Source organism: Silurus aristotelis (genome assembly GCF_946808225.1).
Source record: "Silurus aristotelis genome assembly, chromosome: 7".
In the NCBI taxonomy this organism is placed as follows: domain Eukaryota; kingdom Metazoa; phylum Chordata; class Actinopteri; order Siluriformes; family Siluridae; genus Silurus; species Silurus aristotelis.
In genome coordinates this window covers 14,363,702-14,652,059 of record NC_139580.1, presented here as the reverse complement: position 1 = coordinate 14,652,059, position 288,358 = coordinate 14,363,702, and the positions used below count along the sequence as shown (strand labels likewise).

Below are 288,358 nucleotides of genomic sequence, written 5' to 3'. Positions count from 1 at the left end.
GCGTAGCTAGGATCCGTCCATATTAATAGATATTGCTACAGGAAACATTGAAATCTAGACTTGACACATGTGTTGCTTCTTTGCATTTTCTTCCTTCATGATAAGTCCATCACTCCCACAATTTCTCTATTCTCCCACACATACAGACACACAAAGCAGAGACTGATGATCCGCTGGTGTCCTAATAATGCTCTAACTCTTACTGTGGGCACGCTGCCACAGCCTGGATGAAGTGTAAGAAGAATGGATGCTTGTTGTGTTTTGTTTATCTCTATGTCAGGAACTTTATTCAGTTCTACACTGTTTCCCTATGTAAGAAAATGTTTTGTCCTACAAGCCTCTCTTCAAGTCTACTTGAACAGTAGGATCATATCATAATGCCACTTATTTAGAAAAATAACTGCTTACTGGCCCAGTAAAAGCCTTCAAGCAGTATTTCCAGTGGAGTCTTTTGTTTTTCTAAATATCCACAAGAGCTCCTCTTTCAGTGTGGAAAAGAGGCATGGGTGTTGTTAACAAGACTGGACACTAAGGATGGATAAAACATGTTTCCCTTGTACAACATGTCATTATCGAGAACACAGCACCACTTCAGTCCTGAATGGTGTGTTGTTTGCCATGGTAACACTGTTAATAGTGTTGCTGGGGTCTGAGGAATTGAATTAGTTCTGTGTGAGTGTGTACATGTACGCTGTAAGGCACAACAGGAGACGCTGGACATGAAAGGGTGAGAACTTGTAAGAAAGATGTATGTTTTTGTGAAGTGCTTTATGATCCATGATTGAAACACATGAGAAAATTCAAGTAGGTGATGTTGAGGATGGTTGTCATTAAACAATGTGTCAACACAATTTCTTAAATAATATACAAATGGATAGAAAGTCACTCAGCATACACATTTACCACATGTATGTAATTCTACCACATTACATATGGCAGCACATCAACTAGTGTTTGTAGAGTGCTTATTTCAATTCAATTCAATTACATTTTATATGTACAGCTCTTTTGGCAGTAGATCTTTTTAATAAAGCATTTGTACAGACATCTAAATATCTAGATTCAAATCCCTAATGAACAAGTCACAGGAGACTGTGAAAGGCAAGACAAAAGAAAACTCTGTTGGAAGGGAGCTTTTTTATAAGTGAGACATATTGAGGGGAAACAGATTCAGCGTGGAATTCGTCTTATTGTTTGTGACACCAGTTAGTGGGATTATAAATAATTTATATTCTACAACTGTATAATTAAATGCAACCCCATACCAACCCTAAGACCAGCACAAATGTTGGATTAGTGTAGCAACTGAATACTAAATACTGGTTTGACAGTCGCTGGTTTTAGTTTTACAGACTGTAACATTATTTTAGAGCTGCTTCTCTATCATGGCTGATAGAAGTCCCAGAACTACACAAATCTTCCAAAAGATCCTCATTCTGAATCTTTCACAGTGGAGTACACATTATTACACAATGGGTAACACTGTTTTTAGATTCTGGGAAAAAAAATAAAAAAAAATTGGTTATTCTTTGGAATTGCTATGGATTATTTAGATGAATATGAATTAAACACTAAAGACATACATCCCTAGCAAATAAAAAAATATATACATTTCTATAAAACACATTTTAATTTCAAGCACAGGTTCTTACATGACAGAATTTGCTGAATACAATGAGCTGTGTTTATGTCACACACAAAAAAAATAAGCACCATAATTCATTCTGAATTCTGTAGTGTTTTCAATAGGCTGTGTTCATCCCATGGTTTTGTAAAATGAAGAGGATGAGTGAGATTGAGTCTGCTGAGGGGATCTTGGGGCTGTGGAGGTGGATTAGTGGCATGGGGTGGAGGATATCATCTTACAGTTCCCCTAGGAGCAGCCACATGACCTCACCAAGCTGGAGGAGGGAGGGGAAAAAAGATGTTGAACTACAGCCTGAGGTCTCTCAATGAGAACCACATGCAGAGGCTAGGCAGAGAGAAAGAGGGAGGAGAGGTAAAAAGAGGAGGGGTGGAGGAAGGCTGTGACTAAAGCATGTCACTCTGAGAAGACTAAGCATTGTGTGGATCTCACTTGATATTTTCACCAGGCAGCATTGCGGACAGGACACAGTAAAAGTGCTCACAGGAAGAGTGCTAGGTAGAGAGCTCGGAAAGACACACAGGAATACAGACATTCCAAAGGGCATAGAACAACTCTTTCAGCTCTACTAGTTTAGTAAAGAGCGACAAAAGGAAAGAGAGATGTCAAGTGCAATCTTGAGACGAAACTCCAGCAAGCAAGGCTTGCAGAACCTCCTCAGGTGAGTCTTTGAATGAGATGTAATTTAATACTGTCGTAGGAATTCATGTTTACAGCAAAGCTTAACAGATTGTGACAGTCATGTGATCTCTGTGTGGTAGTCTAATAATAGTTAATAATGAGTGGGTTTGAGATGAGGACCCTAAACGTTGTGCTACTACGACTTTCACAGATTTTATACCTGACCAAATTATGTTCTAAATATATGGTCATATAATAACACAACAGTTATGTATACCACTTCTTCAGGAAAATAAGTGCACCTTCAGCCTTTAATATTAATTCCAGATAAGTGCTGATGAAGACATTTGTTGATACTTCCTAAGAGTTTATTGTTTCTTTGGGAGATGGAGTTGCTGAAATGGGAGGGTAAGGTCAGTATTTTGTACATGCAAAGGTCCATTTATTAAAACTTTGCTAGCGTGACCACATGACCTTTGCCTGGGGTGACAAAGGAAGAAAAGACTGTGTATCTGATATGGGGCTTCCAGAGGTTCTGGGGGTGTTTGGAGTTTTAAGATTCCTCAGCTGGACTTTGAGCTTTAATTGTGAGCCTACTCTATACATGGAACTTGTAATTTTTAACCAAACTTAACTGATATTAAAAACAACACTTTGATGTTTTGTAGCAATTCGATAGTGAATACTTCAATCAGAGTTTTTTATTTGCTATAAATAATTTTGCATAGTATATTGACCTTTATGTAAATAATGTGATTTATTTATTTTTTTATGATATATAATATTAAATAACTCACTTACAGGTCTAGGTCACAACACTACAAATTGTATACAAAATTCAAGGATGTGAATAGTTATGCAATTCACTTATAAAGTATAAATAGTGTATATTGCCAATTTTCCCTCAGTATATAACCTACATAACTCATCATATTTAAAAACCAAAGTATAACAGTCAGCATAGTCTCATTCTCAAGGGAAATTCATATTACATAACTCAGTTTGTATGAAATGTTATAAAAATGAACACCAAGATTAGGTGCAATGGTCATACACCTAAATTAAAATACAACACCTGATTTTTTGCATGTGATCAAGATCAACACAGTATCTTGAGAAGAAGTTGAGAACAAATGAGTAACTCTATGCATCAAGCCTGTGTTTTGAGAGAGAACAGAGTGGTTTAAGCTCATCGTGGCTCTAACTGTATTCATATCTGCAGAAACATGGCTTTGGGAGGATCAGGTGTACTTTGTCAAAGGCATTTCATGAGGTATACACAGGTTGCATTGTAGAGGGTAAATTATTTTTCCCTGGGATTTTGCATCCCTGCCAAAACAGCCTTCTCATAACTGACAAGTTGAATTTGCCCTCAAATGTCTGCTATTTGTCTTTTTTGTTACTGTATAGGTTGGAAGGCGCACAACGGACATAATACTAATGATGCGTTCATGCAATGCTTTGATGTTGTGCATACACTTCACAGAAGTTTAAGAATCATTTCCTTTCGTGCTTTTCCCTCCCTGAGTGTGTACATAAGCACATGAGAACCAGTGTGATTCATAGCAGCCCTGTGTAAAGCAGGCCATTCATCTTTACACACAGACATTCTGCAATAGAAATGCTTGTATGTAGTTCAGTATTTCACTCTCTTGGGTTGAACATGGAAGGTAATATATAAAATGTGATCTCGATGATGTACTGTAGAATGCATAAGTGCATAGCCATGCTTTTTGCTTATCAACAGAAAGCACAGAGTACACAGAGATGGATTATTATGACCTCTTAGACACTTGTAGGAAGGAACTACTCTTGCTTTAAGGAAAACAACTGCAGCTGTTAGGAAAAGTCTCTTCTGGTTCAGTTACTACCACCACACAAATGGAAACAAGGAAGTATGTCATAAAATAAAGCAGATAAGGAACAAATTGAGTGAAACTGTGGCTGAAAGGGAGATAAAAAAAAATTGCTCCCGAGCTCAAGGCCCATCAGTTAATGACATGGGTATTTGCCAGAGGGGGCATATGATGAATCACAGTGATCTGGAGTGAATCAGTGTAGTTAGAATCCCTTGTCAAGTCTGCACTGGATTTATGAGTGTTCACAATGATTAAAACATACAGGTTGTAGCTATGTATGATATATGCATAGGTATATGTTAATCTATGTATATATGATAGTTTTTTAATAATGAAACAGCTTATCATGCTTAATGATTCACATGAACAGACTTACTCGTTGTGGGTCCAGCCATGAGCAGCCTGAGCTGATCCCTGGGGTTTACGCTGCCCTCGCTTTTGTTTACGATACTGTGATAAGAACTGTAGGAATGCAGAGGGGTGTGGGGGGGGATAGGTGTTTGTGTTGAAAGGGCAATAAACTCACTGCCATCCCCCTAGTTGAAAAAAAAGTTGAAGGTAAAAAGGTTTGACCTTTATTAAACTGTGCTTAACTTTTATACAGCACTTTTTTTTTTTTTAGAATACTATTGGCATATCTACAATAGATATTAGGCAAAATATGAAACCTATTCATCTCCTGGGTTTCACCTAGATCCCCCTATGCAGCTAGACAAGTGGAGCCTGGAGTTTTTCAGACTCCAGAGTTTTTCAGACTCCAGGCAGAATAAAATGGGTTGTGAAGAGTTTGTTCACTGTTGGTGTCTGGACACTCAGACATAACATGCTGACTGGCGTCTCTAGATGTCAAAGGATGAAGCCCTCACTCCTTCACTATTTACATTTCTTAAAGAAGTTTTAGTCCTTTGTTGCAAGTGGACAATGAGTAAACAAAGATAGATTTTGTTTTGGGGAAAATACCCTTTTACTTCATTGAGATGCAGTCTATCCATTACAACTGTCTCTTTTCCACTGTTTCAATTACAAGCTGGTAGATGTAATAATTTGTGTGAGTTTCTGCGCTGGGATTTTCCACAAATGCTAAATTGGTGCTCTGGATTTCCACAAGCTACTTTTCATACACGGGGAATTTGTGTAGGGAGTTTGTTGAGTCTCCATTGTATGCTGTCAGCAGGGAGACATTCAGCTGGTCTGGGTCAATAACTCTCTTTTACTCTTGCAATATGGCTCACTGTGATGACATCATCTGGCTCAGCTGCTTACACTATAAATGCCCCAAATCCTGTGCACTCACTGATCAACTTTTTAAAAAGGGTGGTTTTTTTTTTTCTTTTTTTCTAAGAGCAAAGGCAAAAGAGAAAGAAAATCTTAAAGCAATTTCTGTGGAGGGTGTGTACACTTGGTTCTCTTAAAAAAAGGCTTAACTTAGCTATTGTGTTTTGTTAATCTGTTTTTCAGGAAATTTGATCGTTGCTCCAACTCAAAGCTGCTTACACAAAGAAAAAAATGAAAAGTTATTTATCATTAGGCATAATTCTTGGTGCCATTCAGGTTTTAGATTTTAGATTGTTGCTAAACACCATGTGGGAGCTCGTGTAAGTACAAGTGTGTTAAATAGAAGCAAATTAACTCAATTTAACTTAAGACTCTTCAAAATGTTTCTGCACTTCTTGTTAAAATGAAGAAAATACAGCTTTGTTTCTTAAATTGTGCATTGTGAATGAACTATAGCACTGTGAGTTTTAAAAGGTGTCCTAAGTTTCCTGCCTGTTCTGGGTTAACCAATATCTTTTACATTGTTGATTTTTTTTTTTTAAACAAGGCATATTGCTGGATTTGGAACATATTTCACAGGACATTCCCAGAATGAATTTCAGCCACATGCATTGCTTTGATAAATGGTGCATAATGTCTTATATTTAAAAGCATCATATCACATATTAAGTACATATTTACATACACACACACACACACACACACACACACACACACACACACACACACACACACACACACACACACACACACACACACATTCTGTATATATATATATATATATATATATATATATATATATATATATATACACACACACACACACACACACACACACACACACACACACACACACACACACACACACAGAATTTCAGTAGCATAAACAGTCATTATTATTTTCTAAACATATTGTAATTACACCTTTTATTAGTAAACCTAAAACTTCTACCCAACACATACAAAAGCCTGACCAATCTTGATGTGCAGCCAGTGACTCATTGTGTTGTGTTACCGGTTATGGCTTGTTCTGGTGTGAATTAACAAATACAATAATAGCCAAGTGAAAGCTAATTCCTGCACCCATTATCACCCCCCCTCAACTCATCCCCTACTTTTTTCCATTCCTTTCTGTCACTGGGCTTACTTGCATTAGACTTTGGAAGCTGAATCAACATAGAGGCAAGACAGAGTCTTGTTTTTCTTTCTTTATAGTAATTATTGAAAAATACACAAATAGTAAAAACTATTCTGGTCTTTTTTTAAGGTTTTTAATGAGCAAGTGCACTGTAACCAACCACTGGGTAAGGGCTTTACTTAAATGAAAAGGTTTATTTTTATTGTGCAGAAAGGAATGAAATAACAGCAATCTATGAGCCTGTGGTTTCTAGACAAATCACAGCAAGGCGAATGACCTAATCTTTGTCATGACGTCATGCTTGAGGCCCATGCCAGGAAATAAATACTAAGAGAGCATAAAAGTTTTATTTGATTGCTGCATGCTATGAAAGATGAAGTTAAACTTAATGCATTGCTGCCTGCATTATCTTTCATTAGAAATTTGCTTTTGTTCTTTGTTTCACCCCTGATTGTAGTCATTGCATTAAATTTGCATTAAACTACACTCCTGTGTTTAGCACATAACTTAAAAATGTGTCTGCATGAAATATAACAGACTGAATGAAAAGGGGTTTGGCTACACCACTCCATCTGGTTTGTAACCCTTTTACCCTTTTGCCTCAAGTCTCAGGCTACTTTTTCTTTCTGTGAGAATGCCAGAAGACTTGTGTTGGCCTGGTGAGGCATGTTGTAGTCCTAAAAACAACAGAGATTAAAATTAATGTCTCTTTACAGCATAAAAGCTAATTCAAGAATGTGAGGGGTGGTGGGTCTTTCTTTCCTCATATGATCATTTATGGACCTCCCTTGTAACACATGGTCTTAGGACATGTCATAAAAACAACTGGAGCAGATTGTGAATCTAGTGGTGAGGAGGTCTGGTATGCTTTAATGGGATATTTGTGACCTATATACACTTTTAAGTGATTCAGAAGCCAGATTGGTGTTTATTGTAATACAACACCCGGACACCCAGATGGAAGCTATTTGACAAGACCCTCAACACTGTCCCAAAGGGGAATGGGATCTCTTACCTCAAAAGAAGAGCAAAAATTGTTTCTCTGGCATACCGAGTAGCATTTCTTTTTAAATGTATTATTTGAGAATTTCAATAATCAACATTATGACTTGTTACACAAAGCATTCTGGTTTAGTGTAAACTTTCTTCCCTCCACCACAACCGCAAACATGTATACACACGTGCATGCGCATGTCCAGGCACAATGGATATGTAATGAATGTGTGTGTATTTACAGGCTATATAAACAAAAGGATGCATGAATATCTCTATTGTGTTTGTGTGGGATATCTCTGCTTAGTTATGGCTGTTTGACCTTGACACAGATGTTCCATTGACTTATTCTCACATCCCAAGGATGTTTAGAGAATCTTCTGTGAAGCTGTGAAGAATCCAGGGTGTCAGTGGGTGCCATGTGGCTTTTGACTGTTGTTTTGAGTTGTTTCTCATACTTCATCCAGACTGATGACGGATTATTACTTGGTGAAATGCAAAAGCAATTGAATTTGTATTAATATTTTCGCTGCTTCCCATAGAGTGACAGCTCAGCGAAGTATTGAAGATGCTGAAGAAATTGAGAGGGAGCGACGACGCCGGGCCCGAGAGGCTCTCAGAAAGGATCACAGTATCACTGGATCTGCTGCCGCTCCTCAAGAAACCTCTGGACCAACTGAGGAGTGTCTGTAAGTTTAATATTTATAGGTGGTTTACTAGTTCTTTTCTTCTCTCATTCTTTCAAATTTATTTTTATACTTAGAGCCACAGTGACCCTTTCATTACTACCTAAGTAGTGAAGAATGCATAGTATTTCAATGCTTGATAGTGGGCTCCATGGCAATCACACTTTTATCACAGCTTCCAGCTCCTATCAGAACCGAATAATTATAGCCTGTCTGGTTCCTAACTTTTAGACATGTAAAGAGTGAAGCAGATTTTTTCTTCTAACATTTTAACTAAAGAACACACTGTAATTATGGGATGATCATAGAAGAATCTTGGATATGAGCTTTTGATCAATTTTGAACACTTTCTTTGAGGACTACAACAGTGTTATGATTTAAACTGAATTAATTAAGTCATAATAAATCACTTATATATGATTTATAAATGTATGATTTTTTTTTTGCAGCTTATTGCTTTATTTATGTTAAAAAATAAAAGTTTAATACATGTATTTCCCTCTGTATTGCTCAAACTGGGTGCTGACAGCTAATATCAAGACCTGTATATTGACCCCTACAAGACAGTACAGTGCAGACAGTAGCCTCAAGCAGTGATGTCTGCATTCATTCTCATAGTAAAGTCTTCTGTAGACAAAGGAACGTGAGTGCAGGTCAAACTTTATTAAAATTATACAAAACAAAGGAGTAGGAAATACTAAATAAGTAAACAGTATGCTTGCAGGGTAAGGGTTTGTCTAACGGGCAAACCTGGACAAAACCCAACAGGCAAACCAACTGGAGTCAAAACCAGAAAGACTGGATTGCAAAACAAACTAAATAATGTCTCAGTAACGTCACAGGCATGAATGCTGGAGCATGACTTTAGACAATAAGGGTGAATAGTTTACATTAAATAGAGGTATGTCAATGCACTTATTGTGAACAGGTGTGTAATTCATATGGAGACTGCAAGCAGGGATTGGTTATGTGAGAGTTTGTTGTTTAATCGTAATATATAATCTGCACAACTGCATGGAAGTTACCACAGAAACTAGGGTTGATCGAGATCATTAATTGGAAAAAAATACTGGGGCATTGTGCTGAGAATGTCTTGGAGGTCTTAAAGACATGAGACATTTCTGCTGTATGTGGGGTTTTAGTACTTTTCCTTTTAACTTGTATAACTTAACAGAAAGAAAATTATCATGTAATTCTAACTTCCTAGGCCTTAATGGTGTTTGTTAGAATTATTAAGATATCACATTTCATTTTTTTACACTCTATGCCTTGTTTCTTGAAGTGAAGGCTCATGAGGTTGAGGCTTTGGTTTGCCTTTACTTGCAATCTTCATTCTCTCTGCAATATTAGACTCTCTGCTATGATGCTGTCTACTTTTGCTGTTATTTCAGGTGTTGTCATATCAAATGTAAAGTCATATCAGGTGTTATTCATCCTGACATATTCTGTTGGTGTATGTTTGCCTACCGCAGTAGAGCAACAGCAAAACCACCTTGAAACCTCAATCACACCTCAAACATCTGCTTTCTCGAATTACGTTTGAAGTCAAACATCAGTGTTAATAGATGGAGTGAGTGACGTCAGGGTATAGTTTTATGACTAGATATTTGTAGCTATACTGCTGCAGGTCCTCGGGCTCCATATGTTGCTTTGCCAAATGGAGTCTGTTTATGCTCAGCTGGATGTTAACTTCTGCATGTCTCTTATAAAATGATTATGGTTATTTTCTTGTTACTATTGTTAAAATATAACATTTTCCTCAAGCCCTAAAATGTTATGGTTTTAAATGTATTGTGCAATGTCCAGTGAAAACAGCTGAGAGTCTATATGTCATTGAGATGTGAACTGATAAAGTATGTCCACGTATTGAGAATATCAGTATAATATAAAAGGAGTGAGAAAGTGAGTAAACATGAAACCAAGGAACCAAAATGTGGAGGTCAACAAGCTAGCCACACAAAGCCCAAATTCATTATTTGATTAAACCTTTTTTAAGGCATCCTATTAAACAACAATAAATGTTACATTATGTTGATACTACAATAAAATTAGTAGCAAATGTATGTATTAACAAGATTAAGTAATGCATGCCTGAAATGGGGACCTTATGAGGTGAAGTAGAAATCAGAGTAGAAAACTGATGGTTTAAATCCCAGTACCCTAAAGCTGCCACTGTTAAACCCAGTGCTGGGCCCTTACCACTCAATTGCTCAGTTTTATGTACATCATTGTAAGCTCCAGTTAAGAGTGTCTGCAAATACCAGAAATGTAAATAAAGTTTTTGGCCTCTTTCTTCAGCTTTGAAAGTGAACTGAAACCAAGCAGCTCTGGTGCACTGGAAGAGGATGAAGGTTTCAGTGACTGGACACAGAGATTGGAAAGGGGCAGACAGGTCAGGCAGGATGTAAATGACCGTAAAGAGGAGAACTTGGAGGTGAAAAGAACCATGAATGGAGGCGGCAGAAAGGGAGAGATGAGCTCCAATGTGCTAAAACGACAGCATAATTTACAAGCTGAAGTAGAAGAAGTGTTGGACTACATGCCAGGGAGGAAGACCAGTGAGAAGTGCATGTTGTTTGGAGACAAGACAAGTAGCCTTACAGCCAAAGAGACACCAGAATGGAAGGAAGATATAATCAGAGTTAACAAGAGACAAGTCGAGGTGACAAAACCACACATGGAGGAGAAGGTAAGAGCTGATTTTCTCAATTCTGATTTATAGGTGTAAATTGACCATAGATAATCTTTTAACATTTTTTTGTCTTGGATACTTTTTTAGGTTAAAGAAGTGAGAAAAGAAGTGAAGGTCTCTTATACATCTAAAGTTTTCTTACAGCAAGATAGAACACCCACCACCAACAGTGATGATCCTGATGAAGAGGAAGTGACATCACATCTCAAAATTAGAAAGACTACAAGGTGAGTTTTATCTTATTAATAAAGTATTACTATGTATGTATATAATTTAATAATTATATTTTATTTGATAGAGAATCCATGTACTTCTCAATGTTTTTTTCTAAGAGCTCTATCATTCTAAGAAGAACCTTTTATTATCTTTTTTTATATAGCAGATTTAAGAATAGGTATTGTCCCAAAGCAGGGACTTTTTGAAAGCTTTAGGGTTAGACCTTCCCTCCCTGTAGAGGTCTGCACAAACTCTTTAGGGTTCCTAAAGTTCCTAAATTACTTAAAAATTAATTTGGCTGCTAATCGAACCTCTTTACTCAACATAGCTTGTGTTGTTTTTTTTATAAATTAGATATTGTTATTTTTTTTAATATTTTTTATGAATGGGACCACATGACAATTAATATATCCTATAATTTCACATTGTGTTTTACTCATTATTTATAAATTAAAAAATAAATAATTATTTATTATTTATTTATTTATTATTTATAAATAAACATTACTGATTAATGCCTTAACGATTTAGAACCATATTACTCGCTAAAAATGTTGGGGGTTTTTTCTAAAAAAAACTTTGTGAATTTCCTGATGAAGCTAAATAAAAAAATAGCTGATGTTGGGTTGTCAGACACGGCTTTTTTCCAGGGCCTGCTGTGACTGATTTTATGACCCTTCTTTCTTACAATTTCCTTCAGCAGGGTCATAGATCATGGCTCAGAGATGAGGGAACAGGCAGGGGCCAGTCTGGAGACCGAGCAAAAGTTGGAGAAGATCCGGCGGAGCCACCAGGAAAAGGAAAGCCAGGAGCTGGAGCAGCTTCGCCAACGGCAGGCTGAGGCTGAGGTAGAGTTGGAGGAACTTAAGAAGAGGAGAGAAGAACGCAGAAGATTGCGTGAGGAAGAGGAGCTCAGGAAAGAAGAAGAGGAGCAGCAGCGTCTGGTTAAGGAGGAGGTGACAGAAAAAAGAACCAAAAATAGAATCTCTATTAATGTATTCATGACATCTGATATAGTATAATGTAAGCATTTTGTCTGTTTGATAATATTAAATTGATCGAAATGAATTACAGGAGGAGAAGAGACAGATGAAGGAGGATATAGAAAGGAGAAGGATGGAGGCAGCTGAAAAGAGGATGAGGAGCTTGAATATGTCTTCCCCAGATTTAGATGAGTCCTTCAACCCTCTCTGTCCAAAAAGTCCCACTTTCAAGGTAAATAACAAAAGCACTTCAGTAAGTAGTATAGACTTTGACTATTTGTGTACTGACTATATGTACTGTAACTTTAACTTGATCAAATGGAATTGATTGGAAGGTCTGTTTTGCAGATGATAGATTCCATGTAAATTTGTAAGTTGTAAGCATGTGTGTTTGAGATGGTGTGTTTGTGAGTGTTCTTAGCAATTATTTTGACACTTCATTGGCTACACATAAAGTGCATGTATAGTCTTAGAAACAGTTTTCAATCTTAAAGGCATCTTTGATTTGTCCCTCTGGGGGAACCCATAAAACCTCTATGTAGAATCCTATGACAGAACATTTTCTTTTTTATAAAATGTTAAAATTCTTAACCATCCAAAGTACCAATCCAAAGAGGAATGCTTTTTAGCATAGTAGGTTCAGAGGTTGTGTTGTGGTAACATGCATTATGCTTTTATGTGTTGCTGTTCGCTCTGTGCTCTTTTTTGCCTGATATCACTAGCATACATCACAAATCATCTTATATTGTGTGGCATTCATTCAGTGGATTTATTTGGTTTACATTTTTATATAAATATTTTTTCTTAATTTTAGAGTTAAGTTGGTATGTGTGTGAATGTACCTTTATTATGCTACAGTATGTGCCGCTTTGCTATAGTTGTGCCACTGCATGTGCCTATTGATTGATTATAATTTATAGATTTACAATGTACACAAATTATTATTCATGAGGAACTATGTCTATAATTTTAAGACATATTACATTCAAACATATAACAAATGTCTGGTGGTCTGGGAACATTTTCTGGGAAAGTCTGGGGAAAAAATAATTACTGAAAAAAAAAGTATACTAATTCTGTGTAGAATCATATATACAGGTTTTTAGTGAAGTAATTGTGTTGTATTTAAAGAACACACTCATTTGATTCAAAGATAATACATTTGTACTTTTTCTTGAAATGAGTACTCACTTTCATCATAAAAATAGTATATTATTTTTGAATTGTATAATATTTTTGGTTGGTTGCCAAAATGTATCATCAGTGACATCTGATTGGTTTCCCTGGCCATCACACCTACATATGCATGTTTTCCTCTCTGTTGGTTTATGTGTTGTATCTGTACTGTGGGATAGTGGTTACCTGGAGTTTCTGGTGTCTCATGTCTATGGTCCTGAGCTTCCTTCTGCTTGCATGTGCAATTTCAGAGAGAGCATGAGGAGAGATTGACAGCTGAAAGTACATGCTTGGTGAGTTGGGGATCGAAAAGCCAGAAGGCTCGCCAGCAACACAAGGGCTTCTTTTGTGGGGTTAAAATGAGAGTCACTGAGCATACACACTAATTGATTGTTTGCTCTGAAGTACAGGAGCAGGGAAAGATCCTAAATCTTTTTTCCACATGATTAATCAGTTTTATACTCAGCTTTTACTGGCTGATAGCTGATTCTTTTAACTCCAAAAAATATTATGTAAAAAAATCATGCATGAATTTGAGAACCAGAATTAATTCATGAAGATAGACTCTAATGCAGGGCAGCTAGACCTCCATTCTCAAGTTTCTCTTGAATGAGAACAAGTTAAAAAAAAAAAAATCTAATGGAATGTTCATACCACCATTCATTGCATTAGAATGTTTTCCCTTTTTATTTTTCACAGATCATTGACAGAACAGAGTCCTTGAATCGGTCCTTGAAGAAAAGGTGAGTTTATTTAGCCTTGCCAGTCACCACAAAGCATGTCAAACTCACATATTTACATGGTGACTAAAAATTCTTGGTGCCTAAACACAGTTTTTGGTGGGTTAAATAACATTAGACATTTGAGCAAAATGACCGATGTCTAAAAATAAACATGCCTTAGGTCACCTTCATATGCTGTTAGTTCATCACCTTTGTTAGCAGTGATTTATGGGTCGGGTAACATGGTCCAGATGTGGAAAATGTGTGTCTTTTCTCTGGTGGCTTGTAAAATATTGTGGTAGACTCAGACCAGGCTCCATGCAGTCTGAGACAAAAACTTATCAGTATTCACAACTTTCAGAAATGTAAAGCTGGTGAACTAAAAAAAAAAAAAATCTTCTTTTGGGCTACAAAAGAGATGAATATCAGTTAGTATAAAAACTGAAATATGACATGGTAGTACATGGCACTATGTGATTAGATAAAAAACACTGACAGAAACAGGATATGTGTTAGGTTATATCATCTGACAGTTGTTTTCATCTATAAAACAACTCAGAGCTGTGATTTGTGAACTGCATTCATCATAGAAAGCATAGGGTCATCTTGAAAGAAGCTTGTTAATCACCTGCGTGTATCACTAATGACTAACACATGTCCCAAATGCTCTCTAATTTTATTTCTTATACCTATGCAGTGACTGCTATATGAATAACACAGATTGAACTTTCCCAGACAGTTTTGATGTTCACCTTTTTCCCCTACAGAAGTGAATTGTTTAAACTTGTGACAGAAAGAGCCCAGCATCTTGCACATATGCATGCATGCAAAACCAAATATATTTTTGCCCAGTGTCAGCAAAAAGGCACCACGACAATAACGGTATACTATGGACAGATAGATATACTTTGAAATGATGATGAGTGAATAGTAGCTATGATATCTGATTTCATTATGGGAGCATTACACAAAATTGGAGAAAAAAGATTAACCACCTGGGATAATAATTCCTTATATCTTCTCTGGGCTTTTTGCCAGATGATGAGATAAGGTTTAAAACTTTCATGTGCATTCTAGTTGTTTACGTGCCCTGACAACATGTCTTTGTTTTGGAAACAGCAACAGCTTTAAGAAGACTCAGCCACCGATACTCTTGACTAAGATTGATGACAAACTGGAGCAGTATACTCATGCTGTGGAGGTGAGTTGTCATTCCCTTCTTTTCACATTCAAATCCCATTTTAGAGGTTTATCCCTATTCTACATTAAAAAAATCTGTTTAAGTATAGTCCAGCATTAAGAAGTGTGTTTGTGGTTTGGTATTAAAGACACAAATCCCAGCTAAACATTAAGAAGTCCAGAGTCCATTAAGAGTTTTGCAATAAAAAGTCTGATCTCAGTTCAACATAAAATTATAAGATCATATAAGATTATAATTCACCATTGGGATATTCAGTCATTGTTCTGCATAAATGAATCTAATTTTAACTGATCATTAATAAATCAAGCCCAAGATCAACAGTTAATCTTCATCAATATCATCTGATCCTAGCTAAGCATTAGTAGATTAGTGTAAAATCTCAATCAAGGGTACTATTAAGAAATCTAAAAACAGATCAGAATTAAGAAGACTGATCATATTTTAATATTCTGAAGGCTTTTCCTAAATCAGCACTAAGAAGTCTGATCATAGATGCACAATTAAGAGTCTGCTTTTGTCATTTTTATTAAGGTGTCTGATCCTTGAAACATAAAGAATAAAGATCTTTGATCATAGTTTGATAATAAGAAGTCTGATCTAAGTTCAGCATTAAGAAATCTGATCAGCATTTGAAGTTAAGTTCAGTTCATATTTCAGTTTGGCAATTAAACATCTATCATCGGGTAGGTTGATGCCGGTGTGAAACGTGATTCATAAACAATATAAAAGGGATCTTAAGGAAAACATACCTGAACAAATTTCATACAAATGCAGTCATTAGCAAAGGTAAGAATATAAATCCCATTCATAACTTTAAATGTTTTGAAAGACATCCTTTCTGTCACTTTTTATTAATAGTTATTCCATAAAATTAATAACTATTCACAAGCTTTGTCTACATCCTTTCATTAGAAATGCCATATGTTAAGTTAAAAGTGAGCCCCTATGGTGTTGTAGTGTTTTTTGAAGACAAACAGCCACAATAGTCTGAGATTAATTTTTTAACAAGATGGAAGTGTAAGTTAACAATGGGCAAAAATATGTTAAAATTCATTTCCATCTCTCACCATAAAAAATATCCATTACATAATGATGTATTTTAACAGGATTTTCTGTTCTTTGTTCTGTAGAGCTTGGCAAAAGAACCAAAGGGCCCCAAGTCAGCTGTAGCGGACATGCCCAGTGTTCCTGAACCAGTAGTTGCCAAAAAGAACCTGTTTGAGGCAGGAGAGGCCTGGAACCAGGGCACTCACAAAGGAACCCCATCAAAGGTCTAAAAACAACAATACCCACTAAATAATAAATAGTAATACAGAATTCAGTTTTACTCAAGAGATAAAACCCTATACAGAATTGTGTAATTATAGAGTAATCTTCTTTCAACACCTGTTCCTGGTGGTGTGTGAGTAACATTACTGTCAAAAGCTTTATTTCAACACATCTGTGAGCAATACTGTGACCGTAATAATGTCATCATATGCACTTTCTTTGTTTTATATGCAGTCATGGATGCTGACATCATGTCATGATCTTAGTGGTGATTTTGTAAAATTGTCTTTATGATGACTCAAATTGTCAAGTTGACTTCAAAGATGAATCAGATTCCACTAATTGTCTACTTCAACTTAAAGTCATGTTGTAACAAGGATGGCAGTAAGGAGTGTTGCTGTTGCACAGCTTCAGGGACACTGGTTTAAATACAAGCTTGGGTTATTGTAAAGTTTTGTATGTTTGCATGGATTTTCTGGTTTTCCTCTATTGTCCAAAAACATTAAGGTAGGTAGATTCCCTTTACTAACTTGTCTGTAAATTTCCTCTTTTGAAATAGGCTTCAGATCCACTGGACTCTGACCAGGTTAAAGCAGTTACTGAAGATGAATGAATACTTTAACGAGTTAAATGTAAAAGTAACTTGTCATACAGGATGAGGAGGGGAAATGTATGACTGGCAGAAAGGCTACATTAACAAACTCAAAAATAACATTCCAAATACAAAGCTAAAGGGACGGAACCTGGATTTTGCACATTTGAACTTCTAGAGGTTTACTGTGATACTTATTGTGCGTTTTAGGACACTGATGGACTGAAAGTGGGTGTGGCTGATCTGATCACTCAGTGGGTAAAAGGAAGCCCAGAGGGTGGCAACAGATATGCACAGCCCAAACCATGTGTAAGTGTATGATGACTATCACATCACATCAATCCATTACAGATATAAGCAATGCTTATAAACACAATTAACTGTATTTTGCAGTCTTATAATACAAATACCACATAGATTTGACAATATTCAAGATATTTTCATCTGCTCAGATGTGATTTTTTTGAATTGCTTGCAAGAATACATCAATACCTGTTTATCTTTTCTGCTTCCAATTTCTATTTTCTTCTCCTCAAGAAAAAAAAGACGTAACATTTCTTCTATTTGTCTCTGTTTGGGGTAAATGTTTAAATCCTCGCTACTATAGTTGCAAGTGTTTTTGAGGGAGAACTGTTGAACAATAAGGGAGTTCACACTGCCCTCTGGCGGTGCGCTAATTGTAAAATTGTTCAATTATTCGATTTTATTTTTTTATTTTTTTACTTTTTATTTTTATTTTTTTACTTTTTATAATAAACATCTCCGTACTTCTTTTCAGGATGTTAAAGCAGGAGATGTGCTTCAGAAGAAGAACATGTGGGAGATCATAGGGGAAGGTTCACAAACCTGCCGGTCAGGACAAGCGGGGAAGGTATGTTTTTCATTTGTTTTCTATATGCTTACATCTTTTCAAGCTTTTTTGCTGTTTTGATTTACAAGGGTTTTTTTTTTTTTATCTTAGTGCACCTCTTCCAGCAAACGCTACAAGTTTGTTGTGACCGGCCATGGCAAATATGAGAAGATTCCCATTGATGATGACGATTACAGTGATTATCCCAGTGAAAAATCAAGTAAGGAATAAAATAATTTGTACATTATATTATTGCATTGTATAATACATGCATATTTAGGTGTATAGTAAATATTTTTTTTTCATCATCTCATCTTCTCCCGCTTATCCGTAATTCGGGTCGCGGGGGCAGCAGTCTAAGCAGATTCCCTAGACACTTCTCCGTGTCCAGGGATCGGGCCGTCAAGGCCCCCGCCTTCGACTGCTGCCCAATCCTCTCAGCACCGGTCCCTTGCGGTCCCTCCTGCAGGTGGTGAGCCCACGGGAAGGCGGCCCCACTTCACTCCGACGTCACGGTCCTTGGTTTATTTTCTCGTAAGGGTCCCCTGGAGCATAGAGGGTTAAGGGCCTTGCTCAAGGGCCCAAGAGTGGCAGCTTGGCGATACTGGGGCTATAGTGAATATTATTCTATAAAACAGTCTGAAATATTTACAGCTAAGAACATTTTATAACCAAGTATGTCCATGTCCAATCTTCTCCAAATTAGCAAATTTTATTAGAAAAACAATATATAAAACATTTAATCCAGCACCTTAAAGTGCTAAGTTGTATACAGATCACATTTCACTGCCCATACAGTGTACCCATTCTGATTTTTAATGACAGACAGACAGACAGACAGACAGACAGACAGACAGACAGACAGACAGACAGACAGACAGACATCCAGATATACACACAGACTCACATTTACAACAAAAGGGCAAATAATTCAATATATGCCATGGACAGTTAACACCTAATTTCAACATAACTGTAGCGGAACAATCAAAACCAAATAGCCATGCATAACAGCTGACCATATATACTTCTGCATCATATAACACATTTTCAAGTTAAGCTGCCTGTCACACTTTAGTTGTAAACAGCTTCATGAAGACCTGCTCTGGTCATCATTTTCATGTGAGATCCATGGTATATTCAGGCTTTTCTTTCTTTTTTGCATTCACACTTTTTCATTCATTTCCAAGTGCCTGTTTTCTCTCGGTTGCCCTCATTCCACCTATTCATCCAACTACAACATTCAAACACCCTGTAAATACTGTTCCTTTACTGAACATACAATCAGACCTTTGTCTCACAGGCTTTGCCATACAAAGCAGCAGATAAAATAAGAGTGAACAGTGAAGAGAAGAGAAGGAGAAAATAAAAATTAGGGAAAAAAAAGCACCATTTTGAATACACTAAATGTAAAACACAATCACCAGCCTGTTTATTAGGAACATCTGTACACTTGCTCATTCCTGCCATCATCCAATTTGCCATTTATGTGCCAGCACTTTATTGCACTGCAACTAAAATTGCACTAAAAGTCAATTGCGAAATGTACTGTTCACACCAAACATCAGAATGAGGCGGAGTGGTTTAAGTATTTCATAAAATGCTGATTGCCTTTTCTCTAGAGTTTAGACTCTCCAGTAAAAAGCAGAAATGTCTTTTTGGTGAGATACATCAGAACAGAGCAGAAACCATTTTATAAAACACTTAAACAAAATTAAGTATGATGGTATACAACAGCAGACCATATCTCAGGTCCACTGATGTCAGGCAAGAACTGGAATCTGGATAACTGCATGACACAGCAGGTATAAAGGTGTTCCTAATACAGTGGGCATTGAGTGTAGTGTATGTTTAAGCTACAGGTGAATGCTTCAGAGATAAATTGATGAATTATGATGCCCATAATTCAGATTTACACTCTTCACAAAACTTCCTTTGAGTTTGATTACTTTGTGAGTAGATTGTGCAAATATCTTATGTCATTCAGCCATTTCAGAATGACACTGGACACAATTTATAAAATGAAGAAGCTCACATCTTGAATCTCTCTGTTAGAATAATATGATGTGAGTAAAGAAAAGCAATATGCTTTTTTTTCATGATTCCTATTTGTAATTCATACAAACACCTTATATTTGCTTTTTACTTAATTTCACCTTTGGTATAGTTAGATTGTTATAGAACTGTACACAATTACTGAAATCACTGTTATTTATCACCTAGACAGCAGTAGTTTTTGTAGTAGAGAATCCTCTAGCTGTTCTGTTAAAGTCTTTTGGTTCTTCGTCTTTGTTTTTGCGGCCTATGAGACCCATTTCAAACACTGTTGCAATTTTTGTCACTGGTCGAGAAGCTGCCTCTTTTAGTCTCCTGGCATCAAATCGAGGACTATAAAGGAGAACAGGAAGGCGATGTGCAAATGAAGGAATTTCTTTTGTTTCACTTGATTTAGCCTCTTCATCCTTTTGCTCCTCAGATTTGTTGGCTTCAATCTGTTGCATGATACTCTCTTTTGTTGCAAACATTTGGAATAGGACAGCATCCCACATTTTTGCTGCCCTAGGGGGATCTTTACCCTCTTTTTCAATAGTCTTATCTGTTTCTTTGCCTTGATTTTCCTGCTTAGTAGTTTCCTGAGCAGTTCCATCAAGGGCATCTTTCTTCAGTTCTAGTTCGTAAACAGGAAACTTTGGTTCCTCTACCTCCACCACCATGTGTTTCTTAAGTCGAGACCAGCCACTGAGTTTTGACTTCATACCTTTTGGTTTCTGAAAGGCTTTTAGGAGAGGCTCTGCAGTTGGGAGCATACTTTCCTCCTCTTTTTCAACTACAGGCTTAGCATCTTTTAAAATCCTCTCTTTTGGTGTTGCTAAATCTTCACTAGGTTGAACTTTTTCCTTCTGGTCATCCTTTGGCTTGAACAGAGGCTTATCTTCTACTGTTTCTGTCACTGGTATTTCAGGAGCCTTAGCTGGGGGGGCAGATAAAGATTTTTGTCCTTTAATTCGCTCCAATAAAGACATACGAGGCTCTGGTTTCTTCTGTGAAATTGTGCTTATTTTTGTTAGCTTTGCGCTTTTATCTGCTTTTTGGTCAGGCGTTACAGCTTTTATAGGTGGTGTTGGCTGGCTTTCAGGTTTAGTAGTCTCCTTTAAAGATACAGATGGCACTGTCTTTGGTTTAGAAGTGTCATCTTTTGGAGTCTTAATTTCTTGTGGTTCAGGAATAGTGGTTACTTTCACGAGAGCCTCTGAAGGTGCTGTGTCAACTTTAGATACAACAATAGTTGGTATTTTGACCTCAGAAACTCCAGTGGCTTTTTCCTCTGTTACCATTCTCTCTGATGTAGATATACTTTGCTTCAGTTTGAGCTCTGCCTCTACTTTCAGCATTGCGACCTTTGACACATCAGCGATCAGGGCAGCAGGACTTCCATTATCAATAGCAGCAGTTATGGATGGTGACACTTTATCCACAGGTCCCTTGAGACTCTCTGGTTTCTGTTTCGAAGCAGGTACACGTATTACCTGTTCTGGGGATTTATGTTCTACAGTGGATGGTGATTTAGCTCTAGAAAAACTAAATGCGGGTGTATAACTCTGTATTCCCCCATAGGCAACATATTCAGCAGGGGTTAAACCATAATATTTTGATTTGGGTTTTGATGTTGGTGTTCTTGGTCTTTGACCTGCAAACGAAGTTAAAGTATGTTTTTGATGCCCCAGTAAGGGTTTACTGGTTTCAGGAAGATCAGAGCTTGGTGTTTTGGGACCTCGAAATTCAACTGTAGGAGTTAGAGGTTTAGGACCTTCATCAATACTGGTCATTGAGCTTTGGGATTCAGTGGTCTCTGTAGTCTTTTTAGCAACTTTTAATGTGATCTTTGGCTTTGACAACTCTAGTTCTGTGGGCTTTTCATAAGAAAGTATAGCTTCTGAACTTTCAGATGTTTTGATTTGGACCTCACCATTTTCTATGGATTCTAAAAGATTAATTTGCTGTATTAGCTCATTGTCTTGAGAAATTTCATCACTTGGCCCAACTAAACTTGAAGTTGGTGTTTTGGATCTTCTGCCTTCTATATACACAGGACAGACAACAAATAAAAGTGGGTTGGGTCTTGAAATTTCTATAACAGGTGTCCTAGCAGGTGAAACATGATATGATGGTGTCTTTGGTCGCCCTGATAGAGTTTTTGATGGTGAAAGATCGAATGTTGGTGTCCTTGTCCTTGTAAGGGTTCTGCCCCTTCTTGTCTCAGTCATAACTGTTGCATCGCTTGCTTCGGAAGTTGAGGTTAAGAGAGGTGTTGTATCTTTCTTAATCTCTAAAGCTGGAGTAGTCACAGTCTTTATTTCTGAAATTGGGGCTGAATCACTTATCATTTCAGTTTTCTGCGTTATACCACTTTTAGCTTTAGATGTTGGTGTCACACCTTGTTTAATTTCAGATGTTGGTGTTGTACCCATTTTAATTTCAGATGTTGGTGTCACACTTTTTCTAATTTCAGATGTTGGTGTCGCACCTCTTCTAATTTTAGATGTTGGTGTCCCACCTCTTCTAATTTCAGATGTTGGTGTCGCACCTCTTCTAATTTCAGATGTTGGTGTCGCACCTCTTCTAATTTCAGATGTTGGTGTTGCACCCCTTCTAATTTCAGATGTTGGTGTTGCTCCCCTTTTAATTTCAGGTGTTGGTGTTCCACCTCTTTTAATTTCAAATGTAGGTGTTGTGACCCTTCTGATTTCTCTAGTTGGTGTTTTATCTCTCTTTAATTCAGAAGTAGGTGTGACAATTCTTCTAACTTCAAATGTTGGTGTTGGAGCTCGCAGCACTTCAGAAATTGGTGTTCTACTCCTTTGCATTGTTGGTGAGGATGCATATTGAGAGATTTTTAATGTTGCTGTTTTAGCGGTGTAATTTGTAATTTGCGGAACATCAAACATAGGTTTTGAGGATGGCTGAGGACTTCCAGCTTTAGAGATGATAAAAGTAGGTGTAGCCAGCACATTATTTGTTTGTTTTACCGCCACATACACTGGTATTGTAGCAGTAGGCTGGATAACCTCAGCTGTTGTAGTTACAGATGTAACAGTTAGAGACGTTGCTGCATATGAAGAAATAAATGGAGTGGTAGGAGTTGTGTATGAAAATAGTGTGGCTGAATGTTGTGGTGTAACATAAGGCTGTGGAGAGAACCTTGCTGGTGGGATGTAAGAACTGCTGCCCTGATGAGGGTAAGGGGATAGTGAATGCTGATACAGTGGCCTGATGTTGAACCGTGGGTACAGTGAAGCTCCATAGATAGGTGTTTCTGGTGTCTTGGGTGGGGTTGAGTGGTCACTGTACTCCAAGTCAGGACTGGCCTCACTTACTGGAGAGAGGCTTAACCGGAAAGGGGCTGGTGTCTGGGAAGCCTGGGCAGCAGCTTTTTTCTTAGCACTTTTCTTAAGTAACTTCTGGAGCCTGACATTTTCCTTTCCAGGTTTAGGAAGTAGGGGTGGTGGGTACTGCTGGGAAAGCAGGCCTGCTTGGGCAACATTGCGAATATTTACAGCCATATAATTGTCGACCCCTGAAAAAGATATGAAAAAAATATTAACATATATATTGTAAATGTATGTCCACCATGTGGCTTGAATTGAAAAAATAATTTGTATGCTTTTATCTTAAAATATTTTAAATATTTAGCATATACTTAACAAAAATAAGTATGACATGTACATAAATTGTATTTCAAAATGTGTAAAATAACTGTTAAAAGTTGAGATGAACTATGAGTAAAATGTACTTTTTGTTTTGTAGGAGATGTGTGCCACAATGACTTTTAAAAGATTGCTACCATACTACCAGTTTATGTTGACTTGGATGATTTATTCTGGTTGTCATTAAGATGTCCAGCAGCAGAAATTTAGTCTAAGGTGGGTCTTGTTGATTTTTTTTCATTTGTGTGACATATATAATCTCTATTATTATGTTGTGAAGCACATTATGTTTACATTGTTGTTGTTTTTTACCAGTATTTGTTTAAAATGTATTCACAAATGTTTCCAAACCATACATTTTTTTTTTTATTATTATTACAATTTTGTCTTTACGGTTATGTATATGTAAATAGGATGTTAGAAAGATTTTAGTATTTTATTTTGGACTTAGACCCAACACCAAATATTCTGGATGAACTACAGTTTAAAGTACATTGTTTTATATATGAAATATAATAAATACAAACGATCCAGGTAGGTCCAAGCCTTTCTTGTTGGTAAATAACATTGGTATATGGGGTCCAGTTTGATACTGAGCATAGTCTTTGATTATTCATTTAAACCTAAACACTGGAGTAATTCCACTTTACTATATTTATGATAAACATTTCAGTTCAGAGATGATCATTAAGTACCACTTCTCAGAATGGTTTTCTGTTTTTTTTTAAATATATATTTTTGAACATGTTACCAGTGAAACCCTGTTCTATTGTACAAGTAATTTGTTTAATAAATTTGACCTTTTTATTATTAAATTCCTTCTTGTTTGCAATTTATTATTATTCGCTAAGTGATTTGTAACATAATATCTATTCAGTGGAGTTTGTGACACCCACCTCTTCTGACACAAAACCACACCCCACCTAAATGCTGAAGAGTTCAAAGGCCTTATGTTAAGCATAGGCAAGAAAAGATTGTCTGTTCAATTTCACAGAATCTGATGCCTCACTTTCACTCCAATAAAAAAAATAATGCCTCATGTAGGGGCAGTTCAAGAAAAGGGCTTGGGTGTATTATACATCACAGACAGTTGACACATAATCAACCTCCATACAATGTATCAGGAGATACAGGTGACAAACAGCCATGTTTGTGCAGTTCAGATATTATGTACTGAGTTTTTTTTAGCAGGATTTATTGTAAATCTAACATCTATTTTATTGTGAAAGAAGTCTGTTAACAATTAGTGTTTAGTTTAATGAATATGCAAACAATATTTTAAATATATTTGATAACTTTTTAAATTCCGATTAAATTAATTACATATAATTAAAGTCATGTGAAACAAAATAGGCTAATTTTATCTGTCTTATTGCATTATTATTAATTGTATCTAATTTATCAGTGAAAAATTAAGTAGATCATTTTAAAAATGTGTACATTCTATTAAAATTATCTTATAGAGCAGATTGGTCATAAGGGTTCCTCAGAGCCCCACTCACACAGAAACACAATCTGTCTCCTGACACATGACACATGAGAAGGGGTCATCCTTTTAAGGCACTAGAGGCTTAGCCAGTTTGAATTCACTCCAACACATGTTCAAAAGAGGAAAGTGTAAGAATAGTCAGGCAGTAGATTCAGGCCTTTCACAAGTAATTCTTATTAACACCACTGAGCAAAAACAAACCACCAAACAGGTAAACACACACCTGCAAGAAAAAAGAAATGGACAAAAATAACTTACCAAGACAGATAACAGATAACAGATGGCTCACTTCAGAAAGAGTCCCCTCTAACAAAAATAAATAAATTCACTTTCAGAAACAAATGCAAACTATTTTAAAATAATGGCAACCAAAGGTAAATTTGGATTTTGGTTTTGTATGACCTCTGAATACTTCTAAATAAAGAATGTCTCATCTTATCATCATCTGCTGATATTTTTATTTATTTTTTACAATCCAGCAATGTTTTATAATTTATCATCAAAATATATTATAATCTTTCTACAGTAGGCTAATGTAGCATAATACAATACATCTAATGTAAGTGACAGCACAGACACTTTCTCCTACACTCCAACACCACCTGATGCAGTGACAATAACACCTCGGCATGCACTTTTCCAAATAAGATAATAAGATTCCCAATAATATTATATTGATTCAAGTTTATTTTACCTGTGTTTCTGCTGGTTAGAGGTGACTAGCTGCTGCCTGCCTCTCCCAGCCTGTAGTATCAGAACAAGAGGCTCATGTTAAGCTCAACTATCGTGCCTTCCTCCAAAATGGAAGGCACTAACTCTATAACAGTCCAAAAATAAAACCTGAACCCTTTACTTAGAATGTGCACGGAGTGGTGATGTGGTGTAGAGGGACTGTCCACCATGGCAGGAGGTGGCAAATACACCTTACATACAGCCCCCACCACTACCACCTGCCTCAAGTCACCATGTCCACACAGGAAGTCTCAGTGACTGCAAAAATGCTGCCCTCTGCTGGTCAAACGATTGATGCTGAACCCTGTGGCTGTAAACTTGACTCCAAAAGCAGGGTGTGGCAAGTTTGTGATACCAATGAACAGGCATACATATGAAATGTATATTAGGAGACGCTTCATTAACCTTACATCATTAAGACACAAAAGAAAACAAAATTGTGCGATAAAACAAAAAACATTAATTTATTTTAGTCATGGTTTATTTTCAAGAGGATAAAATGTTTACAAATTGCACAACTATTATTATTATTATTATTATTATTATTATTATTATTATTATTATTATTATAAAATATGTATGTATTTTTACTTAATTAATATATATGTAATATAATATATATATGTATATGTATATATATATGTATATATATATATATATATATATATACATATATATATACATATATATATACATATATATATATATATATATATATATATATATATATATATATATATATATATATATATATATATATATGTCAGAAAGAATCTGTGGTAGTTATTTACGGTTCAAATCCTTATGCAATGTCAGTTGTATAGATTTTAACACTATCACATCTACACAAATGTAAATATTCCCCATTTGTGCATTTGCAAACCCTTCCTTGAGAAAACACCCTGCTCTAAACCTGTGACCTGTTGATGCCTCCCTGTTTTAAATGCCTCTCTCACTCACTTTCAGACGTAACATTTAATTTGCTAGCCTAATGTAATGGCAAATATAGCGATGCTGTCTTGCCCCATTCCAAACTTGTGCCTCGTCCACATTCCCCCAATCGTTCCATCTCCTTATTCAGTGCCTCGGCCAAGACCTGGACCTGGCCTCCTTAGCCATGCCCACCATACTCTCTTGACCAATAGGAGGCCTTCTTAGATCAAGTATCACTATAACAGAAGGACTTAATCGGCCCTGGATGTTTGCAGAACTTTACAGCCAGTCTCCACCACCAGGGAGCTCACTTCTTTTCAGCTTTTCTGAGGTAAGACAGAGAGATCAGACACTGAGATAGAAAGAAAACATTAATGGAAAGGAAAGATAATGACAGTGTGTGTGAGTGTGTGTGAGAGAAATCACTAAGTGGAGAACATGGCATTCTACTAAACCTTAATATCAATAGAATATATGTGTACAAAAAGCATTACCAATTGCCAACATCTGCACAGATGTTGATAATTGAAACCTTTGGTACTGCTCAGGTGAGGGGATGGAGAAGCAAATGCTAGTGCACTGAGGAAGTTACAACAGCTTTGGTTAATAGTTTAGCTTTTTGTTAACAAATGTACGGAGTGCTATAGTGTGCATGCTAGTTAAAGATTCAACATGGTAGTTAAATAAAACAAAGTGGGTTTAAATGTTGCTAATATAATGATATACTGTCATTCTGTGGTTTATGCAAGTTATATATTACACAAAATATTTTTTTGGTGCTATAACTTTTCTTCAGGGTAAAACTTAACATGGTAATAAGAATGTGTGTGTGTGTGTGTGTGTGTGTGTGTGTGTGTGTGTGTGTGTGTGTGTGTGTGTGTGTGTGTGTGTGTGTGTGTGTGTGTGTGTGTGTGTGAGTGAGTGAGTGAGTTCACATGTGTTCATTCTGGGTCCAGTATATTAACAGAAGCTAGTATAAGCTGTTACTGCTGCTACTGTTATTGATTGATTAGTTCGGTTCAGTCTGGCCAGTGTTGGTTGTTTCAAACGCTACAGTGCACAATTAACATTTTTTATAACATGTAAGAATACTTTAGAAGGTGTTAGTTCAAAATGAAAAAAAAAAAATTATTTAATGCTAATTCCTAGGTGCCTTATAATCTTTAAATAGAGGATTATTTATGTGATAAAGATTTATAGAAATCAATACAAATAAATTGTAATAAAATAAAATAAAATAAACAAAAAAATATCAATTGTTAATTAAAAATAGTAAACAGATCAATAATACACCTATTCATATTACTAATTGTGTATTCTAAACACTGATTTGATTGAAAACGTGCATTTACAGCTCACCATTTTTTTAATTGATCAGAAAATTGGCTGAAAAAAAAATGGTGATGTGTTTTTTTCTTTAAATTCAGGATGTCTTGGAGTCTTGACAAAATTCTACAAAAGTTCCAGAAATGTATCTTTATATGCCACAACCACATAAGGCAATGAAGTAAAGTGTGTGTTACAGATACTATTCCAAGAGAAAGAATTTGATCTTGATGATAGAAACTGGATCCTGAACCATGTCGAGAAGGCACTTGCACCTGTCTAAGATAGAACACTTACACACAAGAAACCTTAAAGGATGTCTCACATTATTGCTGACTCAGCTAACTCAAATATAATATGGCTAAGTTGGTTAACTCAGCTATTTTTTAAATAGAGTCCATCAAAATATAAGCACATGGTCACAAAAATCCAATATCTTTAATGACAAAAATAAACTTTTTCAGTAAACGGTATTGATGGAGATCTTCGGACTTGAACCTGGTATGCTGACAGACTCATTAATCTCTAGTCAAATGAGAACATTGCCATAAAACCATATATGGAGAAGTCTCACTTACACTTCAGCACAGCTTGGGTTTCAAAGGATTTTTATAGCTAATAATCGAGGTGTTGCTGTCTATCTTAACAGAAATTGCAAGTCAGTGGAAAAGCAAGGAAATGAGGGTTGGTAAAGTAAAAAAACGCCAGAATCATTAAAGACCATTCCTGTTTACAGTTTTTTTTATATATAGGCCAATTCCTCTGGAAGTGTTATATCTAAGCAGTGTGAGTTTGCAAGTGTAAGCATTTTCCAAGCACTGTTATTTATAGTTTGAGGATGAGCAGTATAATGTATAAGTATAGTACAAGCCACAAGAATCTAATCTGTTTTTTCTTTCAGTCACAAAGTCCACTATCATCATGTCTGACACAGAGGATGTGTGAGTTTTCTTCCTAAGGCATAAACCAATGTTTACATCAAGAACAACTTAACCATGGAATACGTTTTTTAACAATAACTACTTTTCTGATTTATTTTCATTTCAGTGAGCAGCAGGGTAAGTAGTGCTACTTTTCCTTCAATAGTTATTTATTGCTCCAAAGAAAGTCATTGTTTCTATTACAGTTATTAATCATATCTCTTATTTTGTTTTAAATCATATATAACTTCCACATTCATAAATATTTCTATATCCATTTCTTCAGTTTGTGTGAATATTAAGCATTCAATTGGCTCTTCAATATCAGTGGCATATAAAACTTTTCTTTTAACTATGCATGATAGCAAAGCTACCAGCAAACCCTGACAATTAGAAGATACACTTTTAGAAAAAATGGGTTACTCAAGAGTTCTGTAAATGGTTATAGCTTTCTAAAAGGGTTCCCCTTTGGAACATTTCTAATTACATTTCTAATTAGGAAACCCTCTGGAGAACCATACATCCCTACACAGGGACAAATCCTTTTTTCTAAGAGTGTAATTCAATAATTATGACTGTGTCTCTAAATATCATGTAAATTATAGACCATTACTTTTCCAGTCAATCAATTCTAAATGTTTTTTTTTGCAACAGTTTCTGCGCTTTATGTAAAATAATGATTAAATACACTTTGCATACTCCACAGCTAGATAATGTGACATACCTTTACATATGGTGAAAATTTCTAAGTTTACTTTTATTAAGCTAATTTTTTTAGCTGTGGAGGAATGGACAGTGTATGCTTGGCATGTCTCCAACTGTACACAGATCATTGATCTATGCACAGCTGGACACTATTGATAACTCTGCTAATCTACTGCTTTCTTTTTACAAATTAAAAAAGAAGTCGGCGATGAAGGTAAAATACAAACATTTGGTGGATGTTTTTATTGCCATAAGCACTATTTGTCTAGTACTGCTATTTTTCCTAATATTGATTATCTTTACCCACAATATTCCCTCCATTTTTTTACTACCAGAAATGCTGTATAAATACTCCTGCATGCTTTAACATTATAATTTCTTTTTTTTTTTTTTACTGTTACACTGTGTTATTTATGGACCCATAAATCATTTAATTCCACTATTAATTCCAGTCCAGATCACATCACCTGCTAGTTTACTGATCTCTCATATTTTTGCTTATCTATACCTGTGTTCTAAACTGTTTATATACTTGTATAACTTAACTGAATATTTCCCCCGAACCTGCTCCAAAGCTGAGACAAGTTTCAAAAAAGAAAACATTGCACAAGACTTACAGTAACCATATTTACTCAGATCTTCAGATGGAATATTAACTCAATATCAATTGCACAGATTTTCCAAATGCTCCATTTGCTACAAATTAAAAGCAGCAAAAGAGTTCCAAAATGATTTCAAGGTCCCCGTTTTTGCATCACCTGTATAACCAATATTTTCTTCACTTCTGCACCAGTTGCTTCATTTTCTGTGGCAGCGCCACCTGGTGGCCTTGGTGTTTTCTTCACTTGATTACTGCCATCCAGGCTACTAATCACCATACTCTTTTCCCTCTAATATCCAATAATTACTTACCATGTACCTCATTTACTAACCTCTCTAACCATAACAATCCTTTCCCCATCCCCACCCCCTTGCACATGTATAGAATTAACTGAGGAGGTAGTAGATGTAGAGGTGGCTCCTGAGGCAGCCCCAGAACCCGAGCCTGAGCCTGAGGCTGAGCCTGAGCCTGAACCTGAGCCAGAGCCAGAGCCAGAACCAGAGCCAGTAGCCCAAGAGCCTGAGCCTGAACCTGAGCCAGAAGCTGAGGCTGTGGTAGAAGGTATGTGGCATGGAATATTCTCTCATCCTTCACCATGAAATAGCAGTGTGCTCCATCCCATCACATGCCAGTCACAGTGCACTAATCGGATCATACCCCACCCCTTACCCCACCTTCCACTCTCAGGGTTTCTTAGTAATCATGCATAACCTCCTCTTCGTACTTGGTAATTGTCAGAGTTAAACATGCATTCAAGCCATAGTTACTCCAATGTACTATACTGAATGGACTCCAAGATGCTATATTGAGTTTTGCTGCCCCCTATCTGCTTACACTATGCAATATATGATGCAGCATTCAAGGTTTTCCTATTGCTTTAATGCCCTATAACCATATGCTAAGCTTGTAGATACGCCCCATCATTACTCGTCATCAGTTCTGCTCAAGCAATGATCACTGCCTGCAATAGACAGTTTTTGTTATTCACTGACTAAAACCACCTCATTCTTTTCAAAATGTATGTGGACTGCAGTGCCTTCACTCAGTGTTTAGGTTAATGGATGATATATTGGAGTAATAATCATTTAGTCCTTATCCTTACTTGGGGTAATTAGAAAATAGTCAATGTAGTTAATTACATTTAATATGTTACTAAATCATTACCCTGGTTAAGGATTTGTACTTTTCTGCACAATTCAAAGCAAAATGTTATGAGAAGTTTGATGAGTTAGAGAAAATAATGTGGAAATAATTGAGTCCGATCTCTGTTCATCAAAACTGAGTTCTTCATTAAAAAAAAAAAAAAAAACAGCTTGTGCTTTTAGATTGTGGCTAAAGGTTTTTAAATATTTATGGGGAGTACTCAGACCTGATTATCCCCAAAAATTCAGCTTCTCCTTTTTAGTGTATGTTTTTATGTATCACCTTAAAATTGAAAATTGTCAGAAATACTATTGCCTTTGCTAATTTTGTTTATTCTGCTTTTGCTTTCATTGCTTGCTGCATGCAGAAGGCTTTGAAGAGGAAGGTATGTTGATTACAAATGTATCCTACCTTTGTATGTTGGAAGAACACTTTGGTCCATTGTCTCAGCTGTTTGTAGTCTCCGTCTGTTGGAGAATGTGTGCACTGAGGTTCCTCCAAGTAAAATATTCTTTTGGAGCAAGAAGCACTGCTTTAGAATTGGTCAATAAACTTAAAGATAAAAACGGATTTATAATCATAAATGGATAAATGCTGTGTCCATATTTAAATCTATTTGGGGAAAAGGGTGAAAGAATATAAAATGCTAACAACCACTAGCCTCTGCGCATTCTTCTAACCCTGCTATGCTATTTAATCAGCATGTCACACAACAACCACTGTGTCATATTGAGAGAAAGGAACCAGGTGCTAACTAAGCCACCAAGCTTGGGCATCTTTTTGGACCAGTCCAAAAAGAACACACATGGGTTGGGCCTTGGATAACAGAAGCAAATCACATTTTTCCCTTTTTTGTTCTTTGAATTTTTTTACGAAGTTCATTCAAATTCAACTTTGATTAAAATGAGCAAGACCTCGCTGAAAAATAATGATAATAACTCAATATAACATGTGTCAATCTAATTTAAAGATTTCTTCTGTAATGTTCATGTATTAACGTTTTGATGTCTAATTTGAATTTTTTTTATTGTGTTTCCTAATCTTTTAACTATTATGTGAAATAATTATGTTTTGTTCTGTAGTTACTACTTATTTTCTAAGTTTTGATTTGGAAATACCAGTTTGCTTCTTATACTACCATAAATAGACTTTTAACAAAATGCTGTGTACTTGTCCCCTCTTCGTTTTTTAATTTACAGACGAGAAGCCCAAGTTCAAGTAAGTAGGCCAATCCACATCACTGCAAATGCAGTGAGCAAATATTCATACTGAAACTCTGTTCTGGTATTTCTATCAGACCTGCATTTATCTAATACAAACTCTTGTTTTCTTTGTATCAAAGGCCATCTGCACCCAGGATTCCTGAGGGTGACAAAGTGGACTTTGATGTATGCGTCTTTTACTTACATTCTAAAAGTAGAACTGTGGGCTTTTTAGTTAGAATAGTGTAATTTTTTTATATTAAGCGCAACAAAGATTTGCATCTCTGCCAAACAGGACATCCAGAAGAAGCGTCAGAACAAGGATCTTGTGGAGCTGCAAGCTCTGATCGATGCCCACTTCGAGCATAGAAAGAAGGAGGAGGAGGAACTCATTGCTCTTAAAGAGAGAATTGTGAGTGAATTTAAATGTAATTTAAAATAGCAGTATACTGTACTTCTAGATTAAGTGATTCACACTTAAGGATCAGAGTAACATGTGTCTGTTTGTGGTGTGCTTTCTAACAGGAGAAGCGCAGATCTGAAAGGTCAGAGCAGCAGAGGATCATGGCTGAGCAGGAGAAGGAGCGCCATGCAAGGCGTGAGGTATGTCTGTAACACCAGTTCACATCCATGCACTTGTCTTTTATAACCTAACATGCACACACTTAAATACATACTTTGGCTTAAACAGGAAGAAAGGCTGAAAAGAGAAGAGGCTGATGCCAAGAAGAAGGCTGATGAGGACGCTAAGAAGAAGTCTGCCCTTTCCAGCATGGGCTCCCAGTTTAGCAGCTACCTGCAGAAGGTGATTTTGTCCTGTCTTCTGACCCTGTTCTGTCACATACAGCACTTTCAAATGTGTGTGTTAAATCTTATCTTTGTTAAATACATTTTAGGCTGACTCCAAGAGAGGTGGCAAGAAACAGACAGAGAGAGAGAAGAAGAGGAAGATACTGGCCGAGAGGCGCAAGGCACTCAACATTGACCACCTCAATGAGGACAAGCTGAAGTAAATTGCGCCACAATATGAATCAGAGCTGGTAGTGAGCCAGCGGATGGCACTGTAAGCTCTAACTTCACTGACTTGTGTTACAGAGAGAAGGCCAAGGAGCTGCATGAATGGATGAAGACCTTGGAGTCTGAGAAGTTTGAACATATGGAGAGACTGAAGAAACAGAAATATGAGGTAGAAAATTCACATGTTTAAAATAATCATTATGAGATGGGTTTTTTCCCATTTGTAATCAGAATAGATATAGTTATATCTATTTAGTTAAATTAGATATAGTTTTCTATGAGTCTTCTTAGTAAATCAAAGTTGAGAAGTGCTACCTGAGATGCATATACTTCAATCCAACTTCAATCTCCTCCAGGTTACAACACTACGTAAGAGAGTGGAGGAACTGAGTAAATTGTAAGTTGTAACAGGTTTAGTTGGAGTAGCCTGCTGTGCATGCCCTGTGTCTGCGTGTTCAGTACATTTACAGGGCAGAAACGATACAGAGAAACAGGTGACAGGCCTTTATATCCTTTTTTCAGTAAGCAAATGGTAATCAGGGCAATAAGTCTTGAAAGATAGTACTATAAAAGGACTCCGAATGACCCGAACAATGTGTAAGTAAAATTACAGACTGTAGTTAAGCCAGTACAGTATCTAGTACTGCGTCATCCTAATCGACCAGGCCATGTCGAGAGAGCTGGACAAACCAAGGTGAGAGCCGGTTTCCCTGTGTGAATGCTTTCATACTTGTTAATAAGTGCTGATGTGTTGTTTTCAGATCCTTTCATTCAGAAACCGCATTGATGAACTCCAGAAACAGTAAGTTTAGTAATGTGTCGGTTATGTTACACTCAATCCCCAGTGGCAGTTCTAAGCGGGTTCCAAGGAGGGCCACTGTCTCTCAAGACCTTCCTTTGATACAAATAAATGAAAAATCTGAAATAACCTAATTATTTGTGCACATGATAGTCCAACATGTTGTGCAGTTAGATGCATTTAGATAAGGGGCATTTTCTAAGACTGTCAAGCTATAGAAACCCAAAAGTTACAAATGTTTGTGCAATACTGAAAGAAAAAGAAAGTTAATTTAAAATGTTAAACTCAGACTTAGTTGATTTTCATTTGTATTTCATTAGCAGTCAAGTTTTGGACATAAAGTGAGCTAACAATTTCTAACAATTCAATCATTGCGATGTTTGAGAAACATTAAGTTGTAAGGTATTACCTGTAAAATTGTATTTGAATCTGCCCTCAAACAGAGTGACTGGTCATCACCTGGACCCTAAGCTAAAATTGTATAAAACTGCCACTGACCATTCCATTCCATCCCATGCCATCCCATCTCATGCTATTCTTTTCTAACCAGCCATATCACATTACATCATCATTTTATGGTATGCATGGCAGAATATATATAATTTCACCATTTTTATGGAAAATTCAAAATTAATTTATACATTATATATTCATTCATTTATAATAAATAAAATGCATTTTAAAAGCACACACTATTCAATCTCAATACTCTCTTGTCTCTGTTCATATTAACCAATACCATTACCACATATCTGGACACCCTCATTTCTCAAGGCAAATTTATTTCAAGTCTATTTCTTGACTTGATATAAATTTACAAAGGTAAGTGTTGCCTGCTGTGAATGCATGCAGCATGCATTATAATCTGAGCACACAGTAGTTAACAAATATGCTACTCTAAACGACTTTATATTGTGATTTATAAAAATAATTTATAAGCAGGTAGTAGTAGTAGAGTGTTGACTTTGTTTGTTCCTGACAATTGCCACATTACAGTAGCAAGAAGGGAGCTGCCACTCGCCGCAGGAAGTAAGTGGACAGTTCCACAATCCTTAGCAAGCACATGGCTGATGGACAGATGGAGACTGTGCAGTCCACTAAAGATCGACCATCCACCAGCTACAGTGACAATGCTATCTGTAGTTTTAGTAGTCACAGGTCTACTACGTAGCTACTCTGCAGGACTCTGTAATAATAGCTGTTCAATACTCACACTTCCTTGTCTTGAACCGCTGTTTGGTTCTCAATTTTTTCATGTAAATAAAGTGTTACTCTAAAGCCACCATCATTTGGAATCCTGTCTCTTGTTATTCAAAAGCCATTTAAGTCATTTACGGTTAGTCATTACTTAGAGGCCTACATATAAAACAGAAAATAAAAATGCATACAGTGAAGAGCATTGTCAATTTTAAGTATTTACAAAACTTGTTTAATCCTAGTCATTGTTTTGAATATTTTTCTTCAGTGTTGCATAAGACCAAGGCCAAGAATAAATTTCAAACAATATCTCTATGTAAACATTTTTGGTATCCTGTGGGCCAATAGGTCATGACAGCAGTCCTGTTCCTGTAAAGACTGGGTGTGACAAACGGATGAACACACACACACACACACACACACACACACACACACACACACACACATTCACACTGATTCACATCTAGGGTGAAATTAGCATAGCCAGTTACTCATGATTTTAAGGGGTGGTGGGAAAGCAGAGGACAGACATAAGTTAGCTGTCTAACCTTACTTCACACTAGCTCATGACATGTCACTCCTAACATTTGTGGTTTGTCTCTTATGAGCATTGAGTAAGCGATACTAATGTCTCTTGTGGGCATGTAACGTCCGTTTTTAGTTTTGATCAGATAGGGAGTGGAGAAAATGTATAACTTACAATGAAACAGTATGCACTGTTTAACTCATTCATCATCACAACAGGATATTTCAAAACATTATATGGTATGTATAGCTGTTTAAAACAATTTTTATTAAGCAAAATCCTCAACAACTATATCAAACAAACAAAAAAGCTTCCAGATAAGATCTCAATACCAAGTTTACTACATTTAGGTAAATTGTATACTGCACATAAGTTTTCATGTTGTGTTTTAACAATCTGAAACGATTGTTTTAAGGAAATTAGTTAATTATTTTACATTTCAGATAAGAGGTATGTCTAAAGTACCAGAACCAATGCACTGATTGTTATTAAGCCATTGTTATTTTTTTTCTTCCGATTTTTTTTAATCAAGCAGTGCATATATGAATTAATTACAGGTCGAAGCTAAAGTTGTGACTGAAAACATTGTAGTCAATGTGCGCGTCACGTTGATCTGAACAATCACTGGAGTCGGTAGTTCTGATATGTCCAATAGCCATGGGCGTAAATCCCGGGGGGGATTGTGTAAGTAGAAAAAACCCCGCAAAAACTGCATTTAAAAACAGTTGAGTTCCCCCTTTCCCTTTCCTCACAGTGGTTTGACCCACTGCTTTTCGAGTTAATCTCACCTACTCTACACACACGAGTCAGGTGTGTGTTCATCTCATCTACTCTACACACACGAGTCAGGTGTGTGTTCATCTCATCTACTCTACACACACGAGTCAGGTGTGTGTTCATCTCATCTACTCTACACACACGAGTCAGGTGTGTGTTCATCTCATCTACTCTACACACACGAGTCAGGTGTGTGTTCATCTCATCTACTCTACACACACGAGTCAGGTGTGTGTCTGCGGCTTAATTAATGTTTAATTCTATTAACTAGGGTATTTTATTCACTTCAAATAAAGCGATTCTCTTTAATCTAATCGATGCAGACTTATTTATAAATTAGTTGCGGCAAAAATGCTGATTAGCGATGTAATTTTCCATGAATCTGCTCTATTAGCGGTTAAAATATGACTTATCTAGTGAACGTTAGCTTGTTTACAATAGCTTGTATCATAGTGCACTGACACTAACACACCAAAGCCGTTTCCCATGCAGTGTTTTATTTTGGACGACTTGGTATAATGTTAATTTAACATTAACGCCCACAATTAACATATTGTTTATCTGTGCATTTACTAAATGAGCACTGTGCTACATCCTGACCACACTGTATTTTTATAATCAATTTCTATTCTGTTCTTAAGTGTCTTAATTAATCGTTAAATAAAATGTAAAAAAATGGAATTCCTCGTTTTTATTGCTGTGATTATTTTTTTATGATAGTTTTACTTTATTTATCTAAAGCAGTTTGAATTACTGTTGTAATTGACGCAGTCTCCATGCTACAATAATAATGATAGAAACAAAGTTTTTCACTGTGGGGACACTGTGTCTTTATACTGTAAGTACAATTGAACTATTATTTGTGTCCCCTTCAAAAATTGCTCATGAGAAATTTTATATTTATTGCCCCCCCTACTGTTAAATGAAAATTAACGCCCCTGAACGCGACACACATTTGTTCACGACGTCTTTTCTCCGATATAAAATTAAATTAAATTAAATTCAAACTTTATTTATATAGCACCTAACAACTACCAGGTAGAAACTAGTTGCTAAACAAAGTGCAAAATGCAATGTGCAGATTATAGTAATAAAATTTGAGCTAACATAAAAGTAATAAAATATACTAACTAAAACTGGGAACTAAAAAGGAGAACATAAAATAAGTATTAGAACCCAACTAAATAATATGAACGTTAAGAAGCAGAATATATATATATATATATATATATATATATATATATATATATATATATATATATATATATATATATATATATATATATATATATATATTGAAAGATACATCATGCAGATGCACTGGGACACATCATCAGTGATGTATCCTGGGGTCACTCGGTGTTTCGGGTCTTTCAACATCAGACAACCTCGTCCAGGCAATCTGATCAGACCCCGGCCTGTGTCCCAGTAGCGATTGTCCACAGTTCTGCCCTCTTAATCCAAAGCCATCTAGTGTCTTTCTCTGCGGCTTCAGTTGCAGTTCTAATCACGTTCCTCTTTGCCTCCCCAGTGATGCATTGTAGCGTATGTGCTTTGCTGAGTGAACGCCCTGCAAAACCTCTGCAGCCCACCTCCAAAGGCTCACAACGAGTTTTCCAGCCCTGCCTTCTACACTCTTCTACTAGCTAAGCTCTTGATACTTTGGCCTCATCGATGCGCTCTGCCCAAGGCACAGTGAGCTCCAATAAAATCTATTGCTTGGTTAAATCTGAGACAATAATCATGTCTGCACGAAGCTGTGTAGATGTTATTCTGTTAGGGATCTTCAGCCGTTTATCAGGATCCACCTCCAATTCCCAGTCTGTTGTTATACCCCTAATATATATTATATATAATATTAGGGGTGTATTAAATGCAATCCTTTTAACGTGCGGAACATAGTACAATCTGAGTTCCCTTAGGACCGTATTAAGTGGCGGACCGCGAGTTTGTTTAGTCTCTCGCACTTTGTATGCATTTATTTATCTATTATTATTATTATTATTATTATTATTATTATTATTATTATTATTATTATTATTGTTGTTGTTGTTATTGTATATATATATATATATATATATATATATATATATATATATATATATATATATATATATATATAAAATTTTTTGTTTGTTTTGTTTTATTAAATGTGAAAACATGCACAAGAATGCCAGGGTTATCTAGAGTAAGCCCAGTGTTAATGTGGCACCACCTCATTGAAACAAGATTTGTTTTGCGCATGCATGAAACGTTAGCGTTATGGATTCTTTAACGTAAAAGAATTAAGAATAAAGAATTTCTCTTCAAAGGAAAAAATCCTGACAATTCCACATATCAAGGAAGTGAATGGATGAAAGATAGAAGAAATGAAGACATAATGAATGCTGAAATTATTCACAGTTAAGTAGATCATATATATATATATATATATATATATATATATATATATATATATATATATATATATATATATATATAGATAGATAGATATAGATATAGATATAGATATAGATATAGATATAGATATATCAAATGGATGCTTGATTTGTGCACACAAGGTGGCGCTGCTGATACATACTTTTGTCTTAGTGATTTAATTAGTTATATTTGCATTTGTGAAATGACATGTTATATTTAGAATGTACCTACTCAACAGGAACACGTTTCAGAACAACTTAAAACCAAACCTCAATTACAGACATGTTACAAACCCAGTTAAAGACGTGTTACGTAACATCCAAAAATCTCGAAATTATTAAATGGGCACTGAAACCTTTTAGAATAGCAGACTATTTACTTCTACCCAAGTTAGACCCCACAACACACAATTTAATACATTCTTTCGGCTTTAGAATATTTATAATTATATATTGAATTAATATGATTTTTATATACATATATTTTTAGAGACTTATACATTGCAGCTCACAATAATTATTAAGAATTTATATTGTGAGATCTTGGAAAAATCAACGACATTGAGCAGGATGAAAATAATGTTTATAAAAGCAACAATTTTGTTTTCTTCTAAAAACTCGAATAAATTAGTCCAAAGTCACGTCACAAAATAATACGCACCAAGAGCGGCTTTACTTTTGAGAATATTCTGGAAGGTATTGCGCATGTCTGAAAATGCAGTTGTTCCATGAATTCAAAAACATTATATAAATCGGATAAATCGCTGATCACGGCGCTAATTACCTGATCATCATCTATGTTAATCACGTTATTAATGAATAAATATTTTATGAACATTTGCATAAATTTTTGCGGGTGTTACTGCGGGTGATTATTATTTAATTCGAAATGACATTTTCTGGTTTGCCCGATTTTTTCCAGGTTAATACTAAACAGGGTGAACTTGTTTTTACTATCCATTAAAGATTTTTTTTTTTTTCAGATGGTGTAAACTTTTGTAAATTATTTGATTGTTTATAAAAAAAAAAACATATATAATAAGTAAATTTTAATCGACTTAAAATAAAGACGGTCTAACTGTCGTTTAAGTCTATTTATTAAATACATTTTATTTTTTTGTGGAATCCAAAATAAATCAAGAGAATGACGCATGTAAATGTCTGTGTATAAATAATTCATATCTTTATTTATTCGACATTCACTCATTGAAGATGTATAAATATAAAGTTTAACGCTGGACACAACAAACGTCTCAAACAGGCAATATTAAATTATGTTACACAATTGTGTTTGTTTGTTCGTTTCTTTTTTTCTTTTTTCTTTTTTTACAAAACAGCTCTTATATACACATGTACAAAAATGGTCCTCTAATTTTTATATCTGCAGTGGTTATTCTCCGTAAATAATTAGGAAATAATAAAATATGAAAGTGACAGAACGTAGTCTGAAATAAAGCAAGAAAGCAAGAAAGCAAGAAAGCAAGAAAGAAAGAAAGAAAGAAAGAAAGAAAAGAGGGAAAATATGGTCACATATGGCAACATTGACATTGTTATATAAATAAGCTTAGTTAAGAAACTGACTTCTGCAGAGCCACGATCATAATGGAATTTGACATTTTAAAGAAAGAAATAAAGAAAGAAAGACAAAAAAAAATCCGTTCTCCAAATTCTTGAACAGTTTGGTTGTAGTTTTTTTTTCTTCTCAGTTCATGAAAAGAGTAGTAGTCCTCGTTAATGGTGGCTGGTTAACAACGTCCCTCGCGCTCTCTGAAATGTTGATGTCGGTATGGATGTGTTTCTCTTTTCTGTTCAGAGCACTTGATAGATGGGGTCGTGGGTCGGGCCGGAGGGGCTGCAGGTATTATTCGGGGAGGGCGCGCTTATCTCAGGCGGAGAGCCGGTGATCCCCTCGCACAGCTCAGCCGCAGGAAGCGAGGATGCGGCGGGAGACTCGGTGGAGATGCGCTCCACAATACTGGATAAACAGTCTAAACTCGACACCACCGGGTTCTTGTTACTTCTCACATCTGCTGGAAAAATACGATAATCAGAAAACAAAACTATTAGAAATGTATTGCATTATATAAAGGGTATTTTTGTTTTCTTCGTCAGCATGACATTAAGGGATATTCATATTTCTTCGTTGACCTACCATTTGGAGTTTCGTTGAAGTACGAGTTGTCATAGCTGTTTCTTCTCCCGGACGAGCGAGCAGGACCATTAAAATCCATCTAAACAAATATATAAAAAGATACAATTATTAAAAAATCAGATCACTATGAGTTACGGTAAATAACAGCTATTGAAGAATGAAAGGCCTTCGTAATCTAATAAACGAATTGCAAATATTCTACACAAGGAATGTCAAAACTGTAAACGATTCTCACCATGCCATCTGAGCAGTTGGACCTGGGACTGGAGGCATCTGAATCACCGCTGTATTGCTCCAGAACCGGGTAGTAGTTCTCTTCTTGGCTTCTGAGTAAGGCCTGGAGAGACTCAATGTAACTGATGGCGTTTCTCAGGATTTCCACCTTAGGAAGCCTCTGGTTAGGGTTAGTAGATGTGCACCTCTTCAGAGTTTCGAAAGCATCGTTGACCTTGCTCAGGCGTCTCCTCTCTCTCATAGTTGCGGCTTTGCGCCGGTCTGCGTTGGTTGTTTTCCGTTTGCATGCCTTACACGCCCACAGGAGACACCTGCCTGCTTGGTGGTGTCCACTCGGCGCCCGGATGTGCTCGTCCTCCATGTGGTTGTGTTCGTCCGACTTGAGCAAGCTGACGTGCACTAACCTGGGGTCCAGGTCTTCAAAGAAATGCATGTCGCTGGTGTTGAAGCAGGGGTCATCATAGAAATCATCGGCTGAGGGTATGGGAAACGGAATATCCGACAGCTCCATTTATCGGTAGTGTGTTATTATTATTATTATTGTTTTAACTTGTAGCCCAGAGTTAGCTTGCCCCTTGAGCGTCCGTAAGTTTTAAACCCAATATTTCGTTCGTTGAAATATCAAGAAGGTAAGGCCGGGTTGGCTTGAACGCACTGCTCTGTGCGGACCCTTCCAGGCACTTGTTGCTGAGGAAGTTTTTTGACACCTTATATCCTAGTCCGGCCAAATGGGGACGTGTCCCGTCACTTTCCGCCTGACCAATAGGAATGTAGGCTGGGGAAGTGTGGGCGGAGTTTATTTTAGCCGCACGAGACCCAGTGACTGTAATAACAATGAAGTTTGCAATAAAAGAATTTATTTAACAAAAAATTAAATAAAAAATGTGTCAATAACGTTGAGTAATAGTTAATTCAATGTAAATTAAAACAGAGATTTTAACGTTTAGATTATTTATCAGGCTTTAAAATATGTGGACTAAATGTGTAAGGAATACAAAAAACATAGTCACTAGTCAATCTATATATTTATTTTGATACAAGAAATACTAATTTGACTGTAAAAATTAAACCTGTGAATAACTGTAGGGAGACCTTCTTATTCATTGTTTATTCTAAGAAACAAACATTCATTTTAAGAGTTAAGCGTAAAGACCTCGTTTATATGTCTGAATATCATTAATATTGTCTATAAAGATATAATAAATGATATGAGTTACATTAAGTACGCTGTCGTGTTTTATGAGTGTATAGCAATACTAAACAGCCTTTGCCTCTGAGATTTGTTTCAAAAAAGCAATGTTTTAATTCTTCATTTCATACAATAGTGATCAGAAGTATTTAAAAAGTATATAACTGTAACCTAACTTCATAACTATACCTTTGATTTATTGGTTGTAAATCATTTTAACTATTAAAATTAATGCATTTCGATTATAATTAATATTATTCTCCGAGTGTATTAAATGATAACTTAGTTATTGAATAAGTAACGGTCCTTTGTTGTTGTTGTTTTTGTTGGCACATCCTACATGATATTCCTACTTTGTGTTCTACTTTTGCGATTTGAATAAGCAAATGCATTTCCTGAGTCAAACCGAATACATGCATATTCTTACACAGGAGTTCATTTGGTTCATACAATCTATTTCCACTTTGTACTTTATTTAGTTTCATTCAAAAATAGCCAAACCCGGAATTATAGCTCCACCAACAGAGGGCAGAAAAGTGTCAAATAGCCAGGTCCCAAAAGTAACCATGACCCAAATAATCTTCATCCATCCATCCATCCGTCCGTCCGTCCGTCTATCTATCTATCTATCTATCTATCTATCTATCTATCTATCTATCTATCTATCTATCTATCTATCTATCTATCTATCTATCTATCTATCTATCTATATATATATATATATATATATATATATATATATTAGTACACACTATAGAAAGTATATTTCCATACTGTTTCTTGCATAAATATTCTAGATACATATAAGGCCATCTCTTTTACACTACAGTTCACCCCAGATTTTTTATTGTGTTTAGATCTGGACTATGGCTAGGTTATTAAAAAACATTGCTGCTTCCTTTTGCTGATCAGTTCATTTAATATTGGTGTCCCATGCAGAGAAAAATACAGTACTTGTCAGATATTTACAGCATTTTATTAATGTGATTTCATTGAGGTGCTTCATTTTCTTTGTTTGTTGATAATAGTCTTTACTTTGTTTCACTGTACAACTAACGTTTCTTTCTTTTGTACCCTTCTACTGATCAGCACTTTCCAAACAGTAATTTTCAATTCATGGTTTGTAAGCCTTTTCTGGACCATGCCTTCTACTCATATAAATACAAAACCAAGAATATCTTAAAGAAATAGTTATTTTAGTTTTCGTATTTTTTACAATGAAAGTGATGATTTTTCTTAGTATCATTTTCTTGACACATAAAAACCTTTTAAGAGGTGCGTGCAGATTTTATTTATACCCACTATATGTGTGGCTCATCATTTCAAATAAACAATACTAAATAGCACAATAAGGAAAACATTGCCACAAAAAAACTAATAGGTCACCTTTTTAATATAATCATATTTAAAGATTTATACATGATACAATAGGTAGCAAAAAAAGCTTTGGTAGCAAAAAAGCAAGAGCATTCGTTTCACATAATTGTAATACATGATCAAAGATATACTTTTATAAATATCAGGTTGTGTTATACAAAAATACGATGGCCAAGTTTTAACCACATGGGCCACATGACAGAAGCCATATAAATTCTATGAAATGGTCAGGATTTTAATGCATCGGTAGGATGTTTTATCATTAGGGGAAAGTTCATGCACTGCACAGTTCCTTCTGGAGTTGGTTAATGAGATATTCTCCAAATCCTCCTGTGCCATCAGTGTTGCATCCCACCCTTCGGGCGTTGGTCAATAAGTCACCCAGAAGCTTGATTTTTGGGATGAGTGGATTGAGGAAGTAGCTTTTGATCACACTGATGGTGTGAGGATCCTCATGTTCACGTGCTAGCTGACACAGTTCCACCATGATGGCCGTCTCCTCCTTCCAGTTGCCCAGCAAGAGCTCCAGAGCAGAGAGCAGCGCAGACACTTGCTCAGTGCCTGGTCTCTGCAAGTACACACACACACACACACACACACACACACACACACACATTAAATATATATAAAATAATGTTTGTTGTTATTACTGTTAAATTACCTTTACATTGTTTTCCACCTTTTTGTTTAAATGTAATCTACAGGAAAATAAAGTGTGCATAAATAATGCTACAATTAGTATGGATAAAAAAGGATGCTATTTAAAATGATGCTATAAATAATTTAAAGACACAGTGAAGAAAATGTTAGATATTCCTGAAAGAGAACTCTAACCTATAGACTGAGCTAGTTTTCAGCAAGTCTATGGATTCTACAAATAAATGATGCATTGCCCACATTTGAACATACACATGCCTTAGTCTCCATGCATCAGCAGATAACAAGGTGTTCCAAATTGCTGCTGATGGACCCTTACCAGCCTCACTCTGGATCAATTTTACATGAGTCATAAAACTAGGGAAGAGGAGGAGGTTCAACAAAAAAAGTGGATGGGGGTTGTTTGAGAAGGCCCGGGCTAAAGTGGCAGCAGAACCAGTGCCACAGTGTACATCTGGAACTACAATTAATGCACTGTCCTTCCGCTTTCACATTAATCTCCCCAATTTTCCGGAACTCAGGGGAAACGTATACCCTGACAGGCATTAGCGAAGAGATCCCCGCGAAACCCATAGGGGTTTTAGCCTTCTCTCTCTGACCCCTTCCCCCCTAAACTACTGCCCTTGTCTGCCAAGAGCCCCTCTAAAAAAATTAGATTTTAAAGGTATATAGGGAGACATGGATGCCTCGAGTAATACGATGAGGATATCGTTTTGGCAATAACTGCAGGCACTAAAATAGCACAAGATATCTATGAAAAATTGTCTTCCATACAATTTATGTCAGAGGCATATCAAAATGTACTTCTATTATTATAGAAGGGCAAATGAGCAACATTATTATGCTATGCCGGACAGGTCTTAAGTCAACTTATGAAAATGTTACTTGAATAACTTTGTTGCAGTGGTTTCCCCCACGCTCAGACATGTACTGTAGCAGAGCCTCAGCCTGGGCCTGCTCCCTTATAGACTCCTGATGGAAAAAAGCAGCCACACGGGACAAGGGCAGATCATCCTGCTCAAAGATCTTAGCCTGGGGAAAAAACATGCAAAAGTACAGTCATTGTACAAAGACTCAGGAGTGGTGACTCAGTGTGTTCTATTCTGTTCTGTTGTTGTGATTAGGTGGTTAGGAGTTAAAATCCCAAAATGTAAACGGTTTGGTCACTGAGCAAGATCCTAACCCCCAAGCTTTTAGCTCATTTTAGATCTACATTATATCAGAATTTAAGTGCAAGTAACTTTGGATAAATTAACTATTTTATTACTTTACTACATATTATGCAAAACTTTTCATGTTGAATTTCTGGAAGTGCATTATTTGTCTTTTCTGAAAAATAGAAAATATATAAAAACCTTTACATAAACTTAATTCCAGAATAACAGCTGTTTTGTGTATATTGTTTTACAATAACAATCTTTTTAAGCAGATTGATATCAATATACATGTATAATGCATTATACACCAATAATGTTTTAATTAATACTAAAATAAATAAAACAAGGGGGAGTGGTGGCTCCAGCGGTTAAGGCGCTGGGTTGCCGATCAGGAGGTCTGGGGTTCAAGCCCCGGTATCGCCAAGCTGCCACTCTTGGGCCCTTGAGCAAGGCCCTTAACCTTCTATGCTCCGGGGGTCCTTTACGAGGGAAATATCAAGGTCCATGACATGGGGCCACCTTCCCGTGGGCTCACCACCTGCAGGAGGGACCGTAAGGGACGGTGCTGTGAGGATTGGGCAGCAGTCGAAGGCGGGGGCCTGCCTAGACTGCTGCCCCCGCGACCCGAATTACAGATAAGCGGGAGAAAATGAATGAATGAAATGAATGAATGAATAAATAAAACAAGATGTGTATCATGTGTATTGGAATCATTCATTTATTGTTGTCCTAACTTAGAAAGAACATTAAATCATATCAAAATGTTCAGCGTTATATGTCTGTTTGTAGATATAATTTCAGTTTCTATTTGAGCTAACTTTTGATTACTTTTCAAGGTACATGATCTGAAAACAAATGCAACTTTTCTAAAGCAATTTTTAAATGGTACGCTTATATAGCATTATGCAGCATGCTAAATCGAGTTAATTTTTACGCTTGTTCACAGGATATTCACATAATATGAACCTCCCTTGTTTCTTTTTCAAATCTGCCAGATATTTTACTCTCTAAAGGTGAGTGGGCGCACCTTTCTTTTGGATATACAACATTGTTTTCAAAAGCTGGAGACTCCATGAAGCATAACATGGGGGTTTTTCTAAATAAATTTTTTTATAATATATTTATTATTGAATACTTTTTACTCTTCTGTGTACGTGATCATTTGAATTTAATTGTATTAATCCCCCAAAAAACAGAAAAGGCAATAGACCTATAAATAATACCTTCAACCTTGTCACGTTGAATATGTCCCGTTAATAGAAAACCCAGGAGTAAAATCAATTATCTATAATATCATAAATAATACAGTGACAAAATGTTACTGTACACATTTGAACAGTATTCATTAAACACCATTGCACTAAGGCGGTTTCTGTTTAGCTTTTGCACAACTTTGAATTTGGTGTACTTTTACATACATGTAAAAATGCACGAATGGCTCTTTGCTCATATAACCTAATCTGGTAAAGATCTAGGGTTATCTTTAGAACTGACACGTGAAACTGATAAAAAAACAAAAAAAAAAACCATTTTGATTAAACTTATTGCCATGCACGAGTATATCTGTCTGTATAATATATATAACACTGTCTGTCTCTCTGTAAAGCATCAGGCAGGTTCTAGATTTGTGTTGCGCAATATTTCGGTATTGTTTACTCTGTAGCTCCTGCATGAATTCTTACCAAAGCTTCGAGTCGGTAAGCGAACTCCATCAGAGAAGTTGAAAATCCACATAAAGCTTCCTCCACGACGGCAGGGAAATTCTGCCTGGCTTTCCTGTTCACCAGTGCGCAGTGCGATTTACACATGGGCACATTAGTTTTTAATCTCTTCTCGGCTGGTTCCGACATGTTGGAGCTGAAATGTTACAGCGAACAAACAGTTAATCTTTCGGCTCCGCCGCTATCTTTCCGAACTGCTACATACACTTTCTGGTTTCCTCATAAGCCGTTACAATGCCAGTAAAATTGTATTTACTGCATGAATAAAGAGCAGATATAAAGTTAAAATGATCGGGTCTACACAGCCACTCGACTTGGGAAATTACTTCCAGGTCATCTGTACAAGTTCATCCAACACACGTAGGCAAATGAGAATCTGGTAAGAAAGAGCAAGAGAGAGAAAATGAAAGTAAAAAAAAATATCTACCTACTAGTAGAACTTCTACTGGAACGATATCACAATTGGTGTGCCACAAAGACCCGTACACATGTTTGCATATCTTCAGCATTAATACAAATTTTACAGCATTTTAACTCTCAGTCCAATATAACAATTTTCTTACAATTACAACTATTAAGATACTTCAGAATCACTTTTATTTGCACTAATACGTGACCACATTTAACATCTTGTTCTTGAAACATCCTTGTCTATGTGTAATCTATGTATTATGAAAAATGTAAGTACCATATTCACTTTAACCTCTTGTGTAAAAAGATTCTGTTGATATTCAAGAGATTGGAAACTGTCCGTGCAGAGGTTATAAAAGATTAGTTATATTACATTGGCAAGGGACACCAACTACAATTTCATTTCTGTCAACATTTACAAAATAAATTTGTATATGCTTTTTCTCTCATACAATCCTCACTGAAAGTTTTGAATGGCATGGTTATTTCTTCTGTTTTTGCTATATACTGAAGACCTTTTAAGTTGGGAGATTAAATAATCAATATGAGACAATCAGAATTTCAACTTGTTAACAAGTTCTTTGCATCTAGATCTGTTAACTGTATAAGAAATGTTTGTTTGAACCTACCCATTTTTTTAAGTAATTAAAAAATATTGGAACATTTGACTTACTTATCTCTTGTTCCCATGGTTTGCCTTGTTACATTGATTGTTTTATTGATTGATTGATTGATTGATTGACTATTTTTTTTGTGCTGATGAGTTTAATGATAAACCAACATAAAGACCAGTAAGCTGTCTAATTTACAAAATCAAGCCACTGATGTTATTACAACCAGACATTTAATCGGTTAACCAAGGACAACAAATCATTTATGACAATAAAGAACCACCACCTCCTTTAACATGTAGTCAGTGACATCACCACTAACCTCCTTAGTCTACTGGTAAATTTATAATAATCCACCATCTGAAGAAGATTTATGAGATCAGAAATAGGGAGTCTATACCTCAAGATCCAAAACTCATTTGAGTACTAAGACTCAGATCACACAGAAGATCATACAAAAATTGCAGGACAGTACATTGAAATTCATATTATTTCTGGAACCAAGATTAGCCTCTACCAAAGAATAGACAAAGAAAGGGTCTGCTCATGACACAAAAACTACAACTCATTGGTCAAGTATGATGGAGGTAATGTCATGGCTTGGGCTTGCATGGCTGCTTCTGGAAAGGCTCAGTAATGTTTATTGTTGCATCATATTTTATAGGAAGGAAATGACTAATGCAACAATACAAAGGCAGAAAACACCCTGCTATGACTTCATCAGGGAAAAAAGCAAAAGGCTTTAGACAAAGTCAATTGCCAAGTTGCCAGAAATGAAGAGCATTTACCTTCTGAAGAAAAGATTTAAGGGCGGCCTGAATCAATAACAAACAATAACTGACAGAAGCTAAGGCACAAGCCTGGATAAAAAAAGAAGAATTCAACAGTTTGGTGATGTCAGCAGCTCATTGCATAGACTCATAAGTTCTTATGATTTTGTTGACATAAAAATTGGTCTAACACAAAAGGTGCCATGTTATAAGCTGTTTAACACATCTAGATGTAAATATCATTGGACAGTTTCTACAAGTCTCTGGAACTTTATTCATTATTTTTTTCCAAAAGTTGATGGTGGCTACAGAGTGCAGTTCAACACATCAAACCAAAATGCCCCATAGGAGTTGAGATCTGTTGACTGAGAAGCTCATGGCATATCATTTTCATCCTTTTCAAACCATTAAGTGAACCCCTTTTCCTTGTGGATGAGGCAGTGTCATCTTGGAAAAAAAACACAGTTTAGATATATCTACAAAAAACATGAATTCCCAAATAATGCAAAATGTTTTCTACATTTATAGTCACCTGAATAGCAACTGCTTTAAACTATGTACATCCACAAATGCAGTTTCATTTTAGGAGCAATTTACAAACAACCAAGACTTACCTGGACTTCATGATAATAACAAAGGAACTATTAATGGAGATGGAAGCATCAGAAAACTAATTATGCACACTTTTTGTTAACAGTTTCCTACAACTCCATGATCTGAAAAGATGTCATGCAAGGGAGAAGACCCTAGTCCAAGACTGGCATTAAAAGCCAGGCTTATGTTTGCAGGGAATCATAAGGATGAATGCTTTTCTGAGGAGGTTTTCCTAGCTAGATAAAACAAAAATCTTTTTGTTTTCCATCAAAAATGAATTGTAAACTAATTGTAAATATGTTTAATTGTTGATATGGTAATATTTTGTAAGTACGCATTTATTTAACATTTGTTTTCTTCTTTCTGGATGTGCCTGATTAATCTTGATGCTCTACTTCTGGATAAAGTTCAGTGCAGCCGAGTTGCTCAGCTGAAATTACTGAGCAACTCAAGAACTCTGAGGATGGATTGGACTGTAATTAGTACAAGCAGTCTGCTACAATAACTTAGGATTGAAAATGTCATGAACAGTTCACTGAATAGTACACCTTATCAATTATAAAACTATAATGAATTAACATTCTGTGTCACCCAGGTTCGGATCGGTTTCTTTCTGAGTCTGATTCCTTTCAAGGTTTCATCCTTATACTATCTCAGGGTTTTCCTTGCCATTATTTCTGTAAACCTGCTTTGGGATGATGTCTGAAGTTAAAAGTGCTATAAAATAAAATTGTATTGAATTTTTAGATGTAACTTGTGAAGTAATAACAGAAACTTGTCTCACAGACTTTCCATGATATTGTCTATATTGTGTCATTCCAACTTAAAAGAAAATGTAATTGTTGCTGTAATTTGGATGTGCTATTATTGTAAAGTGAGTAAATCCTTTGCTTCATAACAGGACACAACACATTGTGTCACCTTCATTTTGACCTTCATTCACCCTGCTCTCCGCCTGAGAATGAATCTAGTTAGTACCAAATTATCAGTGGTGGACTGTTATAACCATGCCTGTAGACACAAATTTTTAGGCCCCATGTTTAATCAAAAAAAGTATATTCTCCCAATGTTTGGATACACAATAATATAGAATACAGTAAGTGACAAAGCTGTGGCCCTCTTCACCCATGATGCGATAGAGATAATATACTTCTGTAACACTTGCTCTAAGTCTCCTAACTGTTTCCCCCAGCAGATTCTTCTCTTGTTTCAGACATGGCCCATGTCTCCTTGCTCTTCCTGAACTGGATGATGGACATGAGAGACTGGTCAACCCCTGGGGTTGGGTCTTGAGGGAAGAAAGGAGAACACCCAGCTTATGGTCAGCCTTGGGTCACCAAAACCTGCACCCCGACTTGACCTCTGCTCCTTTAAACACATTTATAATCACCTTGTCTGGATTTATGTAAGTGTAACAAATTGCACACCCAACACCGAGACACAGCTTTGATGGCTTGTTCTCAGTGAATCTCAGTTAAACATTGATAATTGGACTTAGAATACCTGAGATCACATTTCACACAAAGGGTTTGTTGCATAAGCACTGTTATGCATAACATGAGGTGTGTGCAGGCGTGCGTGCACGTGTGTGTGTGTGTGTGTCTATGTTTATGTAAATGTTTGTCTGTCCTGTGGTATGCACAATTGTGTTTTTCCTGAAGAGCAGAGTGACAAAGTTTGTCAAACCTTTAGGGAGCTTGCCATAGACCTCCCTATAGACCACCACCTGCCTTTTGTCCATGTTTTGTCTTTGGCTGAGCTGAAGAAGTGTGTCTCTGGGTGCAGCTGTCTAAAGATTTCTAGCATTTTTAACCAGTCATTTTGAAGATGTTTTTTTCCACTGTAGGCTCTTTCATGTTTGCACGTTTTGGACTATTTTCAAAATCATGTCACATATAAAGAAATTGTGTGAAAGACAACTGAAATTTATGGACAGTATATTATTATACATGTTATGCTTGAATGAATACCTTCTTTTAAGTGAAATAGTAAGACAAATCAAAACCTTGGCATTACAAGGGTCTAAGTTTTTTTTTTTTTAGTTTCCATCATAAATGTTCAATTTACATACCACTGAGCCATTGTGAGAATTGTGCACCAAAATACATAGTGAGAAAACTGCTTTGCCGTTAGGGCTCAATATTGCAAAATCACAGAATTGTCAAATAAAACTATATTTATTTTCTAATTCATTATTCCACCACACTTATGCTAACATAAGTGTGAATAAACAGAGGCAGATTTCTGACTGAGCTGTAATGAGGATTTAGTTTAGGCGTTAGTGAGTTAATGGCACAAAATAATAATAATAATAATAATAATAATAATAATAATAATAATAATAATAATAATAATAATAATATTAAAAAAACAGGTAAATTTGATGTAGTCACTAATTTATTGTGGCTGAGTGATGGCGAGAGTTCCTTTTTCCACACCTGCTTTGGGCTGTAAAGATGGTAAGGGTTAGGGTTTCTCCTTGAACCACCATGATTGTCTATAAGCCAAGCTTTGTGCTAGAGACTGTAGATTGCATTACAATTATGATCTGGACAATAATGAGGTGGATATGAGCTTTGTAGTTGTGTAGGGATCCAAACCTAAATGTATGTTTATGCAGTGTAAGTATAAGTCAAATGAGCTGTTTAACTTGCCTAACCTCTGCTATGAATGTTTGCACTGCAAAGGCCTCTGCTTACTATGTCTACCCTGGTTAAAGGAGCCACAGGATTCTTTTAACTTGAATCATAGTGTCTAGACATCCCTTCTCTTAATGCTATACAAACATATCCACATTAGAGAAAGTGGCTTTGCTGTTTCTCCCCATGGGATATATTGATTTCTTATCCAATGATTGGATGACTGTAGATGCTGTCATTTTGTTTAATAGATTAACCTGGCTTCTGTTTGAGCATGGGCAATGGGTTAATTCATTATTATCTTTAATTATTTTTCTATCATCTGTATTGAATATTAAAAAAAATCAATAATGGTAGTGATACAGATCATTTCTAATAATAATTGCATATTTTGCAGCCATGACAGAGTGGAAGTAAATACATTTTTTATAATTGTTTTTAGAATTATTCATTAAGTAGAGTGAAGGAGTTATGCCTCACTAAAATTGTAGTACACTGATTAAGACAAATTCAGAAAAAAAATTCTCTCACAGTTCATTTACATTTTCACAGTTTAACCTTTCAAAAGCATGTGAGCCATACAAATATGTGTCTGTAATTTGTAACCTATCTTCTTAGGGTTATTATTTCATTTGTTGCTCTATTTCTGTCACCGTTGATTGCAGGCATCAGCAAGTATTTGAGTGTGGAAGTTCTCTGTACACCGGTGTCAGAATGTGGCCTTTTCTATTTTAACACAACCTCTCGCCGTGATCGTCAGAAAACAGAATTTAGCTCATGCGTAAGCAGAGGCCTTTGGATTCCCCCAGTGTGCACACTGATGGTGGAAAGTATGAACAGCAGTTTCTTAATGACCTAATTTAAATCTAATAATAAACTGAATTTAGTGTCATATGAAATTTTCATCAAGCTGTTAAAAAATTATGATATTTTTCTATGTTAATGTTTAACATGTAAAAAATGGCACAAATACATGTAGAATAAGAGATTATATTATGGAACTGTATGACCTCTATAAGTCTTTTGTACCTTATAAATAAGAGCATAGATTCGTGATGATTTGATGAAAATTTATAATAACTGAATTGTTGGCGCACAGTTTATTTGTATTTCTTTGTCAAGTGGACCAAAATCTCTCCAGTAAAATTGCCACTAATAGTGCACTATATGAAAATATACTACATATCGGGTCAGGGCTGAACCCATGACAGAGCGCAAGAGGCCGCACAGGGCTTACAAGCGCAGCTGGGAAATACATCAATGGGCCTTTGCTTTTACCAGGACCAGCAGCTGTCTGATAGCAATGTGCAGTAACGTCACTGGCACAACATAGCACAATCCGTCGGCCTGCTAATTGCTGCCCAAACTGAGTAATGAGACAAGCAAAAGAAAATACAAAAAGAGATCATAACACAAAAAGCTGGAAAGTTGATCTGTCTGTCGAACCTCATAGGCGGTAACTGACACCTTTGCTAGAATGATCTGCACTGGACTGACTATGTTATTGGGTTCTTTACTGTTGTATAAGGGGATTTTGAGTGTGCCCTTCAAACTATTAATTTGGCTTTTGTAGTTTGGGTAAAGTTGTTGTTAAAGTACTGTGAATGAGATGTGTTACGCCTTGTTGACACCCAGCATGCATGTAGCTGTATTTTGTGTGTGTGTGTGTGTGTGTGTGTGTGTGTGTGTGTGTGTGTGTGTGTGTGTGTGTGTGTGTGTGTGTGTGTGTGTGTGTGTGTGTGTGTGTGTGTGTATTCTGGCAAGAGCACATTTGTCCTAGGCAGTGCGATTTAAAAAGAAACCCCCTGGAATGCTAGCCCTCATTAAAGAGACAAATATAGATTGTGCTGTGACTACATGCAACATAATAATGTGCTTCATGAAGTAATGCTCCATAAAATGAAGATTGCTAAATCACAATTGTTGTTGTTGTTGGTTTGGGTGGCAATGAGATTTATAAGGATAAGGCTTCAAAATCTATTTTTAGAATTGAGTTGCTGAGGAACCAGTCATGGCAGAGCAGTGTCAGTTCCTTTCAGAAACATTTAAGTGAAATTCCTGAAACGTTTGCAAAAAAAAAAAAAAGTAATAGGTTTAATGAATTTTCATACACTTATTTTTGCATTTACTTGTTTGGCTGAAGTTTTTTCCAAATCAACTGCAAACTGAGCTGAGCTGTTAAGAGTTAAGATACCAAGTTACCAAAATTCTCAACCTCTGTAAACCCAAGCCATAAACACTGAACCAACAGATTTAACAATTTCAAATGTAAGACTTGCAAACAGCATATCTGCTGTGTATGTGGCAGTATGTACACAAAGTGCTACATCAGGTTGGCTGTGAAAATGATCAGGAGGTTCCAGCACCCTGATGTTGAATAAAATGTGTGTCATGCCACGTGCCTGATGCTACACAGCAGGAGGGTGCAGCAAAGAGTAGGCCAGGGCTGGTGTGAATGTTCAGGATGCTGTGCGATGGCATGGCTGGCCAGCACACAAGCTTGGGTTTCAAGTTGCTCTCCTCTCCTGTCAGGAGTAGTAATGATCCTGGCACCATGAGAAAGTAAGCCTAGCTTACTTTTTACAGTCTGTGTGGTGACAGACGTTCTGGATCTTTCTATCACACATTTCATGTGTAGCAGTATCAGTATAAATAACACAAAACATTTATTTTTCTCGTTTCACAATGTGTCATATCTTAGGCAATGAATACCTTTAAAGCCTCATCCTCTTCTTGTTTTAAATTAAGTTTGTATTTGTATTTGGAGCTCGCCTTTTCACTTTTGAGACATTAAAAGATAGGTTTCACTATGAATTCATATTCCTAATAATAAAGAAGTATAGATCTTTTTATTACATCATTACTACATTTACTACATCTATTTATATTACATTTTATCTAGCTATTGGAAAAATAATATGTAATTCAGATGTTTATTGATTTGTACCTTATGTTCTATTTAAAGATTAGTTATTCTAATGGAAGGAAATTGACTTGCATCTTATTCAAAGAAAAAAAATGCATTCCGTGTCTACATCATCAGAAAAACATATGAGCTGCAGCTTTTCCACAAGCATTGAGTGTGTCTTGTAAAAATCTGAACATACATGCACACTAGTCGGTAGACATGAAACAATAGCCACACATAGTTAATGTTGCTGCATTCATTTGTTCGTTTATAATAAAAGGTAATGGCGATTACTTTTATTTCCTTTGGTTTTATCACTTTTTCATGCTTTCCTAAGCCCTGGCCCATAGGATATTGTTCTCACATGTTAATATATAGTGAGCATGCATTATCTTTCTTAAGTAGGGATGTCACCAGTGGGGCCGTACACCTCTAAAAAATGTATATATTATTGATATTGTATAACCCCAAAGCAGTTAAATCATGATATAGTTACAGATGTGGCTTATAGCAATAGGCCTTCCAGGTATTTAAAGGTAATTTGGCACCTTAGATGACAGGTGAGTATGTGAAGATTAGCTGGTGTATAAAGTGTCTGTGTTTGGATCTATGTTTTTCAGATGGTAAAAATGTGTTTCAGAGTGAAGTGAGATGAGGTGAAAAAGTATCTAGGAGCAATTTAAAAGGGCAATGTAATTCTATGAGATATAGACCTGAAACTGAATCCTGCTTAAGAGTGAGGGTCTGGGCAGCAGGAGGCTACTTAGGTGGATGAGCCTTATAGGAGGAGGTGGTGGGAGTCTTCTGTTGTGTGCACAGTGGATGCTTGACACTGATCACATATAAGCAAGTGTGTGTGTGTGTGTGTGTGTGTGTGTGTGTGTGTGTGTGTGTGTGTGTGTGTGTGTGTGTGTGTGTATAAGAGAGAGAGAGAGAGAAAGAGAGAGAGAGAGAGAGAGAGAGAGAGAGAGAGAGAGAGAGAGAGAGAGAGAGAGAGAAAGAGGGAGAGATAGAGAGAAAGAAGCTGGGTGCAATGGCCTGGCTTTCTTATAAACACTTTGAAGAAGGGCTCTTTTAAAACAACAGGAGCAGTCATTAAAGCACACCTTTACTACTGCCCACCCAGTCTTAAGTCACTGTGGGTGACACTGAACTACTTTTTAATCAGTTAAGAAATATAATACCAACTATAAACAAAGTGCATATTCATGTGCACTTGTACATTATATATATATATATATATATATATATATATATATATATATATATATATATATATATATACACATATATGTGTGTGTGTGTGTGTGTGTGTGTGTGTGTGTGTGTGTGTGTGTGTGTGTGTGTGTGCACGTGTATGTGTGTGTGCACGTGTATGTGTGTGTGCACGTGTATGTGTGTGTGTGAGAGAAAGAGAGAGAGCGAGAGAGTTGGTGAATTGGGTGGTGCTCTCTGTGTGGTCTGTTTGACTCTCATCAGTCCCAAAGCCATTGGACCTCCAACACACTTTGCACCAGCTCCGTCAGTAAACCCCAAATGGAACAATATATTACCACACATTTTTACCAATTATACCTGCATTATCTACATGCTGGACAGAGGCACTGCAGCTGCTAGATTGTCCATCATTTATTTAGAGCAGCCTTACTGTTTAAGCGCAGACAGTATTTTGACTGAATAGTTGTAAAGTAGACCATTTCAAGACTATTTATTTATAAATTTGTACCTAATAATCTCTTAATAGTTTTAGACAGCACTATATGGCACATACAAAAAAAAAAAAAGTGAAACCCTCTAATTTTGATCATTTTGTTTGGCAATCCCCAGTAGTGGTGGGCCTCGTCGTAGCATCCCTGTAGTGCCTGGGGTAGGATCACAGCTCAACAACGTTATCTTTGTCTTGTGGCTTTGATCTCTCTGTGTTGGCTCACATCCTGGGGCAGGAGTTTCAGGAGGACACACAGACACAGCCATGTGACAACAGGACGTTAAGACACTTGCCCAGAGTTTGGGACTGTTATGGTGACGGGAGGGGCAGGTGTGAAAACCAAGTGGAAGACAAACCGACTTCTCCCAAATTTCGCTGAAATTTGGGGGGTTGGAGGTGAGGGGTGTCAAAATAGTATATCTTGTGTCCTGAAACCTCCCCTGCTTTGTGGCTTTTGTCTTGGTGGTCCTTTTTGCTACATTTTTGTCACATGCAAATGGTCAATGTTTGAGGTGCATGGTGGCCCAAATGTAGTGTATCGTGAAGTGTAAGGAATGTGCTCTGTCACCAATGCTGGTCATCAAGCTGTCACACCTTTTTTATAATGTAAAAGAAGCACAAGAATTATCAAATCGTGGAATGTAATCGACATGACTGGTGTAGGAACGGTATAAAATATATATGAAAACAAACTGTTTATTGTTTAGTGACTCTTATTTTTTAAATATGAACCAGCTTGCCTTCTGTAGAGCAGAGTAGATCCTCTGTTGAAGTTTTTCATTCACGTTTATATTTAAATTATTTAACTACAAACCTTAACTGATGGACAAATACACCTCAACTACAGATTATTATTTATTTATAGATTTTTTTAAGTGTTTACAGTATTTACTCTCTCTTTTCTGATCAATGAGCTAATTGTTTAAAAAAGTTAAAAAGACAACTGGATGTCTGAATTATAATGTGTTTCATCATGATGCATCTCATCTGTACAGAACCCATGACTTTGTTTAAACTAAAACTGAATTATGTCAATCTGTTGTCTCCATGCTATCAAATTAGTTGCCTGTCTGGACATTCAAAAAGGAATTTTATTAAAAAGAGAACCATCACCTATTTTACCTGAATAACTCTTGTAAGCAATATTGCTTTTTTTTATTTTTTTATTCTGTACCAGAAATCTGTATGTCCTGAATTCAGTAGTCTTCTGTCACATCTTGAAATATGCTCGTTATCTAAGCAATTTAGAGCATTACCACATTAAAGCTAAAGGCTATAAGGTCTTGGTGTAAAAACAGAAGGTGTTTCTTGCTAATTATACTCATTTAAGGTAATTAGTCAGGGTGCCACATGCCTTTATTCTCTGCCTGTTAACAGAGGCAGGATTTAAGTGCTGTATTGAGGTGTTGTTGACCCCCTGCCTATCCAAAGCCCCCCCAAAAGAAAGAGTAAAGTGTTTGTTGTACCTAGATATTTAAAAATATCAGACTCATGCCATAAGTTTATACTGAGATCAGGAACAGTAGTCTGACAATAACCTACAATATATTACATTCATTTTATTTGTTTATTAAAACAGAATTCTGTATTTACTCTTATATTATAAGTTGTATTATGTTTATTTCCACACTGAATTATTTCTGTAGGAGAGCATTATCTATATTGTGCATTTAGTTGTAAGCTGAGAACACACATAGTTAACAACCACTGCTTTGTGTCTCCTAAATCACATCTATTTTACCTCTTAATTCCTCAGGTTCCTCCTCTTGCCCTTTCTGTGTCCATTTGGCTGAGTTACTACCCAAATATCATAATGCTAATGTGAAGCATAGCTGTGACGAAGGTGCTGGAATGTGCTGTCTGTGGACACTTAAGTGCTTACCTTGGTGTTTATAGCTAGTGTGATGCAGATCTGCTCCTAATGGGAGGTGCCAGGAGCCCTGTAACACTGCTGGATAGGGTTACAGAGCATGCACTGAGACATTGACCATGTCAACCATGGTGAAAAAATTTTTTTTTATATGAAGTAGCTGCATACCAATTATTTTTATACACTGAGAATTGCATAATTGCGAATGATCCTTTGTTTATTTGTGTAGTTTGTATAATAGGGCATGTTATTTATTTGATTCATAACAAATATTTTTTATGCCTCTGATGTCCAAATGTCTCATGTCATACATATGACTCCACAATATTGTTTAACTACATTGTTTAACTACTTCTAGCAATTGGTTTGAGTGCTATTGACGAAACATGGAGCGCATATGGAAATTTATTTAACATATTTGCCTTTATGTCAGAATCTCTATTATTAAAAGTTTTGGTGTGGTTACCTGGCATTATGGCGTATGTCCTATCAACACATGTGCTCTCTGCCAAGTTTTTCCAACTGGCTTCAGTCAAATTGCCATTTTTAAGTCCTCCGTCCACTCTGCTACATTAAAGAAAAACCCATGAACTCTAGAAGCACCACTGGTGCTCAGAGAGATGAAATTGAAACCTTTGTTTTTTCAAAACAAAATTATCTAAAAACGGGGGTAGAGAGTGGATTGGAAATGATGTTATTAGCATGTTGTGTTGGCGAACTGGGGAACATGCCCCCATAGAAGTAGGGTTAGTGTAAGGGGCTTTAGGCTTTGGCCATGAACCATATTGGGTTTTTTGGCAGAACTACTTTGTTTCCTATGACACCACCATTTGGCTTGTCTCATGCTGTCTCCATTTCGCATAAAATGCCATGCAAAGTATCTCATCACAGCAGCTTCCCAGCAGTCCTAAGCTTGAAAACCTTCTCCTGCTCTCATCAAGTTTTTTATTATCATTTCGGAATCTTTTAAAATATGTAAACATACTCCACTGCCTTCAATTAGATCGGATGTCTTACAGCATTGAGAAACATTTTAGGTTCCTCTGTTTTTATTGGTCATTTCATGCCCATGCCAGGTGCGGGTATAGCTCTTGTTCCAGGTCTGGATCTATTCCCAAGTGCTGGGCCTTAAAACGAGCATACTACTACACTGGGCTTAAAACCCACACAAAAAATTGCTTCTCGTGCTACGGCCTTTAAAGAATCATACCAAGTAATCTTAACTCCCACAGCCTTGTGAAACATTAAAGCACAGGCGCCACCCTGCCTGTCCTGCACTTAACTCAGGAACTTTGCCAGCCCCTGGGTGGGAGGTCCAATCCACTGGCACTGAACTTGGAAAATAGGAACATAATGTGCTAACAGAGAGAAGTGAGACCCAAGAGGTGATTAGGTCCGAATGATCAGAGATAGTGTGAAGGTGTGCAAACCCCCACCCTGACCCCCTGTCCAGTGTCTCTTCTTAGGCTATGTTCATTGAATAGCTCCAAGACCTAAAAGCACAAATCGATTCAAGGGATGAAGCAATGTCTAAGCATGTAACAGCACTAGTATTCACACTAATTTGAAAACAGTATCCAGACAAATATTTTCTTTATTTGATTAGATTAGATTAGATTAGATTAGATTAAACTTTATTGTCATTGTGCAGGGTACATGTACAGAGCCAATGAAATGCAGTTAGCATCTAACCAGAAGTGCATAGATAGCTTATTTACAAGTGGCAGTGTAATAAATAAGGGTATGAGGTTATACAGAAGGTGTAGTAATATGTACATATAACTGAATAAGGGTATATATAGTGTGTTTTTTATATAAGTATGATACAGTATGAAGTGGTATGACATATATAGCTGTACAAAAGAAATGTCATTATGAATATATACATCTATATATATATATATATATATATATATATATATATATATATATATATATATATATATATATATATATATATATATATATATATATATATATATAGAATAAACAGAATAAATATGGATGGACATACAGAAGTGTAATGATGATGGGTGGTGCAAGGATGCATGATTTTAAAGTGGTGCAAAATAGTGCAAAACACAGAAGAAAAGTGAGAGTGCAGTGGTGATTGTTAACACCATATCAGCTGTTCAGTGCAGAAACAGCCACGGGAAAAAATTTGATCTGGTTTTTAGACAACGGTAGCATCTGCCCGATGGGAGAAATTTAAACAGTCCGTGGTTGTGGTGAGAGGGATCTGTAATGATGCTCCTCGCCCTTTGCAAACAGATCATCACTGCCCTCTTTTGCCACATGTCCTTAAAACATAAGCAGCTATAGGATACTGGTGCTCTCTAATAAGTGCTCTAATCTAATGAAACATACAATCAAATCTAATCTAATTATCTAATAAAAAATTACATTATATTACTACAGGTTTAATTTACAACCTAGAAGTTTCTTCACCATGTCCTTGTTGAGAAATCATGAGCGGTCCTATGTACAGTCCTAATAGCTTTTAATTCTGACAAAAGCCTTCAAATTCAATTGGAATTCAAAAAAGGTTTGTGGTTGTGAGAACATCTCTAAGACCTGTTTATATTTTAAAAACAACTTGTCAATCTGAGAAAACCCTTAAGTAATTTTTATATCTCACAGAATAATTTCTCACACTGGCAAATAGTATAATAAAATGTATTCCATTTAAGGAATCTAGAACCTTTTATGATTTGAATGACATTTAATAATCCATTTTGTTTTACAAGAGTATTCAGCATTCCATTTTAATATGTAATCACTTTTCATACTAAGGCAATAATTTGATATGACTAGATGCAAGAAAACTTCAGCATGTTTTGCCCTAAATTTATGTGAGTCATCCTAGTGATTGTGTTTTAACCTCATAATATTGCAAACTGTCAAAACTTTAATCACATAAAAATACCATAAGTGAAACACTAGCTACTCAATACAATGAATTGGCCTATTGTCATAGATATATGCTGGATAACAAAGCAATACAATAAAATCTTAGTTGACTTTACAGCTCTGAATTGATCTGGCTGGCTGGCTAAAATTTAGCTAATATCAGATTTTATATATATAAAAAATAAAAAAAAGAAATCACAGCATGTCTCTGCATGTTCTGTGCTCCTAAGGAGCATGAAATTGTGGCCTTGGTGCTTTCATTGCAGGAATCAGAGCAAGTGTGAATAATTGCCCTGCACCCAGGTGTATTTAGTCGATGTGGCAGACAGGGTTGTAAATTGGTTGGTCTGGGCAGTGGGGCATGCTTTGCTCTGTCCAAAGAACCATATTAAACTTTAATAAAATATCCAGATGTTTGATCATGAGAAGAAAAAAAACTTTTGCCTGTTTTGCATATACTTCTGACTTTGGCTATTTGAGTTTTTAAAAAACAAAGTTAACAGTTAACAGTTAAATCTGCTAATTTATGCTAATCAAATGGCAAACTACATGGATATGAGAAGACCAGGAATTATAGGAAGATTATTGTTTACATGAGTTTAAATATACACTACTGTAATACAATGTGAAATATTTAACTATAATTAGCATATTTTACATATTATATATTTTATTCTTATATATTTTACTTCTTATATATTTATTTATAATAAAGTTACTATAGCAAATAATGCTGTTACTATGATACTATGCATCTGAACTAGAACTTCTAATTTCTGCAAAAGCTGCTAGAATTAATTTCATTACACAGACATTATGGTTCAGACTCTGTTATATTCTTATTGTTTTGTCTTCAAGTTTATCACACTATGGTTTATATAGGACAATTATTCATTTTTAACAAATATTAGTCAAAATAATAGTCAGTAGCCTAAGGTATCAATTTACACTAACTCACTTATTCAACCTAATCATCCATGTCATCAGTTGGATATTGTTTTCCATAAAAGTGTTACCATTAGCTTTTTTTTAGTGAAACAGCACTCATTCTTCTATATATGCTCAATTAATGTGATTGTGTAAAAACACTTATAATGTTGGAAATTGTAGGGTTGTCCTTAAGTGTTGAGGGCTAAAAGTGTCATAATTGTATCTGAGATTTTTATCCTTGAAAACCTCGATAAACAGTTAATAGTACAGATTCAGTTAATTTTTCTATGTGTTACTAATTGTTATTTATGCTTTAGGTATAAAGTTTCTTCCCAAATTGAAACACAAAAAATAAAATAATAATTTAATTAATTATTTTTAGCCCCCTTATTTGTGTCTAAGGCACTCAGCAACCTAAGAGTGAGCGCTGCTTTCAGGTTCCTCACTTAAAATGATCTGCTATTGTAAGTGCATTACTTTCTCATGAAGCACAACTGAAGTAGTCTACCACATTGAGCGCTCTCTAAACAAATCTGTGACCCTGATTAGTGTACCCTCAGTAGCTTAGAAGAGTGTTCCCCGTGGGAGTTTATGTTGTAAGGCCTTCCCAATCCCAAAACAGCTGAATGGAGACAGCAGAGAGACAATTGTTCCCTTAATGCTGATCTAAGGTCAGCTTTACAATGTCTCCTATAATGAGGTTTTAGGATCTGGGCTGGAGAGCTGACGTCAGATCATTGTGTAAGTGCAGTGTAAGGGGGCTCAGAGCGGACATGTACTGACATGCTGTTCCCACCTGGGTGTTAATCACACTGGACTGTCCCCACTCTACCCAGGCTCTACAGGGGGTACGAGTAGAGGTCTGGGGGGGGCTTCAATAAGGTGGAGTTAGATGTGCTTTCCAGATGATCTAGGGAGATTCTCCCACTGTAGTGTTGTTATTCTTGCTTGACATGGTATAATTCATGTTAAATGCATGCCGTTAGCACAGGCAGCATGCTAAATATTGTATACTATCAGGCAACTAATCAGTTTGTTCATTGTTGGTTCAGTATTACCAATATACATTGATCATATACATGTGTAGGGCTCTCCTCTTCACCCTTGACCTGGAGTGTATTGTACTTTGTTTCTCACTGGAAGGCACAGTGACCTTCCTGAGCAGGTTATCCTGAAACAGGAAAAGCAAGCAGGTGGCCTGACCACTGACTGACCATCTGCAAAACACATACTGGGCACAATATAAGTAATGCAGTCCAGATTTACTATGGCACAGATGTAAAGTAATATTTGCAATAGGACAGGTTACTTTGTCGTATGTGTATATATGTGTATGTATATATATATATATATATATATATATATATATATATATATATATATATATATATATATATATATATATATATATGTGCGTGTGTGTGTGTGTGTGTGTGTGTGTGTGTGTGTGTATGTATTGTGCTAATTTTAATGTATTACAGTTTCTATAGTAATAGTTAAAAAAAAATGTAAAGTGTCAAGTGTCTAATGAAAGTAACAGGTAAAGCTATAATCCAACGTTTTCGGACATTGGAAAGGTGTTAAGATAAAGGGGCTTAATTTGGCTTCTCAACAAAATAACAAACTGCACTTTTTGGTTTACTACATTCAAGAAGAATTGAGAAAAAGTAAGCCTGATGAATAAATGAAAGCTTTATAGCTATTGTAATGCATGTTTGTGTAAGTATTTTTATCAAATCACTCTGTTATTATTGTTTCCTATAATTATTTTCCCATCTTGTTCTTTTTAAATGCATTTACCTGTAATAATCTTTTACAACATGCCTGGTATCTTATGGTAAGAAATAAAAGAAGCAACAGTATGTATTTACAGGAGATAATTAACACCAGGGTGGTGTGATAAAGTCAGAAGCAAAGATAATAGGATTTTATTTTCTTTGATTTTACAGATATTAATTTAAATAAGTTTTCAAAAATTTTTTAAATTGTGCTATAATTAAAAGACTGCATTGAATTTGAAGTGTAAACAGTACAACAAATATGCTCCCTCATGTAATACCACTAAGCATAATACAAGAAATCATGAGTCATAATTTGAGAAAATTAATCATAATTAATAATGTATTTATTTTTAAAGTCTATTACAGGTCTACTGAACAGGTGGGCTTTTTAGGGGGTAAAAGAAATGAAATTGGCACTCCTTGCCTCTAAATTACACTTTTGCTTCCTGTGTCTCGACCTTCAGGTCCCTGACCCACAACTGCAATGTATTTTGTGTGACTAACAGCTGTAATTCCCCAATTATCACGCTGTGTTGTCCAACTGCGCACAGGTTCAGTTACCAGGATGCTGCATCCAAGAGTTGGACGTCTGGTGTGGGTCTCCAACCAGGAAAAGCCAGTCTGCCTCATAGCTTCTGCTCTCTGTCCAATGCTCGCCTTTGCTTGGCTTTTACAACCACATGCCCAGTTACAAGTGAGATAATGTTAAGACAGCTATAAACAATATGTGGGCTACTCTAACTCAACCCATAATATCTTATACTTATTTGTAGCAAAACTTCAGCAAAAAACCTTTTTGGCAAAACAATATTTTGTAAAATATGGTCAAATATTAAAAAATTAAAAAGTAATCATTAGTTATGTACATTTGCTTGATCTTTACCTCTATAACCCTGATCACAGGGTTATCTATTGGAACAGATAGCTAAAGTTACAGTTAAACTGTATTCCCATTTTGCAGTAAATAATACAAATGGGGAAATAACGTAGTTCTGAAATGCAAGGAATGTGAGTCTGGCCTTTGATATCTCCTGAAAGTTTAAGGAATACTCTTTTCCCCTAAAAACCAAAAAATGATTTTGTATATAAAATAGTTCTTTTGAACATGCACGTTTGAAATACTAGACTATATTTGTACCATACAAAACGATATAGTGAAGATCTTTCATAAAATGAATTGATTGTTCTATTTTTTTTTTACAAAAAATCTGCTAATAAGACCTTGCAAAAAAAGTAAACCCAGAAAACTACACCCCTCACCCTTTTGCTCAACTTAAAATCCCTCATTCTCAGTTGTCCCCTGGGCATAACGAGAACCATGACATTACACAGCCTTCTCTCTAATTAACCATTGACTTTCTCCAGGACATCAATCTGAGTCAGTCTAGCTCAAAACAAAAAAGCCAAAGATCCTATTAACTGTCAACAGCAAGGCTGCCCTTGGCCCTGAGCAGCTAGACACAGGAGGCCAAAATGCAGTAGAACCTGATGAAAACTCCATTTACATTGCTATCCTGCTACATATGGCTATTCCATTTTTAAGCAGGAGTCTTTTAACACTTGGATGGAAGGTGTGAAAAAAAAGTTACCTTTGGAGGTACAAGAGACGTTGTAAATAGGTCCCAGGGGTCAGTTTTCATATGATGCACTCCAAGCCCTTCTAGATTTGGAATAGTATTTGGATGCTTCTTTAACGTTTGGGATCTATAATGAGCTGTGAAAGCAGGGTGTGGAGCAGAAGTGCAGAATTGGTATTGGAAAAGTATATATTTGTGGCTAAAGTACCAAACTTTATATCTATAACTTTATATATAAGTGCTTGGTCTGATCTAATTTAGGTCTATGCGTTTCCAGTTGACTCAACAAAAAAAAGGAGGGATTAAAATTAACCTAGCTTCACATTACTCAGGGAAGCAAGTAGGATCAAGTCAACCTTTGATATTCAAGAGCTTGATTGATAGTGATGGACTAAAATAACAGCAGAGTCCCCCAGTCCTCACAAAACACAGATATAATTGGTCATGGAATCAGTTCAGAGTGATGGAAGAGATTAATTAGGGGGTCAGTCATCCTGTCAGGAACTAGACCACAATGAAAATTCATGTAACCTGCTAGCCAGTAGTTTAGCATTGCCAGGCTTCAGGTTTGTGGTTCTAATGAGAAAGACTGGCAGGTTTAAGAGCTGCATCTTCAACTCGTCTTCAAGCTTATACATTTCCAAAAATATTGCTTGAATTCTAGAACTCTAATGACAGGTAGTCCTATGACTTAATATGTGGGTGTAACTAAAAACCATTTCACTCTAGGAGGGGTTCTGATACCTGAGTGTCTGGCTGCTGCTACGCTTCTTTCCGTGTCTTGCTGTTATGAATGTTTGTCTTTAGGTAAGTGTAGTCATACCAAGTCTTAAGCATGAAAATGGATACTGCAGGATGATCACGGTCACTATTTACTCAACTGCTGTGCCCTAACCTTATGTCTGTGACTGGGTCTTGACATGATCCATGCTAATACTGACAAATGACCCTCTGACTAGGAAGTTTGCAAACCACTCATATAGGAATAGTGTGGCTTTAAATAACCTCAACTAACTGTAGTTTGGCTAAAGAGAATACAGAGTGTATTTCCATAATTGTTCTTATACCTTTCCTTTGATCCCTAATATAGGAAAGTAAGGTCTCAAGTCATAAATCTGCAGACTAAAATATATTTTTAGGCTACAGCAGTGTTTTTCTTCACTCAAAAGCTTGTAATAAAATTGAGGGAAACTATAACAACACTGTAATTAAGCTGTAATACCGTTGGAGTCAGAGCCGCATGGGTCTGATTAACAACATGATAAAACTTATTATATATAACAAATATTGTCAGTGATGTTGATGTTTTAGCTGTCATGGATAATGCTATGTTTTATTTTACGAATGAGAACTGATTTAGTGGCATGGTGTGTATTTGCTTTAAATGATTTTGTTCAGATCAAAAATATAAAAGATGCAATAACTTCCAAAAGGCTTTCTGGGCTAATGTGGATCCTATCTACCCATGCACACTAGATTGTATTAAAACTTCAGTCAGTTTAAAAAAGTCCATAATGGACCAGTTAGCATGACAGCATTGCATTTAAACAGTCTTTATAGTAGGCAACTCTCATCTGTGATTTTAAATAGAGGTAAAGAATGTGCATGAGAAGAGCTGAAGCCTTATATTCGAAGCATTTAATCCGCTTTGTGAAATGTTACAGTGGCAGCTGGACAACCTGAGGAGTTCTGACTTTTCATGCAAGTAGCTATCAACTGTCCCATGAATTTACAATATTAATTGACCTTTGCCAAAACAGAAGAACAAAGCATTCACTACACACTTCAGTCCCTTAGCTGGTCACAGGCATAGCTTTGGCATACCAACTGTAACCTTCAAAGTAATTTAAGGACAAGCCATAAAGTACTAAGTCTGCAAAAACAGGGCGAATGCCTTTTACTAAAAAACACATGTCCTAATTATTGGTTGACAGTAAAGAAATAAATGTAATTTGTTACTGTGCTTAAGTAGTTTTTTAGCATCTCTGTACTTTACTGCAGTATTTCTGTTTGGGGAGACTTTTACATTAACTTCACTTCAAAGTCAAATATCTTACTTTTTATTCAACTACTTAAAAAAAAGACTTAAAAAAATTTTTTTTGTGTTTTTTTATTTTTGTATTTTTGTATTTTATTCCGGCTATTATTTTAGTACATCCTCAATGTTACTTGAGTATTTAGCACTTTTACTTTTACTCGAGTAATATTTTACCTACTCTATCTCTACTTTTACTTAAGAACATGGTTTGTGTACTTCGTCCACCACTGGTCCTACTCATGACATAGTTATTATTAGTGTAATAGTGCCTAAATCCACGCTCATGATAAATACACAGTATAATGCCTTAGTAAACCAAATAGCAAAACTTGTGTTCGGTCAAAGAGTGGAATTTGTCCTTTCTCAACCTTTTTACTATGTTTATCATTTATTTAAGTATAATTGTGCATCTTGGCTTCAGTCCACTCATAAGGCCCTCTCTTCCTGAATCATTAGTATTGGGTTTCTTAGTGCAGCTTCCTTAATGGAGCCCCAGTTTCAGCCAGCATTCTGTGTGATGTTGGAGAAGGACCAGATGGGCTGTCTAAAACACACTTCTGTATTTCCCTGTTCCCTAAAACCTCCATATCCAACTCATAGTGACAGACTCTGTCATAGGCTGTCAGCGCTGACAGTGGTTTAATTGCACACATCATCAGACATGCATATAGAGAGCAGGGGGCCACTGTGACCTCCCACAAATGGAACCGTGATTCGGCCTCTAAAATGTATCAACAAATACATTTCCGCAAAACAGATGGGCACTTTTGTAGCATATTTAGGGCATATACTTTACAGTCGCTCCAGCACTAAGAAAGGGATATACTAGTCATTAGAATGATAAAAAATAAAAACAGCTAGGTTTTGCATTAGTTTGTATAACTGTGAATTTATTTACATTTTTTGCATTTCAAACTTCAAAATGTTGTTTCTTTTATTAAATAAATTAAATTAGTGTTGTTTTAATTTCATTTAATTTGTTAAATAGTTCAAATGATTAAATTATTTCTAATTCTAAAACTGTCTTATCTATTCTAAGACATGTAGAATTATGGTTAAAATCTACAAGTAACAAAACAGCTTTTTGTATATTGTGTCCACAAACTGGTTCTGCAGACATCAAAAGACTTCCCATTCACACAGATCATCATTTCCAGTTTATCTGTCAAAGAAGTTAGCTAAGATGACCCACAATCAAAGCAACTTCTTGTGTGGGTGCATAAGAGGTGGCAGGTCATTTCCTTCTGAGGTAAATGGGGAACAAATGTCATGCTCTCTGGTTCCTGTCACATGGTCAATCAGTGCCTTTTCCTTCCCTTAATGCTGCATGTGCCAGCTCTCTATTGCTAACTGCTGCTCATGCTGATGTCATTAAGGAGCCTCCACCTGATTCTGACATTAGGAGGAGTTTCCCACACCTCCCCCTTGAGCAAATCTGCAAATAACCCCAATCAGCCATTTTTAGGGCCTGGGAAGAGGGCATAAGAGATTTAGGTCATTTTTAAAGAAAGTAATGTTTTTGGATTCCTCAAATGTCAGATGTCAGGTTTTAATCATATTGAAATATTCACTGTGTCTAGATAAGAGTATTATCAAATTGTTATATTTATAGAGATTCAATAAAAAAAGTTGGAATTTCACTCTGTCATTTCTATTAAGTACTATTAAAAAGGAGAATTTCAGGAAGAGATGTATTGCTTGGTGTTACTTATATCATTGGGCATCTTTTACATAAGCTGTTCATTTATACACAGTCCGAGTTGGATGGACCGGAGGCTTAGAAGATTTATGGAAGGTTTAGCAGCAGTGGGCCATGTCCAGCTGCTGTTATAGTCACGGGAATCAGAGGGAGCAGTGCACTCTTCTGTCTTAAACAATGGAGCAATGAGTGCCAGGGAGAGGGAGAGGGGTGCTGGGATCATGAGGCTGAAGTAATTGCAAGAGTCCAAGGTTCTCCACCGTCTGTGGAGTAGATCAGGCCTTCTCAGGGTGGGAGAGTTCTGCCCTTATCTTTATTGTTTAGGCAGGTGCAGGCTGTGTGTATGTGTATTGGTGTAATGTTTTTAGGCATTGACTCTAATATTATCCAAGTACTGAATATTGATGTGGTTCCTACAGATTCTTAAGAATTCCACCATGTTTTCTAATTGTAGTATTAAATTGTAAGAATCTGACTTACAATTACTCACTGTTTATATTATAATTATAGAGTCATGTGAAAATACACTCTCTTTGATTTCTATGGTTTCAAGTATCAGGACATTAAAAAAAGGTCCTTATCTGGTCTTAAAATGAGGTAAATGCAACTTTACACTGTGTCATTATTACTATTATTATTGTTTTAAAAACATGGCAACATGGAAAGCCATGTGTGAATAACTAAGTACACTTTTACTGCTTCAATAGGATTTAAGAGGCTACGTAGCAGCCAGCTCCTACTAATTAAATGCCCTTGATTAATTGACCACCTCTAAAAAAGCCCAAGTTTTAGTAGCTTGCTGGACTGGAGCATTTAGATGTGTGTTAACCACCAAGGTGGAAAGACATAAGCAATTATCTTAGAGAAGCAATTGTTGCTGCCCATCCATCTGGGGAGGGTTATAAGGCCATTTTAAACAATTTAAAGTTAAATGTAAAAAAAAATATAGAAATTATATAAAATAAAATAAAAATTATTATGTCATGCCAGGACAATTAGAAAAAAAACTAAACAAGGTAGGTTTATGTGGAAGGGTTGCCAAAGGTAAACCTTTTCTCTCTGAAAAGTACATGGCAACATAGTTTAGGTTTGCAAAGTTGCATTTAAATAAACCACAAGACGTCTAGAACTGTATCCTTTGGACAGATGGAACGTAAGTGAAGATGACCATAATGCACAGTGCCACAGTGTCAAAAAACAAACAAAGCATATAAGCACAGTCACCTCATACCAACTGTCAAGCACAGTGATTGAAGGATGATGATTTGGGCTTGCCCCAGGATCGGGACCCAGGCCCCAGGACCGGAACAACTTGCAGTGATTGAGGTGGCCATGAACTTCTCTGTATACCAAAGAATCAAATATAAGGCCATCAGTCCAACAGCTAATGTTTAGTCAAAAGTTGGTCATGCAACAGGAAAATTATCTCAAGTGCAGTAGCAAATCTACAACAGAATGGCTGAAAAAGAACAGACCCAGCTAAAGTCCAAACCACAACCCAACTGGTGCTGTTGAAGAACCTTGAGAAAACTGTGCTTAAAAAATTCCCCCAAGCCTCAATTAACCTTGCTTGATTTTTGTTAAAATAAATATTAATAGTGTAATATATCATATGGTGTTGTACTGTACATCTAAGTTGGTTTTTATCTAATTCTAACACTTTTTATAGAGGATGTACTAATATTTTAAGTTATTTAGTTTATAGCTTTAGCATGCAGTATAAAAAGGGAAAAATCAAAGAAGTCCATCTTGAAATTACTGAGTTTCTGTATGGTTGCAAATAAAAATGTAACAATAAATGAAACATTTACTGAGACCATGTTGGGAAAGTTCTACAAAATTCTTGCCCAACTCATGATGTCCATTTTATAAATCACTTATCTTACCACAGATGCAGAGATTAGACAGATGCAGAGATTAGACAGCATTCTCTTTTATCTTCCCCATGCCATTTTATAAACACCAAGTTTAATTGATTGGCAAATATCTGTCACCCCTCTGTCTTCACCAGATCACTAACTAAATACAATAGACTTAATAAGTTTAGCCCTAATAAGAACAAAAAATAGCAGCTGTGATTACTGTGATTATTTGCTTAACCATAATTTTTTTTAATAGATAGATAGATAGATAGATAGATAGATAGATAGATAGATAGATAGATAGATAGATAGATAGATAGATAGATAGATAGATAGATAGATAGATAGATATTAATGTGTTAGTAATATATTTATTTCAACCCAACTCTTTTCACATTTCACAAAGTAATGGAAGAAATAAAGATGTAAATGTAGCCACATATGACTCCGTTTCTTCTTCCTGTAAAAGCTTTTGGTACTTAGTTAATGACCCTGTATTTTTCTGTTGCTCATTAAATTCTTGTCAAAGTCACAACCTATATAGTATGATTCTTTGACAATTTGGCAAACTGTAAATGTATCATATAGGATGGAACACAGTATTTTGTTTAAGACCTTTAAACAGTAATAGTACAGAAATTATGTAATTTGAATTGTGTTTTAAGCTTGTATTTGTATTAAGTTGTCTATGTAAGTGAAGTGACATTCAGTACATCGTGAAAATAAAGTAAATGGGACAAGATTTATGACTCTGTCTGGAATATAATTTATGTAATATGATAATTTTATCCTAGCATCTGGGCAATTTTTGTTTTTGCTGCACCTACTTTTGTGTCTCTCTACTTAATTCAGCACAGAGCATTAATTTATGACCACAAAAATACCAACTGAGCACAGATGTAAAAGTTTCACTTTGTTTTCACTTAACACCACAAACAACCAATCTTCTTCTTCTTTATTCGGCTGCTCCCATTAGGGGTCGCCACAGTGGATCATCCGTCTCCATACCACCCTGTCCTCTACATCTGCCTCTTTTAAGCCATCTACCTGCATGTATTCACTTACCACATCCATAAACGTCCTCCTTGGCCTTCCTCTTTTCCTCCTTCCTGGTGGCTCCATCCTCAGCATTCTCCTAGCGATATACACCATGTCCCTCCTCTGCACATGTCCAAACCATCTTAATCCTGCCTTCATTGCATTGTCTTACTCTATCTGCAAACATCAAAGTCCATGGAGGCTCTTGTCTGACCTAGTCCATCAACCTGTCCATCACCACTGCAAACAGGAAAGGGCTCTGAGCCAAACCTTGATGCAGTCCCACCTCCACCTTGAACCATTTTGTTGTTACTGCACACTTCACTGCTGTCACACTGCCCTCATACATGTCCTGCACCATGCTCACATACTTCTCTGACACACCTGACTTCCATATACAATGCCACAACTCCTCCCTCGGCACCCTGTCGTACATTTTTTTGAAATCCACAAACACACAACGCAACTCCTTCTGACCTTCTCTATACTTCTCCATCAAAATTCTCAAAGCAAACAATGCATTTGTAGTGCTCTTCCTCATCATGAAACCATACTGTTGCTCACATATGGTCACATCTTCTCTCAGCCTGGCTTCCACAATCCTTCTCCATTCCTCAGACATCCTCCCACCTTCCAAAATTTAGTTGAACAATCCAGTTAAAAAGCTCCACTGCCATATCTCATAAACATCTCCACACTTCTTCTGGTATGTCATCTGGATTCTCTTAATCACTGCTCTTACTTCCTCCTTACTAGTTCTATCCACTTCCTGCTTCACCATCTCCACATCATCCAACCTTCTCTCCATCTTATTTTTCTCATTCATCAGCTGCTCAAAATATTACGTCCATCTTCTCAACGCACTCTCCTCACTAGTCAAAACATTTCCATCTACATGATTTATTGCTCTAACTATAGCACATCCTTCCCAGCTTGGTCCCTCTGCCAGGCCAATCGGTACAAATCCTTTTCTCCTTCCTTAGTGTCCAACTTCTTATACAGCTCCTCATATGCCTCTAAAGCCATCCTACAAACCACCATTCAATGCTGTCTATCTTCACTGTGCCATGCCAAGACCTTACAGTCTCCAATCTCTTTCAGGTTGCATCTCCTGCATAGAATATAGTCCACCTGTGTGCACCTTCCCTCCCATCTTATATGTCACCCTATGCTTCTTCTTCTTCTTAAAATGTGTATTTACCACTGCCATTTCCATCCTTTTACAAAATCCACCACCATCTGCCTTTCCATATTACTCTCCTTAAGGCCATACATACCCATTACCTCTTCACAGTGGTGGGCCGTGCATTTGGTACTTGGTCCTTCAGTTTGGACTTACCCGACTTAATCCACCTCTTAAAACCACCACTATTACGTTGCAATTATAGAAGCCATTAATACTATACAAAAACTCAATATAACAACGTGCGGCATTACAGAGAGGGGCATTTCACCAATGGAGAGTGAATACCATTTTACTAAAGCAAGAAACCCAGTTAAGACAAACCTCTACACTAAAAACCTCTAGACTACAAACCGCTACATTACAACCGCAACTGTGCACCTACATCATCTGGAGCAGTTCAGAATCAATATTTGTCTAATATCATAAGTAAAATACAACATATTTACCAGAGACAAGCTAGCTAGCTTCGGGGTTGGCCGACCTCTCCTTACAATGTCTAGTTTTTCTGGACAATGGATATTTAAGTATGTCAGAGACCAAATCAATTTCTCTTCCTCCGTATGCATAAAATAAGCATAACTCAGATGTATTAATGTGTTCAGAGCTCTACACACGTTTTTTGCCAGTCGAACTTGGCTGTAACAGTTTCCCTCCTACTAACCAATCACAGGATGGAAAAATGCTGATCATATTCTGGGCCAGCTAGGCGAATAGAAAATCTGATTGGTTAAAGAAACATACCCGTTGCTAATATGCTCAATTGTAAAAGGGCCAGCAGTATAGACTTCGCAGGCCCTGGGCAGATAAGATTGACATGGCAGCACACTGAAATTAGATTAGATTAGATTAGATTAGATTAGATCAGATTAGATTAGATTAGATTAGATTAGATTAGATTAGATTAGATTAGATTAGATTCAACTTTATTGTCATTGTGCTAGGTACATGTACAGAGCCAATGAAATGCAGTTAGCATCTAACCAGAAGTGCATAGATAGCTTATTTACAAGTGGCAGTGGGATCTTTGATGATGCCTCTCGCCCTTTGCAAACAGAAATCTGATTAGACAAAAAATCTAACATGCACATACACGTACTGAAAGCAGTGCAGCCAAGAGAAATGCTACGAAATGAAAAGAATAAACTGTTGGGATTAAATTAATACAATTTCATAGAACAAATATTAGTGTTTCTGATAGTGTATAGGCCAAGAAGGCTTTGCTGGCCCTGACCGCCCGCAACTGCCTCTTCCTCCTTTCCCTTCACCAACATGCCCATTAAAGTCTGCACCAATTACCAATCTTTCATTCCTAGGTACACTCTCCACCACTTCATCTAACTTACTCCAGAATTTTTCCTCCTCATCCATCTCATAACCCACTTATGGAGCATAGGCACTGATGACATTTATATTCACCCCTTCAACTTCCAGCTTCAGGTTCACCACCCTATCAGAAACTATTTTCACCTTCATTACACTCTTACTGTACTCTTACTACAGGATCACCCCTACACCATTTCTCATTCCATCCATACATATGAGAGAGCAGTTTAAACCCACCTTCAATAGTTCTGGCCTTACTCCCTTTACACTTAGTCTCCTGAACACACAACTTTTCTACCTTTCCCAGGTCATCATATCAGCTACCTCTCTCTTTTTACCAGTCATAGTACCAACATTTAAAGTACCAACCCAAACCTCCACTCTCCTATGTTTTCCTTTCCCTGCTGTCTCTGTAGATGACTTCCCCCTTTACAGTAGTCCAATTTCCACCAGTACCCTATTGGCTAACGATACCTGTGGCGGTTGTTGGTAACCCGGGCCTCTGGTTTGTGATCTGCATATTTGATTTGGCACATGTTTTACACTGGATTCCCTTCCTAAAGCAACCCTCCCCATTTATCTGGCTTAGGACTGGCACTAAGAGTGCACTGGCTTGTGCAACCCTAATGGCTGCGTTTAGAGAGAACTTGCTAAGAACAGAAATTATGAGAACAGAAATTATAAAATAGAAATATAACACCAGTCAAAGACCAGAAATAGGGTCTTCCATTTGTCACTTATCATGTTATATTTTTAATTTGTACTATACATCAGGTTTATTGATCAGGTGTTGCTGTACTGACTGTAAACAATGTAATATTGGTTTGCCTGTTTCAAGCCACATTTCCCTTACAAAATTTTTAGAACATAGCTAGTTTAAGAAATGTACTGCATTCGGTATAACTTTGTTATAAGGACAAAAATGATAAAATGTAATGAGCCGACACATTGCTTCGGCACTTCTTGATGACATGATGACAATGGGTGTGTCCTATAACATTTGAGGAAATGCCAGGATGTATATGAGTGACATGGGGCCATGCACTGGCTTGTACTGCTACAGATCCTGGAATGGTGTTTACTGTTCAAAGCCAACTGGGCCTTCCAGTTCTTGGCCACTTGATCATGTTCAGCACAGCAAATCTCTCCCCCTCCCTTTAACACAGAACTGCTCCTCATTGGCCACTTGTGTCGTCACGGAGACAACAGCTGTCTCTGGGATGAAGAAGCTACTTTTGGGGTGCCAGCCAGTCTGACTGCCTGCAACTGGAGAATCCCAAAGTCCCTCATGGCCTTCAAAACACACGCTCATAGTAGAACATTTGGCCGGTAGAAAGAACAGTGCCCTCTAGAGGCCTGAAAAATGTCTAATTCTCTTAATATAAGTGTGGGAGTATGAAAAATTTTCAATATTATATTAACATAAGTATTAATATTTAAACCATTATATGTTTTCTAAAAATAGTTAGTATAGTAATATGGGTTCATATGGGTTGCTTTTTTATCTGCTTGCCAGCATGCAGTATGTCCAGTGTGTCTGGGTTATTTTGTCAGTCTGTATGAGGCTGCGTGTGTGTCCATTCTGTAAGACAGTTGAGCTGCCCATCATGCTCTATGTAGAAGACCATTCCTTAAGCTGCACCTGCTGCTTGCCCAGCACATTGGCCCAGCCGACTGGTCCAGGCTCTGTATAAGAGTGAGAGTCGGCACAGCTACCCCACTGGGTATAATACACCTTGACCTACAGCATGAGAGGACACCAGCTTTCACAAAACCTTGGATGTATGGACAGAATATTGAGGATTACTCTTGAAGTAGGAGGAAAGAGAAGGAATGGCTTGAGAGTCTGTATCAAAAATTTGTTGGGATTGTACTGGTTTCAAGAAGAATGTTTTGGAAAATAGTTTTTCTAATGGATGTTCAAATTCAGTTATGTTTGGTGTTGTTTACATAGTATATCTTATTATTATTTAAGCTAGTATTAATAGTTTTAAATAGTTATCTGGTTATGTTCAAATGTTTTAACGTAGTAGACATACAGATGTAAAGTTGCAAGAATATGAGAAACAACTGAACAAACTGCATTTACAAAGAGCTGTAAATATTCAAATGTACGAAGATAACACGATATACTTTGTGTCAGCTGAGCTTTTTCAAATTCTCCCTCATAACGAAAGATACCTCCATTAGGACAACTAGACATTCAAAGATGGATATAATAAGATGATTTGTGTTAAAATATTTTTTTGTCTTTCTATATGTCAGCAGCCAGAGCAGGACGGGCAAGTTTTATTTTAGGATATAGGACAATTGGTTTAGATTTCAGTCCATCATGAGACCGTTCTCCAGTAAAGAAGCCAATACAATGATACATAGTTTGTGCTGTAATTTCACTGTAGGCCTGAAACCTGCTATGACGCTGTATGCAATTCACCTCTTGAGACATACTTGAATAGGATCTCTCTCAGTGTTTCCCTTTCTCTCTGCCTGTTGATTGACAGGCTGGGCAGGTGTGGGTTGTCCCACAATCTCCTGAACTTCCCACCTGTTCACTGCACGCTCGCTTCAGCCCTTGACCAGATGACCAACTTTTTTTAGTTCCCCAGCTACCCAGAAGCCTACAGCAGCAACTGTGGTGCTACATAAATAACACACCCCATCTGACACAGACTCTCTCTATATGAACTGTTAACTGCAGTTTATAGCAATAGACCCTGCTCATGACCCCTGACTCCTGACATCGTATTTTACTCATTGAAATGTATTAGTTATAAGCATGACTGAAAACACCTAGAATTATTGTTTTATAAATCAATACATTTATCTATGCATAATGCACAGGTTATTGTCAATTATACATTCATAATAATTTCAGTCTGTATTTAATAAATATGCTACATATAATAATGGATAAACAAATGCCTACTGTGGGTAATTGCTTTGTAAGTGAATATTTAACCCCAATGTGTTTGCTTTTCATAACCACTCTAATTATCTTTAATTTTCTTTTTCATCAATTAGCTTTATGAATATTGAAGGCATATCATATTTGTTATTTTGCCTCACTGCGAGTTAAAAAATTAGGCAAGCTATGATGACACAATTTAGTTAGACATTACTTATTTTAAGATTGATAGATAAAAAATTTAAATTTAATCCATTAATTAATTTTCATTCATTTAATTGGGACAGCAGACATGTAAATACATAAACACTATATTAAGGAGTAAAACCAAGTCTTAATATTTGATTCTAAATTGTCAAAGAATATCATCACATAAATTACAAATATTTGAAATGAACAGGAATGAATCATGATGGCGAGTCTAATATGTTTAGAATGTGTTGCATGCGGCACTTCTAATAGTCATGGTATCTGCCTACAAATTTAAGTACATAGTGTGTTCTCGGGTGTAAAACAGAGACAAGGAGATAAATTTGGGTTCCCCTGAATAAACAAGAGAAAACTATGAAAGCAGATCTTTGCGAACACAGCAGTGCCAGTTGGAGTCATGTTTGGCACTCTGAGGGTGGCCTCATTATGATTTGAGAACTAAACTGGAAAGAATGTCTCTGTTGAACAAGCCAGTTTCCTCACCGTGCAAAATCAAGTGAGGTAATTTGCACTTCAACAAGCGATGACACTATGCACAAAGTATGAGAACAGTCATGGCCACTGTTGATGACAGGCAAAAACGGATTTTTACTTTTCGATTACAGACAGTGCTTTTCACACTTTTTTAAAGATATACTGATGCTCCAAAGATCTTTTTTTTTATTTATTTATGTCAAAAGAATCTAAAAAATTCGTGTTTTTTTACTATAGGACCATCACTTTAATTTAAGAAGGTGAGGAGTTCATGAGATAATCAGTCCGGGCTTTGTGTACTGTCTGTGAATCTAAGCTCAGCTTTTGAGTAAAGGCTCATTCATGCTGTCATATTATATGCCATGCCTTATTAACAGCAAAGTCATTCTCTTAGTCATTTAAATTCATACTGAAACTAAGGATAACAGAATACATCTTGTAAACAGAATTTAATTTGAATTTATTCGAACAAAATATCCAAATTATTAAAACAAAAATCCAAACAGATCATACAAAAGTCTGTCTAATGTTAGAATCTAAAATAAAAAAATTTGGTTGATTTTAATAATATAGATTGAAGAAACATGCCAACACACTGCAAATACCACATTTTAGGAGACTTTCATGTTGTCTCTGTTAAAAAAATTATCTATTATTTACCAACATAAATATTCATGTCTGAGAAAGTAATTAAATGAAACTCATTAAAGATATATTTTAAACACAAATTACCTAGAAGAAAAAAACATTTTCGATGGCTTTTAACAGTATTTAAAAGTCACATATAAGTCACATATAGTCACATGAATCACATGTAAGGTTACATAAATCATATATAAGTCAAAGGATAATCAAAAATCGATTTTTGCTTGTTATTTAACCACCTAGGTTTTTGCGACAAACAAATATATGCAGTTTGCACACTATGTTCAGGTTTTTGTATTTGAATTTAACAGAATTTCTCAGTGATTTTGTTTTATGTAAAACTCACTAGTCTGGAGATCGATATGTGTTATTTGGGATCACTGACAGACTTGGCAGAATTTTATGATATAAATTCTTTTTTGTAATCATAGAGTATGGCAGAATTAAGAGCTACAATGTTAAATAATTAAGATACATTGTTTTTGTGGGGATTTCAATACTTTATTATGTCAAAAAGCAATTTGTCTACTTTCGAATTGCTTGAAAAACACATTTGTTTATATTATATACTCACTTACTTACCTCTCTTTTTTGGTTACTGTCTTGTGATAATGTGTGAGATAATTGATCATGGAGCTATGTATACTAATGTTTTGGATAAGTGGATAGAGCACTAAGAGTGTATAACTCTAGCTGGGTTTGCAGTTGGAGTTTGAGTTACTGGAATTCTGTTCTTCCAACATGCCACAAAGCTTTACTACACAGGGATTATCCAGCAAGTTTGAAAAAGATGTGTGAAATTGTGATGAGCACGGAAATAATAGAGAAAAGTGCGTGGAGGGGAGGGGGGGGACTTTGGGGTGTGTGCACGCATGTGTAATGTATGCCGAGTGTCGCACGCTAGTGTGTAAGCTGATATGTGATTGCGAGTTGGCCAGTGTCATAGGTGTAATGGTAATGCTTTAACATGTTTCTCTTATTCACTGGGCTTTATTGAAAGATGAATAATAATATGATTTAGCTAATTTGTTTTAACTGATGTTTTTTTTTCCACTTTATAGAACATTAAGTGGAATATTTTAAGTTACCAAGTAAAGTGTTTTTTTTTTATTTATTATTATTAACTTAAACATCACATAGAAATCGTTGAACGTACTAACATTACACATACATATAAACCATCATTTTTTTCTACCTTTCCTATCTTTTATTCCTTCTTGTCTTTTATAGTTTTATTCCAATCTTATATGGTCTACAAAAATCAGTGATATTGTGTTGCACAGTTAATCCGCATTAATAGTTTTTCTTATTTCTTCATTATGTATTAAATATAAGATAGATTAATTATGAAGCAAATAATCTTGTCACACCTCAATTAACATGAGCAATAGAAAAATATAATCCACTCCTACTTTTTTAAACCTTACTTTTATGCTTCTATCCTTCTATCATTGACCTGTTTTGTGTTCTGTGACCCTTAGAATACTGTCTGCCGCTTTTGGGCCATCTGGTCACATGTATTAAAAAAAGAGTGAAGGTCTTAATGAACCATGAACCTTCTTTCGTGACATTCTGAAAGTACAAGCTCTGTGGCTTCATAAGAGCTACATAGATATTTATACATACATATTTTATACATACATATTAAGCACTGACATTTTCTGCTTTTGTGGAGGAAACATCTCCCAAACTCCCAAGATTCAAAGCTGTGCTGTTGACAGTGTGATGGTAAATTAAAGGAAGCTTGTGTGATAACATTAGTACATGTCTAACACAGGATGTCCTGTACACATAGCCTTTCTCTTGCACCTTACTACTGTAAGATCTAAGGGCTTCTCACACAGCTGGGCTTTGTGAGAGTGGCTCTTCTGCAGGCAGCTAATTGGGCTTCTGTGTATACAATCCTCAAGTGAATTTTAGGCATGACATTTTCAGCTTATTTCCCCATTAAAGGTAGTAAACCAATGATCAATTAAATCCAATCATAATGATTGTGCTTACCTCTCGAAGGTGTCTTTTTTAATATCCTTGATTGATTAAGGGACATGTTGTGGTGTGACTTGCTAGAGCCACAGGATTAACTGTATGTGTATTTTCTTTGGTGAACCTGTCAGGATCAGTGTTTTGATCAGAGAGGCAGATTAAAGGATTGCAGTGGAATGTAAACTCTAATTGGCCTTGCAGCAGGAGGGTGAGAAAACACAATTGACTATATCTGAGTCAGTCGAAATGCTGTATTATAAATGCTTTGTACGGATGAATATAAAAGATACTGGCCTGGGTACAAATATAAAAAATCTTAACATTCAAACATCAAATTGTTGTATTGTTTTTCATGTTTGTGTGGAATAAATACATGCATACACACAGATATGTGCACACACCATGAGGAGCTGATGCAAGTTGTTTTATTTCAAAAACTGTCAGCAGCCACTAGCAAATCCTGCTGAACATCTGCATCTTCTCAAACATGGATGTGCTTTTTTCTGGGGCAATGACTCTCTCTCTCTCTCTCTCTCTCTCTCTCTCTCTCTCTCTCTCTCTCTCTCTCTCTCTCTCTCTCTCTCTCTCTCTCTTTCTCTCTCTCTCACACACACACACACACACACACACACACACTCTCTCTCTCTCTCTCTCTCTCTCTCTCTCTCTCTCTCTCTCTCTCTCTCTCTCTCTCTCTCTCTCTCTTTTCTCTCTCTTTCTCTACAATGGTCTTCTGATGGGCCAACACAGCTTTCATTTCAAAAAGCTGGTGAAAATGTTCCCTTGGTCTACAGCTGGTCCAGAGGACCTTACTTTGAAATCAGAGCTCACTTTCGAGTTGTTTGCATACCACATGCAAGCAGTGTGCTGGTTCAAGGAATCACATTAATTAATTGACAGGATCATGCTGGTTCCTCCAACTGACCCAGTCTCTCATTTGACCTCCACTTTCTGTGAATATACACATAAAAAACAAACATCCTCAGTATTTTTAGTTGATCTTGACTTTCTACATTGTATATACAAAGTTTTTATTTAGAGTTTATTTAAAGTTTTATTTAGTTTACTATTTAGAAACACAATGTAAAGTTTGATTTATGTAAATGTACCATGTTTTGTGGTGATCTGGAGTATTTGGGATGTAAGTGTATTGATTACAAATGTATTAACCGATCAAATACCCCACCAAATAAACAGTAGCCCCTGTGAATCAGAGGTCAGTGTATTCAAGGTGTTGATCCTGTTTCCTCTCCCAACCTCCTCTGGAGTCCCTCTAACAAATGGAGCTTCACTCTTAACGATATATTAGTAGCTCATTAGCAACCAATTGAGAGTCCTTCACACTGCATTTTTCACTTCTAAATGTCTGGGAAATACCACTTATTCTTAGAGCCCACATGCACACCATCCTTACATACCATAAACACTTTAGCTCTAACAGGCTGAGTGTGATTTCCAACAGTTTGTTCTCCCTCTTTGTCCCGTTTCTTTCCTCTCTACAAACCCAAAACTGGTTGAGGTTTTGAGCCATTTATTTCATTCCGGCTTTCTTAAAGTATATTTTTCGAATTTTGTATCAGGATTGTGCAGGGTTTGTGCAGGGTTTTGCAGAAGGTTATTCTTCTGATCTGATCCACTGATTTGTCCTTCTCCTTTTCTATGTTTATGGCAGATGCTCAATGTCTGAAGTGTCACAACACTTCCCAGCCATCTCTCATTATCCCATGCAGATGTTAAACAGCCAGCCAGTGTGAGTATTAAATTACCTCAAATCTAATCGATATCAAAACCCTATTAAGACTCAAGGGAAACACTAAGCCCTATGCTAGATCTCAGGTTTCAACCACTCATAAAACTCTTGATTTTTTTCTTTCTCAATAGCCAGTGCTGCACTGATCACACGCTGTCCTGACTTCAAAGCTGACTTGGCATCAGAGGACTATGCTTCCACGGCCTCATAAGGTCTCAGTTCCACCTATTCTCTCTGCGTTAGCATCCCAAGTTAGTCTGACTGGTCTGTGTTTGAAGTGCTTAATCAAGCGAATCACACTTTAGCTTTTATCTCACTGTGGGGCCCTTCATTTTGGGCCCCTTAAACAAAAGCATTACTAAAACCCATTGCAAACAGTGGGCCCAACATGGAAAAGTGATCCTGGTCTGGTATTACAAAGCCATGGGTTAAAGGGAATTGAAAGATTAAGTGATGGTTGTGTCCATAATAAGTTTAAAGCAGTTAATCCTCTCCATCTGGGTCTGACAATTGCTTGATATTTATGGTTGATCATCAGGCTCACTTGGTTTGTTATTCTTTATGAATAGCTTATGAATGAAAGGAGGTGGAGTGTTTAGTTTTCATTCAGTTCCTTTTGTGTTCACACTATGATACTGGTTTTATCTTATAGGGGTTTCCACCTATTTGTGTGTGTGTGTGTGTGTGTGTGTGTGTGTGTGTGTGTGTGTGCGTGTGTTTTGTTAGGGGAAATTGTCTAGGTCTTTCGGAGGATCTTTCAGAGCAGACATTTTAAGCTAGATGGCCATGCCCTATGTGTTTTAGTCTTAGAGAGGATTACAAATATATTAGATCAGACAGAGCAGAGCAGAGCTTAATTTATACCTTTTTGAAATATGAGTGTATACCCTGTTCCAAATCGCTTCTTTTAACACTGCAAGATCTGGAATGTGTTTATTAACCATTGTTCTGATTAACCTTTCTCTGGCTTAGTTCATGGTCAAATCTAATGTTCCTCATATTTATTGGATCTACAAAGTAGTCTACACAACATTCTTAAGACTTTTTCATGTATGACTCCTGATGCCAGGGTATTGCGCTGAGTGCGTCACTGCATGTGTCTCATGGCTGATGGCTCTGCAAGACTCCACCTTTAGCCCATTTTTGTGATGGATGGGTTTATGGCTCTATTCTTGTCTTCGGTGTCACTGGGAATCCAGCCATGCAGAACTGAGTAGGTGACCTTTCTTTCTTTCTATTTTTATTTTTCATTTTTTTAATAATCGACTCATATAAGATGGCAGAGGATAGATGACCCGCTGTTATATTAAGTATCTTTTTAAATAGACTTGGCAGATTAGACTGGTCGACTTGCCAGCAAATATAATAGCACCTTCATTGCTAAAAATTGTATATGGATGTTTTGTCATACTTTGTGTCATGTTTCACAAAATCTGTTTAATCAAAAAAATAAAATAAAAAAATAATTCTTCCTCTGTATGCATTTCTTACATAAGTGTTGCATTTAAAGCTACATTTTCAGTCTGTGGTAGAAAAGAAATTGACCACCAGAGGGCTCTGTGCAGCATCAACAACCTGCATGCATTTTAAAGTGTATGAGAAAAGTACTGAATATGCCACCTTCAGATTTTAGTTAAAATAAAATCAACAGCATTTAATAGATATGCATGCTCAATCTGAGTCTAGCCAAATATCCCAAGCATTACTTGTGCACATGCACTTACACCCACAAACAAAACTGTGAGCCATAAACAATAAAATCAACTTGATCCCATTGACATGCAGTCTTCAAACAAGTGCTAACGCCTTCACTACATGTTTAGGACTTTTAAAAGTGCATTAATGTTCAACCTACTGTGTAGCTTGCCTCTAGAAAGAAATGCCTGTTTGATGCAAAGCATTTGGAAAATGTAACTAGTTTATAATTTTCGTTTAATTTATTTTGATCTGTAATAACAATAATAATAATAATAATAATAATAATAATAATAATAATAATAATAGTAATAATAATAATAATAATAATAATAATAATAATAATAATAATAATAATAATACATTTTAATATGACTATCAAGATAAAAAATTAATAGATGAAAGAAGAAATATAAATGTATTTAAACAAGTTAGGGTTAGGGTGTTTTTTTTTTTTGTGAGCCATATATTAAGTTTCATTTCTAATATATTTAAACAATTTTAACTTTCTCCAGTAGAAATTTAGCTTCAGGCTTCATACATTAATAAACACAATAGTGTACATTGGATTTTAGGTTTTGGTGGGCTATAGAAGGATGATGTGTAGATAGTAAGTATGTGTAATGTGTGCTAGCTTAAGTGAACTTGGCCTCTCGCTCCAGCCATCACAAGTCCTCTATGGTTTTTGTCACTGTGGGTGAAATTGTCATAGTGTATTTCCTCTGCTTTTTTGCCTTCTTTTTTGCCTTAGCCGAGTTCACCCAGCAGCAGGTAAAGGCAGTGGGCTCGCACCTACTGAGGGTCTTATAAAACATAATACATTACTGAATAAAAGCACCATGTCAAATTTCTTTGGTTTCTAATGTTTGATTAATGTTTAATAAGTTTAATGAAACTGCAGACTTATAGCTGCATTATATGCACCTTTGAAATGAACCCTTACACTTCTGCTAATTATGTTGCAGCAGAACAATGTTTTACAGATTCTATTAAAAAACTCTGTACAGATTTCATTATACATGTTCTCTGTGAGACAGTGGTATCTGCTGTATAACTAACAGGTTCCTTTGACAGGGTCTATATGTTGATACATAGCTATGACAGTTCTTTGCTTCTCTGGCACCTGTAGCAATGAGCTGTCCTCTTCTGGGCAGGCAATTAGAAATGCTGATTAAGCATAATCTCTAGGGAGATCCACGGGCACTGTAAAGCCTCTCAGTGAACTCACACATGCACATGCACATGCACTCAGCCTGACGCCCCCATTTGCCAGTAATCCTTCACAGTTCAGCCAATGTAGGCGTTGCACGCGAAAGCCTCAACACCCCATGCCAACCACCTTTAACACCACTGACCTAAAAGCCTGACAGACACACATGTGCATGACTATACACACACACACACACACACACACACACACACACACACACACACACACACACACACACACACACACACACACACACACACACATCACCCCGTACACATGCAGGCCTTGTGTGGAGGATTTCTCTTCATCTCTCATTTTTTTCGCTTTTTCATGGGGCATTTTTTTCATTTGCTCGACGACATTTGTTCATGCAGCTGAACATGTGCAGCACAATTTCTTGATTCTTCCAGGGGCAGACAGCTGCGGTGCAAATTACACTAAAGCCGTTTGCTTTGGGAGGATTAGGGCCATACAGTGTGTGTGGAGTGGAGGCAGGGGGTTCAGGCTTCCCCATGGGTCATATTAACCCCATCCAGGCAAAAAAATGCATTCAGCACCCTCTCTGATGACTCCTACTATCCCTTATGACTCCTACTATCCCAGAATAGCCTAGTTATCATTAAGTCAGTTCTGAAGTATTAAAGGAAGCAACAAACTGACTAAGTTTGTCTTATGTGAGTTTTTTTAAACAGAGGTTTATAATGTATACAGTTTTGGCCCTGGAAGAGCCGATTATAAACCGGCACTCTGCTCCAACTTTAAACATGAATCATTTTAGCACTGAAAAATATATTGATTTCCACAGGAAGAAGTTAAAACCCCTGAAAAATTGTGTCGGTAATATGACCCCTTGCAGCAGAGAGAAGGGATTTTTGTTATACTAAGAGACTTTGTGTGTATGACTCTTGCCCTCCGTTTAGTCTCTTCAAATTCACAAGCTGTGCCAACTAAGGAGCCTTTTATTTTGGCTTCTCGTGACTGATGCATGGCCAGGAGTCTTATTCAGCTGGGCAAGAAGTATGATATGTTTCTTCTGTTGACAGACTTTGGTTAGGCCTTCTCTGCCCTGAAAAAATTACGGAAAGAACATGCTAAATTCCAGTGTTAAATAACTTGTATTTAATCAGGAACATGGTAACAGAATAACAATTTAAAATATTGCCTATATTTAATTTCAGCATTCCATGATTATAGACTGTACTGTTTGACAAAGTATCATATATATATATATATATATATATATATATATATATATATATATATATATATATATATATATATATATATATATATATATATATAATGCTAATTATAATTATAATATAATAATTATTATTATAATATAATATATAATATAATTATTAAAATGATAATGCTACTGTTGCAGATGTTAAAGAGGTTTGACGCTCTTATTAAAGCTCTATGCTTTTAAACAGTTTGATATGTTTCCATAAGTTTTACCAAGGGATATCACACTCAGTCAGTAAGAATTCGTACAGAGCACCATATCATTGCATCTGTATGCCAATTTGGGTTTCTTCCTCTTACTAAGACAGAAGGAATTTTCTTCTCACCTATTGTAAAATAACAAAGGCCAGTTTTTAGGGAAGCTGTGTTAACAGACAGAGTCCATGTGCTCTGGGGTCTTGGCCCTCAATTCCATGCTTTACCAAGAAATTTTGCTAGACCAGATGAGGTAGAGTATGAGTAGTGAAATGAATCAGTTGTTTGGATCTTTGTTAAATTATCAAAAGTCTTTTCACATATTCTAAACTATGAAACTATGTTTATATTTTTTCCTGATATTGTATAAGCAGGTTGAGAAAGTTCCCTATCCCTTTGGTAGATCTCTTTTTTTAGAGTCAGATTGATCGTTCAAAACAAAACAAGACCTTTTTGAGAGGCTTACTGAAGATGTGTGGACAACACTTGACCTGGACTCAAGCAGTGCGAAACCTTACACCACCTATCTGGTGAAATTGAACCTGCTAGTACCCCACATCTGGGTCATGGCAAGTGTGGTCATCTATATAGAGGTTCATGTTTGCAGTCATGAATGTATGTTAAACCTGTATCTCCTCAGTGATTAGAAAACCATCTGCACTTACCTAGGTGTCATTATCTCTTTGTGGGTTTGAGGCAGTGCTCTGGCTCACATGATAGTGTCTTTATGACCACCCACATGTGCTGATTTGCTGTCAAGAGTTTTCAGATACCTTTCTACTTTACCTGAATGGAGACACTAAATGATTTGATGTGAGAGCTTGTATGAGTGAAAATGAAGCATTTAGGATTAATTTAAAATTAAATTGTGTCTCTCGCGGTAACAAAAAAAGAGTAATTTAATTTGTATTATACAGAGAAGGTGTTGTTTCATGGATCATGCAATTATAGTAGGTTTTAGCTCAGACAAACACACCAGAACTGCTGCATAGCTAAACATTTTGTGCACAGTACTCTTCATTTGTGAGCAAATTGTCAGGGAGGAAATGGAGACACAGTTTTACTTATTTGTTTCTGTTTAAAATGTTGTAAAACCCTACATTATATTGACTTTATTCAAGTGAATAAAAATTATTATGACCAGCAATTAAATGAAAATTATTTTATTGGTGCTATGGCTTTTAGGCTTTTTTACAAAGCAGATTTACAGAAATCCATGTCTGGACCTATATCCCAAATTAGCCAGCCAGAATATGAATTAAACCTTAAAAGGCATCACAATCAAAAGTGATTCCTACCTTCAATATGAATGTTACAGGATATAAAATACAGGCAGAAATTCTAAACAGAATCCCCAAACACCAAACAATGTAATTAGCTCATCATTTTCATAATTCTAGAAACTGTTTATTTTGATCATTGCAAATACGTTGGATCCTGATATGTTCCAACACTTTTCAGGTATTGTGAGGTAAGACCATTCTGTGCAAGTTTTTTGTAATATTTTATGGAACATGAAATTATGGAAAATGAAACCTTGCTGGGAACTATATCATAAAGATCAGGCACAGACACAATCAAATTTCCTGGTTCTAGAAAAAAAACGACATCTGCTGCATTCTGCACTAACTGAATGTCAGTGAGTTTAGACGTCAGGCATAGAGAAACTTTTTCTTTGTTATGTAACATTACATTTATTTTAGCAAAGTGTCTTTAATGCAAAATAGCTGCCCTAGTAATGTTATCTAAATGAGAGTCAATAATGAGAGACAATTTTAATGTTCTCCAAACCTTATTGTATGAAGTCTGATGTTATGAGTAAGATTTCTTTTAGTAAAGGAAGGACATTGCCATTGACCTTTACTGATAGGTGTCAGGTTGGTTTTCAGAGTGAGACACAGAGGCTGAGGGAAGCCAAACATTTCCTAACAAAGCCCCTCCACTGGGGAATTCAGCCTCGAGAGCAGCTGCAGAAACAAGAGCCCTACCTGCAGATGTACAGAACTCAATCTAGGAAACAGCTAGCCTCTAATCCTCAAATGTTCCTTGGAGAATTGTCAACAACTTCAAACAGCACCACAAAAAGACGAGGCCAGGATTTTATATCTATGGACATTGTTGCCAAGATTTTTAAGGACATTCAGATGCTTGTGCGGTAGAGTGAAAGACACAATGTGTCAAAAGTTGTTACTAATATTGAGAACCACTGCCTATGTTTTTCTACTTCTGTGTAATTTGGGCATTTCTATAAGAGCCATATCACAGTTATAAGCAGCTCAAATAATTTTCTCTTAAACTTCTACGGAGAATGTATTTAGTATTATGAGTGACTTATAATCACAAGCATAAATATTGTACACTTACATATTACATTTGCATTTATGGAATTTGTTAAATGCCCTTAATCAGAGGGACAATTGAGTAGTTTGGGGCAGCAGTGGCAGTCTGGTGTTGCTGGGATTTTAAATATAAGTACTGTATATTAGGATTATGATAAACATATTTACCCTCCAAGCACAGCTTTAATCCACCTGTTTAGTTTTTTAGTTTTTACAGTTTATAAGAAATTTTAACATTTGTTTTACATTTCCCAAATTTTCTTATTTTCCCATTAATTATGAGCAATATAAATGGGCATCATGGAGGTGCACTGGTGGAAATAAAAACAAAAATGAGGAAAAAATAAGGAAATATTATAAACAAAAATTATAATTAAATGATTATTATAAAAAATAAAAAGTGTTCCTCTACAGTTAACACTTAATGGTTTTGTTTTGGCTCAAAATGTTCATGAAGGTTAAGGTAGTGTGAGTTTTCTGCTGATGAAAATGTAGTGGTTTATGTTGTGGGTGGTGGTGTGTGGCGTGAAGCGTGCCATGGACAGGGCTGCAGTATCCGTAGCGACCGCAGAAGTGACAGCTGCAGGTGCCGACACAGGGCCTGGAGGAGAGCGGATGGCCCAGTGGCAACTGTTGGCCTAATGCTGCTGGGATAAATAATAAAACAACTGTTAGATAAGGACTTCTATTCAAATGAAAAAAGCCAGAGAGAGAAGAGGAGAGATGGGGGAGGCAATGACAGGCATAACCCATAGCAGAACTCTAAATCATCGCCGTTTGGCAAGAGAGAGCACGGTTGAGGTTTAATTAAACAGATGTTGCGATGAATATTTCAACTTGGGAGAAACTGGATATGGAGCGAGGTGATGTAATTTACAGAGGGATCAGTAAACAAGGCTCAGAGCACACGTGGATGGGGTGCTGAAGCTGTTGTAGTGTCATGGTCCTCAATGACCCTGCATGTGTATACATGTGTATAAGCATAGAAGTGCTTCACTAAGAAATATAGCCTAAAACTATGAAAATGACAGATTTACAGAATTACAAATATCTAGTAAATTAACACATACTGTATAAATGTTTGAAATTATGTGTATGACAATTTTGAGAAAATACAGATTTAAATAAACATTAAGGCTTTCTGTGTTGTGCTACACAATCGCTGACATTATGTATTGCTGTATATTAATAATGCTGTGTCTAATCCATCTGACCCAAACCCAAACCTTAATCAATCTATTTATTTTCCTGAAATTTTAATTTACATCATCATGCATCCCCACAATGATGGAAATACATGTTCAGACAGTCTTTTTTTTTTGTATGTATGTATGTATACATGTAAATGATATTCTTATACTTAGTACTAGTTTTAGTACTACTTCTATTTTTACTTCCATATCTACTACTTCTACTGCTATTACTACTTATAATATTATTAATACGGCAGCTATTTCTACTAATACTATTATTACTACAGTACTACTTGTACTGCTACAGTAGGCCTACTTCTGCTAATAATATTTTTATCAGGGAAAAGTCCACAAAGATTAAATAGAAGCATTCAAGACATGTTACACCAATTCAATTAAATACATTTGGCAAAAGGTACTTAAATGCTTGTGTAACGTGACCCCCTGTTGTGGGTGGTGCATGCCGAAATTCTGGAAGTATCATTCTGAGCTTGTTGTAAATTTATAACACATCTCTTGTGCAGGCTAGATGCAGGAATCCTGTCTAGTACAGTGAAAACTTGTATGAGAAAAGGCAAGTCACCATGTTGGTTTAAAATTTAAATTGAAGTTACTTCTACTGAGTACTTATGAAATATGATGCTAGACTTGTGGACATGAAGAAGCTCAGTGCTGCTCATTAATGAAGTTTTTTGAAAATGTTCTGTTTTTTTTATTTAAGAGTGAGCAAGATTTTCATGAAGTTCAGCAACATGATTGTATATGTGCACTCCTATTCTGAGATGTTCTGTGGCCTCAAATGTTGGGTGCTCTTCTTAAAAACAGTCATGTAATGCACCTCTTAGTTTATAACCAATAGGCACTGGCCAGGACCAGCTCATACTTATGAGCTTTCTCTACCTCCTCTGGGTTTTTTCCTCACTGGTCCAATATGCCTGGTATGCAGCAAGCGCAGCAAAGAAACTCTATCTGCTTTTTGCCTTGGGACTCTGGCCCTGAGTGTAACTTTCCCATTAACTAAAACAAATGCTGCCATATTTTTAGCCTCTGTAATTACCCTGTCTCAGCATCCTGGCTCTCAGAAGAAGCATATATATACTCTCCACCGTCACCCTGCTGGCTAACCCCCTACTATTGCTCGGACACATCTAACACCTCCCTTGTAACATAAATCTGGAGTAAGATCATTAAAATGAGGTGGGGGTTGATGCCGACGTCCCTGCAACGTGGGCTGCAGCATAGAGGTGTGATTTTTCCACTTGGATCATGTGAACATGTTCTAGGTATGAAGATGACATATTACATGTCTGGTTTTTAAATTACGCATCCATGTTTGCACTATTGCTTTTAAAATGATAAAAAAATAAGCATGATTTTGAATGATGTTTAAAAGCTGAGATCATAAGTGTTGGTCATTTGCTTAATATGATCTGTAACATTAAATCTTATTACAACATTTTCCTCAAGCCATCAGGCTCCTCAACAGACAAAACTGAACTGTACCAGACTCACTCAATCGAGTGTTACTGAACTGTTACAACCTGAACTCAACACACACTTAATACTCATTTCACTTCACTCAAACACATGTCATGTCTTCAGCACCACCCATATTATATTAATCATTTTATATTGTTTTGTATATACATGCTGTTCATGTATATACAAACATTGTGTTCATGTTTACAAGTACACTCTTGTTTATACTTCTTTTGCACATTGTACTGTATAACATATTATACATTAGGTTTACTCGTCGGCGCTATTTTGTTTTTCGTGTATCTGTCCCACACTGTCTTGTGTTGTCTGTTTGCACTCGGTTGCACACGAGCACACTTCACTGTGTACTGCATTTGCTATATATGGTTGAAATTACAATTAAAGCTTCTTGACTTGACTTGACTTGACTTGACTTGACTTCTCCAGTGTCAGAGAAGAAAGCCACACAAACAGAGCTACAACTGCACAACAGATTCATTTTTGCTGCTATAACACAGAGCGAGCGTGTCATCCGTGTCCACTCATCTCAGAATCTCTGTGATTAAAGGCATTCTCCATTCCTTAGAGGCCTCTTGGCACTGACAAAAGCTGTCATTCCTCTGCGAGGTCGGAGTGTGCCAGCCAACAGCTGCAAAGCTCAAGCCTATCCAGCAGAACTGCCGCCTGCCCATTAGTGCAATCCCAGCAGCCGCTGGGCCACCGGGTGGCCAGCGCCATGCAAGTGTTAGGCTCAGAAGCCAGAGCCACCAGAGGCCCAAGCCAGTCAATACCACCATTGTTTCATGACAGAGCACCCAGCTTCTGCAGCAAATCACACATTACTGAGGCCCAACACATGGTGCAATATTAATTTCACCATCTTATCAAAGTCAAAGAAAGCACAGGGCACAGTACTTACCATGATGTGATATTTAATTACATAGGGTGACCAAAGCTCGCTTGACAAAACCAAAAATGATTGATGCAAGCTGTGGATGAAGATCTATGAGTAAATGAATGTACAACATTTAAATAATAGCTTGTCTGTCCGACCACTCTAGTTAAATAACACGGTCACAGTATCAGGTATAATTCAAGAAAATGCCAGTGAGTTGAAGGGCTGTTGATCTTTGACCTGAAACTGGCATATGTGCAGTGCTTTTAAAGAGCTTTTGTGTTTCACTAACTAAAATGACTGACATAAGTGACATTATTCATTTTTTTTATGTTTTCAAGATATAGACTTTATACTGTAGATAGTAGCCCAGGTATAAGCTAAAGTTAGCCAATTATAGTTTCTGTTAATTATAAAAAAATAATTGTGTTATTGTTGTTTTTTCCCCAAAATGTTTACTGAACATCAGAAATATTAAAACACCTCCCATGTTTAATAACCAGTGCCATACTCTGTGTCTGAATGAATGCATTTATAATATCACATTGGCCATCAGAAAGTTTACTTTGTCACGCAGTGAGCTGAATGAGTGCTAAGATTTAGCATGACACCTGATATATCCATGATACCAGAAGCTGCTTGCAGAGGTGTTACTAAATACTGTAGCACACGTCTTTTTACTGAGCTCTCAGTACACGTCTCCAACTCCCTCCAGCCAATGGGCTCTGAACTCAGACCGAGATCAGGAAAGTGCTTAATCAGTCATCTAAACATAACATGGTATAGGAAACTATCTGAGCCTTTTTTTAAATTAATGTTTCTATTCCTTGTTCTATTCCTTTAAGATAGGAAAAGTGATCATGTTACAAAAAAAGGTGGTTCCAAGATTTCTTGTTGAAGTTTTGCTGTATATGGTCTCATATTTGTAAATTTGTAACAAATTACACCGCTCAGTCATTTTTTTGTATTAAATCAAATTATTGGAAAGGCATTAAAGGGGGGTAATATTTAAATAAAAATTAGAAGCAGGTAATATTTGGTTTTAATTTGCCTTGACAGAAGGTGGTACATTAAACTGTGATTCCTGAAGGGACAGATTATTTTGATGTAGGGGAGATGGGTTTAAGATAACTTACAGGAGACACTTTTAAAACGTCTATTTCAGTCGAAGGATTTATAAATATTGTGAATGCATATTTAATAAAGAACAAAAACTGTGAAAATAACCGTGATGAAATTAGTATATACACACTTTTACTGACACCTAGAGGCAGAAACCTAATTTGCAACAGCACATAATATTGTCATTAAAAATTAAGCAGTAAGGAGTCATGTTTTATTTAAAACTCAAACAATACAATATTGTCTATTTTTTATCAACATTGATGGTAGATGTGACATAATTAAAAGTGTTCAATATCCAACAGTGCAAATTCCTTTGTTTAAACTAAAATAATATGAATGATCTGAATTTACTGCTGATGTTTTTACCTTTTAGTGTAGTAGGTTCTGTTTTCTGTTAGTAGGTTCTAGTAGGTGTGTTTTAATGGTGAGTTTATAGGATAGCATTACAGAGTGTAATCCTTCTCTGTGCACTCTGTGGGTCAATACCCACGACCTCCTCTCCCCCCCTCAAGCATTACACTACCAACAGCTGAATCAGCAGGGACAAAACTGGCTGCTCTCCGTGCAAAAATGAGTGCTCTATACATGCACACACACGCACGCACGCACGCACCCCCCCCCCCCCCCACACACACACACACACACACACACACACACATGCACGGACATACTGTGGGCCTAAACATTTTGCGTATTGGACTGTACATTTATTTCTGTCTGGAAATAAATCTTCGTTGGAAACTGAAGCCACGTTTAATGGGCTGCTACTGCAAAACATTCGTGCTGTACATTTTGAATTAAAGTGCTGCATTAAGCACTCACAAATGCTCGGAGAGAGACTGTGGGTGGTCTTGTGATTTAGGCTTGTCATGGTGAAAAAACTAAATTAGACAACATACCTAGAAATATTTCTGAGCACACTCAGAAAAAAAATATTTTGAATATTTCATAAAAACTATTTGCTGATTTATGCAATTACTTTTTAATACTATTAATTTTATCTCAACAATTTTTTCTTTTTTTTTTGTTTTGCTTACGTCTAAACACTCCCTTAATATTGTTCAATGACATAATTTTGACATTGTGGTGAAGGAAATGTAAAGCATATGCACATCACTCGAAAGACCATCTGTCTTAGGAGATAACATGATTCCTCACAAGGGGGAGCCAGAAACTTACACGCTCACTTCAGAAAGTGTTTAGGGCTGTGGAGCTGGGGTCTATGAGCCTATGAGCATTGAACTTTAAGGTGCACATTCACACACTCAGTGGTTAAAAACATACATACATACATACATACATACATACATACATACATACATACATACATACATACATACATACATACATACAAAAAAAACCTCCTGACTACACTACGCTATAGAGTGCACTTACATTCAAACCCTAAAATTCTGAAAAATTTATAAAAAATGTCCTGCAAAAACAGAAAAAGAATAAAAGAAAATATAAACAGCCTTGTGGGAAATGTTAATTACAGCATTTCAGTGTATACAAGAATTAAGCAATCTTACTTTTTTGCTTTTAACACATTTTAGTTTTAGAATCTTGTAATGCTTGATCTGCTGTAGCAACCCCTGATGGGAGCAGCCTAAAGAAGAAGAAGAAGAAGAAGAAGAAGAAGAAGAAGAAGAAGAAGAAGAAGAAGAATTCTTAAACGAATTCTTCGTTTCTGGCTTTTTCTAATAAAACCTGTAATTATAGAACATTGTGTAAAAGAAGTGAAGAGAAAGCAAAGGGAAAATATTTAAAAAATAAAGTCAAATTATAATCAGGATCAATGTCTTCTACTGGACAAGCTGCCACTGTTGGGCATTTGAACAAGGCCATTAACACACTCTCTGCTCCAGGGATACTGTATCATCACCGACCCTGTACTCTGACCCCAGCTTTCTAACACTGGAAAATTAAAAAAAAAAAAAAACTTTTCTATTATGTACGTCACATGTAAAAGCCCCATAATAACATTTGCAATGAAAATTTAATTTGTTTAGATGCGGGGATTCCAATTATTTTTACCTCGGTCCTCATATTTGCAAAGGTGGCAAAAGTACACACATCCTTCACTTAAGTAGTAGTTAAGTGCAGATGCTCATGTTTTAAAATATTGGGGGAAAGGTGAAGTTAAAGTAAAAAGTTTTGTGCTCTGACATGTACTTAGGTAAAAAGTAGCCATTAATACTACCCGTTTTAGTTTCACGCTGGTAATTGGACATCTCGTCATATTAAAATTAGCACTGTCAATCGATTCAAATATTTAATGGCGATTAATCGCATGACTGTCAAGAGTTAATCGCACATAGGGTATATTGGTAGAAGAATGCTGAGAATGGAGCCACCAGGAAGGAGGAAATGAGAAATCCAAGAAGGAGGATTATGGATGTGGTAAAGGAAAAAATTCAGGTAGTTGGTGTGAAAGAGGCAGATGTAGAGGACAGGGGGGTATGGAGACAGATGATCCGCTGTGGCGACCCCTAATGGGAGCTAAAAGAAGAAAGAAGAAGAAGAAGAAGAAGAAAACGAAGAATTACAAATATTTATCTGTTCTAAATGTACCTTAAATGAATACTTTCAAATTTTTTACTACTCTAATCAACGTGGGCATGGACAAATATTGATGCTTTAAGCAAATGTATGTTTATTATTTGTAAAACCAAACTTAAACTAGAGCATGAAGACAATATTCTTGTTAATGTTTTAAAGTAATTATGGTGTTTTAAATTACAGACCCATTTAAAATCTCCCATTTATGTCTATTTTAGTTTTTGTGTCTATCTAATTTTATTTTATAAAAGATGTTCCTATTTACAAGAGAACAATATCTTTGAAGAGTTTCAGTCAGGTTTTAGGCGCCATCATAGCACAGAAACTGTTATGATGGAGCCTAAAACCTGACTGAAACTCTTCAAAGACATTGTTTGAAGGTACAAGGTTCAATTCTAGGACCCCTGCTTTTCACAATATACATGATTCCCTTGGGAAATATTATTAGAAGGCATGGGATTAGCTTCCACTGTTATGCTGATGATACCCAACTATATATCTAATCGAAACCAGGCGATAGCTCAATTGGCTCGGAAAACTGAGTGTGTCAAAGGATTTAAAGATTGTATGACTCATAACTTTTTATTGTTAAATTCTGATAAGAAAGAGTTTTTGCTCATCAGCCCAAAAACCAAAAGTACACAGACGCTCCAGCATTTCAACCTGCATTTAAAAGGATGTACTGTAACTACCAGTTCAACTACCTGGGAGTTATTTTAAACACCAACTTGTCTTTTGTAAATCATATCAACCATATTACAAAAACAGCCTTTTTCCACTTTAGAAATATTGCTAAGCTAATAAACATGTTTATATCAGATACAGAGAAGCTCGTCCATGCATTCATGACCTCCAAACTGGACTATTGTAATGCATTACTAAGTGGTTGTCCTGCATCATTAATAACCAAGCTACAGTTAGCCCAGAATGCTGTAGCCAGAGTTCTCACAAGGTCAAGAAAATATGACCATATAACCCCAATCTTATCATCCCTACAATGGCTACCTGTTAAGATTTGAATTGACTACAAACTACTGCTACTTACTTATAAAAACACTAAATGGTTTGGCTCCCATGTATCTATCCAGTCTTTTAACACGCTACAATCCGTCACGCTCCTTGAGATCTGAAAACTCCGGACTTCTAGTAGTTCCTAGAATAGTAAAGTCCACTAAAGTTGGTAGATCGTTCTCACAATTAGCTCCTGAACTTTGTAATAGTGTTCCTGAAAGTGTTCGGGGCTCAAACACTCTCCAAGTTTGACTGCAGATTAAAATCTTTACTTCTTAGCAAAGCCTACACATAACACACACCACATATCCTTACCTTGTGCTCCAGTACATCTAATCACATGCACATGATCAACTTCCCATCCCGTTCCCCCCATCCCAAGGCATTCTGAGATTGAGCCAGCTCCAGTCATGTCCCACCTCATGAAGATTGTGGACCTTTAAAGAAGTAGATGCCGACCGGCAACATCCCGAACCATATAGAGACGTACCGGCACCATTTGGATTTCACTTTATGTAGCGTTTGGACATTGTACCTCTTTGAGTGTTTAACGGCTCTGGCATGGATAAGCTGGTGTTGGATCTATGATGATCGCAAATGTTAAGCTATTTTATGAGTTGCTCAGTTGCTCCTGGTTCCATAATCTTAATGACTGTATAAGACTGTAGAGAGGACATTAATCGTAATCACACACTCTGGTGCTCATGTTAGTTCTCACTCTCCAGTGTTCCATATTGTTTTAAAGACCATAATCACACTCTTGATATCACCCAAATGAGGATGGGTTCCCCTTCTGTGTCTGGTTCCTCACAAGGTTTCTTCCTCATAACATCTGGGGGAGTTTTTCCTTGCCACAGTCGCCATGGCAATGCTCATCAGAGATGAATACACACCGTTCACCTTAACTCTTGAATTCTGTAAACCTGCTTTGAGACAATGTTTGTTGTGAAAAGCGCTATAGAAATAAAGTTGAACTTGATCTTAAATTACGTAAATCTTACGGACACCAAACGGAACTTTTGCTATGTTTCCACACGGATGGTTAATGAGGTAATACTGGCGAAACTGTACCTCTTATAACTTTCATTCGGATTACATAATCAGAGAATATTTGTATTCAGTGTGAATTGGTTTATTTAAAAGTAGACTTTTCGAGCTTTCTATTCATATATTTTATTATGTCTTTGTGGCAAATATTCACTGAGATTCAGGGTGTTTTATTTGTGTGTCTGTGAAGAGAGATGACTGAGATGGCAAAAAAGCGCCCCCTGTCTGTTTTACAAAAGCACAGCGTTTTGTTGTTATTATAAGTGTATACTAATAAAATAACTTTACAAATTATAATGATACATTGCTCTTATAAGGAAAAAATGCCACAAAACGCGTCGGCGCGTTTGTCAACTCCAGATGGTAAATTGTCGGATGTGCGCACCATGGCGGATTTTGGTGCTGATTTGAGACTTGGCACATGAGGAAAACAAATATTTAGTGATAAAAAAAATTTTTTTCGGTGGGGTTTATTTTTTTGTTATATCTGAGTTAGATGATGAGAAAGGACATTGTGAATAAACGTGTTGCGCTGAAGGTTTTAATTTCACCTCTTTTATATTTATTTATATTTTTATCAAACAGAAATGCATGCTGCATTATTCGTGCGTTAATAAAACCAGTGCTGTTAAAATTAATTTGCATTTTGACCGCCTTAATTAATATATTACTACAAAATTAATTTAATATTTTGTTACCTAATGAATGTATCCAGGCTTAACATCCACCATATAAAACACAATCAGAGAAAAGAAGTTGATGTTCAGGTGATCAGGAATGTCTCTTTTCTCAGTCATGTTTACATTGCAACTCTGTCTCATCCACGTGTCTCATCCACACTTCTTGTTGCTTCTGCCTTACTTTTTGTTATTTTTTTAAACTAGCCTAAGTCAGTGGCGTGTGAGAGCCAGGAAATTATACACCACTGGATTGAAAAAGCTGTGCAAAGACAGGAAATCAGTTGATGGACTGAAAACGGTGAGCATTTAGAAGATAGAATATTGACATTTCACCAAATAGATTAAAACTAAAATAACGAGACTGTTTTGAAAATGTAAGAAGTAGGAAGTACAAATATTTGTGTGAAAATGTAATGAGTGAAAGTAAAAATTTGCCTAAAAAATAAATAGTGAAGTAAAGTACTGATACAGAAAAATCTACTTAAGTACAGTAACAGTAAGAAAGTATTTGTACTTTATTACTTCCCACCTCTGCATATTTGTGATGCCACTATATGTGACTGGTAAAAAAATATCACTTTTATCATATATCAAGTTTATGAGAATGACGACAAAAGCCAATGAGTTCTCATCATATATATTTTGAGCCACAAGGTGGAAGCATTTTCTGCTGAGAAAAAGTTCAGGTGGTGAATCTAAGACTGATTAGTACATCACTGTTCATAAAGGTACACAGCATCTTTCTTCTCACACTTCTTTTATTTGATTTTCTTCTCATCAGCTATGTGTTATGGGCAGGGGCCGTGTTGTTAGTTGGGAGGATTAACTCTCATCCCACAGCCCCGAGGCTCTCCCAAAATATTTTATTAAATTCTGTAGATCCACATACTTCCAAATTTATTATTTTAATCAACTTCGGCTAAGTAGAATTTACTTTAAATTACACATGACCATAAATAATGTGCTTACTGATTGCTCTGTGCCATTTCTCTCCATTAGGGTGTGAAACCCAGCAGGAGTGTAAAGTGCAAGAGAAAGCGCCCTCTGGCCGCTACACCTTCTGTCCAGTGAACCGAAGACACACACACACACACACACACACACGCGCGCGCGGGGGAAAACGACAAAGGCTTTTCAAACATGGAGAGAAAAGTCGCTCGCGAATTTCGCCATAAGGTAATCGAGTGATTGTTTTTTCTTCTACAGTTGAACTTCTCTAATATCTAATAGTAATGTTGGCCGATGTTAGGAAATGATCTCTAGTCGTTGAAGAATGGCGGATGACTCGCTGCGCACCTGATAGAAGCTCTCAAATTGTCACATTAGTCTCTCTCGCACAGTAAACAGCAAAAGCATGATTAAACACACTTTCACTTTATTTAAGCTTATTTATTTTTACTTGCTATGATCCTCTGGCTTACCTGCGAGCGTGAACTGAGTTACCTGTACACACCTTTACCTGAGGTTTATAGGATATATCTCGCAATAGATTACTTATTTATGGTTGGGACCTGTTTGTTTGTTTGTTTGTCATTAAACATTTGGAATATCCACATACAATGTTTTCTGCTTTATATAATACTGCATGTGCTGAAATGAGTGGCTAGGTCACAGGATGTCTAAGGTTTAGGTGTTGTGCTGTGGTTTTTGTTCATTAAGGCCAACAACTTAAGGCTGATTTGTATAATAATAATGATGATAATAAAAACAACCAATTATTAATTCGTTAATTACTATACATGTAAATTGATTTTCTATATAAAGAGTGTATATAGGTTTGAGGGTTTCCTTTGTGAGCTCCCTGCAAATATCTATGTGTGTGTGTGTGAGCCTGTGTGTGTTTGGGGGGTGCTTCACTCAAAGGTCTTCTTCAGTGTTCTGGATAGATGCAATGTCAGACAAGACGTTTTTTAATTTTTTTATTGTATTTATTTTTTTTCTCTGTGACTAGGCCTGCGACCTACAGAGGCTTCTGCCTTCTGCCTTTGTTTAATGCTGACATGCAGACGTGTCCCTCCTTCTTCTCAGCTGTTGTGAATTCATCATAGGTTGTACCCTAGTGTATTTTATTGGAGGACATTCAGGACTATAGTACATGATTCATGCTCTGAATTTAAATTTTATTGCTTTATGGTGTCAAAGTCCAGGCTAAATGACACGTGGGGCTTGTATAAAACATATTTATTACACCCTATGTACTCCTCATCCAAGCCAGATCTTATCGTGTACAGTATACTCTATTCTAGTGTATTTTTTATCTGTAATAATTAAAATACACTGTAAGGTTTGTCGAAGTGTAGAAAAAAAATGTATTTTCGAAACATTTTGATTACGAAAACAAATGTTATAGGTTGAAAACAAATATCGATTCCAAAACATCATGTCATTCATTCAGCCATTCATTCAACGATTTATTCATCCACCCATTTTCACTAAACCCTGGTCAGGGTTGCAGTGAATGCACAACCTATATAAGGAACACACAGTAAATTAACCCTGAATGGAACACTAGTCATTTATGCACTAGTCATATATACTATATGATATACTTAAAATATATTTTGTGAAATTAACAGCCTATTATGTAAGAGAATAATCAACTATTAACCATCGCACTCACCTTTAAGGTTTTCAGTTTTGTAATATTATGTCTCGTATACACATTTACATGTGACAGCAACAGTGATGTAGTTTTGGCCATGCACATTCATGTAAAATGAGCCGCTCAGTGTGAGAAGATGGAGTGCAGGGGCATGAGCAGGTCTACTGGAGCAGATCAGCACCCAACTATTTCCACCTGACCAAGAACAATAGCATGTGTCACATCGGTTCTCCAGGTCACTGAAACATACCTCCCACGTCCAACAGCAAAAACCTTTCTCTTTGCTGTTGTGTCTCTAAGAGAGAGATGTGTGGCATCATTGACTGGCCTGAACGTTTTCTTAAAATATTTTTGCAGCAGTTCAGTCACCACAAGGTATGATGGTCCGCCATATTAAACCTGTTTAGCACAGGTACTTTTATTTACTTTTTGTTCTTCTTTGCAGGTTGATTTGCTGATTGATAATGAGGCAGAAAAGGATTACTTGTATGATGTTCTGCGCATGTACCATAAGTAAGTTTGATCTTTTGATCTATTGTGGATTTCCTGACTGAGTGGTTTGCTGTTTTAGTTTTTTAATAATTCATTATAGACAGTAGAACAACAAAGCCATGAAACTTTGTAATTTTACAATGAAATGCGTAAAAACATGTTATTTATTTGTTATTTCTCTGTGGTCCTGGTCCTGGTCCTGGTCTTGGTAGTTTGTATTAACTAGCTACTTTTGACATTATTGCCCATGATAGTCATTTTTGCTTATTTCCATTCATTATTTTATTTAAAAATTCATACAAAATAACTTTGTGGTTGTACAACAAAATATGACAGAACAGTATTTTACATTTTATAGAAATTTTTTTCTTTTTGGTTAATAATTCATGAACGTTTGTAGCACAGTAAGGAAAACAACATTGTCGCATGCAGTTGAATTATACATTGGGTTTCTTTTTATCTAAACAATAAGAACTAAATAGGTTTTTCCGCTTGATCTTTGTTTGGTTGCTCTATTGGACCAGTGGCTGAAGGTTGTCCTATTGGATGGAGATCTGATAGTTTCCAATCTCCACCCGGTCACATGCAGCCATTCACAAAAGACACTTTGCTGTTGATATTTGAGTCAGGAGTAAAATACCAGTCATCAAAATTTAATAGAACACAGAACACAAAATCCAAAACGCATTACTTTATACGTTTGCATTTAAAAACTAAGAGCTACACTAAAATATTTGGAAACACTATTATAATTCATTTTTATTGGTCAAAGAAGAATAGATTATATAGAACATTAATAATGCCACTATGGCTTAAATGACTAATTTCAGTAAATTATATAAAATTATAAGTATCAGATCATCAGAATAGTGGCTCAAGAAGTTTGCTGTTTTTAAATCTATCACTATAGGATAAAATATTAGTAAAGCAGCAGTCACAGTACTAAATTTCACTATGCTTCTGAACCACCCCATATATCATTGAATAATGCAAATTCTCCTTTTTTCTTTATTATAGCAAGTGTTTTACGTATCAAAATATGATTACTGTAATTTGTTCCAATAGCCTGAAGTGATACTTGACACTAGCTATATTGTCTCTTCGGATGCATGCTTCTGGAATAGTCTTAATAACGGTTCTTTTTTATTAGGTCAATGAAGCTGTCTGTACTGGTGGGGGACTTGAAGCTGGTGATTAATGAACCAAACCGCTTGCCTCTATTTGATGCCATTCGGCCTCTCATCCCTCTTAAGCACCAGGTGGAGTATGACAACCTTACCCCAAAGAGATCCAGGTGAGAAGATGGCATAAATTAATAATTATAGACAAATTAAATGGTAACAAACAGAAAGAAAGAGGGGGTGGGATCCACACTGTCCAAGTACTGGGGTAATGTAATTGCTCCCTCATGGGTTTAGTGAACCATGTCAGACTGGTTATAAACACTATGAGTATAATCCAGTGTGACACACATCTCTAATAGTGCAGAACCTGCTAGTTCCCAGCTATGGTTAATGTAGTCAGATGAAATGTTTTATCTAAGCTTTTAGATATGGTGACATTTAAATGTAATGCAGCATAATGTTTGGGACAAAAATGTTTTGGTAAAAATATTTTTTTTACAGAAATGAAAAAGGAGCACACTGATGGTAGATTATACACTTTTTCCAGCTAAGAGAGTATATATATATTTACTTATTAGAAAGTCTTATAGTACATAACATATATTTTTACAAAATATATAAAAGTTTCTTTAAAGATATATCTTTTATTCATGCTCAACATTCAGTTTAAAGAAGTCATATTTACATAACAGAAGTAATTCTGTTATGTAAATCTTAATAGAAATCTGTGCAGACGAATTAAATTTTTTAAATATTTTTTTTTATTTAATTCTTGTCATAGACAATTGTGTCCATATGAGCTTTTATAATGTACTTAAAATCATACAACTTATATTTTCTTTATCAAGAATGATGCTGATAAAACTAAATAAAGAAGCTATTAAAATAATTTATTTGAATCTTCTGTGACTGACACAGCTTTACAGTATTTACAACATTGCTACACAATGACTAAATTGAGATCCCAAATAGAGATTGAGTTAAAGTTTTATTTCACTGGTCACACTTTCACTGATTACATGTTTATGTCTGCTGGGGCAGCCCAATCTTACTAAAATCAAAATCATAGATTTTCTAATGTATTACATGTTGCAAATACTTCATTTAAACTTTTGTTGATTTATGGGACTTAAGTATTAGTATATTATCTGAAGAGATTATTAGAAAATGAAAAAATATAAACATTTTTTTTAATGAAAACAACTGTATCCAATACACAATAAAAATTTTCAAATTGCAATTCAGGAAGTGGTCTTCGATGCAGTTTAGGCACATGTCATAATTTTCTTAATGTATCTGCGCCTTCAAGTCACATATCTAATCTAATAGATGCACATGCACAAGAAGATGTGGTCAGTTTAATACGTTGATAATCATATTAATAAGAAATACACGTTTTAGATTTAAATCTGCCCTAACCAAAAATGTAAGTGTATTTACTAAACTTAAAATCTTATTAAGATACAGTCCAGATTCAAGGCTCATTAAATAGGCATGTTTAATTTGAATGAGTTCTTCCTTATTTAATGGAGATCCAGTACAAACAGCTTTCTACCTAAAATAAACTGTTTTTGTCATAAGAATTCTCTCTTTGCATGCAGGAGGCTGAAAGAAGTGCGTTTGGATCGTACTCACCCTGAAGGCTTGGGTCTGAGTGTACGAGGTGGCCTAGAATTTGGTTGTGGACTCTTTATCTCACAGATTGTAAAGGATGGACAGGCTGGAAATGTGGGCCTGCAGGTAAGAGAGAAAAAGCAAGATGAAAAGAGAGAAGGGAGAGAAGTGGCATGGTAGCACTAGTATACAGTATCTGTTGTATGATAAAAAAATTTAATAAACTCAAAAAATGCATACGTCATTGTTTAGCATTTTATAAAAAAAAAAAAACAGCTATCATTACTATGAACAACAAATATAGGATTTTGTGCATGTTGTTCATAGTAATGATAGCTGTTTTTTTTTTTTATAAAATGCTAAACAATGACGTATGCATTTTTTGAGTTTATAGGATTTTGTGCAGGGTAATACTCTGCAGCCTATAAAAGCCTACAGGAGAAATAGCTCTTTGTAGAGTCTGCATTTGAGCAATAGTAACTTCATAAGTAGCAAGAAAAAAACAAAACAATGCACAGCTGCATTTTATGTTGATGTCAGGACACCCTCACACCACTAGGTGGAGTAAATAAACATACTATGATCCCATTTTACAAAACCTGCACCTTCAGCAGTTTTCTTATTTGCAGCATTTTGAAGGACTCAGGGCTACACATGACTCTGTGTTAGAAATGTATGAGTATGCGGACATTTAGCATCTTTATGCAGAAAAATACATCCATTTGTATGCTGACCTGTACTCAGGAACTCAGAAACATTATTAAAATTTTTAGTTCATGTCTGAAACAATTTATTTTACAGTCCCAACTTTAATTTGTCATAAAAAATTTTTTTTTTTCAAACATATAAACCATATGTGACTGTTAGCCTTACTTAATGCATATATATATATATATATATATATATATATATATATATATATATATATATATATATTTATATATTTATATATTTATTTATTTATTTTTCTTTAATATTAATTTTTAATATACCAGCTTAATGGACAGATTTATAATCTGATTAATCTTTAAAATCTAGGTATTTGATTGACTAAGCCGGAAAGGGAAGCACCATGGTGGTAATTGTGCTGTTTTGGCAGGTGGGAGATGAGATTGTGCGCATCAATGGCTATTCAATTTCCTCATGCATCCATGAAGAGGTTATCAGCCTTATCAAGACTAAGAAGACCGTGTCACTTAAAGTCAGACGTAAGTCAGGATCCTGTGCTCTAATAATTTGTTAAAGAAAAAGAAATTAATATTTACATTTATTATTATTTACACTTACTTTTATTTATAGATGTGGGGATGATTCCAGTAAAGAGGTAATTTTACAAAACACCAGCATTTGTTTCAATAATCATGTCATAAAACTTTAATACAAAATAGAGAGTATAGTCTGTGTTTATTGCTATTGGATAATTGGGCAGGGACATATGTTGTTTTGGCTCTGTTTTTCTGCACACTGTATAGTTATTACAACAGTGGGTATGTGGTTAAAGTGCTGCATGTCAGCTTTATTCCTTATTATTCAGATATATTACATACTGGGCGAATTTTAGAGTCCTCTATAATATTTTTCTTAATTTGGGAACTTTTTTTTCTAGTCACGTCTTTATTAAGTGAAATGCTGGGTCAGTAGATTTAACTTCTGATGACTCGTCTAGAATCATCTCATTTAAACCAGAATAACCCTTTAGCTTTCACAATTTTTTTTTGCTGCTGTTAGCAGTCATATTCGCTGAGGATAATGAATGCATCGGTTCCACTGGCAGCCATAAATGACTATCTGTGCTTGTTAGGAAGTTTTCCTATCCGGCTTGAAGGACTTAATGTTATAAAGTTTTCCTATCTAGCTCGAAGGACCATATAAGGATTTTTACTATCTGGTGTGCGCTGATCAGGGGATTGTACTTGCCCCCAGCTCGTCATTAAAAACACAGTACAGGATTCAGAACACTCAACTTTACTGGGTATAGAATAGATTGTATACGAGGTGATTCTTGCTATCTTCCGTTAGTTGCTGTTGGATAGGTTGTGTGATGCAGAATGTATGCCGAAAGGCCACTGCTGAATGGTCAGTGCTGAGTAACAGGTTGCACGGTGTCGAATAGCCACTGGTCAATGACGACTGCTGCTCTGTGTTCTGGCCTTTTATACTCTTGGTGGAGGACGGTGCACTGTAATGTCACGGGTAGCTTGTCAAAGCTTAGTAACCTGTATGTCTGCCTCTAGTGGTGAAGCGTGGAAATACAACTGAATAGGAATCACAACAGAATAGGAATCCTTTCTTACAGTGCTATTTTCACAAAAGAGGTGATATGCTTTAGATCAGGGGTCGGCAACCTTCACCACACAAAGAGCCATTTGGACCTGTTTCCCACAGAAAAGAAAACACTGGGAGCCACAAAACCCTTTTGACATTTAAATTGAAATAACACTACATGTAACGTTTTTTTTTTTTGCCCTTATGCTATGTATAATCAAACCATAATGTGTTGCATTTATGAAATCAATGAACTGCAGAGAGAATGAAATTACATTTCTGCATGCAACAAAAAAATTTTGAACTCCTTCAAAAAAGACATTGGGTTGAAGGTTACTTTCAAGTAAAATACTCATTGTCTATTTGAGTCCTTCTTGTATTTATGAAAAGAACGCCGAACATAAATTATCCACCGGCAGCAACCAAAAATGCCGTCCTCTTCTGTGTGCCGTCAACCAAAGTTTAAGAAGTCGCGTGCCGGTGGGTGTCGCACATTAGCGGTTGTGATGCATATAAAGAGCGACAAAAAACTTTAACACGTTTTATTAAGATTTTACAAGATCACCAAAATCTTCAAATTTAGAATTACATTTTAAAAACTAACGAACTAAAATCAAATAAATTTTAATTAAATACTCATTATTTATTTTCCAAAGCCACAGGGAGCCGCAGAAGAGGGATGAAAGAGCCGCATGCGGCTCCGGAGCCGCGGGTTGCCGACCCCTGCTTTAGATGCTTTAATTTATTTTTTATCTGCCTCATATTAAAATACATTGTGCCACCCAGAATAGGATTGCTTCCTTTTTGGGACTGGTCTGGAGCAAATCCAAACAGGCACACTATAACATCTAGTGGAAAGGCTTTTCCAGAGTGGAGGTTATTACAATATTTAAGGAACGCTTAATTTAAAATAGAATGTTTGTGAGATGTCATGTGTGAACGAACCTTTGGCCGTAGAACAGAAAGAAAAACAAAGAACGTAATACACTGAATTATATTAAAAACATAAAGTGTTAAATTATGGGATTAATAGTTCCCACTTTTTTTTATCAGTTCCCCTGATGAGCCTCTAAAATGGCAGTTTGTGGATCAGTTTGTGTCAGAATCAGGGGTAAGTCACAACAACATTTATATCTCTATTAATCCACATTATAGAGCTACACAGTTATTACTCTTGACTGACAGGAAAAGAAGAGCAGTGTTGCTGGCCTGGCCTCCATCGGAGGAAAAGAGATCAAGGAGAAAAAAGTGTTCCTTAGCTTGATTGGCACCAAAGGCATGGGCATCAGGTAAAATAGTGTTGTGTATTACAGTGTTGTTGTCCCAGCTTCAGGCGCACTATAACGTTTTTGCTGCTTTTTGTTGTTTTTGCAATAACGTTTTTGCTGCTCTCATACATGATGCATCTGGTTATCTAATTAGTACAACTTTGACAAATACACCATTAGTTTCCTAGGAAAATGAAAAAAAAAACCCACAATTGTGTAATATTCACCTAGAATGTAAGAGTTTTAAAATCTATTGTTTGATTGTAACAATTAAAAAGCTTTACTGTTTTTAAACTGCTGCAGTGGTTAGACCATACATCAATATTATCATATTAGTGAGTTGATTGCCCTCACTAAATTGAGGTTTTTTTTTTGCTTAGTACAGTGAAACATTTGTAGTAGACAGTAGCAGAGAAAACATTACATATTGCACAAAGGATACTCGCATGTCTAAGATTTCAAGGACATTTCTGTATCCAGTATAGCACATGATACCCAGTGACTGAAAATTGATACCCAGTGACTGAAATTCATTATTGTTATTTGATTCAGTATATCAAGTGGACCAACTCAAAAGCCAGGGATCTACATCAGCAATGTAAAGCCTGGTTCTCTTTCTGCAGAAGTAGGCCTACAGGTATTCTAATCTGATCTAGATTGATCTAGTCTTGTTGTTGCACTGAAACCTTTTTAACAATTCATTACTGATTTTTTACATTAACAAAGAAACTGATATTGGTATGGGGATGTAGGTTGGTGACCAGATTGTCGAGGTCAATGGGATGGAGTTCACAAATGTGGACCATAAGGAGGTAGGGATCATCAGCATTGCAGCATATCTATCATATTAAAGTATGCTAGTTTGTATTGTACAAGTAATAAACCAACAGAAATGATTGTGTTGTTTTTGTAGGCAGTTAGAGTGCTGAAGAGCAGCAGGAGCCTAACTATCACAGTTCTCACTGGAGCTGTAAGTTAGAGTAAATCTGTCCACCTCATTCACATTTGGCTCACATGCAGTTCTCTTCAGTGCTCACTATCACAAAGCAAAACTCTAACTTACTGAAGAATCTATTTCGCACAGTCATTCCGTAAGACTTATCTCGAGGACAGGAAATTAAAGTCTGATAAGGTATTTTCTTTCTCTAAGACATCAGGATTTGTTAAAAACACTGGTGAAACTGGTTTAAGTTTGAATACAATGTGACCACAAAATCCAGTCATTGTTTTTCTTCGTTTCCTGTCTCAGTTGAGAAAGATAAATGGAGATGTGTAATAAGGTTATAAGACCATTAAAACACCAAGGTTTATTGGTGCAATTAATCATGGCCTTCACTCTGTTTGAGGTTGATGTTCAGGTGCTTAATTTTTATCATGATAAAGTTTACAATTATAATTTATAAAAGACAATTTTGTTTACACAATGCTGAATGGTGTCATTGAGATTTTAATTTAAAAGTTAGTTCTGACTGACAAAAGTATTAAAGATGTAGGAGTTTAAAAATGAGGTTTATAATCAGTATTTGTATGTGTGAATGACTGTATGTGTGTGCATGTTTTTGCAATATAAGCTTTAAATGGATATATTTCAGGGTGCAGAGTTGTTCATGACAGATGAGGAAAAGCTGGCAGTTGAAGCTCGCCGAGAGATTGAGCGCCAGGAGTTGATGCAACAGAAGAGAGTGGCAATGGAGACCAACAAAATCATCAAAGAGCAGCAGGAGAAAGAGCGCCTGTCAGTCAGAAAGCTAGATCATTGCATAAAACCTGAACAGCCCACATCAACACAGCCTTCACACACTAATGCCAGAACTCATGAAAATGGGTTTTTCAAGTCAAATTTGTTTATCTAGTTCTATATAATAAGTTATAGGATTAAAATATTTATAAGATAAGAAAAAACAAGATATACCTTTATTTGTCCCACAGTGGGAATATTTCTGGTGTTACAGCAGCAAAGGAAAGAAATGTGCATATATATTAAAAATAGAGACATAATACATACATGATTCATCGTACATCATACATGAATATCATATATATACATCATACATTCTAGACAATTGATATATTATTTTTCTTAGAATAATCATAGGATTTTACATTTAATAGCTAATAAATGGAGGTATAAAAAATTCAGCACCCATCTGTGGTTTTAGAACACTGACGTGTGCATGTCATTTGCACATGCCTCCTTTTTGACAGACTCGTGGTTGGTGATCATTTCTGTTGTTTTTTTTTTTTTTTTTTACTTGTTTCCTTGCAGGAGAAAGATGGAGATTTTACAGAAGGCTGCAGAAGAAGAGGAACGATATAGAAAGGAGATGGAAAAGTATGTCTGCTACCTGTTAGATTTAAACTTAAGTAAAATTGGCTGTTTGACATTCTTGTTTCATGTGCCCTATATGTATGTGTTTTAGGATAGAGACTGAAGAGAGAAAAAAAAATAGACAATGGGAGGAAGACTGGGGTTCCAGAGAGAAGTCCAAAACTCCATCTCCTGCACCTTCTCCTTCACCTCAATCACGTTCTCCACCTCCAATGAAAACCAGAAGCTCAGGTGCGATCACTGGTACAATGCTGCATGCTGAAATCTGTCTTACCATGCATGAATGTGGAGAGTGAATTTACTAAACCCTTCCTGTTACTCACTGATGATAATATGCTCACAGCATAAATCATCTAGACATCTATTTACCTACTTTTTTACTCTTCTGTTGCATGACTTAATGTGCATTCAGTTTTTATGAATGCAATCTCTTTCTCTTTTCTTCTTTTGTTTCTATCTGTGTCTGCTGTGGCTTGTACTCCTGATCTACTGTATACAGCTGCTGAAGTTGACACCGATGAAGATGAAGAAAATGAGGGCAGAGAAGTGAGTGGAGCTGCAAAGTTCTCAAAGGGAAATGTGGTGTGTCGATATCTTGCATGTAAAGGTTTTCCTTTAAAAACCTTTCTCTCACTTTTCCTTTATATTATGCATCACAATATGTAAAAGGATGCAAGTCTTTTCACTTGGTTTCTTTTGGTTGGATCAGTTTGGTAGCTGTCAAATTTAAGTTGGATGGTTGGAACATGTTACTTCCTGTTAAATTTTTTTTTTTTATCTTGATTCCCTAGCTCGCAACTGGTTTTATCGCTATGAAGGAAAGTTACCTACACTCAGAAAGGTACTCTGTGTGTTGTAAATGAGAGCAGTGTTTGTGATATTTAGAACATCTTATATAGTATCTGTTTTTTGGATGACAGCATGCAGATGGAATTTCGTGTGACGTGCATTAAAACCTTTGTATAATATAGAATAAAAAATCATTATAACTATTCAGAAAGGAAAAGAGACAAAGAAGAAGAAGAAGATGTCCAAGACAGACACACTTCCAATTGAGAAAAGGAACAAGAAAGAGATGGAGTTTGAGATAAAATTGGCAAAGGAAAAGGAAGAGATTCTTGAGCGAGAGAAACAGATGAAAATCAATCGACTCTTGCAAGAGGTACAATCTTCACCCAAGTATCATTATAGTGTAATTACCAGAGTTTTTTTTTGTTATATTAACCCTTTTGTGAAGACAAATTTCTAAAAGGGAAGCCAGAGCAATGATCTGTTTAAGGTTTCTGTTTCTGCATCTCACCATGTGCTGGTGTGGGCAGGTAACAGAGACAGAGCGTGAGGACCTAGAAGAATCAGAGAAAGTGCAGTACTGGGTGGAGAGGCTCTGTCAGACTAGACTGGAGCAGATTTCCTCTGTGGAGAATGACTCTCCCGAGGTAAACGTTCAGATTGGATGAAGAATTGTTTATTTTGTGTCAACTTTGCAACTACTGTGTATAAGTCTCATAAGTTAGGTTGAGTTAGGTTTGCAGTGCTTTCTGTGAGGTGGAGACCTTATTTAATCAGATGAGGTGTTTTGTGCAGATGAGTCCTCCATCTCGATCTCCCGTATCCACTGTGCAAAGATTCCCTGGTGGCTTTCAGCTTGCCACTACTGACCTGGATGACATCAACTTGGATGAGGTTGACCAAAGTCTAAGACAGCCACTGAAAAAACTGGCCCCTACTCCTCCCACCTCCAATCAGTTCCCACCACCTTTACCACTTCCTCCACCTTCACCTCACTTCTATCACAAATCTGTTCACCCTTCTCCATCCCCAAGGCCATCTCTTACTCCCTCCTATCCTCCCCCTCCTTCACAGCTAGCTCCACAGCGCCCACCTTCTCCCCCCGCTCCCAGAGTGCCCCCTGCTTCGATCAGTCATGGATGGCAACCCCCTCCCACCATTCGATCTCAGACTCAGGCCCCCTGGTCTTACTCTCACCCACCTCCTCCACCTCCTCCACCTCCTCCTCCTCCACCACCACCACCGCCACCTCCTCCTCCACCTCAACATTTAGATTACCAAACCTTCCCTCAGAGCTACCACCGACCACACAGCCCCTCAGAACATAGGAATGAACGGGAGGACAACGGCTACAGGCAACGAGGGGGCTACCCTACAAATGGCTCAAATGAATTCTCCTACCGTGGCAGCGCACAGGTAGCAAATACTGGTTCTATTGATCCAACCAATGTGTGAGTTTCAAAGAGCAAATTAAGCACTCTTTGATTTAACTGAATTGTATAGATGTGTGATATTATGAGGTTACGATATATAGAGGTGGAAAAGTTGGCATGTAGAGTTTGGCCATCATAACAAAAGCATGTATTTTGTGTGCCTGTTTTAAGAGGAAATAATTATCTGTTTCGAGGTGGATAAATCAGTAGACATTACCCAGAGGTATCATTCTGGGTTATTCTTTCTGGGTTGTTGTTTTTTTTTTTTGTTGCCCATTGGACGAGTAAGTTCAATAATCTGAGAGTTTTTCATTTGTTTAAAATAATGCAATAATGCTTGATTTTGTTACTAGCCACCTTTAGCACTACACACAGTGGTTGATGGTCGGATGTATTTTATTAGATGAATAGCATGAATGTGCTGACAGAATGACAAATGCACATGTATGTGAGTACACTGATAAAACTTGTGGAAAAAAGCTGTAATATATGTCTCTTTGTACTGAAAAAAGCAACAAACTCAGTTAAATGCAACCCATGAAATTGGGATTTATCCACCCCTATGTTATAATTCAAGACTATTTTCCAGTGTTAAGTGAAATTTAGATTTGGCATTTTGTTAATATGACCTAGGTTATGAGAAACACGTCTAATGTTAGCAGAATATCAACATACAGCAGTCCACTGGTGAGCTACAACTATTCTTTTTTTTTTAATGCTTTGTTTTTCCTCGTAGTCCCATAGTTCAATTTATCCGTGTTTGCAGTGTGAATTGCCTAGGTCAAAATTGACTTGAATTTTTTGCTAATGCCTCCTACCACATGGTCATTCTGTAGCAAATAGCACCCAGCCCTCCTACTCAGAGGAGGCAAATGAATCCAGTCATGTCAAAACCAGTCATGCTGCCCCAATCAAAGACCTCATACAGAACCATATTACGGCCTGAGCCCACGGTAAGTCTGAGTATGTATGCGTGTGTGTGCTGATGGAAAATTGAGGTGTTAGCTAATGTCTTTCTCGTTAACTGGATATTATTGTGGAGATTGCTTTTCAATTCATGAGTAATGAAAGTGTGTCTGCAGGTGGTTCATCCCCCTGACTGCATTGATTTATGAGGCCAGCATTTTAAAATAAGCATTTCTTCCTTGAGGAAAAGCGACAGAGTGGAAGGGGGGATTAGAACCTGTTGTGCACATAATGAGTTTTAAGGCTGTAATGGATAGACTTTTTACACCATACATACTTTGCCTTAAATCACAGAAAAACAGTACTTCTGTCTCTAATACACCCAGAGGATTACGTTCTCAAATATTCTGTGTGGTTAGTTAAATGGAAACTGAATCACCTGAGCTTGGCTTTTCTCAGATTTTGCTTGACACATACTTGAAGTAGAATAAAACAGACATAGTTTTCCACTTACAGCGAGCATCTACTGATTGATTATTTGGTTTGATGTTAGTATAAGTCACTGTTTTCCCAGCTGCCAATATATATCATAGTGTGCCAGCGGTGTGCTAGTGGAGCTCTGAAACAGTGCGCACCGATTAGTCTCATCAGCTGCAGGTGTTCCATCCGGCTCCGCCTTCCAGTCGCACACCGCTTGCACTAATAGGTTTCACAAAGAGATTTGGTTGGATTAGGCATGGGTTCTGAGAAAACAATACATTTAGCCTGGACAGTGTTAGAATTAAGAATTTTTGTCTTTAAGTTTATTTGAATCTTTAAAACTTAATTTATTATATTTTTCCTTTTAGGGACTTTAAAGTATTTTGTCTCTTTGTGGTTATAGCTCGGAAGTAAATTGCATCTGTACATTTAAATGTACTTTGTGTGTAAAAGAGGGGAATGTTTATGTTTTGTAATTCTTTTCTGCATCTGGTTTTATGTTGTAGTCACCACAGATGCTTAAGAGGATGGTGGTGTACAACACTTCATTTAAGTCAAAGAAGAAACAAGTAATCAAAGACTATTGATTGGTGCTCTCTCTATTAACCTGAGTGTTTTCTGTATGCTGTTTTTGGTTGGTTGGTTCTGGGTGATATGTTCTTACTAAATGTTTTTTTTCTTCTTATATATTTAATTTTTTATATATATTTTTTCTTTTGAGTTTTCCTTAGGAAAAAAACATGTTCCCTTGTACTCAATTCTGGTTCCCCTTAAGCTTTAGTTTCTCAGGAAAATTCTCCTTGTTAGTAAATTACTCATTAGGAATCTAGAGCTGCTTTGTGGCAATGTATATTGTTAAAAGCGCAATACAAACAAATGTAATTAAATTGTATTCTGTGAAATCTGTTTCAGGATTGTAAAGAGCTTATACCAACTTATACCACTGTCTTATACCAACAGTGCTGAGATGCTTTCCTGCTTATAATTGTTTCTTTTTGTTGTATTTATTACTTAACCACAGCTGAGTGTACACCGTATATCTGGGGTTTATCTTCTATAGTGATGACCAGCTGTGGCATTTACACAGTGCAGTCCCTGTGTTGTCTTAGCACACAAAGCAATAGACCAACTGATAAATTGTAGCACTCAGACTGTGTCTTGTTTCAGGCTCCTAAGAAACCATTAGCTTGTTAAACATAATCTCTTTGAATCTGAATTAAGCTGAATATAAAGAGCAACATTATTGCAAAAGGACTTTCCTGAAGATTTACCAATCTACCATTATAAAATAATAATAATAATAATAAATGTTATATATATATATATATATATATTACTGTTGTTTTACAGCCTATCAGTTTAGCTAGAGTCTCTTTGGACAGTGTTTGTGTGAGTGTGTGTGGGTGTAATAAAATGGTTATAATCCTTCACTATGACAACATGTAAATGTTCCAGACTGCAGTATTCACTCTTTGTTTGTTGAGAATTTGTTACTGCCTTGTTTCCACGTTTGTTCCCTATTCCAACAAAAGCTTCCAGTGATCCAACCAAATTACTTTAGTCTTTAATTTTGTTTTTGTCATATACTCATATACATATATAACTTTAAGATCAGTAGGGTTTTTTCTTTTTAATTACATTACGTGGAATTGTTTTTAGTTTAGAATAAGTCACATTATTTTTCAAATTTTAAAAAATCAAGGCATGACTGCTGTTTTGACCTTACATTGATTTAACTAATGCTATAGTCTAAACTAGGCCATGCACAAACTAGAAAATTGATTCTTAACCTCTATCTTCATCATTTGTGCCGTTGAAACAGGTAAGGATTAGTGATTAATTGACAGGTAAACTTGTAGTGTTCATGACACGTAAACTCTCCAAAATCAATACACACTAGATTGTGTGCTGCCTACTAAGACCTTTTCTCTGTCTTTCCCATGACATAGGACAACCACAAGTACCTAAACTGTGTTTTTTTTATTTATTTATTTAAACAGGCCTTTCAGAAATATGTGGAGGACTTCGATCCCTATTCAATGGTACTGTATAGCTTACATGCATACTGAAAAAAATTACCAAATTCTTACTTTTAATCTCAGGATTATGCTATCATTGTACCTGCAATCCTAATTTAGGTAATGGATTACAGGACAATATTAAAAAATGTTCTCAGGCAAATAGCATGACTTAAATGAACTAGAAGGTGTAATATTCGCCAAAAAACGTCAGTAGGTTTATATTTAGAAGAAAAGCCTAAAGGCATCAGAACCTTATACTGCCAGTCTAGAATTTAGAACAGTCTTGCACAACGCTGCTGCTAAGATTCCTCTTAAGTCTATCATAGTAAAATTTTAAATGACTGTACTTAAAACCTATTGCAGTTGTTACCATTTGTACACTTAAATGTCAGTTGATTTTTCTATTCTGTTTAAAGCATTCTAAGCAACATAATGAAAGATATGAAATGATCCAGCTGTCAGTAGTGTAGCATCTGTTGCCATCACACCAAATTCATTACATCCCATTTCTGCATCATATTGCTCATATCCCATTGTTCTGATGCTGCGACTTTGGTGCATGCTCTGTCAACACCATTTGTGTAATCCCATTACAGTTTACCTCTGACCAAATAGAAGGAAAAGATGTGCGGCTGCTGAGAATTAAGAAGGTAACTTTCTATCCTAATCAGCTTGATGCTTATCATTGAAATTATTTATTTAATCCAAGTTTCAGAATTTTTTTTTAATATTTTCAAAACTATTAAGCACTCACGACTACTATCGGTAGAGAGGAAAATGAACATGTCTTTTGGTACTATTTACACACAGTTTCTGATTTTATTATAACACTTGGGTGCTCAATTATGTTTTATGATGCAGATGGTGTTGGTTTAAATGTCTAATATTTAGAGTGTCATATTTGTAGCTAGAATGCTTTATGTTGTCCAATAAACAATTACATTGATAGGCATTGTATGTCTGCCTTCAGTTTCTCATGTTCTAATCTTAAAATTCAAAGGAATGTTTAGAGTATATGAATCAAAAAGTAAATAACCTGTACAGTGGCCTGTCTTTCTAAATCTAAACTAATGTTCTGCTGGGCTTTGTGTGTTTGCAGGGAGGCCCATTGGACATTGCTGTGGAAGGAGGAATAGACACTCCACTGGGGAAACTTGTGGTTTCAGCTATTTATGAAGGCGGCTCAGCTGATAAGCATGGTGAGGTTATTTAAATATCATTACTGCCGTAATCCAATCGGCTTCTGGTTAAACATATGTACTCTATTCATTGCTGTCTCTAATTGCTCATTTTTATGCATGGTGCTCTCAGGTGGAGTGGTGGCCGGTGATGAGATCATGGCAGTAAATGGAAAAATCCTGACAGATGCAACCCTGACTGAAGGGCAGAACGCTTTAGCTCGGGCCTGGAACAGTGGAGGGGTATGAACTTTTAAATTTACTGCTCTAGATAATATCCACAAGGATATTTTGGTTATTTGACTGAAGACTGAACATTTATGAGCCCAGCTTTGCTCATCCCTGATTGTAAGCATATCAAATTGAAGTGTAGAATATTTGTAATGTTTATGACTGTCCTAAAAATTTTATAAATACAGTAATTGTAAAATTTTGAATTATTTATTAGTAATAAAAAGCAGGACAGCACTGATGAATGGAACTAGAAAAAAAAAAAATTTCCATCTATGCTAATGTGAAGCTCTCACAAATGGGTGATAATTAAAGAAGAATTATTATTACTATGTTTTAGCTAACCACAGCATTTTTTTGTCCATTGTTTTTCTGGTTATTCAAAATCCCCACAGATGCTTAATTATGTAGAGACTAAATATTTTAAATAGGAGTTTGTCTGAACATGTGCCTTATAGTTCAGATAAAAGTAGATGAATGTGGTTTGATTGAATTATATGCAAATCACTGTATATTATTGTGGTTGTTTTTTCTGTTTATGATAATTGGAATTGATTCGAGTAACTTAAAGGAAGAAGAAATCGATAAGCTTTTTAGTTTACTCTAAGGGATCAGGATCAATTACTACTCATTATTTTTAATTGAATAAGCTCAATACATTATTAGTTAGATCATATTAGTGACAGTGACAAGTATATATGTATTATTATTTTGTGTGTGTGTGTGTGTGTGTGTGTGTGTGTGTGTGTGTGTGTGTGTGTGTGTGTGTGTGTGTGTGTGTGTGTGTGGGTTTGAATGTGTGTGTGTGTGTGCGTGTGTGTGTGTTTGTGTGTGTGTGTGTGTGTGTGTGTGTGTGTGTGTGTCCTTAGGACTGGATTGACCTTGTGATAGCAGTTTCTCCACCAAAGGAATATGAAGATGAAGTGTAAGTACACTGTCTTTGTTATTTATTCTTTCTCAGGTCTTTACAAATGATTCCAAATGAGGAAAAAATTTTACTTGCTCCATGAAGATTGATGAAAACATTTCAGATCTTTTCAGAGCTATTTTAGGTTTAACATTCTATTAGTTAGATTTAATTATTCCTGTTTGCGGCGTCTTCAATGTCGCCAATCCAAAACTTTTCAACCATTGTCATGACTGTTGATAAATCTGAATTTGTATCAGGACCAGCTGTTCACTTGTGTGATGGAAAGCAAGATGCCTGTAGTGTTGATGTGTCTTGCTGAATGTGTGCCTGTCCCCTGTGTAATGTGTCCAGCCCTAAAGCAGCATCAGTCAGTTCTACTGCAAACAGAAAGGTTTTCCAGGGCAGTGCCTCTGTGTACAGACAGGGCTATGTTCTACAGATGAAAACACCTCACACCACACCCTGATCACCTACACAATCCTGGGTAACCTCTTTGAGCCCCATTTAAAATAGAGTGAGCGTATGCATCATGTACATGTGACGGTCTCTCGGACAGTCAAGAACACCACGTGTACCGTCCAATTAGTGTTTAGCTCAGGATTTTGTGGTCTGTTTAGAAAACAGAAATTTTTTATGAAGCTTTTATTCAGTGATTTTACTTTTGTTAGTTTAGATCGCATTTTTTTATTATATAAAATGCATGCGTTTTATCATTTATTTAAAAAAAGGTAGGACTGATTGGTTCTGTGTCCCAGGCAGAATCTTTAGCAGTCTTTCTGATTGATGTTGTTCAAAGGGACTGTTACATGTCATGACTCGTACAGAGATGTGGTGATGGCTTGAGCTCAACTCCTGATGCAGCATGTTGCTATTTATTTCCTTTGACACATTAGAACATGTATTTTTCACAAGAATATAGAAAAGGAATAGCTATTAGAAAATCTGAATATCATCTGAAATTTCATTTCATTTAGCAACATGCTTTGCACTTGAAGTGTTTCTCTCACTGAGTCTTCTGAGTGCCTCTCTTTTTAGAAATCTGTATTTTCTTTCTTTTTTCTGAAAACGTGTGAAAGAGAGAAAATGCCTCCTTGTTTATAAATTATATTTATATTTTCTGTAATAATCTGATATTTTTTGCAGGACATTCTTCTAAGATCCTGGATCCAGGACATTCTTCAGACACAGATTCACAGACCTTTTTTTTTTTTTTTTACCTTTACATAATTTTTTTTTTGTACATTTTGTCTATGCTTAATTTGAAGCTGTGCAGAATACTTTAAGAAATTGTGGTTTGAAACGATTTTTCCCCATAACAAGTCACATGAACTGAAGAGCATTCTTAAGGTCAATAAAAAACTATTTCCCTGTGATTGTGGTTTATCTGTCTTGTGTGTAAGAACTTGCAAAAAAAGGCCTTAGAAACTTGCATAGAGTGTGATGTGGAAGATTCTTTCTATTCTTGGTGTGAGCTATGTTGCTGTGTTCTGTGTCAGTAAGTGACTCCATGCCAATAAACTCATTCAAGTCTGACTTGAAACCTGTTTTATCCAAATCAGACTCTATTCCTCCAGAATTATTTTTCTTTGTTAGGCAATATTCCACACACGCTGACATTTTAGAAGATTGAAATTCATATTAGAAAATATAAAATCATGCATAAATGGCAGGAGGGGTTGTGGGAGTGAAACATTGCATTTGCACCACCTACTGTTGGAAAAATTATACACGTATACATTATACTTTATTTTTTGCCACACATCTTGAAAGATATTAATCAAAGGATTTCTTTATTGATTTATTTCTTTTAAATTATCTGCAATTTAAGTAAATGTAGCAAAATTTGTACAATATTTGAAAATGGGGAAGTAGTATCTAAGTAGTTAACTGTCTAAATGACTGATCGTAAGGTTAAGGGTTTAAACTCCAGTATCTTAAGCTTAAGGCCCTTAACTCTCTCTGCTCCTGGGTTGCTGTACCATGGCTGACCTTGTGCTCTGATCCCAGCTTCCTAACATTGCTGGGATATGTGAAGAAATAATTGCACCCTGCTGAAAGGTACATGGGACAAGTACAAAGCAACTTTACATTGTTTATTAATCTGGAATAGACAATATAAACGATTGTGTCACTACAGTATATAAACTTGTTATGGTCTTATTATTATTTACTTGAGTTAAAGACATGGACCCAAAACGATTAAGGAGCATTTTGTGTTAAAGTTATTTGAGCTATAGAAAAGACCATGTGCACAAGTTAAGGCCTTCACCGCCATCTGTAAATCAACACAACCCGGATTTAAAAATCACTAGTTACGCCCAGAAAATGATTGTAAATGCGATAAAAAAAAAAACAATGGAGTGGCGTGGCTTTTAAACTCGATTTGCAAATGGATCCGAAAAACGTTAAACTGATTTGTTGTTGGAGTTAGAAAATGACACTTTCAGGACAGCGCATGTTATACTGAAATAATGCTGAAATGTATTCTTTGTTTTAGCTTTGTTCTCTCATACACTGTACCCCAGTTAGCCACCAGAGGGCGTCAGTGGCTTTTGGCTTTTTCTTTTCATTGCTATGCTGTTTACTTCAGTTTGGTTAAAATGTAAATGTTTTAGTTTTATATATTATACATTTATGCCTTGTTTTTACTTTCTACATTATAAAAGTGTATATTTATGGAAAATAACGTTAAAATTCGTGTAGCATAAACAATATATCTTCTGTAGGATATAAGATAAGATAAGATAAGATAAGATAAGATAAGATAAGATAAGATATACCTTTATTTGTTCCACAGTGGGGAAAATTCTCTGGTACAGCAGCAAAGAAAAATAAAATGTGCAAATATATAAAATAATAAAGACATAATACAGTATATAGTATATACACAACACAATGTATAAACACAAAAGAAGAAAATAAAAATACATATTAACATATTACATATTACTGCTACATGAATTTATCTAGCTTCGAAAACCGACAATAAACCGATTGTGAGAGCAGCATGATAGTAAGAATATCATGCGAGTGTGCGAATCAATAAATGTTATACATACTGAATATCAAAGGTTTTTACACTTGGAAATATTAGCATGATATACAGTATATTAAAAAGAAGTACTATCAACAAAGCTACATAAGAAAAAAGCAGGTGATTGACCAGAAGTTCTGGGTAAATGTGCTCAGCTGTATGTGTTTTTTAAATGCATAATTTATTACTAGTTACAGTTTTCAGAGCCAAACAGTCGCAGCACCATAGACACAGATGAGTGGTGTATCTCTCCACCCTGTGGTGCAGGTGAGTGCTACAGTAACCTGTAACTTTCTGCCTCATGAGTTTATTTATGAGCACGCGCCTTTTTTCAGCACCATGGCCAGATCCAACATGAACAAACACTGACCATATGTCACAGTAAATCTGTTCCACGTCCATCATTTTATCGCTGCACACCGTTTCCGGTGGACGAGGGAGAGTTTTACAGCAACAGATCTGACAGACATTATGCAGTTATACAGATCCTTACAGGTCTGCTTTTAAAACCATTCTGGAATAAACGTGGAGTTCCGCTATTAAGATGATTCCCCGATACAGACCGGTATGTATGCTGTTACAGACAATTTATGTCTAGATTTATGATGCTGGAGTTAGTTTGAGCACGTTTGTGAGTAACGCAACAGCAACCCAACACAGTGTTTTGTGAGAAATCCAAACCTTGTGCCAAAGCAACTTATGATTCACTTGCTAAGTACATTTACTGTACATTTTACATCATTGGCTGACTTGCATGTGAGACAGGATACTGAAGAGATGCCTGGGGTTTAAAACTTAAAAACTCAAGTATAAAAACACTGGCATGCCACTGTGGACATTTGAAGTTGCAAACTTGTTATCAGTTGGCTAATTCCTTTTGTCTAGTACCACCGTTAATGTACCATTTCTAGATCTTGTGTGCTTGGAGTTAGAAGGAAGACTTGTAAAGCTGTAGTTGTAGTTGTAGATGGGGGCCACAACAGTGTTTCTTTCCTCACCATGCTTTATTGCAGATGTGCTTGTGTGTGTGTGTGTGTGTGTGTGTGTGTGTGTGTGTGTGTGTGTGTGTGTGTGTGTGTGTGTGTGTGTGTGTGAAGTAGTGAAACAGAGAGAAACCTATAGTGATTGACATAACAAATGAGAATGAAAGTATATACTGATAGCATGTCAGACATCCAGGATGCTTCAGCTGCTCTTTTAGTTTATAAATGACTCAGAGTTTTCCTTGACTTTTGAACTCGGCCGCCCAATAAGGTTCTTGGTAGGATGACACAGGGGTCATTATCCACGTCACCATGACACAGAAGGACATCAGTGATAGTGCAGTGTACCCCTTTGATGTCATTTACGTATTAAGCACTGTGTTTATTTATTTTTTCCAACAGTTTTTGGGATTTTACATGATGTAATGACTGTGGGTGTTCTCAGTTTGGCAGCTTGTTTGGTTCTCAGCTTTCCATTGTTGCAACATTCATTTACTTATACGGTGGCTCTAAAGAGGACTATATATCAATTATAAATGTGCCAATTTTCTGAGGGCTCACTTAAACCAGTGACCAAGAAACAATAACAAGCTACTAAATATTAAAGTCCTATAAGGAAAGATTAGTCTATAAAAGGATGTCTGGAAGCCTTTTAGGAAGTTTGTTGTTCATGTTTACTTATCAGTAAGGCTTTCAAGAAGAACTTGACTATACAAATGACTTTGTGAGGAAGTGTGTAATGGAGGAAGATAAGCTTTCTCTTGGAAATAGCCTTTCCATTGAAATGGCAAGCAAGTAAAGCCACCTTATATGTCCTGAATTGTTGAACGGTTTACATTACTTGCAAAATGATTGTGGCATAAACATTATTGTAGCCATTCTTTTCTACCTGATATTAGCTAGCTAAGAAAAATAGCATGAGACGATATACTGTCACTGTACAAGCACCATATCAGAGGGTACATAAACACATTTTGTCGACATAACTTGTTTTCCTTCTTTTAAGAGCCTAAGGCAGCACAGTGGCCTGACAAGCAAAAGTTTGCCCTCTAACAGCTATTTTATTGACAGCTTTTACAATGTAAGAAGAAATTAATTAAAATGATAAAGCTTATAATAAATAAGAAGAAGAAGAAGAAGAAGAAAAAGAAGAATGAAATAATATATATTATGTTCATATAAATATGAATATATAAATACATATACAAATAAATATATGTATGTGTATATATATGAATATAATATATAATATTATAGAAAATATAAGAAGAATGACACATTTTTTTTGACTGTTTTTTTCTTTGTATAGTGTAAGTTAAGTATAAAAATGATCTCACCTTCCAATATATTCTAAATGCCTAAAACCTTTCAAACTTGTTGCATGCAACTTGGTGTAAACCCAGGACAATATTTTTTATATTGAACACTTATTGGCTTCGAAAATTCGAGTCCTTTTCATTTCATATGCTTGTAGAGAAATGGAAATACAATCATTTGTTTATTGTTTATTTAACATCCATATAGATAACCTTAAAGCTGCATTTAAACTGGAGTTTTTGTTCGATGTTAAATCCATAAACCTGACATCGTAAAACAGGGTCACTCTCCTAAATATTTAGGCTACAGTTAGATTCAGCTTATTGAAGTATATCATTTCGTCCTACTGGAAATAATGTAGTGCTTCACATTACGTTGGCAGGCAAATATAGCAACATTAGCAGCAATTGCTCTATGAATGACTCATGCCGAACAGCACATTGTGTGCATGTGTCTATGTGTGGGTGTGTGTGTCTATGTGAGTGTGTGTTACCAGACACCCACCCTATCCTTTTACTTATGGAGCTGTCTGATAGTTATGCCACTTCATGTCAGTGTGTCTCTGTAGGATGTTTCCCATGGGTGGTGTTTATGCGCAGGACAGGAAGTAACAGGAAATACAATTGAAATATGTGTTTCTTCAGATTGATTCCTGCATGGATCAGGTAATCAGGTTAGCTATATTTAAACTGTAGAAATCTTTTTGTAGAGATCTTTTAATGAATCAACATAATTCATATATATATATGTATGTAATGTAAAGGTTTTATATATACAGTATATATATATATATATATATATATATATATATATATATATATATATATATATATATATATATATATATAAAACCTTTACATTTAAGATTCAATGCATATTAAAATGCATTATGTAAAATTATGCATTATGAAATTGAACTTAATCCATGTATTATAAAATAAAATGGAATTATATGGCATATGGAATGCCTTACAGATTTAGCTAGGCCAATCATTTAAGTGTTTCCAATCTGGATGTCCTATTATGCTGCATTCTATTTGCCCTACTTACCCAGCTCAGTAAGGCTCCAGAGAGAATACTTGTTTAATATGCAGACATGATTTTTAGAAGGTTTTCTATTCAAATTGACAATCTTGGCTGACACGTAGCACATGAAGTGTGAAGTATATTGTGATGCTGGTGCTGTGTGCTTTCCCTCCCCCTCTCCTTTAGCACACACACTCCTCTCTGTCTCTCTCCCTCTCTCCCTTGCTCTCTCTCTCTCTCTCTCTCTCTCTCTCTCGCTCTCTCTCTATCTCTCTCTCTCTCTCTTTCTCTCTCCTGCTCTCTTTTTTTCATTCTCGCTCTCTCCTACTCTCTTCCTCCCTTTTCTTACCAGCCCTCCTTGTCATGTGAGCACAGACAGATGCACACACACTCGGACACACAGGACAGATATCCTCAAGGTCAGCTTTGAGCCCTAATTGAAAGGAAACAAGACACTTCTTTGTGCATGGGCATCCTTTTTTTGCATTGAGCCCAAGCAGTTATTAAAGGGATGTATTTAAGCTGTGCAGATGCCGGGGAAATTGGATGCAGGCATGTCTCGGTGTGCATGCAGAATGTGAACTTACCTGCTCTCTGCTCTCCACCTGCAGCAAGGATGTAACTACCTACGGATAAGATACGACACCTCCTGTGCATCTCTTCTTTCCTCCTCCCCCTCTTCCTTTGGTTCTCCTCACCCTCTTTTCCTCTGCTGCTCCTGCAGAGACCAGGCTCCACCATGTCCCTGTCCTTCTGTGGCAGTGAGAACAACTCCATTGCCTACAATGTGGACCGTGGTGTGCTTAACAATGGATGTTTCCTCGATGCCCTCACTGTGGTGCCCCATGTCTTCCTGCTCTTCATCACCTTCCCTATCCTTTTCATTGGTAAGTGCCTCAGACGAATAAGCATCAACCTTCAGGCAACCTTCTGGAGTAAATTTATTTTAGTGATGCAGGATATTTTTAGCTGTGTTATCAAAGGCATGCTTTTAATGTTGTTTAAAAATTTGGAACACACAGTGCTCTATCTGGCCCAAAGGTAAAAAGAAGTGTGAAAGTATTTATTTATTTATTTATTTATTGTATAAAGGCAGTCAGGACAATGCATGACTTTTACGGTGAAAAATTTATAGGTTATATGCTGAATGCATCACTGTGTGGGGCTTACACTCTTACACTCTTGCCTTTTTACCACAGCAGACATGGCATAACATTATAGTCTCATACTGATTTAATGTCTTACAGTTACAAATGATCAGTATGGGCATCAGCTTAGACAACAATGTCACAGCCCAGACAGACTGGGTTTTCTGTGTCAATGCATTATAAGCTACAGTAAATCACCTCATTAACGAATAATTCATTTGGAGTGAATCAGATAAGGAGGAAATGAGATGTGATGAGATGAGATGAGATGAGATGAGATAAGATGATAAAGAAAACTCTTGGAGTCTTGTAGGGCATGAGAAAAACGAGTTTCTGTTGTACAGATGGGCAAGGTGGAGCTGTAGGCAATGAATTACTCTCTCTAGGATTTAACTCAGATTTCCAATTACCATAATGTTATTGGCAGGTGAGTAGCCTTGGCACTAGAGTAAAGCATTGGCGCTCTATTCAAACATTACCAAGCTAGTCTGCAGCCAAACTCACTGAGCAATAAAGCGTTGTTCTGCATGAGTGTATCTGGATGTGAAAAAGCATAATGACAGATGTTGTGCCCTCATATCTGCATAAGCCTGGTGTTAATATGCTGGAAAGTCTGCAAACTACAAAATGCTACACCAATAGGGAATCAATGCCCTCTGTATCTATTTGTAGGTTGGGGCAGCCAAAGCTCCAAGGTTCACATTCATCACAGTACATGGCTTCATTTCCCTGGACATAACCTGCGCTGGATCCTCACCTTCATTCTTCTGTTTGTGCTGGTGTGTGAGATTGCAGAGGGCATCGTCTCTGATGGGTAGGTTTTAACTCCTGAACTCTTGCTAGCACTGAATAAAATTTTGCATTAATCTGTAAGGATATGTGTAGCAAAAATCTACTGAGCCCATTGGACAACAATATTGACTGCTCTGTCCCTTCAAGCTAATCCCCATGTGCCCACTCTAAATTAATTGAATTTAAGCTCTTCAGCACCAATCAGATTTTTCACTTAAGTGTAGGAGATCATATTGAGTAACACAATCCATAAGGTTACACACATGATAAAATGAAAATGTACATTCTTTTTTTAAATAAGTTTATATGGATTGTCTGCCACACAAGGCCCAAGAATTAACTGTTACTATAGAAACTACTGTATAAAGAACGCAAGTGCTTTAATCTAAATCTGTGATTTGGATTGCTGTCAGAACTGCTGTTCTAGAAAAGTAATTGACACCTTTTGACCAATCACAAATTCAACACTGCTTTGGTGTGAACTGTCTTAAGCCCTGTATACCTCTCTATATCTCCTTTCCTCTTTCTGTCACAGGTTTACACAGTCTCTTCATCTACATCTGTATATGCCTGCATCCCTAGCTTTCATGGCTGGTATCACTTCTATAATCTACTACCACAACATAGAGACCTCCAATTTCCCAAAGTTGTTGATAGGTACATGCTTTTCTCACATCACACATCACACAAACACACATTGGATAAATAAATAGTGAAGAAAATAGTAAACAGACTGAGTATTAATTGTTTTCTTTTTGTTCCAGGTCAGTTTAATAGATTTAGGATACGTGTATTTACAAACACTTCTGCAAGGGTTCAGCAACAGTATCACACAATGACATCTAATGTTGTAAAATACCAATGGGTTATACAATTACAGGTATATTAATGGTAGTATAAATATCAATAATTCTTCCTGCGATTAGGCCCTAGACCCCTAGGGACTGTTGGGATGACAACCGCAGACACTAATAGATAGATAGATATATAGATAGATAGATTTGCCACATTAGACCAAATTCACTGTGCAGAATCTCCTGTGAACATGGGTACACGGGATAATTTATATAATTAAATTAAATAGACTGCATTTGCAGTATATGATGTTTTCTGTAATATTCTTTTACCTGAAAGCACATGAGCCATTTCTGAAACAATATTGGACCATCCACATGCTATTTGTTATCTCTTTAAATACTCTATAATCTCACAGAGTCAATTTCACATGTACAACATTTATCAGTAGTTATCACATCTGCACAATGAGTGCATAGTACATGTTGACCTAGGTGTTTCCTACCATGTAATAATAGCGTGTTTAAATACATTGCTATTAAAGATGTGAGATGCTTGAGATGTGGCCATTATACAACAGACAGAACATATGGAGAGCTCTCATAGTGAATTCACAGAGTACAAGTTATTAAATGGGTTTATAAATTCTGCTACTGATTATGACCTATTCATGCTTCCAATTTTCTAAATAGCTATTATTTAAGCTAACACTGTTTATAAAATAGGCAATAATCTTTACTTATGGCTCAATCTGTTCACAGCATTGCTTATTTATTGGATCTTGGCATTTATCACTAAAACCATCAAGTTTGCCAAGTACACAGAGCACGGCATTGGTATGAGACAGTTGCGCTATTGCTTGACCGGCCTCCTTGTTCTGCTCTATGGCCTGCTACTGACTGTGGAGATCAATGTCATACTTGGGCGGGTAAGTGGTATACTATTTGTGTGTGACCTTAATAAAGTTGTTGTGACTATTGATGGCTTGGTATATATATATATATATATATATATATATATATATATATATATATATATATATATATATATATATATATATATATATATATATATATATATATATATATTGAATGGGTGAGTTAAAAAAGTAAGACAGAGTCTTATAGCATTGGGTCTCTCTCTCTCTCTCTCTCTCTCTCTCTCTCTCTCTCTATATATATATATATATATATGAAACTATTTTGCAAACACACAGTGCCACACATGCACCAAAAAGATCATTTACAAGAATCTATTTCTTAAGGTCAAGTTTTTCAAATCCATAATCCTGCTGTGACTTTGTTGATTAGCAAACAGAAAACTAACTTTTGCTGTTATCCTGCTCTTTTGTGATTATAGACTATGCCCTCATCCATTTTTTTTTCTCCAATGACATAAAAAAAAAAATCAATGTCAAGAAAGTAATTCACCACCTTCATGTTCCTTACAATTTTAATACATCCATAGTATGTGACAGCATTAAACATGAGCACAAAAAGTTTGTAAAATAACCTGACAAATTTGTCACCTGTCAAGCCATTTGTTGTCAAGCCATTTGTTGACAGTAAGGATGGAGTTTATTATTGATATTATTATTGATATTATTAATATTGTTGTTGTTGTTTCTGGAAAGGTTCTATCAATATACACAGCTATTTCATTTTTCCAAGCCAACCCTAGTTTACAGGTAGGGTGGAGGGGAGTGGATTTATTTTTATCAGCCTTTTAGCATGTCATTAAACCAGAGTATTATCTACTTTATATTATTTAATGACTGTGAAAGAGACATGAAATGTACACATTCCAAAATAATTACTGTATATAATAATCAGGTAAAAGATAATTAGATGATAATAAATAATTAGATGGTTAGAACAGTGTTTTGTTTGCTGGAGACATCTCTGATAAGAAACACGTGGCTCTACAGTTTATGTGAAACTAAACCCATAAATGGTTTTAGTTTTTAATCTGCTTAGAAAGAAAACAATTATCTTCAGGCGCGGAAGCAGAGGGAAAAAAATATATGGCCCACCAAACCCAGAGACACTCCTTGGTTTGCCAGTCAGACTTGATTTTGACACTAGAATTCAGGGGTTTCTATCCTAGACAGCACACAGGCATGTCTTTTGAGGACACATATTTAAAGTGCCCACAATGATCATAAACTGTATTTGTAGCAGCTAGAGCTATAGTGTCTAGATTTGATGACTATGCTGTCAAATCAGATTTTGTCTTTAGTACCTCAAATTGTAGAATTGATTTTTGTGTGATCTATGATGCTATTAGCACTCTACATGCAACTTGGATTCTGCGTTGATTAAATGAATCTGAGATGCTTCTAAAAATGGCTATACCCAAAGAAATAAGCACCATACTTGGTGTCATATAATGTATGTGTTCACGCTTACATGTGTGTGTCTCTGGGTGTGTGTGTGTACATGTGTGTTTGTGTGTATGAGTGAGTGAGTGAGTGAGTGTTCATACATTTCTTTTATCTCTACACAGAGTATATTTCAAAGCACAAGTTTATTCCAGTCAGACAGACCATGTCTGTGTTTACACTGAAATCTCAGTCCTTGCGCATCTGTGTCCTCTCTAAGCACAATCTAGCCTTTTGGCTTTCATCAACATCCTGTTTTTCCACATCAACTCCCGGGATTCTCTGTGATTTTACCCCTGATTGCTCATTGCACTGATAAGTAAATGCTTCTCATTGAGGCCTTTCCTCTAGTAAAGCCCCTAATAACATCTTGTGCTATTAATGATGCACTGAAGGCTCTCTCATGCTTGTCAACAATGTAGTAATAATTACACAATTTGTCATTGTAACTAATTACAGAGGTTATGCCAAATAATAGGTCATAATTGCAAACAGTGTCTATACTACTGGCCAGTACTAACCTGATTGGGTCGATGGTCTCCAGCTCATCAATAGTTCAAAATTTGCACTAAAGGCTTCATGGCATAGTTTAAAAATGCCAAATACGGCAAGTCAATATTTAAATGTGTCAATCCATACCTCCTTTCAAAAAAAATAAATAATGTTTATGCCTGTTAATATTTAGTAAAGTGGATGTGTTACTGAAGTTAATGCTAAGGATAGATGTGTAGGCATAGCATTACTTAGCTGCATTACAGTAATAATTGTCAATAAGGGGTCCCCAAGACCCCTGTGTGTTTAGTATACATCAGGGTCATATCAGGGCCAACCTGAATGAACATAATCTAGGTCATTCAGAAGAAATGTCACCTGCTTAAAAACTATATGATCCTCTTCCAGAGGATAATCTGCTATATTTTCTGACTGCTGCTAGCTAAAATCAGTGATGCACTTCAGAAAGACAGAGACAATTGAGTCTTTTTTTATTAATAGTCTGCTGTCTAACAGTATCATATTTATTTATTTTCTCTTTGCATCAGTCTTTTATATAAACAGTATTCAAGGTTTATCTAGCAGCAGAACAAAAAACAATAACCAGCACATCTTATGATGTAATAAGAGCATCTGTTCCTTGTTTTATTTCTCTGACATGTTTTAGTTTTGTTTGGTTTGTTAATGGTATGCATATTTAAAATACATTATTTATGATGCCCTCAGACACTCTTAAAAGCGTTGTGTTCATCTGTCAAAGGCTGATAAATATATCAAAGCAGGTTGGATGTTAAATAAGTTGCTGTGTAAATTTCTCTTATTTGCCCCATGCCACAATTTGATGCGTGTTCTTTGTATTTTTATATGCAGCGCTATATGTGTTTTGCCCATCCCACTGAGGTAAAGCCTCCTGAAGACTTGCAGGACTTGGGTGTGCGTTTTCTGCAGCCATTCGTCAATTTGATCTCAAAGGGTACATACTGGTGGATGAACACTTTTATCACCTCGGCTCACAGGCGCCCCATTGACCTGAAGGTCATCGGCAAATTGCCCATTGCCATGAGGGCACTCACTAATTATCTGAAACTGCGCAGGGCCTTTGAAGCTCAGAAGGTACCACAACACAACTGCATGCATGTATGTCAATAATATTGAGAGGTTTATCAGGAAGATTTAACTAGAATGAGGGCCAGTAACTTATTCATGCCTTTGATAATGGTAAGAGATGTAAGATGGTTCTGAGAGATCAGACAATAAGCTAGAAGCATCCTTGAATCATGGAGAGAGGTTTTTATTTTCCACTTGCGTTTTGTTCCGGTTGCTGGGAGAACAAGGATTTTCCACTGTGAATGCAGTGACATTTTGACCCTCAGTGGGGTGAAAGCATTCTGTCACTGTCTCTTCATGGGAATGAAGAGGGCTGCGTGTGTATGTTTGTGTAAGTTTATGTGTGAGTTTATATGTGAAATAGTTTATTATCTTAACTTCTACTGGATTCTGTATAAGTTAAGATAATCAACTATTGAATATTTTTAATTGTTAAATTAATAAAATAAAATATTTATATTTATTATTTTTAAAATTTAGGGCTGCAACTAATGATTATTTTTGAGAAATATTAGATGTTTTGCTTATTATAACTCTATAAAACTTTAATTCAGGGTATTTATGTATGAAAGTGTACTCTCTTAACTGTCTTTAATTTAGACATTTTAAAGCTTATAGTAGCTGCTTGTTGAGGAGCGCATGGGGAATTTCTCCTTTAACAAATTCCCTCATGCTGAGTTGTTTTTTTCTGTAAAAAAAAGAAAAGAAAAATAAATAAAATAATATTTGAGTATAAAAGGTGAAGCAATTTGTGTAAATCAATATTTGTATTGTATTTTGCAGATGGCAAGTTGACAACCATGTTTAAAAAATCTATATAAAATATAATACAACATTATTTTGACAAATCTTCTTTAAAAAATACAGAGACAGTTTGTTCATTTGTGAAGATATAAGCATCTAGAATATATAAATAATTTAATTTTGTATAATAAATAAAAGATATATGATACATATGCATCAATTTAATATACAAACTTTGAAAACAAGCATTTCAATGTAGAAAAGCTGCACTAAATCACATTTAAAAACAAGTTACTGTTGTAGTAGACAAATACTATATAAAGAGAATGAAATGGAGAAAAGCAGCAGACAAACAGGCTTGATTAAAAAAAGGAAAAAATATGCATTGGTGTACAAATGCATAAGCATTCGCTGGAAACCAAAACAAAAATGTATTAATTTACTGCTGCTATTTGTTGCTTTTAGATTTAGTGTTAGTTCTCACCCCTTTAATTGAATCTATCACTATGTTGTGAGCAAGGTGATTGCGCAACCGGATGCTCAAAGGTCACGACAGAACAGATCCAGTATGACTGTCCTGAAGTTAGCAAACAAACAGTTTACACAATAGCACCATTAAACTATACAATTTTCACATTATGATGATTATAGTTTTTGCTTAATGTGCTGATGTTCCGCCTTCATTCATGAAACCAGTGTGTTTTCACGTGCTTGTGCATCACTGTGTAATGTGTACATTTTTCCCTGTTGATAAAAACGCTCCCATGCCTTGGATGAGCAGCCCAACTAATCGAAAAAGGCATCGAAAAAAGGCATCGAAAACTAATTTCAATATTATTGATTTATTGATTTATTGTATATATATATTTGGATATGACTCCTTTACTATACAGATCACAATTAATTCAATTAATATTATTAACTTTTAAAGACTCATAAGAGCGTTGGTCTGAATTATAATTCACTGCACTGAAATATTTGTCTGAGACAGCAGAGAAGAAAGGGCTGAATTATATAACTGTATAATTTATTATTAATGCATAGCAATAATTTTCTGTGAAATGAACAGCCTTCAGACACAAAATAAATCCTCATCCTTGACCCATATATATTATTGACACATCTGGAATATTGTAGAAAAATTATATCATTAATTATAATGCTGTGGAATTGTATTGCTAGAAGATGACTCCTTTATGCTTTACTCCTAAACACCCTTCACACTACAGAAGCTTTTTGCACTTGTCAGTGCTAAAGCAGTTTTGTGTTTCATTATAGCTCTGTCAGAAGGTCTTCTGGGAGTGCCTATTGCCTGACTCATTGTCTTTGTCCTCTTTTTTTTTTACTGTTTCCGTGCAAAAGAGGCCTGATGGCCTTCAGCCACAGGGTCCTCAATGGATCTGGAGGGCGCTACGTGAGGCTTTTGGGAAGCCCTTGATCCTAAGCATTACCTTCCGCTTCCTGGCTGACCTGCTGGGTTTTGCTGGCCCGTTGTGCATCTCGGGTATTGTGCACCACATCAGCAAGAAGAACCACACTATCCAGGCACCAGTAAGCACTTCACACTGATCTGTTTTTCAGATTAGCACACAATAAACTTACATACACTTATTACATATACTAAAATTATTCATCAATGCAATGCAGTGCTGCTAATTGGCCCCTTTCTTACTGAATAACCTGTTCTCATTTCCATTGCTGATTGTCCTGGGGCTGACTTCAGGGTCAAGCAACCCCCATCTTTGAGAGGGTCTTAGAAAGGTTGATTAGATTGCTGTGCCTGCTGTTTTTCAGCTTGTGAGGATTCTCGTGGCTCTGCATTTCACTGCCAGGACGTTCTCATCCGTCTTCATCAAATATTTACTGGATGAATAGAATGGTGGCAGGCTCTTAGATTTCAGACTGTTCATGTGTCCAATATAATATCATGATCAACCTAACACCTCAAAAACCTTTCTCAAGGACTTGACTAAGGTTATCTTTATTGCAACTGTGTTGTTACGGGATCTTGCTTAGTATGCATGTTAACTCATTGTGTTTAGAAATAGAAAAGTTTTTTTTTTACAGGATCAAATGATTTGGGTTATTACTATAACACATATTACAATAATTATTTGGCATAACCAGAACAATTAGAATAATGGTTCAGACAGAATGATATCAGATGACAAAAAAAAAAAAAAAAAAGTTCTTTCAGGGCTTATTGCTCATATGCATTTGTCTAATGAGACTGGCAAAAGAGCACATTTCTGAATCATTAACAGCTCTATTTCCTAATTTAGTTGCAGTTACTACTGTTGTCCACTTTGCAGTTGACCTAACATTTCTTTGATTGTTGATTATGGCTGCAGGGTTAATTAAAACATTTGCTGAATTGATTGTATTTTGCACTTGAAGTTGTACAATTTAATAATTTACATTGAGAAAAGATACCCAAAAGACAAAGGTATTGGCTAATTCTCTGAAAAACCTTGATTTCCCCTGTCCTTCTAGGGTTTAGCAAATAAATGGATAGATCATCTGCTAGGTTAATTCTGTGAAAAGTGGACAGAATAATAAAAGACACAAACTATTGACAGAATTATAATGACATTCAACTATTTCAATCATTTTAGTTTGGCATTCCTATTTGGCAGTATTTGTATTTGGCAATCTATGCAAAAGCATTCTAACCCTGTCAAATTGGATGGGTATCTCCTGCACAGCCCTCTTTATTTTACCTCACAGATTATTGATTTGATTTAGATCTGGATTTTCACAGGGCCATTCCAAAACATTGATCTGGTTTTGGTGAAGCTGTTCCTTTGTTGAATGGGGGTGTCTTTGGTTGCTGTCACGCATGAAATTTCTAGTTATCCTAAGTGTATGAGCAGAAGTGTTGAAGTTTTTCACTAAAATTAACTTGTATTCAAACCATTTATTATACTGTCCATTTTGGGGGGAGGGCAGGGGGGGATAAAGATTCTTCTATCCTGAAACCTTGTCTAAAAAACCCACACATATAAATAATTTGTGCAATTGTTGTCACATGTGGAAAGAAACAATTGCACTGATTTTCCATAGTTCTTTGTATTTTTATAGATTACCTTGTCGAAAAAATAGGTTAGGGTTTATTTTATTTTGACTTGCAGACTTTAATACTTTCGTTATATCTGCTGCAAAATAAGTATACAGTGCATTGAAATGTAATTTTGGATCAGGTTCAACAATTTTCTTTTTAAAATTGCTTTATACCTAATTTAAAACATTATAGCAGTCACAATACTTTAAATTAGCTGAAACTGTGTGCTTGAGTTGGATGGTTTTCTTCCCACTGCTTAAAACATGACATTGTAATTCAAATAATAACACTCTGGGCCTGATGGTGTGTCACTTAGATGCTTAGATGTATTTTTTTTTTTTTTTTCAGGCAAAATTATTGGGAGTTTATTTCATCTCCTCTCAGGAGTTTCTCGCTAATGCCTATGTACTGGCTGTGTTGCTGTTCTTTGCGCTGCTTCTGCAGAGGACCTTTCTACAAGCCTCCTATTACGCAGCCATACAAACTGGCATCAACCTGAGAGGAGCCATCCAGGTATATACAAGCTTGTATACATGTAAAATGTGTGGTAAATATGAAAAAAAAAAAAAATTATATATATATATATATATATATATTATATTATATATATATATTATATATATATATAGAGTGTTATTATTTGAATATATATATATTATATCTGGATTCTCACTGGGCCAATCCAATACCTAGATCTGTTTTTGGTGAAGCTGTTCCTTTGTTTAATGGGGGTGTCTTTGGTTGCTGTCACGCATGAAATTTCTAGTTATCGTAAGTGTATGAGCAGAAGAATTAAAGTTTTTTCGACAGAACTGACTGGTTTTGGAACCATTTATTATTCTGTCCACTTTGATTAAAGCCCCAGTTCCAGCTGAATCAGAGCAGCATATTGCTTATATACACCTCAATGCTTCACGATGGGGATGTATTTTTTTCTTAACATATTATTTGGTGTTAAAAAAAAATCTAATTTGGTTTGAACCAATTGCACATTATTCAACATGGTTTTGTAAATAAATAAATTATTTGTGCAATTGTTGTCCCATGTAAGGACAAAAATTCTAAATTATATTTTTGAACAATGAGATTCAGTATATACGTCATAAGATAGAAATAGTCAGGAAAATCCTATAGTTAGAGCTGTGGGGTTATGCAAATTAGTATTTAACATGATTTTGAATCTAATTGGTTGATTCTGAACACTGCCACATTCTTAAATATAAAAGGGTGTGTAAACTTATGTGAGCTGGGTTGTAGATTTTATTGTTTTTTCCTTTAATTCCTGAAACCAGTCCTAGATGTTTGTCACTTGATTTTTATGTGTTGGAATTCCACAAAATAGGGGTATAACCATATTTGTCACAGGGGTGTGTAAAGCTTTTCGTTTTTACCTCCCACTGTGACTTTATATGTTTGGAATCTTAAACAGCTGGTTAGAGGAGCTCATGGTTGTCGACTAAAGAGTCAAAGAATTTATTACACTCTGGAACTGTCAAAAGCTTACAATTCCTAATTGCAGTCCTCAACCTGCCTAATGAGGTGCATATGAAGTAGCCATGTTAATTACTTAACTAACGACTAAAGACTAGTGGGTCCATACTTGTATGTCCATGCTTTTTAAAAGCCTTAAATACTCACAAATACATGTTCAGCATATAAAATAACTTTGTATTTATATATTAAATTGTATTTATATTTAATATTTATTTATAATAAAACTAAATGTAAATTATATATTTAAAAATAGTTGCTGCAGCGATTGTGTCGACTTTTGTTGTTTCACATATAAAAATCCTTCAAAGTGCAGAGAAATTACTATAAAATGATTTCTAAAAAAATGTTTTCTAACTACAAATAGCTTTTTTTAAATTATAATCTATAAAATCACTGCAGGACAACAAGGATAACATTTCTATCATTCATATGAGCCTTTGAAACAAACTTGTTTTAAAATTTTATATTTTTTTAATGTAATGTAATTCATTTTGTTTATGTTTATCATCATGTAAATTTAATATATTCTTGCTTTTTTGTATTCTTTATATTATTAATAGAGTTTGACCTTGCTCTAAATTAATTTGCCTTTCTTGCAATTGTGGTCTTGTTTTTGTCAGACAAAGATTTACAATAAGATCATGCGTCTGTGCACGTCCAACATGTCTATGGGGGAGATGACTGTGGGCCAAATCTGCAACCTAGTTGCCATAGACACCAACCAATTGATGTGGTTCTTCTTCCTGTGTCCAAACCTGTGGGCCATGCCAGTGCAGGTATGTGCGTAGTAATTTACAAAGCTTTTGCTTAAGTGAATCATTACCTTGCTTTGTTTTTTACTTTTTTAAGTGTGTAATATCATGGACTCTTTATCTCTCCATAGGAGTATTGAATAAACTTTTCCCTTTCAATTAAAAATAATTGTTATCCTCCATTCTATTTTGCTGTATGATTGCTTTATTCTATTTTGCTGTATGATAGCTAATAGATGCATAGGTATATCTTATACCGTACGCTCATTTTATAATATATTATTGCACTGGGTTTTACTCGTTTATTGCTTTTGAGTCAACAATCATGCAATTAAAATCTTATATATCCTAAACATTGGTTTTGTTTCACTTAAAGAACACAGATTTCAGAACATCTCTTGTTTATCAACAGTGCCATCAAAAGGGTTTTGAACACAATGTATTTTAACATTTAACATTCTTTAAAATGTAAAAATCCAATAGGCAATTGAAAAGTATCTATCATCACATGAATAGTGAATCGAAAAAGTTAGTTACTATTTTATTGGAACAATATAGATTGTATGAGCAATTATTGTCACATTATTGACTTTTTACCGGTAATGCTAGTCCTGCCAATGAGTCTTTTATTTCTATGCTTAATGTGTGCCTTGAATTACTCATTTAGTCCCCCTAGGACCTGAAATTGAGCACCAAAGATATGTGCTAAAAGATTTCGTTTTCCTTATTTAATTGTTATTCTGTGGTTTTGTCCATTAATTTCCATATTTTAAGTGTAACTTACAAACATATTAATGCCTGTTAGTTGATAATATAATATTTGTTTATTTTAAACTATCCTTATATTTATTTGTAATTTTCTAGACAAATTTGTGATAAAAAAGAAGTGTTATCTTTGTTTTTATGTTACTCACAGTGGCGGGCCATGCATTTGGTACCTGGGCCTTCAGTGGGGATTTACCCGACTTAATCCACCTCTTAATACCACCACTATTACGTCGCAATTATAGAAACCATCGATACTGTACAAAAACGCAATATAAAAACGTGTTGCATTATATAGAGAGAGGCATTTCACATATGGAGGGTGAATACCATTTTACTAAAGCAAGCTCCAAACCTCTACACTGCAACTGTGCCACCTACATCATTGGGACCAGTTCAAAATCAATATTTGTCTAATAACACAACAAAAACATTAAAAATTAAATAAAATACAACCTACTCAACAGAGATACAGACTCATAATTTGCGCCGCTCCTCAGAGGCTGTAATCCAGTGGTACCGCTCGTATTCACTGGTCTGGAAGTGGAGAACAAACCCTTTCCCGGGCTGAGACAAGCTAGCTAGCTTCTGGGCTCTTCTCACGATGTCTAGCTTTTCTTGAAACATTTTTTTAGTATGTCTGAGACCAAATACATTTCTCTTACTCCGTAGGCATAAAAAAAGTCTAACTCAGATTAATGTATTAATGTGTGCAGAGCGCTACATATGTGTTTTACCAGTCGAACTTGGCTGTAACAGTTTTCCTCTGTCCAACAAATCAGAGGATGGAAAAATGCTGACATTATCCTGGGCCAGCTAGCTGGCCTTTTGAGGTGAATCTGAAATCTGATTGGTTAAAGAAACAGACTAATTCATAATATTCTCTATGGTAAAAGGGCCAGCAGTATAGACTTTAAAGGCCCTGGGCAGATTAGATTGACATGGCAGCACATAGAGAAATATAAACTAACATTCACATACACATACTGGAAGCAGTGCAGCCAAGAGAAACACTATAAAATGAAGAGAATAAACTTTTGGGAAATAAATTAATAAAATTTCATGCAACAAATAATAAAATTTAGGTTGTAAATGTAGGTCAGTGCTTCTGATAGTATTTATGACAGCAGAGAAGGCTTCGCTGGCCCTGACCGCCCGCCACTGGTTACTCATAACTACTGTACAGCTTTTACACACGCTACCATACTGCTCAGCATATGTCTTGTGTACAAATGTTCAAATCTGCCATACTGTACAGATATCCTAGTCAGTGAATAACTTGTGGATATGTTTATATACTGTACATGTTTTTATTATTTCTTATTTGTGGTATATTGTATATTGTAGCTTATAGTACACTTTCAGTCTTCTTATTTCCCTTCCAGCTTTGGACTGATACTCTTAGTGACTTTATACTCAGCACACTGGACATCAGTCAGATAGTCACAGTCTTTTTTTAATTAGACATAAACAGAGCAAATCACATACATTTATGCCAGTAGTAGCTAAATATCATTTAGCCCTTTTTTTATTTTGACCATTTATGGCTGTCATGAATGTTGGTTACAGCTGCCACACTTTCAGTTCCAGAGAGTGGCATTTTTCTAAACCTGGTCTCTGCTTTGCCTCCACTGAGGTTTTCCAATGAGGATTGACTGTATCCTCTTTATAATTTGAGTATAATTAGGTAAAAGTCTTACCATTTCCTATTATAAAGCAATTACTTTAGCATTGATGTAGTGTGTAGTTACATCTTACCTCCCACTTTAATAACAAATTACAGCTTATTAATTCTGGAAAACACAGTTGATTTTCAAAGGCACATTCCAGAAGCAGTCTTTGTTTAAAATGAAATGTTCTCTTGGTTACTTTTGGCATTTTACATAGAACTGAGTATGGTGGCTCACTGGTTAAGGCTTTGGGATATTGATCGAAAGGTTTTGCAATGACTGTCTGCTGATTATAGGCCCTTGAACAAGGCCATTAACCCCATTTATGTTCATTTATATCAGGTCACTTTGAATTAAAGCATATGCCAAGTAATCAAATGTAAATGTGAGGAATTCCTAATCAACATCATAAAACTTCAATTATGTTATTCTGTTAATGGATATATTTCTTCAGAATCTATGTGGATAATTTAAGATAGCATGTAGCTGAATCCATAATAGAATCCTGTAGCTGGTTTTGTATAAGAGAAAGGGTGTTTTACAGACATGTTGGCAGAGCCCTTTTTTGAGGCCATGTGTGTCACACCACCTGCTGCTCCATAATAGCCTATTTTAACAAACTGTCATTTATTCATGCATTAGTGTTGCATTGCAGAAAATACTCCACGAACATGTGGGCTGCTGATAATAAAAGGAGTGGTATGTGTCCTACATCCCAGTCCATTCTTGTCATTAAGCCTTTTAGTGTGCTTTCTAGATAAACAATGTATGGGAGTGAATTTCTAAAACTGAATAGAAAATGCATTTGTAACACATCTTAGGTTTTATTTTAAGTTTCTGTTATAAATTATTCATAATCTCTAATGAAATTCACATTTTCTTTTTTAGTCTTTGCTAATATATTCATCAGAATTGGCAAACCTATTTATTAATTGCAGTCAGCTCTAGTCCTCGGTAGCCATTGCTTTTTTAAACAAATTGGATTTTCCTGTTTTAATAATTTTTATTTGAAAACATATTACAGGTTTGTAACTGATTTATTGTTTACAATTTAAAGGGTTAAGTAAAATACTACAGAGTCTTCTCCCTGCTTTTATCTCCAATAAAATATGTTTAAGAACAGTGCATATTTATGGTCTTATTCTGTGTTTTTATTTTTTTTATTTTACAGCATTTATGGGCGGTTGTCAATAGTATAATCTAAAACATCCTTTGGGTATCGGTTGATAGAAGTGAAAATGGATCTTGTTTTTTTTTTCTTCCATTTGGAAATTCTTCAAATATGGGCAAAATGTTTCACTTTCCAATTTTTTATTCTAATTAAATATATCAGCTGAGTGTGATCATGTAATCCTGTGTATTAATTTGTGTAATTAAATTGTATTTACTAAATAATAAAATGTAATGAAAATGAAATAAAATACCTTCTTTTAATCTGTTTTAGATTATAGTGGGAGTAATTCTACTCTACTACCTTCTGGGAATAAGTGCCTTGATTGGGGCAACCATCATTACCCTCCTGGCCCCTGTGCAGTACTTTGTGGCTACCAAATTGTCCCAAACACAAAAAAACACCCTGGTGAGTTATAATATCTGGGCAGTTCAATTGCTGCAATGTCTAGGTTACATTCAAATCTACATGAGGATCTATTGACTTCATATATAATTTATATTATATATTTTCTTTTCAGATATTTCAAGTATTCAGACAGGAGTAGTTGTCATGTTTCTCAAGGAACTCTATAATTTTTTATGAATGATGTGAATAAAATGTTATATCTGTGTAAATCACAGATATATTGCTGTATACATAATGAACACACTGCTGTCTCAAGTAAATTAGGCCTAAGATACATTCACATGCCACACTGCATAATTACTTTGACTTTTATTTGACTTAAATAAACAGTTTGTAGATAATATGCAATATGATTCTAGAAAGTATATAGTCATTTTACAGCCTTTTTTCTTATAGAAAAAGATCTAAAAGTAGAAATATAGAGACAAATTTTTCCAGACAAGTAAATGCTCACACAATTTTTAATGCTGCTCCCCTAAGCATTAATTTATATTATTAGTATTTAGTTTATTTTACTTCCACCTGAAGATAACTGCGTGTATAAAGAATGAGCACGGCTTCAATACTGACCTTGTAGGAGTACTCCAGTGAGCGGCTGAAGAAAACCAACGAGTTGTTGCGTGGTATCAAACTGCTAAAGCTCTACTCGTGGGAGCACATCTTCTGTTCCAGTGTGGAGGAAACCAGGAGAAAAGAGCTGACCAGCCTGCAGGCCTTTGCACTTTACACTTCCATTTCTAGTGAGAAAGATATTTACAGCATTAAATTCTATACCTGTGTGGGAAAAATGGAAAACTCACCTCTTACTTGTTTTTTTCTTGTTTTTCAGTATTTATGAATGCTGCTATACCAATTGCTGCAGTTCTTACTGTAAGTACTACCCTCTGGAAAGTGCTATGTGTTTACTTGGCTGTCTATTATGTAATATCATACTAATAAATAATTCTTAAAAACATAAAAAAAAAATAGTCTAGTTCGATTGTTGAAACAACAACAAAATCTCCAGTTGCAGTGGTATAAGAAGAATTCAATAGTCAAATGTTTTTATAGGAAAAAAAATATCTCAGTGGGATTTATGATCTATGATCTGATGATGATGTAAAAGAAGGATGTATCTTCACAGTGTTATACTGTGCTTGAGTATAACACCCTTATATGAAAAAAGTATTAGAGCATACAGTATATGGAAAAAAATCATTACATAATGTGTAAAACAGCTTCTGGGGCATCATTTATAATTCGATAAGAGCTATTTAGTTCCTTAAATAGAAGTTTGTTGTAGTTGCAGGCAAACAAACAAACAAAACATTTACAGTGCAATCTTTTGAGATTAATGTGTGTGTGTGTGTGTGTGTGTGTGTGTGTGTGTGTGTGTGTGTGTGTGTGTGTGTGTGTGTGTGTGTGTGTGTGTGTGTGTGTGCACGCACATTGCTCACAGACATTTGTGGTCCATGTGCACCTGTCTGACGATGCAGATCTATCTCCAGCTGTAGCATTCGCCTCACTCTCCCTTTTCCATATCTTGGTCACACCTCTATTTCTCCTGTCCAGTGTGGTTCGCTCCACGGTCAAAGCCCTTGTCAGGTTTGTCACTTATTGACAGGGTCTGCAATCATAAAATCTTGTTTTTATAGCTAACAATTAATAATTATATTCTGTTTTATATTATATTTCCCAAAATATGTCTGTAATTAAAAGGTTTTTGCTTTAAAAACTTCAGGTTGTGATGGAAATGTCTGTTCATGAAAGAGAAGTATACCAGAAATATTTGCACATACAGTGAGGAAAATAAGTATTTGAACACGCTGCTATTTTGCAAGTTCTCCCACTTAGAAATCATGGAGGGGTCTGAAATTGTCATCGTAGGTGCATGTCCACTGTGAGAGACATAATCTAAAAAAAAAAATCCAGAAATCACAATATATGATTTTTAAACTATTTATTTATATGATACAGCTGCAAATAAGTATTTGAACACCTGTCTATCAGCTAGAATTCTGACCCTCAACGACCTGTTAGTCTGCCTTTAAAATGTCCACCTCCACTACATTATTATCCTAAATTAGATGCACCTGTTTGAGGTCGTTAGCTGCATAAAGACACCTGTCTACCCAATACAATCAGTAAGAATCCAAATAATAACATGGCCAAGACCAAAGAGCTCTATGTACATATTATTTTAATTACGTATAGATGCATTTAAATAAATAATTACTGCCTAGAGACTGTTACCTCTAATTAAAAGAAAATTACCCGTGTACTGTGCCTAAAGTCAGTAATAGATTTCTGGTAGTTCTAATTATAACACTATGATAATCACATTAAACAATTTTTCAACCCATTTATTATTTTCAACCCTATTCAGATTTTTGTCTGTATAGTTAAGCATTGTAGAAGAGTAGTTTTTATCCAGTGTTACCCAGAAGTAATTGTAACAACAGAAACTTAACAAGAACCTCTTCTCAGAAAATTTATGACATATGGCACTGAATACATATAGATAGGTTTATTGCAGAGAAGCTATTAGGAAAAAATTAATGATGCTCTAACAAGTTCATTGAAATCCAATGCTTTTGAAATATCTACTAAAGAAATTGCACTTTCCCTCACTCATAAGGCTAATCAAATAATAGTGTGTAATATGCTTCCCATTTTCTCTGCTTTATGTCTCAGTTGCACTAAGAAATTAGTTCAATTACATTACTAATTTGAAGGGCTGAATCTAAGAGGAGCTCTAAATGGGCCAGAAATTTTACTCTTAAAAATATATAAGGGGGGACATCACAATGTACTGTTAAGTAACTAAGCATCCTTATGTTTTAAATGACTTGATTAAAACCAATGTGATCACATTTACCCTCTTAAAATGCTTGTTGGAATTAGTGTGCAGAAGCTGAGTGAGTTCTTCTCCATTGATGAGATTGGAGAAGAGCAAGAGCCCAAGGCCACCATTTCGGCCATCTCAACCAACCACAGCAATTACCAAGCCCTGGTGAGGATTCTCTTCCCTGTCTGTCATTCCTTTACTTTATTTAAACACTTTAAAAGCCTCAGAGTAGTCCTTGGTGTGTTTAAATGCCATGTCTGTGTTTATAGCCGCTGAAAGTTGTGAACCGCAAGCGTCCGGTGAGAGATGAGTGGAACAGCTTTGGACTACAGAGTGAGCAGTACATAGAAACAGCCACAGCAGAAGATGAAGATGTCTGCATCAAAGTAAGCATGAGCCATATGGATTGCTAGGATTTCTTAGGTCAACATACATGAAGCATTTGTATATAGTGATATCATTTCCAATATACTATTTGACTCAAAGGGAAAACTTTAATGTATTCATATAAGCCTATGTTTGAAATGTTGGTAAGTGACCAAGCCACATATACACCTAAGTAATATACATGCTATTTACAGTATTTATTAAGAATTGAACATAAATATAATATGGACAATCATATGGCTTTAGTGATGTCTGGATGAGAATGATTGTCACTAAACACGTGTAATTCATAAAGTAAAGTGACATGAATAACAAAATTCCATGACTGTATGTTATAATAATGAATTATGAAGTGACTCACTTCATAAATCACTATTATAACATACAGTCATGGAATTTTGTTATTCATGTCACTTTACTCTATGAATTACACGTGTTTAGTGACAATCATTATCATCCATTCTCTGAAATAATATATAACAGCAATTAGGCTGCTTTAATTTTTATTTAAGAGATTCCTTGGGAGCATTTAGCTTTATTGTATTCTTAGACTCTGACCTATTTATATTGGTACTAAGATGCATTTTTAATAAGCATTAATTAGGAAGCACTTCTGTAAGTCTCTCTGGATAAGGGGATCTGACAAATGCGATACATTTACATGCATGATGTCTCATGGGGGAGTATTTCTAATGCACTTTTATCACTTCTAATTGTGCCTTTTTATAGTATATTTTCATATCCACACTGTGTACCAACATAAAATACTGAACATTTGAACTTTTTTTTTGTTAAAGAAAGGGAAGACATCTTACTTTTGTTATTTTTTTAATTATCAAATCAATCCATTCCTTTTCATTCTCTCTATTTAATTGAAAGAGTGATATGGTAGATATTTAGGTAGGCAATTACATAAAAAAATTTCAAAGCATGCATTTGTGTCCTGTGCTTGTGCATCGGCTAAAACTTTTTCTGGCTATGATCTATAAGAATTGAACATTTACGTGTTATTTATCTGAATAAAATTCATATACATCTTTATATGAAGTGGTCATATCAACTCCATTTTATATATTGTACAGTATTATTTTTAATATTCTTATTCTTATGCTTATAAAGACACGCTAAAAATATACATCTAAAATACAGTAAATAATATGTTACCGTATGACCACTATGTGCAGTAGATGTTTCATTTTAAAAACAGGTCATATATGGTATATGTGTTTGAATTCTATACAATAAAAAATATTTATCAATTACAAAAATTGCATGAATACCAGACAATCTTTAAGTACAGTATGTTATGCAAAAATTGTTTGTAACGCAACAAAGATAAGTATTATAGCACTGTAGTTTGATTTGTGACAATTCTGACAGATAAACAGTGGATATTTCAGCTGGACTGAAGGAGCACTCACACTTTCCAATGTGAATATAAAGATTCCATTCGGTGAGTTTTCTAATAGAAAGTATAGTCAAAAATGATGTACAGCATGATAATGGGTGAAATGTATGACCTTCTTCCTTATTGTGTATGTGTGTGTGTGTGTGTGTGTGTGTGTGTGTGTGTGTGTGTGTGTGTGTGTGTGTGTGTGTGTGTGTGTGTGTGTATGCTTGTGTTTGCGGGGAGGGGTGGGTGGATGTGTATGTGTGTGCTTTTGTGTGCATATGTACGTGTGTGTGTGTGTGTGTGTGTGTGTGTGTGTGTGTGTGTGTGTGTGTGTGTGTGTGTTTCCTACCAGGTCAGCTGACTATGATAGTGGGTCAGGTGGGCTGTGGAAAATCCTCCCTGTTACTGGCTGCACTAGGGGAGATGCAAAGTATTTCTGGCACTGTGACATGGAACAGGTATATATATATATATATATATATATATATATATATATATATATATATATATATATATATATATATATATATATATATATATATATATATATATATATATATATATACAGTCCCTAATGCAGGTTGTAAACACATCTTGCAAAAATCAACATTAATTCCATCCTTTTTGGCTATTTTTGGTCATGTTGTTTTCATGACCTTTAAATAGCATGGCTGCCACTTGTCCTGACCGAGCAAAATCTTTATTTTAGTGCAGTTCAGTGAGGATGGAAAGGTCGGCTTTATATAAATTTTAATTTGTGAAACTCTGGTAAGTGATAAAATGGAGTTAATAAATAGGTTACTCAAACTGAATACAATTAGCTCAGTTGATTCGTGAACACAGGGAATGCAGATAGCTTTATTATGTGTTTGCTTACAGTAGACCTTGGAAATTGGGTATGCATAATTACCTGCATATGAATTTATAACAAGCTTTAGTATATTGTGTATTTTATGTAAAATCTTATTACTTCCAGAGAATCCAGCTAAAGCCTTTCCTTGTGATTAATTTGCTGATCATTTATTTTGCAGAGATTTGCAAAAACACTAGCTAAATATGTTGAAAAAAATATCAAGTGAAAATAGTTTAAATATGTATGAATATTTTGACCCTTTGTGCTATTTCTTTTGATGATATGATACATTAAATATAAAATGATTAACCTGAAATCACTAGTTTTGAATTGTTGATAACAAATGAACAGAATTTGGCTCATTGATCTATTATTTAATTGACCATAATATCTCGAATCCTCCACACATGTGCTCATACGTAAGTTCATAAGCTGTGAACAGTTTGCATCTACAACCCCAATTCCAAAAAATATGTAAAAATAAATCAATAAAAAATAAAAAATAGGGCTGTCAATCTAAGAAAATATTTAATCGCAATTAATTGCAGGATTGTCATGAGTCAACATGTGATTATTCGCAATTTAACCGCACATTTTTATCTGTTTTAAATGTACCTTAAATTAATACTTTTCATGTTTTTAATACTCTAATCAACATGGCAATGGACAAATATAGATTATTTATGCAAATGTATGTTTAATATTAGTGAAACCTTATTCAACATAGAGCATTAAGACAAAAATATTATTTTTAAGGTTTTAAAGTAATTATGGTGTTATAAATTACTTAAATCATCAGGACACCAAACGGGACTTTCACTATGTTTGCACACGGACGGTTAATAAGGTGATACCGGAGAAACCTCTTTTAACTCTCATAAGAATTACATAATCAGAGAATATCTGTTTTGGTTTTAGATGTGAATTTGTTTATTAAATATTAGACATTTCAAGCTTCTTTTCATATATTTATTATGTGAGGCAAGTATTCACTGAGATTCAGGTTATTTTCTAGAGGTTGGCCGATTGATCGGCTGTACCATCTGACTCAACAAACCGTGCATTCTGCATTCGAAGAAGAGAACATAACTCTCCCATACAGCAGGTGGCAGTAGTGTGGATTTGGCGTCCAACCAGAGAAACCGGAAAAGCTAGAACTGTGAATATATTAAAACAAGCCGTCTGTATACCTGCTGCGATCGTTACTAACAGATTCGTGTAGCATTTTTCAATCATGTCTGCTAAGCTGCAAAGAAAAGAGTAAGAATGACAACAATCATGTTCCATGTTTTCTCGTGTGCTCATTCTCTATGCTAATTAACCACTCGGAGCTCCGCCTCCGATTCGACCTGCAGAATCGCCGAAAAACAGCTGACGCGGTACGAACAGAGCTAACGGAAAAGCTACACAATAATAAAACACACGACAACTTGGTGTCCCCCGGGCTTTAAGCTCTTATTATTCGTTCTTTATTTAGCCTTATATATATATATATATAATTGGTTAAAATGTAGTTCAGGCTACAGGTTTGATCAGGTACCAAAACCAAAGTGCAGAGCTTAGAGAGGCTTCTGTTGTTCAATAAATGTTTAATTTAAGCAATTTTCTATATCACATCTTATTAATTAACGGTAAGAATTAATGAGATGAAGGCGAGAAAATAAAGAAAATCGTCCAAAAAAAATTCGGCATCATATATTGGCCATCGGCTGCCCTTATTTCTAAATATCAGCATCGGCTAGAGAGAAACCCATATCGCTCGACCTCTCTGGTTTTATTTAGGTGTATGTGAAAATGTGCTTGTTATAATAGATATGGAAGGATATTATGTGCTTTGTCTATATAGGTCTGGGAACTGAGCAGAGCAGTTTCTGAATTTGTGAGAGAGAAATGTTTTTCAATTTGTTTCTGATAAAGGATTCTAGCTGCTCGACAATCCTGGGACATTTTGTCTTATTTTTCATTTCATTATGTCATCATGTTTCTTCAACTGGTGATAGTTCTGGTGATAGTTCTGATAGCGGGCCAGTTCAGTACCTGGACTCATCTACTACGAAGCCTTGCTGTTGTAATGGATGCTGTATTTAGATTCCTGACTCCATATTAGTAGCGTAGAAAGCATCATTTCTGTATTATGTTCACATATGGCTCCTTCTTTGCATGATAGCGCTTTAACCTGGATTTGTGGATAATGGTGAACTGTGTTTACAGAAAGTGCTATCTGAGGGCCTAAAGATAATCAGCATCCAATATTGAGTTTTGCCCTTGTCCCTTGTGCACAGAGATTTCTCCAAATTCTCTGAATCTCTTTATGAAAATTTGTACTGTAGATGATGAGGTATTCAAAGTCTTTTCAATTTAATGTTGCAGAGCAATATTCTAAAATTGTTAAACAGTTTGTAGATTTTTGCAAATGGGTGAACCTCTGCTCATTGTTACTTTTGATACACTCTAAATTTCTAAGATCTTTTTCTATACCTAATCATGTTACTGAACTGTTGTCCATGTTTTCTACAGCTGTATCTTTTTATTTAACATAACTTTTGATTTTGTTTTTTGTTGCCAGGTCTGTTTTTACATATTTTATTTTACATTACTTTTTCATAGAACTAAACAGGAATTATGTACAGTGCCTTGTGAAAGTATTCGGCCCCCTTGAACTTTGCAACCTTTTGCCACATTTCAGGCTTTAAACATAAAGATATAAAACTGTAATTTTTTTGTGAAGAATCAACAACAAGTGGGACACAATCATGAAGTGGAACGAAATTTATTGGATATTTCAAACTTTTTTAACAAATAAAAAACTGAAAAATTGGGCGTGCAAAATTATTCAGCCCCCTTAAGTTAATATTTTGTAGTGCCACCTTTTGCTGCGATTACAGCTGTAAGTCGCTTGGGGTATGTCTCTATCAGTTTTGCACATCGAGAGACTGAAATCTTTGCCCATTCCTCCTTGCAAAACAGCTCGAGCTCAGTGAGGTTGGATGGAGAGCATTTGTGAACAGCAGTTTTTTAGTTCTTTCCACAGATTCTCGATTGGATTCAGGTCTGGACTTTGACTTGGCCATTCTAACACCTGGATATGTTTATTTGTGAACCATTCCATTGTAGATTTTGCTTTATGTTTTGGATCATTGTCTTGTTGGAAGACAAATCTCCGTCCCAGTCTCAGGTCTTTTGCAGACTCCATCAGGTTTTCTTCCTGAATGGTCCTGTATTTGGCTCCATCCATCTTTCCATCAATTTTAACCATCTTCCCTGTCCCTGCTGAAGAAAAGCAGCCCCAAACCATGATGCTGCCACCACCATGTTTGACACTGGGGATGGTGTGTTCAGGGTGATGAGCTGTGTTGCTTTTACGCCAAACATAACATTTTGCATTGTTGCCACAGTCTTCTCCTTGTATGAGCTGAAAGTTTAGAGGGACGGCCAGGTCTTGGTAGATTTGCAGTGGTCTGATACTCCTTCCATTTCAATATTATCGCTTGCACAGTGCTCCTTGGGATGTTTAAAGCTTGGGAAATCTTTTTGTATTCAAATTCCGGCTTTAAACTTCTCCACAACAGTATCTCGGACCTGCCTGGTGTGTTCCTTGTTCTTCATGATGCTCTCTGCGCTTTAAACGGACCTCTGAGACTATCACAGTGCAGGTGCATTTATACGGAGACTTGATTACACACAGGTGGATTCTATTTATCATCATTAGTCATTTAGGTCAACATTGGATCATTCAGAGATCCTCACTGAACTTCTGTAGAGAGTTTGCTGCACTGAAAGTAGAGGGGCTGAATAATTTTGCACGCCCAATTTTTTTATTTGTTGAAGAAGTTTGAGATATCCAATAAATTTCGTTCTTCACAAAAAATTACAGTTTTATATCTTTATGTTTGAAGCCTGAAATGTGGCAAAAGGTCGCAAAGTTCAAGGGGGCCGAATACTTTCGCAAGGCACTGTATCTCTATCAAAACATTATTATATTATATTATATTATATTATATTATATTATATTATATTATATTATATTATATTATATTATCTTGTTATATTATATTATATTATATTATATTATATTATATTATATTATATTATATTATATTATATATATTATATTTATTATAGTTAAAATGGGTGCATAAGATTTCTTCTTTATCCTCTCATTACAGTATTCCAAAGCTGGATTCAGATGGTGATGAAAGGTATACATCCTGCATTTACTTTCTAACAAATTCTATTTTAAATGTGTGTGATCATGTCATTTAAATGTTTTCGTTTATATATATTTTTTTCTGATAGGATTCAATTTGTGTTGAAATGTAATAAGACAATGCTGCATCCTGAATACCAACCTCCTGCATATTTATATGCGTGTGTATGTACTAGAGCATTGTTTCCTACAGCACGTTTTTCCCCTGTGGGTTGTGGAGGGTTGTCATCTTTTCTCTGATTGCCTGTGTGGTTTTTGTAATAACCTGTAATAAGTCCCAAATCTAGTCCCAATCAAGCAGTGTGTGCTCAGCTGCAGTCTTACTCTTACCTTCTATCTTGTCCATTCAACAATACAATGTAGGATTTTAGAAAAGCTAGGTTAGAAACACTCCTAACCTTTTTGTCTGCTATAGAATTATGTCTGGCAGCCTGAAAAAAATGCCTTTAAACTGTGAAATTTTCAATTAACTCTGAAAGCATAACCCTTCCTTTTTTTTCCATGGATGTCAAAAGTAAAGTTATTGAATTTTAAAACCTGGGAGAATTTTGTTGATATTTTGACAGCCAGTGGTTCATTATAAATTGAATCGATTAAGCCTAAAGTGCAAGATGTATGAGGAAATCCATTTAAAGGTAGCAAGGTTTGGCATATATTTAAACTGACTATAATTACCACCATGTTTGTTAAATTGACACATTACCCAGCATGTAAACAAATAACTTGTAAACAGTAAACAAATTAGGTGAACATTTATGTCAAGCAAAGTAACACTGAGGTCGAATATATTTTGTTAAAATCTGACACTTGACTTGTTTTTTTTAAACCACAATTCATTCATTCCTGAGATCAGTAATAGCCAATTCTGATTTATTTTGCCGAGTGTGTGTGTCTGAATGTACAGTGTGTGTGTGTGTGTGTGTGTGTGTGTGTGTGTGTGTGTGTGTGTGTGTGTGTGTGTGTGTGTGTGTGTGTTTAGGTGCACGTATTCTTGCACACTGTGCCTCTTTCAAATGTGTGTGTTTTGCCTTTCTCATAAACTAAGCAAGAATAGCAGCCAAGGACAAATATCATTTTACTCTTGGCTGCATGCTGGCTGTATGACATTTTAAATCAACAGGGCTTCTGAACAAGGACAATTCTCAATGCATTGCATTTTCAGTATTGTGCTTAACCATATATTATTATGATCAGTATAAATTGTTTTCTGTGAAGGAAAAGATATATAGATAAATATGAAGCACAACTTTTCTCATCTTGACCTGATACATGGTCTTTCAGTGTAATTATGGTGTGTGTGTGTGTGTGTGTGTGTGTATGTGTGTGTGTGTATGTGTGTGTGTGTATGTGTGTGTGTGTGTGTGTGTGTGTGCGTGTGTGTGTGGGCCTGTGTGTGTGTGTGCACGTGCGCACAATTTTATTTTCAGTCCAGATGTCTCCAGTGATGACGAATTCCGGTATGTATAAATACACTCTCACAGGTAAACACACAAGTAATGCAATTCATCTATAAAGGTTTTAAGTAGAATCAATAGATACAAATTTTAAGGGGTTTGATGAGCGCTGCCTCTTTTACTGTCTGAGTAAATCGTCCCTATACTTCATGTCTACCATACAATATAAAACATTAATTTGATGAGTAGAGTTTTGATTGCCTTGTATGTTCAGAAAGGCAGAAATTTATTTCAAAACATTAAATACAATTATATTTAGAAACAATTTACAATTGTAGACTACTATTGTTTTTTTTTTTTACATTCATGTGTAAAAAGAAAAAAGCCTACAGTCACATTTATGTTATTTACCACTATAATCAAAGTTATTTAACATTTCAGTACAAAGAAATTTCAAAGGCGGTATATATTTTATATTAAAATCCCAGCAGGTTGAATGAGAGTTATCAGTTTTCCTTCCACCTCCTGAAAACACACCAGCAGGTGGTTTTGGCTATGCCGAATTGGCATTAAGTATATGTGCATTGAACTGTGGAATGTATTGGCATCATATCCAGGGAGTTTTTCCCTGACATTTTTACATCTGGATTGCTCATTAAGGATAACTTTTAACGGAATCATTTATTTGTTTAAAAGTTTGATTCTCAATCTTTTTATTTCTTTCAAGCTCCTTTGTGACAATGTCCATTGTTTAAGTGCTATAAAATTGAATTGACTTGATTTGATTTGATTCGAACTGGACTGAACTGAACTGGACTGGATTGAACTGAGTGTGAATCCAGTACAGCCATGAACAGTATAAAGCAGCTACTGAAAATAAAAGCAACAACCCTTCATTCAATCAATCAGTCATTCAAAATCAATCAATAAATCAGTCAGTCAGTCAGTCAAGCTTTCAAAAAATTAATCAGCTAATAAACTAACCATTCAATCAATAATCAGTCAATTAATCACGTAATTACCAGTGCATTCTTACTGAGATAAGTCATAAAAATGTTAACACTTGGCATTAATTTTAGTTATGAATGTTCATTAACAGTGTGCCTTTTAAACCTGAAGTGAAACCTACACTACTGCCATTTGTAGATAGGCAACATAATAATTATTTATATAGTATAACCACTTATTCCACAACAAATATATTGCTCTGTAAGTATGTATTTAATTATACACTTTTCACAATTTAAACTGCAGCATGTTAGTGATAAAATAGCCTCTATTTTTCTCTCTCTCTCTCTCTCTCTCTCTCTCTCTCTCTCTCTCTCTCTCTCTCTCTCTCTCTCTCTCTCTCTCTCTCTCTCTCTCTCTCTCTCTCTCTCTCTCTCTCTCTCTCTCTCTCTCTCTCTAACAGGAAAAGAGGTGCTGTTGCATACGCCTCCCAAAAGCCCTGGCTTCTTAATGCCTCTGTGGTAGAGAACATCACCTTTGAGATGCCTTTGATCAAACAAAGGTATCACTTGCATTAATATTTGTGGCAGTCATCCATTTTATATGTTCCCATTTAGCTTGTGAAAGTTTCATTTACCCTCTGCAGAGTCTCAGTTCCACATTTTATAGCTCACAAAGTCATAATGACATGTCTAGTATGTTTGTGTATTCGAGTGCTATTAGTGATGTCTGTGTGTTTAATTCTTTAACCGTGACTTTGTATTATGCATGTCTAAACCCAAAATTGATAAGCCATATGTTGCTTTTTATCTGCCTGGTACAACTGGCAGAGTTTTCTCTTATAAGTCCTCCAAATGGCATTTTCGAAAGACTCATTCAGGTTTATTATGGTGCTGTCAATAGCCTGTGCTTTTAATGGCCTGTCTTTCAGAAGACGTTAAGCAGTTTCCGGCCTTCTGTTGCTGCGGTAAAATTAAGCTTAAAGGAGCAATGTTTACCATGTCCTTTCTTCTCTATTCCTCTTTATCTGTCAGTCTGTCTCTTCTTTTATTATTCAGTATAGGTCACTCTGACTCATTTCTCACTCATCTGTGAATTGCTTTAACAAGCATGCAATCATGATTCAGAAATGCCCCCACCACCATTCCCTCTGTCTTGCTCTTTTGGTAAATATGCTGGCCTGGGTGCACACAAAAGATGTGACAAATCAGTCTGCCATTACGAGTGGTTTAAGTAAATATGCTAGAATTCACCCTCAACAACAGAATATTCAACTGTACTAGAGAAACTGCAGTCTATGATTTTGCTTTTCATTTCCTTGCTATTGTCACCATTTCTTATGTATTCATTTGTAACCTATTTGATTGTAAGATGGAAAACACATCAGTCAACAAACCATCATGCTGATGAAAATATGAGTTGTTAATTACAATAAATGCTGTTTTGCATGTATAACAGCACTGAGTGTGTTGTTTGTACAGGTATAAGACCGTGATCGAGGCATGCTCCCTGCAGCCGGATATTGACATCCTACCACAGGGGGACCAGACAGACATTGGTGAAAGGGTGATTGTTCTTTTAATCACAATTCTCACTTACACCTCTATCATGACAAATAAAGCTTCAGATTTAATACAAATCCTCTGCAGTAGTCAGGGTATTTTTCTAACAGAAATGTAAATGTGCAATCATAATATTGTTATATTGTTGCAATCTAATGCTTGTTGGAAGAGTTCAGTAATGCTGTACAGTAATAGTCTGCTTTTGTAGCTACATTCATAGTTTTCTATTTACTGCACAGAAATAACTCCTGATTTACAGACTTCACTGTATATTCTGTGATTTTATTTGCTGAGTTTTGTGTGTGCTTTATCACTCTCTCACTCTCTGTTTTTTTTCCATCACTCTCTGCTTTATGATTATAAAATGGACACATAAAACAGCTGTATTAACAGCCAGCAGCCCACTCAGAAAGCACTAAAGTAATCATGAAAAGCCGTCTTTGCCCTCATAAGCCCCTTGAACCATACTTGAGAGAACCACCTTTAACTGCAATTACAGCCTTAAGTCTTCTCAGATATGTCTGGATAAGCTATGCACATCTGGATCCCTATTTCTTGTTTATTTTTTCTGCACACAATTGTTCAAACTGTTGTCAGAATCAGATGCCATTTGTTTTGCCAGATATTCTCAAACAGATTGAGATAAAACCTTTGAATGTCCCATTCTTACACATCCAGGTTTTTGGTTTCAATCACTCTAATGTAGTTTTGGTTTTATGCTTAAGGTCATTGTCTTGTTGTAAGGCTAACATCAGTACTGGTATCAAGCCTTATGCAGATTAGGAAAGAGTTTCTTTTTGGATTTTTATTTGGGTTATTGTTGTCATTTGGTTGTTGTTGAACAGCTTCTCATATCTGAACTATGATTCTCTCCAACTTCTTTAGAATTTCTGATTGTTAAAATGTAGTTTAAGTAAGAAAAGTTTGATAATTGTCTACAAAATCTGATAAGGAGCATGTTACAAACAGTTTTAACAATCTTGGATAGTTATTGTCAGTCATATATCCTATGTGCTATAGAGGAATGGATATAAACATATTCAATCCTGTTCGTAAACAGAAACTGACTGATACAATATTCATGTTGATTCTGTATTAAATTAGATTTTTTCTAAAGAAATTTTCAACATATAGGGGCAACAAGACTTTAAAATATATAGAGAAGCTGTATAGTAAATAATATTAAGTGTCATTTTCCCAAATAAGAGGTTTACTATGCAGCCCATGTGGGTCTTCCTCAAAATGGTACCAAAGTTAATTTCTTTGTATACAGTAATATTGCAATTTTATTTCACAAACGGGTCGAAACATGTTACAGCTTGCATTGCTCCTGTGCAGAAAGCAAGGTCCTCTTCTTCTTTTGACTTCTCCCATTAGGGGTTGCTACAAAAGATTCTCCTTCTCCATACTATTATGTCCTCTACTTCTTCCTGTTTCAGACCAACTACCTGCATGTCTTTCCCCACCACATCCATAAACCTCCTCCTTGGCCTTTCTCTTTTCCTCCTTCCTGGTGGCTCCATCCTCAGCATTTTCCTATCGATATATCTCATGTTCCTCCTCTCCACATGTCCAAACCATCTCAATCTTGCCTCACTCAACTTGTCCCCAAAATGTCCTACATGTGCTGTTTCTCTAATTAACTCATTTCTAATCCTGTCCATCCTCGTTACTCCAAATGAAAATCTTAGCATCTTCGGCTCTGCCACCTCCAGCTCCGCTTCTTGTCATTCAGTCAATGCCACTGTCTTTAAACCCTACAGCATAGCAGGTCTCACCACAGTCCTATAAACTTTCCCTTTCACTCTAGCAGATACTCTTCTATCACAAATCACTCCTGCCACTCTTCTCCACCCACTCCACCCTGCCTGCACTCTTTTCTTCTCTTCTCTAACACACTCTCCATTACATTGCACTGTTGACCCCAGGTACCTAAACTCCTTGCAACTGCACCGCACCACTCCACTGCCCTCCCTCTTATTCACACACATGTACTCTGTCTTACTCCTACTGACTTTCATTCCTCTTCTCTCCAGCGCATACAGTGAGGAAAATAAGTATTTGAACACCCTGCTATTTTGCAAGTTCTCCCACTTAGAAATCATGGAGGGGTCTGGAATTGTCATCGTAGGTGCATGTCCACTGTGAGAGACATAATCTAAAAAAAAAATCCAGAAATCACAATATATGATTTTTTTAACTATTTATTTGTATGATACAGCTGCAAATAAGTATTTGAACACCTGAGAAAGTCAATTTTAATATTTGGTACAGTAGCCTTTGTTTGCAATTACAGAGGTCAAACGTTTCCTGTAGTTCTTCACCAGGTTTGCACACACTGCAGGAGGGATTTTGGCCCACTCCTCCACACAGATCTTCTCTAGATCAGTCAGGTTTCTGGCCTGTAGCTGAGAAACACAGAGTTTGAGCTCCCTCCAAAGATTCTCTATTGGGTTTAGGTCTGGAGACTGGCTAGGCCACACCAGAACCTTGATATTCTTCTTACAGAGCCACTCCTTGGTTATCCTGGCTGTGTGCTTCGGGTCATTGTCATGTTGAAAGACCCAGCCTCGACCCATCTTCAATGCTCTAACTGAGAGAAGGAGGTTGTTCCCCAAAATCTCGCAATACATGGCCCCGGTCATCTTCTCCTTAATACAGTGCATTCACCCTGTCCCATGTGCAGAAAAACACCCCCAAAGCATGATGCTACCACCCCCATGCTTCACAGTAGGGATGGTGTTCTTGGGATGGTACTCATCATTCTTCTTCCTCCAAACACGTTTAGTGGAATTATGACCCAAAAGTTCTATTTTGGTCTCATCTGACCACATGACTTTCTCCCATGACTCCTCTGGATCATCCAAATGGTCATTGGCAAACTTTAGACATGCCTGGACATGTGCTGGTTTAAGCAGGGGAACCTTCCGTGCCATGCATGATTTCAAACCATGACGTCTTAGTGTATTACCAACAGTAACCTTGGAAACGGTGGTCCCAGCTCTTTTCAGGTCATTGACCAGCTCCTTCTGTGTAGTTCTGGGCTGATTTCTCACCTTCCTTAGGATCATTGAGACCCCACGAGGTGAGATCTTGCATGGAGCCCCAGTCCGAGGGAGATTGACAGTCATGTTTAGCTTCTTCCATTTTCTAATGATTGCTCCAACAGTGGACTTTTTTTCACCAAGCTGCTTGGCAATTTCCCCGTAGCCCTTTCCAGCCTTGTGGAGGTGTACAATTTTGTCTCTAGTGTCTTTGGACAGCTCTTTGGTCTTGGCCATGTTAGTAGTTGGATTCTTACTGATTGTATGGGGTGGACAGGTGTCTTTATGCAGCTAACGACCTCAAACAGGTGCATCCAATTTAGGATAATAAATGTAGTGGAGGTGGACATTTTAAAGGCGGACTAACAGGTCTTTGAGGGTCAGAATTCTAGCTGATAGACAGGTGTTCAAATACTTATTTGCAGCTGTATCATACAAATAAATAGTTTAAAAATCATATATTGTGATTTCTGGATTTTTTTTTTAGATTATGTCTCTCACAGTGGACATGCACCTACGATGACAATTTCAGACCCCTCCATGATTTCTAAGTGGGAGAACTTGCAAAATAGCAGGGTGTTCAAATACTTATTTTCCTCACTGTATCTCCACCTCTCCATGCTTTTCTCAACCTGCTTCCTACTCTCATCACAATATCAGCCGCAAACATCATAGTCCATAGAGACTCCTGTCTGGCCTCATCCGTCAATCTTAGAGCTGATTCTTGATGCAATCCCATGCAGTAAGCAAGATTAACAAACATATTATTTGTTTCTCACTTGGTGTAAAAACCTGGGAAGGTGACCTAAGCTCTACTGTGAAGCTTTGGAAATACTCAGAAATCAGATGATCACTCCATGCCTCCTCACCCTACATCAGTAGTGTCAGTAATGCCCTTGTGGGTGAATGAACACAAATTCCCCCAGCCACACTGCAATATTTAGTAGAAAGCCTTCTCAGTGGAGTTGAGGTTATTATCAGAGCAAAGGGCTTAATATTGAATACCTATAACTTGAAAGCAGATACATGTATGTTTGGTCAGGTGCACATACTTTTTGCGATGTATGTAGATTAAAGCAAGTTAAAGTTATGTCTCATTGTTTCTTTGACGGTAAACCTTATTCCTCTCTTTTTAGGGAATCATCCTCTCTGGAGGCCAAAAGCAGCGTATCAGTGTGGCCCGTGCCCTCTATCAGACCACCAACGTGGTCTTCCTGGTAAATCTGAAATCAGTTATTTCAGAAAACTGCATGCATGATTAGATTAGAATGGGTTAATCATTAATAAGGCAGCACACAAAATAGTTCTTTGCATTCATAAAGGTATTACTTCAAGATTTTCTGAAAGGGAAATATAAATGCTTTTGTTTCCACATTTTTTTGGCCTAAAATTTATTAACTATTAAATATAATTAAAATTTATTCATAATTTCTTAGGAACTAGTCTTAGGAAGGAAAGTTTCTCAAGCTTGTTTATTGATTGGCATGGAAACCCTTCGCCTTTAAGGTTTCTTTAGAAGACAACCTGAAGAACACCTTAGAGCAGGGGTGGCCAACCCGCATGCGGCTCTTTGGCTGGTTTCATGCGGCTCTGACGTTCATATCGAAGTTTGTGTTTGTGTTTTATTTTTTTTATGTGCGTGTTCGCTTTGCTTGAGTTCAATACGGTATTTTTAAGACTTAAATGAGCTTGCCCCTACTGGGAAACTTTGCGGTATTTTCATCTCACGCACATGCGCATTTGACGAAAATACCGTATTCAACTGAAGCGAAGTGAACACGCACATAAAAAAAAAAAAAACGCAAACCAAGTCTGTGTTTTCTACCCTGAAACACGTAAAATCAAAGCATTGATCTGTTCTGACTGATACCCATGTGAAAGAATTGCTTCGAGTGGCAACAACGGAATACGAGACAGATTTGAAGGAGATTGTTCAAGGCAAGGATGCCAAAAGTCCCACTAAGTAACATGCATAGTAAAAGAAAAACGCTATTGTAAATTATTATATTTTTGTTTGTGTACTTGGTTAAACTAAGAGTTTGTGTGTGTGAGACAGTAAACACAATGTTCATTGTTGAAAATGACTTTCCTGTGGTCTTAGAACTGTAGGAGTCAATTTCTGTCATTATGTTGGTGTGTGACATTTACAATAAATCTGGCTGAGCAGAGGTGTGTGTGTGTGTGTGTGTGTGTGTGTGTGTGTGTGTGTGTGTGTGTGTGTGTGTGTGTGTGTGTGTGTGTGCATGCGCGTGCGTGTGTGTGTTAGAGGGATGGGGATGGGTGATGGGTGATGTTCATGTGTGCCCATGTGTATGATGTGGCTCTTTGCGGTAACACAGTAAAAAATGTGGCTCTCGGTCTCTGACTGGTTGGTCACCCCTGCCTAAGAGGTACTAAGTTTAACTGTGCGCAAATCTGCTTAGTAGATTTCAATGTAGTGTGAGGCAGGATTTTACTGCATTTTAATATTTTTTCAGGATGACCCATTCTCAGCACTGGACATCCATCTGAGTGATCATCTGATGCAGGAGGGTATTCTGAAACTGCTCCGGGAGGAGAAGAGAACCGTGGTGCTGGTCACCCACAAACTACAATATTTGCCTCATGCAGACTGGGTATTGGTTCAGTCCAATTGTATCTTTGATAATGGATGAAGATGTCTTGCTTATATTTATTTTATTTTTTTCTGTGTGACTTTTTCCAAAATTGATGCATTTTTTCAAAATGTTTGTTTCTAGGCTGCCCTAGACTGATTAGAGTCAACACACTCTTGCTCAGTGACAAGTATAACGAAAGGCTTGCTCCAACACTTATCTGCCTCCTTCTGTTTCAGTGATGGATAGCATTAGAGTTGTTTACCCTTCTACCAATGACTATAACTCAGCTCTTAATTTGACACAGCAGGGACCTTTTCTGTTTTCTATATCTACAGTACATCAATCATATCCTTTCCTATCACAGTATATTTGGACTAGTAAGACTGTCTGATTGAAAGCAATGTCTAATGGGTTGGATATCTGCTTGATCTGTTGATAGATTATTGCTATGAAGGATGGCACGATTCAGACAGAGGGCACACTAAAAGACATCCAGAAATCAGAACCTGAACTGTTTGAGCAGTGGAAAGCGCTCATGCACCGCCAGGACCGGGAATTCGAGAAGGTACTAATTCTCTGGAACAACTGCTCAATGGGAGCAACTGCACCATTCTAGATGAAAAAAGCAAAATAATTTTAGCAGATTTGACATGTTCATCTTCAGCCTTAATGCACAAGTCTGTTCTGTTTAGTCACAGCTTTCCTATTACAGCTGGGTTTTGATTCACAAGAAGCTTATAATGGGCGTAGTTATGACTATTTCTAAGAAGAGTTTTTGGGATGGACATACACACACACACACACACACACACACACACACACACACACACACACACACACACAGTGGTGTGGAAAAAGTGTTGATTTCTTGTTTTTTTGCATGTTTGTCTCACTTAAATATTTCAGATCATCAAACTAAATGAAATATAAGTAAAAGATAACACAAGTGAACACAACATGAAGTTTTTAAGTGAGGGTTTTTTATTATTGAGGGACAACAAAATCCAAAACTACATGGCCTTGTGTGAAAAAGTGTTTGCCCTCTGTTAAAACCGTGGTTTATTACACCTGAGTTCAATTTCTCTTGCCACACCCAGGCCTGATAACTGACACACCTGTTCGCAATCAAGAAATCTCTTAAATTAGGACCTGCCTGACAAAGTGAAGTAGCCCCAAAGGTCATCAAGAGCTAGACATCATGACAAGATCCAAAGAAATTCTGAAACAAATGAGAAAGAAAGTAATTGAGATCTATCAGTCTAGAAAAGGTTAAAAAAAAATTCTAAAGCTTTGGGACTCCAGTGAACCACAGTAAGATCCATTATTCACAAATGGCAAAAACATTGAACAGTGGAGAACCTTCCCAGGAGTGGCTGGCAAACCAAAATTACCCCAAGAGCTCAGTGACGACTCATCCAAGAGGTCACAAAAGACCCCACAACAACATCCAAAGAACTACAGGCCTCACTTGCCTCAGTTAAGGTCAGTGTTCATGACTCCACCATAAGAACAAGACTGGGCAAAAAGAACATAAAGGCTCATCTCTTTTATTTTTTTTTAGCAGAAAACATCTTGATGATCTCTAAGACTTTTGGAAAAAATACTCTGTGGACTGACAAGACAAAATTTGAACTTTTTGGAAGGTGTGTGTCCCATTACGTCTGCTGTAATAATAACACTGCATTTTAGAAAAAGAACATCATACCAACAGTAAAATATGGTGGTGGTAGTGTGATGGTCTGGGGCTGTTTTGCTGCTTTAGGATCTGGAAGACTTACTGTAATGAGTTCTGCTGTTTAACAAAAAATCCTGAAGGAGAATGTTTGGCCATCTGTTCATGACCTCACGCTGAAGCGATCTTGGATTCTGCAGCAGGGCAATGATCCAAAACACACCAGCAAGTCCACCTCTGAATGGCTGAAAAAAAAAAAACAAATGAAGACTTTGGAGTGGCCTAGTCAAAGTCCTGACCTGAATCCTATTGAGATGCTGTGGCATGACCTTAAAAAGGCGGTTCATGCTCGAAAACCCTTCAGTGTGGCTAAATTACAACAATTCTGCATAGATGAGTGAACCAACATTCCTCCACAGCACTGTAACAGACTCAATGCAATTAATAACATTCTTGAGTCGCCCAACCAGGTTTTGGGGGCAAACACTTTTTCACACAGGGCCATGTAGTTTGTTTTTGTTTTCCCTCAATAATTAAAACCTTTATTTAAAAACTACATGTTGTGTTCACTTGTGTTATCTTTTACTGATATTTTAATTAGTTTGATGATCTAAAACCTTAAAGTGTGACAAACATGCAAAAAAATAAGAAATCAGGAAGTAGAAAACACTTTTTCACACCACAACATACATATATATATATATATATATATATATATATATATATATATATATATATATATATATATATATATATATATATATATATATATATATATATATATATATATGTGTGTGTGCAAAGTGTCTATTTCATGGGTAAATAAGTACAAATGGCTGTGTTTAGGAGATTGTAGCAGAGAGTATGACGGTACTGGAAAGGAAGAACCTGAGAAGGGCCATGTACTCCAGAGAAGCACTGAAGACAGAGGAAGAAGAGGAAGGTAGGAGAAAACACATTAGTCTGTACTGGTATATGTCTGATGAACACTTCTCCATCTCTGTGCTGTCATTATGTGGTGTTCTTTTTTATGATCAGGTTGAAATTGTATTCTAGTAAGCCTACCTGCTGTGCACAGAGGCTTGGCTTAAATTATCTGTGAAGACAGCTTGCTTTCATGTTGTCACATCTTTATTTAAAGACATTCTCTCTACCTAACAGCCTGTTTAATGCCCTTCTGAACTGGCATCTTCCATTACTGCTCTAACTCAGCATTGTGTTTCACCTATGCGAGTCTAATGATCTTTGTGACCCATCTGTAGATCAAGGATGGAGGTCGCTGGGTGACTGCCAGGCACCTGGCATTCAGCCCAGCCATAGTAATCACTAACAGTGAATGTGTCAAATGGCAGTTTTATATATATATATATATATATATATATATATATATATATATATATATATATATATATATATATATATATATATATATATATAAGAGCAACCTATCACAGCATTGTTACATTGTTATTAGACCTTTCTTCTTTAAATGTATTTTTATTGCACAGTGAAGAATTATTTTCTTATAAAAAGTTTTATTTAAGGAATAAAAGCTGTAAGTGATATATATAACATTCTGCTCAGGCTCCATTCCAAGGACTGTTATTTTTATTTTCTTCAATTCTTTAGTGTGAGGCATTGAACATATTTTGAGTTATGTGTCTCATATTTCTCAAATCTAAAATATATCTAGGCATTTTTACAAAATGTAAGCTTCTTCTTGCTGTCTTGTTCTCTTTTCAGGTAATGGTTCTTTTAAGAAACACACACACACACACACACACACACACACACACAGACAGACAGACAGACATATATTTCCTATTTCCAGATATTTCCAGATACTTTACATTAGGGCGTTACACCAGGCGTTACACCATTTATTTTCTCAATGTGGTTGAAGTAGTGAAGTTAACTGAGACTTATGAATTTAAAACTACCTTGTTTTTGACCACATTCTAGAATGTTATCATTATCTCGAAATATTCTATTTGAATAGGTTACTTGTTAGCTTACTGCATCTATATAGTAAAGAATAACAAAGGGCTAAATAAGTAGCAATTTAGCAAATAAAATAATGAATAATAAAATAAGGTGCATACTCCATAAACATTAGCTGCAATTTTGTTGCATGGCTATAAAATGCAATATGACTTCTTCAAGATAAACTATTCATGTTTGTAAATGCTCAGAGTTATAGTTTGCTTTAAGTACTTTTTTTAATAACTTGAGCTGAACACTGGTCTATATAACAACTGTAAATGATAATTTTTCTGCAAAGCAACAAGCTATGCTCTATCAAATTAAAGAAGCATAGAGGTCAGCTGTCCAAATGGGATAGCCTCAAAAGTCTGCTTTGACAGTAGAGTGCAACAAATCTGATACCACCACACTATTTATTCCAGGACTAGATAAAGAAAATGGACCCTGCAATACATGGCTGGCTACATTATACTTATGTCCCTCTTATATGCTGCTCAGCTTATCAAGCTGTGTTCTCTGTCTCTGTCTGATGAGTGTTGCTGGTTCTCTGGTCTGTGTGTCCCTGCAGCACTGGGGACTGCACTCACAGGTGTGGGTGGACAATGGTTTGGTAACTGTAAATTGTGTGAAGCTTGTGTGAAGTGGTGATGTGTGTTCTGTCACTGCTCTTGGCTGCATGCCTCCATCATGTAGAATACAAAAGCACTTCCAATAATCCCCCTATAGCATGAGCATTAAAACGTTCCTGCTTTTGTGTCATGCTGTGTTTGATGTTCCCTGTTTTTTTTATGCTTATTTATATCTAACTCTATGTACGATTTATTTTTCTGTGTTTCCCTCTCACTCCTCTCCCAACACTCTCTTCTATGCACTTAAAATTGCAGCATGAGGTTGCATCTAAATTTAGAATTGAGAGCGGTTGGAAGGCCTTAATATAAGTTCTGTGATAATCTGTGTAGACTCTCCTCCCAGAGAGACATAAATCAGCGTTATATATCTGTCATGGAAGGAATGGGGACCCTGTTTCTCATTCTTAACCTCAATTCTATCCTCTTATAATTCTGGTTTTGGTTTTTGATTTTGGACATGTAACGCTGACCTCCATGGTTTATTTCTCTCCTCATGTTTACACCTTTATGTGACTAAAATGGCAGTTTTACATGAAGACTTCTCAGTCTTTAGGTTTTATATGTGATGTAGAGAGTAATAATGTATTAAATGCTGTATATTTACAGCTGTGGAGTAATATGGGTGAAATATTTCTGTAAAAAAAAAAAAGATGCCCAGTTACTGCATAAAAAAAGATGAGTACAGAATTTTATACAAAATTAAGTATTATAATACTATCTACGACTTTACTAAGATTGTAATCCATTAATGTTAATATTAATCACTTGTGATTAATACTAATCACAAAGCATCAATTTGTGAAGAAATACATGTATGGCAGGTTTAATAATAATGTTTTTAATCATAATTTGAAAAAGAAAACAAATATAGAGATAACATTCTCAAACTGCTCTGGAAATTTACTTCAAAGTTTTTTTCCAATATATAATTTGAAATTTGAAATTGCTTGTTAGTGGTGGGGCATGTGAATGCTGAACAATACCGGGCCAAGAGGAAAAAACACATTGCACTTTTTGATTCTCTTAAAAGTGCCTAGAAATTTAGTAGTTTTCATCAACGATTGCTTGTAGAGAATTCTTCCAACGAAGCTTGCATTTTTTTTGCTGTATTTGCTTAATTTTATCAAATGGCAGCTAATGCTTTTCATGTCATATGGTTTGTCCCACACCACATGTTGTTATTGTGTACCTGCAGAGGAAACGGTGGAGTGGGATGATGACGATAACCTGTCACAGGTAATGAGGAGCAGAGCCACCATTCCTTGGCGTTCATGTGGGAAATACCTAAGTTCAGCTGGTCTGCTGCTGCTGCCTCTACTGCTGCTCTCTCAGCTGCTCAAACACACGATCATGGTTGCCACTGATGTTTGGCTTGCTCACTGGACCTCTGATGTCATCCGTGCCAAGGTCAACGCTGTTCAATACAACTGCACACTAGTACAGGTATAGAACTATCTCTAACTAGCATCATAGATTGTCGACATGGTCACATTTTCAAGAGTTTCCTTACCATTGTGTACCCATGCTCTTAAAAATTATAATAAATATTTTAACTCCCCTTCATTCATTTTAGTTATATAAACCGAAGAGATAAACTTACAAGAACTAAGGCACTAATCTTATTAATTCAAACATTATAACATCTTTATCTCTGTAAAACTGCTTTGGGACAATGGTCATTGTTAAAATTGCTATACAAAAAAAAAATTTCATTTAATTTAATATTTAAATTATATTTAAAATTCTATTAATTTTATTATATATACAGTGAGGAAAATAAGTATTTGAACACCCTGCTATTTTGCAAGTTCTTCCACTTAGAAATCATGGAGGGGTCTGAAATTGTCATCGTAGGTGCATGTCCACTGTGAGAGACATAATCTAAAAAAAAAAATCCAGAAATCACAATATATGATTTTTAAACTATTTATTTGTATGATACAGCTGCAAATAAGTATTTGAACACCTGTCTATACGCTAGAATTCTGACCCTCAAAGACCTGTTAGTCTGCATTTAAAATGTCCCCCTTCACCACATTTATTATCCTAAATTAGATGCACCTGTTTGAGGTCGTTAGCTGCATAAAGACACCTGTCCACCCCATACAATCAGTAAGAATCCAACTACTAACATGGCCAAGACCAAAGAGCTGTCCAAGGACACTAGAGACAAAATTGTACACCTCCACAAGGCTGGAAAGGGCTACGGGGAAATTGCCAAGCAGCTTGGTGAAAAAAGGTCCACTGTTGGAGCAATCATTAGAAAATGGAAGAAGCTAAACATGACTGTCAATCTTCCTCGGACTGGGGCTCCATGCTAAATCTCACCTCGTGGGGTCTCAATGATCCTAAGGAAGGTGAGAAATCATCCCAGAACTACACGGGAGAAGCTGGTCAATGACCTGAAAACAACCGGGACACTGTTTCCAAGGTTACTGTTGGTAATACACTAAGACGTCATGGTTTAAAATCATCCATGGCACGGAAGGTTCCTATGCTTAAACCAGCACATGTCCAGGCACGTCTTAAGTTTGCCAATGACCATTTGGATGATCCAGAGGAGTCATGGGAGAAAGTCATGTGGTCAGATGAGACCAAAATAGAACTTTTGGGTCATAATTCCACTAAACATGTTTGGAGGAAGAAGAATGATGAGTACCATCCCAAGAACACCATCCCTACTGTGAAGCATGGGGGTGTTTTTCTGCACATGGGACAGGGCGACTGCACTGTATTAAGGAGAGGATGACCGGGGCCATGTATTGCGAGATTTTGGGGAACAACCTCCTTCCCTCAGTTAGAGCATTGAAGATGGGTCGAGGCTGAGTCTTCGAACATGACAATGACCCGAAGCACTCAAACAGGATAACCAAGGAGTGGCTCTGTAAGAAGAATATCAAGGTTCTGGCGTGGCCTAGCCAGTCTCCAGACCTAGACCCAATAGAGAATCTTTGGAGGGAGCTCAAACTCTGTGTTTCTCAGCGACAGGCCAGAAACCTGACTGATCTAGAGAAGATCTGTGTGGAGGAGTGGGCCAAAATCCCTCCTGCAGTGTGTGCAAACCTGGTGAAAAACTAAAGGAAACATTTGACCTCTGTATTTGCAAACACAGACTACTGTACCAAATATTAACATTGACTTTCTCAGGTGTTTAAATACTTATTTGCAGCTGTATCATACAAATAAATAGTTAAAAAATCATACATTGTGATTTCTGGATTTTTTTTTTTAGATTATGTCTCTCACAGTGGACATGTACCTACGATGACAATTTCAGACCAATCTATGATTTCTAAGTGGGAGAACTTGCAAAATAGCAGGGTGTTCAAATACTTATTTTCCTCACTGTATATATATATATATATATATATATATATATATATATATATATATATATATATATATATATATATATATATATATATATATACTGTTCCATCATTCCAAAACTTCACTCCAGCCATCCTCAGAAATTTTTTAAGGCTATAGCAGTGTGAGCGAGTGTTACTGTGTCATTAACACATTAGGTGGAACAGCAGCCACAGCAGTTGGAAGGTGTTATCTGAGAGAGGTATTCAAGTACATCAGCTGTGTTCTGAGACATGCTGGATACTGATAACACATCATGTGCTGTAGCAGGATACTTAATACAGCAAGTAGAGCCCTGTCTGACCTATTCTAAGTTTATGTGTGTGTGCATGTAATTCAATCTAAAATAAGAAAAAATGTATCCCTTAGGATTTTCACTATAGATCTTCAGTGTGAACAACCACAACTAACCGGTTTGATTTGCAGAGAAGGTGTAGTAAGGAAAAACAGGACAGGGACTGTGTATAGTTAGTATAGGAACGAACACATACATTATTAAAACCGGTTTATTGTGATTTATAATACAATTAGAACTATTAATAGAGACATGTTGTCATATAAATTATTCACCATCTGCCATTTCAAGTATTCAACCATGTTATGGTACACAGTAATGCAAAGTATAGCCGAAATGTTTATATAATTCCCTTACTATTTTTCTATGATTGCTAAATACAAATGACAAAATTATATTTTGCATTTTAAAAACATACCGGTACATGTTTCAGAAATGCTACTTATTCTTGTTTTTAAGTAGAATTTGCATCTGTGGAGGTGAAATGTTAGTGTTGTCTTGCTTTGTTTAAGTGTGTCTCATATTTTACTCATGATTTTTTTTTTTAAGTAAATACATGAATTGATTGTTTTGGAGCCAAACCATTAGTGTTGTGGCTTTTAAGATTATTAGAATACTCCTCAATCAATATTGCTTTGCTTTATATAAAATTCTACATAGCTTTCTCTACTGACATTGTCTTTATATTTATATCATTATCACAGACACTAACACTACATTAACACTAAATCACTGCCATTCATTCTTAATATTCTCTTTCATTCTCAGCCGTATCACATGCATAAGCATACACATGGGGTTTATAATATAAAAAAAACAACGTGCTATGTGCTGTTGATTGCAGGACTGTGGGTTCAGTCACTTGTCGTATCTACTGGTGTTCAGTTTGCTATGTTGCCTGGGCATTGCGTTGTGTCTAGTAACATCTGTGGCTGTGGAGTGGACAGGGCTTAGTGTGGCAAAAAAGCTGCACCATAACCTGCTTAATAACATCGTACTCGCTCCCATGAGGTATGAATCTCTTCTGTTTTTGCTGCTCCGATTAAGCTCTTTGTTTAAGTGTTAATGTGTTAATGAGTATCTCTGGTGTGTGTTTGTATGCTTGCTTTTGTGTGTGTGTGTGTGTGTGTGTGTGTGTGTGTGTGTGTGTGTGTGTGTGTGTGTGTGTGTGTGTGTGTGTGTGTGAGAAAGAGAGAGAAAGAGAAAAACATTTTTGGAAGATGACAATAAAACCATTAACTTGTTGCATATTCAGGCTCCACTGAGCTATTTGTCTGATGACTGATGTGCCCCATCTGTCTGAGCTCAGGACAGCAAACAGTGCTTTTGCTGTTTTGCTGTTAGTTCCATGGCAACCACACAGGGCTTGAGGGTAATGAGGAGGGTAATTACACACTGTGTGTGGTCCGGTGACAGATGATCTCTGACCCACTCACCCCTTTATCCCAAGGCGTTGCACAGTAAATAAGGAACATGGATGTCATTAACTCAAATCTGGGTTCAGAAACAACAATATTTGACAGTGCAAAACACTCACTCTTTCTTCTGCGCGTAATTTCACCTGGCCACAATAGATTAGTACCCTCTAAGAACTGCTTCTGTATTTATAGACTGTCCAGTGCTTATCCCATTTCTCCTATTCACATAACCTTATCATCACATTAAGTACAGTTTATAGCTTACCTTTACTTTAGAAATGATTTACTACAATAATCTCTCAGGTGTCACCAAGAAGAAACATCCTTGAAATGAAATCTTAAATTAGCAGCACTATGTGCAGGATATGTCTGTATCTCCTAAATGACAGATTGCACTTTTTTTTGACCAGACTCTTTGAGACAACTCCTTTGGGAAGCCTTCTGAACCGATTTTCTGCTGACACAAACACAATAGACCAGGTATGTTACTGGGTCACTGCTCGTCGTCAGATATGACCTTTTCTAACCAAAGTGCTCTGCTTTTCCCTAGAGAGATAAAATGACAATAAAATTCAGTATTTTACAGTCATTTTGATCGTTTTTCTAATTTGCAATTTTACATTCCACTGCTTATAATTTACTGTAGTAATTATACAGAACTTTGAACGAAATTATATTCTTTGTTTCGACATTGTTTATTTAGTTAATTAAATAAAGGCTGCATCTAAAGCCCACTTAGCATAAGATGCCAAAGCTTCACATATTTTACATGATGAGCTATTCTCAGCTGGTACTGGTATGAGGCACACTATTAATCCTGTTCTGTGCATGCTCACTGCTCATGATAGAAGACAAAACTACCTTGTTTATGTGCCTTAATGTAAATTTTTTATGTGCATGATTTAGCCTTTTAACAATGTTTATTTATTACTATAGGACTTCTGTTTGGATATTTTTGGTTGGACTGTAATTACCACATTAATATTGGAACTGTGTAATTTGAACAGCAAGGGCAATTTTATTATTTTTACAAAACAATGATTATCTGTATCTGGTATTTGAGATCAAAATAAGGAATATCAGGCAATATATCAGAATTTTATTTTTTATTTTCTCAACTTTACATCTACATCTATTGAAATACTTTAAAAATGAATTAAGTATATTTTGTTTGCAAATACTTAAGCTGGAAGTCCACTGACATCAATAGACTGTTGTATTCCTCTTTTGTAAACCAGAGATTCTTAGTTATTGTTTGTACTGGGGGTTGCTCCTGTTAGCCAATAATGATTTGACAGAGCGTTTTGGGCCATAGTCTTTTAGTTACATCATTACTAATGATTAGTGAGGCTATTCCAGAAGCAGCCATGTAAGCCCAAGCTATTACCTTTACTTACCTCTATGACTAATAAGCTCATATGTTTTGACTTACTAGTAGGCCTTTTCTTTATCCACACTTTGACTTTCCCATTATTTTGGTAGAGGTTAATTTTGTTTTTTTAATGAATTCCAATCTTGCTTGTGGTTTGGGCTCTATATCTCTGCTTTCAAAGTCTCCAGATAATGGATTCTGATACCTTTCACCTCTGTTTTGTGGAGATCTCTCAATTTTTCTGTGATGAACTTATGTTTTTGCATGATTGTTAGATTTCATCCAATAGATTGTTCAATTAACTTAATATTGGTGTATTAAATTAAACAACAAATGAAGTCTTCACAGACAAAACCCAGGGATCAAACCTTAGACAGCTGTAGACAGATATTAATTTTGTATTAGTTTAATCAGTCTTGAAGGAGATACCTGGGCAACAAGAGACACCTGTCAGTCAAATGTTCCAGTATATTTGATCACATAAAAATGGCTAGGTGCAAACAGAAGTTACCATGTTGTTTAGCAACAACATTTAAATTAAATGAACATAAATGTCAGAAAAATAAAAGCTGATATTCTGGTGTCTCATCTCAAATTCAATGCCTTTAAATGCCTTTAGTGGATGGCAAAATCAAAATAATTGGCCTTGCTATTCCAACACGTTTAGAGGGGAATGTCAAAGTCACTGCTGTGCTGTCAATGGTTCAATATTACATGCACAGTAGGTCTACCTCATAAACTTGCCATTGGATGTGTGTCTATTTCAAAATTGCAAAAGCATCCAGACAAACGGTTAATGGTTTCAATTAGATTTTTGCTTCTATTTTTATTGTTTATTTATATTTGTATATTTACTCTATATTTTAAATGTAGTTATATTTATTTATATTTATTAATGCTTCTATTTTTAAACAGGTTTCTTTTACAAATGTATTTTATTTCATAAACACAATGCAGACAACAATTTGGAAGTCTAAATGTCTATTTCAATGCACCTATGGTCTGCCTGATGGCTATTTTATATGTTATATTATTATATTAATGTATATGGGTTTGTGTTTGCATTTTTAGTAGTAAATTTAGATAAAAATACACTTATCATTAGCTATATTGTTATTTAACAAATATACACTGTACGTAAGCTCTTTCTCTTTGCAACTGGAATTCGGGTGCACCTAAAATGACAGCTTATGATTGGGTTCGAGAGATTTAGTGTGTTTCAGCTGTTAGATTAATGGTTCTTAGTGGCCTTGCTGCACCCACATTTCAACTAAACAAGAAAATGGCACTATGATTAATGTGTATGCTTTTTGTGTCTTTCTTCTTCTTTTTCTTTTTCCCAATCCCTAATCTCTCTCTTTCTGTCTCACTCTCCAGCATATTCCTACTACTTTGGAGTGTTTGATTCGCTCCACATTGCTGTGTGTGTCTGCCCTTGGTGTTATCTCATATGTCACACCTGTTTTCCTCATCGCTCTCACTCCGCTCGCCATTGCCTGCTACTTCATCCAGAAATACTTCAGAGTGGCGTTCAAGTATGAGAAGCACTGCCTTTCGCGTCAGATAGTCAGTATATTTATAGATATAGAAGGAAAATAAATGTCATCTACACTTAATGCAAGTGTATTGCATTATCTATACGATATCTATATTAACTTATCCAGTTGTGTATTTGTTTTTTATTTCAATATGTCATAATTAATAATAAAAAAAAGGAAGATATGATCATGATGTATGAGAGATACAGAGTAAGTTGTTTAATGTGTGTGTGTGTGTGTGTGTGTCTAGAGATCTGCATCAACTTGAGGACAGTACCCAGCTCCCTTTACTCTCTCACTTCTCTGAGACTGTAGAGGGACTCACCACTATTCGGGCCTTCAGGTGAGCATAACACAAACAGAAGTGTTCATTTGAATAAAATCACTATCATTGCTGGTATTAAAAAAAAAATAAATAAAAAAAGGAAAGAAAAGAAAAATCTAAACACTAAAATAAATACCAATTCCTTATATAAGTAATGAGTCTTTGTGCATGATACAGGTATGAGCCCAGATTTCGGCAGAGACTACTGGAACTTACAGATGCTAATAATGTTGCATCTCTCTTCCTCACTGCTGCCAACCGTTGGCTGGAGGTCCGCATGGTAAGTTTCCTTGATACCACATTAATAAACCAACAGTAGATTTAATAAACACATTATAATTCAGTAATATTCTTTCAATTTTAATCTGCATGTAACCAATGATTTCTTTGTTGTGTATTTATTTGTTTATTTTACTCCTGTTTCTTTTTTTTTTTTTTATGTGAGTGTAACTGGTGCCTTGAATTTCTTTTTATTTCTTTGTCTACACTGTCTCTATCAGGAGTATATTGGTGCCTGTATTGTCCTCATAGCTGCAGTGGCCTCCATCACCAACAGTCTTTACAACCATCTGTCCACTGGCCTGGTGGGGCTGGGACTGACCTATGCTCTGATGGTACGTGCACAATCACACACACACACACACGCACGTGCACACACACACACACACACACACACACACACACACACACACACACACACACACAAACATTTGTCTTACTTAGGAGGGCTGTCTTAATAAGAACATTTGTTTTACCTTTCACTGACATAATTAGGCAGCAAGGTTCGTAAAAACTGTTACACAGGAAATGCTGTTTGATGTTCCACTATTGCCACAGAAAAACAAAAGATTCTAGACCATTCTAGAACGATTTAGACCATTAAAGTGCCAATAATTTGTTATTATTTCATGAAACATTCAGATAATGAGCTTGGGGGGAAATAGCCACACTTAGTAGGAGATCTCTGGGAATATTTTCAATTGAACCACCTTATCTAAAAAAAGTGCCTTGTTACTTTCTAATAATAGCATGATACTGCAGTGTCAGAATCAATAAGAGAAAGCTACAGGCTTATGAAGAAAACAAAAATTACTACAACTAAGAAAACCTGTTCTAAAACACATAAGAACACTTAAAAACCTAACGAAAACATAAAATAAAATAAAATCTAAAACTTAAAAACCAAGACTATAATGATCATGCACAGGGTGCTGGTGTTTTTATTTCGGAATAGTTGGATTTGAAAAACAGCCCGATCAGCCCATGCCTATATATGTTTTTAGGTATCAAACTATCTTAACTGGATGGTGCGTAATCTGGCTGATATGGAGGCTCAATTAGGAGCAGTGAAAAGGATAAACAACCTACTGAAGACTGAGCCAGAGAACTACGAGGGGCTGCTCTGTAAGTGAAAATCCTTCAGACACTGAACGACTTCTGATGCTGAGTTACAGCCACATCATACACACAGCATATAAGCATTAACTGTTATTCAATACGTCTCAGCAGGAATGCTTTACTGGTCTTATTCATATCACATGTTCATTCTTCTGTGAGATTTAATGCATTGTCTGTCTCGATCCCACTTTTTTTTTAATCAATTTTTTCTGTCATTGTCATCTTGTCATTTGTCTATCTGTCCTTCTCCTTCCCCTCTATCAGCTCCATCTCAGGTCCCTGAGTGCTGGCCACAGCAGGGTGAGATTCACATCCAGAACCTGAGTGTGAGGTATGACAGCACGCTGAAGCCGGTCCTAAAGCATGCCAATGCACACATCAGACCAGGACAAAAGGTATAACCACACTTTTCTCTGGAATGGAATCAAATCCCTGTACAAACACAGGGACAAAGTTATCCTTGTTTAGATTTAGCTTAGCCACTGCTGTAAGAAAAATAGAATTGTTGTTAATTGTGCACAGTGTATTTGTACATATGTGTGTACAGTATATACACAATGCAGTTTAGCTCCTTTTGGATCTCTACCACAGGTCGGTATCTGTGGCAGGACAGGAAGTGGCAAATCTTCCTTCTCCTTAGCGTTCTTTCGCATGGTGGATGCCTTTGAGGGTACAATTTAAAATCTTTAACCTTTTTTTTTTTTTTTTTTTTTTAATCACCATAGTGTCCACAAATGCAATCTTTCTATGCTTTCCTTTAAAGGACGGATTATCATAGATGAAATTGACATAGCAAAGCTGCCCCTTCAGACACTGCGGAGCCGTTTATCTATCATCCTTCAAGATCCCATTCTCTTCAGTGGAACAATACGGTTAGAACCCAGTTTTCATGGAATGAGACTAAGTGATTCACATTAATCAATGAATAATTACAAATTTAGTTTACAGTAATTGAAAACAGATTCCCCATTAATAATTCTCATTCAAGTCAAGTATGGAAACATTTAGTACATTTGCTCATCTGGTGTTGTCCTTCAAATGACTTAACACTACTCTACTTCTGTGAGCACTGCCAAGTCCCTGCCTAAGCCATATGCCATAGAAGGTTGGGGTCTCTGTGATGACCTTAGGTGCATTAACAGGAAAGACAGCAGGTATACATCAATAACCACAACCCATGCAATCTGGTGCAAAACTGTACCTTATTTTTCCAGTGCTTAACTTCTCCAGCTGCTTTATTATGATTTTTTTTTTCAGTCATGTTGTTAGGAAGCATCACACATAAGGTTTTGAATCTTCTACATTCTTAAAACATTAAGCACAGAAAACCTAGAAAGAAAGCAAGAAATTTTGCTAAATTATCTTGATTAAGATTCTCTGAGTTCTTTAATAAAATGCTTTAAACATAACTGTTGTTTTCAGTTTTAATCTAGACCCAGAGATGAAGGCTACAGACAGCATGCTTTGGGAAGCTCTAGAAATTGCTCAACTTAAACCAGTTGTGCAAACCCTTCATGGAGGACTTGGTATGGTTTTTCCTTACTTCACTCTATAATTAAGGCAGTCAGCGCACAGCCGTTTAGGCTCTTCAATAAGAAACATCTCTGCATTTAAAAAAAAAAATGATGTATTCATTTGGATTAATACATTCTCATAAAATAAACATTATACTTAAATATTCATTTAAAGTTGAATTCAGATAACATTTAACAAGTTACAACTTAACATTTTTTTTTATTTTATAAAATTATACACTTTACAATATACTATACATAGAAAGCATCAATTTAAGCATCATAAAAGATCTGGATACCAAACAATATTATTAAAAAACCCATAACTGAACAACAAAATCATCACTATCGAGAGCAGACAAAATAGCAGATATATGAATAATAACTAAACCTGTCCCTTGTGCTTTTTTTTTCTGCATTAGATGCCATGGTAACGGAAGGTGGGGAGAATTTCAGTCAGGGACAACGGCAGCTGTTCTGCCTGGCACGAGCGTTTGTACGCAAAAGCAGCATTCTGATCATGGATGAGGCCACTGCCTCTATAGACATGGCCACAGTAAGAAACAAAGATCGGAGAAAACTGCATACTTACTATATATATATATTGGCAGATCTGTCACTCTGCCACTATTGTAAGCATGCTATTATTTGCAAATGAAACATGGTTTGTTTAAATACATTGATGGTCACTGGGGCCATGGGATATGTTGTGGCCACAGAATAGTAATTGGTGACTAAATACTAAAAACATCTTTTGCATAATACTGAACATATGGCTATTTTTGTGCCCGTGTATAAAGTCCCTCATTTTGAGGATTTGAACCTTTTTTTGCAGGAGAGTATTCTACAGAAAGTTGTGATGACTGCCTTTGCTGACAGAACAGTGGTCATTATAGCGGTGAGTGAGCATCGGTAAAGCCCTATAAAGCTTATACTCTATGATAAGCTAATGAAAAGACTACATGATATTTAGAGGTACTTATAAATGAAATAAAAAAAAGTTACTGTTTAAGTTACTAAAGTTTTTGCAAATTAATAGGTCATGGTTTATCCAGATAAAGATAAATAATGTCCTATTTGGTAAAATAGGTATTGCCATGCAAGTGTTACTGCAGTTTGTACTGAACGCTCCATCTATAACCGCAGAAAAGAATATACTGCATAGATCAATTTCAGCTCGTCTTTTCTTTTTCTTGTGATTTTCTACTCCGCAGCATCGTGTACACACTATACTGAATGCAGATCTGGTAATGGTGATGAAGAGGGGTGAGATTTTGGAGTTCGATGAACCTGAGGTCCTCCTCAGTACAGAGGGAAGCGCTTTTGCCTCATTTGTTCGAGCAGACAAATGACCACAAATGACCTTCCATTTAAAGTGCAATTGTATTATGTATCATTGTTCTTTTTTTTACCATGTAACATATTTGTAAATATGATATATAATACAATAAAAGACAACTACTTATATATAATATATAAACACACTCAGAGTTGTTTGTCATATTTCTTCATTAAAAGGATTTATTTAATTTTATTTATTAAAGACACACAAGACACACAAAAAATAGTACTATAAAGACACGAGATATCAAAAATATTATTGAAATAGTCAGTGATGAGATTTTAAATCATTAAGTCTTTTGTAAGGAAATAATCAAGATACAAAAATGTAGCAAATATAGCTATATCTTTAAAAAAAATAGGAGGTAGTTAAAGATTTGACTGAGGATGTGAGGGGATGCCATTTTCTAAACAAACAAACAAATAAATAAATCCCTATTGTGAATTTCCTATTCCCTTTGAATGAAAGCTTTGATATCAGTATAATGAATATTTTATACATTTGATCAATGTTTCAGATTTACAGATCATATCAGGAATAATTCAAAGCACATTTTCAGTACAATTAGACTGTTCTATCTGAAAACATGCTTGGATTTTATAATGATGTGGGCTGGGCTTAATAGTAAACAAGGCTGCTATAAAACTGGCAGGAAAGAGTGATCCCAAGGACCCTGAGTACAGGAGGACTTGTCCATTATCTGACAGAGGACCTACAATTGTTACTTGAACCCCTGGTAGTTAGAGCTGTCTCACATTACTACATAGTCAGGATGTCTGTCTAACTATCTAGTTCCTATAAGAGTTTCCTGAATGGCTGGATTTGAGCGCCTTGATATTTTTTTCCATCTGCGTGGAGAGAAAATGGATCTGTGAACTGCGTCTTCAACAACATTCCACTCGAGCGTCCAGTTGAAGAGACTGTCCTTGGGCGTACAAGTGTCTCGTTTCTTATCAGCAGTGTTCTCGGTAGTGTTGAGCTCAGCGGATTTCCTCAGTTGACTCTATGAGTTTAAACCACTACACGGCGGTGGTCAGAGAGAGCAGGCTACTGGAAACCAGCGCTAAACCCAGAATTAGAGGCGACATGAGCACACGAGTCTCGTGGTTTGTTCCCGAGCGCTTTGACGCACGCATATATCCCAGAACCTCGCCAAATGAAAGCTAAAGGATGCTGGACAGAAATATCTTGTTTGGGATGATGGGCAGCAGCAGCTGAAGCACTGGATCAAGTCTACACTGGTACACACTGGCGCGCATACATTTTTCCCCTAAGAAGAAGAAACCATGTTACGGAACAAGCGTGTTTTCGGGTGCGTTTTGATCGAATTGGGTAGGACAAACACGTCACTGAGCGTTTCTAAAAGTTATTGCATGAGATGTTTTAGAGAACACAGCAATTGAACTCGGACTGGACTGAGAGTCCAATCTGGCAACCCAACCTCCTCGTGCGTATTGAACACTGCGCCTTGTTTGTGCGCTTGATAATCAACGAGAAGTGTGTGAGCTGTGGTATGGGACAGTAATGTTGTCCAGGGAAGGTATAATTCCTGACGATTATGTCCTGACTCGGTTGGCGGAGGACGTGCTCCAACCCAAATACAAGTCGAAACAGAGGAAGTCGCGCTTCGTGTCAAAGAAAGGCGCGTGCAACGTAGCGCACACGAACATCCGCGAACAGGGCCGCTTTCTGCAGGACGTGTTCACCACGCTGGTCGATCTCAAATGGCTTTACACGCTGATTATATTTACCATGTCCTTCCTGTGCACTTGGTTCCTGTTCGGCATGATCTGGTGGCTCATTGCTTTCGCGCACGGCGACCTGGACACGAACGCGGACGGCTTTGTGCCGTGCGTCACCCAGATACACTCGTTCTCCTCAGCCTTTCTGTTCTCCATCGAAGTGCAGGTAACAATAGGATTCGGTGGGCGCATGATCACAGAGGAGTGCGTGTCTGCAGTCATCGTGCTGATCATACAGAACATCGTGGGCCTGGTGATTAACGCGATCATGCTCGGTTGCATCTTTATGAAAACGGCGCAAGCGCGCCGCCGCGCCGAGACTCTCATTTTCAGCAAGCACGCGGTGATCTCGCTAAGGAACGGGAAGCTGTGCTTCATGGTGCGTCTCGGAGACCTGCGCAAGAGCATGATCATCAGTGCCACAGTGCGCATGCAGCTGGTGCGCCCCGGCTCCACGGAGGAGGGTGAAATTATTCCCCTGGAACAGATCGACATTCAGACTGACAACCCGGTGGGCGGCAGCAGTATCTTCCTCGTGTCGCCGCTCATCATCAGCCACGTGATTGACAAGAACAGCCCCATGTACTGTCTGTCAGCTGAAGACTTACAGCGTGAGAACATCGAGGTGGTGGTCGTGTTGGAGGGCGTGGTGGAGACCACTGGCATCACCACCCAGGCGCGCACATCCTACCTGTCGGAAGAGATCCTGTGGGGTCAGCGCTTCGTACCCACAGTATCCGAGGATGACGGAATGTACGCAGTAGATTACTCCAAATTCGGCAACACCGTGAGGGTACCCACGCCGTCCTGCTCTGCCCGGAAGTTGGACGAAAACGGGGGCGTGGTTTGGTTTAAATCTCGAGACTGTACCTCCAGCAGAGCCCCCGTGCGAAGGCGAGTAAAGCGACAAGTGACCCATGATGTGTGAAACCTCTTCTCTTCAGGGAAAAGGCCCACCCAGATAGGGCTACTACTGTACATGCAGTACATTTATATTCTAGATTTAATAACCCTGTGACTGGTTCTATATTTTCTTTAACTTGGGAATATTTTGTATTGGCTTTTTATTCTATTCCAATGCTGCAGTAATAGAGTTTTGCAATAAGTATCTTAGCCTGTGTGAAAGCTTTACTACATATAGAGCAGACCCTAGCCTAACTCTTGACCTAACTGTATTGTAAAAATAATCATACATGCACGTTTGCATGATATTTATCTCAGGGGATCCAAAATTCACAGAGTAAGTAGTTTGCTATAAATAAATGCACCTCTGCACTGGCCTTGGCATGCAAATAAACTGGATTGTTTTCATGACCCATAGTGTTCCTTTTCATTTTCACACATTAACACAGCGAGATACACCGACATGGAAAACTCCTGTAATATCACATCAGTAAAAAGTACAATTCCAACATCAGTGAATAATCCAACTAATCATAATCTATTCCCACAAATAAAAACACTGGTAAAGTGAGCATCACATTTAACACACTCAATAAATAAAAAAATCATCCTGAAATGTTCATATACAGCACTGTAGGTAACTAAAATCTTCTTCTAAAGTATTCTTATTTATAAATTATTTTGTCTATTGCAACAGTGTGAAAAATTTTTTTTTTTTTTTTGCTTTTATTTTATTTATTTACAACACATAATTGGAACATCATAATGAAGTCCAGATTGTTATATGTCTATTTCTTGTCTGCAGCAGACAGTGTTAAAAAAAAAAAAAAAAAAAAAAAAAAAAAAACAATTGCTAATCATAACAAATAAAAAGACTTGCCTCATTTGTTTTTCAAGCAAAGTGAAATGATAAGTGAAATGATAAGGCAAATCCACTTGAATCAGGTTGGCATTTTTATGTTTTATTAGATTATAATTTGCAGATCTTAAAATAAATTGCTTTAACTTAAATCATTAAAATACATAAAATGAAAGCCAGAACTGAAGAACCCTGCAAATAAACTGTCAAAATAAATAAATTGAAGGGGAAACACATCCCCCTCCATGGAGGCGCTATTTTGACATAACCCACCTGCGATTTCTTTATATAGTTATAATCTATTTTAGTAAAAATGCAAGCAGAATGTGTGTGTGCTACACATGTTTAGGCTGATATAATTTCAATGACCTCTGATAGCATTAAAACAAAAGATAAAAAAATAAAACAAAAAACCCTGGTATGATACAGCATATCGATTGCCACAGTAATGGTGACCTCAGTGTTGACATTTTCTGTGCAAGCCAAAAATGGACTGTACCATCTACATGCACATGACATCACCGATTCTACAGCGGCAACATTCTACAGCGTCAAGTTGGACATTCATTTCTGCTGTTTAATTATTGCATGACCTCTCAAAACATAAAAAACCCACCAGGAGGAAACTGAACTAAGACCGTGAGAATAAAAGAGAGGGAAGATACAGAAAGATGCACATGAAAGGAACAAAGGTTTTAATGTGCATCCAGGTCCTGGTCATGAAGTACTAAATGTTAGGACAGATGGCACCGTTTTATATTTTGTGCCTCCACTTGGGGGCGCTAGGATACAAGAAATTTCTTTACAACCGTCTAATATCCAGTGACTATTCTTCAATCACCTTTATTAGAAATTTAAGGCCCAACTCAAAATTCTTATAAAACACCACATTCTTCGAGAATGTGAGCAGAAATAAATACAAAAACTAAAAACCGAACATAAAAGCAAAAAAAATAAAAAATAAACTTCTTAGACTGCAAAAAAGGTAGGCAGGGCTATTTTCCCCCCACTAGTGCGTGCTGAGGGGAGGCACTGCCATCCTCTCTTTTTTTTTTCCCTTTGACTGATGGTGGTTAAATAGTCAAAGGGTGTGCGAGTCCTGTGAGCAGCCCCAGCCCTCCTGAAGGCCCCCATTCTCAATTTATCCTACTCTTCCTCACTCAGGGGCTCAGTAGCTGTGACTCATCTCTCGGTCAGATGGTTCTGTTGGGGAGAGGAGGGCAGGGGCGTGCACAGCACCTCTGACAGATCATCCATGATGCACATCTCCTTGGGGTCGACCAGATTAAATTCCCTCACAAAGACGATGAAATGTGCATACAACGTGTTTAAGTGTCCATGTAGATCTAAAGCCACAGTCTCCTTAAAGTGCACCCAGTAGATATGTGCCAGCACATGGAACAGGTACCGGCAAATCTTCTTCACCAGAGACTCAAATGAGTTCGGGAACTCTTTACCTGCAAAAAAAGGACATTGCAGAAGACAAATGTAAACTCAAGATAATACAAGAGGAATTCATATTGTATTCAGACATTATAGCTTTATCTAAGAACTACAGCAATGCTGTGTGTAATACGCTTCTGATGATCTCATTCTGTTCAAGACATAAACTATGGTATTTTTCCATTCTGATATTTTCATTTTTTTTTTTTTTTTTTTTTTAAAAGACAAAAAAATAAATAAATAAATAAATAAATAAAATAAAAAAAAAGGCGCTAAGTGGATTGATTCCAAGAGCAGAGGGGGCACAGCAGAAGGAAGACGTTTAAATTGCAGCACACTTTTGGCTGGTCACATCCATTTGTATCCTTCACCTTTACTCATTACTTTAAATAAAAATAAAATAGATTTTTATTTGTAGTTTTTTTTAGTAGAACTACATACATGTAGTAGAACTACATACTCCAGAACTAGGATTTTATAGTTAATAAAGTGAACACTGTCACTGCATTCATACCCAAGTCCTTTTGATAGGAAATAAACTTCACAAATGGCCTAAGTTTAAAATCTCATTTAAAAAAAAACCGATGATTTTTAATTTTATGCTCATCAAACACTAGCAGGTGCTAGTGTGCAAAAACTTTTTAATCATGACCACAAGATGGCACTCGTGTCCACTCACCGTATTTTGTTGGGAAGATTTCTTCATCTGTGACGAGTTTCTGTACTAGACTCATGACGAAGTCGACATACTGAGGAGCTGTACACTTGCACTTCTTCCCCTTCTCATCGTACCAGTAGTATATTCTGCACGGGAGGTAAAAAAGGCAAGATGATCAACTTTTATGTGAAAGAAGAGCTGCTGGAGCATTTCTAACAAACTGCACTATTGTATCTAAGGTGTTGAAAATCCCATAAAATCAACAAATCTCAAAAACAGATTCATAGATATTCATTGATACCTTAGTAATCCACTGACCAGTATCATCCACACACATATTGGGCTTTTAAAAAATGTTGTATGCTATGGTAAAGGATCATTGTCTGCATTAAAAGGGGCAGCTTTCCACACTCAGCCTGAGACCTGCTGAACAGGCTGAACCGCTGGCTTAATGAGAGAGGTGTCTTTCCAACAACCATCTTTACACCTACACAGTCCTGAGAATGTCATCCACAACATAACATGCCACTAGTATTTTACAATACTAGTACCTGATATATTCCATAAGAAGACAGTGTACTTTCTATACCACCTGAAAATTCAGGTTGTTCATTTTGTCGCATGGTTAATCTTTGCATTTCTGCCCTTTTCGCTAATGTAAATATGTAACAGCTGTTCTGCATTTATTCTAAAGCATTACACAATATTACAAATCACTATCAATAAATAATGAGTTTATAGCTCTTAAGAAATCACTTGAATGTCACATGAGATTTTTGTTTTGATGGGTAAAATCCTAAAAATAAAAAAAAAAGTTGGGCTGAGGGTAAAAGGGAATTTCAGTGGGAGATCAGGTTCTACAGGGTCAAGGTGTGGTGATGAATCATCTTTACCTGCCATACAGGTACACACTCAATACACAAACCCTTAAACTGAATCACATAACACAAAAAGCCTTTCAACAATACAGTTTTATTGTAGCCAGACAGAGTCAACACAGTAGGTGATGAATTTGGGGAAAAAAAATCCAATATCAATCAAGCTTTATATATTTTACCACTTAAAAAAAAAAAAACAAGTCAAATGCCACATGCAAAAACAGTATTCATTAAATACACCTCATTGTCAACATCATTATAGCTAAAAAAAAAGACTGTAGTCATTAAAATCCAGCTCCACACCTGTCCTTGTCAACTAAACCATCCATGAAAATATGTTGCTTCATACATTACCTGCCACATCTGGTTTTGCTGAAGGTGTATTTTTAGCAAGATTTTCCCACAAGAAAATGGTATGGTATGCTATAGTATTTTGAAAGTACTGATTTTATGTCTCTTACCCTGCTGTCTTGTCTGAAACCCAGTTTTTATATAATGTGTATATATATTATATAATGTGTATATATATATATATATATATATATATATATATATATATATATATATATATATATATATATATATATATATATATATATATACACACACACACATACTGTATATTATAAAAACTTTATAGGAAAGTGATAAAATGCAAAGCTAGCTGGTCAGACGTCATCACTAAGTTCTTGCGTACAGCAGAGGAAGCTGCTCCAGAATAGAACACCTACATGTCATTTAATAACAGTATTTGGGTCATGAGTCCTGTGACACTACTGACCAAAATACACGTTTCAGGTACTTACGTATTATATGCTGCCATGGCTTGACATGCGTCACCAGTGCAAAACTCTGAGATTGTGCTGTACTGCAGGTTGATGAGATTGAAGAATGTTGTTGCTGTTGAAAACAACAAAGAGCAAAAACATTTCAAACATACATTTTCAATCACTGGTGAAATTTGAGCTCCCGGTTTGCTCTAGTCACTGAACACGAGGAGGCTTGATGACTTCAACTTCATTTACACTTTGGCTGTTTCTATCATAATCATCACCAGCCCAGAAAACGTAAATGTCAAATCTTTACACACGCACATATATATAATATTTGTATACTCCAAATGCCTATATGGCCAAATGGCACGGTCATTGAATTTTTTTTATTTATTTTTTTTAATTAAACTTCCTAAACATTGGTCTATAAACCAAAATAAAAAATATTTTATATTGAGTACAGCCATCAAGCTGAGTGCTCCAAGCTATTTTGAACCCCAACTCATATTTCATGCAGTGGCCTGTCTCTTCTGGGTAAATGATTTGTCTTTACATCATAGAATATATTACATAAAATATGATTTGCAACAATGATCAAGCTACTTGGCTGTAACATTATCTGAGGCTATAAATACATTTTGCACATAAATGCTTAAAAAAAGCTAACAATGTTGCGAACCTATTTAAAGGACATTTCCTGTTCGACAAGGAAGTAATCACGAATAAAATATTTTCACTTCATAAAAGTAGTTTAGCTTAAAGCGAAACAAACCAAACAAATAGAGTAGCCAGTAACTCGCTTCCTGGAGAGTTGCTTGTTTAATAACTCAGCCAAATAAAGACTTAACAAGACAAACAATCCTGGCAACTTTAACGTAAGAACAGAATGGGATCTGTTTATTTAATAGGGCAGGGTTTACTCACTGTTGCTGGCCAACCATTCATTAAGGTCTATCTCTCTGGGTAGCACCACTAGATCTTTGAGGTCAAAATCCACCACCCGCACTTTAGTGTACTCCGGCTCCAGATAGTGCTTCTTCTCCTCAGCAGGAGGCTTCTTTCCATTAGGCTTCGTTTTGGACTTCCTATTAAACACACAAAAAGTCGGGATTTGTACAAATGAGCAAATAAACAGAAGCTAGTGGTGGTTCTACATAACCCACCCCAACCCTTATTTGGCTTCCAGAGGCATCTACAATTGGAGGAGAACGAATTCCATGTCATGGTGTGAAAACAGTTTTATGCTTCCAGTGCTAGTTTTAAAGGGTAATGTTAAAACCACAGAGTCATGTCAGTTCTCAGCCATAAACCAGGCTGGTGTGTGTGCGCATATGTGTGTGTATGTGGGGGGGTCCTTGGGTCGCAAGGAAAGGTGTTAACAGGCTAATAAAACAAAAGCAGACATGCAGTATTATACAGAAACATGTACAAGGCCCAAGAAAACAAATGATCACTAAACTATTTCTGCCTCAAAAAAAGCAGTTTTCCGTTTTTATAGACTGCTCAATCTCTACTTCTTTTAGCAACACAGCCAAACAGTTGTTGCAGAAAAGGAATTTCTTTGTTATTGTAATTATCTACCTATCCCATTGTGTAAACACCTATTCACCGATTTAGTCCTGCCCTCCCACTCTTCCTCCTATTTCTAAGAGGAAATATCTGCACCAGAAATAGAACTTATAAAAGTCCACCAGTGGTTTATTAAAGTGCCAGTCAACACAAATTAACTCTGAACGGGTTTGCTTTTATTTATTTTGCATACTATAAGTGTACAGTAGCCTGGGTAGGCTTTCAGGACTGCAGAATCAGTTCTAACAAAAAGAAGATTGTTTAAAGGAATTCATTAAAAGCGCTCTCTCTAGTTTGTTAACCGTTCTAAAACAAGACGCCATCACTTGCTTTGATGTTGAATCGCCCTTTGCATTCTGAGAGTGAAGCATCTTGACTACAGCTATTGAGACACAAGACATCTCTTCCCTTCTCTCTATAACCAGCTCAGCACACAGAAATCCTACACTTGATCACTGGTATCCTGCATTAGTCAGGACAATGTCCAGTGAAAGGCAGGAAGGCAACTGTCGCATGCAGCTGGCGCAAGGGCTTGCCAAGCCTGAAACTCTGAATGATCAGCACAGCTGAGTGCACAGTACAGATAACCTAGCAGACATTACAAATCTTAACAATAACTAATGAGCATGAACAATGGCCACTTCAGATGGCATTCTGATCAATGAAGAACATTTTTCAATGATAATGTCAACCCACCACCACCCGGTCCACACCCCAAAAAGCATTAAACTGTTAAGTGTGTTACAATGACATTATTAACATACTCTTACTTTGTACCAACAACGAAACCATTTGACATGGCTTTGTGGCTACTGCTCTCTGGTCAAGCGCCTCTGGTCTGGACAGCGAGCAATAGTACAATACCTTTAATGGAAAATAAATGTGCAGAGCACATGGACCCGTGTGCATGCATTTAAGTAAGAAACAATTCAGCAAGCAAAGACAATAACAGCTGGTAGTTAGATGTTTTCATTCTCCTAAAATAACCAGCTAATGTCCCAAGAATTTGCCTTGCTCCATGTAATTGACAAACAGAACCGCTTCCCAGAAATGTATAAAAAAGGAAATGGCTAAGTAAAACAACCTGCATTATAAAAAAGAAGACATGTGCCTTTCAGAGGCACAAATTGTTCTGTCCTCTCAGAAAACACGAAGGTAATGAGCAGTCATGAATACAAACCACATTTAACCATTGTGTGTGTGTGTGTGTGTGTGTGTGCGTGCGCGCAAGCAGGCACGCACAATTGTACTTTATATGGGAGTTTAAAAATAAATAAATAGAATTCTACACATACTGTACACAGAAGTGTTCCAGAAACCAAAATTAGAAACCAAAGAGATAATTTGATCATACAATCTATGTTTTAAACACACTTGGTTAAAACCTGAAGTATACAAATTCTAAGCAAAGGCAGCATTGAACAGCACATAGCGAAATCTCAAGAACGTGCAGATGAACAATGCTTATTCTAGTCTCAAAGACAAAATGAAGGGAAATGAGAATCAGCTTGACTGGCACCATATGGTTGGCATTAAATTAGGCAAGTAAACAGGCACAGACACCCAACCACAAAAGCAAACAAGATGTTTTTAGAGCTACTCTGGACATCTGCTGCATTTATCATGATATGACTATAATCAAACTAAAAACAAGGCACATCAGCAGTTTTTTTTTTTTTTTTTATTAAACGAAATCTAGCAAGGTCTTCATGCAGAGGTTAAATTACCTTAATCAAAGAAGACACTTTATGCAAAATCATAAGTATTCAAACCTTTATTCAAAACTATTTGCACATAGCTCACTGCCCCATTTGTATAATAACGAAAGATTTCTTTAAATAAATACATTACACGTGATGTGTGATCAGCACATCACATCACATCAGTGTCATTAACAATAGTGTTGCATGTGCAAATCCTGACTAAGGATTTAAGGAAAGGTGGCCACAGAAACGACATCTTTAATGCTGAAGTCAGGGATCAATGAAAGTTATGGTTGAATGGCCTCCAGTAAAAAAAAATAAAAAAACGACTCAGCATTAAAACCAGACTCCATTACCAGCCCTGAAGAAACTGTCTTTGGATTATCTACACAGACGGAGTATAAAGGATTTCTAACAATGCAACCACGTTCATTTATTCTTAAGGTTAACACACACACACACACACACACACACACACACACACACACACACACACACACACACACACACACACACACACACACACACACACACACACACACACACACACACACACTTCCACCTGCAGCATCTGGAGACCAAAGAGTCCGGAGGATCACTGACTGCATTGTTTTTTCAAATTCACATAAGCACATTGGAGCTAACCATTAGTTATCATAGCTATATAACAACATGATAACCACTAATACCTAAACACACTAAACAAAATAAAGATGTGTAAATAATCAGAACTTTAACTGAAACATAGACAAGATGTAAACTTGAAATTCGATCATACTGACATCTGGAGTTCTCAAATAAAGCAACACAACTACACACATTTGCTACTGACCTTAAAATGAAAACTGTGCTATAATCATATGGGGGCGTTTTCATTTTCAAGAGATTCCTTAATACAAAAAAATAAATGTGAACTCTTGCATTAGATCAGCTTTATGCAATTAATTACACATTTGGAGAAGTGGCTTTCAAAACATGTCTGATACAGTAATTTGGGTTCACAGTAAAGGAAACTGCAGGTGTTTTCTGGGGTCATTACGACAGGCTTAGGTTCAGTACCCATCAGCATTATAGCAGTACTGAAATAAAGAGCAGAAGGCCTTTTCACCATACCAACACCCCTCCACACACACACACACACACACACACACCATGAATTTTATGATCCCTCCTCCAACTCAGCTGCATTAAGGAACACACCTGTGTGTGAGGCCAATAAACATTGGACAAAGTGAAAGTGTAATAATGCTGTGTTTATGACTACAATGTAGCTTCCATGTAAAAGGAGTTTATGATAGAAATAAAACTGATCCTGATTTAGTTAAGTTTTTTTGTTTTATTTATATATATATATATATATATATATATATATATATATATATATATATATATATATATAAAACAAAAAAACTGAATATATATATATATATATATATATATATATATAAAACAAAAAAAACTTAACTAAATCAGGATCAGTTTTATTTCTTTCTCTTTTGCACGATGGGAACCAGCTACACTAGTTTTTTTTATCCTCCCTAGATAAAGCGCGCGCGCGCACGCACACACACACACACTTCATAAAGCAGGAAGAAAAATACTTTACGCAAAACTACAGAGAGAATATAACACAAAACAAAACTTTCACTCCTATAAAGAAATGTTACTGTTAAAAAATTAAACAAAAAAGTACAAATTTTTTTTTTTTTATCTCTGCACCTCCGAAAAGAAAAATCCACTAATACTGATCCCCCATCACCAAGTCAACACACTACTGTACTGTCCGTATAGCAATAGTGCTTATTTCTAAATAGAGAACTTATACATTACCTTAGGACCTTCCCTACGGCTTGAAGGACCATTTTGCACTTAAATCCGCTTTTGGACGTTTTCTGAGAGTGCATATCCAGTATGCCAAGATCACTAATCAAACCTGGACTCAAACTTCCACTCGGCCGCCGTCTCGCGCGTCCTGCCCTGTCCGGTCCGGTCCTCTCCCCTCGTCTCCTCTCTTACACGAGGACAAAAGTTTGGAAGTAGTCGAAGAACCGCCCACTCGAAGAGCCAATCAGGAGAGGAGACAGGCGGAGTTATTCTACTCACCATGCGGTTTGGGACGCTTCAAGGATTCTCAAACGCTCTGCATTAAGATATTCCTTCAGAGTACCTTCCAAAAAAACCTGAACGCTATAGGCATACTTGGAAAACCACATAACCGATTTACAATCAAAAGTAAAATTAATAAAATAATATTCTTAGTAATTATGCGTTGTACAGATTTTGTCAAATTGTACTCTTACAGTAGTGGAATATACAAAACACTGGGAAGGGTCTAAAATCTGTATATAAACAGTATAAATTTGATGACACACGTCATTAAAGTATGACCAAGTTAAATATTTCTGAACTTAAACACAATTCTGCATACTTCATTTTATATATATATATATATATATATATATATATATATATATATATATATATATATATATACATACACACATATATATATATATATATATATATATATATATATATATATATATATATATATATATATATATATATATATATATATAAACCTAGTAGAAATTTCTTACAGTTGATCAATACACAGTCAATAGACAGTTTTTAATAGTATATTATAATAATAATTTAATAGTCTGCTGCGTATACATACTGCCTTTATTCACCAGGCTATTAATAAACAATAATAAATGCATTCAAATATTATATACACCGGGGACAGTTCAGGGTTGCGCTAAAAGGCCTCCGATTGTGGTCAATGATTCAGATTGTTAAAAGGGGCTTTGAACATTGCAGCAGTGGTGAACTGTCTCTCGGTGAAGTATTTGCTACAACCATGGCTGAAAAGCATGTTCAGACAACTGAAACAACATTCACGACAGTGAACCTTGCCTAAAGCCTAACTCAATAGATGCCTGTCCAAAGGAAAGGAGGAAGCATGTCTTTACTCGACTCTAATGAAGAACATCAAAGCAAAAGAGGTTTAAACATCACACACGTTTTGGAAGGTTTAAGGAACGCACATTAATTAAAAGGTAAGTAAACAAGCAGAAGTAGTAGTAGAAGTAAGGAATCATAAAAATATGATTTCCAGGGTAAAAATAATTACATTTTCAACATTTTAGACACGAACACCCACTGCACAATACACACATAAAAAATAGGTTAACAGGCCAGAAGGTCACTATAGACACACTGGTTGAATACTCAAGTCTGACTGGTACAAAGGCGTGAATAATGGCACCATATTGCCTACAGTCACCCATCCTACATTTTCAGGAAACAAAGTACACAGTGGCTTCCCTTGTTATTGGAATAGTAACCGTAAGGTTACATCATTTACACCACAAATGTTTACCTTATCCTTTAAGAAAGTGAATACAGCATATATTTAGAAACAAATCTAGAAACACCATTCATTATGTGCCACATCTGTTACATTAGTTTTAGTTTTAAGAGTAATTTTATTAAAGACATTTTAAGAGTACACGTAACAAGACCTAAATGATTACCCTTAAGAATACCACAGGAACAGATTGGTATGAATTTTAAGTTTGCAACTGAATATAAAACACACACACACACACACACACACACACACACACACACACACACACACACACACACACACACACACACACAGAACAAGACAATACAGCTACCCTACAATTGAGTTAGATATCTGAATTAAAATATTCTAATTAATGATCACAAAGCTGAATTTTATATTTGTGTTCTGCTGAAAATACACAAAGCTATAATAATCTGGGGTCGACAAATTTGCACTTGTTCCTGTAGATAAAGATTATTTTCGAATTAGCTCAGATTGTCTCTTTAATAATTTGAAACTTTATTAATATTCCATGGGATTAAGCTTTATCCTTAGTCATGTTATTCTGTCATGACTAATCATGTAGTTATATATTTCTATACTTTTAGATTACTCCATGATATTCCAATGCAATTCATTTACCATCAACAAACACCAAACTTCATTGCAATTGACAGGCAAGACTGTTCCTTGGGCCTTTTCTCTGATTTCAAATAGATTTTATTTATTTTTTTTTAGCATTAATGCTGTAATCCAATTCTATAATTTTGACATGCACATTAAAAACAGCAGACAGCATGTCAGTGTCTTTTGGGCAGACCTGAATTGTGAAGATTTACCAGTGTTCAAAATCGTCTTGTTTTTGAACGAACAAAAAAAGTGTTATGTAAAATTTGACAGTATTTAGAAAAGTAACGTCACTGCTGGTTAAAAATAGAAAACCACTCCAGGCAGTTTCATCACCGAAACAGAATTTTTGCTTAACTTTGACATCAATGGAATCCGAGGCAATTACTGCTGAAAGAAAAGCACCAGAATATGTTTACTCACCCTTTACTCATTTATTCACCAACTGACTCACTATGCTAACAAACCTTTGCAACAAACTATCCGCATTCTTCATGTGATGTAACAGTTTCTCAGAAGTTTAAAAGGTTTTCATTTTGATATTCTAAATTTGCGAGTGACGTGATGATGATGCAGTACTGAAGGTCATTCTATTAAAAAAAAGAAAAAAAAAAAAAGTCTTGTCTCCACGTCTAACCTTAGTCACAGTTTCCTAAAACAGGTGGCCAGAAAAGACACAACTTGTTTACTAATTAATCTAGCAAAGTTCAAAACAAACCATTTGAGTGATATCACAAAAAAATTAAACCATAATTACCATTTGTGTGGCAGTCTAAGGAAAATCCCTCAAAATGGTGAAACCGACAGGTGTTTATTAATATTTAGGAACAGCACATATAAAGAAGTTAACTTAACTAAAATTAGATAATGACCAAAAAAGTGAAGAAAGAAAAATGCATTTAAAGACTTTTTTCGAACTCCACATAGACACCTATGCACTGACGACTACAAGCAAACACAATTTAGTAATTTCGGTTGCAATAAATATACAAATGTAGAAACATATCAGTGAAAACTGTTGATACTTAGAGCTGCTTTTTAAACCCAATGTCTGAAATCCCACCCATTCAGTGATCTGTTTAAAAGAGCAAACAGTTGTAGATGATAAAAAAATCGTTAAATTAACAGCATGATCTATTTTAATCCCATATTTTAGTCAGAATGATGTTAACCTGATTAAATATTTCCCGAGCTGGCATATTACAGAAAGTGAACACCCCAACTACATCTATATTTGTAATAGTGGCACTTAAAGATTATAAGCTTTAACAGGAAATATGATATCAGCTTGGTCATCAATCTCAGCCAGATTATACCCTATTTTATTACTTAAGGTAAAAGTCAATGTTTGATAGGTTTAATAATATAAACACAGAACTTATTGCAGCACTGATGTCTTAAACAACTGTTTAAAAATACAGCTATCTGCACAGTATGTGTAAGCTCTCTCATTTTGATGATGCATACATTAACAGCATGTATAGAATTAATACAACGCTTATGTTTATGATCATTTCCTATTGCAATGGTTATCATGAATGTGGACAAATGGGAAGAAAGCCTATGCATCGATACATTAAATTAAATACAAAGGAAATGAGAAAACAAATTTAGAGTTGTTTTAAGATGAAGTGTTAAATGGTGGGTCAGAATTTTTTTTTTTGCCAAAACCAAAATGGGTCAGTTGCATCAAGTATCTTATTGCTGAAGATAATAAAAAGTAAATAAATGTATATCTCTCTCTTTAAACTTTCACTTTACCACATACAGTGGAATCAAAAAGCTCAGCAGTAGTTTACTTAAAATTTAAAGGACTATCCAGGTTTGCACAAAGAAGTGTTTAAACCAACACAATGCAAACGGTAATGGAAAAACAAGTCATACAGCTGCCCCATCACTCTCTCCCAAGCTCTCTCTCTCTCTTTCTCTCTCTCTCTGCCCTGGAGCTCTGCTGGAAGAAGGCCATGGTTAAACCAGTCCTGTATATCTGTCTGCATTCCAGGAGGGGTTAGAGCCTGCAGGCACCAGCATGCTCTGTTGCCTGCTAACAAAAACCACATACACACAAAGTGAAAGTCAGACAGACAGCTGGACAGATATGCTTCAGTTTCAAATACTGGAATCAGTATCTTCTTAGGAATCTAATTGTGCAAGTAAGCAGTGTTTTCATTGCAAGCCTGATCATGCCACATCTAAATGTTTTCTTTTTCCTACTATGAAGTTTGTGCAAACACAAAAGTTTTCAACTATTATACACATCAAAATATAGATTATTTTTTAGTAAAAACCCAAAATGAGCAAATGCGAACACCAACAACACGAAAGAAGAGGCCTGTGTGAACATGTCACACTGCCATACTGGAGTGTGATTCCAATACTGATTGCAGTATTTTCCATTATAGAGACTATTTTGTAAAAACCCAAAACAAGCAAATAAACACAATGCAAAAACAACAACATGAAAGAAGAGGCCTGTGTGAACATGTCACACTCCCTCATTCCTATGCTTGAAGATTAACCGTCAAAAGGTTTAAGACCACATTTAGTAAGAATTTGGGAAGGAAATAATTCTCACCAGCCATACTGGATTTAAAATGAAGCACATAACTCAGATTTGCTCATCTATCTGCCTTGTAGAAAGCACAATTACAACACCATCAGCAACAATTACACAATACACATGGAAAAGATGAAGAAAAAAACACTCCTGGTTTTTCCATCTAAACTTTGCCTACAGCAAACTAAGTCATGTCTAAGTCATGAATTCTGCATCAAATAATTGGATATCATATATATATATATATATATATATATATATATATATATATATATATATATATATATATATATATATATATATATATATATATTTATTTCTTAGTAAATGTAAGGGAAAGTAGCTATGCAAAAATAAGCCCACTATAGAGCTGGAGCAATGAGAAAGATAAGATTTTAAACCTTGATTACTCCTCCAAAACAAAACACATCTTATCTATTTTTTATATATATAGTTTATCAGTCTGCTTATAGACTTTGTACATCTACATCTCTTCTGTACACTTTGCTCGAGCAAGCAAAGAAGTATGAATGACGGGAAGAGTTTCCACGTGAGGTTAATAAAAAGGCTCACTACTGCCCCTTTGTGGATGACAATACACCACAATGCTGACTATCACAACTTTCATCTTATGCTCATTTTACAGCGCATAGATCTCCATACATTTACATTTACTTACACATCCCTTGCAAAGGATTCGTAGAGAAAAGAAATTAACACAAAAAAAATAACGAACACTGCTCAGAACTAGTTTCTCCACCACGTCTTCTCTAGAGCCATGCCTTTCAGGAGACTCTCTGATGAAGACAACTGATCTGTGCCTGCTCTGTTCTGATCTTTACCTAGAAAAAAAAAAAAATAAGCTCAAATGAAGGAAAATGCTTCCCCCAGAGGCAAATGATAAAAAAATATATATATTAAATACAGGATAAAAAAAATTGTTCGAAATTGAAAAATCCTCCATTAAATGAATCATTCTTTAAAGGTTGCATAAATGTTTGTGTTACATTACTATGCATATAAGAAAGTGCCCTTGAATTTTGAAACCATTTGAATAACCAAAAATGCCTATTCCACTCTCTGCCTAATATTTATTCCAGGCTTCCAGCAAACAGAGGCACTGGTTAAACAAAGTGAAATGTTCATCATCATTAGGTGAAAGGGTACACACGATAAGGACTGAGTGTTGTAAACAAGTGTTCATAACATGAGGGCCAAAAGGAGTTGAACTGAGGCCTTGTGTGCGTGTGTGTGCGTGCGTGTGTAAGTGATGTGAAAGGAAGGACAGAGAAGGACTTTGTGCATATAAAGGGACAGAGCTCTACCACAGACCACAGTTGGCCATGTCTTTAGAAGACCGAGTCAGAAGAACGAAAGAGGCCAAGAAATCAGAGCCAAGTGTGGTGCACACAAAGAGAGATTGATGACTACGGTCAGTTTTGTTGTCTGCAATAAACTACAACAAACCTCAGAGAACTTGAAAAGTTTAGAGGAAGCTAAAGATATGGTGTTTTTGGCAACTGTAGTATGCAAATAAAAGTGTGCAAAATAAGCACTGGGAATGCATGATTCTAAAATCAGGAAACATTTTTGTTGGCTTACGATTGAGAGCACATTTCTCACTCATGGTTCCTTGGGTTATGTTTTATAAAACAGTATGCATAATGCTTGAATTCGTATTTTATTATACCAGACTATGAAATACCTTTCCAACAAAAGTCTGAGTTCTACAGTTCTAACAGGCTGGGTAATATTGGCAAGGTTTCTGTTCTTTTGCAAAGAGCAAATTACAAACCACTAAACGACAAAAACTTAATAAATGTCTAACAGCTCACTGACATGTAGCCATGATTCACAATCACCATTCATTTAATCTGTGGTTTAATTGACGAATAAATTTGTGTACATTGCATCTGCAATTGTACTACCAAAATTACTACCGTATTACCAAAATTCCCCAAAAGTGAACACTATATAAATAAATAATTAAATTAAATTGTGTTCACTGTTTTGGGGAATTTTGGTAATTATAAAAAAACACTGCTTTCAGTTGTTATTTCTCCCTTTTTGTTTTGTAGACTTGCCACGCTTTTGGTGACATGTGATATGGTACAAAAATAAGGGCGAGTGGTTGCATTTCATGCACGTGTTGCCTAAGGTCAAATGCTGCTAAACTGACACTGTTCTTTAAGATAATTGCACTGGGAAGCAAATCAAGAGTGTTTTTTGTTCTTCTTCTTTTTACTGTTACAATATTATTAATTAAAGCCCAATAGTCTTCAACCATAACAGAACATTTTTATACCTCAAATACGAACCTGCAATAATAAATTTTTTTTTATCTTCTAAATCTGTAGCTCAGCATGGGTCATAGTTGTTTTTAGCAAAACTTTTGCTCATGAAACTGTTTTCCCACCCAAATTCCAATGCTGCAGAGAAGAAGGAGGATGAGAAGGATGATCATTAATAATCACAACAATCTCATTAAAAACATGTGCAGTTTATCATCTACAAATCACCCTGAAGTGAAGTCTCAACGAAAAAAACAAAAATAAGCTTGAGCGGTACAGCCTGGTTCCCTCCAATTTGGGGAGGTTTCCAAACATTCTTCAGCACACTTCAGGGTTGATGATAATTACATGTTGCTCACCAAAAAAAAAAAAACACTAAATCAGCACATTTTGTTTAAAGGATCCAGGAATACCAAGCCCACTCAAATGTTTACACCAACACAGCTACATAACTGGAAATGCTATCAGCCTTTGCCAAACATTAACAAAGTGCATAAAAACAACTGACTCTCAAATAATAGCTGCAGACACTCATGAAAGAAAAAACATCAGGAACACAGTGATTGGTTGGCAGGGTCTTTGGGGTATGTCAGATTGGTTGCTAAAACTGCAAGAGTGCCCTGGTTCAGGTGAGGCTTGTGGAAAGTCTGTTGTGTGTTTGTAAGCAGCCTACAGAGCCGCTAGGAGACAAAACACCAGAGAATATGTTATGGTGAATCTCTGCAGAACTACTTACAACAACAGCATGTCACACCACACACCCCAATCCCAGTGAGGCAAAGAAGCCAAGACCAACACAAGATTAAAACAGAAATATAAAAAAAAGAGTTTTAAATAAAAGCTAAACCCAGTAAAGGTTGTTAATGATTAACCGACTGTTGAGATTAACTTGTTGAGATTTAAGTACATAAAAAATTTAGTCCAGTCCTAAACTGAGCTAGTTTAAAGTGTAGGTCATTGTATAAACATCTATGTAAGGGCACAGTGTAATCACTGAACACTTAATTCATAAATAATTTACAGAAAACATAAGACAATGCTTTGCAGAAAAATAAAGAAAAGGTTGACAATGTTGGCACAAGTAGTCATGCATAACTGCAGCACCTGAACCCCTCAACATAAAAAACAGTTCTGTGGATATTCTGGATGTTTTAAAGTTTCGGTTAATTGAAATAAAAAAAGATGGTCAGTCCCAGATAGCATTTACATGTTAAGATACTTTGGGGGGTTTCCCCCAGATTCTCTGGTTTCCACCCTTCTCCCCAAAACATAGCAGCATGGGTATCAGCTACTTAAAAGTGGCCTGGCTACTAGGTGTGAATGTGCATGTAAATGTGCATGCACACTCTGGGCCATGTGTACCTGGGAAAGACTCGGGACCCACCATGATAAAGCACTTGTGATGTACTAGTAAAAATGAACAAATTAGATATTTTAGTTATAGTTAGTTTTTAATAAAGCTATGCTTGATGGGGAAAATATGCATTGTGAATGATCTATATAGACCTTACCTGCTGCCACGTATTTGTCAATAATTAATTAATATTGCTTACATTTTGCAAAACCAGTGAGACCCTGACGGTGGAGAAAATTGCTAATTGAATGTTATTTGTTTGCTGAAGTATACACAAGTCAGTCCGTTCGCCAAAGAACTGCTGCTGTGCTGTTTTGCTCTTTTTGCACACCTGAGTAAATTTAACAGTGAACAAGCAAACTCATCAACTGTGCTGTAGTGGCCTGCATTTGTACTCTCAAAAAGCTGTGCACATTCTGTACTGTAAAGCTTCCAAACTAATCACTTCCTCACACAGAGATTCGGTGTCCTGTAACCGGAATGCAGAAACATGCTTTAGTGAGCAATACCATGTCCTTCTTGCACCTCTCCTCAACTGACAAGTGGTGCATATTTTATTTATTTATATATATATATATATATATATATATATATATATATATATATATATATATATATATATATATATATATATATATATATATAAATCACGTTGAATGTCACTTAGCCAGGACACTTAGAGAGGAAAAGATGGTGCCTTTAGGAGTCTGGCTATAAACTCTGCAATATGCCCAACTGCGAAAAACAAATGAATGTTGCATATCTGCCAAGATTTTTGGTAATCAGGCAGTTATGTGCTGTCAGGTCCTACGTGAGAGAGAGCTCTTTTCTCTTCTACCGGGCACCAATTGAATGGACTGACCTTGGGAGCTGACGCTGAGTGATTGTGCAGTATTCCTGTTTGAGTTACATTGCGTGCTTACTGCAGCCCTGAATGCAGGGGTACAGAAAGAGTCAGAAAGAAACAGATGCAGACACAACCAACAACAAAGCAGACACAGGGGGTCTATTATACAATTCCCCTGACTGACAAACTGAGAGGAAAGTCCTGGGGAATACAGATCACCTAATTTTGCATTTTAATACTTATAGCTGTAGTCAAGCTTATAAAAAAAAGTTAACTTGGTAATCTACCCTTGTTGTGAGGCATATCCAAGTCCACAAACAGTTTTAATGTTCATCTTAGGATAACAGACTTTTCCCCCAATGAAGATGATGTTCCTACTTCGCAGCTCCCCATAACAGCTTAAACATTCTCACCTTTACCTGCATACCTATTACATGATAAATATAGTGATATGGAATGTGATTTATTCACAATCAAATCACTTAATATGCCTTCTTATTTGACTTTTTTGCATGTACAAGTACTGCACAATGCAGCATGAACTGGTATGCTTTACACACACACACACACACACACCACATTATTTAAACACTAAATTCTTAATATATTGGATTAATAATAGCTCATTTAGAGCCATTTAGAAAATTGCATTATGCAAATACTGTGTTTAACCAGGAGATCTTTAAAAGGATTTATAAAACCCTGCATGGGTAGTTCTCATCAGGTAAATGTTAAAGGAATTCAGACAGCCAGGAACTGAAGCACATCAGAAAAAAATAGAGGCTCCGGCAGATGGCAAAGCTGATAAAACTGCTTCTTGTTCCAAAAACAGGTCAAACACTTTAAATGTACCGTTAAATCTTACCGTAATGGCTTCAAGTTGCACATATTGAAGCTTTTCCTTATCTAAAAAAAAACAAAAAAACAACAGCACTGCAGCAGGACTAAATCATAAGCTCAAACTCATCCAATTCTTTGTTTACATTGTTCCAAACAGGAAATGGTTTTGCAAGTACAGTTTGTTGTTGTAATGTACCACCCTTTAAGATTGATGTTTATACCAAAAGTACTTAGCATGAGCAGTTCATTTCAGCCTACTGTTTGAGTTTTTTCACTCATTGATTTCTTTATTGACTCATCTGCGTGTGTGTGTTGCCTAATCTGAAGTCAGTGAGAGCGTTAGCAATTCAATTAACCTTCTTATTATGCAGTTTCATAAACACTATGGCACCAAACTACTGAAATAAAGAGAATTTTAAGTACTAACACATTAAAAGGCCTTATAATTAACAAAGAAACAGGACTATGCAGATCCTTGTATCAAAAGCCTGCAAATCTTCACCTATAGTAAACTTAGGTCCCAAACAAAGTATCTCTGCTGAGGAGGACAGAACACAACCTATTGCAAATATACAAAGGCTAGGTTGTTCTTTTAAATGTGTGTATGAGGAAAAAAGGGAGGAAAGATGTATGAATCACTACAGTCTGATGCTTTTAACCAGATACAGATGTGACTCTTTACTCTTGGCGGGCATCATCAGGAACCCTGGAACTGCAGCAAATAGTTATATATAGAACCTTCCTGCAGTGGGTATAAAACCTCAACCACATGTGAGAGGAAAAATCCAATTTTATTCTCATTTCACATATGAGCATGCGCTTGCATTAGCCTATTAATACTTTGGAAACAGTTTATTATAAAAGACTCCAATTGGATGCATAGATTATCCTCGAACAGGGTGAAATGTGCCCTTGGTATTAGGGAATGGAGAAGCTAAAAGAGACCACCACATCCAACCAGGCACTGCCCTCAACTACAGACACACAAAATAGAAAGATATTGCGACCCATGTACACAAACACTGGTCAATTACTCTGTTAACTCAAACCCAAGGTCCCCAGCCCAGTATCCTTAAATCTCTCTTTCCACACTAACACTAACAGCAGTGAAGGAGAGAAGAGAATCAGAGCAGCACTACACTGTGATTAGTAACAAATTTCTTTTCTAAGAGAACAGAAACTTAACATGCCTGCAGGTACAAAGTAAACAGCAAGATTTGGAAAAATGTAGTACCTATAAAAGAAGCAGTCGCAACACACTAGAACCCCCATGCAGCTGGTGTTGCAGTCGGTCTCGGCCAAAGTCCAAAAAGTCCTCCCCTTATTCCTTTGTGCTTGCCCTTCAGATGCAAGAGACTACAGGTGAGGGAGAGGGCCGTTACAGGTTTGGCATGGCTCCCTGCAAACTTCTGCAGCGGCAATCTGGCCACGTCACTCCCTCTCTCGATCCCAGCACAGAGGGAGGCAGAGTTAGCTACTGACCATCTCCCTTTGGCACAACTCAGTCAGCAAACAACCAGCAGTGTCCGCAGTAGGCGAGCGCTCCCAGTCTCGCACGATCACTCAGCAATTGTGTGTTCCGCGCTCCTGCTATTGCCAGCCTCTCCCTCCCTCCCTTTTTTCCTCCCCTCCCGCTCTCACTCGCTCTCTATCTTCCCTCTTTGACGCTGCCTCAATCTCTTAGCATATCTCTCTCTCTTTAAAATATCTACATGTTTCTGCCAATATCTCTCTACCTCCCACCCTTCTTCCTTTCTCTTCCTCACACCACATCTTTCTCTCTCTCTCACTGGCTTTGACACTCGAGATGGGACCATTAGGTTGGCAAATAACATTTGCAGCAAACTGCTGACTGGTCACTGCAGAAAGAGCCAGGCATATTACAGTTTTTTTTTTTTCTTCGGCTTTTGCTAATATGTTTCCTTCTCGCCGGGGTTTGTTTGTTAAATAAATTTTGAACAGAATCAAAAACAACAGCAAGCAAAAAGCAAGTTTCGATTATCACGATTATTATAAACAAGTGAAAACTATCATATTATTAAAAAAATGTACATGAACAAAATACTAATCTGTACTAACTGAAATTAAAGCAAAAGATTTTTATTATACATTCTAACCATCTATACATCTGTTAGAAAACATGCCTACTTGCATTTTACAGTGATGCAGTAGTCTCCAGAGATTTCTTAGCTTAAGCAGTGAGGAAAACCTCTCTTGATGCATCTTGAAGGTGGAACCCCTGACAAAAATACAACATTGATGAATCACATCATGCACTATGACCTCTAACAATACAAAGTCATACAAAACAGTTGAGCGTTAAAACAATTTCCTTTTTCATTTTGTATTCGATGTCTTTGTACCTAAATGTAATCATATTCTTTTCTAAACTCAGGTCACTGCAGAAGCACGCTTCTTAATAGATGAATGCTTTAGTATTGATTCCATCTCTAATGTAGAGGAGAGTGGGGTCAGTTGTAACACAACCAATTGCTCTAATCAGCAACAAGCTACAGTGGTGACACTCACTCTGCACAGGGTACAGTATTCTGAAAATGTGTAGAATATTTGTATTGTTTGCAAATGAAATATTCCAGTTACCAGTGGCTTGTTAGCATGACTAATGGTTGGCAACGTAAAGCTGTTTATGATTATTGTCCCAGATTTCAAGCTGGTTAAAATTGGCAGTTTTATTTACATAAAGTATTTTCTATGATATTTAACAAAAGATAAAACTTCTTTTAAATGATTCCCTGTGCAGAAAACATTACGGAACAAGGATGACCCAATCCTATCAGCATGCGTACATATTAATGGATTATTCCGTGTCAAGCATTTATTCAGTCCCTTTAGTTATATTAAATTTTTTTATTTTTTTTTATTAAAAAAGATCATCTGATGCAAACATTGTATAGGTTCTTTATATATAATTAAAAACTAATAAATATATATAAATATATATATATATATATAAATATATATAAATATATATATATAAATATATATATATAAATATATATATATATATATATATATATATATATATATATATATATATATATATATATATATATAGTTATAGCCTATCATGTGCAAATACCGGTGCAAATGTTGTAATACTTTCCTTTACTGATCTCACTAAGGGAGTATTTACATTAGAGACAACAGAAAATGCCTGGACTACAGCAAAAAATAAAATAAAATAAAATAAAATAAAATAAAATAAAATAAAAACTCCCTGGAGAACTTGAAGAAAACTGATTAAATGCATATAAAATATGCTCTCCCCCCCCTTCATTGCAGAACAGGAGTGGTTACAACTTCTTACTGCTGCTGATGCTACAGCCTGGAGATTAGGTTTGGGGATGACATCATCGTCTGAACAGCAGCTCTTTATCTCAACCGATAACCACTTTCCAGATATGGTGCTAATAATACACAAAGACATCTTGAGACTAATACACTGCTGGCTTTCTTTAAACAATTGAAACCGGATAGCTTTATCATATTTTGCAGGGACAAAATTAAAAATGGAACATAATAGTACAGTTGTGGGTTTTTTTTTTAACCCACATGTTTAGATGGATGGTGTGGGGGGTGTAGGGGGACGGGGAATGAACAGGACCACAGTGTTCTTAAATAAAAAAAAGAACTATAGAAAAGAGTAGGAGAAGGGCAGCAGGGTGTGACTTGTGTTTTTAAGATTGAAGAATGAATGGAAGGCTTTTAATCGGTCTGGACAAGAAAACCTTAGAAGAACATGACGGTTGGATGTATGGAAAGATGCATAGAAATACATGAAACGATGGACTGGAGGATGCTAACTTTTCAACTCCCTTTAATTTACTTTTTAAAGGGAAAACACTGGAAGTAAGAAATGCTAGATATTGTTCAATCACCAAAACAGTCGCAGTTCAAGTAAAGAAAGATGAAGAATAAGGTTAAGACAATAATTGCACAGATTTATCCAGTGTGATCACTTACAGAAATCAGTTGTTACTCCCCGCGCGCGTTTGTTTGTGTGTGTGTGTGTGTGTGTGTGTGTGTGTGTGTACTAAAACGCTGCAAATTCAACAAATGCCGCCGTGTGAATGCACCACGTTATCGCTCATAAAAAACATAAAACGACTCACAAATGTGTAAAGAAAAAAAACTAAAACAAAAAAAACCCTGTCAGGTTCGTGCCCTTGTTCTACGGCTTGTAAATGAACCCGGATGCACCTCTTACCTATTTAAAGTGTACGAGCCGTTTCGTTTAAACCTCATGCTGAAGCACGGCTTTGGGACGCTGGTGTCCGCGGCACAGGGCGTCTCGCTTTGTCTCCTCGCGCAGCCGAACCGCCTGTTCCCCGTTAGCGGATAAAACAAAGAGCAGGCTGACTTCTGTGCAGCCTCTTTTTTCCCCATGTGTGGCTCCAACACCGCCTTTCCCTGATAGTGGTGCTTGTGCTTCCGCAAGGCAGGTTCACACTGAGTCTGGGGGAAAATGAACTCTCAGAAGGGAGGACAAAAAGGAAAAGCGTGGGGCTTCGTCCCAAACCGCAATAAGTAGGAGGCAAAATAGGAGACTACCGACAGTCTCGCTCTCACAGGTGATCATAAGGCTATATAAAGAGGTGGGATAATATTCTGAGACATACAGGAGCTTGGATGATACTTAACAGGATTTTTTTTTGTAATGTAAAACATTTCTGAGATTCACAAAAAATATTATGCTTTAAACTTACATTGAATAATGTGGACCTTTATTACTTATACCAAACTATGTATTTTAATATCTTATATATCTCAATATCATTTCTTTTTCATAGAGAGGGTTTAACCAGGTCAGGGTGGCTGTAAAGCAGAAGCCGATACCAAGAACACTGGGTGTAATGCGTGAACATGGGCCATGCACTGTGCCTTTAAAATAACCAACTACATTACAATACAAAATCAAAGATGCCATGCTATAGGGTGTCTTCAAAGTTTTATGAATCTAATAAATGTACAACATTTTCACTTATTTTATGAGGCAGTAGTTTCTCAACCTTTATAGTCAGAAGGCTGAGGTTTCAATTCCCAGCACCACTAAGCTGCCACTATCCAAGTCTAGTAACCCTCTGTGTCGGGGCGTTGAGTTATGCCTGACAAGATTACAACAATCTAATTGGGATTACTTTTTTAAACTTAATGTTGAATACTGTTAACATGAGGTTAGGCTAGGCTATGCCAGTCATATCAGATGCTGGTTTTGCACTGTGCATTCTCGGTTGCCTAATTTCCAATATCTCAATAAAATCTGGGCCTGGATTCTGTAGCAGACTGGGTGATAACACCCTCTATTTATTTGATAAAAATCCTCTACAGATAGACCAGCTGTAAAAGAAAATGACAGCATACTACATCATTCTTCATGATGAGCTTTTGCCAATAACAAATCTTTCTGTTCATTAGCATGCATGATTTTAATTAATGTATCACCGGTGCCACTACCATATTTGTAGCTCTTCCTTGAGTTTATTTATTTTTTTAATTCTATGTTATTGTTCTTTATAGTTAGGCATCACTGGCAAACACTGAGATTAAAAAAAAATTGCAATGACAATTTAATCATCTAATTTATTATAATACATTTTTTTAAATAATGATAAGAATAATTGCTAACAATTTATTATTATTTTATCCTTTATAATTTATAATTTTAGTTTTTAATTCCTACCATTCTAATCATTATTTCTCAACATCATACACTACATCATCTTCGGCAGCTAGCGATATTTCTGCATCAAAAAGGCAAATCAGAGTAGGTGTTGATGGCAATTTGTTTGTCTACATTCCAAATCTCCATCTTGTAAAGTTTGTCATGTTTTCAGTTTTTCATTACGAAATACAGACTAGTGCTATTTTTGCAATTTAATCTGGAACAAAAATGCAGAACTGTCACCTCCTGTCATATCTGCAGTCTGTTCAAAATCAGGTAACAGTGGGCGATTCTAAGATGGCACTGGCTGGTGCTAGTACTTTGACTTCATCTTAGGACAATTAAGGTTCCACCTTTTACAGAGAGGGTTTTGATTTTCTCAGAGACTAAAACTAAAATTTGTTTAAAATTATTTATATGTCAAGCTATACAGTATGTAAAATCAACTGAAAAACTCATCTGCAATTCACATGCTTTCTTGCCTTAAAGTAACCCTACATTAAAGTTTTGGTAAAAACAAACACAAGCCCCAGGGTGAAGTCTAAAGAATAAAAGCCAAGATCTACTGTATCTAGTGTTATTCAAGATAATGTAAATACAAAGACCTGTAAAGTCAAGTGAGAAGTCCAAAGAAAATATCCTCAAAAACCCTCTTCCAGCCAAAAAGTACTATAAGATGTATACTACTCAGATGCTTCTGACTCTCTAAATCCTACTTGTGCAATACAGAGCATTTATTCTGCTCTTTGATGCTATTGATCAACAGCGAGAAATCATTTGACATTTCTTTCCCATGTTACTGAAACTGACATAAGGCCACAAGGTCTTTTCAAAGCTTACATAAGAAGTCAGGGAGCTTTTTGATTCATTCATGTGGAGGACTGACTGCAGATGATAAAGCTCTCTCTCACTCTCTCTCTCTCACTCACTCTCACTCACTCACTCTCACTCACTCTCACTCACTCTCACTCACTCTCACTCACTCTCACTCACTCTCACTCTCTCTCTCCCTTCCTCACTCCCTCCAGCTCCTGGGCCATTCATTAGAGCAGCAGTTCCCTGGCTGGCCTTTTGCGATTGATCTGCTGCTGCAGAATGGGAGGTTATGCAATCTCCTCTGAGGCCAACATTTATACCCGGTCCTTGGCTGCAGCAGAAACACACTGTTCTAGGACACGATTGGTGAAAAGAAAACAACATAAAATGTTTTCACACATAACTTCACTCCCTCCTTTAATCTAATACAAGCCCTGAATCTTAATTAGGATATTTGTTTGCAAATTATTCTATAACTTACTGTACTGAACTGTAAGAGAGATCAAACTTAAACAAATATGGCATAATATCTGGATTTTTAACATATTGTACTTACACACTGTAGAAATGAAGCATATAGAGAAAATTACTGCATGAGGGATAGTTATAATGTGCCTTTGTGATTTTGGTTTTTATGAGCGAATTACTATTCAGCTCCAATTTGAGCATGCAGAGATATATATATATATATATATATATATATATATATATATATATATATATATATATATATATATAGAGAGAGAGAGAGAGAGAGAGAGAGAGAGAGAGAGAGAGAGAGAGAGAGAGAGAGAGAGAGAGCGAGAGAGAGAGAGAGAGAGAGAGAGAGAGAGAGAGAGCTTAAGACTTCTTTCAAATACAATAACGAAACACTTTCCAAAAGTTACAACACAGGGGTGTCTCTCTAACAAGAACCAGCCATTAAAAGTTAGATAGTAAGAGCTGGGTACAGGAACATAAGGCATACTGGTATACTGTAGCCAAGTTCAGTAGAGTTGAAAGTCCAAAAGTTCCAACTTGCATACAAGTCTACAGATATTCAATGGCCAAAACCTTTTGCAAGCTTTCAAAGTCAACATGATAAAAGCTCATTTAAAAGCTAGAGTGTATTCATATATTTTTTTGTAGGTCTAACAGAAAGGCTTTTGTTACCTTTTTCTCACAGCATATGTTGTGAATGGAGAAGCACAGAGCAGGGTTAACCTAGACCGTGTGGTACGAGTGACATGAGTGGAGCGTAAAACATGACAGACCCCAGATACACATTTTTGCCCACATAAATAAATGAATCAACAGCAGTGACACCAGACAAAGCACAAAGCTGTCTCATCTACATCACCACCTCTATTCTCTTTTTTATTTGCTGCTTGATTTCTTTATATGTTTCTTTATACTAAGTATATGAATATGATACAATATCCAGAACACAGTTAGAAGTAGAATACACAATAGTCAGGACCAGATATAGGACAGAAGTCATGAATCACAATTACCACCTAGTCCTAATCTGAGCCAAGATTCGTTTAAACTTGACAAAGAATGTCCAAACATTATAAACTACATGGCTCTTACTAACATACTTATAAGCTTATGTAACAGCATGATTTATGCAGAAGAAAATGCACTTTTCTAAATAAGGCTGTGTGTTCTGGTATTCAGTCCAGATGGGTGAGATCTTTGAGCTGTGAATTTGCACCTACTGGAGACTGCACAGTGTCAATGTTCTGGAGTGTAATCTTTTTCCTCATCTGTCTCCTCTCTATTAATCTTATTCTTCATCATGTACAAACTTCTACTGAACTGCTACATCCTGTGATTCTCAAAGCAAGATTTAAGTAGCAGATAAGCCTTACTTCCTATTGTCATGATTACTGCGTGGGTACAAGATACAAACATACAACATACAAATAGTACACTTACCATTTTCTATCGAAACATTTTCACACTACAACGTCTACAAATCCTGTTTCCTAACTGCTTATATTAAGATGAAATATATAAAAATATCATGTTTAGACTCCAGACACACATTTAATTAGTCATGATGAGAATATCAGATTTCCAAACAGCCTCTGGTTCAGTTCATCCTACCACTCCCACATTTCCACTGTATTTCTATTGTTGGTCACTTTACACCTTAGTTATTGCAGTGTACATTGTCTTGTTTATAATATCCATTCTGTTTTTCCAGTTACTTGTATTGGTCTGTGGCTCAGCAAATAAGTAAACTTTGATTGAAGTCAAGTGTTTTATTCGAGCATAGGCACATCTAACTTTTAAAGTATTATAATATTAGCAGTAGTAGTAGTTGTAGTAGTAGTAGTAGTGTTATCAATTAGCTTTGCCATCTGGCTACTAAGCTTAAAAAATAAAAACAACATTTATATTCATGTTGTGTTTGTTAAAATTATATTTAAAATATATGTGTGTGTGTGTGTGTGGGGGGGGGGGGGGGGTAGCTGATGTTTTGTAGTATAGTAACAGCAGTGAAAACATTTATTGGTACTGGGCTTTCGTTGAGCACTAGGGTTAAAGAGGTAAAGAGGTGCAAAAAAGCCAGGAGAGTACAGGACTGTATCACTACTGCCCTCTAATGAGTATAGGAGAAGATACATGCTCATTTAACATGGATATGGGACAATATAGTATACAAGTTTAGATTTAACAAATATAACATAGTTTGAAATGCCAGTGTATATCACCAAGATATTATTTTAATTATGGTTAAAATGTTCCCTTTATTTTTGTTGCTATCATTATTATTATTATTGTTGTTATTGTTGCTATAAATATTAATTATTGATGGTGATCATAAGAAACCTTTTAGAAACAAGTTTTCTTGCACTGTAGCCGAACAGACAGCTATCTTTACTAACTATCAACTATCTCATATTACGGATCCTACACCAATGTTCTTTCATGCCTCCTTCCCAAATTCATGCTAGTATGTGGTATATCTTATATAATATACAAAGCACAACTGGTTTTAAAGACATGAATAACTAAAACATAGTTCAAACCAGACCATTACCTGGCTATCTTTCTAAATGTCTATTCTGAACAGTCATCACCAAATTGCCACTATGCTGGAAAAATCATCTGGAACCTCAATTGAATCTGTATGAGTATGTCTATATGTTTCCCTTTTCCATTCTCATTCTGCAGTCTTGGGGGATCAGTCTGTATTTGGTCCTCTGAGATCCAAGAGGCCACATCTGTGGATGTCGAACATAAAACAGTGCTGACTATCAGCCGCACTGCAGGCAGCTGCTTCCCTTTGTACACAACATTGAGATATGGGTATTATTTTCTGTGCTAAATTCCCACTGGTTTGCCTCACATCAACCTCTCTGGGAAAAATGATCCCTACAGAAATCACCAAACAACTATACAGAAAGTTAACGATCTATCTAAAAAAGTGCAGAATGTTTCTGCATTCTTGCTGTTTGTTAGCTTTGGACATGTGCTGATAAACACTCACATGTGCTGATATACACTCACCAACCACTGTAAGAGGAACACCTGTAATTATCCAATCATCCATTCAGTAAGCATCAGCCCAATGGCAAAGCTCTAGTTCCACATACAAGACTCAGGAAAATGCCATGCCATGCATTTTATATCAGCATGTGTCTGGTGAATATGAGTTTACGGATCTGTGTATTTTCAGTACACTGTAAATCCATACAGTAATCAGCCTATATAAATAGCAAGTAATTATTGCCAGCACTAGTAGTAAAAATAATGTCTGCTCCCTGATATACAGGACAGCTATATGGTTACCGTAGTTATCTTCATTTCTTTTTTTCCTCCACTCCCTCTCACACCCTCTCTGAATAAAACATCCTATTTTTCTTTTCTAGTTGCTTTTTCTTGCTGTCTTTCAAGGCCTCAACATTTATTAGCAACATCCAAGCAACCAACCCTTAATTCAATTCAACGACCTACTGTACAGTACACTGAAAAGCCTTTTACTGTATTGTATAGTCCTTGATGAAAGAGAAAATAATGCTTGATGAAAAGAGGCCAAACGGATTCTTTTAATACACTGAGGAAGACTTTAGACTGCACATATAAAATCTATGTAGACAAATGTTTCATTGTCCCTCTTCAACCATTTTCAACTTTTACGGCACCTATAAATGTCTAAGTACGCTACTGAAACGAGTTAAATGAGCATTGAAATGTATAAGAAACCTAAAGGAGCATACAAATAGTGGAAGTATAAATAATGCAAAGATGAAAAACACATTCTCCTGCAAACCACCCAACTTATTGTGTTTAATAAGAAAACCTACAAGATGATAACATTTTAATAGGACGCATTTAACATCATGATAAATAAAAACAAATAAATGAGCAAAATACTGTAACACATTCTCTGCACTAGTTTTTTCAAACCGAATTTGTAATTAGAGCAACAGCTGCCATTTCTAGTCTGATTTTGATTTCTATTGTTCAATGTTGGAGTGGTTTTAAAGCATTTTTCCTTCTGTTAATAGGTACACCTGATCTCACCGATTTTACTGGAGCAAATAAAAGACCAAGCAGTTCATGACTAGTGATAACCACACCCTTTCACTTTCACATTTATTTATTTGAAGGACCTTTATAAGATATAATTCAATCCACATATAGCAGGTGCTCAAAGCCCAGCTGTGACTCTATGCCAGATATTGGATCTTACTCACAGCATTTTAGTCAATAGTGCAGAACTGTAACTTGCTGAGATAACATTGTCCCCACTGCCCTTGTTTTAATGCATTTTTTGTCTGTTTTCTTTTTTTGCTAAGAGCACTCTGTATTTTCATGCTATGATCCCTAATCCCAACTCTGTATATGCATTAATCCTGTTACACATTAGATTTTACTGACCAAAACGTATTAGGTGTACAAGACTAGTTCATATTGCTTACATTTTTAACCCATACATTATACAACAAATTACCAAAAAAAAAAATAATAATAATAATTAATATAAAAAACAAATCAAACATTCTAACAAATCATATTTTTGTGTGGTCTGGTCAGCATCCTGAAGATTCCATGTGGCAAGTCGATTGACCATTGCATTGGCATGATTAAAAATGTTTAAAATAAAACCAAAGATTTTACCGTGATGCATTACAGATTTAATAGTTTAATATACCGCAAGTCATGTCACAATCACAACGGTAAAATAACATGTGGCCCTACAAAATCACAAAAAATACTGATGATGAACAGTGATAAATATTTGCTCATGCGAATCAGAGGAAGTAGGTTACAGGATGTCTTGTTTAAACAATTCTCACGTGAATCATGCACACATCAGTGCCAAAGGAACAGAAAACATTTTTTTAATTAAAGTTCTCTTTTTTAACAATCAATAATGCTGTAAGGTGACCGAAACTTCTGAAGTCCATTGTTCCTCACAATAAAAAAATTATGCTTTGAATGCCAGAATTGTTCGTTCTTAAGCACAAATATTCCTAAAAAAAAAAAAAAACCTGTATAGAAGATATTTGTCTTATCCAGTAGCAGGAGGGTCTGCTGCTATTGCTAAACTTGTTTTGTTGCTAAAATTAGACAGTTCTGCATTTATTCACCACTTTGCTTTCAGTTCAAGAAAGCACTTCTGAAAATCCCTGTGGGCTTAATGCAGCCCTGCTCATATGCCATTGATGTAGGAATGGAAACTATTTGGCAAACAGGTGTTGATGAGACAGAAATGTATGAGGATACGTTTTACCAGAATATCACAAAGCAGCCCACATTTCCTGTTATCTCATCTAAAGGGATCATGTTGAGAGAAGCTGGTCACAAGAACAGAAGTGAAACTTTTGCATCAATTACTCTTTATTTTTCTGTGCAGTTATTTTTATACTGTGTTATATCAGTATTGAAAAGTAAGTCCACATATTAATCTATATCCCACACAGTACAAAACACACTGATCGGTTATTCCACTCGAACACAATGCTCAAGCTGCCAAAAGTCCTTGTCACTATTCCATTCTTGACCTGTGTGACTATTGTACCCTGCTACTTTACTTCACACCATCCAAACCTCTCAACAGTTACTGCCGGCCAGCGATAAAACAGCGTGCTTCAAGCACAGCCTGCTTAACACCATTACTCCTTTGAAGCAGGAATAACTCCTCAGTGTTTGGACACACTCTTCCTTAATAGGTTTCTGAGCGTGAACTCTATCTACGACCTAAGGGAGGAAATCTCTGCTGCTCCCCAGAGTTCACTGACAGCAGGAAATCCAGCCGACATACTGGGGGATGATTAATTATTCACTCTTTTAACTCTAATCTAAACATGTACTCTCACATGTCCTACAAATTAGGTTCAAACATGGACTTTCTTGTGTACAGGATTTATACATTGCTGCAAACTGTGAGAGAGATGAAGAATGGAGGCGGATGGAGTCTCCCTGCCAATGCGACATCTATCCAAGTAAACATAGAGGAAATGGGATATACAACATATCTCTAATAAACAACTGCCAAAGGCACGTCTAATCTAATTTAATGCTGAATTTTGTTTTGGATCACACCCTGGCAACATGAAGCTGTGGCTTAATAGTGATGGATGCATTTTAATGTATTATTTAGTCAGTGTTAGTGCTATAACTCAGTTATTCTACCAGGAGAGAACTAGTTTGTGTGACTTCTTCCTATCAACTTTTCCAACATATTAATCAAGTTGCAACTGTCATATCTTCACTATAAATGCTTACATATGTACCAAGAACAATACGAGAACACAACAAAACCCTGGTGCATTTTCCCTTTTGGTGAGATTCATCTGAGTAGGTTAGAACAATCTTATTCCTTATCTAACTAAAAAAAAAGATCTGTCTAACAAAATTATAAAAACTGGATGCAAAATCATTCATTTATACTTCTACTTTATCATACAGCAAATGTGTACACTGCCACTGACACATGTATGAAGAGTGCATTTTCAGCCCAATTTGTCTCAATCAACTTTTGGTTCATTTAACTGTGTGCAGTTTAAAAGCAAAACAAATCAAATAAAAAACAAACCAAACAGAATTTATGCTCATAGTCATTTCTCTTTCTTTCTTTCTTTCTTTCGGCTTCTCCCGTTAGGGGTCGCCAATTTATGCTCATAGTCATACTAGGTGAAAAAGACAAAAAATTGACTCAAAGTGCTCTAAGACTTTTTTTTAACTCTCATTTAGACAGGTAAAAATAGACCCTTAGCCCTCAAGTACTCAGGTCAAATGTATGTCACTTAAAATAAAGGTAAATGTGCTCTACTTCAGTGCTGGTGCTCATTTACACACAGCTCATTTGTTCCCCTGAATCAGCTCCCAGTGGACTTGATAATCAGCTAATAAGCTGAGCGAGGCAAGATTCAGGCTACAGCAGTGAAAACCAAATTTCTCAGAGGTCTCAGGACTAGAACTAAGAACCCGCAGTTCTAGTGTGGGGTGGTGTTTGTGCCTCACTGCTTCAGGGTATAGACTGTAGAGCTTCAGTTAATGTCTTTGCAAAGTTTCACACTATTTCCATATGCATGTGTTTTTAAGCTACATGGTGGACTGGATATTGTAAAATTCCTGCTAGATGTGAATGAGTGTGAGTGTGGGGAAGTGGTAGCTGAGTGGTTAAGATGTTGGACTTCTGATCATAAGCTCATAAGTTCAAATCCCAGCAACACCAAGCTGCCACTGCTGGGCCCCTGAGCAAGGCCCTTAATCTTCAACTGCTTATTTGTATAAATGAGATAACTGAATAAAAAAAATAAATTTTTAATGCTATAAATGTAAATTCATGTGTGAGTGTGTAAGATTTCGATCAGGACATAGCAGTTTCTGAGGATGTATAAATGAGTGTACATCTAGTTATCTATCTTGACATAGTGACTGCTATATTGATAGATAATATTTTGCTTCTTTGCTCCATTCTTACTTGCTTTACTTGCATAAAACTAATCAGTTCTACCTTTAGAGACAAGCAGAGCATGTAAACTTCACCAAGTAAGGTTTCCATGCTTAGAGAACGGTGATGCATTTAGAAAAGCTGAATCATGGTGTAAATACTGAAGGCAAAGGACATACTGTACGCAGCCAGAGCGCAATCAGTTTAGATGAAAGACAAGGCAGCATATGTGAGTCTAAAAGCTGTTTACTGACCAGACTTACTGTTCAAGTCAATCAAATGCCAAATACATAAAAGAGAAAACTCCTTGATAGCAACCACTTTTGTTTTGCCAGATTATTTTTATAGTCTTATTAGAAGTCTTGCTCGAAAGTCCAAAACTGAATCTGCAATGATAAAGATTCTAATGTGCAGGCACAAGAAATTAATTTGATTCATGTGGACACACTAATGACGGAAATACCAAATATCAGTAAAAATCATTACTTTACAAATATCTCAAAAGGCAAATTTTCCATTTGACTGAAGTGAGAAAAATAATTGTTAATAAATTAAATATTGCAATCAACTATGAATAAAGCATTTGACAGAATTTTAAATGATGTAGAGGCAAGAACCTTTTAGGTTGATTATAGTAAACAATTGGATGTATAAACTTTCTTTCGGCTTCTCCCGTTAGGGGTCGCCACAGCGGATCATCCGCATGTTTGATTTGGCACATGTTTTTATGCTGGATGCCCCAAGGTGTGGGTTCGTATCATCACTGTACAATCACATATCCAAAGTTTTCTTATTATCAGGCTTGGCCACATCTGACATTAAAAATGATAATAGATCAAGAACTACACAAGCTTTATATCAATCATTCCATTCTTCTTCTCTTATTTTTTAGGTTGACCACTTTTGCAAACATTTCGGTGGTGTGGGGAAGTGGGGGGGTACACTGGGCACTCTGTGTGCCCGTTCCACCACAGTGCATCATGCATGCACTTGTTCTACCTAACACCACGCTACCCAGCTCGATAATAAGCTCTACGGCCAAGTGGTCATGATTTTAAAATGACAACGTCAACAAGAATATGTTTAAATTTTTTTTATTTCTATTGTTTTTTCAATTCCACAGTGTTTTATATCAAGGCCAAATTCTGACATAAAAGATGTTTGGACTGCAGAACTGACTTGTCAAACAATAAAAAACAGGACGCTAACAAGCATTCTAACATGCTCTAAACACACTCTTTGCACAGAACACCATTCCCTATGTTGAATTAAACAAATTACTGTAACAGCAAAAGGAAAGAACATCTCAACACAAACAGTGGCTTTGAGCTGCAGTGTCTGAATTGAAGCCTGTTGACTGTCAGTACTTCATAACTTACATGCTCAAGAACAATAGGACCGCACGGGCCGTCGCTGCAATAAACAGCCTTTTAGAACCTAATTTATCCATTTGCGAGTGACAGTTATACTGCTGCTTTTACACTCAAGCTGCTCTTAGTTTAAAGAGGCCATTGTGGTTAAACAGTCAAGCTACAGTGAAAACTTAACTCTGATATCTGAGGCTTAAACAGCTACAATATTCAGCAGTTTTGGAGGTTCTCCTTTATTAAGTCTAGATAGTAGTAGATGGCTGTGAAAGTCAGTTATTATTCAGGGCTTTGGATAAGTCAAGTCAAGTCAAGTTTATTTGTATAGCGCTTTTCACAACAGACATTGTCTCAAAGCAGCTTTACAGCTTTACTTTATTTTTAGATACTGTCTAAAAATAAATACACAACATACTGATACATGAGGCTACTTGGAATAAGAAAAAACTGCAGGCTTTGTGTGAACGCAGAGCTTTTCAAATGTCACTTGTTTTTGAATCTGCTGCCGTTGCAAGTTCCCTACAGAGCAGTTTTGTATGAAATAGCTAACGCTGGATGAGAAAAGTCCTGCCAAGGAAAACGTGTACAGAGTGCAAGGACAGGACGACACCTCTGTTGCAGTAAAACGTTAAAAGCTGCAGTCCATCCAAAATGCCCCCCACCACATAACCACAGGCAAGGAAACATATCAAAGAACCCCGGAGTTTTTCTAAAGGGATAAAGCTCTCTTATTATGCAAACTATCTAAATTGAAACTGAATTCAAACTTAATTTAATACATAAGAGCATAGACATATATAAGGTTCAACAACAAACACATAAAACTGTTTAAATCGTTTATTATACTTGAATATATACGACACACTTGATCTGCTTCAGTACCCTAAGGTAATTCTAGAACATCAAAACCAGTGAGTCAGATTAGCTTTCAGGATAAATCAGAGAGCTGCTACATTAGCAATCGACTGTCCATCAGCAATATTCTATTCAAATTAAGCCATCAGGTATTGTTTGGATTAAGTTGAAAGCATCTTGATTTATTTAACAGTACACAAGTCTTTCCTTCACAAATGTCATGGCCATTGAAGGAGTTGGCATGGTACCCTTATGGACGGGTTCGAGAACAATAGCGTTCCTCCACCCAGTCGAAGAGTATTTCCTTCCCCGGACTCAACGTCACTACTTTATTTTTGTCTACGTGCTGAAATACTGTGCTCTGTTATCTGCTCTGCGTCAGAACCTTTTAACAATCTCCTGCTTATATGTTTCATCGGCAATTTAATGACCATACATTTTAGTCTCACAAAATGCTGATTCTGTGATCGTGTGGTATAGGATTAGTTAAACTGGAGCAAAACCACTAGGTTCTTCTTTCTGTGCCAGGGGTATTCAAACCGATACCTTGCATCTTCACTATTAAAATGCACCACAAGTGCATGTGATGAAAAAGTACATGTATGACTATTACAGAGGCTGGATAATGAAATAAACTTGTGAAAATCCTTGACAATACCTGACCTTGCTATTGTCAGCAGAGGTTAATGTCGCATGAAGCCTTTCTCTGAAAGACCTGTATAGAAGCTTGGACAGATTTTTTTAATAACTTCCGATAACAATCCCAGGGCATATGAAATTATATTATGCAGTGGAGTAAATTACACAAACTCAGCAGCAGAAATGACCCTTTTCCCTCTGGCTGTTGTGGTATAACATTTCTCAGCAAGCAAAACTCAACTAAGTATATTATTATCCTGCAGTTTTACTACATGATGTGCTCCCTGGAAAACAAACAAATAATTAGATGGCACAGCAACCCTGCACTGATCCTAAACAATATTGCTAATGATTAGGATACTAATAATATGAAAATGGGTTTGCATTTCATTTGTAGAAAGGGTTCAACAGAAATTCATTGCTGCATTTAATTAGCAAAAAGTCAGCAACTGCTGGCTAAAAACCATACCTACGGCACACATGTAGGCACAAACACAAACTACTGTATAATAAAACAGCGCATACGGATATGGGTGTAAGGCCTCTTTCTCCACCCTTCTTTATTTTGGCAAAGTGTCAAAGGAACACAAAAAAAAAGTCAAAGCTACTCCCTCTTATACACTGAAAAAGCATGGAGTCTAATGTTCAGGTTTAAAATCTTTTGCATAAGGCTTTTGAGAGAAGCACATACATAAGATTAGACCACAAACTACATACCTGTGTTGAATTGTAAAAGGACTGTGTTCAGTACAATGCACTTAAAACTTAAAACACTTTCTCACATCAGGACTTTTAGTTTAGCTGAGCTTGCAGACATTACTACACCACCTCTAAAACAAATATCCTCATGTATTACAGTGACATCATAGATTTGTGACATGACCACCCATTGTTTTAAAGCAGGGGATTGAACCTCTGTCCTCTGGGTGGAAAAAGATGAGCAAAAAAAGACACTTTTTCATCCAGTTTTCACCTGCAGGTGTAATACCCTGTGCAGGCCTCTCCAAAGCAGATCATATAGCAAGCTTGTGAAACTTGTGATACCGTGTGATACCAAAAAAGAGATGAAAAACAGTCAGCGTTGCCACATCCTGCCCCAGATGATACAAGAAAATGCAATTACATGAAAAATAAAACAGCACACAAGTGAGATATATATGGTGTTGATAAGAAGCTAGCGCATAAATACACTCCAAAAAAACAACAACATTAGATTAGCAAGAATACTTTCCTGTTCCATGTTTGTGATTATATACTTACATGTGTACTTTAACCCTCTTGTGATTAGGATTATGTGCCCTATTATCGTAGAGTACAAGCAGTCCATTGATGCATACTAATAACCATATAAACAGATTCATTTTTCTATCTCTATATTAAACAGACTTCAAATAGACAGAATTTCCATCATGCAGTTTTATATGAATAAAGTCAGTGGACTTTTCTCTTACATACCTCTGCATTAGCTAAAGCATCAGTAATAGCCACAATGATCAAGTGATCTGATATCCTATACCACTATAGTGGTGCTGTGGAGCGATACAATCACCTCAGGAGCGAGACTAATTGCATCACAACATTAAAATGAAGCCTAAGAAGTATTAGTACAGTAAAATTAACAGAACATCACAGCATCAGAGGCCATAATACATTATCATTTTTTCAGACATAGTTGCACGATGCCCTATTATTTTTAAATTGTCTAAATAGCTTTATGACCTCAGCTCCTTCAAAATATTACGACTTTTGTGAGTAAGAGGAAGCAACCCCATCATTTGAAAGACAGCAATACACAGAGACACACCCACTAACACACAGACACACTCTCACTCTCTTACTTTGATACACAGTCATTTTGACAATATTATGTTCCATTATATCAGCTGTAGTTCCCATTTAAATTTAATCATTCAGTGGAAACAGATTCATTATTCTATGAAATAATTACAATAAAAAATTTTTGGGATTTCAATGTTTTGTGTAAAAAAAAACAAAAAACAAAAAAAACATTGCTTTACTTTCTTTACTTAGCAAAGAAATGGAGACAAAGGCTATATTTAAACATAATTTCACTAAAATTAAAGACCAAGCTAGGTAGGTAAACAATTAACTAAATATTTCCAGGGCTTGAGGCAGTCAATAGTTGTAGATGAAACATGTAGACGGTTGTGGTGTCTGAAACTGGATTATAGGTCTCTCTCTGCAGGCATTAATTACTTCATATTTTACACCCTAACTGCCTAATGGGTCACCTCAGAAAAAATATACGCTGCAACACGTATCATTTATTACGATACACTGAAGTATCATAACATGATATTTATAACCATGTGAAAGAATGTTTGCTGCTTCTAATGAGCACAGTTTTAGGGTTTCCCCACTCAAACACATATAGCAGTAGAGCAGGTTAGGAATAAAATGTGCTATTTTCAGTCCACAATCTGAAGAAATGTATCAATATATTAATAAATCATATGTAATAACATATTGTGTTTATGCTATTGAAAAGAAAAATGTTTGCCAACCCTGATCTGTACAGTTTTATGCTGCAAGACCAATCAAATCCCTTGGTAAAGTTGAAATAAACAGGGAAAAATACTAAAACATGAGACATGCAGGCTTGAGACACATTTCCATTACTACACAAAATTCTAATATAAACAGACAGAAAGGGTATCTTACTTAAACACGAGTTTAGCTTTCAGACTGAGATTGGATAATCTGGCATGTTTATGAATGAACATTGAACAGACACCAACTTCTATGCATGCATGTATAACAATGAGAAGTAGTGAAATATTTAGAAGTAAAACTAAAATTAATAACAAAAGTAACAGCTTTCTCTCTAAGCGTTTTCTCTCCAGGCGTCTCTACCTGCACTGTATAAGGACTGGTTTTAAAGCCGGATGTCCTGTAGATATGGGTTCAGTACCGACTGTTGAGACGTAGATCGAGGTAGTTCAAGGATCCTAGGAAAAACCAATGTATCTCCAAAGCAGTTTACTATCAGGACAAGTGAATAACTTTCTCGAGTTTATAAAGAGTATAGTTTATGCGCCTCTGCTCGCCAATAAAGAGCTTCTCATCTCCACACTGAGACGTGATGAGCAGTGAATATTGAACTCACCCCATTAGCCAGTCCATGTTGTTGGTGATGCCAGCAGATGTCCAGCCGAGCTCCCGGGTGTTTATCGTGCAGGACACCTCACCCTGGGGAAGTGTGCACTCGTCCTCACCGCGTCCAACACTCGCAAAATGTCACGATGTCAATTCTGTGCACGATCCACCCGAGTGAGAGAGGTGACAACGTAGATGCAAGAAGAAGGCGGATGTGATCACACGAGAATCAGGCTGCATGGACTTAACGGAGTGAACAGACGCCCAAATCGCCCCGGTTAGAAATGGAAACCCCGAGGAGAAATAGAGCCCGTGAGTGACAAACAAAACTAGTGTGAAGTGTTTGTTTTGGATGCCGGTGTGTCTGCGTGCGGCTGTCCTGCGCGCTAGCGTCAACTCCCGAGCCTCTGCCACTGCGCTAACATTTTCAGTCCCTGTGCTTCATAGGGAATCCGGAAGTAACCGCTACACCGACCCTGTCACTAGACGATCCGCGTCCCCTGCCCGATTTTCACTGCGCATGCGCACTACTTTCTCTACGCATGCGCGCACTGTTCTCATAGTGACAGCTCGGTGTTCGTGAGGGTGAGTATGTTCATGAAGGAAGCGGATACGTGCAACATACGCGCATGAGGACCCTGAGTTTTTCAAAAGTGTAGTTTTAACAACAGACTGTTTTACAAGGCGATATGAATAATATTTGTATTATTTATGTATTTAAGTAATAGAAACTATCATGTTACTGTGACATGCAGATATTGTAAATGCTAAATTGAATCAGCCTGCAAGATTGTACTTTACCTCCAAAACCAATGTAAGTGTGAACCATCATCATCATCTTCAGCAAGCACTTTATCCTGCTTGGGGTTTGGTCAGGGACACTGAGATGTTTCAAGACACTATGAAAACACATTCGCACCTTTCAAAGATGGTTTACTAAAAGTCCTACCAGGCACAGGCCCCTGGGCCTAAGAAGTCATGGCTACAAAGACAGAGCCTACATATTACCTTTGTGTGTGTGTTTTTTAATTATTATTTATTGGAATCCTGTTTGTCATTTTATTAAAAACAACATATGTAATCTCATATTAAGCACTATGTCCAGGATTAGGGAGTCTTTGACAAGGTGTCCATTCACTCATAATCCATCTTTGTACCTAGGCACAAAAATACAGTTTCGAAATGTTAAACTACAAAATATAGTTTACTCCAAATCCAACGTTTCTTTTTCCACAGTAGAAGGCACAATTCGTATGCAAAATTAACAAAGAGTAAGTCCATATGATCATCCCAACACTGACAACTGACTTTTTCTTAGGGTTTTTTTTAAAACGAGTCTCAACTTAAATAAAATTATAAAAAACCTATGACATTCTTAAAAAAAACGTTTCTAACATGGGACTACATAAACATCAGACTACATCAGACACAGATCACATTCAGTACGTTTCCTAAATCACATGTCCGATTGAAAAATCCTAACACACGATGGCGCTCTAGCCAAACCCAAATGGATGCATGATGAAACGAATTGCAGCTGAGATTTATTACAGTTCATTGACACTCTGGAGTAAAATATCAAACTGCAGGTATAATATAGAAACATTGGCTATATTTGTGACTGGTTCTTTCAGCTGTGGCTGTTTTTTACTATTATTTTTGAAAAATCAATTATATACATATGATATACATATTGATGAAGTTATTTGCCTGCATTTGTTGAAGTTCACTTCATGTATTGAATTTATTCAGGCAAGGTCACAACTGTCACATCCTGAAAGCTATTTGACAATTTATGTCTTGTTCAGCAAAGCTTGCTGCAAAATACAGTATGATGAATATATATACAACATTCTGATATTTTATAAAATAGCAAAAACAAAAATAAAATATATTCCTAAAATATATTAGTCTAGTGTGCATACATAATAAAACAACAGATATAAAACAGTTAATAAAATATTTTCTATCTTATTAAAAAATCTGATTATATAATCACGTTTGCTGCATCATACAGTGTGATGGATTGACTTATTTCAGTGCTTTGATATCTATCTATCTATCTATCTATCTATCTATCTATCTATCTATCTATCTATCTATCTATCTATCTATAATTATGGAAAAATCCATAAATTAGCCGCTTCGTTGTTTAAACCGCGGGGTTCAAAGCGTGGGAAAAAAGTAGTGTGTGTATATATATATATATATATATATATATATATATATATATATATATATATATATATATATATATATATATATACACACACACCGTATTTTCCAGACTGTAAGCTACTATTTTTTTCCCACGCTTTGAACCCCGCGGTTTAAACAACGAAGCGGCTAATTTATGGATTTTTCCATAATGATAGATAGATAGATAGATAGATAGATAGATAGATAGATAGATAGATAGATAGATAGATAGATAGATAGATAGATATCAAAGCACTGAAATAAGTCAATTCATCACACTGTATGATGCAGCAAACATGATTATATAATCAGATTTTTTAATAAGAGAAAATATTTTATCAACTGTTTTATATCTGTTGTTTTATTATGTATGCACACTAGACTAATATATTTTAGGCATATATTTTATTTTTGTTTTTGCTATTTTATAAAATATCAGAATGTATGTCACTGGTTATCTTATAATATTATATTATATATGGTTCAGGCAATATTACTTTTTCCTGACTAAGTGCAAGCAATAGAGGGCAGCAAAGGCATTATTGTGCTTTTCCTCAGATTAATTAAGGATATATAATATATGTAATAATTTGACAAATAATTAGAAAATGAAAGTATTTAAACTGTAATGAAGTGTGACAACCATTGATGTTATGTCAATTCAGTTTAATTAAGATATTGATCATGTTAAAAGATTACACAATTCTGCATTTATGTAATATTTAAAACCCCATTGCAGAGTTCTTCAATAAGACACCTACAACAAGCTCTTTAGTTTTTATTTTTGAGTAAAAAATAGTTTCAGGCAATCACCATTTATAGAGAGTTAATTTGAGGAAAGAGTCACCAAGAAAAAGAACAGATGCAGCTCTGATGTTACAGCACTGGAAGTTTCCAAATATAAACTCTGGGAATACAAGAAGTCAATGGCTGGGAACAATCAAGTTCTCTGAAACACACACACACACACACACACACACACATTCATTGCTTTCAATTTTTAATTTTTAATGCCTGTTAAATGCTAACATACACCTAAATTTACATCATTTTTTTTATCTCAGTAATAAAAAGTAAATCATCACTCTATTTGTATGTTTGTTTGCTTTAAGAAAAATGTCTCCATAAGATTATCATTACATGTGGGGACCTTTAAAAAAATAGATAAATGCACACACACACACACACACACACACACACACACACACACACACACACACACACACAGAAACAAAAATTATATTAATATTTTAAATTCTTATCAAGTGACAACACTTAATGTTGCAAAACATACAACAACAAACTGGAAGCAGTTTGAGAACATATCAGAAATGATCTCATTGCCTGACTGATGCCAGTGGGGATTTTAGTGCTGAAATAGCTGAGAAACAGAGGAATCTGTTGTGTTTCAATGGCAATGTGTCACCATGCAGTCATAGTCAGCTGCCCTTATCATAGATTTACCCAAGCACTAGTCATCATTATCTCTGCATAAAACATCTATACAAAGGCAAACAGAAGGCATACGGATGTGTTTCTTATAGCTGTATATAGAAAGTGAATGGGCTGGGCTGGGCTGTTGATTGTAGTTTACAAATTAACTCACAAGAGATTGAAACAAGGTTATAAATACAATTTGCATTCACTAAAGCTTAATATACAGATGGAGAAAAAAGCCATGAGATTTTTTTTATTAACATGTAACTGAGTAAGTGTACACATAACTTCTATTATTAACTGGTAAAGTACAAATTCTCTCAAATGAAACTTGAATTACTAAAATATACTCTTGCTCTAAGTCCAGATGACCAAAACAAAGGTTTGTTTAGGGAACTAAACAAGGCGAGGAGTGAGAAAAAGATCCCGAACACTGAGGGAAAACAAAAAAGAATTCCATAGTAGGAAGAAGGGAATTTCTTCCTCCACTTTCCCACCAGACTGAGAATGCCCCTGGGCACACAGCAGGCTTTCTTACTGCTGGATATCACCTTGACCTCCAGCTCTCACTGTACTGTTTATGTGTGTAGCAGAGTTTGACCTCAGCACTGGCGCTGTGTGGCATTCACCAGTGTAATGCGGATGCATATTTATTTCCCTTCCCGTGTTTTATTTCTGGGACTCTTGACATGGAAGACCTATACAAAGAAGAGTCCAAAACACATGGGTGAGAATGAACACAGTACACTAAAGTCATTACTGTGCATAAATCAAATATTTTTTATTTTTTTAACATTCTTATAAAATCTTTGCAGGGCTAGATTAGTTGGTAAAGCATGAAATTAATTCCAAGGTTGTGGATTTGGTTTCCTTTTTTGGGATTCATTCATTTATCTACCTCCATATCCTGTCATGAAAACTCCAACTATCCACAGTCGCTATTTACTCAACAGCACCTGGCATGACATGACGATGTGTAGATTCACACAGTATATTTGTAATGCAGGCGACTTGATAAATACAAAGATTTAAATAATTTATAAAAAATTGTTAAAACTTTTGAATACTTAGCAAGAATTAGACCTAATAGCTGTTGCTATATATGCTTTAAAGCAGTTTACATAAACAGTGAGCTTGTATTTTGTTATAGATATCAATTATTTGCAATAATTAACCACCAGTATCTGAAGGCAGTGTGCGAATTGAGTCAGATGTTCTTCTCTTTTTTGAACCTTTATTAGGTACACCTTACTAGTACCGGGTTGGACCCCCTTTTGCCTTCAGAACTGCCTAAATCCTTCATGGCATAGATTCAACAAGGTACAGGAAACATTCCTCAGAGATTTTGGTCCATATTGACATGATAGCATCACGCAGTTGCTGCAGATTTGTCGGTTGCACACCCATGATGCGATTCTCCCGTTCCAACACATCCCAAAGGTGCTCTATTGGATTGAGATCTGGTGACTGTGGAGGCCATTTGAGTACAGTGAACTCATTGTCATGGGTAAGAAACCAGTCTAAGATGATTCGCGCTTTATGACATGGTGCGTTATCCTGCTGGAAGTAGCCATCAGAAGATGAGTACACTGTGGTCATAAAGGGATGGACATGGTCAGCAACAATACTCAGGTAGGCTGTGGCATTGACACGATGCACAATTGGTACTAATGGGCCCAAAGTGTGTCAAGAAAATATCCCCCACACCATTACACCACCACCACCAGCCTGAACCATTAATACAAGGCAGGATGGATCCATGCTTTAATCTTGTTAAAGTCAAATTCTGACCCTACCATCCGAATGTCGCAGCAGAATTCGAGACTCATCAGACCAGGCAACGTTTTTCCAATTTTCTATTGTCCAATTTTGGTGAGCCTGTGCGAATTGTAGCCTCAGTTTCCGGTTCTTAGCTGTCAGGAGTGGCACCTGGTGTGGTCTTCTGCTGCTGTAGCCCATCCACCTCAAGGTTCGACGTGTTGTGCATTCAGAGATGCTCTTCTGCATACCTCAGTTGTAACGAGTGGTTATTTGAGTTACTGTTGCCTTTCTATCAGTTCGAACCAGTCTGGCCATTCTCCTCTGACCTCTGGCATCAACAAGGCATTTGCGCCCACAGAACTGCCGCTCACTGGATTTTTTCTCTTTTTCGGACCATCCAGTAGATCAGCAGTTTCTGAAATACTCAGACCAGCCCGTCTAGCACCAACAACCATGCCACGTTCAAAGTCACTTAAATCACTTTCTTCCCCATTCTGACGCTCAGTTTGAACTGCAGGAGATCGTCTTGACCATGTCTACATGCCTAAATGCATTGAGTTGCTGCCATGTGATTGGCCGATTAGAAATTTGCGTTAACGAGCAGTTGGACCTAATAAAGCAGCCGGTGTGTGTGTGTGTGTGTGTGTGTGTGTGTGTGTGTGTGTGTATATATATATATATATATATATATATATATATATACACACACACACACACACACACACACACACAAACACTCTGATATTCAGGGTCATTCCCTTCTTTCCATGGAATGTAACAATCTACAGTAGAAATTTTCTTTTGATTTGTTGATTATGATTCGCTGTTGCATGTTGGGGAAAGTTTAGCTAGTATTTGACAGTCAAAGCACATTTGTAACAGTGAAGTTTAGGCCGATTCACATATGGGCTTTGGTACATAATTGTACGGATCTGAAGGCAATGCTTAAGCTCTCACCTTGGCAGGGACATTGGAAGATTAGGCGGTTAATCCTCAACTGATTTACCCAGTTAAATACCTGGTCTTAATCTTATCCAGGTAACCAAAACCCACTACATGCTACATTATCTCACAACACAGTTCTCTATTTTTCTTTATTGAAACCATATACATTTATATTTTAATTAAAATCTTAATTGAAAACAGCTGCAGCAGATCTACAAACCCCTCTACACTACTCTTTTTTTTTTTTTTTTTTTTTTTTTAACAATTGTCAACCTTTAAAGGATATACAGTATTTGGAAGATCATTTCTAGTATTTCTTTTTGGGATAAATAAAAGAGGCAGTCACACAAGCTCATATTTTATGTTTGTATTTTTCTTTCATCTTCACAAAACAGGTACAGGAAAGGAAAAAGCCACTGAATAGAACCTGAGGTATTTTGCGTCAAGCAGCCTAAGGTATTAGGATTTTCTCTGAAAAAGTTCTTTATTTCAATTATTCTTTTAGATACGTTGCTATTTACACAACATAATAATAATAATAATAATAATAATAATAATAATAATAATAATAATGTTGCTAACAATTAAACAGTTTCAGCAAAAAGGACAGCCTGCATCTTTTCAGCCTGCATCTTCTTACCTGTCTTAAATAATGATAATATCTTTAAAAAATATAGAGGTGACAAAAATAAAAGGAAATACAGGTAATGTGTCACACAAGGAAAGAAAAAGAACTAACAGCAGCACAAGTACAAAGACAAGGGTTTGTCATACAGAGTAGCTAACTGAGAATACATCCATAAATAAATAACCAATCATCCCACAATAAAGGGGCAACACCATGCACATGTATAGACATGAGCGACCCTTTCAGTGGGATTTCCTTAAACCTTTGGAACATATAAGAAGTAAGAAAGAGAGTTAATTACATAAAAGAAAATCCATGTCCGTGTGAAAAGAGAGTATGAGGGGGCATACGTCATTAAAAGTAAGAAGAGAAAGAGAGAGAATGAGAGTTGTGCAGGTACCCAGAGCTCAGAGATGGGACTTGTGTGCACTTCCCCTGAGCTGAACTGGAGCATCATGTGCCATCATTCTACCACACCATCAATGTCATCTCCATTTAACACAACACAAACCTTTCGAAAAGTAGAGATATCTGAGAATTTCTGGACTGGTGGGCACAGATAATGAATTAATTTAACACCATAATTTGAATAATATCTTCAAATGAATTTGAATATGACCTGCAGATAATAGAGTGAAGTGAAACTAGATTGACCTCGGTCAAAAATACTATCTGTTTGATGGGTTGGGTTTAAAAGATCCACTGTCATTAGTCACTCACACTTCATCCATTAACAAGGTGCAATAAATAACATAAATATTAATTTAAAAAAGGGGAGAAACATTAATTCATTAGAATCTCTTAACATTTGTATGTATGTGCTTATAGATAAAAAGCTTAATTCTTTAAAATGATTTGGGGAAGCCAGTATATCACATGGATCATTTCTTATTATTTTAGATTATACATGCTTATAGGCTTATTTAATGTCTGAGCTAATAAAATAGGACAGATACTAAACTGAAACAGTCCCAGCAGGTGAAAGTTCAGGACAGGTTTAGTGTAATGCGGCAGGGCTTGTAAAAGATGTGTGACCCCTATGATGTGATCTCTTTCTTAAAGCAAAAGAAAGTGAATTAAAAAATACCAGACAATTGAAATTTAACAATAAATCTCCCTTACAGTTGTAAAATAAAAAAAAATATGAAGAAAACAGGATATATTGCTCGTAGTTGTGTATCAGTTTTGTGAATGAGTTCATAAATACATTGTAGTCAAAAACTGAGGTCGACACACAAAAAAAAAAGTATCCACAATCATTATATTATTTCTCATTACCAGAATGAACAGACAAAATAAATTAAAACTATAAGTGAGAACCAAAACATTTTAAATGTCAATTAACAGAGCTATGCATGGTGTTTATAATATTTATCTGTGGGGAAACCAGCAGCCTCATATACCGCAGCATGCTCGGTGTGCGAAAGGTGGGTAGTAGTTCCTTTCATGCTCACCCGCTGTACAGTGTGTAGGGGCTGAAATCAAGGAAAAGGTAAAGAACAAACACAGAGAAGAAAAACAGTAGGCACTGCAGGAAAATCTCCACAATGCTTTTTTTTCATAAAGTTCCTGCATCCTCCTCCAGGATTATTTACTGGCATACAGGAGCAGGGGGGGGAACAAAAGCAGTGCACAAAGAAGCCTTCATCTGTTCAAGTCTATACCAAAGCTTCAAATGTGCTTGTATAGGCCCCTTGAGCTGTGGATGTGCGAGTCCAGCAAGTCTGTGTAAGAGTAATACCAATCACAAGTGTGACCAGAGGACACTGAGCCATGCTTTAATCTCAATACACTGTTAGGCTGGTAAAGCTTTTTGTTGGAGATGGAAATGTCATGTACACTGAGAGTTGGATTCTGCAATCAAATATAACAGTTCTGTCCTAATTTCTCCCAAATAGTTCTGGGATGGTGATGGCTTATAAACAGCAGAGACAGCATAAAGTCTGCCTGCATCCAGCTCAACTGGCTCTGAGTCTCAGAGATAACAAACAGAAGTTCAAAATTGATTTCTCACAGTTCTACACACTAAAACAAATGCTTCTAAAGTCAGGAATCAGCCAGCCATTGCAGTTCTGTCCCTCAGTCTTCCCTCACCTGTAAATGGCACCTGCCCACCTTAACCCGCATCAGTCCAAGGGTGCAGTGCATCTGTCAGGACACTTCAATGATCTCCATACTTCCTGAGAAGCTGGACTGCTTACCAATCTTGCCAAGCTCCTCCCTTGAACGTGTATCTGAGATTCCATCTTCAAACTCCATCTGACAACTGCGCCGCTTGAACTGTTTATCACTACCACCAGCAGGGCCAGATGTATCTTCATGCCAACTCGCTCGAGTCTCCCGTATTTCGCCTGCTTTCTGACGTAACCGGACAGCCTCACATGGCCCTGGAAGTGCACTGCAGCCCAGTGGAGCAAAATGTACTGACGTTGACCCACCCCCTGTGCTAGTCAGTGACTCGTAGAACCAGGGAGCATCACCTGTTGGTGTGACTGGTGTGGTAGCCTGTGAAGTGTCCCGGTGTTTGGTCCACATGGGGCCAGTTCCAGCTACAGGTAGGCCAAGCAGCATTGCTGACTTCAGGTTCTCATCCAAGCTTGGGCTCTTGTGCCCAGACATTGAACGACCAAAACTCAGGCTCAGAGACTGCACAGGTGAGTTTGCGCCACTGTGCTTGTTTTTCCTGCGCAAGCGAACTTTTGCACTGGTCTCAGCCACCGGGCTTGGCGAATCAGCTGTGCTGGGGCTGTCTGAACATGGAGACAACTGGCACACACCATTTGATGAGCCTGGACTTGGGCTGTCAAGTTTGCAGAGCTTGGGAACATCCTCAACATGAACAGGTGTGAGGTGGGGACACTGGTTAGGTGTGTAGACGGACTTGATGTCCAAAGAAAAGGAGCGTTTGAGGCGGTTTGTGTCCAGGATGCGTTCAGCTGACAGATTGAGACCATTGAAGCCCTGCTGGAGTGACGTCGGAGATGGCAGCTTGGTTTCCATCTCTTGTATCTCTAAATCACCATCTAGTCGAGCTTTCTCTGGTGTAGCTGTGGTTTGTCTTTTTGGTTCCTCCATCTTACTGGACTGCTCATTCTTCTCCTGACCAGAAGACAGTGCCTTTAGTAGACAGAGACCCTTTTCAAACTCAAGCAGCTGGCCCAGGAAATTAAAGTTTGGCGATATCGACGGTCTGCGATCTTTAACAAATCTGGTACAAGAAAACAAAGAACTTTTTTAGTCAAATTTTCAGATAAATAAAAGTGCATTTTTTATTCAAATGAAGTGTCTAGGTGTTACTGTTTACAAATCTCTATGAGAGTCATTCTTCTGACTAGGGAAACATCTTATATTACACCATCTTTTAAAGAACATGTAATTTAAACTGCAAAGTGTCACAGGTATTTTACCTGTATGCCTCATCCGATGACAAGCCCATTGTCTTCATGATGTAAGCAATAGCAATAGTGGCAGATCTGGAGATGCCAGCTAAACAATGGACAATGACTCTGCAGTTGGAAACCTTGGCTTTATCTAAAAAGGAGTAGGAAAACAAACATGAGTGACAAACACAAAAGACAACCAAACACCATACTGACAGGCCAAAGGAAAAGTACATCTAATCTGCAAAAAAGCTTGTGTGAAACAATTGGGTTCTTCCGGGTACATCCCCAGGGCAGGCTGCTCATTTTTCATGTCAGCTCACCACATTCTAGTCAAGATGGGATTTTTTAAGGTCTCATCTATGATCAGTTTTACTTAGAGTACTTCTAACCGGACATTAAATAAATCCTAAACATAGACTTTCCAACTATGGGCAGAACTTACCAATGAACTCATTAGTTTTGTCCAGCCATGGTAAGAGTTTCTCGCAATAGTTGTCGTTGACAGGAATGCGCATGAAGTGGCTCTCAGAGATGAACTCAGGTTTCGGACACGTGTTGCTAGCATTAAGCACATATGTGATTCCATTCTGGGCCATCAGATCCTAAAACAACAGAAAACATGTCAGCAGGGAAAAATATATAATCTTAAAGGCCACATAAGACATACATTGATGATAAGATTTTACACCCAACAACTGGTTTTGTAGTTTGCCGTTTAGACAAAGTATATAGTGTTGTAAGACCCTCAAATCAGGAGCAAATGTTTTAAACTATACATACAGTTTAGAGGACTGTTCATTCATCTGTACAGATGAAGCTTCCACAAACACCCCACAACATTAAAGCTCTCTCACCTTGTTAAGTACATCTTTCTGGGATCCTAGATAGAGATGGGGTAGGATGCGTGTGGGGCCCACGTTGGCCACAGGCAGGCAGGGTTGAGACAGACTCATGGGTAGTGTTGCCACTGGCTTTCCTTCACACAAACCTGGGAAGCAGGAGGAGAATGCTGCAAAGCCACCTGCCAAGAAACAGAAAGGAAAAGGGAAAATGCACTTTAGAATCATGACAAAAAAACAAAAAACAATTGATGGTTGAAACTATTAGAAGGAACTGAGGAATTTAGGACATTTTTGAGTCTTCAAGTAAATTCTGTCAGTGTTGACAGGTGTAATGTCAGCAATACCACAAACAGCTTTTGGAGCAACATTTAAAACAGAACCACAATCTGTTAAGTGTGACATTTTCGAATAAGTAAAGAAAAGCAAGTAGGGTCACCATCAACACTATGCAATGAAAAATCACATTCATTCCATCTGTATGGCATAGACACCAAACTAGGACACTATGATTAAAGTCATGCATTTTTAATGAAAGAGCAGAGTGTATGCTCTGATTACATGAATGCTCCCATCATGTGAAGTGGACTATAACGGGATGTTGTCTCTTTAAGAGCCAGGCGGTCCCAGTTGGGTCTCTCGCAGCTCTGTTTCCTGAATGACCTAATATCCTCTATTGAACAGTCACGTCAGGCTTGGAGAATGAGGGAAGCTACAGGTGTAGACTATGCACTGAGGCCCCTCATTCAAAAGTGACTGCAGCTACAGTGCCCCTGACAGCCACATGCACATAAAGCATATGCAGAGACATTGTACACACATGCAAATGCTTTATAAAAGCTTGTGTAATGCATTCTGGCACTGGATGGAGAGATAAAAAGAAAAGCATTTGTGTGATTAAAGGAAAGCATGAGCCTAATCTCAGTGGAGGTACATGAGAATCTGGGACAAGTTAACCCTAGGATTGTAAGCACATTTGATCACACACACACACACACACACACACACACACACACACACACACACACACACACACACACACACACACACACACACACACACACACACACACACACACACACTTAGAGCACAGCAGTCAGCCAGAGAACCATGACATCACTGTGTCTGCACAGCCAGGATACAGAGCAAAGTGCAAAAGTCATAGTAGAGAACAAAAGGGAGGCGGGGGAGAGGGAGGAGCGAAAGAAATACAGAGAAGTAAAATGAGTCAAGGCAAATGAAGCCAGAGCTGATAAGCAGGTTTTTAACAAAGAGTCAGCATGGAGTGGCAGAGTATGACATCATCCAGCCTTCATGCTTGACTGACTAACCGTAGTTAAGCAAACAGCAGCCAACAGCCACGGGCATTTCCAACTAACGGCCATCTCAAACACCTGTCTCCCCCTCTCTGTTCCCAGACTCTTGTTTCTCAATTGTAGGTTTTGATGCCTGCCCCTTTAAGATGTTGAGTGGCAGACTGTCTGTTTTCCAGCTAATAATGGCAACTGCTGGGTCGATGACATCAGTGTAACAGAAGAGGGGTTTCGCATGTCAGGCAGAATGAGGCGGGCCTTGGAGGCTCGATTTGCCGAAAACCCTGCTGAGGGCTTGAATGACTGCTGCCCAGATTTTCCATGACCCCCACCCTGTGTTGAACCTCCTGTTCACCTCAGCGCCCCAGTCTGGGTCCCCCCCATTTGCTAACCGCACTTGCCAGGAGGGCAAAATGACATCATCGATTGCATGGGCTGGTCGCTATGTCAACATTTGTCAGTAATACCCATAAGCATGGACTTTTCATCCCTCCCCCATCTGGCAGATACTCTCCTGGCCGCTTATAGCGGTTTCAATTGGTCTCAGGATCTGTCTCAGAGAGGCAAGGATGTAGGATGTTCCTCCAAAGCAGGAATGCAACATTCCTCATCCTCCCACAAACAACAGCCTTCAGCCTTCAGTCTAAGGATGTGCAAGTCTATAACACAGATCAGGAACATAGAGCACAGAATGAGGAAACGGCAGGAAACAGGAAGGATCTCTTCGACAGAGAGCGTCAATGTCCTTTTTCCTCACTTTTTTCAGCTCATGTCTGATCTCCTGCTTTGAGTCATTCTTAGATGAGCTTTATATAGCAGCCTAAAGAGCAACATGTTCCTGGACAAAGAAAAAATTGCCCTGAAAAACATTAAGCTCTAAAGCTACTCAGAAAAGCCAGACAATAGAAAATGTTGCAAAGAGGTCCATGCATGTTGAAGGCCATGGTACCTGAGATGTGTTTGAAATCAAAGTGATCACAAATCTGACATGGTGGATTACAAAAACGGGCAACAAAATCATCGAATGGTCTATGCATTTATCGTGATATTAGGGCCTAAAAAACACCATAATCATTTATGACCAGGAGTCCAAGGATGAAACATCATCCTGCTCTTTCTATTGGAAGTTTGGCTTCTTTGTGCTCACATAGTCTATACCTTTTTAGTTTACTGTTGTGTGAGAGAGTTTAATTGTACATTTCCTCCTTATTATAATGACTTGGTTGTATATGTGGGATCGAGACGATTTTCCTAACTCGATTGCCCACATCAGATTTAGTCATTCTGGAAAAACCCAAGCAGTCCCACATTGGCATATCAATATAAATAAGCAATAATACCCATATTACACATCGGGAAAACACATTTCATGCCTAATTCCGCTCATACTTTCAACCTTCCACAGGTGACATTTTTGTCATGCATGTGCACTAAATAATTGTGTATGAGGAAGGGGTGGGGGTTGATAAGTGATATACGCCAGCACTGGGCCTGAACCGGTCCAGCTGAGCCATGAGCCATTCATACACACTTCCTCTCCACCCTCTGTCTGTCTCTGCCAACTTCTCTCTCAAGTGCCCATCAGTCCTTAACCTTTTATTCTGCAATGTGTTGATTACAGGCAGGGTCTTCTATAGCACTAAATTAGTAAAATAATAGACTAATCTTTATTCCAATGTATAATTTCTTGAAGTTTTCTGAGCATTCTCTACAGGTTTGATGGACCTTTTAATATACAATAAATACATTTGAATACAACTGCAAATATAAATATTAGTAAATCCGAGTTCTATAAGCAATAATTATACCATAAATAGATGTTATCCTTTGTTAAAATAACATACAGAGTGTAAAGGAAGCATTTACACACAAAGTGCATTAACCCTGGTGCCTGACATCAGTCCACTCACCCTGCGGCACAAGACCTCCAACACTAGAAGCCTTTCAGTGTGTATCTTTTCAGGCAAACTCTAAAGGCCTTTCCTCACACACACTCCCATTCACTAGCCCCAATCCAAAAGCATTGATGGAGCTGAATGGAGCACACAGAGACACACAAACTCACCCCCACCCCCGGCTCTTCAGCCTCCAGATGCAGAAGACATGACGCCATTGAGAAGCAGCCTCCATCTGTCCCTCTCTATCTCCATGCGTATGTATACACACACACTCGATTTCCATTTCAATGAGGCCTATATGACATCATAGCTCACATGCATCCGCACAATGAGGAACATTAAGAGCAGCAGGACTCGCCTCTGGTGTTCCATGTCACGCTTCACAGATTAGGAGTGTGTAAAGCCTAAGGTCCCATATAACCAAGCCATTAAATGTTAGTTCTATTACTGTTATAGCCGTTCTTCTTTAAAGTGATCCAGCTGCATAATATGTAACAAACCTGAAATAAAAGTGAACGACTTGATAACAGCAACCGTTTAACCGTCACTCTGTGACAAAGCAGAATGCAAATACAGTGAGTCATATGGGTATACCTGCTGCTGTGTGCACAAAGAAACACACACTTACATTTCACTATGTTATAGTGAAAGACACAATGCACGAGATGTCCTTATCCATTATGTGATAAACTATCAGCATACAGAATTTCTCCACTGTTCATATTTGGTTAAAAACATTATCTGTGAAACACCAAAAAATTTCCTTGAAGCAACTATTTTTATGATTATAAAGAAAGAAGAATACAAAAAATGTGAAAAATAATATAATGAATAATGAATTATAGACCGTATAAATTGGGGAAACATTTTTTAAAAGTAAGCAAAAAATCCAAATGAATATAATGAAAAGTAAGCAATAGCAAACAATGAATTAATGAAGGATGGCAACAAAAGTACAAGGAGATCAGACAAGCGGGTACAAAGCCGGCCAACTCCAGTGTGCCCCATACACACCTCGCAGCTCTCGAGCCTCCTTCATCCTGCGCACTCTGATCTTCAGCCTCATGCCGGTGTGAGGAGTAGGGGAGCAGAAGCACTCCTCAGGAGAGGATATGACCACTTCCAGAGACATGCACACCTCCACACACAGATCTCACCAATGTACAGCAGCTTCCCACATACAAGGCATGAGAGCTTAACAAGAGAATCTTCACAAATCCATGCAAAAAAGTGAGAAAACACTTTGTGTGCTGAAGGAAGATGGAGGAGAAGTGAGTAACAGCTGGAGGAGAATCAGGCTTCTGACAGCAGCTCCTCACTGTCGACACACACAGCAGATCCTTTAGTAATCGTCCTCTGTGTGGCAACTGAAAGTGGAGCTCCCTATTGTTGTACAGCCCGTACTCGCTCACTCAATCGCTCACTCTCTCTCATCAACTGACTTTCCCCTCCTTCCTTCCCTCCCTCTCTCTCTCTCTCCTCCCTCTGACCTAAGAGTGAATGAGCTCATGTGCTATGAGCACAGGCCTCTCTCTTGCTCTCTCTCTCTCTCTCTCTCTCTCCCCGAGTAGAATCCTGGCTCATGCGTGAGGCATGCAAACCACATTCCTTACTCACCCAGCAAATATGCAGCCACCTTAGAGGCCCCTTTTCAGAAAAACTCACTTCTCATCGCAGACCACCAAGCAGTGCTAGTTCAAATTTTGCACAAGAGAAGTTTAAATTTTAATGGCACCAATAGTCCCCAGGATTACACAAAACGCTAAGGCCATACTGATTTGAAGGATGTAACCCCAGCTGCAGCTTGCTCTTATCCACTTCATCCATAAAAAAAAATAAAAATTTTTTTTTACTTTGTCTAGAATGTGTGTTCTTCTGCCTATGATCATTTGCAGAAAAATATTATCGGACCTTAGCTAGTTTCTGCTATTTCAACAGATGAATTTAGCATCATGGGAGCTCTAGTTTATATGCTGATTAAGGTTGAGCTTCATTGACTTAGCCTGCTTGGACAAAGTTTTAAAAGGTCTGTTTGCAACTGGAATGGATTATAAGACACTAAAAACTACCCAGAGAAATGCTATCATTTGTACTTGGCAAACGCTTTAAATAGGGAGGCTAGTCATTCTTTCCACGTGGCCAAGTTGCAGAAACAGCCGCAATCCATGCAGTACACTTTCAAGAACGGCATTTGTGCGTCAGCGCACTTCTGCGAGAAACCTCCCTTTTAATATAAGCAATTAAGGGAGTAAAGGAGGCGACACCATTTACAAAACGCAGCTAATCTGTGCGTTGTCCGACATCAGCCCTGCATGTTAGACTGGTAAAAGAATGATGGAAGCATATGGCAGTGTGCTGAGGCAGACACAATGCCGAAAGCTTCCTCGGCTCATATCCGGCCCCCTACTTGATGCTTAATTATCCACAAACACAGACTTGACTATCATAGCTTTGGTATGTGAGGTACTAAAGGAGCATACATCAGATAGGAATTTTCTGAATGTCCCATTGGATATTTTTAATGCTATGCATTATGCCCATCCTGGACCGTCATCCACTAATTATCATGCTCTCTGCTGCTTTTCTCTTTAGTCTGTGCAACCGGCAACATCTTACAAAAAGCAGACTTGAAATTTGGAAGCTACACTAAACCACAGCAGCATTTTAAAACCATTAAATTATCACTGGCTGCAAACATGGGCCTTCCGCTGTTGTGTGTGTGTGTGTGTGTGTGTGTGTGTGTGTGTGTGTGTGTGTGTGTGTTTGTGTGCACGTCTCATAAATTGTTCAAATGGGATGTTATGGTGCATGGTAATGCATTGTGATGGCCTGTTTTAGAGAAATGTATGTGCTGTGAAGGGGGGATGTGGTCTGTTTGGTGTTGTTACTGCCGGGTGTGAGCACATCCCATATGTGATTGGTAGGCAGACTGGAGAATGACGTAATGGCAGCGGAGGCCCCAGCTGTCATGCCTGAGGTGTGAGCTAGTCTCCAGCAGGGGAGCAAAACCTCATGCCGGCCTTGCAGCTCCCATCACTCAATATGAGCCTCAGGGGGTGTGTACAGGGTGTGTGCACCTGTTCCTTCGTGTGTCTGTGCTCAACAAATGTAACTGGTTGGGTGTTTGAGGGCAAACATGGAAATACTTTATCATCTTGCCTTGGGAAATGCAAAATTTCAAATTGAGATACTCTTATCAAGTTATAGTTTAAGACTAACTTTTCTCCCTAACCTGCATTCAGCTTGAGCAACATTTTGCAGACTACTAAATGTATCCAAGGAAAATGTCATTATCATCAAGAAAAATAAGCTATTATATTTTTGCCATTTATAAAGTCTAGAGCACACTGTAGAAACACACTGTAGCGACACACTTTCAATGCTCTTACATTCGGAGGACTTTAGGATCCACTACACAGGATCACAGCTCAAACCAATAATACACTGTCGAACTACACTTCAACGTCTGGCTCCCTTATGTACACAAAGACGTGAGCAGGCTGCCAGATGAAGTCATGGAAAGAGAGAAACAGGAGCTTTGTGTGTGTGTAGTAGACAGAGGGCTATCGTTTTTCTTCCTCCAAACTGACAAAGATTCAGCACATGACAGAGCTATTAGATAATAAAAAAGGGCTTTAGTTCATAGTTCCTATTTAAACAAAAATGGCAGTTTTTAAGTCAACATCCTGAAGCTGTACTTTCGACCACCTGCTAACAGCCTTCAATCTAGGACCTCTGGCTGCAAAAATTTACTATTTTATGTGCCAACTTTTTGTAGTCTTACTCATCTTCCACTTGATAATCTGCAACAGTAAAAATGCCAGTCAGACCCTCTGTGCATTAAATACTAATAATACGCATATTAACAACAGAGGTCACTCGGCTTACGTTTGACATTAGGATTGCATTATAAAAACCGTCCACACATGCTTCTAATTGATTAAGTAGACACAGGCCAAACTCATGACAACAAAAGACAATGGGTGAAATGAAACAGATGCTAAGTTGCTTCGTTTCAGAGAGCTTAAAACTATATACGAAATCTTATCCTCATTTTCCTCACACTATGAAATTTCTCTCAGACAGATGGCCTGTCTGTCACGTTACATCCTAATGACCTAAAGAACACTGCTCAGGCAAAGTAGAGCTGACAGCAGAATTACTTCCCTCTTTCCTCGTCTGCTATCAGCTCCTCGTTAATTAGCCACCCGTCACTCTGTTCTCACTCTGATGCCAGCTCACTGCTAAGACCAATGATGTGGTCTCAAATCAGTTTTATTTATTTTTTTATTTATTTCACATCATTCCCCCATTGCTTCCAAATTCAGTCATCTGTAAATTCCTACCCCCTGCCTAGTTGTTCTTTATAACAAAACAACTATTAGCCTGACAGGGCAATTTTTTTTATAAGGCAGCAACAACAGAGCGCCTGCTCTCTGTCTCCATACATAAACTCACAAACTCTCATAATTATTTAGTGTCATTGTGATTGTCAGGGGACAGAGAGTATGCCATCCTTTTGGTTTTCTTCCTTTTACCATCTCAGGGAGTTTTATCTTGCCATTGGTCACCACTGGCTTCTCATTAGGGATGAGCTAGTTAGGATACATTTAAATGGACTGAATTAGAAATTAATATTATATAACTTAAGAAATTAAGTTATATTCATAATCTATTTAATTCTGGAAAGCTGCTTTGGGCCAATGTACATTGTTAAAAGCGTTATATAAATAAAATGTAATTGGACTGTATTAAATTTAATGTGATTCCCAGTAACATTATTCAAATATTAGCGCACAAAACCAGTCTTTGGTATTTTTAACAATAATTTGCAAAATAAATTTATGAAACAAAAGAGAACATTGTAAGATGCTCTTGGCCCATTTGTAAGTTAAGCAACCCCACATTGTTTGAGATCTCAAGAATTGTTACATTGTGAGCCATGAAAGATTATGTTCATTAATAACCATTAAAAATGAAGAAAATGAAGGTCGCACAAAGACCATTGAGCTACTCCACCTTTTTGAATCTCAGATCAGCTGCTGTATTACTTAATACAAATATGCACTTACAAGAATATGCATTAATAATAACAATCTTTGTCAAGTTGTAACAATGTAATTAATTGCAAATGCTTTAACAAGAAATGATTAGCAGGTGATAAAGCATTTTAAAGAACTGACAAAACTGTATGCCTATGGATTTGTGAGAATTACTACAAATCAGTTAACAAATTTCACAAAATAAACAATCTAAAAACCATGAACCAGTTAATCAAAGTTTAAATATGGATTTAATGAGAAATTATGTTTAACAAAAACACAATCAGTGTTATGATTAGAACATGGACCATCTTGTTTACTCATAACATGACCCATTAGTCATATATGTACAGTTCTTATTTGCTGTCTACAGAGCCTTGAAATCATGAAGAGGCTATTTGTGGCAGCTGATGTTTTTAACCCAAATTACTAACCCTTCTGTATATTTTTAGTTAATTCCCTAAAAAGGATGGATGAATGAAAATTACAGTTCCCCGTGCAGCTCAGGCTGCTTTGCGCTATCTCTCTAAATAAAGAACATGAGCAGTTCACAAACTGTTATACAGCTTCCTGGTTGGTAAATCCTCAGACAGGCTGCACCTGTGACTAATAGTTACACATCAGTACTCCTGTGTATCATACAGTAACGCTCATTGTGTGACTTAGAAACAAGTTCCTTATTTTCACATTTATCTTCACATCTTAACCATAAATGTGATGCATATTTATTTAGACCTTTTAATATGTATGACAGTGTACTCATGTATTGTAGTGAAAACATTTTTGTTGTTGTAACTGCTGTAAATTGTCTATGCTATTTTTGGGTAAAACAGGAAACTGTACAAAGCCCAGATGAGAAAAAACTAAAACATAGAACAACTTCTTGGCACCGTGCAGCATGAGGTAAGGTCTGTAGCTCACAATTTGTCTAAAGAGACACAAATGTCAACACTGCCAATATGAGAATTAAGACTGAGGTGAGAATCAGGACTAACAGCTAGGTTTTGCAATTCATCTTGTATTCTTCAGGGTTCTACTTTTCCCCCAGTTGTTGTTCTTTTTGGGTTTATAAAGATATAATTACTTTTTATTATTATTTCTTGGAAATCATGTATCATGATTTAAGTATCAATAGTTTAAGTGTAAGAAACATATAGCTTTGCCTTGATTGGCATGAATGTTGACCACATAGGTAGCAAATATAAAAAAAAAAAGTTACCCAAGCATAGACCTTTGAAGTTCTCCATTACATTAACATTATCTTTAATCTGTATAGTTACAACACTATGTTACAAGACAAAATCTACTGTGATCATGTTTGTTGTATAGGACTTTACTTAATCCAGTTAATTATTAATCAAGTAAATGCTGCTCTTATTAGATTTACCGTAACTTATTAATAGAATTTTTGCATGATCAGTGTCACTCTAAAAAGTGGTCACTAAAGAATCTATGTTATATTGTTATATAGCTTTCTATGTTATATTGTTTACTTCTCACTCTCAATTTTCTAGAAGAGCGCATTGAGTGAAACAGGATATATTCCAAGAAAAAAAAAAAGTATGCCTGGACTTTCATCTCAACCAGCAAGATTACAAGACTACATTGAAGAAAAAAAAAAAAGAAAGAAATTGGACCTGTTTAAGAAAGAAAAAAAAACCTGTTAAAAGGAAAAAGATAAAAACATTGATCGAAAATTAAGACTTTCATCTTTTTAGTATTTATTCATATGTTAGAGATTTTTGGAGATAAAATCTCCACTTTCAACCGTTTGCCCTTTGGACATACTAGAAAAAAAGATAAAAAAAAATTAAAGAAAAAAAATTAAGAAAAACATTAACATTTAAAATGTTACCATCAAACTTGAAAGGAACCTTGTCACGGCTTGTGACGTGAGCTTTGGTGTCGGATAAATAGTTCATATTGGTATTGATGGCTGACATTAAAAAATAGATTCTAGAGTGACAATGATCAAATAATGGATTAATAACAATAGTGTTTGTTTTTTATAGGTTTTTGTGGCCAGTAATATAGTCATGATTTAATTTCAGTCGGAAGACAACTAAATATACTAAATAAAATCACAACACAAGCCATTTAATTTGACAAGTACACCATGACTGTTGGGAATGCCAAATAAAAGTTGTTATGGCTTGAATTTGTCATATCAATTTAAAGCCCACTGTTAACCAATCCTGCTATATTAATACTTTTGCCATAGAATACTTTTCTGGCAGTTGCACTGAAATTGATTTGAATAACTAATTCAAATGGATACAAATATCTTATATTATCTTACAACCAGTCGTCTTCTTGTGCAGTAATTGTAGCCAGCTGGTTTATAGCTTTTAAACAGAAATAAGAAAATATCCCAATTGGTTAATCCTGTTTCTCACCATAGTAGCTGGTTGCCAATAAGGAAAAATTGTATTAACAAATGTTGTTGATTTTGACTTGCTTCATTACACTGCAATCACTGTGTAAAACAACTTCATTTAATACACACACATATGCAGCTACACTGTTGCTACAAATAAACGTATTAAACAGTGAAAGCTTTCGAATGATTTCAGTTAAACAGCATAGAGTATCAAATTTTATCTGCAGTGATGAGAGCTGTTTAACATGAAATTCATTCCGGTTAGTCCTTTGAGAAAAGAAAATCACTTAGAACAAGTAGAGCGGTCTCGACTGGAGCACAAGGGTGACAATGACATCACTGAGGAGTGAACATGCCAGATGTCATAAGATGCCAGATGTGAACATGAGAGATTTCACATGACATCAGAGTCCTTTTCTGTCGAAATCTAGACTCTACCACAGAAATTCACAATTGATCTTGCAAAACACAGCAAGTTACATTTTGGTAAAGACTATTTTGTCTTTTAAAAAATACTGTTAAAATGTTTATACAAAGGGATAATTTGTACATTTGTACATGCCATGACCAAAGAGTATATTTACACTTGGTTTTTTACAGTTCAGTCGCTCCTGAGGAGCTCGAATCATTTGTTGGTTCCAAGTTGAAGTCAAGCAGGAAGGAGAGCGAGAGATGTCCTGCTACCACTAGAGACATGATGTCATGTGGAGCAGAAGAGAAGTCTCCAGAGCGTTACACAACTGGGAGGATGTGTGAGCTGAAGGGAGGAGGAATACTATCGGGAAGACTCTAAATGATGACAAAGTCTGCATTCTTCACACAAGGGCCTTGGGCCAGAGTGGAAAGTCCAAATTTAGCTAAGGATGGAATGGAAAGATCTCTTATCAGGAAATGAGTGTGGGGTTACATCAACTGTGCAGTGTTTGTCAGTGGCCGTTTATGCATGTATGTGTGCAGAAGTGTGTATTCCTGTGTTTTGCTGTACTTTCCTGGAATTCACTGATGATTTGTTTGACTTCCTAACAAGGTTGCTGTGAAACTGTACCACTGCAACTTTGGGAGACACAGGTAACCAAACAGAAGATAGGTTACAAAAATCTTGTCTTCATTAGAACAATAACTCTAACCTAAAGTGCATGCTTTAAAGTGCATGCTTTTCTTAAGTATGTAAATATTCTCATTAATGATTTACAGCCCTAAAATGTGTCTGCTGATATCCAAATAATATATTTTTTTTGCATAAAAGTCTATACAATCCAATGCAAAGGCTTTAAAATATAGAACTGAGCTCTTTCAAAAAAAAACAAAAAAAAAAGAAGAAAATGAATAGGTGAATGAATTTTTCAGGGTATTCACAACAGCTTGCTGCTATTCAACAGGGCCAAATTTTAAAAGTAAAGGAAGAAGTCTATAAACACAGTGATTTCACCCTTCAGCACTTCAATATGCTCTACAAAGTGGAAAAAGAGCCAGTGTGTGCTCATATAGTTTTGTACCTGCTGGAATCACATGCAAGAGGACACAGGAAAAGAAGAGCCAAAATTGGCAAAATGGAGAAAAATGGAAGAGCTGTAAATGTAACAGAGGAAAGCAGTGGAAAAGAGAGGACTGCGGCGGGTTCACGTCATGCTGAAAGTATTTGGCATCACCAACTCCTCTGACATTTATTTAGTTCTTTATTTAGTTTCTGGGAATTGACATAAGACATAATTTGAGGCCAATAAATGTGCAGAGAAAAAAAAAAACAAGAAAAGTGAGGACAAATGTAGAGGAAGGACTGGACATTTCTGTGCAAAACGATGTGCACCCCGAGTCTGTTCTAGTAATGTGCATGTGTAAAGGTGTGCATATGTAAATGTGTGCATGAAGGTAAACAGTTCAGCGTAGGGACCCAATGAAATGTCATATACCCTTTGTAAAACTTTAGAAAAACTGAGTGAAAACATGTAAGGATGAGCAGTTGAGAACTCTTGCACAAACTAGCTGTCAGGCACCAGATGTGATGACCACAGAGGCCTGGACTAAAAATAGAGCAGTGTTTTCAGAACAGAAAGAGAGAGCAAGTGTGTGTGTGTGTGTGTGTGTGTGTGTGTGTGTGTGTGTGTGTGTGTGTGTGTGTGTGTGTGTGTGACACAATAACACAACATGAGCTCCTCTTGGGAGCTTACCTCACCACCATAATGGCACCAGTGGCTCCTTCTCAATGAAATCATTGAACGGACCACACAGCAGTGGGGCAGTAATGGATAGTGGCTTACGCAGACACAGGAAGTCTGGGAGATTGACAGGGGTCTAGTAGCTTACTTTACAACAAGAGCACTTAAGCAAAGCTCTGAAACCCTAACTGGATCAGGGATTCCTACTGTGTGATAATATAGTTGACTTTGAGCAAAACCTTATTGCATTTTTTTAATAATGCTTGATTTACTCCCAGCCTACAGAATACAGACTTAACTAACTAAAGGACACAGATTCGTACATGAAACATAAATCATTTAAAGCTTTTTTTCACTCTGCAAATTAACAGGTCTACTAGCATTATAGCCCATTATTTTTAAAAAGACACCAACAGAAATTAATCTGCTCATTATTGTCTGCTTGGGCTTGCAGCAGTGTTTCTTTTTGATAGAATTTCAGCATTATTACACAAAAGAACCACAAAATCACAATGATTTTCTTTCTTTTCTTTTCTTTTTTTTTTTTACATATATTCTTTATTTTATATTTCTTATCGTTATTATTTTATCTTATTATTCCTTTTGGAATTTTAATACACCTCTTCTGTCATTTTAAATGGTGGCTAAATGCACATAAAAACCAAAGCTGTCATGGTTCCCAATGACAACAAAACAAGCTGCTTTGTACGACTGGTAGGAGTATTTCACTATAGCTAAGCACTTGGATCTATAACCAATCAGTTGTTGCTTTACCATGTCATACATTAATTTAAATAGAATTGAGAAATCTCTGCCTAAACATTTTTCTCTTTGTCTTCTTGTCACTCTGCACTGCCTCTGTGTCACACATTTACATAAAAGCTACCTGTTGCTTTGTCACTTGCTAGTGTGATCGCAGGGTTATTGTTGTTATTGTTAGCAATCTAGTTGTTTGTCAAGTTGGTAACAAAAAATAAACAGACCCAGGATCTGCTGGTTCCAGTTTGGGCCTGTTCTTGTTTTTAAATGCGCGCTGATGTAACACCTATTAAGTGAAGACCAGGATACTGGGGCATTAAAAAGTCGGTTAGAATTTGCATTTTGTTTTAGAAGGCATTAACATTTAGTCTTCTCAGGTGCCAAATTCACACACTTACACTAGACATGGGCTGTAAAAAATGAAGTGGAATGACAAAATTGCATTCAAAATGAAACAAAACAAAACAAAACAATGAAAGACAGAGAGGGAGAAGAAGAAGAACCGGTCCGGATTTAACACACTGCCTGATTAAAGTCAAATTCCGCTTTCGACTTGAAGCATATGTAACCTTCAGTCACCTCTCCATGTCATATTTTTTCTTGTGTTAACCATTAAGTGGGAGTGACATCAGGAGGATCTGATGTAATCCAGAAGCATCTCAAACCCTGCCGAGTGACCACGAGGCAAGCATATGGGGTCAAGAGCCATGCAACTCAGTATATGCTCATAGTGCCAAGGCCTGGTTCGTTTTTCACTCACTCACTTACTCACACACACACACACACACACACACACAAACACACACAAACACACACACACACACACACACACACACAAACACACACACAAACACACACACAAAACACACAATGCAAACATACACACAGGCGTTCCAGCAGAGTCCAGCCTGCTGTCCAGGGACAAAAACACAGGCAGATGGTAACAGAGTGGAGGAGATTAAAAACAGTCAGTGCACATCTGTAGGATATAGACACCTACACTTGCAGAATCACATGTGTGATATTAATATAACACTGCAAGAAAAAGAGAGGGACACATGGGAAATACACTCTAACAGCAGTAGCTTATTAAAGTAGTTTTTATCAATATAAATTAGCTAGGACATAACATACCAATTGCTCTGGAGGCAGAAAGGATAAGTGCACATGCAGTTTTACTACAGCTAATTATAAGCCAGCAATTATAAGTCAGCTATTCAGACTTTTCAAGTCTGAGTCCTCAACTACAGCCAAAATGCACAACCGGAAAATGTCAGTGCTGTCAAAGATTTTATGCAAATGTTTATTCTGTTAGTTACACACGTCATTCTAAACCAAAATTTTTTTTTTAAGTACATTTTGTCCCCGAACACAGTTTTCTATAAAATTAAAGAAGAACCAGCTAGGAGCTCTGCCTACTTGAAAACTTATTTGAGAAAGATAAGTTTCCTGTGTAAAGCTCTCAGAAGATGTAATTTGTTCTTTGACATGGTGGAGTTTGACATGACTTTACAAAAATAATTTTCAGCATTAGTGTATAAATGGCATCCAATGCTATCCAAACAACCACAAGCAGAATAAAAGCACCTGATATGGTGATTGTTTACTATAGCTGCAACAACTAATCGATAAAATCGATAATGTATTTCGTTGTCAATTAATGCCATTATCGAGCAGTTAGGCCGCACAATTTACGGGTTAGCGTGACGGCAAGACAAAACAGCCGCTTGCGAAATTCATCATCAAAGGTATGGGAGAATTTTATATTAAACGCAACAAAGAGGACTATAACCTGCAAGTTATTCAAAGCTAAGTTTGTGTGGCATGGAAGTACCACAGTGATGCGCAAAAACATGAACACACACTGGTGTCACAGAAGGAGGTGAAACATCAGCCTGGTGAGCAAAACCTGTATAATTCTCATAATGTGAAAATGTTGTAGTGTAATGAAGTGCTTTTGTGTAAACTGTTTGTAACTTCAGCAGAGTCACACTGGATCTGTTCTTTCGTGACTTACAAGCATAAGGTTGTGCAATCGGCTCGCTCTCAACATAGTGATAGATTTAATTAAAACGGTGCGAACAAACACTAAATCTAAAAGCAGCAAATAACAGCAGCAGTAAAGGATCCCATTTTTTTTGTCACAGTTGTGATTTTCAGTGAATGCTTATGCATTTGCACACCAATGCATATTTTTTCCTTTTTTTTATTTTTTATTAAGCATGTTTGCTTGGTCCCCTGGTGGTCTAGTGGTTAAGATGCAGCGCTCTCACCGCTGCGACCCGGGTTCGATTCCCGGTCAGGGAACCATCCCCAGCCACTCTCAGTGCCGGTCCCAAGTCCAGATAAATTGGGGAGGGTTGCGTTAGGAAGGGCATCCAGCGTAAAACATATGCCAAATCAAACGTGCGGAGGATCCGCTGTGGCGACCCCTAACGGGAGAAGCCGAAAGAAACTATATATTAAGCATGTTTGCTTGCTGCCTTGCACCATTTCATTTACTTTTTATAGTATTTGTCCACAACAGTACCTTATCTGTTCTAAAACGTGATGTACTGCTGCTTTACTACGTTCAAATGCTTGATTTCAATGTTTGTATATTTAATTTATGCATATATCATTTAATTATTATACAAAATTTAATTAATTATATACTCTAGATTCTTATATCATCACAACTGAACAAAATATATATTTCTTTCAACAAAAATAGTCAAAACAATGTTGGATTATATTTTATATAGATTTTTTTAAGCCATCTGTAATTATCATTAAAAACAATACAAATGTTGATTTACACAAAATGCTTCACCTTGCATAAATGCTGGGTTTTTTTTTTTTACAGAAAGAAACAACCCAGCATGAGTGAATTTGCTCTAAGGAGAAATCCCCCAGCAGCCACTATAAGCTATAAAATGTCTAAATTAAATATAGTTAAGCTCAATATGTGGCTTTAGCATTTTATAAAGTACACTTTTATACATAAATACCTTGAATTAGAATTTTATATGGTCATAATAAGCTAAATTTAGTTCTTTACAAATCTGATTAATCGGATTAACAAAATAATTGTTAGTTGCTCTAAATATTACACCTACATGTAATCAGTGTGTCCAACACAGATACATAATAGGGTTTGTGCTTTAATCCTTTTTGCATATGTATACTAGGAATGTACACATAAATGCAAATATACATAAAGGATAATGTTTCAACACATACTGTCTTGCTCTTCATTTCACCTTTTACCACTCATGAGAGAAATACTGAATTGACATCTTTCTATCTTATTCATTTTAAATGCTCTAATGATGACCAGTCCAGCAGAAGGTGGTCACCCCTGACATAGCTCCACTCTAGTCAATTCATTAGCTAACATGCCTTTGTGAAGTATGGGTTTGGCAACAGAAGAAGGCAGAGAGTCTGTGCTGTATTCACACATTTGTGTGTTCTATGACGTGAGTTCTTTCCAGCAGGTGTGTGTCTGGACCTGTGGACCAGGCCACACTACTGGCCACATTATGTACAAATAGCAGACATAGTGAGAGCCATGGCTAAACATTTATTAAGCAGTAAATGAGCAGTTATATGAGCAATAAAAATCAAAAATTTGTGGTTTTATTTTATTTATTTTTTTAAGTATAACAAGAAGAATCTCAGCAGTCATGACCTATTCCACAAATCTTGATTAACAGCCCAGTCTGGAGAGCAAGGTGCTGGATAAAAACATGGCTGCCAGGAGAAGTTCTATGAGAACCAGGCATGTTATTTCCATATAATATTAATACCCAGCATACACAAGCCCACAAACAGTGGACTTAACCCACTCCCTGGGATTACATCATCTTTCCTTTCAAGTTCACATCAAAGATGTTCAAGAAGTGTTCATGATGGAAGTGGCCTTAACGTAACCCTAATGAAATCAGCATGCTCCCGCTGCGTCTAGCTTTCAACAGTATTGGGAGAGACAGAGGGCTTTGCAGTAGATAAACAGTCAATAACCAGGGCACATCCTGTCAGTCCAGGCCAGGGGCCTCCCTCCTCATAAGCAAACCATTATACAAAACTTAACTTGTTTAAAGTGGTTACTGAGCTGCCCTCCACTCTATACAACCCTAAAAATGCCTACGGCTGCAAGCCAACTGAGTCTCCCATTAACTTCCATTGACCTCATATTTTCCAGGGCTTTCCACGGTGCCCTGTCCTGCTGGCTCCCACTTTTAAAGATTATCATTCTCTGTTGGCATGGAAACAGCAGCAATTGGAATGGAATAAGTGCAATTTCACTCTGTACTGTGTCTTACTAAAGACCGCAGATACATAGCATGGGAATAAAACAGGATAGAGATTGAGAAAAAGCAGGCTTAGGGCATTAAGCAAGGCAAAAATTTAGACTCTGCTAGTTTCAAGGGAGATTTTTGAAAAGAAATGCATGTGCATCAATATGGCTGATTGACTTCAGTGACTTAATCCCTAAACTGAGGACGACAGGGTAGGGGTGCGTGTAATAAAAGATGAATGCAAGATCAGCTTTGCAATTTCTAAAATTTCTTTAAATCCTGACAGAAACAGCTTTGAGTTACTTTTCAGTATTGACATATTTGGAGCAGAGAGGTTTGGAAAGGCAAAAGCCATTAAGCTTTAGAAGGGAAATTGCTGGCTGTGAGTGGATAGGATTCATACAGCTTAGTAGATTTCACAAATTCACAACTGACACAATACATTACGTACCAGACACGGCAGACATAATTAAAGTAGAAAATGGGTACTTATTTTCAGTAAGTTGCTATGTTTCCACACGGACGGTTAATGACGTGATACCAGAGAAAATTTACCTCTTCTAACTTTTATATCAATTACCTATTCAGAGAATATTTGTTTCTCTGTGAATAGACATATTTATTATGTTTGTGAGGCCAAGTATTCACTGAGATTCAGGTTGTTTAATTTATGTGTCTGTGAAAAGAGATGACAGAGGCGGCAGAGAGCGCACCCAGTCTGTTTTCTTAATTTTACAAATGCACAGTGTTTTTGTTGTTATTATAAGTGTATACAAATAAAAGTAACCCTTCACAGATTTGAATGATGTATTGTTCTTTTCTGTATCAAAAAAGACAGTAATTTAAGTTAGTTTCAGCGTTTCAGAAAAAAGCCACAAAACGTTTCGGCGCGCTTGTTGACCCCAAAGGGTTTACTGTTTGTATCGAGACTTGGCGCATCAGTAAAACAAACGTTTAGTGATAAAAAAAAAAAAAATAAAATTAATTTAATAAAAAAAATAAAATAAAATTATTATTATTATTTTTTTTATAAATATATTATATATATATATATATATATATATATATATATATATATATATATATATATCTGAGTAAAGAAAGGACATCGTGAATAAACGGGTGTTGCGCTGAAGGTTTTAATTTTGTATCATATATTTATTTATATTTTTAATAAAAATTGTGAAACTGAAATGTGCGCTTCATTAGTCACATATTAATGCAATTAGTGCTGTAAAATGAATTTGCATTATTGTGTTATTAATGTGTTAATTTTTAAAGCCTTAATTAATAAAATAATAACCAAATTTCTAATTTTGTTACCCAATAAATGTATCTAGTCTGAAAATCCACCATATAGAACACAAGCAGAGAAAAGATGAAGATGATCAGGTGATCAGGAATGTCTCTGTTCTCAGTCGTTTACATTGCTGACTCCCTCTGTCTCATCCACGTTAACCAAACTTCTTGTTGCCTTCTGCCTTGCTCGTTGTTATCTTGTTAAACTAGTCTACGTCTAAGTACTGATAACAGAAAAAACTACTTAAGTACAGTAACAATGTATTTGTACTTCGTTACTTCCCACCTCTGCAAAACAGCAAGCTTGACTTGAAAAAAAAGTCCATGCTCATGCACAAGATGAGTAGGTGTCTCTCTGCTTTTGCCAAGTTAAAAACTTGGCAATCAGCTCTGGCCAATACTTCCCACATTGCTGGTGTCAAAACACATTTGACACCAAGCAGACAGTTAACATAATGTGGTCAACTTTCTTAAATAATTAATAACTCACTAGTAATGTTATCAATCTGTGAACTACAGAAGAGCCTGATTTCAATGCTATTGTTATTGAATAAATGTAAACTTAAAAAACTGTAATTTGCATGGGTGCTGTTATGTTGAGAATGGGAGGTTGCACAAAGCACTGAAAGCAATAATTGTGACAAAGTATTTTTATACTTTATTTTTTTATATTTTTATAATTAATTGTTAGATTTCTGTCATATTTTCAGTATGAGATTAAGCAATTTTTTTTTTTTACATATAGCAGTACTAGGAGCTAGCCACTTGGTCAGTGTGTATTCTTAGCTGGTGCTGACATCAGAAGTGTCATGCCATACTAGTGTTATAAGATGAACCACAGAAAGTTCAAAGGGTGAAAGCAAGGGCACTTCTTTCTGTCAAATACATGTTAGGAATAATTACCAAGGCCTAAAATCAGTCACCAATGTGTAAAGGCTGTGTGCACAAGAACAGTGAGGGGAGGGTAGAGATAGACAGCCAAAGTGCATAGCGCTACTGGAAATGATATAATAAGAGAACTGCGTGAGAGCACTTGAGGACTTCATGCACAAAAAAAGAAAAAAAAAGAAAAAGAAAACAAAAATGAAAGTGCGAGAAGAAGATAAATTTCAAAATGCACAAGTCGAGGCTATTCAAAATTATGCAAGTAGCACCCTCTGTTGGTAAAGTCGCACTATAATGTCAATCAGGTAAAAACAAATCACTCATACACTGTAAAACGAACTGCATTGCTGCATCTGTACCTGTAAGTAGGAACACTTTGTGGAATGTCCCATCCAGCTTGCTCAGGAGAATGTGGACAAACCCATCTTTGGGAAGCTGACCAGCGTCCTTGGTGCCTTGGTCATACACCACCACCTCATGTCTCCTGCTCAAATCAACCTGGACACAGGTATACACACACACACACACGCACACACACACACACACACACACACACACACACACACACACACACACACATAGTATTGAAAGAGAAGTGTCAAATATTTTAACAGGAACAATAAAAAACAGAAGCAAAGGCTGGGAAAAAAAACTTCACATCTTACACCGTATACACTGACTATTAAGTGGTGCCAATGAGAGCTCTGTCAGTATTGCATTCTTTGAGCATGCTGAGGTTCTAAATAAGGTTCAGTGAAATAATAAAATACTAAGAATACTTGTTATTTTTGGTCGATCAAATGCAAACCAGTATCTAACTAATGACACCACAGTTTTATCAGTTGTCTGTAATATACTGCAAGGTGAGCTGTTTCAATATACTATTTATATCCTTGTCAGACAGCCCTACCTTGAGGAATGGTAATATGTGCTATAATGATAGGTTGTAATGCTAATTAAACATTGCTAATTAGAGAGCAAAGGGGTAGCAAAGGACTGCTAAATATGTTTGCAGAGATACAAGCATGGCAGCAACGCAATATATGTTGCATGCACAAATACAGTTCACATGTGCATGTGCCTCTGTGTGTGTGTGTGTGTGTGTGTGTGTGTGTGTGTGTGTGTGTGTGTGTGTGTGTGTGTAGTGCAGTGGCAGCACTAAGCTGTGTATGGCTGCACGCTAACCCGGCTGCCTCAATGTTGTCAGGCAGTTTTTAATCACGTGACCATCAAGCTGCTCAGCTCTGCACTCTGTAGAGTGACTCAGTATAATACAGGCAGAGGAGAAGAGAGAGAAAGAATGAACAGAACCAAAGGCAGTGTCTATAGGAATAATAATAATAATAATAATAATAATAATAATAATAATAATAATAATAATAATAGATGTACCATTTTTAAACCTAAGGGTACTTTACAATTTTGGGGGGAAAAAAAAAAACAACAACACAAAAACACAAAATGACAATAAATCATACAGTACAGACAGCATGGATTAGGACAGGTGAAGAGAAGATAAACAAGATGAATAAGCAAGTTATAAAAATCAACTGACACCTTGTCATACTCATGAACAAATTACCATGAGGGTGTGTCTGACTAGCAAATAAAAATTGATTACGTGCTTGTGCTTACGCAGCAGCCTTGCTAGCTGCAGACTGGCAGAGCGCCCCAGGTGACATCATCAGCCCAAGGTCAGGCCCCAATGCCAAATTTCCAAGCTGCCCTTTCTTAAGCACACAGCTGAAAACTATAGAAGTTGGAATAAAATACCATTCATTCTTTCATTCATTTTCTCCCGCTTATCCGTAATTCGGGTCGCGGGGGCAGCAGTCTAAGCAGGCCCCCGCCTTCAACTGCTGCCCAATCCTCACAGCACCGTCCCTTACGGTCCCTCCTGCAGATGGTGAGCCCACGGGAAGATAAAATACCATTTTAAACAAATTAGTTTAAACTTTTTATGTTATCAGTGCAAACTATGTAAGGTAGTAAAGATAAAATTTGTGAAATAATAGAATCATTTTAGAAATTGAAATTAGAATTGAGTGATTATACAAGATGTTGAGTGCTACACCTATTTGTTGTCTTATCACATTTCTACTCTCCACCCTCTTCCAAGCTGGCTGAACAAGGTGTTCCACCTTAATTGGATGAGAGCTAAATCAGCTGGATGACATCATCACCTGGGGGATTACAGTCTCTGTGTGTGGCTTGGCCTTCAGCCTGATCCTGTTTACATAACGAAACGTAAACCCTTGCTAAAAAGCCGAAATGTATGAAAGTTATATAAAAACTTCACAAACAAAGAATTACCGCATTGCATATAATGACGTCTCTTTATTTAATTTGGCATTCACAGCAATTAACTAGTTCACTCCTTCCTTATGATACCCTGTAGTGCTGCTTTCTCACACACAGAACAGCCTATTGATATTAGTACAATTTGTTCATTATAAATCTCACTAATCCAACAGAATTAACAATGAACAAAATCCCCAGGCAATTTATATTAAGGACATGATGTAAGGAGGTACACTATTTTGCTCTTTCACACAGTTCCAAAATATGGCCTCACTCTGCAGGAGACATTTGTGCATTATTCAAAAAGCTTCCCTGAAAACAAGCTCACATCACACAGGCCATGGCCTCTTGCTTTGCACTGCTATCATCCCTGACCATCAGCTGTGCAGCAAGACAGAGAAGTACAATACACACTGTTCACTGATACGAGCTATACCAAGTAGAAGCAACTAGCACAAACTTGCAATGTACAAGAAGCATATTTTATTTATATGTTCTCATAAAGTGTTCCCAAGATGATCAATCTCATTAGTAATTGTAGAATACTCTGAACGAATGCAAACAAGCAGAAACAAAGGAAAATCCATATAGCTTCCTACCGCCAAATGTATAGCTTTTTCTTTGCATATGTGTCTACAGTGCCTGAAGAATACTGTATTCTGTATACTGAAGACATCCAAACTATGAAAGAACATGTATGGAATTATTTACAGTAGCTGATAAAAACAAAACAAAATAAAAAACTGAATATGTTTTATATTTTAGATGGTCCAAAGTAACTACATTTAGCTTTATTGGCATCTTGGCAAACTTCTCTCATCAGATTCATGAGGTAGCAACGGGTTGTCAATACTTAATTTGTGAAAGTTCTTACCTGCTTAATGTGCTTTAGACCATGAAGTGTCTTGTGCAAAGGAAAGGGTGAGTACAGAGTCAATTAGTGCTGCTAAAACTACCATAGAAATCCATATTATGTAAAGAAACACTCCCTCCACAATTACCCAATCTAAATCCAGTTGAGATGGCTTGGTGTGAGTTGGACCAGAGAGGTTGGGAAAAGCAGTCAACAAGTAATCAACACCTTACCTCTGAGAACTCCTCAAGATTGTTTTAAAATCATTCCGGGTGACTACCACATGAGACTGACGAGAGAATACAATGAGTATACAAATCTGCCACCAAAAGGTGGTGGGTGTACGTATGTGTATATTTAATATATATATATATATATATATATATATATATATATATATATATATATATATATATATATATATATATATATATATATATATATATATAATTTCTTGTCACTTATTACAATTTTGAAATCATCAATACAGATTAAGTATGAACACAACTAAGACTGTAACGACAGTACTGCTAAAATAGAAATTTGAATTCTAAATATAAAACCTGATATTGATAGGATGGTGACAGCATTAAGACATACTGTCAAGCAGGAATCACACACTTGCTATGTAATTTGCCTTTCACAGAGCATGTTTATTACATTTTAACTTGTTGACAACCCACATCACTGTCTTCTGCAGTGTCCTCTGAAGACTGGTCAGCAAATCCTAACTCGTAAAACAGGTGTCAAAATTCATGTTCGAGGACCAGTGTGTTTGCTTAAAAACATTATGTTGGGTAGCACAATTTTTTTACATATCTAAATGAGTTCAAAATAAATGTTTGGATATATTTTAAAGATATATTTTGTATGTCTACTTAGACAAGGACCTGCATCACTACCTCTCTATCCCTTGCTCATTTAACACCCTACAGCTCAGTTTAGCAAGTTTTTAACTCAGTCGGTCATTTGTCGAAGTGCTTTTAAATCAGAAGCTGGCCTGGACCACCTAGCTTCAATCAACTTGGTTTTTCTTCTTCTACAGTAAATACAGACGTTGTCACTCCAGTTGTAAATTATGACATTGCTTAAATGCTCCACAACATCCTTGTTCAGATCACAACATCCTTGTCAAATTTTTGCATTTTTAGTGGGTGGAAGCATATTTGCATTTAGGCATATAGTGGAGGAAACGGTACCATGATATCTAACAGAATAGAGAAAGGTACTGACTGTCTTAGAAAAAAACACTACTAGCATTTTAGTTCCAGGAATATTAATTTGCAGGCGATAATGAGGTACATTCCATTTTCATTAGTCTCTTCTATCCAGTCCTCAGCCAAAAGCCTCATACTCTCTAGTCACCGTCTCCTCCAGGCCATCCTCGCAGTCTGTCCTCACCATGGGCAACTACTGAACCATCTGTCAATAGCAACTCAATGGAACATTTGGCAGCATGGATTAGCATAAGCCGAGAAATGGCCTCATTTGTCACTGCATATAAAACCCTATTATTGCCCTTTACACCTTGCCTGTCTAGCTACTTTACTTAACATTGACATCAGAAATTCATTGTTTGCAAAACCTATAAACATTTTGACTTGCTAGATTCATGTGACAATGTTTTGAATTATGCAACAGTGTGCAATTCATACATGCTAACTGTATAACGTAAACTATGCCTAAATAAAACTAAGATAAATAATCATGTACATTTGTGATGCTAGCAGGGAACTGCACTTCTTTACATTGTAACCCATTAAACACCATATACATCCCCAAAGCACATAAATATGATGCCCAGTCAGTAATTTTTTACTTATCATGTTATGGGGACAAAGTGTATGAAACGTTGGTTTTAGTGACAAGAACAAAAACACATGAACATTCCTTCTTCAAAGTTCAGCATTAGGCAAATATTTGAAGACAAACTTATGATTAAGTTGTCTGCATCCCCAGGTACACAAGTCCACTTCGACAACCACTGCTCTAATGAGAATTTGTCCATAGCATGCGGTAGCATATCACCAATAGGGCCAGTACTGAACAAATAATGAAGGAATAACTGCTACACAATTAGAAAAATTGTTGCCACAAAGTCCAAAATCCAAAATGGACCAAGTAATATGACAAGAACAACTTACTCTCATTACTATCTATGTGTAGATTAATGCACCTCATCAATTAATGCCCTCCTTCCTTTTATGCAACATTGAACTGCAGTGGTGGCTCTTACTTGCTTTGCTTTCACATTAAGTCCACTGCCCCAGGCCCTGCCAGGAGTCTTGAGCAGTGTTTGCATGCAGGGAACGTTTGATCAGGAGCCTGTGCTGATTGTACTGACACACTGCATGTGCTTATCCTGCGCATTGTCATTGGCCAAACAAAAGAGGATGATGTCATGCTTAGCCAATAACAAAGAGTCTCTAGTGTCCACTCGGTCCTGCCTCTCCTGCTGCAGCCGGTTTGCTCCATCTTTATCCAGACTATGCATTAAATCAGAATCGTTATCAACCTTACTAAGGGACAGTTTACAGCTACGGGGCACAACCAAAGATAGTGAGTGAAAACCCAGGACTAATACATTGACTTTTTATATTAATGGAAGTTCAGCAGAGCTGGTCTGATGACAGTTTGCTTTCCTTTGGGAACCAAATAGCAAACAAAATCCCAGTGTAAGCAGATTACATTTATGCATCAAACCAGATCCCAGGTCCAAGTCGCATTGTTTACTGCTGAATAATGAATAAAATATAACGTTTTAATCCATCTATTCTACAGTCTAATTACTCTAATAATGATCTTTTTTTCCAAGTCTCTAAAGTCTATGGTGTCTGTATCAGTAATAAGCTACAGCAAAAAGAACCACAAAAAGCATATGAGAATACCAGAGAAAAACGGAGTTAACAGCATGCATAGCAGGTCAGGCATTTATGTCTAAAATTCAAGATGTGAAACCAGAAAGAATTAGTCTTATGAACTGCCAATCAAATAGATTTTTCACACCTGCACCATCTTAAGGTCAGTGTCACACTGGATCACATACCACATTAATATCCATAGACAGATCCGGTTTATATTATGTATATTAAGTTCTGCAGGGAAAAAAAATCAATCCTCAATATACTACATTGCATGATTAATGAATGTACAGTATGTACATATATTTGTGCTGAAGGAAGCTGATTAGACCATATACACAACTAGTTTGTGTACTATGTTAGATATGCTTCTCTTGGGATTGCCTCCCTACTTATTTCAGTTTCACCACATGCCTAAATGTAAGTCATGAGAGTTTGTTGAGATGGAACAAATGATGTCATATACAACGTAAATGTCATGGAAAGTGCAGGCATCCAATTTCTGCATCACCCATAAACAATAAACTTACAGTGACCTCCCAAACACAGAGTGCTTGGAAGTCCAAGTGCAGTCTCTAGGCAGATGACCAGCCCATTAATCAACTCTCCATTCACAATTGAAAGTGTTTGTTAAAAATTAAGCTTAACCAAACTTCTTACAAGAGGTAATGTCTAACACTGTATATGCATAAGAATTTGACCAGTGAGTGCCACTTTAATAGCTGTTCACAAACAGTAAAAAAGTCAATTTGTTTAACTGTTATACTGTTAACATACTCTTCAAAAAAAAAAATTTTTGTAATAAAACCTTTAAAAAAAATTCTTGCCCTATTCAAAATTACAGGCATTGTAGTGTACCTTGACCTTGCCGTTAGGCTGCAGGAGCTCTGTGATAGAAACCTTGTCCTGCTGCAGTCTTCTCTTGACAAGTTTGGAGCAGCAGACATTGACAGCTCCGTAGACGTGTGAAGCATTGTACTCAGAGAAGGTGCGGCTGTCAATGACGAGCAGGCGACCGGCCCCACGCTGCAGAAGCCCTGCCAGGCGCTTAATGTCCATGGCACTGCGACGGCTCTTCTCCCCGGCCATGATAGGGCTCAGTCGCGCAAAGGAGGACCACACCACTGCTGCACTCTATGTAGATGCTGAAAGCGTCAGATCAGCCAAGCAGCTTCAAGACAGACCTTATGGCTGCCATATTTCCTGAGGAGAAAATTGAGAAATAATTATTGGTAAAAAATGACAAAGAATTCTACATGCACTGCTGATTACTGGTTCCATGAGCACACATCATCAGACCTCACTGACAACAGTCATCATGAGGCATGCACTGCAATTGAAAAATACTCATCAAGTGAGAGATTTAACTCCTTAGTGCTGTTAGTATAATGATCAATGTCAGATTTAGAAGAGCTTTTGTTCACTCATGAAACAGGAACCAGGCTGAGGTGGCCTAAATTAAGCTCAGAGAATTTTTAAAGCCGGCACACTCGATGATGAGCATGCTGCTCTGTTACATTAACAGGTTCATCAGCTTCTCATAGTGCCTCCGCTCATTTCATCTCGCTCATAAGAATGCTAATTATTAATACTGCAAAATCCTTGCATAGGAACTTGACAGAGAAATGCACACACTGTTGTGGGGCTTATAAAATATTTTAGATTTCAAAACATATTACAGGAGATAAAGTTATCACAGTATTTTATGTGGATGTAACATAGCATTACTTTGGTTGCCACTGAAGCTCACTAATTGCTAGTTGACCAATGATGCCACTTATACTTATAAGCCACACATTATATTTCTAGGGCTATAATGGCAGAAAAAAGCAAAACCACCTAAAAAATTTACTGAATTTAGGCAAACACACAATTAGCCTTTAATAAAAAAAAAAATTACATTAACCCAGCAACCTGTAAATCACAGTCAGGTTAATGGTTAACTAGTTAAAACGCACAAGATGTCACTAACCCAAAAAGCATCCTGAAATGCTGAATTAGAGATTTAGAAAAGTGTATCATTCACTGATAAGTCAGCACCAACAGAGGTACCAATCTTGACTAGCACTTTCAGAATTGATTTCTTATGTTCTTCTGGACAAAGGCCAAATGTGGCTAGCTAATTCACTTACCTTTTTTCTAGGCTCTCAGCTCACACAAAATATGCATGTTATTTTGCACTAAGTAAAATAAACAAGTCCTAACCAATAGGTTGAAGTATCCTGCATGCAAACCCACCACTTGTCTGTGGTTATGCTGTCTGATCACTTCCCTAAATATAATCTTGTTTGGCCTTCCAGGAGGATCTTCCAGCACTCTGCCCAATCTTTATGATACCACTTCACTCCACTGAGTCATCCAGATGGAGGGGAGTACAAGTGCACTTACAGTACGTCTTGCAGTGTAATATGAGTGACCTGTCCAATTCCCAAGAAAGACGAAACCCTCCAGTTCATTATGTGACTGTTATTCACAAATTTCTAAGTAAAATGAGCACAAATAATAAAATTCTCTCTCTCTCCTAACGCCATCTCGATCAAATATATTCCCACACAACTCTAAAAGATGGTGAAAAGAAAACAGGAAAGGACAACATGCAACATAGATAACAACTAAACTGGGTATTCTGAGCAAGGAATACTTAACATCTAGTCGCCTAACTTTACAGAGTTAAATTACACCCTTTAGAAACAGAGATATTGAAAACAATAATTTTTCAATGACATCATACAGGTCTGACATTATTGGTTCGGCTAAGAAAAGTCACCCCACCTCCACAACCACCTCCTAAATTCCAGTTAAATTTAAAGTTTAACCCCTGCATTCTGCTTAACGTGGCCTGCAATCAGAAAGAGCACCTGACTGCCATGTTGCACTCATTTCTCCTCTAACACAACGGTCATGAAAAATACATGCATTTGGCTAGCTCTACCCTTCCCTTCCTTCCAGAGACTTAAACACAGGTAGAGACAAAGTGGAACTTAAGAGTTAAACTTTCAGTGGGATGAGGCAGAATTCTCCGACACTGACACTAAACTGATGCTGATGGGAACAAAAATAATCCCTAAAAACTACTGCTGAATTTTTCACACTTTGAAAATGTACTCAAGTGTGCAAAAAATTTCACAGCACAACAGATCAGTGTGTGTTTTTGAGCCTCATTGAGCAGCAGGACAAGGCAGGAATGTCTATTAAAAACAAGCACTTTAGTGCAATTGAGCTGCTGGCTAAGCAAAAGCTATGGACAAGATGAGGTGTTTCGCGTCCAGATCAGCATCATGGCAGTCTATCGTGCAGAACACAAACATTCTCATTCTCATTCTCTCTCTCTCTCTCTCTGCAAAGTAAATTATTTCATGGTGCAACTACAATATCTAATGCGATGCAGTGTGACAAAGTGGAAAAGAGAAAATATGGCAATAATAAATCAATGGTGCATGGAGACAACACACACAAGCATAAAATTATACAGCTTCAAAGATGTCCACAATCGTTCAAAACACCAATAAGCGCAATCAATAATAACAAATGCTAAAAACAGATTAATAGATAGATAGATAGATAGATAGATAGATAGAGATAGATAGATAGATAGATAGATAGATAGATAGATAGATAGATAGATAGATAGATAGATAGATAGATAGATAGATAGATAGATAGATAGATAACACATTTATATCAGCTTCATTGCCTCACACGTTCTAGACATGCATAGCCCTTAATTATTATTCTCCATACCGTAATAACACAGCATAGTAACTTTAGATCACTGTAAACAAGCGCCATGATATAATCCCAGCTCTCTTCTGATCTGCAGCAGCACACAGAACTGCCTAGTAACCAGACTCACAAAAACAGCATCAATATGGATGCACACGCTGCACCACTCACATCCATCAGCCATCTGCTGTGCCTGATTCAAACAAATCAGCCACATACATATACACAAAAAACTAAACTTCAGACACACTGCAGAATTTACAGTATTTATAAATGACAAGCCATCAGGAAAGAAAATCGCACCAGTCTTCCTCTTGTCATCACATGGATGATGTGCCTCCTTGCTCCAGCCTAAAGTCCATTCTGCCATAGCTAGGCTTTCTGTTCACTGGATCAACACGAAGATGAGCAGTGTATTTGTAAGTGTGTCTGTGAATACACTCTGGAGCCTGCAGGATGTGAAGGAGCTGCCACTGCATGCGTCTAATGGCGCTGCCTCTGCTTGACAACACAGCCAGTGTGAGGGAAAAAAAAGTGTGTGTGGGGGGGGCAGCTCTAGGCAGGGCTGTGCACTGCAGTTCAGGATGTATTGACTCATTGACTATTTTAAACCAGACACAATATCACACAGGGATAAGATCCATTATTTGGCATCACAGAGTCACATCTGTTAGATTTAATACCTGGCCAAGAAAATGTAAATGTTCATAGCATAAGCACCGCTTGTAAAAGACTTGTGTGAACGCTAGTGCAGATGCTAAGATACTGATTGGCTGAGATTTTCCCATTGCTATGGCAACAGTGCGAACTCAAAACAGTGACTGGGCATGGAGCAAAGGTGCAGCTTACTATGGCATCACCAAAAAGCAACAAAGTGCCCAGAGCAGCTGTATTATTGATCATTTGGAATATACTGATATTTATGAATCCTTTGCCCTGCCAAGCAATACAGCAGAACACACTATACATCCTGAGCCCTGAGGAAAAAGCAGTAGAAGCAAAGAAATGCTCTTGAAGTGTTTGCCAAAAAAAAAAAAAAAAGGAAAATGGTCTGCATTTAAATCATTAGCAATTGGTTAACATGAAGATAAACTGCACATGCAGTACTGAAGGAAGAGCGCAAATATTAGTATAAATATTGTGATAAAGTTTATAATGAGCCACATTATATAATTTACACAGCCTTTTGTGATTCTCATGCCAGATATACATGTTTCTAATGGTCATTAGTACTGCTTAGTAAGCAATACCTGTCCCTGTTAATAATTAAAGCAGTCATAAAGCATGCTACAAGACTCCTTATATTAAGATGAATAGAACTGTAACTGAATGTTGTTTCTTGGAACAACTGGCCTAAAAGCTTTGCAAATCTAATGCTGAACCAAAACCTCAAATGATGCTCTGTTGCCTAAGAATGATCTCATAGACAGACAGACACACAGACACACAGACAGACAGACAGACAGACAGACAGACAGACAGACAGACAATGTTGTATATATTGATATAGATATAGTTACAGCACATTAACAATTTTTACAAATGTGCAACCCAGCATAATTCAAAGTGCAGGCTGTGTGACCAGTTACATTGCCATTTCATACCATGTATTATTACAACAGCAGTCTTATACCTTGTTCTCACACACACACACACACACACACACACACACACACACACACACACACACACACACACACTAGAATCCAACACAAGAATATTAGTCATCTAACGTTTTATGTCAATATATATACATAAAGTAGCATGAAAATATTTGCCCATGAAGCAAAGTTAACAACATTTTCTCCACAGTTAAGGCTGATTAAAAGGCACATAAAATGCCATAAAGCACAGTGTAAACACACATGTATATTCATAGTCATGGACTGAGCTATGGAAATAGAAAAGAAACGTCACAGGCCTATTATTTTAACACAGTTTTTAGTAAGGTAGTAGAGTAGGCACTTTGGAAGGTAACCAGCTTGTAGAAAGCTGCTGTGATGCACCCTTTGGCATGCATACACTCAGGATCACATTTATGAGGTACCATGAATACCACTATGGACATAATATATCAGGTTCATCTAACAATATTTGCTCTATATAGATATAAAATTACCTAAACAGAAATCCATTTATGAAAAGTATATATGTGTTATTATTATAGATCATTTTAGGTGACAAAAACATTCACTTAAATAATGGGATTTTGACCTCTCCTAGTGTATAGTATAACCACAGCTTTTTTTATAGTTTAAGAAACCATAACAGGACTGTCTGGTCATTCTATGAAGTACCTCTGTACCATATGTAAACATATCCTATGAGATATCACCTACCCTCGCTGAACTCCGGACCCTTATTTAAATGAACAAATGTTTTGACAACAGCGGTTACCTTATTTTGAACATCTACTGGCTTCAACTCTTACAGCTTTCAAAGCACTTTGCTTGCACAGCTGATGAATATTTTCCACTAACCCATTTTCTATATTGTTTAACCTACACAGGGTCATAAGAGAGCCTGAAGCCAGGGAACTAGTGCACATTAGGGGGACCCCCAGAATAGGGTATAAATCCATTGCAAGGCACAATCACAGTCATACACTCAAACTATGGACAATTTTGAACTGTAAATCTAGGAGACTATAGTTCACAAAGGAAGGATGGGGAGAACAGCCAACCTACACACAAACAGGGCAGAGGTGGGATTTGAACCACTAACCCAATAGCTGCGAGGCAAACGTGCAATAAATTATTATTTTCTGATATATTTTATTGCTGTATTTATGATATAGTATGAATACATGTATTTGTTGATGGGATGTGATTAGATGCATCTTCATGCAGCCAGTGTGAAACTGACAGCTGGTACTGATGGATGGTTTAAACATACTGACAACAAAATAGGGGGGGGGAGAGAGACATTTATCGCCAAGATAACACAAAAACAAATAATAATTTGTCATGATCAGTCTTACTCATCCATTTTCATTTCCGCGACTACACACATCGCATTCAGATGGCGCTCGAATGGCCAGCGCGAGTGGAAACAGCGCGAGCCCGCTCTCAGCTCATTGTACGAGATGCCGCATGCGTATTTCGATCAGCCAAACGCGTTGTTTATACGTACCTACTATCCAGGGTCTCCCCAAAAGCACCTTCTTCTGTTTAGCTGGCCTCCATGAGACAGTGTAGCCACTCGCCATTAACACGCAGTAGTTAGTGATCCAGCCAGCTCGTGAACGAGCTCACACACTACTGTCACTGAGCATGCGGATAAAAAAAATACAAACAACACGACCGACTTCTGCAGTGCATTTCATTCTCATCCTTTGTATTTAGGTCGCGACTAAGACCAAGTACTGATCATCTAAAGAAATCTTGAAATTACAACATGGTAGCTATTCTGGGTTTAAAAAAAAAAAGAAAACACACAGAGAAGGTGCACTTTGGCACTAAAAATTAACTAAGGATGAGGTCATGGTTCAGGAGGGGGAAAAATGCAGCTGACGTCACTTTTAGCCAATAGGAAGCCAAAGCTCAGGTTTAGTTGACGTCAGCGTCGTGATCGGTAGATTAAAGGGCCACGGGGATTTAAAAGCCGGTAGATCACTGCTGTAGGTTTGTCGGTGCACACGGTCCCGCACGCATCATACGCACAAGAAAAGCATATCAATCAATACTGATTACATAAACTACAACAAGGCATTTATAGCACAGCGGCGTCGGTTATGCAGGGATTAAGTGTATACATTTTTATTCCCAGAATATACACTGCGAACTGACGGAATAAACGTCACACAGTGCCACCACGAGGTGAACCGGTGAATAGAAAAATAAATATCGCCCGTGCTTTAGGTAAAAACAAGATTCATCCTGATTGGACTATTTGTATTATATGCGAATCATTCACGCGAGACTCTACAAAATAACAATTAATGATAATAGCGGGAAGAATAAAAATCCACATCAAGATGAAATCTATGTACACTACTGATTTTTTTATTTTATTTTGGGACACATTGCATTGCTATACTTCAGCCTGCTCCATATTATTAGGATTTGGTCCAATCACAGTAATTTGGAAACATCCTATTTAACAACAGCAAATGTTTTTAGATGAGTATGTTAATGTATTATTTATTATGGGATTGGTAAAGATTCTATTAGGAATGGTATGAAAGAAACCCACAGAAAAAAACAAACAAACACAAACTGAAATACGTTGTGTTTTATTTTAACACTTCTGTACCACAAACATTCAGTACAAAATGCTAAATATGCAACTACATTAAAAGTGCAGACCTATTAAGAAGGATCATCATGACTAGTTAAAGTGTCTACTGTATAATAAGCATGCTTGTGTTTTGGTGCCTCAGGTTATTGTGTTTACAGTAAACCAAGCTAGTAGCAATAGCACCACCTACCACCTCTCATGTGATAAGAAAGATGAATTAGCTGGAAGGTGCTGCTTCAAGCCGAATAATGTTGTGAAATAAAAACTGCCTCTTTGTGTTGTGTATCTATGGTCTAAATGCAATTAGAGCATTTTGGGGACTCTAAACAGTTCTCATTCAGAGAAATGAAATGACTGGTCAGGGATTCTGAGCTGAGCTGTTGATAAAAGAGCTTATTACACTGACAGGGGTTTCCAGTAGGTAAAGCACTAGGAAGATATTCAGCAACAAAGAGGTGGAAAAAAAAGTCTCAGTGTCTGTGGGTTAGAAGAAGTGATTCATGGGCAAACACCGTGATATCAGATTACACTTACTCAGCTGAGTCATCAACATGAGACTGCCTGATGCTGTAAAATCCATAGCACCAGCTGACCAGAGGTTACCTCAGTGATGTTTTCAGATGCATTGCAATAGTCTGTATTCAATTCTAAATCTAAACCAAACACGCCAGTAAAAGATTAATTTTAGATAAAAGTGCAAAAGATCTGACTGGAATATCTTCAGTTGCTGTAGTTGTATTTTTATTTATTTATTTATTTATTTATTTATTTATTTATTTATTTATTTATTTGTTTGTTTGTTTGATTGTTTATTTGTTTATTTTCGTTGCCATTTTTTGTTCACACATGGACTCTAAAATTGACCAATTATTGTTCAAATCGGTCCCATCTTTATTAATACATTCACGAGGTTTTTAACATTCAGTTATTTGTATATCGTTTCAAACAATTTATATTGTTGTGAAATCAAAAAGAATAAAAGACTATATGGGGAAAAGGTCGTCGCAAAAAAAAAAAAAAAACCTACGCCACCATTCATGCTATCTGCTGTTTCAGCGTGTTGCAGTCCAAACTACCACTAATAATTTAATCTGGATATTAGAGTCAGGGATAAATCTAAATGAATAATTTATGATAGTGTATAAAAATATCAAATTACCAACGTCACTACTGCTATTATAAATCCATTTCTTATTAAAACATTGGTGTCCTTATTTATCTCTTCCTTCATTCTTTTCCTGCCTCATTCATTCATTTATTCATTCATTCTTTCTTTCTTCTTCTTCTTCTTCTTCTTCTTTCCGCTGCTCCCATTAGGGGTCACCACAGTGTATCATCTGTCTCCATACTACTCTGTTCTACATCTTCCTCTTTTAAACCAACTACCTGCATGTCTTTCTTCACCACATCCATGAACCTCCTCTTTGGCCTTCCTCTTTTCCTCCTTCCTGGTTGTTCCATTCTCAGCATTCTCCTTCCGATATACACTGTGTCCACATTCTCCACCTCGTCTCCTTGCAACCGCACCACTCCACTGCCCTCCCTCTCATTCACACACATGTACTTTGTCTTACTCCTACTGACTTTCATTCCCCTTCACTCCAGCATGTACCACCACCTCTCTTGGCTCTTCTCAACCTGCTCCCTACTCTCCCCACAAATCACGATATCATCCTCAAACATCATAGTTCATGGAGACTCCTGTCTGACCTTGTCCATCAACCTGTCCATCACCACTGCAAACAGAAAAAGGCTTACAGCCGATCCTTGATGCAATTCAACCTCCACCTTAAACCAGTCTATCGTCACACTGTCCTCATACATGTCTTGCACCACCCTCACATACTTCTCTGACACACCTGACTTCCTCATACAATACGACCATTCATTCATTTAATCATTTTGATAAATTTACGGTCGATTTGTGTACACTCCAGGTGGAAAAAATGGCAAACCAAAAATGGTGTGGAAAAAAATCAAATACCCATAAAACCAAATAATTGTCCAGAAAATTAGTAAAGATGATCAAATATTGTACTGTATTTCTTAACCTACTGTCAATAGCTTATATAGGATTCCACCTCATGTAGAGTTTGGACATTGGACTTCTTTGAGTGTTTAAAGGCTCTGGCATGGAGAAGCTGGTGTTTGATCTATGATTATCTCAAATGTGGAGCTATTTTATGAGTTGCTCAGTAGCTCCTAGTTCCATAACCTCAAATGACTGTATAAGACTGTAGAAAGGACATTACTCATAATCTTACACTTCAGTGCTCATTTTAGTTCTCACTCTCTGGTGTTTTGTATTGTTTTGAAGATTTATGATCACAGTCTTGATGTCACCCAAATGAGGATGGGTTCTCCTTTTGAGTTATTATTATTTAAAGTATTCAACTTCACTTTTTTCTTATTTGATCTCATAAAACTTTAGATTTTTTACTCAACAGCAATACACATTTTAATTAGATCTGGTTGAATATCTATTAAATTAATAAAATGCATTTTTAAAACTTGAAGATTATGTTTTAAAACATATTCGGCTGCTTTGTTGAACATATTCATTTAATATCATTCTTATTTCTTATTTATAGTAGACTCAAATAACCAATCTTTAAAAGCATTATATTAGACTTTTGGAGTGTCTTTTTTTTATTGGTTAGACCAAAACATTTACATATACTTGTTCACATATTAATGTATATTCTGATTATTATATATACTTCTATTGAATTAAGGTGTGTTGTATGGGAGTTACAGACTTTAATTCAGTGTCAGACAGTATGCATATTTTTTTGATAACCTTAGAGAGAATTCCTGAAAAAGGTTGTTACTTTTATGATTGTGACACTTCAAAAATAGTGGTTTTGATAGCATGACGCATGGGTATTTTGTGACCACTTATTTACACACTGATATGACATGGACATGTAACCACAAAAATGGAAATTAAGAATAGATAAGACCAGGCAAATCTATATTTAGCCTTACTGTGTACATTAGTAAAATATTGGCCTCTTGATTCCAGTATGAAAACGATATTTGAATGATGATATTTAAATGATGGCACTGCCTTAGTTTTCATCCACAGCAGTTACACATAACCTTAAGTGGAACATGTTTTCTCCTGTTTCTTTCCTTTACATCTTTACATGTTTACATGTTTACATGTTTTCTCTTGTTTCTTTCCTTTTTGACAGCTTTGCACAGAACTGTGTTCATTGTCAGACACTACTTGCTTTTAATAGGAGAATAACGATTATAGCTGGAAATGTTTGTCGTTAAAAACCAGGGAGTAAATTGCAAGAATTCAAAGTTTAGCATTACAGCTTTCTATGTACAAAAACCTGTTATGGATCAGCAAGTGGACAATGAGCTATAAAAGAGAGGTAGATACAAGGAATTATGAAGAGTAATATCGGTAGCCTTTTTCTACACAGTGAGAAATGGAAAAAAACTCAGTCAACTAAGGTAGAAAAATGCTGGTAATTTTATTGCAAGATTATTGTCAACCAAACGTGGCTCAAATGGAAGCAAGGTGTATTCCTTTTTTATTTGGGATTTTCCCTGTAAGAGTCAGAGTTCATTAACTGTGCATGGTAACAGCCAGCCAGGGTTAATCTACAACTAGGATTCAAAAGAGTAATATTAGATAACCTTGTTAATAGACATTAATAAAGTGTGTAAGAAACACTGTAAAAACAAAAACTTTGAATTATACATTGAACAACTACATTTGAACCAGATCAGCTTCATCAGGCTATTGGATTGAAATGATGTGTAAATAGAGTTTCCAATGTTAGTTTAGATTGCTCAACACAATGCATCAACTAATGGGCATGATTTAAAAGGCTGATGCTCCAGTTAACTATAAAACTAATTCAGTATACCAGAATGTATTTTATTAAAGAGGAGTTTTTGAGTCAGTTTAATAAAATTGAAAAAACAGAAGACAGAAAACAAAATAATTGGTTTTAAGTCAAGGATATTTAATGCCAGTTTGCTTAGTGTGTTTTACTTTTTGCGTTTTCTAGATACAGTACAAATTATATTTCATACAAATAATTAGGGTAATTTGCAAATTAGGAACTCGTATAGGAGTGTTATCTCTTTTAGCATAGTTTGTTGAGGTGCTTGTTTGCTTCAACCAACACAAAAGCAGGATGCTTACAAATGAATAGTTTTTGATCTGATGAGTGTGTTTTTTTTTTGAGATTTTTATTGTTATTAGAGGTTCAAACATTTCAATAAATCATGAATAGAATGACATATATTCACAAAACTTGGTATATGTGTCTATCTGCTTAATCTTTGGTAAAAGAAAAAAAAAGCAGAGCTTTGCCACTTGGTGTTGCTAAATGAGGAAAGAAAAAATAAATGGCTGTAACTACGCAACCGTTCGTCCGAATGACCTGAAACTTGGCAAAGTTTTCGTGTCTCTGTCCATTGTGCCAGAACGGGGGCCGATCAAAACTAAACTAAACGACCCTAAAAGTCATGTTAAAAAAAGCTACTTTTGCAAACTAGTCCTAGGTTTTTCATCCAATTGGAACACAAACAGTGCATAAATGTTCGCTGGACAGTGCCCATCAATTATGATAAAAAAATAAAAATAAATAAATAAATAAAATAAAATAAAAAATAAATAAAAAAAGCATTGTAAATAAAAAAAAAATGCTGCACTTCTATTTCAGTGTTCGAGGGGTCGCCAAAATGTTAAAAGTAGGCGTGGCTGGATAGTTATATACAGGCTGTAGTACAGTATGGTTTCCATTTAGAATGTATAATGTTATTGTTTGTTTATGAAATCAAATTTTTCAATGCCACTTTTGCCTCTGGCTTAATGTTAAAAGCCACAAAGAACATTTACTTAAATTTAATTAAATAATGGCACTGCTACTGGTATTCAAACAAGTAATGTAATTTTTTTGTAAATATGTAAATATAAAAATATTAAGACTTTTCTTAATAATAATAAATTCACTAGTAAGTTCTTATCACCTGAATATTTCATACTTTTAACTTTCACCTGATGTTTTTACAGTCAGTCAAAGAATTCAGGAAAATTTAATATACACATACTGTATAAAACTACAGATAAAGAACCCAGCCATTAGGGGGGCACAAGCCAGTGCACTCTTAGTGCCGGTCCCAAGCCCGGGTAAATGGGGAGGGTTGCGTTAGGAAGGGCATCCAGCGTAAAACATGTGCCAAATCAAATATGCGGATCACAAATGAGAATTTCATACCGGATCGGTCGAGGCCCGGGTTAACAACGACCGCCACAGGTATCGTTAGCCGACAGGGTACCGGTGGAAATTGGGCTACTGTTGGCCGAAGGAGGAGAAGGAGAGGAGGAAGACGTCTACAAGTCAAGTCAAGTCAAGTCAAGTTTATTTGTATAGCGCTTTTCACAACAGACATTGTCTCAAAGCAGCTTTACAGAAAACAACAGTGAAGGTGAATGGTGTGCGTTTGTCCCTGATGAGCAGCCGTGGCGACAGTGGCAAGGAAAAACTCCCTTAGATGATATGAGGAAGAAACCTTGAGAGGAACCAGACTCAAAGGGGAACCCATCCTCATATGGGTGACATCAAAAGTTTGGTCATAAATCTTTCAACAATACAGAACAATTTGTGATCATCATAGATCCAGCATCAGCTTCTCCATGCCAGGGCCTTTTAACACTCGGCATCTACTTCTCCATGATCATCCATAGGTCCATAATCTTCACGAGGTGGGACGTGACTGGAGCTGGCCAAACCTCAGGAAGCCTCGGGATGGGGAGAGAAAGAGAAGCAGTGGAGAGGAATTAGCGTAGCTGCTGTTCATGATATTAACAGCACAAGTTGATAATGTGCATGTGATCAGATGTTCTGGAGCACAAGGTTGTGATGTGATGTGTGTGATGTGTGTTATGTGTAGGCTTTGCTAAAAAGATATGTTTTTAATCTGCACTTAAACTGGGAGAGTGTATCTGAACCCCGAACACTGTCAGGAAGACTATTCCAGAGTTTAGGAGCTAAATGTGAAAATGCTCTACCGCCTTTAGTGGACTTTGCTATTCTAGGAACTACTAGAAGCCCAGAGTTTTGAGATCTCAGGGAGCGTGACGGATTGTAGCGTGTTAAGAGACTGGATAGATACATGGGAGCCAAACCATTTAGTGCTTTATAAGTGAGTAGCAGTAGTTTGTAGTCTATTCGAAACTTAATAGGAAGCCAATGTAGGGACGATAAGATTGGGGTTATATGATCGTATTTTCTTGACCTAGTAAGAACTCTTGCTGCGGCATTCTGAACTAACTGAAGCTTGTTTATTAATGATGCAGGACATCCACCTAGTAATGCATTACAGTAGTCTATTCTAGAGGTCATAAACGCATGGACGAGCTTCTCTGCATCAGATATAGATAACATATTTCTTAGCTTAGAAATATTTCTAAGGTGAAAGAAGGCTGTTTTTGTAACTTGATTGATGTGATTTTTAAAAGATAAGTTGCTGTCTAAAATAACTCCCAGGTCTTTTACCGTTGAACTAGTAGTTACAGAACAACCGTCTAAATGCAGGCTGAGATGCTGGAGCTTCTGTGTACTATTTTTTGGGCCGATGAGCAAAATCTCCGTTTTATCAGAATTTAATAGCAGAAAGTTATGGGTCATCCAATCTCTTATTTCTTCAACACACTCAGTTATGCAAGCTAATTGAGCTGTATCGCCTGGTTTGGATGAAATATATAGCTGGGTATCATCAGCATAACAATGGAAGCTAATTCCATGCCTTCTAATAATATTTCCTAATGGAAGCATGTATATTGTAAAAAGCAGGGGTCCCAGAACTGACCCTTGTGGCACGCCATAATTTACTAGCATTATCCTGGATAGCTCTCCATTTAAATCTACGAAATGGTAACGATTGGACAGGTAGGATTTAAACCAGCTTAATGCCTGTCCCTGAATACCGATGTAATTCTGTAAGCGATCGAGGAGAAGATCATGATCTATAGTGTCGAACGCAGCACTAAGATCTAGTAAAACTAATAGGGAGATGTAGCCTTGGTCTGAAGCTAAAAAAAACAGAGAAGGCAGGAAAAGGAGCAGTGTAGGAGAGTAGAGGTTCGGGTTGGTACTTCAAATGTTGGTACTATGACGGGTAAAGGGAGAGAGGTAGCTGATATGATGGAGAGGAGAAAGGTAGATATGCTGTGTGTTCAGGAGACCAAGTGGAAAGGGAGTAAGGCCAGGAACATTGGAGGTGGGTTTAAACTGTTTTATCATGGTGTGGATGGAAAGAGAAATGGTGTAGGGGTGATTCTGAAGGAAGAGTACAGTAAGAGTGTAGTGGAGGTGAAGAGAGTTTCTGATAGGGTGATGATCGTGAAGGTGGAGGTTAAAGGGATGATGATAAATGTCATCAGTGCCTATGCTCCACAAGTTGGCTGTGAGATGGAGGAGAAGGAAAGATTCTGGAGTGAATTAGATGAAGTGGTAGATGGTGTACCTAGGAAAGAACGATTGGTGATTGGGGTAGACTTTAATGGGCATGTAGGTGAAGGGAACAGAGGTGATGAGGAGGTGATGGGTAGGTATGGTTTTAAGGAGAGGAATGTGGAAGGGCAGATGGTGGTAGATTTTGCTAAAAGGATGGAAATGGCAGTGGTGAACACATATTTTAAGAAGAAGGAGGATTATAGGGTGACGTATAAGAGTGGAGGAAGGTGCACACAGGTGGATTATGTTCTGTGTAGGAGATGCAACCTGAAGGAGATTGGAGACTGTAAGGTGTTGGCGGGGGACAGTGTAGCTAGACAGCATCGGATGGTGGTCTGTAGGATGGTTTTGGAGGCGAAGAAGAAGAGGAGGAAAGTAAGGATTGAAAGAAGAATAAGATGGTGGAAACTGAAGGAGGAAGAGTGTAGTGTAAGGTTCAGGGAAGAGGTCAGACAGGGGCTTGGTGGTGGTGAAGAGGTGCCGGATGATTGGGCAACTACTGCAGGAGTGATGAGGGAGGCAGCTAGAAAAGTACTTGGTGTGACATCTGGAAATAGAAAGCAAGACAAGGAAACGTGGTGGTGGAATGAGGAAGTGCAGGAGAGCATTAGGGGAAAGAGGTTGGCAAAACAGAAGTGGGATCGACAGAGTGGTGAGAAAAGTAGGCAGGAGAACAAGGAGATGAGGCAGCAGGTAAAAAGGGATGTGGCGAAAGCCAAGGAAAAGGCATATGAGGAGCTGTATAAAAGGGTTGGACACTAAGGAAGGAGAAAAGGATTTATACCGATTGGCCAGGCAGAGGGACCGAGCTGGGAAGGATGTACTGCAAGTTAGAGCACTAAAGGATAGAGAGGGAAATGTGTTGACTAATGAGGAGAATGTGTTGAGAAGATGGAGGGAGTATTTTAAACAGCTGATGAATGAGGAAAATCAGAGAGAGAGAAGGTTGGAGGATGTGGAGTTGGTGAAGCAGGATGTAAATAGGATTAGTAAGGAGGAAGTGAGAGCAGCGATTAAGAGGATGAAGAATGGAAAGTCGGTTGGACCAGATGACATACCGGTAGAAGCGTGGAGATGTTTAGGAGAGATGGCAGTGGAGTTTTTAACCAGATTGTTTAACAGGATTCTGGAAGGGGAGAGGATACCTGAGGAATGGAGAAGGAGTGTGCTGGTACCGATCTTTAAGCATAAGGGAGATGTGCAGACCTGCAGTAACTACAGGGGAATTAAGTTGATCAGTCACACCATGAAGTTATGGGAAAGAGTAGTGGAAGCCAGGCTGAGAGAAGAGGTGACCATCTGTGAGCAACAGTATGGTTTCATGCCGAGGAAGAGCACCACAGATGCCTTATTTGCTTTGAGGATGTTGATGGAGAAGTATAGAGAAGGACAGAAGGAGCTGCATTGTGTATTTGTGGATTTAGAGAAAGCGTACGACAGGGTGCCGAGAGAGGAGTTGTGGTATTGTATGAGGAAGTCAGGTGTGTCAGAGAAGTATGTGAGGTTGGTGCAGGACATGTATGAGGACAGTGTGACGGCAGTGAAGTGTGCAGTAGGTACGACAGACTGGTTCAGGGTGAAGGTTGGACTGCATCAATTATCGGCCCTGAGCCCTTTCCTGTTTGCAGTGGTGATGGACAGGTTGACGGACGAGGTCAGACAGGAGTCTCCCTGGACTATGATGTTTGCAGATGATATTGTGATTTGTGGTGAGAGTAGAGAGCAGGTTGAGAAGAGCCTGGAGAGGTGGAGATATGCGCTTGAGAGAAGGGTAATGAAAGTCAGTAGGAGTAAGACAGAGTACATGTGTGTGAATGAGAGGGAGGGCAGTGGAGTGATGCGGTTGCAGGCAGAAGAGGTGGAGAAGGTGGAGGAGTTCAGGTACCTGGGGTTAACAGTGCAAAGTAATGAAGAGTGTGTTAGAGAAGTAAAGAAAAGAGTGCAGGCAGGGTGGAGTGGGTGGAGAAGAGTGACAGGAGTGATTTGTGATAGTAGGGTATCTGCAAGAATGAAAGGGAAAGTTTATAGGACTGTGGTGAGACCTGCGATGTTGTATGGATTAGAGACAGTGGCATTGAGTAAAAGACAGGAGGTGGAGCTGGAGGTAGCAGAGCTGAAGATGTTAAGGTTTTGGTTGGGAGGGACGAGGATGGACAAGATTAGAAATGAGTTTATTAGAGGGACAGCACATGTAGGATGTTTTGGTGACAAGGTGAGGGAGGCGAGATTGAGATGGTTTGGACATGTGCAGAGAAGGGACATGAATTATATTGGTAGAAAAATGCTGAAGATGGAGCCACCAGGTAGGAGGAAAAGAGGAAGGCCAAGGAGAAGGTTCATGGATGTGGTGAGGAAAGACATGCAGGTAGTTGGTGTGAAAGAGGCAGATGTAGAGGACAGGGTGGTATGGAGACGGATGATCCGCTGTGGCGACCCCTAATGGGAGCAGCCGAAAGAAGAAGAAGAAGATAAAACTTCAGATAAAGCTCTTGGTCATGGAGCTTCCATTCTCATGAAATGCAAATTATTAATAAATAAAATGAAAAAGATAAAAGCTTTTATTATAATATTTAAAAAAAAATTATATAGCATGATTATCACATATGCAGTTCCACTGTTAAAACTACAAAAGTGAAAATGTGTTTTTTGCTTATTTTGCTTTTTCGTTATTCCACTGGTTCTTCAGATTTCAAAATAAAATCTCATAGGGATACTACTAAATCTAATTGTCACACAAGTTGTTTATTTTTGACTATGATGACCACTATGCTTTATGAAATGTATATCATATGAAATGTACAAATGACCTCATAACCTAATGCCATTACAATAACATCATTGTGCTACCCTGCACACAATTGTTTCTTGATTTGACTGCAGCCATCTCACACAACTGCAACTCTCCATAATGTATTCAAAACCAACACATTTTTGTTTCATTTGTGCAGCTCTGCATCAAGATTCAAATGTTAGTTCCACTGACTGGTTCTACAAGGTGTTAAGTATTTTCTGTCCCTTTGGACTTTTAGGCTCACGGACACATTTCCAGCCTGGCAATTTGGTGTTGCATACATTTAGATTTCCAATTGTTTTATGGATGATGGGAGTTAAATAGCAAAGACTGATTTTCTTTTAATGTTAAATATATATACCTCAACTTCACAGAAAGAGTTAAAAATAGTTGCTGTCATAAAGTGAATTGCTATTTATATTTACAGTATCTCACAAAAGTGAGTACACCCCTCACATTTCAGCAGCCATTTTAGTATCTTAAGAGACAATATTTATAATTATGTTTATTATATATTATTACATTCAAGTGCAAATTCATAAATGCAGATAACATACAGCAAAATACATGCTTACCGAAGTATTAATATATTACATCTGTTCTAGTTTATTAAATCTTAATGCCTTTTGACTACTCTCAAAGTTATTCTGGATCTTAATTCTGAATTATTGAAGTTGTGATCTCAATTTTTTTTTAGACCATAATTGCTTCTCAGTGTACCAGTTCGAATACAAGTAAGTAATTAAAAAAATATATGACCTTTAGTGTCCTTCATATACCATTACCATTTCTTATATAAAACACAAAGAAATATATATGTATTTTATTTGTTTCCTTTTCTTTTGCATTATAATAATAATAATAATATAATACTAATAATAATTCTAATAATAATAATAATGATTATTATTATTATTATTTTTATTAATAATAATTATTATTATTAATAAACCAAACTCTCTCAGTATGTAAACAAGACTAATGTGGAGGAAACCAACTGGCTTGTTAAATGATGATTCATTCAGTGGAAAGTGGACCAGAAAATATGCGCACTGTACAATAGCGCTATCGATATGCAAATGAAAGAATTTCACTGTGCTGTAATGTATATGTGACATATAAAGAATATTCTATTTATAATGGAAATGTAACTCCACAATGCAAAATCAGTGGGAGCTTAATTTATCAATTCATAGAAAAAGAAAGTAAACCTGCAGACCATGAAAGTCAATAAAATGGAATTAAAATAAAAAAATTTGCAGCCTGGCAAACCTTATAGTTGATGGCCTTGTGGTAGGGGACCCTGTTGATATGTTAGTGCTAAAAAATGTTAATTTAATGAGATCTACTTTCTTTGGTCCTGGAATTCACATGTTCATAATGACAGTATAACTAGTGGATACAAGAAGAACACTAGTTTTAATGTTTTTTTTATGTTTGTTTTTTTAAATAACAAATTAAAACAAGTCTGTGGTCCTCCTCCAGGTCTACTATTTGATAAAGTACTGGTGCAGACCTGTCTGTCTGTCTGTCTGTGTGTCTGTGTCTGTGTGTGTGTGTGTGTGTGTGTGTGTGTGTGTGTGTGTGTGTGTGTGTGTGAATGATTAAAGGTGTTTAAAGCAAATGTTTGAAGCTTGGTGGTGTAAAACCGAATATTGCAGACTGTTATCAAGACTTCAACTGGAATTATACATTTTAAAAAAACAATATATTCATTCATTCATTCATTTTCTCCCGCTTATCCGTAATTTTGGGTCGCGGGGGCAGCAGTCTAAGCAGGCCCCCGCCTTCAACTGCTTCCCAATCCTCACAGCACCGTCCCTGACGGTCCCTCCTGCAGGTGGTGAGCCCACGGGAAGCAAAACAATATATAATATACTAAAATATATAGTTGCCAATAATTTACACATTTTTGGGGTTGAGTGTGGGTGTCTGTGATTTGCAGGGCCAAATGTTGTCACTAGTCTCAGTCTATTTAAAACAACCACATCATCTGTTTCTCTAATCTGGAATGAGCCACCTGGAAACAGGTTGTACTTTACAGTAAAATGGACGAATGGCAGTATTAATAACAGCATTAACACTTTAATTACATCTTACAAGGTCACTGGTCTGACTGCTGGAGTGAAATACACATTCACTGTTACTGCAGATGCTGCAGATAACCAAACTACAGGAGCACCAACTCAAATCTCAGCATTCACAAGTAAGTCATGTACTGTTGACAGTAACAACTTTATCCATTACAACTGAACTTGGAAAAATATGTAAAAATTAGTAATACATTTATTTTGTTAAATAGAAAGATGTCTCTGTACATGTGAGCCTTTAGTTTTGTTGGAGAATTTATTTAGCAGAGATTTAATGATTTAGAAGTGTATCATGAGAGATGGCAGTGGAGTTTTTAACCAGATTGTTTAAGAAGATTCTGGAAGGTGAGAGGATGCCTAAGGAATGGAGAAAAGGTTTGCTGGTATCGGTATTTAAGAAAAAGGGAGATGTGCAGACCTGCAGTAACTACTGAGGAATAATGTTGATCAGTCACATAATGAAGATAGGGGAAAGAGTAGTGGAAGCCAGGCTGAGAGAAGAGGTAGATCGTCACCTCTTCTCTCAGCCTGGCTTCCAACAGTAAGCAACAGTATGGTTTCATGCCGTGGAAGATCACCACAGATGCATTATTTGCTTTGAGAATGTTGATGGAGAAGTATAGAAAAGGTCAGAAGGAGTTGCATTGTGTGTTTGTGGATTTAGAGAAAGCGTACAACAGGGTGCAGAGAGAGGAGTTGTGGTATTGTATGAGGAAGTCAGGTGTGTCAAAGAAGTATGTAAGGGTGGTGCAGGACATGTATGAGGACAGTGTAACAGCAGTTAATAGATTGCTTTATTTTTTTGTCTTTTTTGAAACACTTGTTTGGCCTGCTTTTAATATGAGTTACATGGTGTTGAAGTATGGAAAAGAAGCCATGCTGGTTCATTAGGCTTATTGACTGCTTGCATAAGGCAGATCTGATAGCACAGTGAGTAAGGCGTAGGTGTCCTGGTCAGTAGGTCCCCACAAGGTTGTAGGTTCAAACCCCAGCATTGCCAAGGTAAAGCTTTTTTTTCTCTTTTGAAATATAATAGTTTGTCTACTTTGTGACATTAAACTGTAAATCGATTTGTTAATTAACGAGACTTGTTGTAAAGATTGCTTTATGTATTTGTCTTTTTTGAAATACTTTTTTGGCCAACTTTTAATGAGTTACATAGTGTTGAAGAATGGAAAAGAAGCCATGCTGGTTCATTAGGCCTAATGACTGCTTGCACCAGACAGATCTGATAGCTCAGTGGGTAAAGCATAGGTTTTCTGTTTAGCAGGTCCCCACAAGATTGTGGGTTCAAGTGTTGAAGTATGGAAAAGAAGCCATGCGTGTTCATTAGGCTTATTGACTGAATGCACATGACAGATCTGATAGCGCAGTGGGTAAAGCATATTTTTACTGGTCAGTAGGACACCACAAGGTTGTGGGTTCAAGCCCCAACATTGGCATGGTAGTATTTTTATTTCTCTTTTAAAATATAATAGTTTGTCTACTTTGTGACATTAAACTGTAAATCGATTTGGTAATTCACGAGACCTGTTTAAAAGATTGCGATATTTATTTGTCTCTTTTGAAAGACTTTTTCGGCCTACTTTTAATGAGTTACATAGTGTTGAAGTATGGAAAAGAAGCCATGCTGGTTCATTAGGCTTATTGACTGCTTCCACCGGACATATCTGATAGCTCAGTGGGTAAAGCATAGGTTTTCTGTTCAGCAGGTCCCCATAAGGTTGTGGGTTCAAGCCCTAACATTGGCATGGTTGTTTTTTATTTCTCTTTTGAAATGTAATAGTTTGTCTTATTTGTAACATTAAACTGTAAATCGATTTGTTGAATAATGAGACCTGTTTTAAAGAATGCTTTATGTATTTGTCGTTTCTGAAATTCTTTTTTAGCCTACTTTTAATGAGTTACAAAGTGTTAAAGTATGGAAATGAAGCCATGCTGGTTCATTAGGCTTATTGACTGCTTACACGCGACAGATCGGATAGCTCAGTGGGTAAAGCATAGGTTTACTGGTCAGCAGGTCCCCACAAGGTTGTGGGTTCAAGCCCCAGCATTGGCAGGGTAGTTTTTTATTTCTCATTTGAAATATAATATTTTGTCTAATTTGTGACATTAAACTGTAAACCGATTTGGTAATTAACGAGACCTGTTTAAAAGATTGCTTTATGTATTTCTCTTTTTTGAAATACTTTTTTTGGCTAACTTTTAATATGAGTTAAATAGTGTTGAACTATGGAAAAGAAGCCATGCTGGTTCATTAGGCTTATTGAATGCTTGCACTTGCTAAATCTGATAGTTCAGTGGGTAAAGCATAGGTTTACTGGTCAGTAGGTCCCCACAAGTTTGTGGGTTCAACATGGGCATGGTAGTATTTTTATTTCTCTTTTAAAATATAATAGTTTGTCTATTTTGTGACATTAAACTGTAAATGGATTTGGTAATTAACGAGACCTGTTTTAAAGATTGCTTTATGTATTTGTCTTTTTTTAAATACTTTTTTGGCCAACTTTTAATATGAGTTACATAGTGTTGAAGTATGGAAACGAAGCCATGCTGGTTCATTAGGCTTAGTGACTGCTTGCACAAGACAGATCTGATAGCTCAGTTGGTAAAGCATAGGTTTTCTGGTCAGTAGGTCCCCACAAGGTTGTGGGTTCAAGCCCCAACATTGGCATGGTCATTTTTTATTTCTCTTTTAAAATATAATAGTTTTTCTAATTTGTGACATTAAACTGTAAACCGATTTGGTAATTAACGAGACCTGTTTAAAAAATTGCTTTATGTATTTGTCCTTTTTTAAAGACTTTTTGGCCAACTTTTAATATGAGTTACATCGTGTTAAAGTATGGACAAGAAGCCATGCTGGTTCATTAGGCTCATTGACTGTTTGCACAAGACAGATCGAATAGCTCAGTGGGTAAAGCATAGGTTTTCTGGTCAGTAGGTCCCCACAAGGTTGTGGGTTCAAGCCCCAATGTTGGCATGGTGGTATTTTTATTTCTCTTTTGAAATTTAATAGTTTGTCTAATTTGTAACATTAAACTGTAAATCGATTTGTTGAATAACGAGACCTGTTTTAAAGGATGCTTTATGTATTTGCCTATTCTGAGAGACTTTTTTGGCCAACTTTTAATATGAGTTATATAATGTTAAAGTATGGAAAAGAAGCCATGCTGGTTTATTAGGCTTATTGACTGCTTGCACATTACAGATCTGATAGCGCAGTGGGTAAAGCATAGGTTTACTGGTCAGTAGGTCCCCACATGTGTGTGGGTTCAAGCCCCAACATTGGCATGGTAGTATTTTTATTTCTCTTTCAAAATATAATAGTTTGTCTACTTTGTGACATTAAACTGTAAACCGATTTGGTAATTAACGAGACCTGTTTAAAAGATTGCTTTATGTATTTGTCTTTTCTAAATACTTTTTTGGCCAACTTTTAATATGAGTTACATAGTGTTGAAGTATGGAAAAGAAGCCATGCTGGTTCATTAGGCTTATTGACTGCTTGCACATGACAGATCTGATAGCTCAGTGGGTAAAGCATAGATGTTCTGGTCAGTAGGTCCCCACAAGGTTGTGGGTTCAAGCCCCAACGTTGGCATGGTAGTAATTTTATTTCTCTTTTGAAATGTAATAGTTTGTCTAATTTGTAACAATAAACTGTAAATCGATTTGTTGAATAACGAGACCTGTTTTAAAGAATGCTTTATGTATTTGTCTTTTCTGAGAGCCTTTTTTGGCCAACTTTTAATATGAGTTATATAATGTTAAAGTATGGAAAAAAAGCCATGCTGGTTTATTAGGCTTATTGACTGCTTGCACATGACAGATCTGATAGCTCAGTGGGTAAAGCATAGGTTTACTGTTCAGTAGGTCCCCACATGGTTGTGGGTTCAAGCCCCAACATTGGCATGATAGTATTTTTATTTCTCTTTTAAAATTTAATAGTTTGTCTAATTTGTAACATTAAACTGTAAATCGATTTGTTGAATAACTAAACCTGTTTTAAAGAATGCTTTATGTATTTATCTTTTCTGAGAGACTTTTTTGGGCAACTTTTAATATGAGTTATATAATGGTCAAGTATGGAAAAGAAGCCATGCTGGTTCATTAGGCTTATTGACTACTTGCACATGACAAATCTGATAGCTCAGTGAGTAAAGCATAGGTTTACTGGTCAGTAGGTCCCCACATGTGTGTGGGTTCAAGCCCCAACATTGGCATGGAAGTATTTTTATTTCTCTTTCAAAATATAATAGTTTGTCTACTTTGTGACAATAAACTGTAAACCGATTTGGTAATTAACGAGACCTGTTTAAAAGATTGCTTTATGTATTTGTCTTTTTTTAAATACTTTTTTGGCCAACTTTTAATATGAGTTACATAGTGTTGAAGTATGGAAAAGAAGCCATGCTGGTTCACTAGGCTTGTTAACTGCTTGCACATGACAGATCTGATAGCTCAGTGGGTAAAGCATAGGTTTTCTGGTCAGTAGGTCCCCACAAGGTTGTGGGTTCAAGCCCCAACATTGGCATGGTGGTATTATTATTTCTCTTTTGAAATGTAATAGTTTGTCTAATTTGTAACAATAAACTGTAAATCGATTTGTTGAATAACGAGACCTGTTTAAAAGATTGCTTTATGTATTTGTCTTTTTTTAAAGTCTTTTTTGGCCAACTTTAAATATGAGTTATATAGTGTTAAAGTATGGAAAAGAAGTCATGCTGGTTCATTAGGCTTATTGACTGCTTGCACAAGACAGCTCTGATAGCTCAGTGGGTAAAGCATAGGTTTTCTGGTCAGTAGGTCCCCACAAGGTTGTTGGTTCAAGCCCCAACATTGGCATGGTAGTATTTTAATTTCTCTTTTAAAATATAATAGTTTGTCTACTTTGTGACATTAAACTGTAAACCGATTTGGTAATTAACGAGACCTGTTTAAAAGATTGCTTTATGTATTTGTCCTTTTTTAAAAACTTTTTTGGCCATCTTTTAATATGAGTTACATCGTGTTAAAGTATGGACAAGAAGCCATGCAGGTTCATTAGGCTCATTGACTATTTGCACACGACAGATCGGATAGCTTAGTGGATAAAGCGTAGGTTTTCTGGTTAGTAGGTCCCTACAAGGTTGTGGGTACAAGCCCCAACATTGGCATGGTAGTTTTTTAATTTCTCTTTTAAAATATAATAGTTTGTCTACTTTGTGACCTTAAACTGTAAACCGATTTGGTAATTAACGAGACCTGTTTAAAAGATTGCTTTATGTATTTGTCTTTTTTTCAAGTCTTTTTTGGCCAACTTTTAATATGAGTTACATAGTGGTAAAGTATGGAAAAGAAGCCATGCTGGTTCATTAGGCTTATTGACTGCTTGCACATGACAGATCTGATTGCTCAGTGGGTAAAGCATAGGTTTTCTGGTCAGTAGGTCCCCACAAGGTTGTGGGTTCAAGCCCCAACATTGGCATTGTAGTATTTTTATTTCTCTTTTGAAATGTAATAGTTTGTCTACTTTGTAACAATAAACTGTAAATCGATTTGTTGAATAACGAGACCTGTTTTAAAGAATGCTTTATGTATTTGTCTTTTCTGAGAGACTTTTTTGGCCAACTTTTAATATGAGTTACATAGTGTTGAAGTATGGAAAAGAAGCCATGCTGGATTATTAGGCTTATTGACTGCTTGCACATGACAGATCTGATAGCTCAGTGGGTAAAGCATAGGTTTACTGGTCAGTAGGTCCCCACAAGGTTGGGGGTTGAAGCCCCAACATTGGCATAGTAGTATTTTAATTTCTCTTTTAAAATATAATAGTTTGTCTACTTTGTGACATTACACTGTAAACCGATTTGGTAATTAAAGAGACCTGTTTAAAAAATTGCTTTATGTATTTGTCCTTTTTCAAACACTTTTTTGGCCAACTTTTAATATGAGTTAAATCGTGTTAAAGTATGGACAAGAAGCCATGCTGGTTCATTAGGCTTATTGACTGCTTGCACATGACAGATCTGATAGCTCAGTGTGTAAAGCATAGGTTTACTGGTCAGTTGGTCCCCACATGGTTGTGGGTTCAAGCCCCAACATTGGCATGGTAGTATTTTAATTTCTCTTTTAAAATATAATAGTTTGTCTACTTTGTGACATTAAACTGTAAACAGATCTGATAGCTCAGTGGGTAAAGCATAGGTTTACTGGTCAGTTGGTCCCCACATGGTTGTGGGTTCAAGCCCCAACTTTGGCATGGTAGTATTTTTATTTCTCTTTTGAAATTTAATAGTTTGTTTAATTTGTAACATTAAACTGTAAACCGATTTGGTAATTAACGAGACCTGTTTAAAAGATTGCTTTATGTACTTGTCTTTTTTTGAAGTCTTTTTTGGCCAACTTTAAATATGAGTTACATAGTGTTAAAGTATGGAAAAGAAGCCATGCTGGTTCATTAGGCTTATTGACTACTTACACATGACAGATCTGATAGCTCTGTGGGTAAAGCATAGGTTTACTTGTCAGTAGGTCCCCACATGGTTGTGGGTTCAAGCCCCAACATTGGCATGGTAGTATTTTTATTTCTCTTTTGAAATTTAATAGTTTGTCTAATTTGTAACAATAAACTGTAAACCGATTTGTTGAATAACGAGACCTGTTTTAAAGAATGCTTTATGTATTTGTCTTTTCTGAGAGACTTTTTTGGCCAACTTTTAATATGAGTTACATAGTGTTGAAGTATGGAAAAGAAGCCATGCTGGTTTATTAGGCTTATTGACTGCTTGCATATGACAGATCTGATAGCTCAGTGGGTAAAGCATAGTTTTACTGGTCAGTAGGTCCCCACAAGGTTGTGGGTTGAAGCCCCAACATTGGCATAGTAGTATGTTAATTTCTCTTTTAAAATATAATAGTTTGTCTTCTTTGTGACATTAAACTGTAAACCGATTTGGTAATTAACGAGACCTGTTTAAAAGATTGCTTTATGTATTTCTCCTTTTTCAAAGACTTTTATGGCCAACTTTTAATATGAGTTAAATCGTGTTAAAGTATGGACAAGAAGCCATGCTGGTTCATTAGGCTTATTGACTGCTTGCACATTACAGCTCTGCTAGCTCAGTGGGTAAAGCATAGTTTTACTGGTCAGTAGGTCCCCACATGGTTGTGGATTCAAGCCCCAACGTTGGCATGGTGGTATTTTGATTTCTCTTTTGAAATTTAATAGTTTGTCTACTTTGTGACATTAAACTGTAAACAGATCTGATAGCTCAGTGGGTAAAGCATAGTTTTACTGGTCAGTAGGTCCCCACATGGTTGTGGATTCAAGCCCCAACATTGGCATGGTAGTATTTTAATTTCTCTTTTAAAATATAATAGTTTGTCTACTTTGTAACATTAAACTGTAAACCGATTTGGTAATTAACGAGACCTGTTTAAAAGATTGCTTTTTGTATTTGTCTTTTTTTAAAGTCTTTTTTGGCCAACTTTAAATATGAGTTACATAGTGTTAAAGTATGGAAAAGAAGCCACGCTGGTTCATTAGGCTTATTGACTGTTTGCACAAGACAGATCTGATAGTTCAGTGGGTAAAGCATAGGTTTTCTGTTCAGTAGGTCCCCACAAAGTTGTTGGTTCAAGCCCCAACATTGGCATGGTAGTATTATTATCTTTCTTTTGAAATTTAATAGTTTGTCTAATTTGTAACATTAAACTGTAATCCGATTTGGTGATTAACGAGACCTGTTTAAAAGATTGCTTTATGTATTTGTCTTTTTTTAAAGTCTTTTTTGGCCAACTTTAAATATGAGTTACATAGTGTTAAAGTATGGAAAAGAAGCCATGCTGGTTCATTAGGCTTATTGACTGCTTGCCCAAGACAGATCTGATAGCTCAGTGGGTAAGGCATAGGTTTACTGGTCAGTAAGTCCCCACAAGGTTGTGGGTTCAAGCCCTAACATTGGAATGGTAGTTTTTTAATTTCTCTTTTAAAATATAATAGTTTGTCTACTTTGTGACATTAAACTGTAAACCGATTTGGTAATTAACTAGACCTGTTCAAAAGATTGCTTTATGTATTTGTCTTTTTTTAAAGACTTTTTTGGCCAACTTTTAATATGAGTTACATAGTGTTGAAGTATGGAAAGAAGCCATGCTGGTTCATTATGCTTATTGACTGCTTGCACATGACAGATCTGATAGCTCAGTGGGTAAAGCATAGGTTTTCTGGTCAGTAGGTCCCCACAAGGTTGTGGGTTCAAGCCCCAACGTTGGCATGGTAGTAATTTTATTTCTCTTTTGAAATGTAATAGTTTGTCTAATTTGTAACAATAAACTGTAAATCGATTTGTTGAATAACGAGACCTGTTTTAAAGAATGCTTTATGTATTTGTCTTTTCTGAGAGACTTTTTTGGCCAACTTTTAATATGAGTTATATAATGTTAAAGTATGGAAAAAAAGCCATGCTGGTTTATTAGGCTTATTGACTGCTTGCACATGACAGATCTGATAGCTAAGTGGGTAAAGCATAGGTTTACTGATCAGTAGGTCCCAACATGGTTGTGGGTTCAAGCATTGGCATGGTAGTATTTTAATTTCTCTTTTAAAATATAATATTTTGTCTAATTTGTAACATTAAACTGTAAACCGATTTGGAAATTAACGAGACTTGTTTAAAAGATTGCTTTATGTATTTGTCTTTTTTAAGGTCTTTTTTGGCCAACTTTTAATATGAGTTACATAGTGTTAAAGTATGGAAAAGAAGCCATGCTGGTTCATTAAGCTTATTGACTGCTTACATA

At 36.6% G+C, this 288,358-nt stretch overlaps 10 protein-coding genes and 2 long non-coding RNA genes across 30 annotated transcripts; 6 read left to right on the top strand and 6 right to left on the bottom strand.

Annotated features, from left to right (window-relative positions):
• Window positions 1-1,939: 1,939 nt before the first annotated feature.
• lsp1a (lymphocyte specific protein 1 a) lies at window positions 1,940-24,438 on the top strand. Of its 5 annotated transcripts, none has more exons than XM_083546660.1 (14): window positions 1,940-2,306; window positions 8,074-8,220; window positions 10,516-10,906; window positions 10,997-11,136; window positions 11,826-12,081; window positions 12,200-12,340; window positions 13,536-13,577; window positions 13,984-14,027; window positions 15,126-15,207; window positions 16,338-16,478; window positions 17,279-17,377; window positions 17,847-17,939; window positions 18,030-18,138; window positions 23,724-24,438. In XM_083546660.1, exons 1-14 carry the CDS (start codon window positions 2,248-2,250, stop codon window positions 23,747-23,749), a joined length of 1,770 nt encoding a protein of 589 aa, XP_083402786.1. In that variant the 5' UTR covers window positions 1,940-2,247; the 3' UTR covers window positions 23,750-24,438. The 5 variants fall into 5 exon arrangements, with proteins under 5 accessions (XP_083402786.1, XP_083402789.1, XP_083402787.1 ...); XM_083546661.1 differs by lacking the exon at window positions 23,724-24,438 and adding an exon at window positions 19,222-19,277 and having other exon boundaries at window positions 1,960-2,306; XM_083546662.1 differs by having other exon boundaries at window positions 1,962-2,306; window positions 11,829-12,081.
• prr33 (proline rich 33) lies at window positions 18,612-26,006 on the bottom strand. Its single transcript, XM_083546658.1, has 3 exons — window positions 25,807-26,006; window positions 25,371-25,418; window positions 18,612-23,494 (listed from the first exon to the last, which is right to left on the bottom strand). Exon 3 carries the CDS (start codon window positions 23,477-23,479, stop codon window positions 20,138-20,140), a length of 3,342 nt encoding a protein of 1,113 aa, XP_083402784.1. The 5' UTR covers window positions 23,480-23,494; window positions 25,371-25,418; window positions 25,807-26,006; the 3' UTR covers window positions 18,612-20,137.
• A 1,001-nt stretch (window positions 26,007-27,007) lies between these two features.
• tnnt3a (troponin T type 3a (skeletal, fast)) lies at window positions 27,008-35,778 on the top strand. Of its 2 annotated transcripts, none has more exons than XM_083547500.1 (12): window positions 27,008-27,108; window positions 29,005-29,044; window positions 29,151-29,161; window positions 32,672-32,690; window positions 32,815-32,860; window positions 32,970-33,086; window positions 33,200-33,277; window positions 33,366-33,479; window positions 33,571-33,683; window positions 33,770-33,860; window positions 34,453-34,493; window positions 35,487-35,778. In XM_083547500.1, exons 2-12 carry the CDS (start codon window positions 29,025-29,027, stop codon window positions 35,521-35,523), a joined length of 687 nt encoding a protein of 228 aa, XP_083403626.1. In that variant the 5' UTR covers window positions 27,008-27,108; window positions 29,005-29,024; the 3' UTR covers window positions 35,524-35,778. The 2 variants fall into 2 exon arrangements, with proteins under 2 accessions (XP_083403626.1, XP_083403625.1); XM_083547499.1 differs by lacking the exon at window positions 34,453-34,493 and adding an exon at window positions 34,048-34,088.
• Window positions 35,779-40,568: 4,790 nt separating this feature from the next.
• Window positions 40,569-42,467, bottom strand: myod1 (myogenic differentiation 1). 2 transcript variants are annotated; one of them, XM_083547362.1, is made up of 3 exons: window positions 41,798-42,467; window positions 41,563-41,641; window positions 40,569-41,440 (listed from the first exon to the last, which is right to left on the bottom strand). In XM_083547362.1, exons 1-3 carry the CDS (start codon window positions 42,305-42,307, stop codon window positions 41,220-41,222), a joined length of 810 nt encoding a protein of 269 aa, XP_083403488.1. In that variant the 5' UTR covers window positions 42,308-42,467; the 3' UTR covers window positions 40,569-41,219. The 2 variants fall into 2 exon arrangements, with proteins under 2 accessions (XP_083403488.1, XP_083403489.1); XM_083547363.1 differs by having other exon boundaries at window positions 40,569-41,437.
• Window positions 42,468-44,357: 1,890 nt separating this feature from the next.
• On the bottom strand, window positions 44,358-50,329 carry LOC310729389 (ferritin, heavy subunit). Of its 4 annotated transcripts, none has more exons than XM_083547504.1 (4): window positions 50,304-50,329; window positions 47,859-48,033; window positions 45,905-46,051; window positions 44,358-44,930 (listed from the first exon to the last, which is right to left on the bottom strand). In XM_083547504.1, the coding sequence occupies exons 1-4, from the start codon at window positions 50,312-50,314 to the stop codon at window positions 44,637-44,639; spliced, it is 627 nt and encodes a 208-aa protein (XP_083403630.1). In that variant the 5' UTR covers window positions 50,315-50,329; the 3' UTR covers window positions 44,358-44,636. The 4 variants fall into 4 exon arrangements, with proteins under 4 accessions (XP_083403630.1, XP_083403628.1, XP_083403627.1 ...); XM_083547502.1 differs by lacking the exon at window positions 50,304-50,329 and adding an exon at window positions 49,242-49,430 and having other exon boundaries at window positions 45,914-46,051; XM_083547501.1 differs by lacking the exon at window positions 50,304-50,329 and adding an exon at window positions 49,242-49,425.
• A 33,310-nt stretch (window positions 50,330-83,639) lies between these two features.
• LOC310729392 lies at window positions 83,640-85,112 on the top strand. Its single transcript, XR_014534556.1, has 3 exons — window positions 83,640-83,719; window positions 83,851-83,931; window positions 84,789-85,112. It is a non-coding gene; the product is annotated as an uncharacterized lncRNA (long non-coding RNA).
• Window positions 85,113-101,409: 16,297 nt separating this feature from the next.
• Window positions 101,410-121,165, top strand: ush1c (Usher syndrome 1C). Its single transcript, XM_083547505.1, has 27 exons — window positions 101,410-101,574; window positions 103,446-103,513; window positions 104,643-104,786; window positions 106,218-106,356; window positions 107,330-107,438; window positions 107,530-107,554; window positions 109,549-109,606; window positions 109,681-109,784; window positions 110,316-110,400; window positions 110,516-110,575; window positions 110,677-110,733; window positions 111,356-111,498; window positions 112,030-112,095; window positions 112,184-112,323; window positions 112,884-112,933; window positions 113,090-113,254; window positions 113,412-113,528; window positions 113,677-114,297; window positions 114,948-115,001; window positions 115,151-115,267; window positions 116,207-116,269; window positions 117,701-117,742; window positions 118,318-118,371; window positions 118,821-118,920; window positions 119,033-119,142; window positions 120,000-120,055; window positions 120,392-121,165. Exons 1-27 carry the CDS (start codon window positions 101,539-101,541, stop codon window positions 120,504-120,506), a joined length of 2,898 nt encoding a protein of 965 aa, XP_083403631.1. The 5' UTR covers window positions 101,410-101,538; the 3' UTR covers window positions 120,507-121,165.
• Window positions 121,166-123,475: 2,310 nt separating this feature from the next.
• abcc8 (ATP-binding cassette, sub-family C (CFTR/MRP), member 8) lies at window positions 123,476-179,388 on the top strand. Of its 3 annotated transcripts, none has more exons than XM_083547478.1 (41): window positions 123,476-123,639; window positions 127,125-127,287; window positions 128,221-128,362; window positions 128,876-128,997; window positions 129,897-130,063; window positions 132,878-133,120; window positions 135,221-135,409; window positions 137,268-137,432; window positions 139,034-139,189; window positions 143,045-143,179; window positions 143,757-143,919; window positions 144,009-144,049; window positions 144,618-144,763; window positions 146,063-146,171; window positions 146,276-146,392; window positions 147,774-147,846; window positions 148,139-148,244; window positions 152,806-152,838; window positions 154,274-154,303; window positions 155,652-155,750; window positions 156,670-156,754; window positions 160,931-161,011; window positions 162,272-162,409; window positions 162,831-162,956; window positions 164,910-165,006; window positions 166,615-166,635; window positions 167,871-168,118; window positions 171,184-171,350; window positions 172,168-172,237; window positions 174,507-174,664; window positions 174,918-175,010; window positions 175,170-175,272; window positions 175,493-175,606; window positions 176,276-176,396; window positions 176,655-176,785; window positions 176,982-177,060; window positions 177,154-177,262; window positions 177,813-177,916; window positions 178,327-178,460; window positions 178,740-178,802; window positions 179,119-179,388. In XM_083547478.1, the coding sequence occupies exons 1-41, from the start codon at window positions 123,619-123,621 to the stop codon at window positions 179,254-179,256; spliced, it is 4,800 nt and encodes a 1,599-aa protein (XP_083403604.1). In that variant the 5' UTR covers window positions 123,476-123,618; the 3' UTR covers window positions 179,257-179,388. The 3 variants fall into 3 exon arrangements, with proteins under 3 accessions (XP_083403604.1, XP_083403606.1, XP_083403605.1); XM_083547479.1 differs by lacking the exon at window positions 123,476-123,639 and adding an exon at window positions 125,918-126,039; XM_083547480.1 differs by lacking the exon at window positions 166,615-166,635 and having other exon boundaries at window positions 123,477-123,639.
• A 1,382-nt stretch (window positions 179,389-180,770) lies between these two features.
• On the top strand, window positions 180,771-183,163 carry kcnj11 (potassium inwardly rectifying channel subfamily J member 11; the record flags this gene model as incomplete). Its single annotated transcript, XM_083547491.1, has 1 exon — window positions 180,771-183,163. One exon carries the CDS (start codon window positions 180,771-180,773, stop codon window positions 181,914-181,916), a length of 1,146 nt encoding a protein of 381 aa, XP_083403617.1. The 3' UTR covers window positions 181,917-183,163.
• On the bottom strand, window positions 182,833-222,552 carry mob2a (MOB kinase activator 2a). 4 transcript variants are annotated; one of them, XM_083547498.1, is made up of 5 exons: window positions 222,033-222,552; window positions 187,427-187,587; window positions 186,536-186,629; window positions 184,873-184,997; window positions 182,833-184,207 (listed from the first exon to the last, which is right to left on the bottom strand). In XM_083547498.1, the coding sequence occupies exons 1-5, from the start codon at window positions 222,047-222,049 to the stop codon at window positions 183,933-183,935; spliced, it is 672 nt and encodes a 223-aa protein (XP_083403624.1). In that variant the 5' UTR covers window positions 222,050-222,552; the 3' UTR covers window positions 182,833-183,932. The 4 variants fall into 4 exon arrangements, with proteins under 4 accessions (XP_083403624.1, XP_083403621.1, XP_083403622.1 ...); XM_083547495.1 differs by lacking the exon at window positions 222,033-222,552 and adding an exon at window positions 205,877-206,124; XM_083547496.1 differs by lacking the exon at window positions 222,033-222,552 and adding an exon at window positions 202,883-203,259.
• On the bottom strand, window positions 185,625-186,529 carry LOC310729391. The gene is made up of 2 exons (XR_014534555.1): window positions 186,347-186,529; window positions 185,625-186,203 (listed from the first exon to the last, which is right to left on the bottom strand). It is a non-coding gene; the product is annotated as an uncharacterized lncRNA (long non-coding RNA).
• A 6,164-nt stretch (window positions 222,553-228,716) lies between the features above and the next one.
• dusp8a (dual specificity phosphatase 8a) lies at window positions 228,717-266,444 on the bottom strand. Of its 5 annotated transcripts, none has more exons than XM_083547484.1 (7): window positions 266,097-266,444; window positions 260,100-260,444; window positions 253,586-253,724; window positions 233,230-233,396; window positions 232,818-232,977; window positions 232,400-232,523; window positions 228,717-232,200 (listed from the first exon to the last, which is right to left on the bottom strand). In XM_083547484.1, exons 2-7 carry the CDS (start codon window positions 260,328-260,330, stop codon window positions 231,144-231,146), a joined length of 1,878 nt encoding a protein of 625 aa, XP_083403610.1. In that variant the 5' UTR covers window positions 260,331-260,444; window positions 266,097-266,444; the 3' UTR covers window positions 228,717-231,143. The 5 variants fall into 5 exon arrangements, with proteins under 5 accessions (XP_083403610.1, XP_083403613.1, XP_083403611.1 ...); XM_083547487.1 differs by lacking the exon at window positions 266,097-266,444 and adding an exon at window positions 265,945-265,964; XM_083547485.1 differs by lacking the exon at window positions 266,097-266,444 and adding an exon at window positions 263,268-263,474.
• Between the last annotated feature and the right edge of the window lie 21,914 nt (window positions 266,445-288,358).

Bases quoted from the DNA above. Each gene is read 5' to 3' on its own strand.
- mob2a (XM_083547495.1), bottom strand. From the start codon at position 206,055: ATGGGGAAAAAAGAGGCTGCACAGAAGTCAGCCTGCTCTTTGTTTTAT. The intron at 186,630-187,426 runs GTGAGTAAACCC...TGTTTTCAACAG, and splicing joins TGAATGGTTGGCCAGCAACA to CAACAACATTCTTCAATCTC. The intron at 184,208-184,872 runs GTGAGTGGACAC...CTTTTTTTGCAG, and splicing joins AATCTTCCCAACAAAATACG to GTAAAGAGTTCCCGAACTCA.
- dusp8a (XM_083547484.1), bottom strand. From the start codon at position 260,330: ATGGCCGGGGAGAAGAGCCGTCGCAGTGCCATGGACATTAAGCGCCTG. The intron at 232,978-233,229 runs GTGAGAGAGCTT...CTGTTGTTTTAG, and splicing joins AGAAAGATGTACTTAACAAG to GATCTGATGGCCCAGAATGG. The intron at 232,524-232,817 runs GTAAGTTCTGCC...ACTCCTTTTTAG, and splicing joins CAAAACTAATGAGTTCATTG to ATAAAGCCAAGGTTTCCAAC.
- prr33 (XM_083546658.1), bottom strand. From the start codon at position 23,479: ATGGCTGTAAATATTCGCAATGTTGCCCAAGCAGGCCTGCTTTCCCAG.
- LOC310729389 (XM_083547501.1), bottom strand. From the start codon at position 49,279: ATGGTGGATTATTATAAATTTACCAGTAGACTAAGGAG. The intron at 46,052-47,858 runs GTAAGAATTCAT...TTTTTTCCCCAG, and splicing joins CTTACCGACTCGAAGCTTTG to GCTAAGATCTTTGAGCAGGA. The intron at 44,931-45,904 runs GTAACATTTTCA...GTGTACTTGCAG, and splicing joins ACTGCAACAAAGTTATTCAA to AGACCAGGCACTGAGCAAGT.
- tnnt3a (XM_083547500.1), top strand. From the start codon at position 29,025: ATGTCTGACACAGAGGATGT. The intron at 32,861-32,969 runs GTATGCGTCTTT...TCTGCCAAACAG, and splicing joins GTGACAAAGTGGACTTTGAT to GACATCCAGAAGAAGCGTCA. The intron at 33,480-33,570 runs GTGATTTTGTCC...AATACATTTTAG, and splicing joins TTAGCAGCTACCTGCAGAAG to GCTGACTCCAAGAGAGGTGG.
- abcc8 (XM_083547478.1), top strand. From the start codon at position 123,619: ATGATTCCCCGATACAGACCG. The intron at 123,640-127,124 runs GTATGTATGCTG...CTGCTCCTGCAG, and splicing joins TGATTCCCCGATACAGACCG to AGACCAGGCTCCACCATGTC. The intron at 127,288-128,220 runs GTAAGTGCCTCA...ATCTATTTGTAG, and splicing joins CTTCCCTATCCTTTTCATTG to GTTGGGGCAGCCAAAGCTCC.
- lsp1a (XM_083546660.1), top strand. From the start codon at position 2,248: ATGTCAAGTGCAATCTTGAGACGAAACTCCAGCAAGCAAGGCTTGCAG. The intron at 12,341-13,535 runs GTAAATAACAAA...GTGCAATTTCAG, and splicing joins CAAAAAGTCCCACTTTCAAG to AGAGAGCATGAGGAGAGATT. The intron at 13,578-13,983 runs GTGAGTTGGGGA...TATTTTTCACAG, and splicing joins CAGCTGAAAGTACATGCTTG to ATCATTGACAGAACAGAGTC.
- ush1c (XM_083547505.1), top strand. From the start codon at position 101,539: ATGGAGAGAAAAGTCGCTCGCGAATTTCGCCATAAG. The intron at 111,499-112,029 runs GTCAGTCAGAAA...GTTTCCTTGCAG, and splicing joins CAGCAGGAGAAAGAGCGCCT to GAGAAAGATGGAGATTTTAC. The intron at 112,096-112,183 runs GTATGTCTGCTA...TATGTGTTTTAG, and splicing joins TATAGAAAGGAGATGGAAAA to GATAGAGACTGAAGAGAGAA.
- myod1 (XM_083547362.1), bottom strand. From the start codon at position 42,307: ATGGAGCTGTCGGATATTCCGTTTCCCATACCCTCAGCCGATGATTTC. The intron at 41,642-41,797 runs GTGAGAATCGTT...ATATTTGTTTAG, and splicing joins CCAACTGCTCAGATGGCATG to ATGGATTTTAATGGTCCTGC. The intron at 41,441-41,562 runs GTAGGTCAACGA...GTATTTTTCCAG, and splicing joins CTTCAACGAAACTCCAAATG to CAGATGTGAGAAGTAACAAG.